The 288,358-nt window shown below is 41.5% G+C and overlaps 1 protein-coding gene across 2 annotated transcripts; it reads left to right on the top strand.

Annotated features, from left to right (window-relative positions):
* The first annotated feature begins 102,996 nt into the window (after window positions 1-102,996).
* TMEM132C (transmembrane protein 132C) lies at window positions 102,997-269,088 on the top strand. 2 transcript variants are annotated; one of them, XM_082066169.1, is made up of 9 exons: window positions 102,997-103,172; window positions 149,796-150,684; window positions 195,156-195,302; window positions 226,061-226,244; window positions 247,078-247,221; window positions 256,791-256,996; window positions 257,407-257,680; window positions 258,676-258,867; window positions 266,103-269,088. In XM_082066169.1, exons 1-9 carry the CDS (start codon window positions 103,100-103,102, stop codon window positions 267,300-267,302), a joined length of 3,309 nt encoding a protein of 1,102 aa, XP_081922295.1. In that variant the 5' UTR covers window positions 102,997-103,099; the 3' UTR covers window positions 267,303-269,088. The 2 variants fall into 2 exon arrangements, with proteins under 2 accessions (XP_081922295.1, XP_081922296.1); XM_082066170.1 differs by lacking the exon at window positions 195,156-195,302.
* Window positions 269,089-288,358: the final 19,270 nt, after the last annotated feature.

Below are 288,358 nucleotides of genomic sequence, written 5' to 3'. Positions count from 1 at the left end.
TGCAAATTCAGGAAATTTATCTATTAGATTCTCTATCAAGCCTATTAGTTAAAACCACCTGCTACAGGTATCTGCTTCAGACCCATGTCCTTGTGGCAACACATTATTGCGCCACAGGATGGGACCAGTGTTGAGCGGCTGTCAGGTTTTGCACACATGAGAATGGCACCATGCAAAAGCACCTCCCTTCTGTCGAAATACGCTACTGCCTGACCAGCGGCACATTTACATCTGCGATAAAGCAAGAGGCTGTCAGCAACAAGCTATAAGCTTTAAGTGGCTTGTTCTCCTGTTCTTGCCAGAAGTTAAAAGCTTTACTGTCTTCTATTCTTATTTATTAAATCCTTGTATGCATGTACTGCTTGGGTGGACAACTGTTAACCCACAGAGATCTCCCTGATCAACCACCAGATCCTGGATATCCTGAATCAGCGTGAATATATTCTCCAAAGCCTTGATAAACAACAAAACTATATATGCCTCCTCTCTATATATTATATATATGCATACATACATTATCTTTATAAATTAGTCCCCAATTAGGGACTAGTAGAAGATTCATAGAAAAAAAAAAAAAGACTGTGACAAAAATAAATTCTTAGCAGTTTACAAAAATGATGTGATCTAATGAGGAAAGAAACAACCCAAACCAACTTTGAAATGAGATGGCATACAGAAAGCTGTCTCTAAAGCATCATTTATGTGCTAAAACACAACTAGAGTACGGACAATGATTCCCTCTGCTCCTGTAAATGAATATCTGATAGCCTTGAGGGCTTTTTCAGTACGGTTCATCAATTCTTATCATATTTAATTCAGATACTCTCAAGAGAACTGCAGGGAAAACTGGTGATAGCTCAGCAGATGATGCCCCAAAGTAAGAAAACAACACCTCTCCTTAATCGCAAGACATATCACTTCATGCTTGATGTTTTAAGGAGAATATCCTCAGCTTTGGGCAAAGCCATCATTCAGATGAATAAACATAAGAGGCGTGAAGATCTTGAGTGCCTTCTGATTTTTGGATAGCCAGGATGCCCCTGGCATGGGGTAACGAGTTCTTTCTGATCCTGTTCTGCTGGGAGCCGGCAGCAGCTGACAGATCCAGAGCGCACCGCGGGCCTGGCTGGGACAGCCCGAAACCTTGTCCTAGAGGATGATGACAGATACCTCCGGAAGAATGAGAGCCAGGTAGGGAGACACGGGACATTGCTGTCATGATTCCCAGACACTGTCTGCCATTACATTTGCTTGCTAATGCAAGATTTTAAATGGTTTATAGATTTTAACAATACAGATAATTATAAATTACACCAGAAAGATAGAATGCTGATCCTTATAGCAGGATACAAGATACATGTATTATAGATCAGAAAGAATAAAAAATACTCCAAGTCTTCAGGTTCTTTTTGGAAATCAGATCAGCCTGAGCTTTTCTTCGGTTTTCACTGGCTTGGTCATTCTGCATTTGCTCCTTCTCTAAGGATCCAGGCTACAGCATCTCGCAGGATGTCACGGTGGAGTCTGGCACAGGCGCCGGGTACCAGAGAACCGCACTCAATGGAAAGCTCCTCCTGGCAATGGCTCAGCAGAGAAGCTGCCAGACCTTACACTGGAATCAAGAGGATCATGAAGCGAAATGAATTCTAGCAAGGTCAAAAAGCATTAGCAAACTTCAGAGGAGCTTCTGTGCTTCCAGCTGCTAGCATCCATTCCTTCATCCCTACCCCTTGATGTGCCCGTCACCCGCGGACAGGGAGCTCCTCGCTCTGAGCCTGTTTGAAGTTTGCTCTTCACAAATACTAACATGGCAAAGGTGAATAATAGGGCTGTTGTATCGGCTGTTTCACTGTACAAATGGGCTTTGAAAAAACATTTATAGCTACTCTCTAGCCCCTAGCGCCTCCTCCTTCTTCAATAACTCTGTGAAATGTAACTCTGTTTTAATTAAGGTCTCAGCCTCTGCTTCTTGCTTTCATCATGTCTCAATCTGTTACTTAAAACTAAATCCTGTTCTTGTCCTACAAAGATCCATAGGCCTTAAAGGAAAGTCTGTAATGATGAACAAAAAGTACTTAATACCGTATTTTCAATTAGATTAAAACTCAGAAAAACTTTCCAAAAGCAGCAGTTAGCAATCTGTTACTGTAAATTAATCATTTACGCACACATGAACCACAAGCACGGCTGTTCCCTGAACTTAGCATATTCCCTACAAATTACAGGTCTACTGACTATTATACTTGCAGGATTAAGCACTGTAATTCAAGGAATACAAATACTTAGATTACTGTAAGAGCCTTAAGGCAGCCTGACCTCTGGTGTTTGAGGTGACACCATTCCTGTCCCAAGGGACTCACTCTCCAGGTAAGAAGCACCATTACAGTCCAGTTAAGTGTTTGCAGGCTGCAATCCCAATCTTCGTGGTCGTTTGGGCAGCACTCGACAGGACCTACTTTGTAACCACCGCACACCCATGCAAACCAGTAACAAACACACACTGTGGTTTGGTCTCCATGGGAGGTTTCCACAGCCTGCCATGACCACACTCCCACAATATCCTACCTCTGATCTGCAGGAACTTCAGCAAACCTGGAATGTTTCAAAGGGAACATCTGCTGCAACTGAGGATTTGCTGACAAATCCATTTCCTCAGAAAGTTTCTGCGCTAATCTGGGAGGATGTCAAAATCCCACATTCCACCCACTTTCTATCTGAGCGCTTAACAAACATTCTCATTACCGATTCAAAGAGCTATGCTTTAATTGATATGAGTTTGAGATACGAAGGTAAAAAAAGCATGTTGCCACAAAGCTGTCTGATAGTTTTAGTGGTTGTTTCTTGCCTCCTTATGAAGCAATTGCCATAATGAGCATGAGTTGGCGTTGTATATTTTGTGGTCCATGTCAAGGAGATTACACTACATGTGGTCTTTCTTCCTCGGGGTCTGCTTGTCTGCTGACTGACAGCCAAAAGCAGCATATTAAGGCTTTTTAAGTTCCAAAAACTGCGTAACAAGCTCTAGAGATTTCAGAGAGCTAACAACTTTCTCACTAACCAACTTTTACTGCAGACTAACATATTTATCAAAAGACTGTTTTTTTACTGAATGCATATTTCCCTCTGCTCTCTTGATAAGTTGCCGCCTCAGAAAATAAACCAAAGGGGAAAATGTTGCACATTTTTTGAAAATAGCAAGATAAAATCATTCAAGACTGGAAGAGTATCCTTGAATATTCAGATTTCTAGTATTCATATGTATTTCTTTCCAGTGTCACAAGCTTACTTGTGGGCAGGAACGGGAATCAATTTGATACCTGAGCTCTGGAAACCAACTGCACTCCAGCAAGACTTGATTAAAATATATAGCAGTGGAGTGGCCTTCAACTGCAGGTGAAAGTAGATCAGAAACCATCACAGACTGAGGAAAGTATTCAGAAAATACAAAATAATAACCAGGTTGTTGATGAGGTGGCTAAAAAACTGCATGTGTGGCTCCCGGAAAGTTGAGGGGGAGCAAAGACGGTCACCTTGCAAAACGGGTGAGTTTTAAAGCAATACCAACTGTCTAATAGAGTTGTCTTTGGTGATATATTAGCTTCAGGCTGGATTTGGAGATAATTGAGATTCATGTAGTGAGAGGGGAGGGCTCCATTCCGCTGAAGGGATTTGATTTTCAGGGAGAGAGTAATTTGACTGAATCGCTCACTTGGGCAGGTGGAACCAACCTGCCATATCCAAGTAGGTAAGTTAGGGCTGCCGATTAATTGGGTTCATTACACTTCATCTCTGATATCAGACTATTCAAACCTCAAAAATAATCTTATTAAATCCTGGATTTTCTCATGGGCAAATAGTGATATTGTACTGAAAACTTTCAGTTCACATTGATGAGCTTTGGGCACTGGAAAGTTAGGACGGGACCAGAGAGGGCTCCTTTCCACCTCCCAGCCCTCATTGAAACCTCAGCAACTGAAAATCAAATTCATTCTCACTTTACTCAAAAAAGAGGAAACTTTTTTGCAGCTAGAGACAGTGGTGAAGTGTTTTATATCAGTCTGGAAGCATCACTTCTGCCAAAAAGAGTGAGAAGTACATGAACTTAATGGATGAATAGACTCCATAATTGTGATGATCCATTTCTTAGATACCTGAGTAAATGACCCAGTCCAGGCTGTATTTTAATTTTTAATGTGCTTGCTATATTAAAATCTTAAATAGACTCCTGTAAATCTATTTAGAAACATAATGAAACAAGATTCAAGTTTGAATAGACAATGCATTGATTTTCTATGTCAGAAATGAAGCAATTTAGTATTTCTTTTACTCAAGGTGCTACTGCTCTGTGCCAGTACTAATTAAATTCTAATGTGTTCCAAGCACAGAAATTATGTTGTCTCATAGTAAAGTAACTATATCAAATTGAGGGGTAGAGACATTAATGGTCTGATCACTTGAATTAACATAAACCAGCAGTCCTTGTCATCATGCAAGTACATTTTTCATTAGAGTTGACATATCTTGATTTTCGAAAAAAATACTAAATGGAGGGGATAGGAGGAGGAGTTATAAATCATTTTGCAACTCTAAGTCATAGAATTATGGACTGCAGAAAGGTAACTGAAAATTGTTGGAGGTTTAAAGACTGAGTCTCCAAAAATCTTTCAAAAGCAGTTTCTCAGCTCTTGCTTTCAATGGGAAATGGAAGCGAGATAATGAACCAACATTCTTATTTCAAAGGCCAGGTCTGCTTTAACAATTTACTTTGGACAACTTAAGCTTGTGCCTCAGTTTGCCTGCATGTAAAACTTGAGGAATATCTATCTTCCAGGGTTCTGCCAACTATTACAATTGCTGCACTGCGTTAACATGTTCCTTGACCAAAATTAGTTCTAGATCTGCATGCGCCAATAGCTCATTAGGAAACCTGGTTGAGATTTATGTGGCTGGTGTGCAAACAAACACTCGCATCACATAACCCAGGCTAATCAGACTGATTGTATCTGCCAGCAGCAACGTGTCTCAGCTGCCAAACACCCTGAACTTTCCAGCCACCTACACAACACCCAGCCACGCGTCAGGACACCCACAGAAATTAATATGGATATTAGACTTCACCATTCATTATCCTGTCATCATTTTAAAGCCCAGTTTTGAGGTGAGAGGACACATCGCAGCTTTTTAATTACCACTTGCCCCAGCTACTGCAATCACAGACCCATAAAGGAATCCCAGCATAAATTGTTTTTTGCTAATAAATATCAGTCAGCGACAAATAATGGACCAGAGCTCTTTCACCTTTTTATTAATCTATGATATTTACTATAAAAGTCTTGATGAAGGGAGCTCTGCCCTTGCAAGCAATGAGGTGAAAAGGAATACAGCAAGTTCTTTGGACCTGCTTGGATTAAAACTTCCAGCAATGACAGACAGGGTATCCCAGTTGAGGGGAGGGGTGAGATACAGAACACCCCTCACTGCCAATGTGTGCAGTATTCGTTAACATTTGGTTTACTTTATTTATTTTAATTTTTGCAAGGTCCACTTAGGTACCATTCACATGCAAATCCTGAAAGGTATTTACTTAAGAAACAAGGCCAAGATTAGGGCTGGTGTGGGGAGGAGAGAAGCAGAATTCTAACTCCATCCCACGGCACTGGAGTTGAAGAGCCAGGTGACCCTTTTGCATTGGCGCATCTGTGTGCACGAGTGATTAAATCTGAACCGTGTGATATTAAGAACACTTTACTGGAAAAACGAATTAAATGCTCAGCTGCTGTCAGTCTGAGCAAATGGATGATTTACCTCCTGTCCAACGTGAAAATACAGACCAGCGGTAAGCAGTGGGATTTGGGGGAGCAGAGCCAGGAGCTCTGCTGCAAAAGCCTTCGTGCTCATCTGTGAGGCAGTTAACAATGAGCTCTTCTCTCACAATGGCATTTCGTGGGTTTCAGAGTGTGCCAGATTTACCATCTTAATCATTGTATTTCAAAATCCCACTGCCTTGCTGAAAGAACCAGTTTGAGGTTATGTTTGTTAAGGAGTCATTGCATAAAAGCTGGAGGTTGAAGTCCAGAAACAAGGCATCCCAGGACATTCAGATCTTCACAGGTCCCAATTTTACAGAAGTGCTTATTTTTTTTAACATGTTTAGAATGACACTGCAATCCTCTCAACCAAAGGGAGCAGAAAGCAACCATGGAAAGCCACAGCACACACAAAACGACTATATCACCAAGTTAGGAACAGCTCTGTTCTTCAGCCAAAAGACAAGACAGGATAGAGCCTGAGCTATGAATTAGGGCTAAAAGTCTTGAGTGTGTTTATCAGAATAGCAAAGAGAGTTGAAGCATGAAATAGTAATCAATATCTATTTAAATATAGGAATTCCACAAAATGACTAGTTTATAGAAATGGTTCTTAGTTTCCTTTAGCCCTTAAAGACTCCCACGGATGCTCCACTCTTATTTCATTACACCACCGATATTTCAGCGTCATCCCAAAGAAGGGCAAGCTTTCCTTTTTCCACCTTCTAAATGTTTGCCTTTCCACCCAGAAACTGCACAGAGAATCCCTTCCTAAGCTGCTGAACCAACTGTGGAATTACACTTTTTGTGAGCCTTCTCTTTTCTGGTTTTCTTCACTTAAAAATATCCTTGAAAGTTCTCTATCTTGATGAGAATATAATCATACCTTGGACTAGTGACAGCTCATGGCACTTTTTGCCTTGCAGCAGAGGCCCCTGGTCCTCAAGCAGCACGTTCTCCTCCTGCCTCATCCTGTGAACAACCTTGACATTTTTAACTCCAGAATCAGAATTCTCATCTTGCTCCAGAGTGCCTCAAAAAAGCTGGATGTGAAATAGCTGTTTCCTGTCATGCTCTTAAAATCCCCAGCGGTTAAACATGATTTTTTAAAGGCTTTATTTGCTATCAAGCACCTGAATCCTCTGTATTTTACAAGCTAATAAGCTAGTTTTTGAGGAGAGAACGTAGCTGTTAGGAATATTAACCAAAGTTATGCTTACTGCAGGAGTGTGTGTAGGGTGTGTGTAAAAATCCTGCTTTAATGTCTAATCTTGGAGCAAGTCCCAGAAGAGATTGATTCAATTTCCATTCATTATGAGAGCAAAACTTAAAATTACTCTGATGTATAGACACTTGCTATTCCCAGCATCCTCCAGGCAGCAGAGATTAGTGATGTGTGACAGGACCTGCGATCACTAGTAATAAAGAGCCTTAAAATGATGGTGCAGGGTGTATTAATGGAGAAGCTCAGGGGTTGGGTTTGTGTTCCAATACGGGCTCCATAATTGACAGCTTTCATTAACAGGTCTCCAAACCACAAATCTGAAACCTGCAGCTGCTCCTCTCTTTCAAATGAAAGGGCACTTAGAACAATCTCTAAATTATCATTCCTACTTTGTGTTGCCTTGGGAACTAAAGCACAAGGTTTTGAATTTTAAAAAAATAATAACTTAAAGTATATTTTTCAATACAATACTTGAGGGAAACGAGAACATTTACACATCATCTGGTTTCATATTTGCCTTAGAGACCCTCCGGTATCCCTGACCCATGTGTTGGATAAAATAATCTTGTAGAGGCAAACTCTATAAACTGAAAGAACTACGATGACTGTGAAATAAGCTGATCTTCTGTTACACGGTCAAGAACCACCTCTGACCTTCAGCCACAAAAAGACAAAAAACAAACCTCTTGAAAATGTTTTATGAAATTCAAGTTGCTATATTGTGAAATGGTGATTGTATGTGGAAAAACTCACTGTGAATTAATGTCTGTAACATATCAGTTTTCAGAGACCCCTGTCCTCCCCAAGCATCAGGTTCACTAAACTGGCACTACATTGCTATTTTGATGATTCTTTAATACTTTTTAAACATTCTATTGTGCCTGAAACAAATATATTTTCCTTCTGTGTGATGAATAAATTAAATTTGTTAGTAAAAAGAAGTAAACATCAGCCTTGAGTTCAGTACAATAAAAGCACTCAGAGCAAATGAACATCACAAAAGTTCAGCATTCAGAGTTGTCCTTGAAGTGCTGGGGACTCTGCACTTGTGCACAAATGTCCCCCGGCTACAACCGCAGGAACAAGAGACGCAAAGGGGGCGATGGGGTGAGACACTTGTCTTCATTTTCCTGCTGCTTTTTCACTCCCCAGTTCAGAGACATTTTTGTTAATGATGACTTGAAAAGTCATTATGCTTTGCAGATTGTAGAATGTTGTTCCACAAGTTAAAACGCCTGATTTCCAAATAGCATAGAGCTGATCCCGAGGAATGCCAGGAGGAAAGGATAAAAGCAGCCCCAGAATTCCTGCACAGCAAACTGTCAGGGGATGACCCAAATATGACCCAAATTATTTTCCTATTATAATTTATGGAGTTTTAAAAACTAAAGAAATAAATTATTCTATATGGTGATCAACCTATGGACTACATAAATAACATGTTAACGGCATAATTGAAAACAGCTCTGTTCATGCTTCAGACTATCAGTGGGTTCATAGGATCAAAGTCCTGACTTGATTGACTTATGTGCGTGTTTTACAAGTTTACCAGCATTGACATTTGAGGAAGAGCACACATGCCTCCATCAAATGCACTTTCAACCTCATTTTGCACTTTCCCTGTTTCACAGATACATTTGTGGCACAGTCTTGATGAGTCTTTTGCTAAAGATTCCAAACCCCAGAGTTTTAATCAATGGTTAATTTTTAAAGTTCAGCTGCAACCCATTAATTTTCCTTTCCAAACTCAAACTTTAAATATAAATGTGGTAAAAACCTCACAGTTTTCTGGCTTTGATTATTTTAGTCCCAATGATACTTTCAATTCAACAGCCATTAGAATGCTCATAAATTTCCAAGACTTTATCTGAAATTAGAAGGGAAATAATTCATTTAAGGAAATACATATGTTTAACTTGAAACTCACTAGGGCAGAAACTGAAAAGGGAAACACACTTGATGAAAAATCTGCACTCCAAGCTTTGTTTCATCCAAAAAGTTACCAGTAAGTTGTTTAAGCAACCAACCTCCTCCATCTCATTAAATCAGGAAATAGAACATGAATGTTTGACTCCGAAGGGTTTATTACTCTAAACTCTATTGATTAATAGTAAAACATTGCATCTCTTAATTTACAAGCAAGCAATTCAGCTCTTAACCTATTATACAACACTGCAAGAGCCCAACAGACGATGTACTAAGTCTCTGGCACATCTCTAGAGGAAGAAGGTTGGCGCTGTCATTTAAGTTTTCCTGTGGGCATTTTTCCCAATTACCAGGACATCCCTGATTAACAGAAATCCCTGGTTAAACAGCAATTAATATTTCTACCACAGCAGCTGTTCCCTCCTCACAAATTTGGGAGTTTTTCAACCTATATCCCATTTTTTTGTTTTTCCCCAGATCCACCTCCCTCCCTCACCCTTTAGTTTCAACTGATACGATGTTCCTGCTCTTCTCCATATCTGCTCTGAGAACATCTCAGGCCAGCTCTTTAACAAATACATCCCCTCTTTCCACTTTTCTGCTGAAACCAACTGTCTGTCAAACCCACTGCTGAAAACCCCACCCAACGGTGTGAAGTTCAGGAGATCTACTAACACTATGATTACCAGAATAGAAATGTATTGCCTGTAAAGCAAGGCTAGGTAAGCAGTGTCAGGATGGCGATGGACAAGTGAATTAAAAATGTTCATATTTCAGTAATCACATGCGTTGTTCATCAGCAGATTATTTTTTCAGCACAGTCTAGCACAATTGCCCCACATAATCACTGTTATAGTTTGCCTACTGTATAAAAAAAAAAAAAAAAAAAAAATCAGTGCTATGCTCTCAAAACCATCATCTTGCAAGAGAATTAATTCTTCAACTTTTATGGTGCCAAATTAAGCATTCAGAGTGTAGGGAATTTCAAACCTTGAGTTTTCTTCAGTTGTATTAACTCAGCTACAATGAACACCGTATTTATTGATGTCCTGTGAACTGCTTTACAACCTGTTCATTCTACCTAAACTCCAAGGATCTCCTTCCTAAGCTCCCCGCAATCACAGCCTATGCCACAGCGAGTCCTTTACTGCACTTCATGGATGTGTCTCCTTTGCCACCGACTGGGGCAGCAGAGATGTTATAAAATATAACGTATCAGCCTGTTTAACACAGGAAGCATTTGTTAAAGAAAACAAACAAAACCAAAACCACAAGCTGACAGGCTTCCCACACAGATTGAGCTACAGATTTGTCTTTTTTCTCTTTTTTTTTTTAATGTAGAATTTCTGGAGAACCCACAGAGACATCTTGTGCCTGGATAATATATAGCAAGTCATCAGTACAAATGAGGGGCCGTGGTCCCTTGCTCCAGACACCAGGAACACAAATGGCTGGCACTTCCTAGCACCATGGCTTGTAGTGCAAAGATCTTATCTCCCTGGAGATAATACCCAGGGGCTGGTGGTTTGGGAAGGGAAAGTTCTAGAGTGGGCTCTAGCCCATTGTCTTGGTTCTAGAGCGGGTTCTAGCTGGTGTGTGACAATTTCAGAATAGCTCTTGCCCTGTCTGGTGAAAAGGAGACAACTTGTCAGAGAAAAAAGCAGGATAATGGACAATGTCAGAGAGTTCCAACCTGGGGACTTGTGAAAAAAACAAACACCAACCCAAACACCACAAACAACAAACCAAATGGTAAACAAGAAAACCCCCCAACCCCCAATGAGAACAGTATTTCTCAACCAGTTCCTCTTCTATCAGTCAAGAGCACCAACAGAAGTTGGGTGCACTGAAGATATTTGGATACCGAGAGTCTATCTAATACCATTAATCTCCTTTTCAGCAAGAGGACAGTCAAATTCTCTTAGTACAAACATCTTCATCCAGAGTGCTTTAGTCTGCACCATTTCAGTGCTCAGGCACCTACTCTGCATAATGTTTTTTTCTATCATTAATTGATATTCACAATAGAAAATCATGTCTTCCTGTTGCTTGTGTGGATTGCAAAAGTCAAGTCAGGCACTCTATAATACTTTCCAGCAAACATTTTCATAAAAAACGAATCTGCATAATAGCCAAATAAGAACAAAAGGAAAAATATTTAGCTTTAAACTTCATTATTTCCACACTTGCATTATATTTACACTAGCACAGTTTTATTCAGCTTGGTTTTCTCCTAATGTATGTCTGCTATAATGATTTCAACAAAGGGAATTTGGAGAGACATTAAAGTGTTATTCTGGCCATTCATACTTTACACAGGGGGAAACTGCTATGCAGAATGCAATGCTGCAGACTTTACCTAACACTGGAGTTATTCCTGATGTACAAACCAGAATTCCACCGAGATTGTGCTGATGTTAAGTTTGCATAAAGCCAAAATCAGGCTTTTTGCTTCTGGAGAAATGTAGGTATTTTTGCTTTTTTTTAAAAAGGTTAATAATAAGTTACACCCACCCTACCTCTGCCTCCCCATCCTCTCTTGCTAGTGCAACAAGCAGGTGCAGGGAAGCTGGATGTTGCCACTGAAGTGCAGGGGGATTGAACAGTTGTAAAGTATTTGTAAGCAGTGAATACCCACCTCCTACTGACTCTGAGACCTCATTTGCTACAGGGAAAAGACAGAGAGCAGATGGGAGGTGGGCAAGCAAGGAATGGGGAGCACCCAAAAACCTGAGAGTTGCTTCTATCTGCAGATAATTTTGTTCTTGTCCTCAGGGCACCAAAAACACGCCTTGTCGGCAACACTAAAACAACCTCTGAGCAGCCCCAGGTATTCCCCTTTCAGCTCTTTATCAAGTATCCTGGCTTTAAGGCACAAGACACCCAGCCCGTGACAGTTGTGAACAGCCCACGTGTGGTCACCGTGTCTGTGGCTGTTCGTGGACCTCGAGGTGTTGGGCAGCAGGTGAGTTTCAGCAGCAGCACCTCACAGAAGTTCCATCCAGAGAACACTTCTGTGCTGGAAGGAGACACCTTTTTGCCTTAGAAAAAAACCCACTATTTTACTTCTCCCTGGGAAACAGTTCCCACACTGTTTCCTGCAAGTAGGGCAGTCTTGAAATATCTCAGAAGTGACATCCAGGACAGCTACAGAAGCTACAACAGACAAGGTGGGAAATCTGTAACATAATCAGAAACTGCTCTGAAACAAGGTACGTGAACATTTTAGGGGAGTACCAAGGGTAGAGCCAAGTAAGAACCCAACAATCTGCTGCTGCCAAGAGCAACTCCACTTCTCCCACGTGCACCCATGCCTGAGGCCTCCCGGTTTCTCTCATCCCTCCTGGATTTGTAAAGCACTTGCTGTTTTCTGGCACATCGGAGTTTTTAGAGTGTGCCGACATATGTAAAACAATTTTTTTCCAGCAACAAAGTTCCAAAGTTTACAAATACAAGAAACATCATTCTGAGGACAGGGTGAAGGAGATGGAAAACAAGTTCTCATGACAGATCCTGGCTCTGTTTAAAAGCCAAATTTAAGAGTTTGGGTCTATTCAAGTTCCAGTCCTTTGCCTGTCCAACAGCAGTAACATTTGCGTCTCTACGCTGTCTTGAGCATCCAAAAAGCTCACCGCATGTCACAGAGCATTGCAAGAGACTGAACTAGATCAAAGCATTTGGGTCAACTGGTAATGTACTTTGGCATGAGAAGATTAAAAGTAGTTCTCGTGTCTTTGTCTCCTATTGTATATTCATTTATTTTGCAGCTCCCATGCCATACCATTTCCACTTTGAGCAGAGATCTGCCAGACACCATAAACCTTTATGAGAAAAAAATACTGCACTGACAGAATTAGACAGCTGGATAAATGTAAATTCCCCAGCAGCCTCTCATGGTCCTTGCTCCAGGTACAGTATTCCTAAAAGTCTATGATATTGGAAATATTTGAAAGGTCAAAGCAGATTCATCTGTCAAAGTGTGTCTTCTTTGGAATGGGAAGCTCTGTCCAAGTATATCTAAGCCGTTGGTTGGCAAGAGCTGCTTTTTATCAACATCGTACATAATTATGCCAGCAAACTTGTTTCCATAAATGCAATGTATTGAATGTCATTGTTCCTTAATTTAAATCCAGACTTTCTCATCACGACATATATGCCCTGTGGCTTTGCTATTGGCACTCGCACACAGCCCTAACCACCTCACCTGCAGGGACTCCTAATGGGTCTTTCTCCCTCCTGCCTTGAAGAAGCTTTCCCAGGACCACATCTCAACCTCAGCAGCAAAGTCCCAGCACGTATGTTGCATTTGGAACAGGACAAGTGAGGTGGCATGGCCAGACAGAGCTGAACTGACTCTAATTCAACTGGATAACACGGCTTGTCTGGCAGGGTGAGAACCTTACCTTTATTCCCTTTTGTTAATAGCCAGGCACTCCCATACACCAAGTTCAATACCATACACCAAGTTCAATAACTGTAGACATTATATCATCCCTAAGAAAGTATTCCATAGAATTCAGGGAAAACTGGCAGATATTAAACTAGCTGACATTCTTATTTATTCTGTGAACCATACATTTGAAGCCATAGCTGACTGTAATATTCTGATGGTTGATGCATGCTTCTCTATTACTTTCCATCTATTACAAACTGAACAAAAGGCTAGAAAGTGCAGACATCAAGGGGAAAAATTCTAGTTCCACTACACTAGCTAAAGCTGCCTGCTATTGAAAGCAATGATAGGTAATCTATAAAATAATTTCAGCAACCTCACAATAAAAGAATCTCACTGTCAGTGCAACCCAGTAATACTAGTGGCTGGAGGAGAATGTATTCAACAGTGAAAGTTACTCCATGAGATAAAAAGAATGATGTTTTCACTATACGAACCACATCAGTTTACGATGTATGGACCAGATTCTTTGGAAATCACTGTGGCAGCATTAAGGAAGTTCCGATCAAGATCAAAGTTTGGGTGACATCACAAGGTTAGATATGAAGAATAGAACTGTCTGCCGACAAAGGAACACCGTCTAAACCAAGTGTACACACAGTTCAACAAACACTCTGGACGAGAAGCTCAACTTACTCAACCCACAGCAGTTAGGATACAATAAGTTTTCAAGTCACCCTCCAAATCAAGTCAGATTTTTTTATTCTGTCTTATCAAGCCCGACCACAAATTCAGCTCTCAATTCTTTGTCCCTGGTCACTGCTGTAGCAGCAAGCTTTCAGTATCTTTCCATCTTTTCATGCTTGGTGATCGACCTGGATGGAAGTGAGGAACACACCCCTGAGGATGTTCTGGCAGTACAGACATGCACCTTCAGCATGTCCCCTGTGCTTTCAAGTCACAGAACAGCAAAAGTCAGCTCGTGCTGCCCAGGGTTTCCCTTGTGGTAGCATATTCCTGGGTTACAGGAGCCGCACACACCATTTCTGATGCAAAACCAATATAGAAAGCTTCACAGAGAATGCCAAATCCTGCCCTCAATTTATATGATTTGGTAAACTAGGATTTCTTCTGAATGCTGACACAATCTATTAAATTAAAGGCCTGCAACAGCCTTTATTGTGAAACTTGAAACTAATAATTATGACCAGGCCTATTACTAGGTATTTTAAGGTGAATTAAAGACTTGCAGTGTTAGGTTTATGGTTGGACTCAATAATCTTAAGGGTCTTTTCCAACCTATATGATTCTACGGTTCCCCACACACCTTCCAGATAGGTATGACCATATATAGGGATTATGTTGCATGTTAGCGAATCATTGCAACAAGAAACAAGATGAAGAGTTTCAATGTGTCCTTTTGGGTTTTTTTTAAGGCCTCATTTATTGGTCTATCACAAGTGGTACCCAGAAAAAGAACCACAAAGATTACCGCAAGTTATTTGCTTATTTTGGAAAGCTTTTTTTAAACTGCAAAGAACGTTTCTCTCCTGCTCTAAATTAGGAACTAATGCTAAGTGGAACAAGTAAAGTGAGAAAGTTTGGTGTCAAATATTTTAGCTATGGCTTCGTAGGGAAGTCAGAAACAGTTTGCTATGATTTAGTGCAATTAATTAAATAGTTATACTTCGAGAATTTCATGTGGTAGGTATAAACGAGGCAGCTTGTTAATCCAGACTGGTATGAAATTGCCCTTTAAATAGTGTTAGAAGTCTTTAAAATAATTTTTCTTACTCACAGCTGTATTTCTGTTCTTCAGTTAAACAGGCTGGGAAAGTATTAAAATAGAAGGTACTTTTTTTTCTAATAATTATAATGATGTCTTTTTATCATCTGAGTCAAGATAGTTTCTGCAGGGTTTTATAAATGATTTTGCTCCAATTCAAAATAAATGCCCACATTTTGATATTACAATGGAGTGACTCATCATGCTAAGTGAAAACCACTTTTTACTTCTCTAACCCAGAACAAAGAAGAGACCTGCAAGAGAGGATAAAGTTCAAAAAGGGACAGGTTATCATAGCGTGAAATGTTTCAACCGCTGCCAGAGCCTGTGTAACAAATCACACGGGCAAAGGCGGTAACAGCACAAAACTCCGTAGTCTTGACTGCCACCTGTTTGTACATCAGACATTGGTACTATCAGTTTACACCCGAGTCCACCAGCCCAGACAACCTAGCCAAAACAGAGCAGCAGAGGGTTTGACTCTGTTCTCCACCACGTGAGACTAAAGCACAAGTTCGGAGCTGAAGGAAGCTCTCCCCATCTCATTCCTGGTTCTCCTGGCCTGCACCGGAGCTCTGTGCAGCCGGGTTCAGGCCACAGCAGCAGAGAGCAGCTGGTGAGGAGCTGTGGTCCATGGTCTCCCCCATCCCATCTGCTTCCTCATCCATCCCTCCCGCTCAGCAACGGGCAGCCCAGATTCGGTGGGATGTAGGAGGGGGGAGCTATAGAAAAGCAATGACCAGCACCAAAACTCACAGAAACGCAAAGCTCACAAAGACATTGCTGGCCAAATATGTTCCATTTACAGGGAAACGGCCAATTCGACAGCCAGTTCAATTTAGCAGACTGAGGAATCCAGCCCTTTGATTCTTCATCTGAATCTCTGCAGAGTCAAACATTAAAAATATTCAAGGCAGAGATAACACAGTTTCAGTACTGGCAAAACCTCTTCAGCTGCTCATCATTCGGATATATTTTTGAATTCCTGAGCAGCATAGGAAGCAGCAGTAAAGCTTGTCGTTTGTGCCTGGCCCAGTTACAAATGGAGACAAGCTATTACTTTCTCTTTCCAAGAATTCATTCAGTTGAATCCAATTTTGAAAGCTATGGAGAATAATTTGAAATATAAGGAATTTAGGTTCCTTCTGAGCCTTCACAGTGCCTTGACACTGGCGTTATTCATCCACATCTTGCCAGTAGCTTGGAGGCTATAAATTCAAGCAGAACTAATAGCAAAACAGCTTCTTTGATTACATTGTGAAGGTGTAGCTTGTGTAAGCAAATATCTGGCAAACATTTTCACTTCTGTGAAGCTCTTAGAGATACTTACTTCAAGTGGAAGTATTTTTAGTATAATTGCCATTAAATGAATTATAGGAAGCCAATATAATTTTATAACTGGTGAAAAATATTGCTACTTTACATCATTAAAATGATTTTTAGAACTGCTGCAATCACATTTTGCCTATATATTGTCTGTCAATATATCAGAGATTCACCAAAATAGACCAGTTTCACAGAACACTTGAAATATAGTTTGTGTGCAGCCAGAGACATTTTATATTCTGCAATATGTGCTTTTCATTCTTCAGCATGTGCTCATTGTACCATGTACGACACATTGGGAATACAGAGCTTTTCCCTCTGCATTTACTGCAATGTCATTTACCAATGACATTGTGTCAGCTATTTGGTTTTTCAGCCCAGACATGGCATATCTGTGGAGCTACAGCAAATCTTCTGGAAGACCTGCACGAAGCTACACTAAGAGGTGTTATTTCCACCAGCCCCTTATCTGGCGTAGGTCATTTTCCCTATCGTAACCACTGATTCATGTTTTTGGGGCACCCTAGACAGCCTGTCCTTGCCTTCCCACTCACCACCTGCTCGCCTGGTAGGGGCCACAGCATCCGTGAGGAACTCGGCGTCTCTGATGAGATGTCCCTTGTAACGAAGCTAATCATGGCAGGGACGCCGGAGTGACTTTTCTACCTTATTTCCCTGCAGAAATGCCAAATGCAATTTACCCTCGCACCTAGTATGATTAATTAGCCAACTGGTGAGTCTGAAAATCTATACGTGATGACAGATGGTGGGGGTTCTCAGGAGCAAGCAAATAGGACTTTGCTTCCTGTTTATTTATTACTGGAAACATTACCAGCCCTAATGCTCACAGTGAAGAAGCAGTGTCTATATCTGCGGCAATGGGTGCTCGCACAGGCTGGCACCCGAGCGCTGCCGCGGTCTGGATGGCAGAGCACTCGTCCCACCCGCACAGATGTCGGCCGTCTTTACAAATCACAGCTCGGCAGTGTGTGGGGAGAGCAACAGAAGGCAGCCGGGGGGGTGAGGAGCTTCAGCAAAAGCTGACCCCTTCTCAATAATCAGGAGAAAGAGGTGGCAGTAAGAAAAACCCCATAATCTAATGCCTGCTGCTCTCTGTCATCCAAGATGACCCATAACTCTGTTTAGAAACCACGCAGAACTTATTTTCTTTGGTATTTTTAGAGTGGTCATGAACTGTTGGCTCAATAATTTGACAGTTTAATTCGCAGGAGAAAAAGAAGAGGGAGAAATCATCCCAGAACACTAATGAGTGCTGGGAGACACAGGATTTTGATGAGTGGCCCAGCATTGGTCTTGCCATGCTGGCAAAGGGCAATCTCAACAAACAAGCATAAGTCAATTCATGGCAGTAAACACAACAAGAAAAATAAATCTGTCAGTGTCATTTTGCAGAAGAAAATGCTTAAAACTATGAACTTTAATATCTAAGCTCAGCACTGATGGCAGAATTTCCATTTGTACTCTGTTTCAGTGGGGAGCAATCTTCATCTTGCTTGAGCGGGCAATAGAAGAGAAATTATTGACTACTATCATTGCTTATGTAAATGACCAGCAAAGACTATAAAGATATAAAGATGAGGGACATCAGCAGGCAAAGGAAGGTCCAAGCTATGTCCATAAAATGAGCAACCAAAAATACTAATTAACAACAACTAACTAAAAACTAACAACAAAAACACCCAACACCCTCTCCCCAAAACAGGCCCCTTTCTCTGTGGATGATTTCCTCGTCGGCTCTGCAGCGGTTCTGTTATCAAGCTTCCCTAACAACAAAGAAAAATACATTCTTGTTTGTCATTCTTTTATTTCAGATAATCTATTCTAATTGGGTGTTTCACTCAGCAATCAATTGTACATCATCCACTTTCCTTGATTTGAATTACGGAATTAGGAGTGCAAAAAGCTAACTAGTTAAGACTAGGTTGTTATCATCCAAGGGGCAGGAGGACGTTCACCCTGGGCAAAAGATTCTTTGCAGCACTTCAGCCCTATTGTGAGTAGTGAGCAGCAAGATCTCGTGCTCATTTTCTGCACAGAATTGGATCCATCCATTCTTAACAGCCACTTCTGAGTAGTTTTGGTCACATCAGCACGATCACCCATAGGAATGACAACTCACATACAAACATTAAGGACTGTTCCATTACAAACCAAAGAATCTAGTTCTTCACATCCAGTAGAAGGTAAATGAGCTGATTATTGCAGCCATTGCAAAATAAGCTGTTGTTGAAAATGTCAGGAAACATAGTGAAAACAACAGTGAAGAAATAGTCAATAGAGTATTGTTATCTGTTATACACAATATGTATCATACAAAAGATGCCGTATTTATGATTTAATAGAGTTTACTAAATAATAGTTAGTATTAGCTTCCAATGCGTCCCATCGATGAAGCTGCAATGTGTTAAGTTAACGTGTGAAGGCATTTTAATATTAGGTCTAGCTACAATTTCCCATGTAATTGAATGGAGAAGAAAAAAAAAAAAGGAGTTTGTAGTATATGCCACAAAATGGACAGTTACAGTGGGTTTTATTGTTCTATTGTAATTGAAATATCAAGTCCGTGGGTAAGCACTGTAATTGTGGGCAAAAGAGATCAATCCATCATATTATGTAAAGAACCAGAATAAGTTTCTTGCTCTCAGACTCCTCCCAGTTCTTTACCATATGGGAGCAGCAGAAAGGGATGACTTTGGCAATTACGAAATGTGTAATATATTCTGATAACTGATGTTTGTCTTTCATTGTTACCGGCAGTGAGCCAAGTTTTGCAGATGCCAATTCAAACATTTGCCTGAAACACACATAAAACACGATATTTGGTTAAGTTTGCAGCTATGAGACCAAGAAGCCCCCACCGTGACTGGATGATCAGGAATAACTATAAAGGAAGCCAAAAAATCTTACAACAATCACAGAGCTGGTAAAACACCGGCAGCCAAGTCTTCGGCTCTTGCAAATTTGTATTGCAAGGGTGGAAAACCCACAAGGTACCGACTACCAGTCTAGAGCCGAGCTTAAGCGTTTAACCTTTGTCACACTTTGTAAAACAGGGATTTGGTTTCTATAAATCAAGGTAGAATTCTCAAGAACACCTATAAGTCCTATTTTCAAAGGCAATTTGAGCACTTAGGTTGTACGAATTACCATGGAATTTAAAAATAGGTAACATTTTAAATACTTTGGGTGTTTTTAATTATCAGAGCCATATCACAGACTAAAGCTGAACTAGCATTACCCTGCACCTCAAACAAGGAAAAATACTCTGCAGTTCAGTTTGCACACAAATAAATCCTTTCTGAGGGGGGCAAGAGGGTGTGTGTGGAATCCATAACCCTGCATCAGAAAAAGCAGAATAAGAAATTTCCCCTTCAGCTTGTTGTCAAAATAAGTATACAGCCTTCCTAGATACCTGTTACACTCTGAAAAAGTCATGCATGCAATTGAGACTGGTCCACACAGCCAGTGTAACAGTCCACTCATTACCAGGGGACAGATTGTTTTGTTTTGTCTGCTTGTTTTTTAAATCTTGGTTGCAGTGAAAGGTACTGAAAGAGACTCAGGATAGTAAATATTCTATATCATTTACTAGCACAAGGTTGAGCTTGGTATGCCTGTCATCCTGCTAATAAAGCTACGTATTCATCTTCACCTTAAAGATTCAGTGTATCGACTATTATTTGACTGCCAGCTCTGGACTCTACTGGAACACAATAATCTTCATGGTTAAAAGCAGACTTAGAAACTGCTGCCTCTCATTATGTATTTTCCATTACAGGGAAAGAATATTTATTTTCTTTCATTTAGTCCCTTTTCTTCAGGCTCTCTGAAAGTACAAGCCCAAAGAAGGAAAGCCTTTGCTTTCAAAACAGCTGACTTGAATGGTTAAATGGTGTGGAAATAATTTACAGCATAATTTTTCTTCTTTCTGAGTCTCCTGCCTGTTACCGGAAGCTCTTTCAGACATGGACTGTTGCTTATCATGGGGCATACTGTAAAATACCAGAGGCAGCAAAGGCTTGGCATTTGTTACTCTCCAACTGATTCTCCACTTCTCTTGTTTTCCGGGTCTCCAAGGCGGCAAGTTCAATGTCTCTAATAAACCGTAATTAAAGGTAGGGGCAAAAAGGAACAGAAACAGGAGACATTTTTGCTCAAGAGAAAGGAAAGGACAATACCATCATTTTTAAAGCAGGTATATTAAAATGATACCTGTTCTGGCTTTGTACCAAGCTGCTGGCAGACTTATTTAAAAGGAACAAGTCATTTTAATTAGCTCTCCCTGGACTCATGAACATGTGGGTCCCAGGTCGGTGGGGGTGGGAAACAGAGAGGAAATAAATATATCTAAACTTAAATGAAGAGCAGGCTGGCCTTGTTGCAAGTTATCTCAGCTCTGCCAGGAATCACTTCCAACAATACGAGTCCACAGTGACCTCTGTTGTTCCTTTCATATTGGAGATTAAAAGCCAAAGCACTCGTAGTGCGGCTGGTGAACACGCCGCGAGCTGGGAAATCAATGGCCCTTTCAGACAGGTCTCTGTGCAAAAAGGGTTATCAGACATGAAATAATTAATTTTAATTCAACGGCTTAAAATAGAGGCTGCAAAAAGAAAAATGGCCTTTCCTGATAAAAACAAGGCAAACATAGCTTGTTGGTTTTTTTTTAAAGCTAGCATTTCCCTCCTGGCATCAGATACCTCTCAGAATAGAATGTGAATTATATTTTTTCTTTTGTCTATTTCTTCTCTGTTTATGTACTTCTTTAATGAACCAGAACTACTTCTGCAAGGAGAATTTCAAATAGTCACCTACCGACTCCGATGTCATACAGTTTCTCAAGGGTAATTCTCTCCATCCCCATATCCCATAAAGCCTCTGAGCGGCGGGTGTTCAGAGGCAAGAATCTACCCAGCGTCACAGGGTGCTAAAGGATTAGAACAGAACTGCCTCTGATTTACATCTGATATGTGAAGCAGCTACATGTTTCATCAACCCCTGACACTTCTCCTGTTATTTCAGCTGAAGACTGGAATAAAACACGCGACATTTTCCTGTAGCACAGATACAGACCATTCTCTCCCTTCACATCGCAAAGCTGGTGGAACACCCACACCTCCTGTTTCCTCTAAGCAGAAATATGTGGGTAAGGAAGTGGAAATCGATCCTGTCTGCACATCAGGGTTATTAGTTGTACTACGAATGCAGCATGCAGGGGTTGGACGCTCATCTACAGAGGTGTGAGACTGGTCTCAGTCAGGCTCAGCCCTCCTCCACGTTTGGGCTGGAGTCATGTTTTCCCCATAGCCCAACACCTGCTGCATCGCTGAGGTTTGAAAGTCAACATCACCTGAACCTGGAACTGAACCAACATCGTTAGAATGCTCCAGCCCTGCTCTCTGGAAGGGGGACCTTTGAGGGCTTGTTTGCCTTCCATACTATATCAAGCTGCTAAGGAGTGATAAGCAATTCAGCATGAAAAGAAGCTCAAGACAGCATTTCTTTTTCCTTTATGTGTAACAATAACAAACTGTATATTGATCTCTTTTTTTTGGAAAATAGCCTCCATTTGTGATTTAGGAAGAGCAGCCAGGTTAGTCACACAGTGAAGTTTGCTGCTTGACCTTCTACTTTTATCTTTCCCAGCTATTTCTACAATTCCACCAGGGAGCAAAAGTGTTTAAGTAGATGATACACCACAGAGAGGAACAAACAGTAGTAGACTTCTGTAAACACTGTGAATAACTGAGCAATGTAAGAACTCACCAGCAGTCCTCAGGCTGGATCTCATGTACCACACATGCATAAAGCCCAATTTATTTATTTGGTTAAACACCGAAACATTTACAAAGACTATGAACTAAGCAAAGTGCCATAAATAAGCCATTGTACAAATAGAAGTCGTGCCAAACACAACCAGACACCAAGACTGTGGGTGGGTTCCCTAGCATTCATTTCCATAGTGGAAGAGCGGTCCTCCTGTTTTGTAACAAGAGCCTGGAACTCTACCAGGACAGTTTATCTAAAGCATCACAAAAGAAGGTATCAACTGATTCAGCAGATGCTTCTTAAAAAACGTGCCATACTTAACCTTAGAACATCAACCTGAGCAACCAGTGCAGCTCTTCCCATTTGGAAATTATCCAAAGATAGTTTTTTCCTTACATAGGAGCTTACTATTTAGGAGTCTTGAACCCATCACTCTTTTCTTGCAGTTTTTGTAGCTCTGGATGTGATGCTTGTTGCCTAACCCCCTCTCTGGGCCACAAACTGTTCTGTATCTCCGATACAGTTAAAATAATGAAAACATCCAGGCCAAGTCTCATTTCACACCAATATTGCTGCCTTACTTTTACCAACTCAAGTCCTACTCTACTTTGATGGAAGTTAGAAGGAAGACCTTTCCTCTCACAGACACACAGTTCAGGTTCAGGTACCAGTTCCAGCCATGGTTCATGCCATTCTAGGTGAATGGTTTCACCTGCCCCTTTCCATGCTTCTGCTCACAAGCCTACTTAGAATGAGGCTTTTCTTTCACTCTGCATTTTGCACAGCATCAAATACAACTGGACAATCAGGCTCAACTTCTAGGAACTACCATCATACAAACAGAAATGGTGGCAGGTGGCTAATACTATTGATTTTACAGCAAATAAGAAATTACATCACATCCCAAGCCATCAGAAATTCACTATAGAGGAGTCTGCCTTAGTTCCCACAATAGCCCTACAACATAACTACACTTCTAAACCAGCAGGAACAATATTTGCCTGAATATTTTTCAGAATATACATCTGGGGCAAAAGCTGCAGCTGTAATGTGAATAATTAAGATGTTCACTCTCATGCAGAGATCTCGGACAAAGCTTTATGCACCAAACAGCTCCTACTAGTTTGAATATTTGACCTGTGAGCAGGTCTATTGCACCACAATGAGCTGCACCTTTGGTGGTTATTGGGAAGCAAGAAACTGCTTGATTACTTAAATGATGGAACTGAACAGGTATACTCAAAGTTAGGGGAAAATGCTTGTTCCTTTTGATAATAGTTTTATTTATTAACGAAACTCATCATGATCTAATGTAATCTAAATTAGCTTCCATTAATTTTTGAATTAATCAGGTGTGATTCCTGGTAATTTCTTTCTCCTATCACACTTCTCAAGAATCTTCAAATGATAAAAGGAATTTTAGTACAAAGAAATTGAGAGGTTTGTTTTTAAAAGACATTCAAGATAGGAATAGAATACACACAGAAGTCGTGAGGGTGAATCTCAGACTGCTTTGAAACCATGTATTAGAAGTCAATTATTATATCAAAGTCAACACAAATCATCAAATATCCTAATTATCCACCATCTTAGTTTTGTTTTTAGTTTCCAGAAGTGATAAAGGCTAATGCAATTCTAAGTTTTTCACTCAAACTCCAAACCGTCCCCAGCAGCAAATGAGACTATCTGGACACAGAAAGGGAGATGTGACTGCAGAAATTTCTTTCAAAAGATTGCGCCTCCGTTATATAAGACATCTCTGAAGACAAGTATCTTCCAAGTCTTTTTAGAACTTTATTTGCACCTGCAGAAGAATAGTCCATACAGATGTGTGAGTTGAACCGGTGGGCGTCAGGGATCATCAAGGGCAGTCTTGCTGCAGTCCCTGTCCTTTGAACAAAGGGACCTTGAGCTCCTGTGAAAGATCACACTGTTGGGCAAAAAGGAGCAAAATCCCAAGCAACCAAAACTGTCAGTGCTGCTCCTCAGCTTGCTAGAACTCTGAAGGCCAGGCCCTAAGTCTACAGTATGGCCCTTGGTGGCCCCAGGACAAAGCCACCAGGTACAGCAGGTGACGCTTCTGCTCCAGAATGACTTTTGGGCTTAGGTGGTAGGATTAATACAGGATTGCTGCATTCATTAATCAAAATAAGAATGGTGAGGCATCTGTAGAATCTATAGGTGGAGAGGAAAGAGGAAAAAAAGAGACAGAAATGAAGAGAACAAAATTGTGTTTCTCTCTCCACCTTCTGAGAATTGCCAGAGAGTCTTTGGGGCTGAAACGCATACAGTGAAACTGTTAGATAAATCAACTCACTACAGTATATTACACATTCTTTACTATTACTTCGATGTTTCTAAAAATATGACTGCAAAGCTATATAATCCAATATGAAATTACAGATTTTTTTGCCACAGGAAAAAAAAAAAAAAAGGAGAGAGACGGATGCCCCTGACGTGTTTGAGAACACCTGATCTATTCTGATAGCACGTTGTATTTACAAAGCTTGTCCCCAGGCCGGCTGTGCTCAAAGGGATCTCAGATCAAAAGCCATGCGGTCAGGCTAACTGGGAATAATTCCGGTGCCCTTCTTTCTAGTACAGAAATGACACACAACACAGAGCATCCCAACCATGCATCCAAATATATACCCTCAGAATTTAATTAGAGACAATTATTCCTGTCCACCTAGGATAATTGCAAAATTATGTTTTGATGGCTGTTAGCATCGCATATGCCTACAGATTAATAGTGTTTCTTCCATGTCTGCTGTTGATTTAACCAGGCCATCACTCATTACAATCATGCATGGCCGGTTCCACAAGATGAGAATGTAAAAAAACAACTTGCCTTCTAACAAACAGACCTTGAGCTACATAACTCTGGCATGCTGCTTAACAGCCTTTTGTTCTCAACTGCAACAGCGCCTTCACCAGCGCTCCTGCCAAAATCTGGGGTAATCTGGAAACCCGCACTAAGAGAGGCTTCAGTCAGGCACACCAAGTCCATGGGCATTTCTGGCTCTAAATGCAGCGAATCTCGGAATGTCCTGGTGCATCCATTACTTTAGGACTGCGATCCCACTGAGGACAGCGCACGTCTCACACCCGCACAGTTCTTTGAACAGAGCTCCGGAAAGGGTCATTAAACACGCGCTTGGATGGCCTGGGAATGAGAGCACGAATGAGCTGGGATCTGTGAGCACCCGGCCAAGCCATGGGCAGGTTTCTGCAGCTTGTCCTTGTCCAGGCTTCGTCAGCTGAACGGTCTGACACCTGATCATTTCCGTGCTGCTCAACACCATCAAAAACCACCTGAGGACACTTGTAGATCTTGCGGCCTGTGGCTAGTTTTCAGCATATAAATGCCATTAGCTTTATATATAAAATTAGACTAAGGTTTAGCTACCATAGCAAAACAGACAGAGTATCTATGTCTGATATCAACACTGAAGCCCTGATCACAATGGAACAATTCATAATAGCGTTTTAAAAAACAGTAACAACAAAAGATACGTCACCAAGTTAAAGATTCCTGAACGATTCTCCAAACTCTGCAATTTCATCAAGGAATTGAGCTGATAATCAATCTCAACTCAGGTCAAGTAAGCAGATACAGATCTAACAGGTCATCACAAACCCCCAGCAAAGGTTCAGGACACTGCAGAGTGTTTTGGTTCGGGTTTTTTGTTTGTTTGGGGTTTTTTACTCGCTTTTCACATGACAGACACGGCAGTGATTTCCATGCATCTCTAAATAAATATAAAATGTTTTTTTGGGGGTAGTGGTTTGGTTTCACAAATGCTGGCTGATCCAGCTTGTCTTGGGCTCCACACTCTGCATTGTTTGGGGCTGGTATTTAATTGTGGAACTTTCCCCTCTTGCTTTCCCTTTCCCCTTCTTCCTTCATTCTACAGGAATGTAATCCCTCTGAAATTAAACATCAATGCCTAAGATACGCATTTTTTAATACAATCCAGAAGCCACAATCGTACCTTTAGAAACGAGCAATCTGTAAAGCAAAATACACTCGGTACCTGAATGCTAATGCAGCAATTAATCATTTTGATATCCTTGCTCTCTCCCCTGCTCATTTTCTCTTGGTTTTTGGATGTCAGAACCAACTCAGTATAACACCATACTTTTAAAAAATCATCTTTCAAGCAGCAACATTAAACACCTCACAGTGGAGAGCAAACAAATCAATACATATTACAGCATTCATGGTATAGCAAGAACTATAGATGCGGTTGCAAAGATACTTATGTGCTAAGCTCTTTCTTTTCACTCTGTTCGAAAGAAAGAAAACCTGACTGAAACACAACAACAGCTTTCTCCACAAAACCCGCTGCTTGGCTTAGCTGCCATAGGAAAACGCTGTTACTTCTTCCTGACACCCAGGACAAGCCCCACTGTAACTGGGCAACTCTAGGCAGGTATTGGAAGGGAAACAGGCTCTCTGCAATCTCCAAAAGCACCGCACGCTCACCGAGCAGCACACCGGGGCGAACTGTACAGGGCAGGCTCTGCCACCACCCACCGAGGAGCCCACAAGCAACAACAAAAGCAAGAGAACAAGAACAGTTTCCCTCAGCTATACATATCTTGATGTTTTTACACAAGTTTTTGTTGTTTAAGCCTTCTCTTACCTTTGGGAAGCACAGCAGGAGCCCTCCTGCTGCAGCAGGCAGTGAAAGAACCTTCTAGCTCATTCTAACATCCCTCCCCAGCACTTGTGGGGCCACTAACGAGCTCATTAGCTCCAGATGGGGAGGGCTGCAGTGCCCAGGGGCCCAGTCAGCCCTGTCCAGGTGCAGCCCTCACATGTGGGGTGCCCTGCTAAAGTGTGGGATGCAGCACTCACATGTGGGGTGCCCTGCCAAAGTGCGGGGTGCAGCACTCACATGTGGGGTGCCCTGCTAAAGTGTGGGGTGCAGCATTCACACATGAAGTGCCCTGCTAAAGTGCAGGGTGCAGCACTCGTATGTGGGGTGCCCTGCTAAAATGTGGGATGCCCTGCTAAAGTGTGGGGTGCATCACTCATATGTGGGGTGCCCGGCTGAAGCGTGGGGTGCACCACTCACATGGGCTGCACTCACACGGAGTGTGCCTGTACATGAGGTGTGTGTGCATGAGCTGCATCACTTGCACGTTCTGAACACTCGCATGTGGAGTGCGCTGCTCACACACGGGGTGCACTCATGCAGGGGTGCGCTGCTCACACACGGGGTGCACTCATGCAGGGGTGCGCTGCTGACACACAGGGCACGCTTGTGCAGGGGTGCACTGCTTGCCCGTGGACACGCCACTGGTGCGTGGGGCAGGCTGACACGTGGGGCGCCCCGCTGTCACCCCGCGGGACGGTGACAGCACGCGGAGTTGCTAAGCGACAGTGTCCTGCCCTTGAGGTACGTTCAGCCAGTGAAGATGAAAAATTCCCACCTAACGTTTTAATACATTCGGCATGTAGATATGCACACAGCAATTAACATTCATTTATAACAACAATGAAATGATTAATCAGCTGGGATTGCAAACGACATGCTGACACTTGAGGTTCATTTTGTTTTGTACTGTGCATGGTATTTAACCCAATCTATGATTAAAGGTCCTGAAGAATAAACTTCAGCTTTGATGTTTCTGATAAAGGCAGGATTTTGCACTGAGTTAGATTTTGTGGAGGAAGTAAAAAGAAATTAGGTGGTTTGCTTTTTTTTCCAGTGGTTATGAAATCCAGGAGCATTTTAAATTCAGTGGAGATTTGTCTCTTCCATCATAGTGCTGCATACAGGGCACAGTATTTTATTAGCAGAAGAAGGAAGAGGGAGAACATAGGGCAAGATTAAAACTGAAATGCAAAAATCACAGCGACAGGAAAACAGAGTACTTTGCTATTTCAAATTTAAGGAGATTATGCACTGCAGTATTGAGCCCAGTGTATCCTGAGAGTACCATGCATATTTAGGTACCACGTACAAAAACGATGAATAAAAATTACCTGGCATTACTCAATACTTGCTTATAAAGACAGTTATCATCTCTCTGATTTTTGAACAAACCGTTTATGTTGATTTACGGACAAGAAATAGGCCAGAAACAGAAAGACTCCAGTGGACCTTGCCGGGATTGCAGGCAGCCCATCTGCCAGTAGGTGCGCATACTCATATTCAATCTCATGCTAAAATTTTCCTTCTTGAGTGCTTCTCTCCATACAATGTGCTGCTTCACCTCTCTGAGCAAGCCTGATGCATTCTGCCATGCTTTCGATTATTCCCTGTTGCTGCTGAGTCATTCTGTTACCCTTTGCATCCAAAGTGCTATAAACCACATACCGATGTGTTACTATTTGTGTGATTTACACTCCTGAGTACAGCACTTGCAGAGGAATCCTTGGTATTCAGGTCAAAACTTAGAGCCATAATATACAATGGCAAAAATGGCAATAACTGCCTTTGAATGGGTAAATAAATAGAATAATTCCTTAACTGAAGTGATATTAAGCTCCAGCATCAGAGCAGAAAGACCAGGGTTCCCATCAAGGTCTCCTTACATTACCGCAGGTCTATCATTATGTTTATTACTTTGGTTCTGTTGCTTATACCTCGGGAACCAGCATTTGTTACCGACACCGTGAACTAGAATGAACATCCCCTCCCAGTGTAGAGGGCAGAACCCCATCTGCGAACCCCCCATCCCTCCTTCACCCCCGTTGGTCCCACCTCGTTGCAGGTACCACCATATTGCACTTTTCCTTGCGGTGCTGCGAAGCTCTTTTCACTCAGAGCATGTCGGATTGGCAAGATTGAAAGATTTTTAATGGAAAAATGATAAAGTTCAAAACAGACCCTATTTGCATGAGATCACTGAACTAACCTGCATGACATTTGCTCTGTCAACCATCAGTTTGTAGATGAGCAGCAACTAACAGTCAAGGACCTCATACTTCAGTCTGAGCCTTGCTAAGAATAGTTCTCCTGATAATTAAACACTAATGTTCTTTCATGAGTACATTATAATGAAATAAATTGCTTCAAGGGAACAATAAACTACAGGCAGCATCTGAAGCATTTTAACAGCACAGAGCATTTGGCTGCTGCAAGATCCACTCCAAGAGGAGAAAGGTAATAACATCTCAGAAACAATTTAGAAAATAATCTTCTGCACTTTCAGTGTTTCTAATAACAAACTGGGACACTCCACTGTGTGATTTTACTCATTCTCTATCACTCAGTGCCACCTGGAATGGAAACAGAAATAAATAGGATACGACTGTGCAAACCCCTGCCCTGCTCCTCAGCCCCCGAACTGACTGTGCTTTGGATTGAAGAGCTTCTTTCCCCCGTGGAAACACTTGATTCTTCAGCCCTCAAAAGGTCACACTTAAGTCATGTGGTGCTTGTTATTAGAACTGTAGGGAGTTGTTCCCCAAACTCCAGATGTTTTTACATGAGTGGGGTTTGCAGGTTGGGAGGCCCGAGCTGAGGGTGAAAGAGAAGCTGCGGAGGATCCCAGCGCTGGCGCCAGGGCCGGGAAAGCTCCGTGCAACCGCCCAGCGCCTTCCAGGATCCCTCAGGACACAGAAAATTCAATACGGATGCCACACAAAAACGCCAGGCTCTGCTCACAGCTACATTTATTTGTCTTCTAAAGCAAAATAGATGAAATCATTCTAGCTTCCTGATGCTTACAGTGTGCTATAGAGGTTTATAAGGGATTGAGACAATGTATTGCAGGTAAGTTTCCAATAAAATGAAATTGCGCATGTACCCATCTAATTTAAGACATTAGCATGCCATTTTAAAGCACATTAGATGTAAGCAGTGAGCAGAGCAGTTAAACAGATTTTAGTGGTCTATTCTCTTGCTGCAGGGCAGCAGGGAAGGATTTGTCTTTCCATCTTGGCTACTTTAGCACTTGAATGCTGGTGGAAAAATATGTATTTCTGTCATGCTGCTCTTTTGGAGTAACTGGGTAGAGCTCCCTCTGCTTGAAAATGGTTAGCTGCTACAAAGAGTTGATACTATGCATGTTTTAGAAGAATAAAACATATTAATTTTTATAGCGCAATTTCCAAGCAGTGATAAACATACTTGCTAAAGTATGGTATAGCAATGTGAACGTAAGCTGTTCATTTTAAAGAGTATCTGTCATTCTATTCAGGAAAGCTATTGTGGCTGTTGCTAGGAATATAAAAGTATACAGAGATCATGTTGAGTCATGTGGAACAAGAGGAAGAAATCTTTCTTCTATTGCTCTTTGAAAGTGGCACAACTGCTTGTACATTGGCCTTTATCCAAGACAGATGGATTATCACTAGAACAAATTTCAGTAAAGCCTCCTTGCATTTACATAATGTAAGTTTCTAACATGTAACCAATTAAAAGAATTGGTGCTCATAGCTTTAAAGAACTTGTAGGTTAATTACGACTCTCTTTGTGGATATGATGGAAGTGATAAAATAAAGCACTTTGGTAATTAAGGAACCCGCTCACCAGTTTACACGACATGGAGCAGATTACTTTGTTGAAAGAATTTGTTTTGCTTGAGGAAGAATAATATGGGTGGAAGTTCAATTGTTTTCAATACACAAATCCCCTTCCCTAATATCTATTCTATTGTGGAAGCCTTACGGGATGAGATTGATTTTTTTTAAGTTATGAAGATACTGTCTTGTCTTAGATGAAGAAGCCAAATACAGAGTTTCTCGGCTGTATTTTAAATTTGAATCCTTTATTTGAACTCCTGTATGTCCTTACAGTTCAGATATACATCGGTTCTTTGCAAGTCTTCAAAATCGTGCAGAACAGAAATTCTGATTTAACCAGTCCTATTGAATCCTTGGCTAAACATGTACTGGTCTAGAAAGGTAACGTCCCATGGACATGGCAGTAAGTACATTTAACACGCTCTCTGAAAACGACTGGTTGCAGCGTGTCCCAAAGGACAGCATTTCCTGAAATTTTGGGTATGGTAGTAGAGAGAGCACCACTCAACGTAATGGTCAGGCAAACACAGCTCCCTTTCTCATGCACCAGCAAAAGCAACGGCAAAGCTGCGTCTTGGTTAAGTTCTGTAACTCAGTATAGAACAAGCTGAGAAGGAATTAAAAATTCTAGAGGACACTGAGTCAAAATAAAGAAAACTAATCTTTTTTCTATGAAATCCAACACTGTGTTTACTCCCCCTGCCCCCTTTCTTTTCCACTTTCTTCTTTTATATAAAGCCAGGCCTCCTGGCAAGTACTATCAGTTAATAGTAATTATTTGAAGTACATTTTGTTTAGTAGAGAAGCAAAAACACTCCTTGTTTTCCTGACACATTCTGTAATGCACATCATATGGATGGCTCCATAACTCTTTCTAATGCCTAATAAAATATGCTACTGAATAGCATACTCATTACATATTAAACTGAAAATTCTGTTGCACAAGCACTGGTGTGTGATTTGAAAACAATAAAAGCAGCACAGAGTTATGAATTATAATAAGGTTTCTGCAATTCTGATTCATAAAAATACATTTTTATGCTCTCTCCTTAGCCAGCATTTGAACTTTTCATCTAGCCTGTGCCAAACTAACACAATCAAAACGTATTGTCTTTATTTACTGCTACATATGAAGAAGTCTCGTCATTTCTAAATTTGGCCTCGTGTATATGTTCAGAAGGTTGTTTTCCTTCTTCTTGTTGTTCTCTGTTTTGTTTTGCTCTCCAGGTCAGGGCTCACACAATCTTAGTTTCCTCCTCTAAATGCCTTTGAATTACTCACTCCTTGCCTGTCTACTGTTTTGGTATTCCAAATAAATACATTTGGATTTTATATATTAATATGTTTGCGTTTTGTTTGGTATTCCCATTCCCCTCCCTCTCCTTCCAGTTTCTTAGAAGAGATGCTTGCATATGGAACAGCCTGTTTAGATATAAACCCAGCAACCACACTCTTTATAAACTCTATTCTTGTCCATGATTTCAGCATTCCTTAAATCTCTAGGAGCACAAAATATCTACATACAAATAATTTTCTTTTTCCCTAAAGAATGTAATTTCTAAAGGACCAGAACAATAGTGACTTCAGCATTGTATTGTGAACAGGGAAGGTATTCAGACAATCGACATCACCTAATGGAGTGTTAAAAGGCAAAAATATTAGAATTTATTGTCACCACTCACCATTGTTAATCCAGATTAACAGTCAATAGGCTCAACACATGAAGAAAGAATAATAAAGAGGCAGTTTCTGCTGAATGGCTTGTGATGTGAAAAGGAATTAGCTCACAATGCTGTTATCACCGCTGCAGCTGCTTACTGGGCTTGGCAATTACAGGAGAGATTGATAGTACTTGGAGGCGAAGCAATTGCTTTATTGGCATGTGTCTGATAAATCCACACTAATCCATTAAACCAATGTCACAATTGATTCTTAGGTAGACTGCAAAAGAAAATCCAGGTACTAATCACCACTAACTATCATCAAGAAAACGAAATGGCTTATTAATGAATGCCATTATGATGGGATAAATTTAGCTAATGCCATCGAATTTCTTATATACAGAATATACTCCTGAATATCATACTGCTGGAAGGAAACAATTCAGTAAAATGTGAAAAAGTCTTTGCCGATTTCTCTGTGCTAGATTTCTACAGAACTAAAGTTCAACGGCTATTTTCAGTTTGAATGACTTTGATGTGAGCAACAAGAGGAAAACCAGAACAAAACGGAGCTTTTCCTGAAAGCGCTGCCTGCAGGGGGTGTCCCTGGCTCTGCCGCCCGGACCCCCAACACCCGGCACCTCTGCAGACAGCACAGCCTTTCGGGGTTTAAAGGTGCACGACACAAAAAAAAAAGGCAAACAGCTATAAAAATAAGTGCAGAACAGTTTGATGGAGTAAAGTGCTCTAGTGCGATAGCTTGATAGTCTCCAAGGAAGTCTAAAAGAGCAAAATTTTATGGCTTCTCTTTGCAAAACAAGAAATCGTGGTTTTCTTATTTAATAACTTGCCTGCTGGCCTCTGCTAGTCCATAGGTACAAGTGAATATCATTGTCTTACCCCATATGATTATTAACATAGCAATGATTTTTATTACTTTGCAGTTATATTTTTCAAAGAGAGGGCGAGTGCCAGGAGGATGGAGCCAGGCTCTTCTCGGTGACAACCAGTGATAGGACAAGGGGTAAGGGGTTCAAACTGGAACACAGGAGGTTCCACTTAAATTTGAGAAGCAACTTGTTCCCAGTGAGGTCGCCAGAGCCTGGCCCAGGCTGCCCAGGGGGTTGTGGAGTCTCCTTCTGTGCAGACATTCCAACCCGCCTGGACACCTTCCTGTGTAACCTCATCTGGGTGTTCCTGCTCCATGGGGGGATTGCACTGGATGGGCTTTCCAGGGCCCTTCCAACCCCTGACATTCTGGGATTCTGTGAACTCATTGCACTCTTGTCCTCTCATGTAGGAGCAGTTATACACATTAATTTTCTATCATACATCCTGGTGATTTTGAAGTGTGTGGGGTTTTTGTTTGTTTGTTTTAAAATCAGAGTGTATTTTTCATTGAACAGATGAAAGGACTTGGTAAAACAAGGCATCACCACGCTGATTTATATACCAGGGAACTGAGACGCGGAAATAACAAAATGAGCTGCCCGAGATGATGCAGCACATCAGCAGAAGAGCTGGAAGCTAAATCCCGATCACCTGATTGATCGTCCAGCTCTGCCCACAGTAGGAACAGTCTACTAATACATCACATTCTTACCTTTTATATAATTAGAATGATCAGAATCAAGCATAACTCAGTGGAAAACTGGGCCCTTAAATTTCTGTCAGACAGACAAATAATTGCTCGTAGTTCCATTTTTTGCCAAGCTGCTTTGTAATTGATTTCTTTTCATGTTTGCCCAGACCTGCCAGTTTCAAGCAATTCTTTGTGATCACAGAGATGGAGGTTTTCAAATATTTGGGGAAGCTTCAAAGATGTGGCATCTCCTTTTGAGCAGCATGAAAACAACACAAGCATTTGGCATGTGACTGGAAGTTCATTATTAAATGAAAAGGGAAAGGCTTTCCTGCTAAAATGGTGGTTTTGTCTTCATGACATTAACCTCTTTTACTGCCCAAGGGACACGATGACACATTTTTTGTTACTATTTCCAGCCTCAGTATTAGTTCTTTGCTTAGTTTCTAGCAAATTGTTCTGAGCATAGAGCTGTAAAATAGCTGATAATAATCAATATTAAAACCCTTGATTGCTACAGCTGTCACACCTCTTGTCAAAAAATGCAGAGCTGAAAGAGGCCAAGGAAACCCCATGAAAATATTGTAAAAAAACCCAGGAAGATTTCTGCAGGAAAGTAATGTACTGTTTTATTTGGCTTTGTATTATTTTAAAAGGAAATGAACGAGACTCATAAAATGTTTTAAGAGTCCCTATTAATCTTTTCCAAGAATGGGAAAACTGATGAAATTGAAGTAAACACATCTAAAAAGTCTGTCAACGGCCTACATAATTCACTGTCACGCAGCTTTTAGGACCAAGAACTTCACATTGCTCAATGGATAATAATCAGTAGAGCTCCTTGCCATAGGATATTAATATTGCCTCAGGATATTAGTATTGCCACAACCTGAAATGATTCAAAAGAGGTTGGCGATGTCTGTATTCACACGGATGGATGCCTATGGGAGCACGTGCTGTTAGCCGGGTACTGGGGCGCTGTGAGGGACAGACAGACCCCCCCAGCTCTTTTGAGCCCAAAAGCATCACTGAAGCTCAGCCTTAGACCTGACATGGGATTGCTCCTGGGGATGAGGGTGTTCTGAAGGCTGGAAAGCAAAGTCCATGTTCATTTTCCCACTATTAAACCCTCACTTGAGAAGTTCTTACAACTTAAACGTACCGTATCTCAGAGCCTTTAAAAAATTAGTAAATCTGTTTTTAAGTGGTGAGGGGAACACTAATTCTGTGCGACCCGTGAAGACAGCAAGAAGTAGTACTAATTAGTCAGTAAATACTTGAGCTGATTAGAAGGGAGAGGCTCATGAAGATACTGTATGAGAACCAGTCAGAATTATAGGGAGAACATTTTTAAGAAGTCTTATAGCAAAAAATTCTCTTACTGCAGTTATTTTGAGAGCCAAGTACAGAAGTCCATTAAATGAAGAAGTATTGATTTCTTAAGAGAACCTACAGCTTGTGATGGTAAAAGAAATACGAACGCTAGTTTTACAAGTACAGATTTTAAAACATCTCTTAAAGCCCAATGATACACATTTCTGTCAGGACCTGCAATTTTAAATGAAAAGGTATCATTTTGCTGCTCGGATAATGGAAAATATATTAACAGCAAGAACAGTGACTGAAATAGAAGATACTTATCCTGGGAATTTTTTACTTCATGGAGGTTCTAATTTGCTTCTCAACTACACTGACATAGATCAGGAAAAGTTTAACTGAACTCAATAAATTTTGCCATTTCAATGCTTTAAACAAACATGAAAGAATCTGACTGTGCCTTGCAATCATATAAATAAAAAGTGCATAAATGATTTACACAATCTGAAATTTATCTAGCTACAGATAGGAAAAAGGAGCTAGAAAGGTTTACCATCGTGCTGCTGCATCCAAACCGAAGCGGCGTTTTAGGAAATACACCTGCAAGTACTTGCAAAACCTAATACATGAGGTGGGATCTCACAGACCATGAGCGGTAAGCAGAGCTGATTTAAACACCAGGCATGGAGCTGGTGACAGCCCGAAGGCAGCTGGACGCTAACAGGTGCTGCAGCTCCCGGGATAATAAATGAAAGCTCAGTGTAGTGGTGTGTTTGTCACAGGGGCCCGGGGCTCACCATTCACCGTTCCCATTTGTCTAGCAGAGCCTGATTTGTTAACCTCGGCGCGGCCTGTCTTTTCTTCAGTGCTGTACATGAAGTAATTACAGGTTTCACACTACAACAGGTTGCTGCGGTACCTCCGGAGCGCGAAGCAACGATGCCGACATGAAATTACAGACAGCTGCCTGCAGTTGTGATGGCTCCATTCATTTGCTTCTTTCACAGGTCACAACTTTGGGTGCTTTATTATCCAGACTCTGCTCAGCAGGGCTAGGCTGACTGGGAACTAGTTTCTGGAGTTCCCTCCTACCCATGGATATTAGAAGAGGCCCATTTGCTCAAGGGATAATTGGGGTGGCTGATCCTAATGCAAAGGTTCTGTATTTCCTTCCATGCTCATCGGGGAAGGGCTGGCAACCACTATTGTAACCTCCCGTACAAAACTGTCCCCGGCAGACACCAAGTGCATGAATGTCCCATCAACTGGTTCAAATTCACTTAGAATTTCAAGTACTGAAAAAAGATGTCACAACCGGAGGCTCTTTGCAAACATTAGAATAGATAGGGATAACAGTGGCAACTATTCTATTTTTCTCCATGGACGAGATTTCCCAGATAAACATCTGGAAGGAGAAATTGTCAGTTTTGTATTTAATACGATTGCAGAAAGCTGAAAAGGTTTATTCAACTCACTGAACAGCCCTGATATTGAGCAAATCTCAATGAAAATACCTTTCCTTTTAAACAAAGCCAGTTCTGTGTGACTGAAACTCATGCATCAGTGAGTTTTTATATTTCTATATGTATATAGAAATTAAGAAGTACAGTTCAGGTTTGGCTTCTGATTTGACTCAGAATATGTGATGACAAAGAGTGGATTAATTTTACATACCTAAGGTAAAATTGTACACAAGACTGTAATGAAAAGCATAGGGGTCACTAGGGCTAGCAAAGCAATGACAAATCATGAGCGTACCCACGTATGGAATATATTCCATTATTCACTGAGGTACATGGTGTACTAGTTTGGCATCCAGGCACATCTTAATCTTGAAAGAGGTTGAACACATCCCAGTGAAATCAGCAATGACACTGGTGATTTGTCATTATGGGAAATCAATTCAGATTAAAATTTTTGACCTAGAAAATACTGAAACAAAACAAATGAACACCTGAATGCCATAAATATAAAGCATCACTTACTGACTAGATTTATAGTCTCTTGGTAGTATTAAGAGTCTAATTATATTGGCGGAGGCATTTAAATCATTATCTTTATGATAATATCTACAGTTGCCAAATACGATTAGACCACTACTGTTACTGTCCACATAATCTTTGCCCTGAAGACCTTACTACGTGAAAGACCAAGGAGGATACAAACCATGGGAGATAAGAGTAGTGCTATGGGAGCTGGATGACAGGATTTGTTCTTATAAATGAGTTTTCCATCAGCTCCCGTACAGCTGTTTTGGAATGTCTGAGACATCAGATGATGTTTTGTAGGCATCAGAAGGACTGACACATTGGGGTCTCTGTTTTCCATTATCACCTTTTAATTCAAATCCAGACATTTATTAACACCTTTGTGCAACAAAGGAGAGATATTTTCTTACTTATAGGAGTGAAAAAGTGCACTGTGACTGGCAGATTTCTAGCATGGACGGTGCTGCAGCAAGATGACTGTAGAATAGTGTCAGCTCAAAAACAGAAGGTAGAAAGCTATGGAAATATGAAAAAATTCTGGTATGTTTGGCTCGCATGGGATATCTGCAGGTGTAAGCAAGGAGGTGGCTCTTCCTGCGCCCAGGCGCTGTCTGTACCGCACGGCCAGGCTGCACCACCCTTGCACAGCACCCAACCCAGGCAGCTCCACGAGATTAATTTAGACCCTGTCACACAGATACATGAGTTTAGAGATCCTGATACCAGGCCTGTAATGATGCAAAACACTTGGAGGAAAATTAAAGAGAGAAAAAGCGTGAAGTCATCTTCAAGTTTTATGACGTGTAAACACATCAGTCCAGAACCTCAGACTAAATGAGCTGCCATAAGCATCCCAACAGCAGAGGGGACTATTGGAGCAGAGAACAGCATGCCGAGCAAATGGGAATTTCAGCTGGACTCTATAAAAAAACCAAAACTGGACCAAAACAAACCCAAAAAACCTGAACACAACCACCCCTCTTACAGCCCTAGGAAAATAAGGTGGGTAAAAATCTATAAAATCTATATAGCTCAAGTTACAAGTGGATAAAGTTATTTTTCCACATTTATTCTTCTTTATGAGAGTGGCTACTGTAAATCAGCGTAGCTCTGGGGACACTGACAGAACTGTGCCAGTTCTTTTGGCCAAATGTGATCTAATCCAAGACTATAGATTGAGAAATGGGCACTTCACCAGAAAAATGCACTTGGCGTCTTCTGAGAGTCAGTGGCACTGCCATGGAGGAGCTGGCAACCTCCTGGCAGCTTTTCCCTGTTGCTTTCCAAGATGTCTTAGCAAAGCTGCTTTGAAATGGCATCTGCTCTTTTCCATACGGATGCTCCTGCTGCTGAGAGTGCTCGGGATCCTGTGGAACTGAAGCAGCTCAGAGAGGAGAACAGAGAGAATGGAACTGTTTCTGTAAGAGGATATGGGAATTAGAAGAATTAAAAGGAAAAGGTCAGGGCTTGTTCATCGGTACAAAGTTCAGGTTAAATATAATCCATAGGTGAGCACTTTACGTTTGACCTTCTAGTGAAAACACTCATTCCTGCTGCTGCCTTGATGACATAATCTGAGAGGCTTTGAGAAATATTGACAGCTTCTTCCATGGCTTTTTTTTGTCCATTTCTATTATGCAAATAGCTATCACTGGATAATCCATACAGTGCATGGTTAAAAATATTGAAATTAACTTGTTTTTCTGGTAATTTGAAGCATTTTTTCTTCTCTGCCATACTCTGAGCCATGTCTTGTGGAAGTCCAGGGCTCCTTTTAATCAGCAATCCAGACCGCAAAACTGTCTGCTGGTTGATCCGTCACTTGGAAATTGCTCAGTATCTGTGACTAAGGGAAGATACTGAAAACCCTCATTTGATCTTTAACTCAGCTTTAGTAACAATTACTAAAGGTCAAAAAACCATTGCTGTAAAATTGAATCTATATTGTTTTGTAGAGTCTTACAGAGACTGAACAGAGATAGGGTGCAGTTTATGGAAGAAAAGAGGATCTAAAAGAAGAACGGAACATCACTCGCATCAGGATAAGAGCTACTTGACCAGAGAAGGTCAGCAAAACTTTCCAAAGTTTTGGATAGAAAAAGCTGCAGCTTTCTCAGCTGGCGATGTCTGAAAACTTGTAGCTCAACCTTACACCTGACATCTAAGGATTTTACATCTGTATAACATCAAGAGTAACGTCATGAAAGAGAACTTACGAAGATGACAGGAGGGTCTCTGTGTTGGCCCGTTGTTGATTGTTAAAACACTCACAGCTTCTAACCAAAACGTTTCACTTCAAATAAGGCTCTTACAAGGTCAGTCATCCTTGAAGAAACTTTGTGTCTTGAAAATGAATATAAAAGGATAAGGTGGAAAGACTAAGTGTAAGTACAGTTTTCCAACACCTTCACTTGTAAAAAAAATTAAATAAATTTAAAAAAGTGAACAAACACTCGGTTCTCAGCATCTTTTTTCTTATAAGCTTCCACATCCCTAAATGTATTGCACTAGTTTGTCAAGATAGCTCTAGGAAAAAAACAACATCTCCTTGATTCTGCTGCATAAAAAGCTGCTTTCTGAAAATAAAAGAGGTTTGTTTCAAAACAGGCACAGAGCAGTGTGTTTGTATATATTTACTTTTCACTCATTATCTGAAAATAAGTCAGGAAAAGAAAAAAGGGAAATATGAAAAGGTGCTATTTTTTCAGTAAGACATTTTCCCTTCTTTTGAAACCATTTGTGCAGCCTTGAGAGAAGCAAATAAGTGCTGAGAAGAGATTATTATGGTACTTTAGCATAGCATTTTATTTTTGAGTGATGCTAGAAGCAAAGTCTCACATACATACTGAGTGATCGGTGCCAGAAATCCTTCCTATTCTGATCTTTTTGTATGTGGCAATTTATTATATTTAAAAAGATAGAGGCTTTAGCAAAGATTGTGTGGAGTTAGTACTTTTCATGTCACATAAATGTTTGTGGAATAATCTAGAAGAGGTAACAACTATCAGAAACTACTGCAGTATTAGTAATGAATTTGCAATCCTAATAAATTGGCAAAGACTGATTTCAATATGAGCATAAAAATGTTCAGTCTTCATGCAATCCACTGAGATGATGTGAACAATAGGTCCAGACTGACAGTCCTGGAAGTTACTTTGCCACCATGACACTATTTGTATTAGAGCTGCCAGCTCCCACCAGAGCCCCGTTGCACACCCTTGCAGTCTGTAACGGAGAGCTGGTGCTCCAAGAGTGCATACTCATAATTTGACAAAGGACACAATACTTATAGAAAGTATTATAAAGCCCTGACCTCTAATACCTGAGTGACTACTGTACAAGAAGTTGCATTTAACTGTGAGCCACAATACCGCTTTGAAAGCCAAACAAACTATCTGCTTCAGTAAGGCTGGAGATAAAAAATGAAGTTGAATGTGGTATATGGATGGGCATGTCACGGAGCTATACACTATTAGGACACCAAAGACTGATAATGAGCTTATGTAGCAGTTAATTTATTACTGAGCTAATTGAATAATGCATGAGATATTCCACCTTAGACTACTGAAGTCCATTCCTGACCGCTGGCCCCATTCCCGCAGGGCTGGGAGAGTCCTCCCCCAGTACCTACATCCAAACGTTCTCAATGTCCTTTGTGTAAATATTCTGAAATACAGAATGGTGATTGCACATTAGTGAAATTTTGCTGAGATTTGGCAAGTATTTAACTGTGCTTTCCACATTTTCCCCTGCATATTTTATCATCCCAATCAATTCAGACTAAGATGTAATTTTCAGATCTTAATAAGGCTGTAAGCAAGTATTTATTTCCTTTATAATTTCCTATTAATTATATAGCAGCTAATGCATTTTAAGAGTCAGCTATTAATTCATTTACATTGGCTGTCTTTTTAATTGCCTATTAAGTACCTGTACTCATTTAAGAGATTTACATGAAATTGTTGCCAAAAATGTCTGTTGCAACTGTACCAGATTCTTCTTCCCCCTGAGTTCTCTATTGTTTCATGCCATATTTTAGTACAGTTGCTTTTCTTTTACACAGGTAACCTTTTAGCAGCTTAGATCTAAAAGCATTTAGAGCAATTATCCAATGTAATAGGAAATTATCCAATGTAACTAGGAAAGCTAAGGCCTCCTTAGAATTAAACCTGGCGAGAGGGGTTAAGGACAACAGGAAGAGCTTTTTCCAATACGTGGCAGATAAAACTAACAGCAGAGGCAATGTAGGCCACTGAGGAACGAGGTGGGTGCCCTGTGACACAAGATACAGAGAAGGCAGAGTTACTGAACGCTTCTTTGTCTCTGTCCTGAGGATCCCGCACCGCTGAGGCCCCAGAGGAAGGCAGGACAGCGGAGGAGTTTGCCTGAGTTGATGAGGACGGGGTTAGGGAGCAGTTGGGCAATCTGGACACCCATAAATCCATGGGTCTGGATGGGATGCACCCACGGGTGCTGAGGGAGCTGGCTGAGGTCATTGCTGGGCCGCTCTCCATCATCTTTGTCAAGTCTTGGGAAACGGGAGAGGTGCCTGAGGACTGGAGGAAAGCAGATGTCACTCCAGTCTTCAGAAAGGGCAAGAGGGAGGACCCGGGGAACTCTAGACCAGTCAGCCTCACCTCCATCCCTGGGAAACTGATGGAATGACTTCTCCTTGGTGCCATCTCCAGGCATATCAGGGATAAGAGATTCATTAGGGGCAGTCAACATGGCTTCACCAAGGGGAAGTTGTGCTTGATCAACCTCATTGACTTTTTTGAGGACATAACAAGATGGCTGGATGATGGCAGAGCGGTGGATGTGGTCTACCTTGACTTGAGTGAGGCATTTGACACGGTCTCCCACAGCATCCTCACAGCTGAACTGAGGGAGTGCGGGCTGGATGAGCGGGGAGTGAGGTGGACTGAGAACTGGCTGAAGGGAAGAAGCCAGAGAGTCGTGGTCAGTGGGGCAGAGTCCAGTTGGAGGCCTGTATCTAGTGCAGAGCCTCAGGGGTCAGTGCTGGGGCCTATATTATTCAATATATTCATCAACGATTTGGATGAGGGAATAGAGTGACTATCAGCAAGTTTGCTGATGACACCAGGCTGGGAGGAGTGGCTGACACGCCAGAAGACTATTCTACAACATACCCCTCAAGTTTCCCGACTGCCAGTCCTGAGTAAGTTGCCAAGAAGTGAGATAAGCAAGTTTGGAAGCAGAATCCATTAGAAGATTCACTGACATGAACAGATTGCTGCATGATACTTGTACTTTACAAAGAGGCATTTTCCAGGGGAAGAATATTCCACTGGAAAATTTCTGTCTGTATCAGTAATTGGCTGATGCCCTGAAGCAGGAGTGCTTATATCTTTTTTTCCCCTTCTGTAATCTTATCTAGCATAGCTGTGGATGTTCTGATTACCCATACAAATGTCTAATCCTTTTGGAATCCTACTAAGCCCTTATCTGTCCCACAGGGCAAATTTTCTTTGTGTAAAAAAATCTGATTCCTTTTAGACTTTAAAAAAAATTTGTAAGTGAGTCATCTCACTTGTCCTTGTATTATGAGAAAGGGTAAACAGGAGTTTCCTTACGCATGCTGTGTATTATTTTGCATACCTCTTATACATTCTTATTTTATGAGGTTCTCCACTAGGATAACATTCTTACTCCTTTTCAACCTCATTTCATAGGGAAGCTGTTTGTTTAGGATGTTTTTTTCCCCTTTGGATGGAGAAGGGAATAAAATGAGATCTGAAATACATCATTTGATTCACCAGAACTGTAATTTTACACAATTCTATTGAAATCAGCATCTCCTAATGTGTAAGGCTTGTTTCTGTCTGTGCCTATAATGACACCATATCATTTTCTGTTCTCTTTTGCATATTAGCCAGTATTTTTCGTCCTTTTTTTTTAAGCACAGCTGTACACTGAGCAGAAGGCTTTTGCAACTATCCAGAGCAATCCGCGAGTCTGCTTGTGACCCGGTTCCAAATAATTTGGACACCAACACCATGCCCAAGTAGAAAGCTTTGGAGAGACCATCTCTGGGCTGATTTCACTGCTTGACATGTGCTTGGCAAGGAACAAAAGCTGGACAGGGAGGAGGGAGAGACCACATGTGGCCACTTATTTTAGGACATGTAAATGTCTGGCACTACTTGTGTTCTACAATACTTTACACCAGCAGTTGATCAAGCTACATTTTATTTTTATGACATCCAGAGCTCCATCCTTAAGTTGCATAAGGTGCACTTAACACAGACACCTCAGCTACATAAAGCTGGTAACATGAGGAGTGTGACTACAAGGGAGGTTATCCCTGCTGTACAGATGAGGCAATGAGACACAAGAATTAATGTTTTGCCCAGCGTCTCATAAGACATTCATTATGAAGGTGAAAATTTAATCTCCCAAGCCATAGCCTGGAACTTTAAACACAAACCACTCCTCTTCCTCAGTCCTTAGAGAAATAGAAGACAAGCTAAGAGCAACCAAGCTCCCTTAATTTTCTTCTGCATTGTTTCATTCTCCCCATGTCCATCTACACCTATTATTTGGGGTTTTTTAAACTGTTTGCTTACCTTCCTTTTTCAAACTTGGTATCTTTAGGGGGCTGGCACACCAGAGAGATAGATGTTTAACACAGAGATAATCCACTTGTAATGACAAGCAAATCTTAAGGAAGGTAAAATGCCTGCACGCACTAAGACGGCCTTCTGAATAGTAATTAATGAGCACGCATGAGACTTTTCAGTAATGCTCAGCTCCACAGAAAAAGCAGAAGCAACAGAGATAAGGCAGCTCTTTTTCAGCCAGCACCGCTGAAAATGAAGTGACCTTGTCAGAAATTATAGGTGTTTACTGGTTTAGCAGAGGACATTTGAGGAGGAAAAAGAAAAGACCAAATTGCCTCTATATGTCAAATCAACTACACCCTCCCACCCCCCCTCAGAATTAAAAATTGACACCTAAATATTTTTTTTTTCAGAAGTCAGGATGTAATGGAGCTAATTTGACAAAAGCTCAAGGAATACCTTTGTACATTTTTATATATGTAAATCACGTAAATGTAGAGCTTTGGGCTGCTTATTTAACGGCTGTACAATAGGAGCATTAATGTGGTGTGGTTTGGTTTGAGAGATGCATATTTCAGGCAAAAAGAATTATTTGTGTCAATATTACTATGTAAAGGATAGAGAAATGTAAAAGAAGAATGATAATATAAATAGCAGTGAGCAATTTCATATTCTTTAAACGGAAAAAACACTTGATGACTGCAATTAATTCATTACTATGTTACAAATTACAGAACTCTGTGGCTGTACATTTTAATGATTAAGTAGGGCAGTAAATGACAAAGTGCACCAGTACGGTTGGTTTTGACTCACGTCATGAATTTGAGGCCTCATTTGTTGCCGTGAGCACCCGTATTCTGTGCACTGAGCTTTCTTCGATGGAGAGGACACCTTTCGCACTCATGAAACCTTCATGGAACCACACACAGATAGTGCTGTCCTACTCTAAGGATGAAGCTAGCAATTATATTCAATTCAAGGATCACTTTTAAACGTTACTTCTGCAAAACTCTCATTGTGTCAGGAATGTGAACGACCAGTGTCCTTTCTCCAGGCCCAGAACAGTATTAGATGAGCTGCTCACAACAAATTATTTGTAGCATTTACATTTTTTAACATCTGAGAAGTCCAAACTCCTGCTGTGTTAAGATTTTGTGGGCACATGAATAATGATGAGAAGTTTATGTCGTGATTGTTGTGATGATCCCACGCTAGCTCCATGCTTAACTCAATAAAGCCTCCGAGCTCAAGAGAAGGCAACTGGTCCAAAAGGTTTTCTCACTAACACATGTCATGGTTACACCATCGTGGCAGAGCCAGGTTGGAAACAGCATCGTGAGGTGCCAGCTCTTCACCAGCCGAAAGCTCCTTCCCTTTTGCAGACAAAGGAGAGACACGTCCAAAAAACCCCTAGAAACGAAAATAAAACACCACTGAGCTTTGTGTCGTCCTTGACATGAGCTCTCTACCTCCTTAGACGTCACAGGACCATGGTCCACAGATCACCAGCTGGACCATCTGCACTGAAGGGAAGACCTTATCCTCTGCTTATCCAACGCACACCCAGTTCCCAGCAGCTTCCCTAGCTGGGCTGGGCGACCTCTCCTGATGCAGCCAAGTTGCAGAGATAGAGAAAATATTGATCAGAGGACAGACATCCATTTCCAGAGAGGTCCAAGAGGTGCAAAACACACCAGGTAATGGAAATAGTGTCCTATAAATGTATTAAAAATATCAAAACAATTATATTGGCTGCAGTGATATTGCCCAAGTGAGCCTTATCTTCATATTAACACTGTTCTGCAGAGTCTGTCTTGTTCTATTTAAAATGCAGGGAGAATTTGCATTGCTTGGTATGTTGATGGCCAAATTCCACTACCTATAACTCCTCCTTGGTAATCAGAAACATTAATAATCAGTCTTAAAAATCATGCCAAGCTCTTAATTCATATGGTATTTACCTGATCATATACTCCAGAAGCAAGTATCATAATTTCAAGTATACTTTTTTAAATAAAGTGGCTACATCTCTGCTTCACATAAAAAGCTTAATTCTACTTTTGGTATCACACTGTGACAGGCTTCTCTAGAATAACAAGGTTTTACCACTTAAAGGTTGCGTACATGCTATGGCAGAGAAGCCCACGAGCTGCTGGTGCATTCCCCATGCGACGCTGCGACCTGCCGCACCGAGCCCTGCGCGGCGCCCCAGCCATCGCAATTCCCAGCTCACCGCTCTGCCAAAGGGCTTTTCAATGGGACTCGAAAAAGATTTAAAACAAAACACCACAACCAACAACAAAAACCCCCACGCACAAACCCCACCACCCCCACAAAAAGAAACACACACACTCCCCCACCCTGCAAAACGCTGGAGACTCATCAGCAATGGCAGCGCTTGCAGTTTCTTAAATGTGGTGGCTGTAAAGCATACCTGGCAAATTAATAACAGTATGAATTTTAAATTATGCACCAGGTCTCTATGAGATTAAATCAGCGTGGCATAATTAACACCGTTCCTTGGCAGATAAAGGTCTTCTGTGCTGTCAAAAATTTTTAATATACTTCAGTCTGAATAGAGGTTTTTTTTTGGCAATAGATATTAGTTGGCAGGAAAAATCACTCATGACCTTTTAGCTTATACAAATAATTCAGGCTTTTTTTTAAGTCTGCACACTGCATCTTCCACAATAAGTGGCAAAACATAATGGAAATAATTCTGTTTTCACATTCAGTGCTGGGTGGTTGGTTTCATGCAGAAAACAAAATAATATGCACTGTTTATTTTTTTAGGGCTATAGTCCAAAAGAAACAGCATTTCTTTCTTAGACTATGCAAATTATTAGGCAGAATGTACTCTTAATCTTTGGGATACTTTCATTAGATTCTGAGCATTTTTGGCAAAATATTCTAAGCAGCCAGGTTCTAACATGCAGCTGTTGTGTTGTGTGTATTTTGTTCTTCACGAGGCATAGACAGGAGCAAGAGAAATACTGATGAATGACACGACCAGACACATCTTCGTGCCGTAACACTGCACTGTGGAATTGCAAGTTGGGAGAAGGATTAAGAGCAGAGGAGCCCGTCTCAGAAATTCCAGTTTATAGTTCAGTCTCTGCTTGTGATGCAGTGGATGTCGAGCTGTTCAAAGCAGTGAGCCAGAGCTGGAGAACAGATGTTCCCTTCAAGATCCAGATGTGCCTGTGGAAGAGGTTACTGCCCCTAAGTGCTCATGAACGACCCTCCCGATCTGCTGGGAGTGGAGTTCATACGAATCGCTTCATTTGTTTAAGGTAAAAATTAACCGGACTGTCTCAGATCACCTATTAGCTAAACTAAAACCTTGCAAAGCTTTGCTGAATGATCGGAGAGAATAAACTCCCGCACAGAAAGTAAAAGGCCGGCATCTTTGGGCAGGAATCTCTTCTGTTGCTGAAAGATTTACAGCCTCAATTTTGTACATATGTTCATATCTGAAGCCTGAAATAGGTCAGTGTAAAATGCTGCATCAGCAGCTCGTTACACACCTGGACATATTAGCATGCAAAGTTCGCTTGCTGTTCAACCAGGTACTGAATGATCCACATTTATATGGATGGCACTAAAGAAAAGGTTTTTACTCTATCGTTAGCTTCAGACACACTGTTCAATCCATGTGGATGGCAATTAAATGTGAGTGGCATTTACTGCCAGTCTTGGTTATTCCTGATAGACTTTGAAGTGTAATTTCCAAAATATTTACTGTAGTGAATGCTCATTGTTATTACACTGCTTAGAAATATGGACAAAGTTGAAAATAAGGGTTAAAATTAATTTTATATAAAATTTTGGGGTTAGATATACTTCAATTTGGGCATTTGGTACAAGTTAACTGGTTTGGCTAAGTTAACATTTGGCAAAGTAAACAGAAGCTAACACTTCCAGAAGGGAAAACGCGTCCTTTCTGCTGACATCACGTGTTAACAAGAACAGCACAGAGCTGTTAAGAAAGGTTATTTTCCAGCACGTGTGGTCAAGAACAAGCCGGGATTACCGTCAGTTCAGAAACCCAAGGTTCAGCACCACAACCATTTTCTGCTGGCTGCTCCTGCAGTTAAACCACGTTCACCCTTGGTTCAGTTGTACCACTGGCTCCAGCAGTGGATAATTTCCACAGTACATACAAGGGTTGTAGAAATTGCAAGGAATACAACTGTAGCAGCAATTAGAGCCTGTTAGAGATGGCTGAAAACCCCACAGCAAAACACCGAATTCCTCAAAATTCGAAGTACTTTGCATTCATTAAGAATGCAGAGCAGGACCATTTGTTCATGTAGAAAACACCGAAGATTTAGATATTGCTATGGACAGTGAAGTCTTGGAGACACCCAAAAGTTTGTGAATAGAAAACTGATCTATTTTTCTTGCATATACGAGCACATTTTAGCAGAAATAACTAAATCCCAGTCAATTTTTTCATATTAGGAATCTAACACACAACACCACTGACAACCAACTCCCACCTTGGGCTTTCACCTGCAGTGAAATACCTTGTCAAAATTTCAATAAAGTTCTTCACAGTAGAAACTTGGGTCCCAAAATATTTTGTTTCTAAATTTAATACTAGGCAATCTTGCCCACCTTGACGAGTTGGTTTTCTGTAACTATGGGAGAGGTCTTACAGTCGCTTATTATGAAATATATTTCTTGCTTTCGCCATCTGCTGGAATGAACAACTTACCACTCATTAGTGTATTTTTCAGGTTAATTAAGTTTTGCAATAGCCGAACAATGAACACTGCTCAACCCTACGTAAGCAAGCCTGACACGTTCCATTTATGCTGTGCCATTACCACTGGATGGCATTAGTTAGTTGTGCTACAGGAACGGACGTGGAAGGGAACAATTAAATCTGTACAGCTTTTACCATTAAGTATTGAAGCATTAAACTATGAGTTATCATAGTACTGTCAGATGAGGGCCATGGATATTGCATTTGCTTCACAATACTAAGCCAGATTTCATGCGCACAGTCTCTAATAGAGAAAGTAAAGTCACGCCATTTACATATAAAAGGACAAATAACCTTGTCGTGTCAGTAATAAGCTGTAATACAATAACACTCCAGTTGACTTTTCCCTCACATATTGGCATTTCGCCCATTGTTATGAGAAGCCTCAGAACATACATATTCCTGTCCCAGCAATGGAAACCAGCACAGCTCAAAGCCTTAACGCAGGCGACCAAGTTTCAGAGCATTTCCCAAATCCAAAGGCACTTTGCGCTGGGTGTTTCCAGCTCAGCAGAATCGGGAATAACCTCAGAATGGCACTTTTGAGAACCTCAGTGTGCCAGCCCTGCCCACATTGCTACAAAAGGTGCTGGGGTTTTAGGCCACTTCTCCTCCTCCTGTTTCTAGTTTCCATCACGCGAGACTGGAAAGCCAACCTGGGGTAGACATGAAGAAATAGCCTACAGACAAAAGCCTCTCATCTGCTAAAGGCCCACCGCATTTTAACTGTGTAACCCCTGCTTTTGTTTGTTTGTGATTGGTTTTTCCCCCTATTTTTTTCTTTCCTCCCCAAATTGTGTAATAAAATGATATTCAATAGGTTTCCTGTAAACTCCTCAGGTACAGTTATCCAGAAAGCAGGTTATGGTAACTCGAAACAGCACTGACAAACTGTGAAAACTGGAGAGACATTCTCTTACAAAGGTTTTCTGAATATAGCAAAGCCACATTACAGTCCCACTACCTGTAATACGCTTCAGGAAACCTATCAGCCATTTACTTAAAGGGCAGATACAACAGACTGATAAATCATGAAATAGAAATAACAACTTACCAAAGAGAACATAAGAGTTATTCAGCTATTATCACAGCTCTGCCTCATTTCAGAGGTGTGGGTACATCCCCTAAAAACTCTCGGGCATCCTCCCTTGCTTTCACACTCGTTCTGCCTCACATGCAAACAAAAGGGAAAATATAGTAGCAAATATCTCTTCTCCTATAAGAGAATCTAAATGTAATGTATTATGAATCACATTAATAATGGAATAAGGAATTGATGAATAAGAATGAAAACATTTACATAGCAAAAAGCAGCAGCTTTTACTATAAATTATTAATAGCCTAATAATGACAATATGAAATAATAATTAACAAAGGCACAGCTATTATCACCCAAACAAGAAATAGCTTGACTTAACAAAGACTCCTACATAACAGATATGCTAATCTTATTTTCCAATTTCTGGAAACATTTTCTGTTACTTTTCAAAAATTCATTATCAAAGTCACAAGTAGGAAACCACTCAACCATTGCAATATTTTGGTTGTAAAACAATTTGATAGTTATTATAAAGTTTTTCTCATCTCTCTGTGGGAGAACAGGATGAATTCATTTATGCATGAGTAATTTCTTCCACAGTCATTTTATGAGATGATTTATTTGTAGAGGGGGACAGACAATAATAAAGTCTCAGATTTAAATAGCGCCTTTCATCCCTAAGGATCCTAAAGTGCTTTACAAGATATATCTCTACACAGGAATAACGTCACCCACCTCTGAAGTGATAGATGGCACCTGTTTAGCAGCATGCACAGAAACACTCCCTAACACTTTAAAGCAGGCAGTGAAGAATACCAGAGCCAGCAGAAACCACAGGTGGGATTAGAATATACTCCTAATAAGTACATCAAAACTTTGCCAAGGTATCACAGCAAATGTGCTTTTTCAAGAACTACCACACAGTTTTTAAGATCCTATACCTACCTCTCCTGTTCCTGGGATACAATTTACAGAAGCTCCCAACTCAGTGGGAAACACCATTTCTATTTATAAGATTGCTTAAGGCACAACAGCGCTCTTGGAAATATCCCCACTTGCCCAGAATTGATTCTTCCAGTAATACCCCCCACCACACTCCCACCAGCGCACAGAAATCCATCTGCATGTATTTGAGAGGTATTTCCCTATTACAAGTCCCCCATTTCACATACTCCAAAGATTTTGAAAATCAGCTGACTTGTCCAGGCAGCTCATCCCCACCATCCTCTTCTTGTGCAATTAATGCCAAAATAGTTCAGGTATGAACCTATGAAACGTGGAAATATAAGCAATTCACTGCTGAAACAGCAGGTGACCAATATTTCCTCAGTAATCTTCATGCTAATGAAACAGGGTACTAAATAATCACCATGCATAGTAACATCCACCTGCTCAGCCAAACCCCGCTGCAGTCAGCCACACGGCTGCCACCAACTCCAGCGCCTTCAGCCCACGTGCTGTTTTCTTTTACAAGAAAAAAGAACAGCTCTTCCTGCTTTTCCTTTTTCCATTTTATCATATAATACTTTAATCTACTTTTCTGGCCAGTGGTTGCTCCATTCACCCCAAAGGATTCATTACTAAGCACCCAGAGCTGCCACCAGCAGAGCAGAACCGCGGACAGGATTGTTACACGCCAAGTCTGTTGACGACAGTAGTTTGAAAACACCAGCAACTTAGCAGCAGACAGTTTATGCTAAACTTGATATATATTATTAATGGTGTGTAAGTAGCAGGCGGTGTAGTCTTTCCAAAAGAAGAAAGCAAAGAAGGATCTCACACACAGTTTCCAGAGCACTGATGTTTCCCATTGAACAACTATTTAGGTCACAAGAATTACAGACAGGGAATTTAAGCATGGATTAATAAAAAAGCAATTTCCGATATCAGTGTTTTTCAGTATGCTTGATAATCCTTTGCTTTTTATGAGATATAACTACCCTCACCCTCAGGTCAATACCCAAATGGTTCGTATAATGCATAGAGAGGATAATAAATTGGGTTTGCCATTTTCTGATCTTCATTTTGTCATAAAGCAATCGGTTATGTGAAGGTCCAATGCTTGTTTATAATATCAGCTTCAGTTTACTTCACAAAATATTTCTTGTTCAGGCACAGAAAATATGTTTGGGGAGTTTTGTTTTGGTTTATTCTTTAAACATGGGCCTTTAAAATTTATTCGTTCTACAATTATGTCCTTTTCGGTCACAGTAGGGTGTACCTGTACGTGAACTACAAGAGTAAATTAACCGTCAGGTGCAGAATAAACCACGAGAACTGTCCTAACAAAAGAGTGTTGACATCAAACTCGTGCATGCACTTGAGTTTCATGCACAGGACCCTGTTCTTACACACGTGCCAAATTGCAGTAGAATTGCACCTTCATAGATTCACAGCATACGTTTCAAAACATATACATTTGCTGTTTCCCATCACTAAGTCCAGAGAACAACAATTCAATTTCTCAGCAACTTCTTGCTGCTTCTAAATATGCTTCTGTCCCATGCTAATAACAAAATAGCTTCCAGACATTTGGAGGAGCCAGAACACCCTACACTTTGTATTTCCAGATTGAAAACTTGAGTTTTCCTTCCAAGCTCTTCTCTTCCTCCCTCTGTCTCTCAAGAAGTGGATAAACTTTCATCAGCAGATGTTTAGTAAAGGTCACTATGTTTTTAAGTATGGGCAGAATCATCCACTAAAGAATGAAATATGCCAAGAGTTTCCTGACAAAATGTAATTAATTACAGCAATCTTCCTTGCCTAAGATCACATTAAAGTATGTTTTAAAATTATTGAAAATCTAAACAAAGCAAGAATGTGCAAGAGGTTTGTACAAGGGACTGTCAATCAGAGCCCTGATTTTGTGAGGGGATACCGAAAACTTGCTTGGAGCAGCTGATGTATGAGGATTTATTAAGGTGAGGTTTGAGACTTATGGTAACTGGCCATCACTGAATGTTTAAAAGTTGACATATTTGAGTGATTATGCCCAATTGGTGGATTTTTTTTTAACGTACAACTAATTAACAGCAGCAGACTTTTGCAAGGACACAGAGACATTTGCATTGACAGGATTTTTATGACACCTGATTGGCAGTTCTGGACAATACTGCATCATAAATATGTAAATAGAAATATGTTTATTTTTCCATCATAATAGTGCAAATGCAGGACTTCTAGGGACATCTTTTTCAATATCTGCATTAATAAGGCCGTAGTTTTCCAGCATACAAAAATACCATGTGCTACAGTTTCGAAAACAGAAGTATACAATAAAGAATAGCAAGAGGAGAATATCATTTACTAACATATTACTCATACCTCAGGCCTGTTGGCACCTCTTGAGAAAATAACATCCCTAATGTTTAAATTGTCATGAGGGATTTAATTACCCTCAGACTGAAACAGCTCATCCAAAAAGCTTGAAACTCCAGCACTAATAAGTTCCTTGAAATGTGTGGAGGTACTCTTTACAAATTGATTTAGAGTGATGCTCGGTAAGAAAGAAATGAAATTACACAATGCCATTAAATGTAGAGCATCCGCGTAAATGTTTCTCAATTCCAGCCAATTGCTACTACAATGAGGACGGCAGAAGATAATTAATTTTTCTTTTGTGGTGATGATTCCCAATGAGTTTCTTCTGTGAAATTAAAGAATGAAATCCAAGCAGTCACAAAGAAACATGCTATCAATCACGGGAACCATCATAGGTGTCTGGAATTGTCTACCAGACAAAGTTGTTGAGGCAAAAACATCAGGGTCATTAAAAATCATGATAGCATCTTGTGGTTAATGGAGTACTACACAAAAAGGAAATGAGCCTTGAGAAGCTGAATGCCCTTTACTCAATCCCCAAACATTATTTCTTCTTGTCCTTATGTTCTAAATTAATATCTTGTTTTCCAACCAGTGTAGCATTTCCATTACAATCACATGCCACTTTGGTTTAGCAGAATCATTAACCAAGCTATTTACATCAATTACCAGCCAACCCATTATCCCAGTGTTGCTACTAATTTTCTTGTCTGAAAGGTCCTGCTATAAGGAAACAGCGTGTCTGCAATATCCAGAACGTGTTATTAATATTATTGCTGCCTAACCACTAACCAGCGTACCCCAAGAGCTGCAGATGACAACAATCTGTGGTTATACACTGTGTAAACTGTGATTTTCAGCTAACCATGTACAAGTGGTTGGAGCAATAGAGCACAGAGAAACACTCTACAAAGAGCAGAAACAAGAGTCAGCTCTGAGATGGAAGGAGACAAGAAGTGGGCAGGGTCCTATAGATACCTATATATAGCAGCATGTGCTGCAATAGTATATTCCTCAACCAATGTCACATAGTAGCTTGGGCACGTCTAATTTCTTTTGATCTTCAGAGGCAATTCCTGAAACTTTCATGTGAGATACATGGATCATATGGGCTTTGATGTGAAGCTCTCTCAGTGGTATTTAAAAGAAACCAGCGGTCTCTAAGAGAGTCCCTTAAATGTGGTATTTCACCTTCACACCTGACAAGCATAGTACAAATGAGGTGGCTTATGTGCACATTAAGTAGAATTTGAAGCCAAAGAGTAAATGCATACCTAGGAAATATCATAGGTTAAACCAGAGACTGAATGTGCTTTGCCATTTTGGGAGATCCTGTAAGCACCGTGTGTTAAGAACAGAATGTGTTGATTTTAAGCTGAACAATGCTGTGCAAAGAGGATGGAGTAGTTCTTAAGAAGTGTAATTTCCTTCTGCTTCAAGTGGATGAGCGCAGCAAACAATGGTCCAATATTCCCTGAGAGGAAATAAAGTTTCCCTCTCAGGCCAGAAGAATTTAATCAAAAGTGCCCTGGTGAGACCACATCTGGAATCTTGTGTCCAGTTGTGGCCCCTCAGTTCCAGCAGGACAGGGAACTGCTGGAGAGAGTCCAGCGCAGCCACCAAGATGCTGCAGGGAGCGGAGCATCTCCCGTGTGAGGAAAGGCTGAGGGAACTGGGGCTCTGGAGCTGGACAAGAGGACACTGAGGGGGGACTCATTGCTGGGGATCAAGATGGAAAGGGGGAGTGTCAGGAGGATGGAGCCAGGCTCTTCTGGTGACAACCAGTGACAGGACAAGGGGCAATGGGTGCAAACTGGAACACAGGAGGTTCCACTGAAAGATAAGAAGAAACTTGTTGGGGGTGAGGGTGGCAGAACCTGGCCCAGGCTGCCCAGGGGAGTTGTGGAGTCTCCTTCTCTGCAGACATTCCAACCCGCCTGGACACCTTCCTGTGTAACCTCATCTGGGTGTTCCTGCTCCATGGGGGGATTGCACTGGATGAGCTTTCCAGGGCCCTTCAACCCCTGACACTCTGGGATTCTGTGAAACAAAAGTGGAGAGAATAAACTAGAAGACTCCGAGAGAAGAGAAGACCTGGTCACAATTTAGTACCTGTTATGAACTGACAGATTTGTCAGACAAATATAAGGATAATGGGAATGAAAACCAACTTGATAATTTTGTGCAAAACAAAATTTGCATGCAGACCTCACTTAACACTGCTCCTTCCATCACAAGGGCATGTAACCAACAGAGTGGACAAGAAACAATTAAAACCACAAGTAAATAAAAATCTGCATCTCTTGACATTTTGAAAAAATCCACAGATGTCATGTCTATGTAATTATTGTGCTTCAAAATGGACCATGCTGCAAATCGAAATGAGAAATGGCATTTACTTACTCGTAGTTGTAATAACATATGCAGATATTGTATAATGTGTGTCAAATGCCATTTGGCTCAGCAGAATCTAATTAATCTCACTTCTTTCCACCATATCTTCTGTCATGCATATTCAATAAAATGTACATGGCAGGGAAAATGTTCTGTAGCTATCATAGTTAACTTGAGGAATCCTAAATTTCTACTGCTTTAATAGTCCTCATTATTATAAGGCCTGATTCAAGGTGACCATCAACAGGCATCTCTCTTTAACTAACCTTATACCAACACTGCGGTTACCAACATGAAATGAGGATATGATAGAACTACCACTGGCTTCAGAGAAAAGATGAAGTGCTCGGAATCCCATTCACCCAGCGTCTAATGGAAGAAACTTGATTTTATTTTCATGACTTCTACCAATAGAGTGCCCAGCTGCTAAACTGCTACAGATGCACATGGCCTGATTGCCTTTACCAGCACACAGGCACTGTTCACGTCTTGCTGGAATCCTGGGCTCAGAGGCAAAATAACAGGGATGCGGTTCCGTTTCTCTTGTGTAACCTTCTGCAAGTCACTTCACTCATTCTTTGCCTTCTGCATAAATAAAAAGGCTGTATATTCCAAAAGCTTCTGGCAACTTATTCCACATCTTAACTGGAAGTCAAAGCTGCTGGGGCTCCTAATTTGTCTCAGATTTCACAAATGTAACTGAATGTCACTTACCATTCTTTCTAAACATCTTTGATAGCTGTGGACCATAAGGACTACAGGAGAGTTAAATCTATATATTCAGCTCTACAATAAGCTGTTAGAAACGTGATACTTGTAAATACCCAGTAAAAAGGAACTTCTAAATTGAAGTTGTCACTCCATCTTATTAACTCATCCTATTGTATTTAACTTTGAAAAAGACCTCAGAGCACAGCGCAGTCCTAAGCACTCTAATGTATTGTGCAATGAACGCTCACAGTGCGGTGAAAAAATAGCGGGGACCAGCCTTTGAATATCCCTGCTTTTGTCAGTTTAAGTCAAAACGTGGGAGTTATTTCATTTTTATTGTATCTTTTCAATTCATTTCCACCGGGGGATTTTTTTTCTAACCATGATGTAAAATGAAAAGCCTATTGCCATCATTCTGTATTCAAAACCTGTGTACACAATGCTGTAATGATGCAGTTGATATATGAGGAGCTTACAAGCGGTTTCATATTTTCTCGTCATTACCTTCCTTCATTTTAAGGACTTATAATCAGGTGTATATATATATATATATATATATATGTATATGTAGATATAATGAAACCAGCAGAGGGGTCAACAATAATAAAAATTAAAGCATATTCAGGCTGGGAATGTGATAGAAGTGCTCAGCATTGACTTGCATTTTTGATAAAGGAGTTATGGAAAACTGGTCGTGTACTTTGGGACACAGAAGGTCTTAGGAATTTTGTCTTACGGTAATGGGTGAGAACCTTGAATAATGACACCTAAACCAGAGACCCAGCAAGACAGACAGTAATCTGGAGAGACAGTGTTCAATGTTTTCCACCACTTCCACTTGGCTCCAAAGTTCAGATATTTGAATCAATTTTCATGAAATTTGGAGTAATAAATCATGCCATGGTTAACTTACTTAGGATTTTCTCCAGTACATATATATTATACTTAAGGCAAACCAAAGCTTTTATTTGCAATGTTCAAGAATGTCATATCATATAACCCTTTTAAAAAATAAATAGCAGTGTTTCACTTGTATTAAATTACATTTAGGAAAAAAAGATAAGTTACAGTAACTATTTTCACCACAATAACTTATGCTAGTGATAAATGACAGGCACGGTGAAAATCCCCAAAATACACACCCGAGGGCCAGGAAGGATTGTTTTGTAGAGCTTTAAGAGAATTCCAGAACTGTTAATTTGTCTTTATAATTCAGCTTTTAATCATTGTAAAGATTAAAGTGTCTTTGTAAATTATTGATTTTGAAATTCCTCATTTTCCTCCAACACCAAGAATAAAAATCCACCCTGAAAAGACAAGTCTTCCCCCCTCTCCTGCTTCAGCTGTGATGTTTAATAAGCTAACCCAGCCCCTGGTAGCAGGTCACAGACAGGCTTCCAGCAGCAGCTGACAAATAGTCAACTCTGAGCAGCTTTATTTTGCCCAAGTGTCATAATTCTGGAACGTGTCACTAATAGCTGCTATAAATAGAGCTAATTTTATTTGCCTTTACATCTCATGGCTATCCTACCTCTGCTTAGATATGAGGATAGGAGAAGAAACATTTCAATACTACAGAGAGAGGTGAAGTAATTGCAGTAAAATGCATTCTCCTAGCAAAGACTGTAACTGTTTTAAAGACAGACAGACCCCATGGAAAGAGCCTATTTTTATCCTGAAATAGTTTCCTCTCTGTCAGTGTCTTACAGCTTGAATGTAAAGAGACACAAAGCAGAAAAGAATTCTGCCCAGCTTTAAGAAAAAGAGATTTGGAAAACAGAAAAATCATCTATTTTTTAAAAGAACACTTGAAAAATAACTGCTGACAACTCACAACAGCAGCCTACAACCCCCCCACTGCTTAGCAGTTGCTGCTAATCTGTGATGAGGGGCAATAAAAAAAGAGAGAGAAATTTTTAAAAGGAGATTGCTGTGACTCAGATGACTAATCTTCCACTTTATTAGCTGCTGTGTTTCTCTAATTACGGGCAATGCAAACCTACACACGGTGGAGGTTGGGCCTGATGTTCTGCCCAGTGAACTGAGGGTAGGACTCAGTGATTCAGTGGACCAGGGAACTCATAGGAGTTTATGCTGGTTTGTCTCTCCAGTCCCACAAGACTTTAAGTGTTGCTTTGTTCACATTTTGGATGGTCAGGTAGCCACAGGTATTTAGAAGCAAAATGAAATGTGGTAGGAAGAGAAATATGCTGTGTTCTCCACTACAGTTCAGATATCTTGTACCTTGACAGGACGTACTGATAAAAGGATACTCTCCATGGCTTTTAAATCAGTGCTAGGAGGCACCTGGATGACTAGATCTTTTTAAGTGTCATTTCTCCAGGAGAAGGACACTCCAAATTGCAACAAAAATCTGGGGGTCAAAATAATTCAGGAGTTTAGTAGCAGCAGCCACCACAGAACTATTGTACATACTGTTCATGCCCTTGGTTAGAGAGAATCAAAATCTAGAAACCAAGGGAAAACAGGAGAGATACAAACTTCAATTGTTTTTTTTTCTGAGCTATACTGCATCTTAGATTTCAGAAGTCGGCTACTTTATTTTTATTATTGTTATCTTTCGGAGAGCTGTCACCATTCTTCATGTCACCATTCGGTCACAGCAGAGTTTGCTGATACTCTGCTGATACTCAACTGCCTATTCAATACATCCAGATCAGGAATGGAACACAGTGAAATGTAGTCACACAAATAACAATATGGAGAATTCAAATACAGACAGTTCTCTCAAGCCAAACACTGAGAAATGAGAGACCCAGGTAAAGTTATTTATGAATGTCTAAACTCCTGAATGTTAACCAAAACCCAGTAAAAACCATTGAAGGCATCCATTTGCTCCCAGGCATTGCAGACAAAAGACCTACCCAGCTCCTAAGAAAAGTGTCACAGAAACATTAAAAGCCAGGAGTACTCAGATTTCAGCTTTAAGTCACATGAGTTTCTAACGCCAGTCATCAAAACACCAACTCTTAAAATTATTTCTAGCATAAAAAGAAGAAAATTATATTGAAATTGCCTTAAGAAGCAAAACCAATCTGCTTCAGCCATGGCCAAGTTCAATGGCTGGGAAGTCCGTTTCACTCCTCACTTATGCTTCCTTTGCCACACCAATTGATGTCAAGTGTGAGCCATGAGGAAGTTCAGAAAGCCGGCAAACAAGCTGTAAACAAGTGACTGAGGTAGAAGTAAATGTTTTATTGCTGGCACCTCACATCAGGTTCAGAGTCTGGTGGTTTAAACCACATTGCACAGTTACACCATGCATTGATTTATAGTGTTTATGGCAACCAATATTAGATGGCTGTACAGTGTAAGAGAATGTCAGCCCTGCATTACAATCGCTGTGTCTCGCTCCATCTGTGTGATTTACAGGAAAACACATTCTGTCATCAAGCTTTTTTTCTTCTTCAGGAAAACTGACTTCACTTCTGTGTTAAATGATGATTGCTCAGCAACTGGAAAGGGTGAGCAATCGTGAGTGCAACAGAGGCTGAAATCCTCAGGGCCTTTTAGTTTTATTTTTAGTATGAAACAATTCCGCTTTTCAATGGATGTGCACAACTGGTGTGAGGAGGAGGAAACAAGGAACATGAGAGATGAAACAGCTGAAATACAATAGAAGCCAATGTACTGGGCTTTACAGTTGATCAAAACAAAGATGAATAACCTGGAACCAAGAGGCAGCGTGGATTTGTAGCAGACAATGTTATTAATCAAGCTATATGCATTGCTGAACAGGAGATACTCCTGATGATAAACAGCAAGTAAATCACAGACAGCATTGTTTTGATTATGAATTGGATGCATTTTTATTGAATTCATCATTCCAGCCCATTGGTCTGATGTTCATTTTCATGATGCTTCTCTGAGATCCTCTTCTGGATTTTGAAGACTGTGATCCAAATTGTATAGTTTTGAGTGACCATAAAGTCAGGGATATGCTTGTTCATTAATGGAGGAAGGCCTCTCTAGCAAAAACAAACACTAAATAGAGAAGTTTGTCATATTTTTCTAGCAAGAACAAGAGAGCTCCACATAAAGGAACCAGAAAAAAACCTCAGAACAAGTCCTTAGTCAGCAGGCAACTTGAGAGCTGAATTCTTCACTGATTACCTCATTTGGCTGTTCAGAGACATCCAGGAACAGAAGAAAGCATCGTGCAATTTGCATCTGCGAGCCAGCCTGCAACATCCACAGTCTGAACTAGGCAGAAAACCTTAAGACTTCTTATGCCTTTGTATTTCTCTGTGCAAATGTACATGGAATGGGATGATCTGACCCTGTAAAATCCACCACAGCCCATGTGCACATAAAAAGGGGATCACCTGTCATTACAATGCCTGAGATAACTTGCTGTATTTAAACTGCAGCTGGGAGCTGCTTCCCAACTAAATATTCAAAGTGATATAACTGAGAAATACAGCCCTTAAAGGATGGAGAGAAGTGTCACTCCCTCTACAAGGTGAAACCAATTAAAGTTTCTACTGCTACTATCAGAAAAGAAAATCCAGCAGCCAAGAGTAAGTAGCAATTATAGGTATTTCAGGACAAAGGAAACACTTGACAAAAGGAGAAAAATAGTCTAACATTCTTACGAAAACAAAACATACTGCAGCTTCCTTAGCAGGGAGAGTTTGAATTATGACTGCAACTTACAGGTCTCGTTGGTGAAATTGTCCTTTTACAGCTGTGGTTTTTACAGAGGACAGTATTAAAAAGGAAATATGCATTTATGGACATCAACAAAGGGAGGATATGATAAGAACACACATGATCACTGCAAACAACAGATTATATGGGAAGGTCTTTTTTGTCTTCTTTAGAAGTATCTCTCTGGATAATGGATTAGATGGACCACTGTCTGATTCTCCGTTCCTGTGTAGTCCATTTGCTTTGAAACATCTAAAGATGCTGAAATAAAAATGTATCAGAGTGTGACCTATTTTTGTTTGTTCATGGTTTTAGTTTGAAATGTTTCAATTTGAAGAAAACAAAACATGTACTTTTTTTAACCTATTTTTATATTTAACAAATACCTTGTTCTGTTTCAGCTCCTACTTATTTTTATGAAACCCAAAGAAATATTTGATCAATATCTGCTCATTTTTGCTGTTGCATCCCTGCAGCTCTCAGGCTACATTACTGTAAATGAAAACTGAATTTGGTCCTAAATTACTTTAAGTGCTGTAAGAAAATTAAGCAATTCTGCAATAAGAGAAGAGTCCCAGCAACATGAGTTCTCACCCATACTGGACCTGGTCCTTCAGTGGCATAAATCAGGATAAGCCTGTTGATGTCTAAAGACTATGCCCATAAACTATACAGTCTTGACTTAGCTCTGCCCTGCTCCCTAAGCCAAGGTAGTTACAAATCTATATATATCTATATCTATGCAATAATACATCACCAGCCTAGCTCTAATTTCATATAGCCTTTGGGACTTTCCCTTGTCTCTACAATTTGCTTTCTGCAGATTAGAAGGGATATTTCTTATGTTCTATGGCAGCCATCCATTATATCACCTTCATTTTTGATGAAGGAAGCACAGTGTTGCTGGATTAACTGGTTATTTGTTTCACATTTCATTGGGTTTGAAAAAACACACAATTCATATCAATACAACTGAATTATTTATACCTTAGGAATACAGTGGACATGAACTAGCGCAAAGAGATGAAATGATAAAAGCAAACAACCAGCTACTGTAGCCTGACAACTCAAAAATCCACTCAGCATCCTTTGTGGATCTGTTGATACCGAAGATGACAAATAAGTCGTACACTGATCTGCAAAGGATGAACGACTGCATCACTGATTTGCCTCAGACAATTACTGTTTTCCTGAGGAGACAGGGGCCCCTCCTGTGGAAAGGGAATGGGAAACGTACAGACACTCAGCTACTTTTTAAATGAAGAAGCCGCAAAAGCCAACGTACTCAGTAAAGGCTGTTAATGACTAGTCAGAGGGGCACCACTGACCCCAAATCCAATAATGACTTCATACTTTGGATGCCTCTAATACCTCTAATTATTTACCGCACTGTGGGCAAAAGCAGCTTAAGGTAATATTTTAGTGAAGACAAAAGAAATATAAAGTTAATCCTTTGTTCTTTAGGTCCCCTGTAGAAAAGTACTACTGCATTTTCCCCAAAATACAGTGTTTTGCACAGAAGGGAAAGATTTGTTTTTAAATTAGCCACCCAATTTGAACCTGCAAGTAGAACAAAACCTGTATTTAGAAATCTATGTTTCTTTCTATAATATATGCTATTTACTCCTCTGTTTCTGGTGTGCAAATGGTGTCAAACTTGACATGACTTAGAAATGGATGAAGAAAGTAACCATTATCTGAATTGTGTTTAGTGTCATCTTCCCCATTTTTCTGCAGTGTGTTTCTTTAAATAGATTTTCCCTCAGGCTTTCTAAATTGGAGGAAGAGGGCACCCATCTCTCAGCTAACACTGAGAAACCTTCCTGAAAACCTGAGGAAAAAACACCAGAAAAATATCCCCCGCTCTATCAGTGCAATATGGGTTTGCTATGAGAAGGAAAACCAGCTGAATCACTTATTTGTTAGGAACTCCTTCCCTCAGTCTCTTGCCACAAATCTTGGCAACAACAGGCAGCAGAATGAAGTATTTCTTCAATTATTGTTGCTAAAAGCAAAGGAAAAAGAAGGACCGACTTGGATGAGCGATAGAAACCACCAGGAATAGAAAATCAGATAGCTCCTTTTTATAAATACTCACAGAACTGCTGTTTAAAAATCTTCCACACAAATTAACAGTACCTTGAAGTCAGCAAACCCTCCCCTTTGAAAGGCATCTCTGTCTCCCTGGCAGATCTTGACTAACAATGAGGGTTTTCTTCATGCGGGAAAAGAGAGAGTTTCTCAAATACAAGTCCCTCATTAGGGAAGTATTTATTTTCCCCTGTCTTCTGAGCAAATGCATTTCATCGCACTGATACCCATGCTGGGAGCATTAGATATGGGTAAAGATTTGATTCCTAGAAGGCTGTTCTGTGAACCTATCAGCATAAATTTTGCAAGTAATATTTTCCTGGATAGACACCAAACAATTGCTATTTATATTATGGTAGAATGAAGAAGCTTTCAGTTGGAGATCCATCAGACCTTACGTATTAAGTACGCAAGGAGTGTATTTTGTGGTTTAAATTGAAAGAAAAATAAAGAAAATAATCATAAGTAGCCATTTTACAAGAGGACAACAGCAGGGAAGAAAAGTTATTTGGCAGGACACTGCCCAGATCTCCAGACTATTAGATAGAATTGTCAGTATTAATAAAATCTTGACTATTTTCTTTCAGTTCTGTCAATGTTTTCCTCAGCATGTTTGATATTTTAGCAGCTTCCCTGTTCCTGAAGGTGGAGCAGGTGATTTGACAGCAACCTGGAGGGGATAACTTGCAAAGCTTCAGTAAGCTCTGCATTAGGCTCAGCACTTCCCTGAGCACCAGGCAAGGAGACAGGCAAACACTTAAAACGTTAAAGCTTTTAAAGGGCAGGAAAAGCTTAACGACCTTTTTATAAGTCTGGCGTTTTTACTCTGTGGTGTTGGCGAGATTGTCTTTTTAAACAAACAGAAGATAAATAATAAACCACATAGTTTGAGGCTGAGTTTCCAAGCCATCCTCAAAAACTGGCTTAGAAGGAGCAGCATATCAACATCTCCTGGTAACTGAAGAAGTTAGTGGAACAAGCCTCTGAGCAGGTTGGGACTGTGAATAAACACTGCTCCCCTGGTTTGGGTTCTTATAACAGGTTGGTCTTGAGAAAGAAAACGGAAATTTGTCTGATGCTGGTACCACAATGCCCTGCAATACAACTACATGAAGCCATCATGAGGCATTTTTTGCTTAACTCTGATAGTCTGTGAATCCCATTTATAAAGGCCAGGCACCATTAACTTCATCCTCTGGGTTGGTTTAGTAATTTTTCAATCTATTTTCCTCTTCTATATGTATTACAGACAACTGCAAGGTACCAGATGTAAGCTAGTCCTACAGTTCAACAGGACAGAAAGCACAAATATCTCAGCTGTTAGCACAATGTGCGTTACATCTGGTATTAGCCAACCCCTTATGTAACCATATATGAAGACTTACATTCAGCAGACTTGTGGTGCACACCCTGCCATCACCCCTACATTCACGTTTTGTTGTAGCTTAGACATTTTCAGTGGTTTAACAAGCAGCTGCATCCTTGCCGTTCAGCCAGGAGGGGCCTCCAGGAGGTAGCAGAAATCTCTAGTAATGATCCAGATAGAAGAGTATACAGGCAAATTAAGAGTCCATATACTGCTTCTTAAATTAATGTTTGAAGACAAAAGAAATTACATGTCTACCTATCAACTTTTTAATGCTTTGAGTAATTCAGCCAGAGATCAGTAAGATGGGGATCAGTATTTTCTCAGCACATTGTCTAATTAGCTCCTAACTCTCTGAGAGACTTCAAAAGACTATCTTGACAAACTTTATGTCTACAAAACCTCCATATTATCTGGAAACTCTCCAGCACCTTTCAAAGTTGGATTATGCCAATCTGTTCAGTGCATTTACCTGTGATATGAATTTTAGACTGCAATCATTATTAGGCATACAGCTATTAAGAGACAGTGACTGACTCACGCTCACTGCCTGTTCTTGCTTTAAAGGCAAGGAAAAAAAAGACTATGGCAAAATATAAGGCTGATTGCTTAGAAAAATCTAGCAGGATCCAATCAGTTGCTGCTTTTAAATCTAAATTATTTTAAATAGCTCATGGATGAGGTAGGAATTTTAATTCATTTCAGCCAGAATCTTGCTAAAGAAAAGATATTCACAATTACTTGGAAGAAAAAGCAAGCAGGCTCTGATCTCCCCGTGGTTAATTCTCAGTATTCCTTGCAGAAGGAAAGGGATCCCCTGACTCCAGTGACACCAGTTCAGCTGGGCTCGTGCGATCTATTCCTTCTGCAAAGGAATAAAACCCCCGCATACACCTGTGACTCCCATTAGGCTGTGATGTGCTAAGTTGACATGATCCTGCCAACAGAAACACAAACCTGGGCTACTGTCAAATGATCCCAGTTGCAAGCACCCAGCCTGCCAACCTGATATCACCTTGGTTTGCACTTATTAATTTCATTAATCCTGCCTTCACTTATTTTATTAATCCTGCTGCTCCACCCTGTACTTAGAGAATCATAGGAATCCTCTCATACAGTTTTCCTTCAGACAGTGCACCTTCCTGTATTTTACTGAAATTTAGTTACATATTGATACTGCAACCACAGCTCACATAGATCAATTCTTTGCGGTGGTTCAGAGAGAATACAAGTTCTTCAGCCAGAAACCATGAGACTACTCATTTTGGGAGTGCTGGCAACCTATAAAATTAAGCAGGTTGCTAAGTCTTTGTAGGAATGATAGTTATAGGAGCTTTCCTTTGAAAGAAACCCACATCATTATTCAGGCATTATAAATTACACCACTTTTGGGGTGAAAGGAAAGTAACCATTTGACACGGCACTCTGTACGACGAGGAGTGAATATTTCACTGAGGGCTCAAAAGCAAACCTCCACCTTGATGGGAAGTGTTATACAATTTGTAATATCTATACAAAACCAGCAGGACCTTAGCTTAATAAGGTCTCATCCAAATGACTTGCACACTAAACTGCATGGAATTCAATTTCTCTACCTCTGAAAGATGAAGGGCAAGTTGATCCTGCCAGGGATTTAAATTTATGACTTCATGAGCTCAAAATGTGAAACATATACCATTAAACAAGCTGCTCAGCGGCTAAATAATATCACATGTTTTTTGAGCTATTCTAAAAAAAAAAAAAAAGAGTTGGGATTACAATCATAAAAAGGATCTAAATGCTAGCCAATTATTGCTACATATTGCATACACAAGCATTTAAGTGAAAAGACAAGGAACATTTTGGCACAATATCTTAAAAATCAGCACAGTGATAGACAGCCGAAAAAGATTACTTCTACCTATCCTCAGTTGTGCTATGTGCCTACAAGTCATTTCTATGAGTATCTCTGTAGTAATCCGTGGCCAAAGCTGGGCCAGATACAAAGCTGTTGTGACTCCATTTATAGACATTTCGCCAATTCACAGCAGGTCAGGACACATCCCACCATCAGCTTTTTCCTGTGAGAAACACGTTCAAGTTCTTCCATCTCTTGCAGGTGAAACTCTCCAGGGCAACAGTCAGAAAAAAACAGATATGCTGGTTTCATTTATCCAGAAGTTCTACCCCTCCACTATAAAACTTGGATTATACCCTGTCCACATGCAGTGAAACCAGACATCTTCTCCTTGCTTTCACCCACCATGTAAACTAAGCAGGAAACAATGACTTGTGTTCACATAGTGTGGTGGCTGATCAAGTGGAGAGCGTTTGCTGGGATCCGGAGCCTCAGTTTTAAACAGGAGGCTGAAATGAGTAGGGTATCTCTGCAATTTTCATGGTAGACCATTTTCTGCATGTAATCCATCACTGCAAATCCGAACAATAATTTAGAACAGCGGTAATCCTCCATGGCATGGACCCTAAAGATCTTTACAGCAACACAAATGAGATCAAAGGACAAATGAAAGTCTCTTAATCCCTCCAAGTGTGAGTTAACCTAATCTTACATTTCTGTCTTTTAATTCTCTCTAAACCTGTTTTTAACTTTGCTTAACATTCATTATCCTTTTTTCATGCCCTGATTCTGAAAAAAGTGCACATATCTAATAGTACATTCAGACATTGCTCCACAGGGATGGTATTTCTGCATGGAACACTAGTTTCTCTTGCCAACTATAGGAGTGGGAAGTGGGTGATGGGAGCAGTGGGTGTAGGAAATGTAACGGAGGATTAAAATTGATGAATGAGGTGCAGAAAGACTCCTTGCTGATCGCTATGTCACTTGTACACGCACTAAATCTAAACAATAACTTTCCAAAGTAAGATTTCCAGGGACAGCAATTTCCTTTTGTAAAAGTATTTACCTTGAATTGAAAAAAAAAAAAAAAATACATACCAGGGTGGAACTGCATAGTTTAATGATTAGGAAGAAGAAAATGAGCCCAGATGTATTTTTTGGTGACATTAAAATGATATATTTGAAAAACTAATCAGTGTAAAATACTCTACTTCCGTGCAAGGACTGCTTCTAAGAGTTTGTCAGGTGCATTATTTAAATAGCTTTATAATACTGTGTAATATGGACCTTTAAAACAGACCGAAGTGTGTTGAACCAGCGGCAGACTCTTGTTGGCTTCAGTGACATTGTTACAGAATGAACAATTGGAAAGAGCGGGATGTGTGGAGCATCCACAGCCCGTAGAGCTCTCAGTTGGCTGCCACCGCTTTCAGCACCCGCTGTATTTGGTGAACAACTCTGCTGATGATGCACAGCACTGACAATTGTCACAAACTGAATCCAGTTTGTTCTGCCAAGGGGCAAGAAAATGAATTCATCTATCGTGTTTAAAATATTCAGTTAAAAAAATAATAAATCAAGAAATCAGGTATACATGCGAGTATCAAGCCTTTAAGTTGATATGTATAGGACTGTGTAATACAGTAGACCAACAAAACTCGTAAATGCAAGTGAATATGCTTCCTCAAGTCACAGAAGGGAGACCTTAAATCACATGAATAAGCTATTGAAATAGTATAAACAATTCCATTTGAGCCTGAAGTTAATTATGGTGCTGTAGCTGTCACAAGACTCATCTGAAGCACTTGCTGCCTAAATTGAAGGTTGGACATCCAAATTGAAATGGCATTTTTATTAGTCTCTGACACTTAGAGAAATAGCCTCTTCTCTTCTAGTAGGCTATACCCATTAACTCCCATTAGCGCTAATGGAGTTACACACATACATCACATGCGTGTACATCAGTAAGCACCTTTGTAACACTCAATGTCACATTAGATAACAGCTGTTTTACTGCAGTATGGCAGGAAGAAATCCAATATGGCATGCTTGACAGCATCTTCTAAAGTAACCACTGGCTGCTTCAACATTTTAAACTGACGGATAATCTAAGATACAACCCTGGAGCTTCACACAGATCTAGAATAGCTTAATTGACTTGATTACATCTAATGTGAGTTGGTTCATTCAATAGACTATCAATATTACACCAAATCTGGGGTCAGGGAGCAGCAAGAGCAGGGCTTTTACAAGAGGGAAATCAGGAGCCATGAACTATCACAAGACAAGCAACATGCTCACCTACCAGGGTGAGTCCCACAAGGTCTGAGCAGGGCACAGAGAACCAGCAGTTGACAACATGTCCCCTCAGCAGCTCCAAACAGAGCAAGAGGATGAATCATATCCAGAGTCCATCCAGGGAGTCCATCAAGAAAGAGCAGGAGATTGGGACAGGACCACACCATGGCTTCACTTCCCATTTGGGAAACAAAGGCAGAGAAGACCTGCAGAAAGACTCCCCAACACCACAGCTCACACAAAGACTAAGGACTCAGGCCTGAGCTTAAATGGAGTTCCTGGGACATGGGTGGGGCTGGAAAGCCCAGATGAGCCTCATCAGGGCAATTAAGGCCTATATTAGTACCCTGACATCTGGGGCAAAATGTCAGTTTTAAACTTTTTTACATGAACACTGCAAAGAGACTTAGATCCAGAGATGCAAAGCCAAAGGGGTCATAACTCAAGTTTTGTCAAATTATGGATATTATTTCAGAATTTTTGCCAATTTCCTTAGGATATTCTTTTGACTAGTTCTCCTTGCAGACCTATAGCTGGGATGATGTCTGTACCAACTCTTTTTGGAACAGACTGTATAACCCCCAGGTCACTTCAGCTGTAGCAGACAATTACAGTTATCTGTCTAGGCATACTTGCATTTCCAATTTTAACATAATCCTCATAACCCTCAGTTGAAGTGAAGAAATGTAATGATTCTGATTTTACTGATGTTCAGTTCATGCTTAGAGAATTAGCTGAATTGCCCACAATAATCTAGGAAATTTGTTGCACAGCCAAGCCTAGAAGTAGGGTCATAGATGTCCCCTAAGGTGGAACCAGCCTTCCTCAGACTTTGGCCTCTCTTAGGCACTCTTCACATCCCAGTGCTACTCCTGTTTCAGTGTAATAAAATGTAAGACAATTTCCGAATCCTTACCCTCACACCTACCATGCTGCTTTATAAATTTAAAATAAGTAACATAGAAATAAACAACTACAGAAACTGAAGTGCTACAAATCATTAACAACAAGGGAAATCTGATCCAAAGAACCTTCTGGCTTCAGCAAGTTTTCCATGGTGTAGAACTCCCTCTGAAAGGACAACACTGGAGATCAGCCAACAAATGAACTTTTTGGAGTATATACAATAATATAAATTGGGCTTCAGGACTTTGCATCAAGCATTATATAGCAAGTTAGACACAGACCTATTAACTAAATTTGATTGATTTTGACAATCTTTAGGTGAAGGCCAGGGGTACAAAATTCCAGTGGACTCTTTGGGATAGGATGATTCTGTCTTCCTGTTTGGATGCCAGGATACTCTCATGCTAGAAACACCTAACGAGGATGATAACGTTTGCTTCACGCCCGGTTTAAATGTCTTGTTTTCTATAGCTCTGCAACTGACTGAGGTGCACGGGAAACTTGGGGTTGTGTCTGGGTGATGTGAATCCATTCTTTTCTCTCTAGCTGAGCAACCTGAAGGAGAAACCATCGATGTTGTCAGTCAGCACAGGCTGTTCTGCCTTGGGTTGTGTACAAACAGGATGTCACGTCGCAGAAAACCAAGTCCGCAGAGGGAGATTCTAACAAAGCCCACAGCGACACTTGCTGTTATTAAGCACTGGGCCTTTTGTTATAATCCCATAATGCTTTCCATTATTGATTTGGCATTCTTGGCAGCAATCTATCAATAGGAAATTGAGTTGAACCTTTTCAGCTGAAGAGAAGGGTGACTAATTGCCTGACATCTTCAAATAGCTCTTGCAATGAATTAATTCTTGCACTTAGATTCCATGTTTTATTAATGTTGGAATACAAACTACCATAAAGGCAGTATGTAATATGAGTGAAAACATTTACTGTTGATTGCAATATCAGCTCCTGACTGTTCTGCGGTACTTCTCAGATACCAGCTGAAGTAACCCAGTAAACTGTGCAGAGTTCCGAGCAGCAAGCAGCTCTATGCATTTTGTAGCATCCACCTTAGTCATCTCAGTTCCTCTTACTCAGAGAACAGATGGCAATGAAAACGGATTTCAAGTAGTTATGTATAATCTCTGCTAAGTGGTTGTCAGAATTTACTGTTGTTGCTGTGTACTGTAGATACACCAAACAGTAATTTTTGAAAAGCTTTTATAAATGCTATTTTGGAATGCTTTCACCTCTGGAGCAGTTTGAATTGAAAACCACTCCAGCATGGTCAGATAGACTGCTACAAAATAAGAATGGAAGAGAGGCCTTCACTGAGCTTTGAGTTTTCATCATTTTGGGGAAATAAGTGGGAGGTGGAAAGGATTGTTTATGTATGACAAAACAACCTGCCTTTGAGATAGGGGTCACTGGGGGAGAACCGCTTATCCCTGCTTCCAGCTGGTTTGCAAACTGGGCTTGTGGGCTTGGATTGCAAATTGATTTTGTAGTATTTTTTTGGTAACACATACTGTAATATTGCTGTCCCTAAGCCTGCAGAATGCAAGGCAGGTAAGACAACAACTTTAAAACTACACAACAGAAAATGAACAACAACAACGATTCTCGTTCTTAACACAACCTCAATGCACTATATAGTCTCCTTTAAAGCACATACTCTGCTCTGTAAATGGGAATTACATTAGCATGGCCAGGACACCCAGCCGTGAAGTCCATCTGATGGGTGCTCTGAAGGGTCTGCCATGCACAGGACAGGTCAGTGGATGGGGAAGGAGAGCGCCACAAAGCATTCCAGTTTTGTGGGTAGTACTGGAAGAGTTCCATTATTAATGTAGCTACCTGTTAGACATTCCATGTTTGACTACCTGCCTTCCACCCAGCCCATTGCTCAAACAGACCCAATGAGAAAGAATCAGCAGCTTACTGTGCAAAAATGTTAGTGAATCATTTCAGAGTTGAAAGAAGCTTTTATAATCAATGAAATGGCTTTGTATTACAAAGCTAATCTGGATAACCTGATTAATCCCTTGTTATCTCAATTCATGAATTTATATTATGAATTCTCAAATATTATTATGAATTCTCAAATATTATTATGAATTCTCTTGGGGATGATAGGAAGACCAGTTGCCAGCTCTCACTCTCACTCACTCCAGTCTCTTTTTCACATGACAACCTAGTCTGTAAATTCCTTTAGCAGTCACAGAGATCTGGCTTTTCTTTTGGTGAGGGAAGATCCATTAATGCATTTACAGAATGGATAAGTTGCTTTTTTTAAAAAGAACAACTTTTATCTCCAAATCTCTAATATACTAACACATATATGGCACTAAAACATCTTAATGTAAACTTAAACCATGAGGACATCAGCCATGTAATGCAATACAGATGCTGTACTGCAGATGTGTGTAAAATAATCACTTAATTACAAAGCTGTAGCTCTAGCAGTATTGTGCTACATTATAAAATGACACAGCATATAAATGAGAAAACCAGCTCAATATATAGATTACTTATTTTGTGCTGCCTTCCTTTGCAGCAAACCAGGTTCTCTTCTTATTCAAGTAGCATAGCACCAGTTCAAAATGCAAGACACTTGCCTTTCTCAGAGTACAAAGTGGGCTGCTTAAATCTGACAGGTTTTTGCCCTCATTTTCTCCCATCACCCTCCACACACAAGCATATAACATAGCTTAGATAATTTTTTCAAAGCAGCCTTCTCATTTCTTATTTTTTTTGGTGAGTGTGAATCTCTGAAGGGCTGGGATCTGCCACAGAGCAGAAGCTTAACCAACATGTGAGGTATGCACATGCTTCATCAGCATCACCTCTGGGAGATCTCACAGATCACAGAATGTCGGGGGTTGGAAAGGACCTCGAAAGATCATCCAGTCCAGTCCCCCCGCCAGAGCAATTTCTGAGATTTCCTGCTTCCAAGCTACTGTGCAAATAGCTTTAGTTTCGTAGCAGTAGAAATCTCCTTTGTCAACATTTGCATTTTGCGTATGGATTTATTATAGATGCTGAAAATAATAATCATGTTTTACTTCACCAACAGATTACTAACATTTCGCATTCCTCAGGTGGAAACACTGAGGCATGATGCCATTATCACAGTCACCCACCAGCCCAGTGGTGAATGGAACCACTATTTTCTTAATACTGGTCTTGTGCTCCAGTAGGTGACCACGCTGCATCGAGTTTAGCTCCCTCATCACAATCAGCAAGTTCTAAACAGCAGTCGTCTGTTAGGATTTGTTAATTTGTCCTGTCAAGAATCGTTATTAATTGATCACACTTACCTTCCTTAATCCCCATGTTCTTGTACACATCTAATAGTAACCTGCTCCACAAAAAATCCTGCTGATCACACAGTGCAGTGGAAACCTCAGTAATCAGGAAATGGGCTCTACACCTGAGCCTCTGACCACAACAAATAAGTACGTCTCCCTGCCTCATTGGTGTTTACCCTTTTAAATTCTGTACTATTTCCTCTGGGAATGAATGCTAACAGGCCATGGCCAATACCTACTTATAGCTTTTCCTGCATTTACCAACATATACCATCAAAATATCAATCCTGTTTACCACTCATGGTGCAATTTCCTTTCCTTTCAATTGCTGTTTTGTAACTTCCCCCTACTGTAAATCACATCAAAAGGACTTGCTTTCTAATAGTTTTTTTATTGACTAATATATTTTATTTGGCACCTGTTACCTTGGTGAAGATTTCTTCTTCCAGTAATTTACTGGATGTGACACAGTCCCCTAAGCGTTAGTCAAAGGAACCAACACAGTTAAACAGCAGATTTACTCCACACTCCTTGGGCTTGGGGTTAAAAAAAAGAACATATTCCTGCTATGAAAATCTATCAGTGCCCTCTGTTTTGCAAAGAGAGGACTTGCCACTGTGCTAATTTGCCATGGAAGCAGCTGACATGATGTATGATCTTCTACAATTCACTTAGGCATGCTGTGCCCATTTATCTATTTAAAACATGAAATAACTCTTATCTGGTACAGAAGTGTTTAGTGAGAGTTAATGAGCTGCTAGCATGTTTATTACAGAGATTTCTAAGAACCAAATGGTGTCATATTGCTTTCTATGAGAAAAATGATTAAAACATCTTATGAAGTATCAATTTGTAAGTAAAAAGTTCCAGCTCTGAAACCACATTTGCTATTACACTCTGGAGGACGTGCTAGAATGCTTTTATTTCTGAAGAATATTTCTTTAATTTTAGTACAATGTTTCTTTATCACCACAGTTTACCAGTAATAAGGATTTAAGCACTCCAGACCCCTATGAGATTTGGTTCGTTTTCGCATGTTCTATCTGTTGAGCAGCATTTGCTCACTATGTGAGTCAAGGGAAGTGTCAGCTGTGTTAACATCTTTGCTTTTTTGAGTGCAGGTGCCTTTGGTATGTTAACCCATGATGAATATGTGCAAGACAGATGTGCCAAAACTGTCCCCCTCCTCCAGATACATGAGTTAAGGTTTTAGGAAACTATTCAGGTATGCTCTGAAACATCTAAAGACTTCCAAATGACCCATAAATAGCTGGCTTTCAGTGCTGTAAAGTGAGGGTTGTGAAAAGAAAGAAAAAAAGACCTCAGACAAAGCAAAAAGTCAACCAGAAAAGGCACATCTGTGACCAGAGAAGACTGGAGAGAAGGTTCCTAAGGTTGTGGCTGGCTGCTGTACCCTATTAAGCATCTCAAGGCAGCACCAGCAGTACGGCACACACAGCTGGGCACACCTGGCAGGCAGCATGGGCCACTTTGTCCTTGTCAGCTAACCAGACCTTTGGAGCAAATCTCAGAGCTATTTCACAAAGAGAAAGGATCGCCAATCTGCCTTTTCCCTCTTCTCCTCCTTCAGACTTCACCATGGGAGCGTGGCGTGATGGAGAACACGTACTTCACACCCATCACAGCTGCCAGGGAGCCCTGGGGTCCCAGGAGGGGCAGAGCAAGCCAAGAGGCAGTTACCCAGACCCTACCGTGAGCACGGAATCGTTGATGAACACTGCTTCATTTCCTCCAGCTTTTTAAAGGTCACATGCCATATATTATGAAAATATGATGGTAAAAAAGTCAGAAATGCTCTGACACTCCTTTGACCTGCAACCCATCATGGACAGCAAGCCTTTAACACAGAAATACGTGCCATACTGGGAACAGGGTAATCAGATAAGCTCTGTGATCCAGAAGTCACGCTATACCTACAAGTACTGACGTTGTGTCTTGCTCCTAAGGGAAAGGAAAAGTGCCAGTGTAGCCTGAATTGGGTTTTTAAACACATTTAGATACACCAAACCAAAAGGTCAGGTCCTTCAGCTTAGCTCATATCAATTTAGAATTGCTCTAAAAGAAACCAGGTCAAAATCACTGCAATTTCAGGGGTTAGACAGAGCCTAATCATTTTCTCTCTTTTCCTTCGAAGCGTAAGCACAAGTAGTACTGAAACATGCAAAGTTGCAGGGGGCAGTGAGTGGGGGAAACTAAAACAACTAATCCATTTTGAGATCTTCTCTATTAACACTTTCAATTTTACCAAGTTTTTCCCTAATAGGACAAGTAGACAAAATTTGATGACCTTCTGAGTAAGTGAATTCCATAAACAGATCATAAAGTCAATGAATTCATGCTTCTTTATGCTTGTTATACATGATCAGCTTTTTATAAGAACAATCTATTCTGTTACAAGCTCCAGCTGATGGTGCTATACTTTTCTATCTCTAAGAGGTAACTGTTTAAAATCAAATGAAGTATTAGTAACGTTCTTCACGACTTTGAGTGGTGTAGGTTTCAGTAGCACATTGACTGATGGTCTATATAATAACGAGCTGCTTAGTAAGCAGAATAAATACCACAATCAAACACTTTTGTGCAGAAGAAATTAATGCCAATATTTATTTTTTTGGTGTTTCATTGGTGGGAGGAACAGCACTCCATGGAATAGCAAAGCTTATAAGTTTAGGGTAGTAATGAGCAAGTTTTGGACATAGAGAGGATTAGTCCAATGTTTCTCCAAAGCTATCTGAGTAGGTGTACTCCAAAATCAGGTCAGATATCTTATGAGACACATTACAAATACAATGGAAATGGGGAACTTTGTGTCTGAGATGAAAATACTGCTCCTCCAGCATACTCTGAGGTTTTTATTAATTGCCCTGACCATGATCTCCAAGTCAAGAATGGCAAGAGGAAATAAAGGAAGAAAAACGACCTCACCAAAAAAGAGACTTTCATTACATCCATGCAGGAATGTTATTAAAGTGAAAAAAACCTGAGGGAACAAGAGCTTTGAGCTATAATATTCTTTTCTGTATCACTGATGCAAAGAGACTATGAAAGGTCAAACAATTCTAGTGCTCGCCCCTGAATTCAGTCATTCTTCCTGATGTCAATGTTACTCTGTAGTCTACTTAGCAAAGGCAGGATTGCATCAGTCCATGGCTACAGCAAGCAAGAATGAATCAAAAGGAGGAATGGATGCAGTTGTGCTTTTCCATTTCCCTGAAAGGCTCACAGTGAAAGCCAAACCTCATGCCCAGATCAGACCTCTCTTGACCTCTCTTGCTATGGAAATTCTGGATGTGGGAGGGAGTTCAGGTTCATAGTTCTACACCCAAAGCTCCACTGGGGTGCAGGTCCCTGCTCTGAGCTATTCACGCCTCTCACAAAGCCATGGCGTGCTGAGTTCCCCAGGCTGACAGCCCTCCCTCCCTCCGTACTCACACTGCCGTACTTCGTACAACACTCGAGAAAACGTAGAAAAGGGTACAGGGCACATGACTAAGAAATACAGTGTGGAATCCCTGCTCAGTGAAAACACATGAGGAAGTAGCACCTCCCTTTCAGCAAGCTAAGAATTTCACCCAAAGCAGCAATCCTGCACGTACCGGAATGAATCAGCATTTTAGGTGTAATTTCTAGGATTGTGTGATGACCTAAACCAGATAGGTACAAGCGTTTAAAAATAAATATTTGCGTGGAGATGGTAGAAATGTATTTTAATGTTTTTAATGAGCTGTACGTCTGCTGAAGATAAAATTGGTCTCAGAGGTTAACATTTCAGTGTCACAGGCAGGCTGCTGAATTTCCTTTGTATGGAACATGACATTGCGGCAAGGCAGTTGGAGAAGAAAACACAATCTTGCTTCCTTTCCATATTCATGATAATATTTGTCATAATAATTTAGTTTTGTTTCAGTAACAGGAATGTTGGTGTTTTTCCATTTACCCAATGCATTTCCATTTTCACACTTTCCCATCTAACATCAAATATATTGAAAATGGTGCCAAAATATTCAACAACATTGAAAGAGCAGAGGAGAAATAAAATCGTAGTCATAGATTTTATTTCACTCCTTTTTTTAAAATTAATCAATATGTCATTTTCTAATTCTTATCTAGAGAACTAGCAACATATTCCAATGAACTTCCACTCTCTAATATAAAAAGTTGAACCTGAAAATTCAGTTTAGCAAATAGACTGTCTTGCAAATGAAACCATGATGATTACAAGCAGCTATCATCCCCACAAGAACAAAAGAAAGACAAAAAAATTCATTTTGTCACATGATCCTACCATTAAAATGTCTCCAGATTGGAAGATTTAACAAATAATTTCAGGTCACTTTGTCACTGAAGACACAGGAGACTGTAATTTAGGGTTAGTAATTCTAGATAGTGGTGTGGCAAAACCACGCTCATAATCATAATTAGGGTTCTTTTTTTCCCCTTTCCTGCTCCAAAATTCACATTCTCATCCCTGCTACTATACAGCAAAGACCATAGTGACACTTGCTGGTGCAGCAAGGAGCCTGAAACAAAACACAAAAATACATTAAAAACTACATAAATCTGGTTTGTATCAAAACTTTCCAATTGAAAATGGTTTGACTTGATGAATCGTTTAGCTGAGGCAATTTGACAAATTCAGCATGAATTCATAAATCATGCCAATCAAATGAAATGTGGATTTACACTGAAAATTTATGTCCTGAGATTATGGACCTAGCTGTGCCATTAGTATTATGGATCCGTCCTATGGGTGCTTACCTTAGCACAAACAACTGATGAGCACTGAGCACAGGGTGGAACAGTCTCTCTGCTAACTTCGCTTTGTCTTCCTACAGCCAACCCACTGTTCAATATCCAGCCCTGGAGCAATTAAGAATCCGCTGCTCATCTATTTGAGCTCATCCCTCTCCTTTGAAGCTTCTGTGTACATTAAATAAGATCCTTTTGGAAAGGGGACGGATAGTTTCTTTGGCAGCAAAATCCAGAGTTCTGAAGCTTATGGAAGTCAGCATGTGTAGGACAAAGAACAGCAAATTCCAGTCCCTGTGGAGTGAGAAAGCTGACAGATGTGATCTCACTGCCAGCTCTATGGCCACTCTACTCGGAGTTTGTTGTGCTCCAAAGGGGTCTCATACGCTAAACAACTTTCAGGGAGAACAAATGGAAGACTGAGATGGAGCCAGGCCATTGCAGCTGCAGCACGGATGGTCCCGGACAAAGCCAAGAGCCCTTGTCATAAGCTGTGTTCCCATTTGTGCCAGATTTTAAGGTACAACAAGACACCGTATCAACAGATTAGATACTGCAAACAAATTAGTAATTTGGAATTAGGTTACAATTGAAAGCGTTAAAAAGAAAATGGTAATACTTTGAAATATAGACTCCTAGCAAAATGAGGAAAGGGTTCTTTTTTTGCAAAATACTTATGAGGAAGATAAACACTCATTTTAGGATTACATGTTAGGGAATTAAGAACAAATTATGTTCTCAATATAAAGACGCTGACTTTGCAGAGAGTAGGAATAGGTGAATTTGATGTTGAGAGTTTAAATAATTTGCTCGAGGTCAAATTGTAAGTCTGTGTCAGCCCTGAGATTAGAAGGCAGGAGCTATTAAATTCTCTCATTCTCAGTCTCCCAGGGGATGAAGGTCCCTGCAGGGAGGAATATTAAAAAAGAAAGAAAGAAAAAGAAAAAGATGACTCGTTGTCTCGGCTCAGGCCCTGGAGTAAGACACTGACACGTGTAGTATCGCCAGTGCTTCTCTACCCTCGTGTATCCTCGTTGACCTCCTCTGACTGACAGCACTGACAACTTCTCAAGAACCATCTGATCAAAACTGAGGAGTCCAGCTTCTGGGGGTTGGGAGAAGGGGAATTAAGTGTGGCTCTGTAACCCCAGATGTGAGAAATAACGTCACCCCCCTGCAACTAAGACATTCTAGTGAGCTGTCTAGAAGCTGGTGTTAGATCGATTGACAGCATGACAAAGGCAACAGCAAAAAAACAGTTCTTCTTTCCAGTCATTAGATGACATGTAGAATATAGGCCACCAAATCATGAAGCGCTCCAACCTCCTACAGAACGGCAATGGGAGGCGGAAGGCTGTGACGCATTTCACTCTAGTCCTTTATTATTACATTTAGCTGTCAACACTTCGGAGTAAATATTTCTAAGATTTTCACCGGTCTTTGATTGCATGATGATTTGCTATTGTAATGCTTTCCTTCATTAAAAGGAGATGCTATGATATGATTTCCTCCCGCCTTTTCAAAAAGCTTTCCATGAATTCCATGGACACCAGGAAAGAGCTCAGTGTCACTTAGCACCCTCAGGTTAATCACTGTGCTGCCTTCTCCGTGCCTTCCCACCCCCTCCAGTGCTCATAGAAAACAAGAGACTCTCAGTACGCTTCCCAAGCGCTGCGGATTCCAAAGGACCAGCTTTAGGGCAGATGCTCTGCAATGAGATGGACACTCCACGTGCAGTCCAAGGGAAAAAAGAGACAACGGTAGATCCCACCTGAAGATATCTTTACCCCGTACTGTCCAGTAGCACCAAGAAATAAAGCACCAGAAATAAAGCGATGACTATCAGAGGGAATAGCACCAGTTTGGAGTGATTTGCTATGTTTACAGACAGATTCGGGAATTAAGAAACCAATATTTCTTATCCATATTGATCTGAAACTCTACCTCAACAGGAAACCTTCACAATAAGGACAGGTTTTTACTATATTTGAGCAGTTCTTACTCAACCACAATGCAGATTTGGCTTTACTGGACCCCCCATATTGCAGTGCGATATTACAAGTATTCCTTATTTATTCTGTTTTCTCAGCATTATATTCGCCAGTGCTTGAGTGGTGCAACTCCAAATGATAGATGTCTGAAAGCATTAAAGTGTAAATACAAATAAAATTAGAGTTTAAATCAGTTAGGGTAAGAAGGCAACAGAAACCTACACATTTCAGGACTAAGTTGATCAATGGCTGTGAATGTCAAGAGGTTTATATATCAAATATCCTTACACACCTTCCAACACCAGATACTCTTTACCACAACACCTCTCACTACATCATCTGATTACTACAGTGATATTCTTGGTCATATTTATGCAGAATAAAGGCAGATGTTGCACTAGATCCTCTGCTACTAAAACGAACAGATCTGTACCCACCGGTACCAGCATTTGGTGATGCCCGTAATTAATCTATTTTCAAACAACATGTTTAGAGATGTCCTGTCGCTAATGAGTTGAGCAATTTTGTATGGGCAGAGTTTGGCTGGCTATTGGAAATCAGACTAGATGGACTCACAATTTGTTTGGTATGTTAATGCTCAGGGTTCTACACAACAGCCATAATTTTTCCCTTCAAATGGGCTTTCTCAGAAATGATTAGGCTCAAGTGTGTTCATTAAATAAGCCAATGATCAAGTTAATATTATTATTAGCTTTTAACCATGCAAACGCAGTCCAAATAAGCCTGGAATTTACAATAGTATGATCACATTGACTCTCACCTGGTCATTTATTCTGCCATAAAAAGGCAATAAAAACCACAGGCTGTGCTTGGAGCGTGTCTACCTTCCTCATAAAGAGCTGGCCTCAGCTCTTTGGGTTATTTTTTCAGATAAATAAGGAACAGCTGATAAACAAACGTTTTGTTCTTTTTACAGCAAACTTCATTTTTTTTCCAAACTTCAACAATGGAGACAAGAACACCTCAAATCTAACACAAAAGAGAAAATTAAGTTGTCACTGAAAATTAATTAATACAAAGCAGCAATTAGTAGTGGCAATGAATACTTTTTAGACCTAAAAATATCAGTAAAATAACCTACTGAAAGACTATTTTTAGTCCTATTTTTAACAAGCATGCCTCACTATGGTTAATAATAGCAAATTAGATCTCCAGGGCAAGATACTGGAAAAAAATTGTTTACAGCATGCACTTCCAGGTCTGAAAAACTTGCCTTAAGAGATTTTTAGCTTGTTATTAAGCTTTTGCTGGCTTTTTAAAGAAATAGTGTTAAAGTATTTTTCCATTATATGTGTTCATTATTTGTCACAGTAAGTGAGGTTTCTATGTAACCAAAAATCATTACGGCACAGGCAATTTCACCGCCTGCGTCCCCATGAAAACCAGTTTTCTGGAGTGGAACAAGCAAACACAAAAAAATTGGTTCTCATGTAAGGAAAAAAATGCATTTTGAAATTCATTTAGAGTTCAATAAAAATCTTTGATCTCTCTTTTGTAATAAATAGCTCCTTATGGCCAAGTAGATGGCGAGAATTAAATCTCCTGAGCTTCTTTTAAAAATCTATATCCAATTCTTAAAAATCTATATCCAGTTCTAAATACATTAGAGACCTATGGAGCCTTGTCCTGGCTTAACCAGAAAGAAGAAAAAGCTTCATCTGCTGAGCTCTAAGAGCTTTTAAGTTTCTCTCTTTGGGAATTAGATGAAGCTGGATACACTTCCAAGGCTCTTAATATATCCCTTTGCAGTAGCTACACAGTGGAATTCGCCCCTCTGCAAGAATTACATGCTTATGTCCTATGATAAATTTGAAAATGGAGTGAAAAAACATCCCTATGTGTATCTACAGACACATGTGATTCTTCTGCCTGTATCCCAAGCTGACAGGAGAGAAATCAGGCAGGGGATGTCAGTCCAATCCAGTGGACTCGAGGGATGAAACCCAAGCATTGTCCATTTGTTATACACCCCTGTGTTGGTTACTGCACTGGCAGAACTTTGGGGGACGTATGGACGTGAAGAGGCACACACCTGCTGTTTATTGCACAGAACCCCCCATCTGACGGCCTCTTCAGCAAGGCTGAAGTGAGAAGAAACCGTAACTTTGCCTACAAGAGCACAGACATGAGAAAGGGATAATTTGGGGGAGGAAAGCACAGCTAGCACGGTGCACCGCCTGGATAAGCATTGTGCCCGAGCTCATACGCCAGCCCCTCCGCGATGCTCATCAGCCAGGAACAGCACAAACGTCGTTCTGCAGCTCCCAGGCCAGAGCTGCCGCTCCTGTCTGCACCTCTTGAGCATCAAAGGGGTGATTTTGCTACCGTAATCTCCTCTGAATTCCCTTGGAAGATGTCACGTACTATTCAGGGAAGTGCTGAATTGTTCTGCTCACAGAAAGAGCACTTTTTGAAAAAGGCTCTAGGTAGGCTAAATATACAACTGCTCAAGTGTCTGTCCAGATGCTGGAACATAAAGGCAATCATATTAGCAGTATTTCCAAACATTCATTCAAATAAAACATCATTGTTTATTTACTACAGGCCAATAAGCAGAAATAGACACATGAGTTAACTGAATAATTTTCTGGCAATAATTTGTTGGCCTATTCAAATACATAGTGTTTATCAATGACTAAAATTAGCCCTTAACTTGAAGGACACATGTCAGCGAACAGGAACAGCGAACGCGGGGCGAATGCTGCGGCTGCCGCTCGCCAGCCCCTCGCGAGCCAGCTGCAGCGCAGCCTGCGGCAAGCGGCCTCTGAAGGCACCGATAACCTCCTGCTCTTGAAGGAGCACAACAGCCTGGCACTGTTCTGCCACTCCTGTATAAAAATAGACACAGCACACTTCCCCCCACTGCTTGATGCTTTAGCAAGTTCCCATTAACGCCAGCCCCTTTACAACCCTTGATTTACTACAATCTACACCTGTTCCCTCTGTCCTCCAGCACGTATAGAGCTGCTTTTATGATCTTAACCTCATATCTTCTTTTACTGTCCCAAAAGGTTAGTTATGAGATGCTCTTGTGCTACGGTTTTTGCTTTCCTTTCCACATCTAGTGCTCACAGAAATTGTATTAATTACACTGGTAATTCTGGAATTGATTTTTCCTTTCTTTTGAAGTCACAAATAGTGAATTAATAAATAATTTTCCAAAGGTTCTTACAACAAAAGTCTCAGGTGACCAGAAAGAAGGAGGACAGACTAACGAATAGCCCACCATCTCCTAACTCAACAGCAGGGACTGCAGCCTTGTTTGTTTGTGGAATAACATGAAACACTAGAAATGAGTAGGGGCAAATGCAAGCATTTAGCATCACCGCACTGGGATCTGCATCAGAAAGAACTTTTCCAAAAAAAAGACATGAACATCATTTTTTAAAGTTGCTTTACAATTCTTTTGATACCCAGAAGAAAACCCTTTTGCCTTACAAAGGATTAGCTGGTGACAGTATACATAGGGACGCTGCAGAGAAACGTGTGGCCTTCGGTGCGGGAACCCAGCCCTGGGGCAATTTTGCAGATAATCAAGGTGATACTGTATGGTACACATATGGTGAGCAAGTCTTTATCCTCAGTGAGGATGAAATGCTATATACTAGAGCTAGTAAGGCACAACTATGAATTCAGCCCTCTCCTGGCTAAGAAATGATGTGCAGTCCAGTCCTAATTACTGTATGCTTAATATTCATAGCAATTTATTAGGGAGTTTGGATGTTATATGAATTCTTGCCACCCTTTCTATCAGATCCCTGTGCAACTGGTACCTTGAAAAATATGTTATTGTTTTCCTGTCTTTGACTGCTTAGTTACATTTTATGTTTTGTCTGAAGAAAGGAGCAAAATAAAGCAAAACCTTTGGGCATAAATTCCGCAGCAACAAATCACTGTTGCCACAAGTTCTGAAACAGAAGATGGACAAGCTGAATGAAATAGCCTAATATTTGCAATATGTAACTAAACACCATTTAACCCTGACCAATATCCCATGAATTCTGGATTTTTTTGGTTGCTGTGTTTTAATAACAGACATTAGGAGTACACTTCCATGCACTTCCATGAAGAATTATTTTCTTCTCAGCTCTCAACCTCATGTTTCACAGACACTGGTTGAACTAGTTAATACGTTTTGGATTTGGGGGCAAATCCAGCTTTCACTTTTGTGCCTGTGGACGTTTTCTGAGAAAGAATTCATTAACCACATGCAAGAAGGAAAAGTGGCTGAAGGAAGAGACAGAGATCGGCTGATTGTGAGATCCCCGCTAGGTGGTTCAGTTACTGTACAGTCATACAGGGACAGTTTCATTCAGCAGAGGCTCCCCAGTCTCTCCCAGCTACAACATCTGCAAACTGCACGACCGGTTTGCAGCACCGGCTCATTTCTGAACTGATTTTTAGCTCCTGAGGCTGTCACTGTGTCAAACTGTTACGTGGGAATAAGTTCTGTGTCCTTTCTGCAGGAGCTGCAGCACCTTCTTGGGAAAGGGATCTCCGTGAAAGATGGGAAGATACAGAGAGGAAATTGTATACCTAATAGAAGTTTTGGATGTGTCATTTTTGCTTACCAAAGAAAACTGCATAGAAAAAACCCCTAGCTGCTTAATGGATTGTTCAAATGCTCATTAGCATCAAGCAGATTTATTTGAACAGATAATTATCCCCATATTGTGCTTTCATCACTGGAATTATGTTAAACTGCCAAGCAGCCGTTTTCAAATGTTATTCCTCGATGTGTTGAAGTTCCTTTTATGGTTAGGAAAACAACAACAACAAAAAAAAGAGATTTAGTATTTTTTTCTCCTAAGCTTCATTTTAACCCTATTTAAAGCCTTTCATTTACAGGCACGTTGAGTCATTTTCATTTCAGATGTTATGTAGAATTGGACATACAGGTCCTCGCATGAGAAGCTCGATGCTATTCGAGTTTCTCTATTGTGCTTCAGTTCATTATCACATTGGCTGGAAGGCACATGGATGTGTGCACACAGCAGAGAAGGTGCAACCTACAGGTGGCAACTTCTCCACTTCCAGAAGCTGATTCTGAAGCTGACAGTCCCTCAACATTCACTTTGGCTGTTGCCATCAGGATGTTCAGCAAATCAGTCTATTTGCAGTTACAAGTGATTAGAGCCCTGTATAAGATAGCAAATTGCTCTGCCTAATCAAAACAAGCCAGCCCATGCCTTTAGGCTACTTTTCACGCACTTATCTGTTGCTAAAGAAAGCAGTTTGACAATACGTGTCCTTTTAATTTTCTCTGGCTGTCAGTCACCTTTATATTCTACATAGTGCTCATCCACAGTAAAAGTCAATTTTGCTCTCCAGTATAAATGTGCATTTTCTTCAATGGTGAGTGACTGAATTATGACAAACTTGATGTTTAACTACGTAAGTTCTTCAAAAATGGTATAAAATGTTTTGGTTGGTTGGTTCTTTTTTAATTGCATTCCCATCCTTCTACTCCCACAGCAGTGGAAATTCTTTAAAGGCATCTCCCAGGAAGATTTGCAGGTATTCCTATAGAAAGCCACTAAAAACACCAAAACAACAACTTTTTGATATTGCCTTTCAAGATAAATAATCCTAAAAAGCCCCAAAATTTCCTAATCTGCCACAATTCTTACTTCAGCTATGTGCATTCCCACAGAATTTCTTAACATGGAGAGTCAATAAGGAGCAGAGAGAGCCTGAGTCTTTCATAGCCAACAGATGTTGACCAAACTTGGCTCATCAAGCAAGGACGAAGGATGAGCTCCTGTGTGCTCCCTGTCTTTTATCCTCATAAACCCCCTATTAAGCATTTTCTAGTATATATATCTTCAGTCTTGGATTTAAACTCTCTCCGGTTTTCGACACCTGTTCTGGTGAATCTTAGCATCTACGCAGCTATCCAGCAACCAGGCTTCTACATCTACTCTGTTGCTTGCTGTGAAAATAGCACCTTAACTTAATGACAAAGGCTTTTCATTTTAGAGGAGAAATCAAATCCCATTAAGGAAATATGCAAAGCTACACTTGTGTTTTGTAAAGGAGCACACGGAGATTGGCATTTTGTCATTTCATATCCTGAGCAAGAACTCTTTACAGCTCTGGGAGATGCCAGTGGCTGCTGGCCTTGGTGTGATTGGTATTGGCAGCAGCCATCAGCCGGGATGTGGCACACATGGGGATGCACCTTCAGCTCTGCTCAAAGGTCCATCACGGGAAGTTGCTGTCCTAAAGGAAAATAAATTAGGTGGTTTAACTCTATGGAGGAGAGTAACTTGCTTTATTAACTGTTGTTTTTGAGACTGCACAGGCAATGCTTGAAAAATGAAGTGAGCATGCCGTCTGTGTTTTGCATTATAATTCAATTTAGCGATACCACACATACACACAAAGCTTTATTGCTAATGGATGCACCAAGCAGACCTGACTGCTCTACATCAACAACAAAGCAAAGAACTACACATCAACACAAGGCCATCATTAGCAGTAATGTTATTTGAAAGCGTGGCGTATCTGTCAGGCAAATGTAACCACGACTGACGTCTACCAGAGTTCTATTTGCCTGGCTGGGATGATACATTTCAAATTGAGAAACATCCATCTGGGGCATGTGCTGAATCATCTTCATCTATATTTCCTGCTATCCTGTGAGATCAGACAGCGGAAAGAAATTACGTAACACTGTGTTTGTGTTGGTTTTCAGTACTTCTGAAATTTGAATTTATTTCTGACCTATGGCTCATTTAATGATTTAAAAACAAACAAACAAATGAATGAATAAATAAATAAGTGGAGTTCTCAGAGAGGATATTTCCACTGCTAGAATAGAAAGAAGGTGAAATAAAAACATATGCTATGGACATTCTTCCTTCCCTTTCAATAGTAAGTTGGCTGAAATCACCTATTGGGAGATAACAGCTCTAGCGAGGTACAATGTGGTACTTTCACCAATGTTCTCTTCAGCTGATAAATTATCTGACCGAATGTACTGGAATTGTAGGTGGCTGCAGGGGTGTGGGAGATAAGCAAGAACCAAGGTAAAGTGTGAGTTTAATGGATCCACCAAAAACTGGAAGTACCAACACCATGTCACAAGCAGAAGAGAATCCTGTGAAAACTTTGGTCATAGAGGAGTTTGCAATCAAAAATAAGACCCTCTGATTTAAAAGTCAAATTTCACACATCAAAAGAGGGATTAATATTCAGGCAATGGGACCTGACAGCATATCAGCACTGCACATATGGAAAATTTAATGTGGTACTAGTGTGCATGTCTTCTGCATTTAGAGTGAAAACTGAGAGCTATGGAGAAGAATAAGGCTGGTTTAAATGTGCTGTATGGTGAGTAGTAATGTGAACACCTTCATGCATGAGAAAGCACAATTTTCCAGAACTCTGAAGAGGATCACTGTGTACTAAGCTTGTACACTTGCTGATATAAAAATATTTATTTCTCAGTGGATAGTATTTATTGTATTCCAGTGATTTGCAGTGTGACGGAGGCACACCAGACCTTATGTGCAGTCACGTGTTGCTCAAATGCTTTGTATATTGACTTTAAAATGGTGGTTTATCAATGTCTTCACAGCTCTAAAGCAACAAAAGCATTTAGACTACAGTTCAGGTAGTAGAAGGCAACCAGCTTTGCAGCTTTTGCAATTCACTTTGTTTTCTGGACATACTACATTATCCTGAATCACAGCAGGTGGTCAATTGCTGGCTAAGCAGAAGTCTCTTCCAGTAAGCTTCAAATCCACAAACATGGATCTTGGCTTCCCTTGAATTCACTGGAATCTGAAGTCAAGAATTTCATTTGGGCTCCTAGGCCATTGCTCCGGTTAAGAACTGTTGTGTCGCTGTACAAAGCAGACTGTTGTTGGTTGTATATTCAGCTTCCAAAACTCAATGCATTGCAGCTGATCATAAGCATTTCTCCGAAAGCAAACTGCCACATCAGCAGGTCATCAGAAGTAGCAAGACCATTTGCAACAGCACCATCTGGTGTCTCTCGGTGATTTTATAGTTATGGTAAATGCAGGAGATTAAAGTTAGCACTCAGAAATTACCACAGTATGAAACAAGCATGTCCTGTCATTTCTGCTGCTTTGTTCTGCTCTTTACAATGATGCCATTTGCTTCTCTCCCTGTGACCTCACAGTTGTCTACATCTGATAAATTTAGGGTTTGCTTTGTTTTCAAAAGGAGGCTGATTTATATCTTTTTGCCCACAATCAAACTTGGGCCACATAAGAAAAATCAGGAAACCACCTGGGCAAATCAGTTTTAATATGTTAGGCAGGTATTTGATCAGCCTATAGCAGGTACATCTGAAAAAGTCGCCTGTCACCCACTCTCATGCTTGGCGTTTTCCCAGAGGTGCAGCTGCAGTCCTTGCACTCTCGGAATATAGAGAAGTATTCTCCTCAAAGGACACACATCTGAAATGCAGCAGATCTCAGTGAAGTGGACATTAGGCAACGCTAAGAAAATAATTATTCCATTCCCAGGCAGAGCAATGACCTTGGAAAAGTGAATTCAGTACTTTATTCATCTCTGCTTGCTGTAGTCTTCTGCTTTATGAAGCATGTGTAGTATCCCATCTAATGGACAACAACTTTACTTCTTTCTAAATGATTGTCTCCTGTGACTGAACTCTTAGGGAACGCTATTCCTGAAATTAATCTTGAATGCTCTAATTATGGTAGCAGTTACAGAATTCTCTAATGGCTACTTTGAAGAAACAATTACTGTCTTTATTATGATAACCCTCCAGTTGAGATACTACAGTTGACAAAAGATTATTAAACAAGGTATTATTCAGTCACTGACTCACTCAGCCAACAGCTTGTGCGTGTAGTGATGAAGGCGAACATGCCAACACTTAAAAGTGTTGTGATACAGTCGCCAACTTTTTAATACTTTTGGACAGTACAATTTTGCAATAGTTTTTTTTTTTTTAAGTAAATCAATGGTAATGCCACTTTAATTATATCTTCCTAAGGTTTTATAAGATGCGCTTAGCAAACACGACTGTAAAGCTTTTATTTCATTGTATCTCAGTAATTAGCATAGAAGGTGACAATCTAAGACAAAGGGCATTACTTCCCAGAGCAAAGAATTCAGTTAATCCAGTTTGTGTCTTTTTATATCTATACTTGCCAGTCAACAAGAAATATGACTTTAGGATAAGCAATTTCAAGCCTATGCTAAAGACTGGAAGAAAAATCAGAAGGAAAAATTAAATCCTGGCTTCCCAGACAGAAGGTATTTCAGCGTTCAGGAATATGGGAAGAACAAATGGAACCGTGCAAGGAAAGGTGGCAGAAAGAAACACTGAAACAATTGCTCTGGCAAGCAAGGGTGTAAGGCGGTAAATAGTGGGCAGCTTCTCCTTCTAGGAGTGAGTTACAGGGAAATGATGCTGCTCTGGGGGAATATATATTTTGATCTAACTTGCTTGTCACTTGATATATTTAAACATTGAGGACAAGAGATTCTTGTACACAGTCTTCTCCCAGTTTGCCGTTCCGTGTTGTGATGGTCACCCTTTCACAAGTCTCAGTAGATCTGTTATGTTAGATTAGGCTAAGACTATATAGGGCTATTATTTTGCAGCAACCGGGGATAAATTCATACCTTAATTATGTATCATCGTCCAATATCCTTACCTTCTCTAACTCCCACGGCAGGGTCACAAAATAAAGATAATATTTTCTCCCTGTCCTTTTTTAGTGTTGCTAAACACTGAAAGCACCATTATTTGGGCAAAAATAATTCTTATTTCTATAACCCTTGTGCTGTATACTTGCAAAATATCTTGGCAAGAAAGGCACTGCAGGAATGTAAGGATATTATCACAAGGCTGTCTGTAACCAGTTTGCTCAATGCTTCTCCCTAGGGATAGCCATTTGAATAAGTGAGTAGTCATTGAAATTTTGAATTAGTTTTGTGTATTAGAACTTCACTGGATAGTTCATTTTCCTCTGCTGTGGATAACACAATGATACTTTCTAAAAAGACAGTGCACCAGGCTTTCTAATCAGATACTTATACCCTGGTGACTCTGCAGACCATTTTCTAATAGAATTGAGGCGTGGGCTATGGAGCTAAAATAAAATAGGCTATTTTAAATGTTATCTCTATGGAAGCTTACATAATAATAACACTAAAAAAATTACATGGTAGAGAAGAACCCACTTGGAATAAAAATATGTATTCAGTCAGAGTCACCAGGGTATAAGTATCTGATTAGAAATCCGCTCACTAAAAGCTTCCAGTGAGGGAGAATGAACTCTAGAAGGTGAGTCTTATATCCAGGAAAACAGATGCTTCCATCATGACATAATTCCACAGATTTGATGACAACTTTAAAAAGTCATGTAATAATGACTGAATTGCTGGTGTTTGTTTTATTTGATCTCAGATTGGCTGTAATCATAACAGTCATACTTGGGATTCTCTAAAAGGTTACTTATGAGCAAAGCATAAAAGCATACAAGCAATAGCATAATAAGTCTAAAAAAAGTAATTTTCTGCATTTTGATGTCCTTCGACGCTCATTTGTTTCACTAGAGCCATGTGCCGTGTTGGCAAATCTCCATCCAAGCACTGGTTTGTATCACCAGACTGTGTTGGATTCTCAAAAAGAGAACAGGGAGAGCGCAGTGCATGTTCCACCTGGCATTGTCCTGGCACCATCACGTTTCAGCACTCTAAAACTGCAGTTTAGGATGTGCTGCTGTTGGTGCCAAACCGGAGAGGACTGTGTTGATCCCCGTGAAGTATGATGGTAGCACAAAGTGAGGGGTTGTTACCACACGAAGATCTTCAAAGACCCCAGTTGCTCTCTGGAGTATGATGAAATTCATGATTCTCCACAGAGACTTCTTTCTCTTCAAATAACACTATTTGCCTCTTTCCAACTGAAGGTATTTGTGAAATTAAGTTAACAATGCCTTGCTGAAATGGCCTATTGAATACCCACATCCTTGCTATATTCACTGATCCCTCCCTGACCATCATCTAGTGTTGGGGGAGAAGCTCACAAGAATCTTTTATCTTCACCTATGTCTTAGTTAATTTAAAAGATGCACTGAATGTGAGATAAAAATCCCTGTGAAAAATCTTAAGTATCTTGAACAAATTAAGTGCTTTTCCTAACAATACATAGCCGTACATCAATGTTGGGCTATCACTAGCCTTTACTATAGAACTGTTCCTTATTCATAGAAGATCTGCTTAGAAATTCATAGCACATTTTTGTCCATTACTGTTAGAAAGCTTCATGGCCATTGAATATTGTCCCTTCTCAAGGTTATGTCCTTACAGCGGTGTCAGGCCCAGGGTACTTACTTTCCTAAGCAGAAATTTGGCAGTACAACCATTTGTAGCTGGGTAACAGTTCCTGGGTAACCATCAGGATTACTTCAATATGTTCAACTGGGGTTTAGTTACTGAAGGAGTTTTGCTAGAGGGGCTAATTAGAAAGACCCAAACCACACTTATTTAAAAGCAAAATATTGTTTGTTCACTAATTCAAAGAAACAGAGATTGCAGGCCCAGGTGTTAAGGCAAAAAATAATGGTTTCCTTTTAAATGCATATTCCCCGTCTAAACTTCAACAGTCTATAATTTACATAAACACAGATTAGCGTCCCTCTCAGGAGGAACAGCCCACATTGCTTGCAGCACATTCTTTCTGTCTGTGAGTCTTCCCAGCCTGTCAGCTCCGTAATTGACACATTCTGGGAAACCTCTCTTGGCTTACCCCAAGCTCCCTCCCTTTCCCAGTTCTTTGAGGTTTTAGGCTTCTTTGATCCCCCCCACTTAGCCTTGGGAAGAGCACCAGTTCTAGCCTGGATGGAGCCAGCTCATTAGCTTTTCTCCAAGTGATGACCCAGCCATTATTATCTTAACTACTTTGAAGCCATGTATCTGAAGCAATTCTTATCTGTGTCATTGTTTTACATTTCCTCTTTGGTCCTTTAACATCCCCTTTGGTTTAACTCTCTCCATGCAGGCAGGAAGCAATATGGAACTGAATGGGGAAACATTTATAACAGGAATGAACCAGCTTATCACACAAAACATATTCCTGATGAGAAAAGCATATTCTCTTTTTTTTTTTCCAACACCTGTGTCATCTTCCTTCTGAAATTATGAAATCAGATAGGTAAGTGGGAGTGCTGAATGACTTTCATTAAGTTGGACTAGATCTGAGATTAGACAGCTGCATGCAAGTGAGCTAGAAGAACAGAGTAAGACTCTCTTGTTTTTTCTGAATATGGTCAAATTCCGTAGTACCTCTTAAAACACAGTAAGGTTCTCATAAAGCCATAATCATGTATAAATAATCCATTAGTAAATTTCCTCCAAAAATCACAATGCTTCCATTAAGACGGGATCAGGAATTCTACCCATATAGAAGACTCTACACTTGCCCTTGTTCTATTTCATTAAATGTTTCCCTGCCCAGCTCTCCAGCCTGTCCAGGTCTCTGATGGCAGCACAGCTTCCAGTGTCAGCCACTCCTCCCAGCTTCTTTCCCTTCTGTCTTCTACAGAAAGTGTATGTGTATTTCATCACATTTTCTTCTTAAATTCTTTCACGTCTACCAGGAGATGTCTGTATTCCATCATATTTGGTGTACTAATGGAAAAACACTCACTATATCTAACTGATTTCCATAACAAAGAAACAAAGAAATAAATACTGATTTGGGACCTGTTGATGTCCAAGCATTTCACATTTAGAATTGTATTTCCATTGTTCTGCACATGAGCTTATTTTGCAGAAGACACAGCTACTTACATCCATCCCCTATGCAGGAAATTTGTCGACCATTTGAAATATATTAATATATTAATATTTGAAAATAGAATACTCAGGATAAACTAATTGAGAAAAGCTTTAAATTTCGTATCAGTGTCCGAAGATTTTAGAAGCTGGCCCTAGGAAATGGTATTGGTCTCTTAATAAATATCAAGGACACTTCTTCACAGGTCTGTTAAATGCTAAATATTCCCATTAGCTGAAAGGGTATTATTTTGCAGTCAGAAGGGTGTTAACCTTTTAGTTGTGTGGGAAAAATAATAAATCCATCCTCTTATAACATGTTTTATCAGGTAATGATGGTACTTTAATAAAGAACAATGAGCTCTTTATTCAACAGTACATAAAACATAACTAGAATTTTGTTTAATGATTCAGAACAGTAATTCCTTATTTTGCTGCTTTTTTTTTTACATTCTCTGACCCATTGTCCCTGCTATCCGTAAGATACTTATGTGTAATCCTTAAGAAGTGAGATATATCATCATGTCTTTGAAGTACGAAGGATCACAAGCCTCTTTCCTGATGGCTCAGATATATTTTTCAAGCCAGTGCACAATTTTTAAGTGTTTCTTTTCATGTTCATGCAGCACCAATGTCATTGGACTCTGCACACAATAACTGACCAGCTGCAGGATGGGGTCAGAAGGCAAGGGAGAGCTTTAAGCTTGTACTTTCAGTGATTTGCCCGAGCTGTTAGCTTGTGAGCTCTCGATATGCTATGAACTAAATAACACTGTGCTGATGACAGTGATATCTCAGACATTATCCACGTCTCTGGCAATTATTGACTTTTTTTAAAAGTAATTTTGGTATTACAAAATTCGATGTCTTTTCTAGAGTGACTAGAAGCTTCAGGTAATACCAATACTGCAATATCTGCAAAGCAATTCTTAGCACAAAACTACTTGCAGAAAGGCCTCCAGAGATAGAAAAATATAATATGGAGGTCAGCAACTTTTTCTGTCTATGTGGAATTATCTGGGAGTATCAGTTTTCCAGGAAACTGATCCGAGGTCCATGTAGTACAATAAAAAACCCTTCTGTTTTGCCTGTGATGGACTTTGGGCAGATATTGCTGACCTACAGAGAGCGTCCACAGCAGAAAAGTCACATTTAGGAACTGACCAGAAAGTACCAGGCTTAAAAAACAAGAACTGAAGGAAGAGCATATTTGCTTGTTTTATCTGGAAGAGATCCTTCCAGTTCTAGATGAGCCGACATTTTGATAAAAGCCCAGAGGAATGCTTCTGCCCAGCATGCTGCTGTTACCAATGTGAAATGGACAACCCAACCTGCCAGCTTTCCAAACCCAGTACTGAAACTTGGAAAGAAAAGGAATAGCAGCAGTCCCAGGCAAGCAAAGGGGTGTTTCTGGGTATTTGCTCTCCAGAAATCAATAACAACTTTAGCTTTTGAAAAACATGGTCATGCTGTTTTAACCAGTCCCACTTTCTCTGGAGATGGGGAGAGGAATCCAGTCTCAGCCTACTGCTGAGATGGAAAGGGATGGAAATTAGTAATATGGGCATCTAAAGTGATATTTTGGAAATCACTGTTCTTATGTTATCTGATTGCTGAATTATTCTGGCCTCTCTGCAGCTGTAGTTCCGCATAAAAGCGAGAAAGCTGCACTGTTATGAGCAAAGGTTTAAAAAATAATAGCCTAGAATCTATTTATTTCCATCTGCAAATTTACACATCTGGCTACTCAAATTTGCATAATGAAAAGTATATTAGAAGCCAGATGCACATCAACTTAGATATGCATTCACTGTATTGAAGGGATGAATCTTGATGCCTCAGTTACAGACCTGATCTACTGTTTTTTGAAAGTCAATGAAAAGTCTTCCATCCATTAAGTGAACTCTGTCCTGACCTTTCAGGGCTTTTCAGTCCTTATCAAACAAAATTCCACAATTCATTATTTGAAGACTTTTCTTCGGCAACTGCTACTTTTCTAAAAGATCTGAGCAAACAATCCGTTCTGCAGTAGTGAAGAGAACAGCATACAAGAAGCCATTTCCAGTCCGAAACTAGTAAAGAATCATAATCTCACATTCTCCGAGAACAACACTATGTATTTTCACTTACTGTATCAAAAAGATATTCATAATGGAAGCTTCAGTTTTACTTTGTGCTATAGCAGAATACCAGCACCAGTACTTTCAAATTGTTTGACATAGTCTGTGTGCAAGAGCTCTTTGGATACAACATAATGTATTTGTTCTTATTGACTTAGAGTTTTTTTCTTAATGCATCTTTACAAACTTTATCAGGATGCAAGATCATGTCAGTATTTACTAATGTCACACATTTTTTTCTGTTGCCAGATGCATATGGAAGTTTTCTGTGCTTCTTTAGTACAAATTCATAGAGATGACAGTAAGACGACACTAAAGGCATTAGAACCAAGCCTGTGGATGCAGTTACATTCAGCGAAGCAGACAGCAGGGTGTTGAGTGCATCAAAATAATTCATCATAGTTAGGAGATAAACTGCAAACTTAGACGCTAACGCAAACAAGAAATCTGGAATGTGGTAGCTGTCTATAGCGGGAAAGGAAGATCTGGAAAAGAAATCCAAAAGAAAAACTTCTGGTTGTGCCACAACAACAACAATGAACGAAATGGCAAGAAAGAAAAAGAGAGAATCACAGATTAATGATGCTATGAGGTTGTTTCCCAGGTGTCCAGATAAGAGTAAGCCTAAGCTGTTACCCTGGGTAGGCAGGAGCAGCAATAACTCTCTTCATTTAGCATCTTTTCCCACATCTCCTTTTTCCTTTCCCTTCTCCAGAAAAACAGTACACAACAGCCCCAAGTTAATTTTCTTGGCCAAATCTTGAAGTATAAGCAATGTCTGCATTAGACTCTCATCTCTGCTTATGGGTGATGTTCTGAACAGGAACGTTGCTGGCCTGTGTCACTGTGTTACTCCAAAAACTCTTTCCTTTTGTATCTCCTTATACTGTGGGGTAAGGTGGAATAATATCACTATTCTGATTTTGTAACACACTATATATATTCTGCAGGGGTGTTAAAGATTACATGAATTATTACAGAAGCCATCCCTAGTTTGTATTCCCTCAGCCAGAAAATATTATTTGTTCAACTGAGTAATGAATTTTAATATTATAAAAGTGCATTTGCTCATCACTTTACTAATGGCTGGTGTTTCCAACATGACAGAAAACAACTGCATATGGACAAATACAAGCAAGTGCCCAGTTGCTTAAAACAACTATCTCAGTTAGCATCAGAAAATTAATGGAGCTTTGTAAAATAACATTCTTTAGCTGCAGCTGTACTACAGGGCCCTCTGCCGTGCAGTTCGTGGTAATAATGGAATAAACATAGCAGGTCGGTAAAATTATCCTCCCATTAACTCCAGCAGCATAAGCTGCATAAGTGACAGGTTAGGTTTTCGCTATTGTTTAAAAAGCTTTTTAAGAGCAAGTGGCAAGTGGGCGTTATTTACCCCTCACCCTGGGTTCCTAACAGGGTCCGACGGATCCCCTAACCTTGTCAGGTGGCAAAGCCATCTGGCTCGATCTCAGTCTGATCTGATTTCTGTTTCATCAACTAAACTCCACAGTCCCTTGAAAGAGAGACAATAGCCTTTTCAATGGCCTGAGCCCTTTCACCCTTTGTTTCTCTGTTTAAATAATATATGTCTCTCTGGTCTTCTGGCAAGAATGCTTGACCTTGTCAATGTGACCATTCACAGTGCTCTGTAGTGCTGGAATGTGCTTTCGTAATACTCGAAGGCTTCTTTATATTATCTAAGGCAAATGTTTGTTTATGAAAGTTGAAGTAAAACATTCACATGATCAAAAGAGAAATGAACAGGCACCTGGAATGCACAGTAAAAAGATCCTTCCTAAGAGGAAACTTCTCTCATTTCAGCTACTGTTCTGAATCCAATTAGGATGGATGAAAACAATTCTCTCATTTAACTCTGAAATTAGAAAAAGAACAGGAACTATGCAGAAAAAAAAAAAAGAAGAAGACAATTAATATCCTAACTAATTTACTCTCCTGTATTTGTGAACTGCTGATACACCACTGCCAACAGTTATATTAGTCCATTATAATAGTTGCAGAAAAGACTCTTCCGACCTTTCTTGTGCCCTGGGGTGCAGTTCCCCAGCACTGCTGAGGCAGCCTGACCACTTGCTGTACCTGAAAGGGACAGACCTGCTGCTGCTTCTCTTCTTCTCTGCTTCCGCCTTCTCATCTGGCTGCTCACAGCTGTGTCTGCCTTGCACTGGCTATGATGCTTTTTTTGAACCTTCACTGAACTGATTTAATTTGTCAGCCAAGCAGAAAAGTATCTGTGTTTTCTTTATCAGCTTTTTCTTTTTTCCCTGCTGTTTATGTGAGCCGAATCATTTTAGTGGGCGGACACTGAAGAGCAACCCGAGTGGAAGGGAACCAGGAGGGACATAAGGTGAGGAGGTAAAGAAAAGCAACTAAGCTGGTACAGAAACATGGTGGGAAGCAAAGCCATGGGGTGTAAGACAAGGAGACAGTGACTGCTGCAGCTGCAAGGAGGAGACAACCCTCCTGCCTTCTTTCCTGGGTCTGGCTCCCACCGCTCACCCAACCTGAGCTTTTCTCCTGCTGTAGCAGCAGCTACAGGGCATGACCAAAGCAGATGGCGGGGCTGGGGTCTTTTGCAGCACCTCCAGCAAACAGCAAGCTGTTGCTAAAGGCAGTTGCTGGCCTTGTGGCTCCAGGCAGTCGCTCTGCTCAGAGCCAGCCATGCAATCAGAGACTCATTTCCATGTTCCGCAGCTTCAGCGTGTGTCAGGATCCCACCGAGGAAAGGCTTAGTACTGTACACCGTAACAACCTCTAATGGAGACACTCTTCGACTAAGCAACCTTTGACTTGATCTGCTCAATCTAAATAAAACATAGCACTTCAGGAAATTGAGCTGCTTTTCATAACCACAAAGTCTGATGTATCTGCCACTACGGAGGGAAGTGCAGACTCATGAGTTCTTGCTCATCTCAAGGATGTTATGAAGCGTACATCTTAACTCCATGGATGTCAGAGGCTGCCGAACTGTGGTCTTCAGACCACAAATATCTAATGAGAACACAATAAATAGTCTGTGGCTCATCTGTAACGTCGTGTTGCCTTTTGTTTTTAATTAAAAGCCTCATTACAGTAACAGTGATGGTGGTTTCTGCAAGAAATATTCAGGGCTGATTGTAGTCCAGTGATTCAACGCTCTGAGTCTCTGATTCATGTTATGATATGATTTAGGCAGTTGAGGGAAGTTTTTGAAAGTAAACAGGGAAATGAAAAGATAGAAGAAAGTCTGTGGTATCTTCAGAAGTGCCAGGAGGCTGCAAGAGTTTCTTGGTTATCTTAATCCATTAGCTGCCTAAACTTGTTTCTTATTACTTCCTTAGTTCTGTTTTGTTTTCCTAAAGAAAATCTGTTTCAACACAGGCGAGAGTCAGAATTCATGTTATTAAAAAGACAGCTGTATCTAAAATATCATTACAAATGTATTTGTCAGTTTCCTCCACTCAATTGGGGAAAAAAAGAGAGGTAGAAGTAACATCTAAACGTTCCTACTATTCACTAGATCATTATTAATTTTGAACTAGGACTATTTAATTGCATCTTCACCAATTTACAACAGTTATTGGCCACAGTAATCAAACAGTTCCTAAAGCAATTTGAATTATTATACTCCTGTAAGACTGTATTTGTTTTGCAATGTTTTCTTCATAAATAATATGCATTAGATTGGAACATTATGCTCATTAGCCTAGGGGACTGTTGAAAAGCAGTAGTTATATGAAAGATTGAATTTCAGCATTTCAGGCCCTATTATGCTAGGTAATTAAATGAGAACCTCTGCTAATTGTCCTGCATCAAAGACTGACAAAGGCTAGGAAGAAATGGAGTGTTCCATTCATTAAGCGAGAATAATATGCTTGTTATGACCAAATAATCCATCACGATCAGAGAACGCTCCCAATATTGTTTATCCGCTCGGCACATCGAGGAGAACCGGCGCGTTCGTGCTGCCTCCGGGTACCGGACGCCGCGGAGCACCCGCGGCCCCACCAGGGGGCGCTGCCGGCACTGCGAACCCGCGGGTGGGACCTCCCGAGAACTCCCCGGGGAGAACCCGCAGCTTAAGCCACCCGAAAACGGGCCGCTCCGCACCGCGGGCCCGGCGCTGCCACCCCACGTAGCGCTGTCACAGGGACAGGCTCGACAGAGCTGTGCGGCTTCAGGCTCCGATTGTTCCCACGTGTCCAGAGCAGCGGCTGAACCGGAGCGAAGTGCCAAGGGGTTCACCCGGCTCAGCAGCTGACCCCGGGCACAGCACTTTCAATAGCTGTTCTTTTTCAGGGAACCACCTGCAACACGGATCTTGAGTATTTCAAAGCCTTCACTTCGAGCACATCAAAACATGCAGCAGGAAAGTGACAAACACCCCGGAAATTTATTATATCTGACCGTACTTGTATCTTAAGTTAGTATTAAGACAAGTAATTCACATTGCAGAAGACATACTAGAGTGATTCACAATAGATATATTTAAAGCTTATCAAGATACCTTGATTTATTTTACTTTTTGCATACAAATGTAAAAGAAGGAATAAGAGTGATCAGAAAAACTTGTGGATTAATTGTTCCAAAGGCTATTCATATACATAAATGCTACAATATATAAACACAAGAAATGCTATATAAGACACAGGCACTACTGGTTTCTAGAGTTCTACCACAATAGAATCTAGAGATCATGATTAGTCCATCATGGTCCTCCCCAAGAGTATGTAGTCTCGGGCTATAATACTTGGATAAAACAAAGAAAAGAAGAGAAGAAACATTACAGATGAAAAAAAGCTGCCAGGGATTTCAGTGTTTGCTATATGAAAACAAATACTTGGTCTTGGCTCTGTTCAAATTCTGCTCGCATTTGCTTTCCACAAATGATGAAGTCATATCTTCTAAAGCTGATGTGTCAGGTGAAGCCTTTGCAACCAAAAATTAGAACGCTGAAAAGATTCACAGATCCCTATATGCATTTCATCAAATGCCTCATGACCTTTACCTTGTAGTTGCTTGCCTGGACCTGTTTCCATGAGGCTTCTCATTGATAAATTTGGCAAAGGGAGGAGTCACGGGAAAGATGCTTCCCTTATTTTAGTGAATTATTTGTGAATAGAACTAGACAATAAATACCTAAAACAACTGTTAGCCACATGGTATTTTGTCTCCATTGGTACCAGTGTTGAATGGTAGGAGGGAAGGCTACAGATTTAGTCCATTTGATATCAATGATTTGAATATCTGCTGGTTTTTAATATAGTCAGTTGTATTCTGAGGAGTGATCTTCCAGTCAAAAAAGCTATATCTTCAGATTTAATACTGAAGGGTACGCACCCATGGCACCCCAAATTTTTGATCCATGCAATAGATACGTATTGTATACGTTGCTTACAGTTACAACTAGGAAAGATCACAGTGACTAGGTAAGCTGGTTTCTTTTGCAAATAATTAGTATCTTGTGATCCTAAGTCCTTGTTAAAAACATTTGCCAACCCAAAAGACGACAATGGTAGAAAAATACATTTCAGAGGTGCTGAATATAAACCTATGCCATGCTGCCTGCACGCGGCACAAATGAATAACTGTAAGAGATACAAGTTATACCTCTATTTCAAGGATAAATGCTGACAAAGAAGTATAATAAAATCACTTTAAATGGCAATGCTCCCAACTGCAAAACAAAGCATAGAAGACAGAAGAGAGATGATAATGCACCCAGGTAGAAGGGTGGGATAAAACTGAATGCTGAATGTTTTTTCACTCTATTCCTTTATATGACTTCATATCTCTGGCAGAATTAGTAGTGCACCACTATCCTTTTCTGATGGAACCTTATATACATGGGGCAACATAGAAGGCAATTTTGGCATGGACATTTGCAGTGAATTGGCCACCATCACATTCCAAGGATTTAAAGTACTATATTTAAAGAAAACGAGTTAAGAAAAATATTATTCTGAATAATTATAAATAAGCGAGCAGAGAGGCATTCATTAAATGAAAAAGCTATTTATCTACCTAGTCCTATTGATTTTAAAGAATGACAGAATATATACGTAGCTTTTTTCCCCTATGTGCCCATGTACTTGATGAAACTATTTGATGTCATTATCCCATTATACATATAAGGACACCGAGGGATAGAGTAGGTGACTTGTTTAAGGTCACTCTGAAAGACAGAGTCGTTTGTATGATATAGCACCAGGAATAACAATACATGACACGCTAAAACAGAGCAAGTGAAATGGGCCTTTGAGTAGCAGACACAGTCAGTGCTAAATGATCACATCCAAAACCACTCACAGGTATCAAGGACAATCTGTGTTTCTGGCTAAACTACAGAGTAGTGGTCAAAGACAAGTTTTCATTACAAGATGATTAACATCAAGACTACAGGCTGTAAAGTCTATTATACTCACTTATGTTGTAGAGCTAACCTGCTGGCAACACCACAGCCCCAACAGCTGTTTTCTAAAAAGTTCTGTCAGATTGTTCCTTCTGACACACTTTTGCTTCCAGTCCAGTCTTAGGCATCGCTTCTATTCAAAATTCTGGTACTGAAATCTTGTACCTAAACCAAAAAGAAATCAAATTTCAAATGAGTAAGAACAGCTGTAGCAAAACGCATTCTGTCCAGACTTGCTTACCGTATTTATCACCTTGTTATCTGACTTCTACTTTTCACCCATGAAAGTCTCTGCCAATGGGCTGTATGTGCAACTTCCAAAAATTTCCACAGAGCAGGTTATGCAAATAACATATACACTCCAGTTTGGATTTGAGAAATAGGACATATCCTACTTTCCAATATTTTCAAATAATCTCACGTTCAACCTAATTTACATCATACTGAAATTTTCTTCACAATTCGAACAAGACAAATGTTGGTAGTTCATGAATGATGACAAGATTGGGTTTTGGTCCCTTACTAAAAGTTGCCTTGGGAAGAAATAGCATTTGTCTTTACTGTATCTGCCTTCTCCTATAAATCCAATGGATTGTATACATACATTATCTACAAATTCAAGTGCAGGACATAAATGTTTGTTAGCTGCCGTGTTTTGCTGTTGACTGCTGGATTCTTATATTTAAACTCACCTAACAACTGTTTGTAGTATCTGGCAGAAATTACAATCAAGCAAAGAGACTAAAGCTGTTACACATTTTGGAAAGAGTTTTGTACTGAGAAAGGCTTCTTTACATTCTTGTGAGAAAATTTCTGTTAAAATTGCATCCATATGATCTCCTCTTTCTGCTTTTCCACATTTGAATTAGCTGCCACTTGACAATAAAATCATGTAAACCATGACAACACAAAGCATACTCCCAACAAAGTTCTCTGCAGTTGCTCATCAGTAAATCTCTGTGTTGAGGTGGCCTTATCAACTGGGAATAATATCTTGCATAAACAACGGGCTCTTTAGAATTACCCCAAATATGTTTTACTTAGGCTGATATCTAATGATAAACTTTGACACCTGCTTGAGTAACTGACCACAGATGGAGAGAACCTCACTGATTTTGGTTGATTAAAGCCACAGAGGACTGGCTGGGAGTATTTGCCTGAAGGATCAGAGACTAATTTCTCAGAATAAAAGCAGGTTGGAAAGGAAGGCACCATTTTAAGCTGTTGCTGTATTTTAAGGTGTGTTGGGGGGTATTTCTCTGCTTAGGTGATTTCTGTACTCAATATTTCAAGTACTCAGTTTTTCTTACTAAACTGCACGTTGCTTGTTCTGTTACAGCTGTAGTGGCCATTAGTAAAAGTATGTTTACTGTTGGGCCACAAGAAGGGGAAAGAGCTGCTAGCTGCAGTTATCCAGGATACCTAAGTACAAGCATCAAATTAAACGGGAATAAAAACATGGCCTGTGAATCTTGTTTAGAAGATAGAACTGAGGAAATGAGAAGGAGGAAAAGAAAAAAAAAAACAAGAAGACAAGCAATGATGGAGCTGCTGAAATGCAGGTGGGTCAAGATGTTTTCTTCATTTTAGGGCTTGCGGAGTGCCTTGTCCTGTTTTGATAAGGCTCTTTTCTTTTGGTTTTCTGTTTTTAATACGTTGCTTGGCTTGAAAAAGCAGGTCAGCAGGAGTGTGGCTGTGAGGTCGGTTATGTTGGTGGGGGTGGGAATTTCTCGACTCTCCAGGACCAGCTGCCCCCGCGGCCCCTTCACTCCCATCCCCATCGCTTGATCCCCGCCCGCCCCCTCCACGGCGGGTCTCCCCTCTTCTGTCCATCCCGGCCGTGGCCAAAGTCCTTCCCCCCTTCGCATCCCGGGCGACCGCAGCGGCCGCATCCCCTCAGCCTCGCTTCCCGCCCCCGCTGCGAGCGCCAACGGCCGCCGCTCGAGCCCAACGGTCCCCCCGCCCTTCCCCCGCGCGCGGAAAAGTGTCTGCGCGGCCCCGCATAAAGCACGGGAAGCGCAGGCGGCGGCGGCCGCAGCGGAGGGCGCTCGGGTGCAGCGGGGAGAGAGCCAGCCAGCGAGCGGCCGGGGGACGACCCAGCCCCGCCGGCTCCGGGACCCTCCCCGCCCTTTGCTCGCCCGCTTGCAAAGTTTTGCCGGTGGAGAGCGGCGGTGCCGGAGCGTCCGTCAGCCCCCGCCCGCCGCGCGTTCCGCGCAGCCCGCCGGCGCTCGGGCAGGACGCGGAGGGGACAAGGAAGGAGCTCCGGCATGGGCAGCAGCGCGCTGCGGGGCTGAGCGGCGCTCCGGAGCGCGGTGTGCGTGCGGAGCCGGCCATGGCGCGGCCGCAGCGGGCGGCGGGCGGGGAGAGCTAGCGGCGGAGCCCCCGAGCCGCGCCCGGGACGTGTCCCCATCCCCTCGGCATGGCGGGGGCTGCCCGGGGCGGCGGGCGCTGCCCGGCTGTCAGCGTGCTCCTGGGAGCCCTGCTCTGCGGAGGTAAGCGGGAGGCACTTGCTGGCGGGGCTGCGGAGCGGGGAACCGGCGGAACGGGCTGATGCTCCGCGGGGCCGGGGAGCGGAGTCACCAGTTGATCTGCGCTGGGCTGGTTTGCAGCTACTCAGGCAGAGACCTCAACTCCTTTCTAAGCAAGTGGCTTGTTTTCCACTGTGGTGGCCTGTGAACTAAATTACTCCTTCCTCCCTTTTCCTTTAAATCCTGCCTCTTTCTCTGCTGGTTTAAAATCTCCCCCTCCCTCTTTTTTTTTTTTTTTTTCTTTCTTGTTTATTCGAATGGTGGGAAAGCTTGCGATTGACGAGAATCAGAAACAGGGAAAGTTTCCTTTCTTTCTGCCTCAGTGATGATGATATTTACAAATGCATCTGGATTTCTTCGGTGTGTTGAAGAGCTCGTCTCTGTGGGAGGGGGTGTCCCGGTCCCAGCTTGGAACGGAATATGGGGAGTGGTGAAAGCTGGAAGAGGCACCAGGAGTACAATGACAGTGTTTGGGAATAGCGTCCTTTAAATTAGACTGGAGCTGTGCAGTGATAGCTCTAGAGACTGGCTATAAGCCCTGTTACCTGGGCAAGATGCTCGTTAGCTTGATCAAAGGGACAGCTGAGGAGCAGGTTTGTCTTAGCAGAGAGGTCATTTGAATGATCTCCCATTTTTTTTCCTCATCACTGAACTTGTGTGATCACAGAGCCCCTTTGACAAAGGCAAATCTCTAAAGGGATTCAGGGATGTGAATCGTGCATGATCCAAACAGGAGTTTCTGTGCAGAATAGTAGGAGACTGCCATGTCTCAACAGTTCTTGTTTTCTTGCTCAGACTATGGTAGTTGTGGATATTTTTAAAAAAATATACCCTTATCCTCATTTGGAGCGGGGGGTGGATCTTGTTAAGCTCTCTGCGATTCCTGCTGTTGTTGCCATCTCTAGGAATAAAATAATTTTGCCTTTTATCCCGTTGGCATTAGTGGTGCTGTTTTACTGACATAAGAAGATTACTAATAAAAGACTCTTCATTGTTTAGTTTGGTCCAGTCCTGCCAACCTCTCTCCCGGGGTAGCTGATTGCAGAGGCAGCCACGAGATATACAGAAGTATAATATCTCAAGAATGAAGCAAGGGTGGAATCAGTAGCCATTCATAAAGGGACTTTTCCCACCCCCATTGGTAAGGAAAACAAAGTACTTGGCAGAAAATTGCATGGCCTCTTAATGCCGGTCATTTTAATATAGTACATTAAAATTAATGGACATCCCAGTGACTCGACGTGTTCTGAAAGTGCTGATGTGAAGAATCCTAAATACGGGTTTCTGTTTTGATTGCTGCAGCCCGGAGGTGAGAATGATATTAGCCTCGTGCTCACCTTTAGAGACTGCATGAGGTTAAGACTTGTAAAGAGGGTCTGGTGTGTTTCTGGGGCAGCGTGTCTGTCCTGCCGTGCAGCTTTGGCAGTCACGAGTGCATCTTCCCCAATAAGTGTTTGTGTTAGACATATCGAGTTAGGCACCGATATGTGGGCTTTTTCTATCTGCAGATATTTTTATATGAGAAATACAGAGGTTATGCTGCTGCTTAAGGGTGGGAGAAAGTGCTACAGTGAGAGGTTATAAACAACCCAGCCTCATTAAGCCGTTTCTCTCCCCTGGAACCTGGGTCAGTGTTGACTCAGCCATGCTGTAAAAAGTCAGTAGTGGTGCCACACGAACCACTGCCAGCAGCAGCTGCTGGGCTTGCTGGGCTGTGCTCTTCGAGAATAAGGGAGAAAATACCACTTTCCTTCGGGGAAGAAAAGCGGAGCATCGGAGTAGGGAATTTGCCTCTCAGCATTGCTGGGCACAGGATGATTTAGAAAGGAATCGGTTAATTAAACTTCTCAAATAAGGTGTTTGTATGGTTTCCTTGTGTGCCCTTAGCAAGCATTTCATTTGCGCTCCCCTTGTGTGTTTGCGCTCTTTTTGTTGGCGTGTTAGGATAGTGATTGTTCTTGAGAGCCTAAGTCCGACTAAATGAAAGTCACTTTATAGCTCGCAAGCAAAAATGTTTGTAAATGTGCCGAGAAACTTACTCTTATAGACAAGTTGTCATTTGCTGTTTAAAGAGCTATATTTACTTCTCTGAACTCATTAGCATCTCCTATCAGCCCTGAATTTCTAAGAAAATTCTCTTGAAATGTTGCCTTAGGCTTCAGTGTGCCATTAGGCTGTGGTTATTTTCTGGCTAATAATGTTAATTCATTCAATCTTAAGAAAGAAGCTTGGCATTTAATTTAAGCCTTGCCTCTAGTTGGACCAGGGTGGGTAGAAACTCAGTGTGCAAAAGTGCTCTTGTATTTAGGTACAAGCACATGTTTTACATACCGGTTATTGGATGCCTGTTCCCTAGGTGGAGAGTATGTGTGTGAAATCATATTTACATAAGTAAATCCCAAATGTGTATATATATTCCTTTCAGGAAATGACCTCTTTTCAATGAAGTGCTAATGCATGTGCTTAAGCCTCTTTATAGCCAATAGGAGGTATTCATGAGCTTTAAGGGGGTTTTCTATTTATTTTTTAAAATTGTTTTCTTTTATCAGAGCATAAATGCAAACACAAGTGTACAGATTTACTTTATTGTATAATGCATAGATATCTGGGAATCCTCAGTTTCATGTTGACTGTGAACTACAACAAGAATCTTAGAAACTGGAAATGCTGAATCTAGTAAGTCCTAAAAAAGAGTTTAAGGATGCAGAGCTAGAGAATTGATTAATTTGCACAAGAAGCACGTATATGCAAGAAGGTATTGAACATGAGCAGATGTGAAAGGGGCAGAGTTACTGGAATTTTAGGTACTTCAGTAGGGTTTGAACACCAATGCCCACACAGTTGTGCATCCGTAGGCTGGTATAGCACCTGCTTTGGCTCTGCTCTGGTTTATACCACAACCATGGGATATATACTTGTTTCAGTTACAGTGGTGTGGAAACTGGTTGAGGCTCTTTATTTTGAAGTTTGTTTCATTCTGATTTTAAATTGTTCCAGCAGTGAGGCTTTTTATGTCCTGTTTTGGAAGTTCAGTAGCATGGCATACCCTGGCGTTATGGAAAACTTCTGATTTTGTCTTTTTCTTAATTTCCTCGAGTTAGTACTAGCTAAGAACACGGCAGGGACTTGCATTGTGTGAAATTATAACTGCATGGAGTTTTATAAGTGGCTAATCTTTCTTTTGGATATAACACTTTAAAAATGGAGATAGTGCTATTAATATTCTAATTTACTTTGTTTCTATATTTGGTAGTAGGTCTTAATGTTTATTAGATGCTGTACTTACCTGGTAATATACCCAGCAGCTGTATTAGAAATGTCTGTTCAAACATACTTCTAAATGCATGATTGTGTGATATAAAATGTCAAATCTGTAATTGCTTTTCTAATACATAAATATATGTCTAGCTCTTGAATTAGGGAGCTAAGCATTTGTATGAAACAAAGTAACAAGCAGCACACCATTATGTTTTATTAACTGGCTAAATATTAGTAAGCGTTGACAAACTATGTTGTTAGAGATGGAAGGGTAGGGGCTTTATTGAGAATTGGGATTCAGGTCTGTGTTTTTAAACTCTGCTGACAAAGCAGCAGTTCAGCACCATTGGAAAGGTGGCTTGTGAGGAAGAGCTAGAGACTCTATGAATAAAAGCAAATTTGCTACAAGTGTTGGTATCTCATACAAACTTTCCTGGGTAGAGTTGTCAAGGTGGTGCCTCTCTGTAGAACATCTCTCTGAGCTGTTGTTTGACCAGGGTGAGGGTCATGCCTGTTTAAGGCTATTAGGCAAGAGACAAGTGGATGAAAGCTTGACATCTTCAGAGTATGATCACACCATTGAAGAGGTGTCAGAGATTTGTTGTGCTGAATCCCAATTTTCTTGCAGGCTTTGGTAAACCCTTTGATTTCTGGTCTGCTGTATGCCAGTTTGTGCTGCCACGCTGAGGTCTTGGCAGTAGCTCCCATCTGGCAGGCTCCGCTCGATGTGCCCTGGCTGTTTGGAGAGAGACAAAAAGCACATTATCATAAAAGACGTGAACGTAAAATGGCAACAAGTTGTGAGAACTTAAGTGGGTAAAGACAGTAATTGAAAGGAATCTAATATGGGCGTTAAAAAGCTAAACTGAGGATATAATAGAAAGCAAACACAAATTGTGGGTGACTTGAAACAATCCTTGTCCATCAATATGAAGGAGAGGTTTACTGTATGCTACATAGACTTGATACTGAAGGAAGGTGGATTTAGCGAAAGGGAAGCTGTGTAGCAGGAATCAGACCTTGCCTCTGCTCTCACAAATACCGCTGTCCTGCTGTTCTCATCAGTCGTTTCCTTCCTTCTCCCCCTGTCTCTCATCTGCTGTGATTGTCATTTTGCTGATTTGGACACTTTGTTCGCTGGCACCTTTTTATATTTCCTTAGTATCTGAACACTACAGTGATCCAAATACAGGTAATATTTAGTGATGCTGTAAGACGTTAACCTGAAATGGCTGAAATTTGTGAGATAAGCAATAACTTTCTGGCCGGAAAACTTGCCTTTGTCTAGTTCAGACTCTTATCCCGACTTGCTCTTACAGGCCTGAGTCCTTTATATTTTATTCAGCCTTCCTTACAGACTCAGTACCCTGGCAAAACAGTTTCACAGTGTTCAGCTCTTCAAGCAGTTGTACTGTTTTGTGTTCTGTGGACTGGCTCAGGCTCTAGTGACAGATGTGACCCCTTTGAAACAGGGACGGACAAATGGTGCATTCAAAGTTCAGAGCTTCTGCAGTCTCCTCACTCAGAGGTATCTGGTAAAAGCCTGCGGATGCATCTAGCTTTGGAAATAATTTCAGTCCAGTAGTGCCTGTGTCTGTTTTAGTTAGCAAATGGAAATACTCTCTCTTTATCTATTTGTTCACATTTTTTGGGTCAATACACAGCCTCAGGTCACCATTTTTCTTTTCAACTATGTCTAGTGAAATGACCCAGTGAGTCTACTCTTCTATTTTCTTTGCAATTCTAAAGCATATTAATCTGTTGAGCTTGAATTCCATAAACAAAGTGTCATTTCCATCACTGAAATTACAGGCATCTCTGCAGCGCTGGTCAATTAGGTGAACTTTTCTTTAGGGAAGTACATTTCGACTAAGTGATTCTTTGCTGCTACACTTAAGAAATGTGCTAATGTCTTCCTATTGCATCACTGACATCTTGGGTCAGTAACTTTGTGCTTGGAGACAATCTTTCCTGGCGCTTCTTTTGCCTGAATAACACAGATCATACTAATCGTAGCTCCGCTGTCATTATCAAAAGCGTTCTCTTACAACTGTGCGGTTTTAGCAGCTTGACGGATGTAAACAGCCAGACAAGTCCTCTTAAGTGGACACTTTTTATTATATACTGCAGTAAGAATTTAATCTGACTTTGTCATCTGCTGGTGTTACAAGTGCCATGTGGAAAGTCAAACGCTTTTTTTGTTAATTGTTTCTTTTCACATAATACTTCTCCATTTTCTTCTAAAATTGTTATAAAATTTGTAGAGTTTTATAGAAAGACAGCATGAAATTTTTAGTCTTTTTAATCATAATTGCATTTATATCTGTTACTACCAGAATTTGTTTGGTGCTTTTAGTTGTATGTTCCTCTTTAAGGTCAGGAAACACAAACCTGCTGCAAGGGGAGACTGTAAGTGAATTGCCCTTTTCAGTAATATGAAGCAACCACCAAGCCCCAAAACAGTGGTTAGGAATTTGACATTTATATGAAAACTTTAAACTTAAACAAGAATGTGAAGGGGAGAAGGCAGAATTAATTATGAAAAAAAAAGGCTTTGAAAAAAGTTAATGCTTTTTTGTGGAAAAAAAGCCTCGCCGGTCTCCTGAGCGTGTCTAAAAGTCAGTTCCTCTGTGCACGAAGAGGAAATATTTAGTAAATTAAAGGTAAGATGATATCCCATGATACCAACACAACAGAGGGGGTGGTCCGCTGCCTTCTGCTGGTTAACTGCAGCGTGCCCTCCAAGTGTAGATGTTGAAATGGATCTGCCGATACATCTAATCTTGTATTGTTTATTTAATTGCTGTATTTTTCTGCTTGGTAACTGAGCAGTTCTTCATTTGAAAATATCTTTGAAACTGATACAGTTCACAAAACAATTTACTTGGAAAATTGGGCTTGCATCTAAAATTTACTTGGATAATGTAATACTTTTTTGTGAACTATTTCACGAAATTATCATTTTGACTTCTAGTGAGGTATTCAAATACAATCAGGTAATAGCATAGATGCATCATTAGTATTTTTCTATAATACTTTTGATATTTAAAAATTTTTTGTAATTGCTATGAAAGGATGTGTCGTTCCAAATGACTTTTGAAAGGCATTTGAACTTTATGTAACAATTAAATTTTTCTTCTGGTTGAGAATGAAGGTAAACTTCACAATGGTTGTTTCTGTCCTTGTGAAATTCCATTTTCCAACCAGTTGTATTGCTTGAGGGCGCAGTTTCTTACCAGCGTGAGCCAATGTAAATTGATGCTGCCAGGTTTCTGCCCTCTCCCAAAACTGAGCAACCCTCTTTTTCTGCCAGCTCTGCTGTGCCTCGAATATCTCTGTGTGTTTTATATCCCTGAAGCAGCTTACAAAGTACTTTGTTGTTGTTGTTAATAAAGGGTGAGTTTGTATCACCTTGGGACCAATTTACTGCTTGTATAAGCAAAAGAGAGAATGGGCTGGAGCGGAGGAGAGACAGTTTAACAGAGCGCGGTACAGCACTTGGAGCAGTATGGCTTTAATTTGGTGGTGGGACGCTATTGTAAAAAAAGAGGTTGTTATGGCAGTTGCTTATGTTATATATCCAATGCAGGATATTAAACACGGAGAGGTTAGAGAACGTGAGAGGCACTTGGTGAACTACACAGCTTTGATTTCTGTGTTGGGTGTTTTTTCTCATTTTGCTGACTCTGTGTATTTTGAACAAATAACTGGGGCTTACATTAATGTGTTACCGTTTTCGCATTCAGGTAAAATGTGCTTTTTGATGCTGAAAATAAAGCTATTTTTCTAAATGCAAACTAAATACACACCATCGCCACCCTCCCACAAAAAAAGAAAGAAGCCCAAACCCCAACTTTCTTGCATTATTATCACAAACACTGCTTCTTATTATTACAATTGCCATTAAAAGAGCTTGGGTTTAGTTTCTTATAAATTACTTGACAGTTAACTGTTTCAGCTGAAATATTCCATGCTAAGCATCTGCCTCAGATTTTCTTCTTTGGTGTAAAATTGCAAATTCTTATTACAATAATATCTGCAACTGATTAGGTAGTAATGTGAATTAATTATTACTGTTTCACTTTTACACAGGAAAAAAACCCCACTGATAGAAGATCAGTATCAACCCCTCAGTCTCCTCCAGCTGCAGAGCCCCAGCTCCCTCAGCCTTTCCTCACACGGGAGATGCTCCACTCCCTCCAGCATCTTGGTGGCTGCGCTGGACTCTCTGCAGCAGTTCCCTGTCCTGCTGGAACTGAGGGGCCACAACTGGACACAATATTCCAGGTGTGGTCTCCCCAGGGCAGAGCAGAGGGGCAGGAGAACCTCTCTGACCTACTGACCACCCCCTTCTGACCCACCCCAGGTACCATTGGCTTCCTGGCCACAAGGGCCCAGTGCTGGCTCATGGTCACCCTGCTGTCCCCAGGACCCCCAGGTCCCTTTCCCCTACGCTGCTCTCTAATCGGTCATTCCCCAACTTACACTGGAACCTGGGGTTGTTCCTGCCCGGATTCAAGACTCTACACTTGCCCTTGTTCTATTTCATTACATTTTTCCCTGCCCAGCTCTCCAGCCTGTCCAGGTCTCTGATGGCAGCTCAGCTTCCAGTGTCACCACTCCTCCCAGCCTGGTGTCATCAGCAAACTTGCCAATAGTGCACTCTGTTCCCTCGTCCAAATTATTGATGAATATATTGAATAATATAGGCCCCAATTGTGTGTGACACAACAGAATATATTCTCTTTTCCCTTTGGAGTGTCACGAGCAGTCTGGAGATGAAAGGAAGGTGCTGACTGGTCTTGAAAGACAAATGCTGGTCTGGAAACACCTATAGTGCAACGTCCATCTGGAAGATGTTACTTTATTACATTATACAGTTATTCAAAGAACCATATTCATGGTGTTTCCTTGGCTATTTCATGGATTAAAGTTAGATAGCACTGCGTTTCAAGCTCAAAGCTTCACAAGTCCTCAAAGCTTCAGGCTTCCATTGAACTTTAGTCTTGGTTTTGAAAACTCATTTAGAATTAAATTAGCTGTAGTGACAGAACTGTGGGGCTTTAATAGGAATCACCAGATGACATTTAAAAATGATCATGTAGTGCAGTAATGTCAGAACTGGTTTGAGGTAGAAATCATGCCTTTAGGCAATATTGTTCAGGAAAGTCTCAAAATGCAAATAGTTTGTTTGGGGAGTATGTATAGTTTGTATGTATGTTTTATTTGGGGAGAGAAGGATCCACTTTTGTCAGTAGCGCAGGTGTGTAAAGTTCGAGCTGAATTCTGAATGCCTATACAATTTTGGATCCTGACCTAGACCCTGAAATGGATCTCTCAGCTTTATGTTGAATCAAACTGACAGTGGCACACACACAACAGCAAATCCCTCAAACTTGGAAAATAATGAGACACACAGTTAGTATTTCTGTGCCTTAAATGTTAAAGAATGTGTCTGGAAATCTCTTTTCTGTTACCTGTGCTCTGTGTTTGTGGATTTGGTTATCCGAAGCTGTTACTCTAATATGTCATCCAACCTTCCACCTTCATAGAAAGCAAATTGTGAATTACCAGCCTATGATTTTAATTTCTAATCATCTTTGAAGAAATACTTGCGTTTACATTGAAATTTAAATTCTACGCTAACATAGCACGAAACTAAATAGCACTCTACATAAGTACAGGGTGAATATGACCTCTCCCATACCTTGTAATTTTGAATTAGTCTCACCACGTTTCAGATTTTTAGCTCCTCTTAACTGAAAATGGAATCAAACAGTGTGAGCTTTTGGGAAGCTGTTTTGAAGAAACAGAAAATGCAAACCACATGGTAGACTCACAATGGGAAGACTTAGAAGAAATCTTTCTTCATTGGAAAAATGAACTCTAGTGGGTTTACTAAGCAACATTTCAAAGCAGTCTGAGATGAAAGGTTTGTGGCCTAATTTGTTGCATATGTGATATTTCCTAATGGATCAGTGTTATATTGAAAAAGTCAACAAGGAAGTGCAGTAAAGTTGGGGGAGGGTTGGTATGAATTGGTAGTTTAAAAAATGAATTTAATCACAGTTTTGTATCTAAAGAGCGTCAATATCTGTATATCAGAAAACCACATTAACTGTTCAACACTTCTCGCTATAGTACCCTTTTAAAATGGGACTTTCTCAAGCTCCAGCACTTTTAGCTGAAGTTTTCCATGCTGCATATTTTTGACTGAATTGGGAAAGTTTCTGCGAAGTGTTTCAGTTGTTTTGGAGAACAAAGCCAGCCAGCAATGCTGAGTGCTAGCCTGCCAGAATCGTTTCCATGGGCAGCACTGGTTGGGTTAAATCCTGTGATTTTTCACTGTTAGAGACAAAGATAGATGGTGTTTTCCGTAATCTCTCTCTGAAGTGATGATGATGTATGAATGCTAAAATTCATTTTTACTAAGCAAGATTCATGATGACTGCAGATAACTCCTGCAAACATGTCCCTGCTTTTTTTAAAAAAAGGCACATAAAGGGGATAAACATATTTTTGAAGCCTTCTACCTTTTGGGCTAATTCCATGAAAAATCTATTCGAAGTTGCCAGACCTCTGAGTTTGAAAACGGGGTTTAGTCTTTTCCTAATGCAGGGTTGAGAGGGTGGCCACAGCATTATTTGGAGTGTGTTGTGTTTGTGGGCTGGACTGCATCTCGGATGCCAGAGCTGCATATGTATTTTCTTGGGTATGTTCCTCCTTAATTATGACGAGCAATCGTGTGTCCTTCCTCTGCTCTGTTCCGTGCTGAGGAGGAGGAGGAGGAAGCATCTCGGGCATGACAAGGGTTAAGGAACAGGTGGTTATCTCTGGGGCTGCCGTCTCATTTGGTACCCAGGATGGATAGCTTCCTGGGAAAAAATCCCAGTTTTTGTACTGAAGGAGGCTGTTGTCTGTGGACTTCGGCTTCATTTATTGCAGAAGCTGGAAGGTGTGTAGATATAACAGGCTCAGCATGGGTTTAACTTCTGAATCTATATGGAGAGGAACTTTGGCATTTTTCAGTATAAACAGCCTCTGTGGCTGTCGCTGTTTTTGATACTCAGTGATGGCATCCCAGAGCATATTTTTAATAGCCTTTCAAAGACCACAAGATTGTCCTCATAAGCCAAATGCAAACTACAGAAGGGGCATAGACAGAGGTTATCTGGTTCTAAGCATCTTCTGTTACCTCTCGGAAGCTTCCCTTGGCATCCATCTGTTTTCTGAATCCTTCCCTTCTCTTTACTCGCTGTAGCCAGACATGCTGGGTAAGTTTCCAGGTTAACTTGTGTCCCATGAAGGAGCAAAGATTGTAGGAAGATAAGGAGTTTAGTAACACTCTGGGGAATTATATCCTAAATCTTGTTCCTTATAGCTGTCTCTAGTGTGAGGCTTGCTCACTAATACTGTATTCTTCAGAAAATCAGGCCACAGGTTTTCTAAATTAGGCATCTGTGTTAGCAGGTTCTTCTGAGTCTAGTTACGAATTTTGCTGTGCTGAAGTTCATCCTTTTAAAATTACAGATAATTCTCTTCCAGGAAAGTGTTGTGTAAGTAAGTGTGTTAGTATTTCTGAAGTGTTCTGTACAGTACCATGATAAGCTGCATAAAAAGTTTATCAGAATGTTAATAATTCAGTGCAACACTTAAATACTGTGTCTTGAATTAATGCATAGGTTTATACATAATGATAAAGAAATGGTGAGCAGCTGTCCGTTCTGTCAGCCTTAGGCAGAGTTCTCTGGAAGAAATAATATGTCATTAAAGGCTGTATCTTAATGCATATGTATATGGGGACGAATTAAGTTTAAGTTTGGATTTCCTTGTTACTTTTTTAGTGCTTTCCTTGGCAAACTTAACATTCCTTTTTTGTGAAGGAACCTTCTGGCTCTTTGTAGGCTATTCCTGCTGCTTTTAATATCCTTTGAGATTGATTCATGAAGTGCCAACATCTTGAGCTGTGGAAAAAGTATAAGAATCCTAAAGAAAGACCCTGGCTACATGGGAATAGATTTGAACTCAGACTCTTTCTGTGCTCCTTTGATCTGAAAGAGACATCTTGTGATTCAAAGAACCTTTACAGTTAATTAAGGCCATTAATTCAATTAGTTCTATTTTGATTAAAAACTGATAGCATTAGCAAAGTGTATAAAGACAGCATCTGGATCACATTTATTAGAATATTTTAGGAATCCAAAAGTGTTTTCTGAGGTAACTTTTGAACATGTCTGTATGTGACAACTGCTTAGAGAAAAAATTCTCCATGGCTGGATGAGCTCAAGATCATTTTTATATTGGTGATATTCCCAGTGATTGTCCTGTTATAGGATAAGTCAATGTCTGTTTCCATTTCACTTGCTGACAGTTAATCACAGAAGAATGAAGTTGTGAGGAAACAACCAAAAGGATGTGAAGAGTTGAGTGGCAGGGTGTTAGAGAATCTGGCACATCCGCAATGGAGGGTGGGGGACCCGCAATGCAACCAGCTTGGAGCATTTTGTGTTTGGAAGGTTTACCAACCACAGAGGTCATGGGAAGAACCACCTGTGAATTTTTTGTCGTCTTTTCATTAGGTCTTTGAACTGAGTGCACAACTATGTGATAGAACTTTGTCTCTTACCTCTAACTTTAATGACCTGCAACAAAAACATGGGCAGAGCCTGAGAAACTGGACTAGAAAGGAACTGGACTCTATGGCAACACTAATGCCAAAGCTGCCGCTCAAGGCTTGATCATGCCAAGGTCATGTATCTTAGTTGTGGAGTCACAGCTAATACAGTACAGTGACTGGGACTCACTAACTTCAACCTCAATTAATGCTGATGTTCTGGAATAATTCTTTATTATCTTTGAGCAGGTCAGTGGATTCTTTCCAGCTGATTGTAGCTACTAACTGGGGTATGTTCTTTAGGAGCTATGTTATTTTAGAAAAAGAGGACAGAGTTCTATGCCTGAAAGACAGTACCGCATAGTGATTGAGGCCATCTGAGATCTGACTCTTTCTGGAAGCATTCTTGTTTCTTCCTTGATTATAGCAAGGTGCTGAAGGAAAAGCCAAGTTAAATGCATGGATTTAGTGAAATTAATCTGTGCAGATGGTCATAATTTCTCACTTTATTGCATTCCAGATGCCACAGAATCCCCTAAAAGTTCTTTGCAACTATCAGGGAATGAGGATTCAACATATTGTAGAACAGGCTGAGCATGTTCAAGGTCAAGATTGTTACTGACCTGTGATATGGATAAGAATACTACAAGAGCATCTCCCCATTTTTAATCTGATACTCTTTTTTAGGCCTGCATTTAACCATTTTCTAGGCTCCTACAAAGCAAACAGACTTCCTTCAAGATCTTTGTAAATATTTCTTCTCATTAAGGTATTAAGAATGGAATAGGGAGAATCTATAAATAGAGTTTTGAATGGAGTGGTTAATGTTTCACGAAGGGCTTTGTCTGTTGTATGAAGGAGTTCCTTACAGTCAGGTTACAAAGTGAAACCTTGTTCTTTGAATGTCAAAGTGGGAAGTTCCTCCAGTGGGTAACAGAAATAGGGTAATAAGATGCTCCATTAATTGCTTTGTTTTGTTTTTCCCTGAAATAGGAGGTAAAATTAAGTGTTTAGAGACAGAGGTGTGTCTGCTTTTTAAGACTCTGAGAAGTCTATTCAATGTCTATAGAGTACCTGGATACTTCCTAGGATGCCTGTCAGTGCCTTGCACATCACCAGCAAACTACAGTGCAGGAGGTTCCTTAGCTGAAATATCAGGCTTTTATCCTCTCATCCTTTTTGCAGGAGAGCTTACTTGAAAGAAAAATAAACATTCTGTAGGCTCTTTTGTTTTCACTTTGTGCACATAGACCAGTTACTTGTAGTTCTGATGACTTGTTTCTGGAACCTGTTTTCGTTTTCTTGGGAAACTTATTCTGTTGCTTTTATTCCCCCTCTGAAATGTCATCTATTAAACAACAACAAACACGAAGCAAAACACCAAACAAAAAAACCCCACCAAAACCAACAAAAAACTAAAGAAATGGTGCCGTTCAAATAATCGTAACTGAGAATAGAAATCTTTGATTTAGACGCCACAATCGTACAGTCTGTATTTCAGAAGCACAAACTTGCCTTTAATAAGCAGAAATGAGCCGGAGGGTTTCTCATGAGTTTAGCGAGTGGTGTGATAGCGCAGAGATTGGATGCATCACAGTAGATTATAAAACCCAGACTGAAATCCAGAACTCTAACGCAGACAGTGAGCCCAGAAGCTCCTCTTCATTCAAGTCTGGAAGATGATCTGCAAAGCACATCTGTGTGCATAGAACAGCTCCGTGTATCACCAGAACAACAGCAGGCAGCTTCATTTGCTGCTGTTCCTGTTCAGACAGGCTGCCCACATCTAGATGATAAGTAGATACATCTGCAAACATGCTCTGCTGCTTACCTGTCCCTGTGCCTGTTCTCAAGAGCTGTGCAGACACATTCTCTGTTAGGTATGAAGGCAAGTCCAGCAATTCCATGCCATGGGTACAGGTTTGGGTTCTACCCAAATTGCCCTTAACAGACAAAGTTTGCTTGCTCTTTATATATATATATATATATATATATATATATATATATATATATATATATATGTATTTGTCCTTTTTTTTTAGATGTAGCCATTATGTTGGCCAAGTTCCCATAGTGAATTATTTTTATGTACTTAATTCATTCTCAATGAAACAGACCAATCCATTAAGGAATCTGCACTAAAAACTGTAGCTAATTATGTGTTCTTGTGGTGTATGACATCAGTAGAATGCCATGAGTTAATTACATTCTTAATTACAGCTTTGTATTGAATTAGGGGCTTGTTATACATAGAATAATTGAAAACCTGCTGAGATCATGTCTGGTAGCATCTAATTGTATCCCATATTTTTTTTTTTTCCCCCCTAAACTTTAAATAAAAACTGGTATTTCATTTAGCATGGTTTTAATTAATTGACATGAGAAATGTAATTAGAGCTGAGGCAATGGATCAACTATCTTAAAACAATTATTCAGAAATTAATCACATTTTGGGGAACAATTAACAGCTTCCAGAGCCGGAGCTGTTCTGCTGCATTTCTGGAAAAACCTTGAGCAGGCACCGCTGAGGAAAGGACGTGCTGCTCTTAAAAGAAAAGAGAGATTTGGATGTTTGGAGACATTTGCTGTGCTCTTTCAACTGGAGGAAACTTGATATCCTTGCAGCTTCAGGCATCAGAAACCCAAGAATAGCACAGGAAGAGAGCTGGGATCGAATGATTTTCCGGAGTGTTGAGAAGGACAGGGCCTGGCTGTGTTGGACCACAAGAGGAGGTTACCGGTGGCCTCAAGGGCTTTTCTTCACTCCAGTGGAATTACCTGCTACCTGTCAAGAGCAGGAGAGTTCGACAACAGCACCAGTGAGAGCGGGTTGTGAGTTGGGCTGCTTGAGCTTTCTGGCTGTGCTTTCAATTCCCACCTGCCTCGATGGATGTGGAAGCTGCTTTGCCATCCACCATCCAAAGGACACTATTGCAGGGAACAGGAAAAAGAATTTCCTCTCTTCTTTCTTCCTGAACATAGGAGCCCACTCTTGTCCTTAATATCAAGACCTGATAATGAGAATGGTGATCAGTCAGTGGACCAGCATATTGGTTATCTCTCCTTCTTTCGTTTGACAAAAATCTCATCTGTGATCTCAGACTGAACTCGCTGGATTTTGAAGAAGTTACCTGAGAAGGAAACGCTACTGAATAGTATTGTCAGTGACAGAATTTCCAAGGCTGACATCTATTCAGAAGATTTGGGTCTGTAACTCTTTCACTTTCCTTTTGTAGAAGCCTTGAGAGTTGTTTGGTGTGTGATTTGTGTTTGTTTTAAACAGAAATTATTGTTATAATATTCTATTGGTATAGACGAAGCCTTTCATTTAAATCAAACTGCAACAAAGCTTTAATTCCAGGATGAGGAATGATGTCCATTTGCTGTTTGCGGAAGCATTGATTTGTTTCAGGACATACAGTTATGTTTCCTGTGTGTAACCTGAGTTAGAGGATCTGACATTTTTCTGTTTGATATCTCTAAAATCAATGCACACATATTTAGACCTGCCTATACATAAATAGGCATATGCTTTGATTATAAATGGAGAGCATATGCAAGGATCAAACTGCTGTGTGAGAGCAGGTTTTAGAGATCTCGCTGTGCTCGCACACAAGCAGAAGAACCCTGGGTGCATCAACCGAAATCTGGCGGGCAGCCACAGCACACAGAATGGAGGGAATGTTTGCCTAAAAGACTAGATTGTGTCAGGCGTGACTAAGCAGGAATTTTAGCTGAAATGCGTTAGCAAATTGAATGCTTAGAGCAAAATGAGAACGTTCATGGTCTTGTCTCGCTTGAGACTGGGTTTGATTTTTTTAATATAAAAATCAATGAAGGGGGGAAAGGAAGTTCTGCAGAGTGTTTCCTGATTTTTAGGAATGCTGATGTAGGTGACCGTTAAATATGTTGCTCTGGCTCTGTTTGCATTCCTTCTGAACATGCATGCCTTTTAATAGCCTTGTAGCTTGTGGAGTACTCAGCTGTCAGTTGGGTAGTAAAATACTTTAATTACCCACAGGCAGACCCAGTGAGAGGAAGAGTGAGACTAGTTAAAAGGAGTGCACATCAAGCTTACTTTCTGACAGTCAAAAGAATGACAAAGCCTAACTCCTGGCTATTATTATCCCTCCTTTCTCCGTGAATGGCATTTCTGATGGAAAGAGGTGTTGGGGTGTATGTACTTTGCAAGTCCTGCTCTTCTCTAAATCTCTAAAGATATTGGAATGGCCATTGCAGAGTGACAGCTTAGGGACATAAGTGTCCAGCAGGCTGGATAGCATAGAGCTGAAAAATAATGAACAGGTAAGAAACTTTGCTGAAATATGTGGCCCTGCCTGCTTGATCTTTCATGTACTTTTATGGATTGCTATGTTCTGTGCTCATTACTTATCTCATACTTATTATCCTTATTTCATAAGTATGCAAGTTGATGAACAAGTTGCCATATTTGTGTTTCTGTCACCTAGCTAGACTTGGCATGTAAAACGCTGCTGCTCCAGCAAGGTTCTGGGACCACAGAATGGCTTGGGCTGGAGGGACCTTCCCAGCTCCCCAGTGCTCCCCCTGCCATGACAGGGACATCTTCACCAGCTCAGGGTGCTCAGAGCCCCGTCCAGCCTGGCCTGGGATGTCTCCAGGGATGGTTCATCTACCACCTCTCTGGTAACCTGGGCCAGGCTCTCACCGCCCTCAGTGTAAAAAATTCCTCTTTACGTCTAGTTTAAATCCAGGCTGCTTGCACAGAATTGCAGCTGTGATAAGCTTTTGGGGACCCCAAAAAAAGGTGACCAATAGCCTAAATGAGTGATTTTTTTTTTTTTTTTTTTTTAGGAAACTTAATTTTTCTTGATGTGTGATTTCTGGAGGATTCCTGTCTCCTGAAGGCTGTAGGAATGGGCATGTGGAATGAACTGACAGTAATGGACAACTGTCTTTTCATCTCCCTCCAGTTTTGCTTAGGCCATCCATTTTTCAGTGATAGCACTAAACGAAGTATGAGTTTGGATGGCAGCCAGGTGTCAGCACATGGCAGAAGGTTTTAATTCTGCTTTTAGAAACTAGATAAGTGGTGTGCTAATAAGCTAATATAAACACAACCTTCCCGCTCAGTTGGACAGCTTGAGAGTGAAGATGATCATGACACTGCCATGTCGTTGTGTTTTGTGTTAGAGCTTGTTAAGGCTCTAATTATTACAGCTGTCTCCATAATGTGCTGTCTCAGTATTGTAACATCTATTTGGTTATATGCAATGACAGCAACTACATCACCTTAATTCCCTGGGAAGCTTTTTGTCTCCTATGTACTTTTCCCCCTATTGTGTTCATACTTTGACACTGCTCAGGGTGCATGACTGCTACTGTCCTTTTCTATCCTCCCCTCCCAATTTCAACCCTGAAAGCTGTTTCTGAGTAATGGGAAGATCACACATTTAGTTGCTGCTTCTCTGAGGTTCCTGAACTTCTTCAGATGCATTGGAGCCGCACTGTGCTGTAGCTTGTGCCCAGGACGACCCGATAATGCTGTAGTATGTGCATTCTGATGATCGGTGAAGGCATCTCCTGGTTTCAGTGAAGAAATTCAAACCAGAATGCCTTGGAATGCACAAATGGACTGAAATTGGTGTTTTTAACATTAACCGGAGTAGTGCATTTTAGTGCTCTTTCTCATTCTGTGCAGATTTTAACCCCTTCCACTCTTCAACAATTCTGTGCTAGAGTATGTGTAATTCTCTGTAGTATAGGGGAAAGGCTACTTTGTTTTATGGCTTGTATTTTTTTTTTTTAGATGTGTGATTACTGTAAGTTGTTTGAGAGAACAGTGAAAAGCGAGTGAGCTTATTTCCTTGGTGAGACTCTTGCTATGGAACAAGAGGATTTCTCCACTACGATATGCCAATTACAGATGAGCTAATCATGACATGGTTTTGGCATTGAGAAATTTTAGAGTGAGTGCAGGTTTGCACAGGATAGTGCTGTTTTGAGTGGATCCAAAGGTTGTATCTCAGAGGTCTGACTCCTCTGGTGCTGGATGGGTGCATACAAACCCATTCTTGATCTGCAGGACAAAGCTGGGACGGGACACTCGGAAGCGATCTCAATGAGCCCTTTGCCAGGCTGCTGTTTGCCAGCTGAATTTAGTACTCTCATTCCCCTGATCGATGAATAGATTTTCCTCAGATCCTCTTTTATTTTTCTGTTTTCTCTCCAGCTTTTGTTTTCTGTGGAAGGAGAAATCTATCACAGGGGCTTAGAGTTGCTTTGCCTGAGTTGCTTTGCATAATGTTGGGGCAGGAGAGGAACTGCTTGTATACTTAGAACTAGCTTAACAGAAAGGCTTTGGATAATTCTGTGGACTTTCTAAAGAGGTTGGGTTGGCTTAAATGATTAGTGTGAAAGCTTCAAAGACTAAATATTTAAGGCTCTATTCTGCTCTTACTTGTACCTATGCAGATCTCTGGAATTTCACATTTGAGTGAAAAGTAATTCTGCATTTCTCTTGCACTCCATCCTTTTTTCTCCTCTCCCCAATTCAGAGTGCACAGAGCCGGTATTCCCTCTTCCAGCAGTTGGTGAGCATCTAGGGAATACTGCCAGGTACATGGAGATGGGGACGGCGGTGTGCAAGGGGGAAGAGTGGGTACAAATGGTTTGCAGCACATTGTTCCCTGTTCATCACCTGTATTTTCATGGATACCCCTGAAGTAGCACATCCCTTCACCTCTAACAGTTCAGAATTCAAAACTTGTATTCTGTGGGTACCTGTGGTGGTGGCGGTAACCTCATGTGCTGAGAGCACTTTGTCATGGGTGGTGATCCTGCATGGAGTAACTTTGCATGGGGCGAGGAGATGAAGAACATCAAATGCCCAGGGGAGCCTGATCCCATGCTGCCAGGACATCTGCTACCACTTGAACATCGAAATCTACATGATGGGTAAAATAATTTAGTAGCTGCTTGCAGGAACTTATGCAACCGAAAAAGCTACTCATCTATACATGTGACACATAATAACTGTGTGCAGAATGGAGATTTTCTTTGTCTACTTACTGCTGATTCTCAAACCAGGGTTCTACTCAGTTGTGTCCAAGTACTTGATTATCTGCTAGTTCTTATTAATTCTTTACTAGATGCCTGGCTTGTGGAACAAACTATGAGAAGAGGGTTGGGGTGGTGTTTGTAAGGCTTCTCATAATATATCACTGATACTTGCAGTCATTTCCATTTGATTGGACTGGTTTGCAATACCAGTGTACCTGGTATAGAGGTATCACAGTTCTTGGTAAAAGACTCTTACAGTGCTGTGTCTTTAACATGACTGGGTGCTATTCTTATCATGATCCTATTTGCCATCTGTGACACTGGTGTAACTAGGAACCATTCAGTCAAGGTGAGAAGCTCATTCAGCTTGGGATTTACTTTTTACAGTCCCAGGTGTAATGTGTTCATTAGTGAGTCTGAATTCAGTGTGGGAAGGACTGACTTAGTCTGCTCTGCTCCCCGGGAGTATTTCATTAGTGAGTGCTTTTCACAGTTCCATGTGTAGCTAAGCTGTGAGTTTTGTCTATGCTAAGTGGATTCTAGTTATTCCCCTGACCTTCAACTCCTCTTCAAGAAGTTTATGCATCAAGGAACATGCTTTGATGCAGTTCTAAGGGAAGTCTATATTCCTTGGTTTTCAATACCTTCACTGTGTGCAGGTATTAGGGTGCCTAGGCAGCTTGCCGGGGCGACTAGTCTGGGTAACACAGTTGGCAAATCCTGTGTGCCCCAGACAGGGTATCAGTCATTGTCAGTGAAGGTGGTTTAATTGATCGACAGATGTATTTTTCTTACTGGCTCTTCCAAGTGATGACACAGGAGGGTGAGGAGGCTGTGGGGATTGTTTAGAAGAGCTCTTTGTTGGGTACACTCAGTAGCTAGTGTAGAGATGCTTTCATTGAGAATTGACTGTTCAGATATATTCTACTGTAAGGCTGACGCATGGTGGGGTCTGGCCAGAAACATGATGGTTTTTGCACCTGGGACATTGCAACCCGGGCTGTACATACAGACTGGGGAATGAGAGCGGCTCTGCAGAGAGGGACCTGGTGGCTCTGGTTGACGAGGAGGTGTCATGGCTCCAAGCCTGACAGTGTTCAGGAAGCAATTGGACAAAGCCCTCAGACACCGGTGTGAATTTAGGGGTTGTCATATGCAGGGACATGAGTTGGACTCAATGATCCTTGTGAGTCCCTTCCCACTGAGGACATTCTATGATGCCGGATGCTGTCTGAAAGGATTCTCTCAAATGTCACTTGTAAGAAAATTCATGACTGTAGTTCTGAGACAGGCTAAAAGCTGAGCATCTAGTTTGCAATGTGTTTTGTTATGACCTTTGTCCAGCCACATCAGACAACCAAAGGCAGTCGTGTGCAGTGGCTGGAGGTGTATGTTGGTTGTTGAATATGTGAAGGGAGTTCTACCCCTGCAAAGCCCAGAGGACTTTTTATAGCAGCTTTGAAGGGCACAGCACTTGCTGTGGTGATTCACCACTTCTGCCAATTTGTAGTTGAAAGGTGGGCTCTCTTCACTCAAATGGATTGATGGTTCTGAAGAAAGCAAATGTAAGTCTGTTTTTTTAAATCCTTTTTTCTTAAGTGGGAGCATTGCATCTCTCTCAACTGTGCAGAAAGTGAATCTGATTGCTTTCAGTTGTTCCTTTGTGGAATTCACTTATGTTCCCTCACAATAACTCAGGAAGTGGCTGACTTTTTCATTATGCTTTTGTTAGTACAGATTGACATACGAGGTCTCTCTTGATCTTTTATGAAATGGAATTTCAGGAGAATATTCAGGAGAAGGAAGGGAGAAAATCCTTTAAGACCTCTCCCTCCCTCTGCTGAAGTTTTATTTTAATTGTTGTGCAATTAAATATTTGCTACTGCTTAATAGAATAACTTGGAATATATCACCAAGCTAGCAAATGGTAGAGCTTGTGAAGCTTATTATAAGTGTAGAGCTCTGGAGCTGGTACTGAAAGTTGTGAGGTCTGAGAGGGTCTGACCTCAGGGATCCTGGGTCCAGAGAAGCTCAGAAGGGCACTTGGGCCTGTGGGTGAGCGGCTGTATCCAAGTGATGCTTTGGAGTAAGGTTTGTGATAATCTGACTGTTCTCCACCTGGTACTTGAAAAGAAAGTAACACTTAAACTGCGAATTGACTGAGCATGCTTTAAAAGTTGCACTGGATTAGGCAAATTTGCCATAGAAGTCACTGTCCTCTTCCTTTTGTAAGAAGAGAAGGCTTTATTTTCCTTTATTGTGATCAAGATACATTATGTCAGAGAAAGCAGCACGTTAATGTAGCTGTTTACTTTGGCATTTTTTATGCTAAAAATACATACACTGTGTTTCTGACTTTTTCCCTTCTGCAAAACAATCTTTGTGCACTTAATGTGTGTGTATATTCAAAACGTGTATGTGTGTCAAAAATATTTAGGTGAACTGCTTTTATGGCTGCCTAATATTTGGCATGTGTGCGTTTGTATGTTGATATGTAGCAAGGATGTTACTCCAGGTTTGTTCACTTGCTGATGCACTAAACAGTAGGGATGAGGAGCTGGAAGGTGCTTTTAAGCTCGGTGACAGATTGCCGGGGGAACCGGGGGCTCTAAAGGGGCTCATTTGGCCATCCCTGGGAGAGTCGGCTGGAGCATTGAGGCAGGAGACACCTTCCAGCCATTCACTAATGTGTGAGCTGCTTTGGGGATTCACTCAGTTAATCAGATTAGTTTAACAAGTGTCAAGAAGAGAACTGACCAAGTGGCTGCTGGATAAAGTAGCTCATGTAAAAGAGAAACAATCAGTGACAACAAATGTAAGAACTAGTATTTTTCATAAATGTCATTTCAGATTATAAACACTTAGCATATTCTAGTGCAGTTATGCCTTTCTGTTAATACCTGTATGTGGATCAGTTTGGAAGGGTGAAGACTTAGGGAGTCCACTTTTTCCCAGCTTCTCGCATGTTCCTTCCTTTCATATTTTCTCTACTGTTAACTATCCCATCAATTACCCTCTTCTCACCTTTTTCAGAGGCTTACCAGCTCCAGGAAAACTCTTGGTACTTTCACATGTGAATCATGGAAACACCTGTATTTGCATCCCTTAGCACTTCATTTCTATCCCGTTTTTGTCAGTGAGGGTGGGGCAGCTCACGTTTCAGTGGGTGGGAGCAGGAACGGGGAGAAGCTGCAAGCTCAGGAGAGCAGCACTGGGGCCCATGGGCTCACTGGAAACTGAACTGCAAAAAACTGGGTTCCTAGCGACATCCACAGCGTGATTTATTGCTTTTCGGAAGGGAATGGTGAACAAGAGATGTAAACTATTGAGACAGTGCCTCATTTATCTGTATCTTCTGCAAAACCTTGTGTATAATTAAAATGCCACAAAAGTTTAGCTGGAGGAGAAAATATGATCTGTGTTAATATTGAAGGAGCCCTTTGGCTTATACCAATTGAGTATCAGATGTTACCTAAAAGACTGTTAATAAGGAGAATGCTTAAAAGCTGCATATTTTTAATACTTTTTTTTTTTACAGGAAGCAGCTTTTTTTCGTTGCTGGTATTTAAATATTGTAATGAACTGTAAATAGTAGTTAAGGAAATGGAGGCATTCATGCAGTTGTTTTCCACTCTTGGTGACTGACCCTGTTTTCAGTAAAAACTCTTCAAATGCATCCCAACTTTGCTAAATGGGATTGCGGTGTTCTTTGTTATGCTGAATAGCATATTTTACCATGAGAGTTTCAGTGGAAATCAATACAGAAAACTGTACTTGTTAGAAGTATTTTTGAAAGTGTTTTATTAATACTAAGGCAGCTTCCCTTTTCCCCCAAGATGCTTGGATTGCTTTACTTTCAAACATTTACTTATTTTGTGACATGTTCATTACTTTCATTCTGTAGGAGGCTAATTGTGTGAGCTCACATATTTTGTGCTTTGAGGAATTAGCCATTAAATAGCAAGGCCTTAAAGCTGCCTTTGATTGATTACATGTAACTGTCTGAATTGCAACAGTAATTCAATGTAACAGTCATTGCTTATGAGGTGCAAAGTAATTTATCCTGCTAATAAAACATCATTGTACACTTGCTAGGAGAAAATATTAAATTCATTCTCGTTACTGTGTATTTTTATATCTTAATTCTGTCCAAGCTTCTGCTGTAATACAGAAAAATATTCAATCACATCTTTTCATGAAGATGACTTTGAAATCCTTTGCAGTGGAAAGAATCAAGACAAAGAGCTGCCAAACAGAAGTTGTGTTCTGTGAATGTAAATAGGTTCTGCACCATAATTAGTGATTTTGTAGGGCTGGACTGGAGGCCCCGTGTTTTCATGGGAAACTCCGTTTGATGTGTACCATCCCTAATTTCTGCAGCACTGAATAACCAGGCTCTAATTCTGTTGTAATGAACCATGCGTTAATGCTACAGCCTTCTGTCCAGCCAGAAGCCAAAACACCATGTCTGACTTTGTAATGAATCTTGCAGGCGTCTTGTTGACTCCATGGGTAGGCTTTTGTTCCAAATCTGTCCTCAAATATTGCTAGTTTTCTTTGAAATGTACAATGCATCCTACATTCGGGCTTGGGTTTACTCCATTTGCCAACTTTCCTGGAAAGCATAAATATTTCTTACCCTTTAGGGAAATTGTTTTTGTTTGTATCTTTGTTAGTTTTGGAACAGTGGGATTTAAAACAGTGGAACTGACTAGAGCTGTTTATTTTACAGTTTAGCATTCATTTTGATTAAGGTATGAGGCACCACAGAACATGCACAGTGGGGAGGCTTTGCTGCCTATCTCTAGGTGGAAAGATCTATTCTTGCAGCCACTGGTTTCTTGGTTAGGTCATTGAATAATGAACACATGAACACTTGTTTCTGTGTTCCGATCAGTAACTTTGCATGTGTGTGTTTTTCCTCAGATTGATTTTTCTGCTACCAAGTTGGTTGGTTTTTTTGTTGAGCTTTAGTTTAAAACTTGCAAACAAACACAGAGTTTTGTGTGGCTACAGATGGGCGAGACCCTGGGAGGTAATGGCTGAGATCAGGGACCAGTATTGAGAATGCCTGCAAATCCTAATCAAACGCACAGAGCCCAAGTAAATGGGATCTCTCCCCCCTGTATGAAAAGCACATGTGAGACCAATTCTGTTGCACTTGGTGCTGCAATGCGTCCTGCTGCAGCCAGAGCAATGTCCTCAGACACGTTGCTTCAGTCTCAGCTCCGCTTATTGTATTTTGATGGCGCGGTGGCCCTGTGGTCCCTCTGAGATGCCCATCCTGTGGCTGGGACACACCTTGCATGTGCCAACATCCAAAGCTCTTGGAATGTACCTGGTTGGTGACAAACTGATGCAAAGACTATCAGTTGTGTGGAACTGGTGTTGGTGGCTCCCGCAAGACTTATATAAAGAATATGCGAGTATAAACTAACGTCCATTGTAAATATTGGTCTATGAGGTAGGTTTCCTCTGAGTTCTGTTGATTTTCAGGCATGTGTATAGCGCTGTTGGTTTACATATAGAGTCTAACCCAATTCAAGTGAGCACTTGTATTCTTTGTCTGCACAGCTTCTCCCCATTAGCATAGTTGTTACTCCTGAGAGTATGTGTTCATTCATTGCGTCTCAGTGTGGCAGTCAAAGAATTAATTACTCTGAGAAGGGACAGGCCTCTTCTAAAGAGTTTCACAACTTCAGCTTTTAATGGATCTCCCTCCCCTGCTGAGGCTGCACCGCAGCTTGTCAAAGCATTCGCGGCGGCTGCACGGGTCAGTGCTTCCCAATGGAGAGTCGCTGTTAGAGGAACCGTGACACTGGTTCCTAAGGCTGATTTACTGGGAGCTGGGGGGGAGCGAGAGAACAGGGAGAAGGGAAATTGTAAGCCCTTGACTCATTGTTCACAGGAAATGGATTTTGAAATTCTCATTAAAAAGAAAAAGTTGTACTTTATTTGTGTGTCTTACTTGCATGTCCAAGCACCAACCTCACTGGTTGCTTCCAAACCTGGTCGCCTGAACACCCTGCCTGCAATGCCACTGGATGTTTGTTTCATTATCTAATGGCACTTATTGATTTTCATTAAAAACATGTCAGCATTGATTTTTCTAAAGCACCCTCGGAAATGCATTCTGACCCTTTTTTATGTTGAATCCACTGCGGAGTCTCCCACTGAATTAGTCTAAAGCAGGATTATTTTCTGACTAAGAAATGTTGATTAAATATTTTGATGTATGAGTGGTTAAGACTGCTTTAAGAACAAAGCGTGCTGTGGGGAAATGAACTGAGACAAGGGAAAAGCTGAAAGGAAGGATGCTATAAAACAGGCGCTTTGTCCATTCATGCATTGTTATTTAAAGTTAGTGGTGTAAATCAGCTGAGGATCTGGTCTGTGTATTACCATCAGTTCACACACCAGATTGTATTGACGTGATGCTGATACATGAAAGGAAATGTTATTTTTAAACATAGTTAAATCTGAGTACACATAGGTTTGTTTTTTGTTTCTCTTGCCTCCTTACCATGAGTTTTCAGGGACCTTGGCATATTTGTTGCTTCAAGTTTTAAAACGCTGACAGTCACAGCCCTTAAGTTGATCAGCTGGTTTTGTCATATGCCTCTGTTATTTTCTGCTCAGCTCTTGTGGCTCATTATGCTTATTTTTCACAGATGAAAAGACCGTTATTAGACATGTATGGAGATGTGCCATGAGATGGGAGTGATGTTCTGTGGACCTTTAGAGTTAACTCTTGCACGACTGCCTGTGATTTTAGGACACTGAGCTGGTTGCTCTGAGACTTGTGCTTACATTCCTGCACTAGTTGACACTGGGACTTCACATAATGGGCACACAGATGAAGTTTGATTGGAAAGTTCTGGTACAGGTGAGTTGGCTATTGAATTGGAAGCTGTGGCCTGGTTTAGGTAATCCAAAATCCAAATTTATGACTGAAAACAGGAAAAGGCTTTTAAAGGCAGCTTTTGTCCATGTCCAGAAAGAGAAGCACAAGATGGTTTCTCTCTAATTTTGAATTGCTGCCCTATAATCTGTTTTTTGAGCAAACATCTTCCTTGGTTTTTCTCTAGATGCCTGTATTTTGTGTCAGAAAACATGGCTGTACATTTCTGTACGGTGGATTCCAGTCTTTCAGAGAAACCACACTCTACATTCATTAGGTAGTTATTATCCTCGTTTGCCTTACTCGAGTCCCAAGATTTATGAAGATAAATTCAGCATCCACTTTGTGGGGAAAAGTGAATTTGAGGTGTATATCTATTATGTCGTGTTTTGTATTTTTCACTGCGAATGATTGGCACGAGAATGTGTTAGTTGAATACCAGTAATGTGGCAAACCTGGTAAAGTGGAGCAGGGTGGGTTCTCAGCTGCTGGAAACAACTCCTGTGTTGCTGAAACGTAACCCTGGCTTATTCTTATTCAGCAAGTACTTCAAGTTAACTGATAACCCTGTGGGAAGGAAAAAATCCTTGATAGTAAGGAACACTTGGAAACGCAGTGTGGATGAACAACTCAGTGCTTGGTGCTCTCCAGCTCCATCGGATTCTTGTCCCAATATTCTTCCTTTTGGCAAAAACTACAACTAGAGCCTCTTGCTGGAGGGTATTTTTGTGTTTTTTTTAAGCACACCTGGTCAGCCTCATTTTTCATATCATCTGCATTACAAAGCTGTAGAGTATAAAGCTCATGACTCCTTGTGGGGGTGAGCATGACAGACAGTCGTACCACAGTGTCTGTTGCAGGAGTTCTTGACCTTTTGATCACAGATACACATACCCCAAGGGGGAAGTCTTTGAGTGCCTCTCCATGTGCACCTCAATGGATGGCTCTAAAACCTCTTTGCACTGAGATCACTTGTGCCTCATCTTTTCTGCCTATTCTGTGTGCTGTATTTTTTCCTCCTCTTTCCTTAGTGCATGCTCTTAAGCTGCCTTTTCTTTGTTCCCCTTTTAATCTGCATTCATTATGTTCTTTATAATCTTATTGCTATTAATGCTTAGTGTTCTGCAGCACAATAGATTTTTAGGATAGACATCCTTTCAAATACTTGCTGGATTCCCCAAGGGTTTGAGAAAGCGTCTGTTTAAGTGGAACCAGCTGATACATATGGTGCTGCTTAAACCCCACTTACATCCTCCACCTCTGGCAGGTATGTAGGTCTCTAAATGCAGCAAAATATAATAGCTTGCTTCTACAATAGCACCGACTTCTTGCCTCTTTGTGGCACAGCCTTCTGTAAACTTCGCTATTGGGACACAAAGCCGCGATAGAGGAACAGACGAGTGGTCCATCAAACGCGAGGGCTGAGCTCTGGAGGTGGCCTTTTTCAAAAGCCTCTGAGGAATGCAGAAGAAACCCCCTAAGGTGCCTGGCCAATTGTGCAGCTCTGCACGGGGCTGCGGGGAAGGGACTGGATTTCTTCCTGACCCCCACCTGCCAGTCAGCTTAGCCCTGAAGGATAAGCTGATCTTTTGAAGTCAAGGCTTAAAATTGTTGAGACTGGAGGGCATTTCTAATAGGTTACTGGGTTAGCAAAGAAAAGCAAGGTGCTGTGTATGGTATCAGCTTGGCTTTGATCAGATGTTGTAGTGTTGTGTGCACACACAGGCTAGTTTAATAGTGACTACTTAACACTTACGTACACTGTCTGCATCACTAAAGCAGAACACCATACAGCCCTATCTGAGTGGAGAGATCTCAGAGCTTTTTCAGAAGTGGTAACTAATCAAGCAATTATTTTTACTGATAAAACAATGGAGGAGCAATGCACGAACTCTTTGTGGATGTGTGTGTGTAAAATGCTGTGAGGCATTTGCTCATTAATGCTACTTGTGTTTACTCTGTCCTAAAATGAGTAATTAAAAATTAAATCTGAGGTTCTAATTACAGAGTTTAGAGCAATTTTTCCTAGGATTATATTAAATAAAAACTATAATAAGTACTGCTGTGAGGGTGCCCTGATTTGGAGATTTTAGTGCTATTGAAAGACAAATAATAAAAGCAGCACAAACCTACCCAGAGCAATGCACTGAAAATACAATTTCCAAAGGGGAAACACCTTCACCCCTTGAACAGCCATACCATAAATTTTCTCCCTTTTTTTGCTCTTAGTGCTGTTGTAAAAAGCCCAGGCCTGTTTTAAAAACCTGAAACTTTCTCTTACAATGGCCAGGGCTGAGCTTTGAGCCACTGCCACAACTCATTGTCTGTGGAAGAACCCTTGCTGGGAAGGCTGTGATTTATATCAGCCTGCCTGTCATAGGGTGAAAGGAATGCCTGGTTTTTCATTTTGATCAAATGTTAGGTTTGAAAACCACCCACTGCTGTAAACTCAGTTGGAGTGGGGAGATGAGATGGAGCACATTGCATGCTTTGTTGCTGAGATAGTGTTTGAAAGCTGTCCGAATCTGGTTCCCATTGCTGAGTGCAGGGAGGAAAGATGTGGATTTAGAAAAGGAAAAAGTAAACTGAGTACTTGCCCCCCCGCTTTTAGTGAAATAGAAAATAAGGGGCAGTTAAGTAATATATACTCTCTTCAGTAAAAAAACTAAAGAAAATGAAGTCTTTGGTGTAATTCTTTTAGCTTTGGTGTAATTCTTTTAGAGCCTGAATAGATGAACCTGTAGAGAAGGTGGGGTGGAATTTTCCAAGGGGACAAGCAGAAATAACCACCCAGCTCCTCCTGAGAGCTGGTGGACCTGGTCTTATGCTGAAAACTGGTTGGGGGTGACACCAAAGCAGTTCTGTTCTGTAATTGGATTTATTTTCTTTGATCAGGTTTCTTAATTTCCCCCCATCCCCTCATTTTTTATTCTCACCTATTTAGCAGCTTTCACATGGACTTTCCTTTCTGAAAGGATGGATGCTGATACGGTTCTAGAACCACAATATTCTTTCTATTTGAAATGCACAGTAGTTTCTGTGGCTTTTTCTTCTCTTGACTGTGACAACAGCACATAGGACTTTTCTGGTTCCAAGTTTTGTCCTGAGTTTCCAGCTTGGACTACCCTTAAGGTATACAAGCCTCTGATCTGAGTTTGTGGCTTTGAATTTAAATGATATTCAATTTCTGATCTTTTTTTAGGTTAGCTCTCATTTTGGCTGACTTTCATGATGCAGAATACCACTTCTACCTCATTAATGCTACTTGTGTTTACTTTGTCCTAAAATGAGTAATTAAAAATTAAATCTGAGATTCTAATTACAGAGTTTAGAGCAGTCTTTCTTAAGATTATATTAAATAAAAACTATAATAAGTACCTACAGACTCATGTGTTAAGAACATAAGTTCTGTGGTGTGGGCCTGTGATTGTGATCTTCAGATATGATGCTGTTTTTGCTGAGTAAGGGTTCACTGCTATGAGTAGGAAACTTCATCTTGCCTACCTCTGCTGGTATTACATTTGTAAGTATAAAACTAGAAGATATAGATAATTCCCTTGTTCTGACATCACAAACTGTGTACTCTTGGACAAATCATGTCTGTGTTTACGTGGTATAAGAGAGTAATATACTCCCAGAGTGCTTTGAAAATAAGCATGTTCCAGGTTGAAATATTATGGTGACAGTGGCAAAAAAATACCCAGTGTACTTTAACCAGTATATTTGATCAGTCCTGCAGGTCAAAGCAGATTTAAAGGCCATCTGTGGTACAACTCCGTTGACTTATATGAACCAGGATCAAACGTGATTCATGTATTTGTGTGGTCTGACCCCTTTGAATTCTCTGGTCAAGTTATGTTAGGAAGGGAGCGAAGCACAGAGGTTCACTGGTTTTTATGTGTCTGTCTTTAAATAAAACAAAACCCTGTCAACAGCTGACCAGAAGACTTTTGTTTTGCAGTTTTTTATCACAGTTTCAGGGACGTGAGCAGCAAGCTGAAATGTGCTTTTCAACTTACAATATGTAATGTCTCTGAATACTTGAAGTCAGTTAACATGGGTGTTATAACGTAAGTGATTTCTGCCCCCTGCTCCATGAAATAATGTACTCTAGCAGCAGAGCTGCTGAACTAGAACTCTAGTTATTCTGAATACATTTTTAAAACCTTATTTCTCTATTTTTTTTATCTGTAGATTATATTTCCAGACACAAGGGAGGAGTTATCCTGTGGCAATGTAATTCTGGTCCCAGCTGGGACTGGCCAAAAGGATGGACCGGTTACAGTACCAAATAGTGCTCTGTAAAGGTGGTTTGCAAATGCAGAGCAAATCCAAGGTCTGTTTCACCAGGGCAGTCAGGGCTGGGTTTCTGAACATTGTACTACTCCTAATTGCCAGCTGGAACATGTTAAGTGCAGCCGTTATTGTTAGAAACGGCAAACATCAGGTATCATTGCACTGGGGACTAGAAGTCGTTCACAGACTTCTCTTAAACTCTCATTCTTGAAACCTACATCCTATATTTTTCTTCATGCTTGTTATGTTTAACATATAACTTACAAGCGAGCAGAGTACTGAATGTACTAAATGCCGATGTTTTGAGGGTTTTTGTCAGAGGTGTGGTTTTAGGATAACATTTGGTTCTTAATTTCTATGGTACCTCTGGTATCACGCAGGGCTGAGCTCTGACAGGTATGCACGTTATCCCAAAGCGAACTGCAGATAAGGATTTTACAGTTTAAATCTATAGTCTTTTAATTTTAAAAGCTGCTCAGAAAACACTATAAGGTGCCTATCAGTGAGAATTCTCTTGCTAGTAGGAGCAAAGGCCTCATAGGTATGGGCTGATGTGTATTTCTGTGTCGTAGAAAAGGAAGAACGTTTGAGTTTATTACTGTTATCTCTGAGTTAACTAGCTGGTGTAAATGAGGCAATCCTTTGAACCAGTCCAATTTGGAAGTTTTGGGACCTCAGTAATTCACAGGGACGCGTATGTCACAGTGTGATGGCAAGAGATCTGAAACAGCCGCAAGGGTCAGCTCCGATGACTCTTGAGAGACTGGAATTTGGTTAGGAACTGATGTTTTGTTGCATTGGTTGTGTGCGTTTTACAGAGCAGAAAAGGAGTGCTTCTGAAAGCCCTCATAAAACTACAGACACTGAAGGGACTGCGGGAAGCAGCGCAAATTCTTTTTAATCCCCATTTGTACACTTAATTCATGGATTAAGGATCTGAGAGCAGAAAGGGGCTCAGGTCTGAAATGTATGGGCTCCCATGTGGGGTTCATAGAGAGCAGCTGAACAAAATGCTTCATTTCAAAAAACCGATGCACGGCTTCATTCTCTGTTCTTGGGGATGCTGAAGAAGAAGAAAGATGATGACTTTGCAGCTAATTAATCACCGGGAAACAGTAGTCACTAGTGGTGTGTTTTGGATCATCATTCAAGGACCTTCAGACAGAAATAAACCGGAGGACTACAACAGTAGCTTTCTCTAATTATTTTTCTGTGCTTAGCCCTAGTTCATGTATTGAGCAAACCATTTCTCTTCTTCCAATTTATAGTCAGTGATCTCTGGGGCACAGATTCAAAACATCCCGCAGAGTTTATTCTAGAAGCTGACTTGATGAGAGCGTATTTATGTCTTCAAATGAGGCTATTTATTATAGAATTAATTCAGACTCAAAAATCATAGCTAACGTTTTATAGCACACTTAAATGTATATATCTGCTTGAAAAATATTTTCAGATAGATTTTTACCGTGTGTAAATTGGCACAGCCTCTCCAGAGTGGAAAGAAACTGAGCTGATTTACACCCGCTGCAGTTTGGACCCCTTTGATTTCTCTTTTCTCTTCCATGTGTATAATGCACTGAGGAAGACGACAACGCTCTTTAATCTGTGGAGAATTTAGCCACTAATCAAGCACTAAAGAGGCACCATGCCGAGGCTGGGAGCTAAAATCCTAAGGATGAAATCAAGTAATTGCGTTATCTCTTTCTTTTCAGACATCTAGAGAGATGCTTAAAGGCAAAACTAAAAGTAAAGGAATGAATCCAGCCAAGTGGATTTAGCAGAGGGTGGATGTATTAAACTTCCACTGCAAGTGGCAGCAATAGGTGACGTTCAGCACAGCTTACAAAGGCGAACAGTGGGCAGCACCAGCGTGTGGGCATCAGTGTGGTTCTCCCTGGCTGGGTATATCTGTAAGCACACAAAGGAAAATGTACTTAATTCAGGAAAAAAAGTTCAGTGTGTTGTGTGGGTTTGTTTTGTTTTTGTTAAAAGTAGCTTATAAGTGAGAAACTACCTTCAAAAGAGCTTAACCCTTAAGTAAATATGGAAATAAATGACCGAATTTCTAGAGCCTTGTGGTTTGAGTTTGAATTACTGCATCTGGGTGCTGACGGCTACTAGACTCCAAGTATAGTAATGCAAGTTAATGCCTACAAGATTGTACCCTAGACGTGTTGTAACCTCAATTTTGGTCCCTGAGAAGGGCAATCAGCTCATACAGACCTACTGACAGCTCATCTGCACTTTAATTAGCCAGGGATGTGATTGTACTTAGTACAGGAGCAATACTAAAATGCCACTCACATTTCACTTTAAGTGTTCTGTGTCACAGACACCATCACCCAGGAATGAACTGTTGCTATTAAATTTCATAAACAATCATTTGAAATGAAGAGTTGTCCCAGGAGCTGACTTCAGCAGCATTTTAATGGAGCATCAAAGGCACTGTTGCGCAGTGGACAGAATCACAAAACTCCCCTCCAGACAGAAAGAAAAGGTCATTGGGTCTTGGTTGTACTCACCTGAATGGCCAGGTATTACTTGTTCATGCTCTTAGGTCTCCTAAGCAAGGCAAACACTTTGCCATTTAAAATGCAATGACCACTGAACCCACAGATTCCTATCAACCAGCAAACCAACAGGGAAAGCAGTTATCTGGGTAACTAGGGAATTTAACACCAGAACAGCCTTCTGTTTCACTGGCACATCTATGCGCAATGGTTACATACCCGCAAGACAGAATTTAGCTGAGTTCTGGTGGGGGCAAGAACTAGAGCAGTTTAATCTCAGATGTCTTTGAATGGAGAAATTGGGCAATTCTGTAAATAGTTAGGATGGGATTTCAGTTTTAAATCTGGCTGTTAACTTTTCTGTGCTTTAGGGCTATCTAGATGTTTCCTTGTCATACGTGTAAAATAAATATTGCTTTTGATATGAACATATATGAATATAATTGTCATTTACAGAATGGAAAAACTGCTCAAAACAGTATTTTTCTTCCTGGACTCTTGTGCAATTGCTGTGTCCATCCTGCCAATGTCAGTCACTGACAAAGAGACATGCCCCAAGTTCATTCTCTTTGCTCCTGGGCCTGACTTCTGTTGTTCCTGAAGCAATTGTCTTTTTCTGATTCCTGAACTTTTTCATTTGCTGGTGAATGTCCCATCTGGTAAGATCTGACACACCCAGTAATCTCTGTAGTTACAAAAACCTAGACAGATCTAAACCTTCCATGGAAACATGCTGCTTTAATCGTGATTTCGATCAACTGTTTTGCTTTGCTCCCCCAAGTGTTTCAGGATGCTTTCATAACAGAGACAAGGGAATTCTGGGAGGTGGGAAGGAGGATTTGTGTGTAAAATGTGGGATTTAAGGGGATTTAGAAAGCGAGATTAACTGGGTGAGATGTTTAGATCTGACTTCCTGCTGAGACAGCATTTTTTTGGGGGAGTGGTTGGGAAGGCGGTTCAGGAGTGAAAAACTAATAGGGCTGTGTGTGTGTCTCAGGTCTCTTTCCTGCAGCATGCTGAAAGCATCACTGGACCTTGGGCTAGAATGGATATTATCTCCTGTTAGCAGGAAATTTGTTACAGCTGCATGTCGATCATGGTGAGGGTCTCACCTTGCTTTGTATGAAGAACATGATCCTGCCTGCAAGTGGTTGCTACTTAGATGAGGCTGAAAACAACCAGTATGTATTGTTGCGAATGATCTAGAGAAGTGGGAATAAATCCAGGTGTGCCAGTTTAGTTGATTGCTCTCACCGTTAGACCATACTCATCCTAAAATAGTTGTTTCAATTGTCAGCATTTCTAATGAGAACTGCAGAAGTTTAAAAAACAAAACAAAGGAATATTTAACTTCGGTTCCTGAGTTGTTTTTGTTGTGAGGTTTGTTACAGTTCAGAAGAAGCTCTTTGAGTTGGTGATGGTATTGAGACTAAAATGAAGTGAGTGGAAAACACAAAGCAGAAGGATATTTAACAGGACAAAGTTGTCCATGCTGTTACTTGCCAGTTACAGGAGTTAAGTGTGCCCAACAAGTTCCCCACTTGACTACAGCATGAAATGGGTTCCTGCCAACATATACTACTAATATTCCATCAAGGGGGCTTATTTATGCTGTTGTATTAGTAATTTTAAAAGTGCTATCAGAAAACTATTAATTAACATTAATAGTGCCACTAATATTTCATAAATCTGTTGCGGTTGTGGCTTGTTGCTGCATAAGGAGATGTGGTAATTCAAGTATAAGCTTGAAGGAAAATGGCGAGAGTTGCGTTTCTTAAAGGAAATGAAGCTAAAACTTTCCGATCTTAGGAAATGTTCCTAGTCCACATCAGATGCAGATACCGGTTTATGTGACAACGAAGAGCTGATCCTGTAACTTCAACTATGGAATAGAGATATTGCCAGAAAATGCTCAGGAGGCTTATTCCTGTTATTCCAAATACAGCATTCCCAGGAACCAGGTTTTGTTCTGCGCTCCAGATGGATGGAACGGCTGAGGAAGATGCGTTATCTGTGCTGTGCATGGTCGAGGCTGGTAGAGATTTTCAGAAATTACAGCTCCAGATTGTCTAACTATTGTAAGTTTGCAGGTAGCTCAGACAACTGCCATTGATCTTTTGGAAATCAGTAGCATACTTAACTAGTTAATATGGACTTATTGAATAACGTTAATGTATTTAAGACTTACATATAGCTTATTCCTTAGGTTTTCAACCGTTAAAAAGAGTATTGTATAGGAAATACGTTGATTAATGAAAGATGTGTGTGATGTAGAGGTATGGAGGTGGACCAGCTCGTTCTGCTGTGTGGGCTTCTGGAAAGGCAACCATGGTATTGCAGGGGAGCTGCTGATGGGGGGACTCTGAGGGCTTCTCTGTTGCTGTATTTGGCTTTGGTGTTAGGGCAGATCGTTTTAATAGTGATATTTAGTGGCTTACTTAGCAAAAAGCAGTGTTTATAGCTTTCAAACTGAAAATACCATATACACTAATGAAAAGTAGTATCAGTGCCTCTAAAACCTTTAAATGTGAGATAAGGGCTGGTGTGGTGTTTTGAGATGCTGAGCAGTAAACATTTTTCTCAAGTTTGCTTCCAGTTAAAATTGGATTTCAGCAAATTTACATGCAGATTCCATCAAGTACCAATTTTTGTTCAGCCATTGCTATCTGGATTTTTTTCATTAATTTGAAAGCATTTAGGAAAGGAAAAGAGCCAGCACTCTTCTAATTGAGTAACCTAAAGTAAAATTGCTAAATCCATATGTAGGCACTAGGCTGATTTGTTTGTTAATGAGGCTAATTTTGCTGAGACTCGAGGGATCTTGGCATCTCTGAAATCAGGTTGCCTCTGCAGGTACTTAAGACAAAACAAAGAGGCTTAAAGTTTTATGAAAATATGTTTAAATATACATTTTATCTTTGAGTTTATCATAATGTATTGACGCACCATAATATTTTTCAGGTTTATAGTTTTAATGATACCACTTTCCATTACATAATCACCCTTTCAAAGGTCCCAAACCATTTTTGAGCGCTGCTTTTCTTTCTGAAGAAGAGCTCTTACTTATTTTACTTGGGCCTTTTATCTACCTCGAAACGGGTGGCCTAAGGTAATTCAGCAGCTCTGGGAGAACTGCAGATGTGGTGCCTCTCTTGTGGGGTTACCTTAACGTTATTGTGGATAACAAAACGATCATCTGAATTTGGAGTTTGCCATCAGTGTAATTGCAGTGAAGAGTTGTATGGTTTATTCTTGACTGGTTGATGTGAAACATTCTCTTTCTGATGCCCATTGCATCCACGAAGAGTTGGCTTTTGATCACTGCAGGCTTCTGAACTATGCTTTTAGAAGAGATGGTTCATTTTAAATAGTTAAAATCTCCTTCCAGCTCTTTTGCATTTGAAAGGCCTTGGTTCTATAAGAATATTTTTGTATTAGTTCTTCTAGTTGTTAGTGTGGAAACTTTCAGAGGAACAGAGCTGACACAAAGCTCTCGGAAGCTCATTTGGCAGCTGGTGCGTCTGTGGTGCCGGCCGCTGTGCTGTGGGAGGCTGGGGCAGCCAGACAGGAACCTGTGTGGAATGGATTTACTCTGTACCTGTTCTGCTGTGGATTAAATGAGAACAGACTTTTGGCTCTGAACATCTGTGCATAAATTCAGTCTGAATAGGAGGCAAGTTATGAAATGAGATCAGCTCTGAAAAATAATACTAAGCACAACTAATATTTCTAAAAAAAAAAAAAAAAGGAATATAAATTGCTACCTTTTGAGCAGCTGAAGGAAATTAAGGGCTTGTATAGGCTCTTAGATTTTGCCAGATTTTATATTGATTCACATTAAGGCTATTTTTCCTGAAAGTTTGTTTCAAAACAGGTGTGAGCTCTCGGCTTTAAGAGGATATGTACCTTAATGTAACATGTCTACAGGTACAGAATACAGTGCAACAGCATTAGTTTAATTCACATTACTGATGTTCTTTCCCACCTGACCTGAGGAGCCTTTTCTGACCTTTCTTGCTCCCGAGTGTCCCCATTTAGCTGTTGTAAGGGGGCACTGATTGTGTGCTGGTGTCTCTGCTCAGATGGTGTGGAAACAGTTACCAGGTTGAGTCAAGTTTCAGTTACTGCCTGGCTGGGCCAGATTTGAACCGGGTACCTGGCGGGGAGAGATTTATTTTTGCCAAATCTGAGCATAAGGATGACTGGTAAGGAGGGGGGAACTAGAGAATGAAAGTAAAGAATACTAATTGTGTAAGGGGAAAAAAGTGGGAGACCTCATGACAAATAGTAGTGTGTTATTAATGACAGCATGTATTGTGCAAGAGAATAATCTTCCATGCTTGATGGGAGACAACTGTTATCATGAGGGATTCACTATAATGCTTTCCCCAAGTGCGCTGTGTACAGTGAGTGGTTTGCAGGCTGCTTTAAAGTGAAACTCTGTGTCTCTGAATCAATGTATGCATGTAGATCTAAAATATACCCCATTCTCTTTTGAAATGGGCTGCAAAGAGTTCCTGCAGTTCTTCCTGCAGGGGGGAGTCCCTGCTGAGGAACTGATTTCAGGGAACCCGGCACTTTTGCTGTAGACTTTGCGTGATGTTAGACAAGTTATTTCTTCTGTCTGCCCAGTGATTCCTTTAATACAAATTAAGGAGAATAGGACGTCTCTGCCTCACATAAGTTCTTGGTGATAAGAACTGTAAGATACTGTGGCAGACAAAGGGATGCCCAAATATTGCAGCCACCCATAGATTCCTGTAGCCTTTCATGGTGTTTATCCCAAGCCAGGACTAAGGTGTGCAGGCAGAGAACATGTGAGCAAATCCGTGCGGTGCCTCCACTCTGGCTGGTTCTAATTAGTCATTTTTATGAGATCCAGAGCCAGACAAAAATGAGGAGCCCTCCCCTTGTGTAGTTTCCTGTTTGCTGGGTGCATGTAAAAGAGATCTGGCCCTGATGTATGTTAATAATGAGCTGATAATGTAAGCCAGCTGAGAGATGTGGAGTTAGTCTGGTACGCTGCCAAGTGGGAGGTGAAAGTTCAGGAACTGACTCATGTTGCCAAGACCTGGTCCTGCGGAGAAGGTCTGCCCATTAATAGATTGAGTTTCTCATTAGGGCTCCACAGCACATGCTCACAGCTTTCAGGTCTCGGGCTGAAACCCAATACCAGCGAAAGCTTGCCGAACGGAGCGGCAGATTTACTGGTAAATAAAGGATTAAAGGAGCACTTGGCAGGGTTGTTGGACTGGAAACCTGACTAGCCTTTGAAGATTTCTCCATAGTGTAGGTCCTTCCTTTAAATTTATACCAAGAAGAGACTTGTTCTGCTCTTTACCATGCAGCCCACAGGGCAGGAGTTTTATGTAGTCTGCGCTATATCAAGGGTATATGATGCTTGTATCTGCCTTTTAAATCAAATGCATGATATTGCCTCTGAAGTAAAACATCACAAAAAAGTTGTTAGCTCAAGAGGAGCCTGGTGTAAACAGGCTTCCTCATACCCCCTAATCCTTGTCTTTCCATGGAGGACAGTACCATGCATTACTTTTCCCAGTGAGAAGCTCAGTATTTACAACATCTCTAAACCTACTCTTGTTTTCTTTTTCTTTGCTCTTTTTCTTGAATGAGGATCTCCAGTGAGCTAGCACAACCGCCTGCCTGGGTTACAGCATGTGCTGTTTATTACAGCTGGCCATGAATGGAGCTCATACGTGGTTAAACAGCTCTAGCAAACTGAGATGCAGACAGGTTTAAATAGACTTATAAAAGAAACAAAAAATAGCAATCCAAAAGCCCTACAGCAGACGAGAGTGTTAATACACTACTCTGGCACTTCAGGGTGGCATTGGCTTTATATTTCTTTAATAGGAATCATTTTTGCTTTCAGTAAAGTTTTGGTCCTTGAATTTGCATGACATGATGACTCTCATGCCACTCCGGCTTTACATGGAGTCAAAAGGAACTGCCGGGTGAGTGTTGTAAACTGCTCATTATTTGACTAGCACGTAGCAAAGCTCATGGTAGTTTCCTTTTTATTTAATCTGGGTCTTTTGTTTTTGTTAACTAATGGAGACAGCAGTGAATTTTATTTCACCCCTCTTCCAGCAGAAGGGTTTCCTTTGTTCCTGCATGTCCAGAAGCCACAGGCATCTTTAATTGTTGCTGAGATCATGTTGTCTTGATCGAACAGCCGTGCTAGACCACAGTCTCTTCTGATGTAACACATCTGGCTTCACTGAAATTACAACAGGGAGAAGGTATTTGGCTTTTTCCTTTCTCAGACGTGATATGACCAGTCAGTCTGAGGGTTAGTTAAAGAGCTGGATTTACAGTTTATCAGAAGACTTCTGATTAAATCCGTAGCTTTATTTTGCTTCTAGTTCCTGTGCCACCAGAGCTGATGTGGTCTCTTGCTGCAGAGCCAGCAGTGAGCGGATGGTGTTCGTTGTATTGAGACGTTTTAGCCACCCACACCAGCTTTGCTGGCCTTTAGAGGGCAGATTAAAACACTCCTAATGCTTAACAGCATAAATCCTGAGGAGATCTTATGTAAACATATTCAGTCAGCACTCAATGATTTCCCTGGGGAGCAAGGCTGAATGAAGATGATTTTCAAAGAAAGGGAAAAATTAATTTTATCTTTAAGGACTGCACCTGTTAAAAAAATTGTAGGCTGCACGGTGGTTTTAGCTGTGTGAATTAGGATCTGTGGCAGGGACATGGGAGAGGAGGGATGTTCAGAAGTTATATTAGGAAAGGACAAAAATAGTACTTGCAAAATATATAGCAAGGCTCTATTTCATTGATTTGCAGGGACGTCTTGCAGTTCTTGAGCAACAGCACTTTAGGAGCGTGACACATTCAGCCTCTTAAATACAGTACAAGAGTCATTTGCTCTGCACAGTTTTGTGGCACTCAGCTTAATAAACTCGCATCCATCATCGTCATCTGGCTTTGCCAGTGACTTCAAGGGTGCTTGAGAAGCAACAGTAAGGTGGGATTCTTAGAAGAGGATTCTGTTTTCTCCCAGCCCCAGAAAATACACTGACTCTATTGTACCTTCAGAGGTGTGCGGGTCAACTTTGTTAATCCACTCCATCCCTCCTTGAAGACTTGCCGGACTGTTTCTCTGCTTTGTACACTGGATCTGGGTTCTTATAAGGTATCTTCGTCTTAAATATGCCTTGATTTTGGTTTCTGAACTTATTCATTTGGTGCAAACATTGTCTTGAAAGGAAGAACTTGGTCTCCTTGGCTTTTGCATCCTAATTCCAGAACTGGAATTGCCAGATGTCTTATCCTGACACTTTCCTCAGGTATGGTACAGATGATGTCTTTTGGTTTGACCTTTTTCAGCAAATCATAGCAAAGCAATTGTAGCAAATAAAAGGGACTTTGGAGAGGGACTTCTAAATCACCCTCTCTACCTTAAACAATAAAAACAATTAAAAGCATGTGTACATGATCCTTTTTTTGGCATTTCCTCACCATGACTCTGAATTCTGTCAGGACTGCTTGTGTCCCTCTGGAGGATTCCTGCTTCTGGATCTCATTCTTCCTCTGGTAGTTTTGACTTTCTCATACCATGTACTGATACCACAACCCCTGTAGTGCTTTGTTCTTCCTGTGATTTCTTCACCCACCTGCTTCTCTGTTGCAGGTAAACTGGAGAGATTAAAGAATGGCTTGAGCTGAGCTGGCATGGGGACTGGGGCTTAAGGAGCCTATTCCCTTCTGCTTCTACCCTTCAGCACCAGTATCCACCAGAGACCACCCAGTGGCTGCTGTGCAGAGCTGGGCTGCTGCCACAAAGCTTTTGAGTCAGGACAGGGTATTTGGGAGAAACAACAATGAGTTTTGGGGAGGGGCAGCTGCTCACCCCAGTATCTTCTGGCCTTTGCTCTGTTAGTAACACAGCTGGGTCACCTTTTAGGAGACAGCCCCTTAAAAACAACCCTTGGAGATGCTGTGACCACAACAACACCGGTGCTCTAACCATCCCTTTTAATTAATCCTTGGGAAGGAAGGTGTTTCACCAGATGGATTTCCCCTTGTTTTCTGTGCTGCTGCTGTTCTGGTATGATGAGCTGCTTTGTGCTCTGTGACAAAGAATTACTTGGAGGTTAAAGGTGATGCTGAGTTCATTTCCCGAGTGAGCAAGGCTGCCCCCCACCCCCTCAGCCTCATTTCTCAATTAACCTCCTCATAAATCCTCATTGCATTTTTGAAATTGAGATGATTAGCAGGGCTGTAGCCAGGACAGTGGGATATTCTGGCATGTTGTAAGTCACAGCATGCATGCATGCAAGTATTTTATCCGTGCAAGTATTAAAAGTGTGCATGCGTTACGTCTGTTACTGTTCCCAATTCCTTCATGGAGGAGGAGTGAAGAACGATAATTGTCAGTCTTCACTCTTCACTTTTTTTTAAATTGCCCAACCCCTAAACAAATCGTGTGGCTTTGAGATGTTTGTTATCAATCTTTGTGTAAATGAAGTTTGGAAATGGAAGGATTTGGTTTGTGGGCAATGACATCAAATGGGTGTAAAGATGTCTGACTTCTGTGCTTTGATAAAAACTCCTGGCAAAGCCAATTCAGTTCCCTGCCTCAGTTCCCTATCTAGATGGTTGGAAAGATTTTCATCTGCTGTGTCCTTGCTTACACCTACATATCCGAAGGATCCATCCTGCACGGATCTGAGCACAGCTCACACTGAGCTTTGTACTCTTGGTCCTTGTTGAGTTTTGTGGCGGTGGAGGGTGCTGAGCAAATTGCACCTTTCAGGCTCTAGGACCTTAATTTCCTCTTAAACAAGGAGCTTGTGCAAAGCAATTTAATGTCTAAACAGAGGAGCGAGTGCCTACCAGCATCTAACAAAGACTTAACCAGCAGAGGAACACATGTCTCTGTTAAAAACCAGGGGAAAAGACATGGGGCAAGGAGCTGATACATTGCCAAGGCCAGAACTATTTGTTTCATGTTTGTAACTTGCATCTTACATGTTCCCATTTTGACAACACTTCAGTAAACAGAAAAATAATAATAAATCTGTGTTATTCATGTAGCTGATCATTGTGATGTTCTGGCCGAGGTTTTGAATTTTATGGGGATTTTTGTAAGCCGTTTTGTATGTCTAAATTCAAGACATCCTCTGTGGAGCCCTGTCTTTCCCCTTTTTGGCATAGTCTTCAATGGGAGATCCACAGTCCAGATCTCTGAAAAGTTACTGGTTAAGTTAGAAAATCCTAACCAGATAGTCTATGTACTCCTTGCTTTATGACTTCCATTGGGTTATTTTTGCCTGCTTTTTAAAAAAAAAAATGTTTAAAAAGCAGTGTTTTTACCGAATCTTCTGTCTGATGAACTCAATCTGCTTTTTAAGCCCAAGCCAATCAAACTTTGACTTCTCTCATTTCATTGCTAGAGAAACTGGCTTTCAGAGGTTTCCTCTGGCTCCATATGTTTTCAATGGAGCTGGGAATAAACTCTGGTGTTCCAAATCCTTCTCTTCTCCACAGCTATCAGACAAAATCAGCTTAAGTGTTATTCGCTTTGGACTTCTAGTGCTGACACAACGAGTGAATGCAGAATCCATGGAGTTTAGGACAATGGGGCAAACAGCATTGGAATGAAAGGCCATCATATGACATTTTACCTACTGTATGTTGCTCACAGGACACTGACATTTGCAGCATCCGGCAAGGGGGAGAAAGCCTGATTACTTGAATGGTGTCTATAGAAAGTTTTCCAAACCTTATCTCTTAACAAAAGCTTTCATTAATGGAAACTCGAGTTCCAGATATTTATCTTTGATTCTAAGCAGTACACGAGCTTAAGTATGTCAGCTGGCCTTGGCAGTACAGACATTTGGTAATGTCAGCACTGTGAGTGGAAATTATTTCGGAAACCTTCGCTGACCTTTGCATATACACTGTTGTCTTACAGACTTTTAAGGTCATCAGCCAGTCTGAGAACACAGTTTATAGATTTCAGTCCTGAATGTCAGTCGGTCTTTGACGCACATGTCTCGGTTATGTGAATTGAGGGTGATAGAGAAGATGGGTTTGCAATAAAAGGGTATTTTGGAGTTTCTTCTATCAAAGGGTGGGATGTATAGAACTGTGACCATCAAAAACTGGAGCTCGTAGGCTGTCATTAAATGATGGGAAATGCATTTTTAATGTGCAGTTTCCTGAAAGCTTTCATTGTGTTTCCAAATTAAACTTGAAAGATTCTGTTTTCTGTGTATGATAAGGCTGTACATCACAAAACAACAGTTTGTGCTTTATACATATGTGCCTATTGTGTCAGTAATCCTGAGGAAAATGGAACAACCTGACAGATGTTGGATAATGCCTTATAATGCAGAGGTCTAATCCTGGTTTCTAATAGATAAATACTGAAACCAAGGGGACAGGCACATGGGTTCCTTGAAGGCTCAGGGGCTCATCAGACATCAGGCAGTGAAGATACGTGGCCATTGGCCGGTAATCTCTCACCTATATCTAAACTCTTAATTCCCCATCCAAAAGAAAGTTGTTTCAAACCAACCTCATAAAAGAATGGCTTAAAAATAGTAAGCTTTTATGACTGTTCCAGTCAATACAGCACCCAGGGCTCCAGCTCCATGTGAAATCCCCCCAAAGAAAATTCCTCCTACACTAGAATCCAAGAAATAATAATACAGATCAGAGTTCAGTGTTTCATATCCAGCTCCAAAAATGAACTTGCTAGATTATAGGAATTTGAGCTGGCCTGTCACATTGGAGCCAGTTATGTGCTTACCAGATGCCTGTTTGGGTTCAGATGAAGTGCTGCAGAAGTGTATGATGCCAGAAAAAGGATTAAAAAGTCACCAGGCTGTTAGGAGGAATAATGACTTGTAAGCCTTAACTTTTGTTCTTGACTAATGCTGGCTTTGCTTGATGGTTCTTAATCTTTTCCACGCTGGACTCCATCTCTGGACAAGCCATAACTCGTTTGCCAATGTAGGAGGGTGAAGCACTTGCTGCCTACTTGTAGGTAGCAGAGTGCCCCCAAAAATGGGACCACGGTCAGTCTGAGGATAATGTGCTACGGCAAAAATCCTGGGAATTGCAGCAAAACAGCTGTAAAGTTTCAAGCACAGACCCTGATCAACAGCTCTTTGAAATCAGAGGGGTTCACTTGTCTCTGCAGCTCGCTGAGTTTATTTCTGTTGTTTGCAGATCTGTTGAAGCCAAAGGTATTCCCTCAGTAGCAATGGTGCCCAATCTAGAGTATCTCTAATGATAAAACACTTCAGCAAAATATACCTGTGTGCTTAAGTCAATTAATGCTTATGTTGAAGGAAGTGCTTGTATGCTTTCTTCAATTAAAGCTTGTTGCCCTGTAATATTACAAAGCTCTTGGCCTGAGACAAGAGGATGTCTAATAAAGGAATTCTAATCATTTGTCAAGTCAAATTCAATAACCAAACTGACCAGTAAGACGCTGACTTCTTGTGTAGCAAACCAGGTGTATTTAAAATAATGGTGGCATCTCTCATGGCAATGGTTGCTCTTTGCAAAGGGCTGCAGGGAGGTGACCAAATCTCAGCAGGCTCATCCAGGGCAGGTGAAGGGATTTACAGAGGAAACTGACACCAAACTGCTGCTGTTTCAGTAACCAAGTTCCTATTCTGCTTCTGGACCACAAGAAATGTGGGCTTTGCTGTTTTCTTGAAAGGTCCATGGTCCCAAGTGGATGTAACCTTAACAGGCTAATATTTTGGTTCAGCCAAGGGGAAATCCATCAGTGCAGGAGAGGTGGCCTTTGTGGATTCCCTTCCAGCAGGATTAACATGTATGCCAAGGGCTGGAGACTTACAGGATTGTAACAGGGTGCTCAACTGATGTTATATTTTAAAGATGAATCTACTTGGCAGAAAAGGTCTTGTGCTGGTGTTTTCATTGTCAGGTCTCTTACCTTTTTCTTTGTCTCTTTTTCCCTTTAATTGGGTGTTTTTGTTTATTTCGTTGGTTGGGTTGTGTTGTCCAGTCATGGCAGTTTGCTTATTTATGAAAACTATTTCTACCATCCAGTGGTGATGCATAAATTAAACATGAATCAACACATGTTAATTCTGCATTTCAAATGTACGGCTGCTGTCCTTTGAGAGCTTTGATTTTCCCCCCCTCCCCCATTTCTTTCTTTGCTGTTTCTTGATTGCCCAACACCTGCTTTCCAAAGCAATTCATTTTCCCAGCACAGTCACTATGTGCACACCCAACACGATTGTAGTGAAGTTGTCTGTCAGCCGGAGTGATTTGGTGTAATGCCACATATTGATTATTTATTACTTGAAAACATTTAGTTAATTTTGACCGCGTAATTAGCGTGCTAGCAGCCAGCCATGCTAGAAGGGCAGTGAATCTATTACTTGCAAAAATCCTTGAGCTCTGCAGACTTTGGTGAGAAGGCTGGTAAAAGACTCTCTCCCTGTAGGGCTTTTTAGAGACCTTCAGGTGTTCCTGAGTTTCAGATGGATCTGTACATTATGCGTTGCCCTTACGGTTGCCGTTCTTTGAAGAGCTGAACTTACACATAAACCTAAATCCTGACTCTGACGGGGTTCCCCAAGGCCATTGGAACTAACATATGTCTGAGGGCAAGGGCTATTTTAAAATTTTAAAGGCAGTCTAGTACTGGATGCATTGTCATTCATTTACCTTCTGTACCTATAGTTAATCTCTTTGGTATGAGTTAGAAAGAGACATGAGTAGTATTATGTAATCTACATGTATTTTAACTGTTCTCTATCTACCCTAATTATGTAATAGTTTTTGTCTTTTAACAATATATGCTGTTAATCTTTACAACAGGCAAACAACATCTATGTCAGAAAAAATCTGATTTCAGCTGAAGCTTAAAATTGGCCAATATCTGGTAGTTTCTCTTGTGCGCTTGTTGAAATATTTCTAGCCTCTGATGTGCATCTGTGTTTAAATAGCTTAGAAAGCTGGGGTACTGTTGGTATGGAATTATAGAGGTGTAGACCATAGTGCTGGAAACAGTAATATGAGCGCAGGTTTCTTGACAGAGGAAGAGAGTGAAATGGTGTGTGTGTCAGTTCTTAGAAAAGCAGTTTCTGCCTTTTGGCTGTAGAACAGAAACTCTTTGATGTCCTGGCCAGTGTTCCTGTGGGGCTGGTGATCAGCCATCCATGGGGCCTGGGGTCCGCAGACCGAGCCGATGAACCGAACATGTGCAGTGACTGAACACGAGGATGGAAAGACAGGAGGGAGTTTCTAAGTGGGCAGAAAGTTCAGAAGGGGGTGCTGTGACCCGGAAAAGAGTGGGGAAGGTGAGCACATGTGTGTGTTGAAAGACACCCTGTTTACTTACAGAATTGCTTTTGCAAGGCTTTGACTTGGATTTGTTGCCAGTCCCTAAGAGAACTGGTGTGTGTGAACTTCAGCAGAAGTTTTGTTAGGGAGGCAGGACATTGCATAGGAATGACAAGTAACCTATTTATTTCTCAACCAGGTGATAAGTCAGACTATTCAATGAGTACTTTATGTGTTTGCTGGGTGTGAGTGAAGTGCTGCTGCAGTGCAGTTCAGTTCAGCTGTGTGAAATGGCTATTGGAACAAGAATGTCCGCTGCTATGGGAACCCTCCTCTTCTTACTCCCTCTGGGAGGATGAATAAGTGATCATGCTGCTCACAACCCTTTGTGTTTCACCTGTATGTATGTGTGACAAAATATTTATTGCAGATAAACGTGAGGTAGCACTAAAGCCTGCTTTACTTTTTGTTTGTGAATGTAATGCAAAAAAAGAATTAGCTATATCTAAACATATAGCTACATCGTAAATATTTTTTGCATGAAGTAATGCTCTTCCCTACCTTACCAAGTATCTCCACTAAAGTTGTAGTAAATGTCCCTTTGAACCCATAAACAGATTTGATCTAACTTACGCCACCTTTTCTTTTATTAGTGACAGAGTCTCGAGGGGTCTTGGACAATAATCAGAGGTTTTCTTCATCACCAACATACCTACCTGTGAGCTATCGGATCTTCAATGCCGAGACATCTTTCTTTCTCAAAGAAGCCAACCAGGACTTTATGCGAAATTCCAGTTTGCAGTCCAGGGTGGAATCGTTCTTCCCATATAAAGCCAAGAGACCACCTGTGTTAAATGCCAGCTATGGACCTTTTTCTGTTGAACAAGTTGTGCCCCAGGACCTCATGTTAACTTCCAGCTTTTTTGGATCTGCCAACAAGTTCACTTATAACTGGAAACTTCAGGCTTACATAATGAACGACAGAATTTACCCGAGCAAGCCCAAAGTGCAGGTGCTGTTCTACATGGTGGGCAGGGACTGGGATGACTACAGCAGCACGGAGCGGCTGCCCTGCCTGCGCGTGTTCGCCTTCCGAGAGACGCGCGAGGTCCGAGGCAGCTGCCGCCTCCAGGGGGACCTGGGCCTGTGTGTGGCGGAGCTGGAGCTCCTGCCGAGCTGGTTTAACCCCCCCACGGTTGTCACGGGCCGTAAGAAGCCACTGGATCAGTATGAGGGGAGCCCTGTGGAGCTTTACTATACTATTCAACCAGGAGATGAGAAGGGAGAGTGTACCGCTGAGGATATAAGGAAAGGAAATGCTATCCGGCCAGGAAAAGATGGCATGGATGAAACCATGTCCCACTTGCAGAGGATTGGATCTGTCAGCCTCTACCGAGGCCAGGAGACTTCCCAGCTAACGGAGCTACGGCTGGATACCAATGTTGTTGTCTGGTTGCCCTCAAAGCCTGTCAAACAAGGAGAGGTTGTGAATGTTTATGTGACAATTGCCAACAATTCCACAGTGGATCAGTTCATCCTCAGGTATGGCAGGTTGGGTTTGCATGTTTCTAATGTGGTAGCACACAGGGATGTTGGGGACATAGGATGAATCTCACCCAATTTGAAATTAATCTACATTGAAGGTTGCTCCTAGTCGCTCAAATGCTTTATTTTCTCCCTTGAATGCTGTCAAGGGGATTGAAAGCCTCCATCGTTAGAAGGCTTTTAACATGTGTACCGTGCCATTTGTGACATGCCTACATTGTACAACAACGTACAAAACACAGCAGTTTGCTGCTGTAGTGAACCTGTTTCTGCACAGTGACAGACAGTAAGGCACCAGAAAAGTTCTCTGCTTTACAGGGCTCTTAAACTCAGGTTTTTATTGCACAGGCATGGAGTTTAAATGGAGCACAATTTCAATTACCTGCTTTTCCTAAGTGCTCTGGCAGCGCTTTGCCTCTCCCACACAGAACAGTTTTGTGATGAGCGCTCTTTAGGGAGGGGTTTAACTATCTACTTGTATTTAAGTACCAACATATATACCCTGTAAAAATAAAGTCTAATGTGTTTGATGTAGCTATTAGAAGTTTTGGACAGGAGCGATGAATACAGGACCTGGGAACGCAAGAACTGCCTTACTGGGTCACAGCACTTTCCTTTTATTTTCTTCTTTAGCAGTTTCCCTACTGATCAGATGAAAATCCTTTGAGGGTGACAAAGACTGGGGAACTTCTTAATCACTGAAATATTTGATGTATCTTTTTTTTTCTTGTTACCAGGCTTTAAATTCAAGGGAAATTTCCACGGTGATAAGCAACAATTGCTCTTTAAAGCCTCAGGGAATCAAGAGTTTCCCCAAAGATTCCGCACATGAAAGTATTTATTTCTAAGGCTTATATGAATTAGATTAATACATAGTTGACAACTACCGAGGAGAATAACCTTTAGAACAGGAAGTGTCGCTTGACAGATAAAAGGCTTTTATATTTTAAAAAGGGGGATTTTAGTCATCCTGGAATGGTTCAGATGTCTGCAGCTTTGGTTAACTTGGTGAGATAATCTGCCAGACACCTGTTTACTGAGTGAAAGCTTGGTTAGAGAAGTCTTTTCTGATGCTGTTGCTTATCTTTTACTGAAAATCCTTTTTCACAAAGCAGCACCAACAGAATGCTTTTCCACATAACAAGCATCGCTGTGGGGAAAGAAAAAATCCAAAAGCAGGATAGGGGATCACCATTTGAAGGTCCGGGTCCCAGTCTTTATTTTGCTGAAAAGCAAGTTGAAGATAAACAAGACGGTTGAAATCTGGCGAGGTGTTTCTTTGCTTAGAAATTAATCTGCCTGCCTAGGCAAGGATATCATTTGCATGCTGAGAGGTGCAATAGGTAGAGATTGTACTGTGGCGCATCAGTAGTTGCTCTTATGGACAAAATTGATTTGCTTTGGTTTTGAGAACAGGTGACTGATTTATTTGAAGTGAGTAGTCTGACACTTGTTTGTGTTGGTAATTCTGTATTATCACAAATACAGAGTTCAGACCACATTTCCTTGCTGAAACACCCTTTTGGTGCAAAGAGGATTTGCATTTTTTTGCTTAAAATTACTTTGAACCAGACACAAGAACACAAGAGGCTGAAGAGAACAAGATTTTGTTAAATGGTTTTTGCGTGCTTCCAGTGTGGATGGGCAGTAGTTGTTGTCTTGATGTTTTATAGGGCTGACTCACATTCTAAAAATCAGCACTGTTTGTGCTTCTTCTCCACAACAAAAGGCAAGAAAATTGATGCGAGATATTCCAAAGCAGTCTTGGTTTTGAAAACTGTATTGTCAGACATATTAGTCTCTTTGTCTACCAGAGATGCTGATCTGTGCAGTTAAGGCATCAGATGGAAGCGTTGCTGAAGGTGCCATGTGAAAGAGGAGGAGGTGGTTTGAATTTCTGGTGCTGCAATGGGAAGGGACAGCGGAGACCCACTAGTGACAGTCGGGTGCTGCTGCCCCTCGAGCCGTGAACCGTGTGGCCCGCTCTGTCCACTGAGAAGGTTTCTCCCGTGGCTTTACTGGCGCGGTGCTGCGGAAAGGCTGGCAAAGCTGAGTCAAGCGGTGGTCTCCAGTGGAACTTCCCTAGGTGTGACAGAGCAAGGAATTTGACCCTGGAATCTATGAACTGCTTGTGTCTTACAGGAAAAAAAAGCCAAACCAAACCAATGCAGCAGCCAGGGAGCATATGCTGGATCTGCCTGGGGGCTCCTTTAACCTTTTCTGTGGCCATTTGCCTGGTCAGATAGAGGACTGTATGCCCTCGGACTCATGGGTTCCTGGCAGAGCAATCCCAACATCCTATGACATGTACTCACATTTAATCATCCTAAAGAAGAACACATCACACATTATCCCCAGGCATAGTGGGTTGGTTTATTTTCTCCTTCTTGTATATGATTCATTGAGGTATTGCAGCATCCAGTGCTGAAGCAAACAGCATGTGATCATTGCTTGGGGGGGCGGGGGGGCGGAAATAATAGCTACAAATCTCCTCTGGCAAAAGGAAAGTGGACTGGTTTAAATGACCTCATATCCACAAATCATTGCAATTGAAACTGTGTTCGTGTGTCTTAATTCACAATCCTGTTACTGTATCTATAAATTTATCAGCCCTAGAACACCAGTAAAGTCAAAGAGAGAGACTAATAAGATGGGGATTGAGGTGAACTAAGCACGGTTGTACATTTACGCAGTAGCAGCAATGTCTGACTAAACGCAGACCTTCCTTTCTTGCACCTGGTAGCACAGGGCTGTTGTGAAAGTGGTTCAAACAATACTGGTAGGTTATAGGATACAGGTTCAGCTCGCAGGCCTGTTCCTGTCCTGCTGAGTCCCCTCTGGTAAGTCTTTATAGGCACTTTATACATGCAACACAGAAAATGGGAACAGTTGGTCAGCAACAGCAACAGTTGGTTGCTGTCAGGAGTGCGAAGCCTGTTTCAGTTCTGTTCCGAAAAGACTTCGACTTCCTTTGATGGAAGGAGTTTCAGGTTTGCTGTATATTATCAACAGTAATATGGATGGGAAAATCTTGATAAGAGCTGAAGAAATAGAGATCATTTAGGTCTTCTGTGCACTTCCCAGAGCTGTTGTAAATTAACACTGCTGGCTTCAGCAGAGCTCCCATGATTGTTGCTTCACCAGTTGGTGTGTACACAAGCTCTTCTATTCTAAGAATCCTTAGGGCAAGACCCTGTTCTTGAATGCTTTTAGGAGCTGGCTACAAATATGGGCAAAATCATAACCATACTGAAACCAAGCTTTTCTGATGAGCTTAACTTTCAGAAAGGAGCCTGTAGGTGTGTGTGTATGCTGAGATATTTGAAGGTCAGTAGTAAGCTGGCTACTTGATGTCTATTTGTAGTAGTGGGGAGCTGGTGAGCAGCTTTAGAAAGGTTGGCCTGTGTGCATTGCTGTGTTTGTGCAGTACCTCTAAATACTTTTCCAGATACTACACCATTAAAGGATCCTTCCATCTGTTTTTCATGGTGTGACGTGCTGCGTTTGATCTGGCAGAGCACTGTACAGCACAGGGCCAAAGCAAAAGGTGTGGGAGCACTGAGTGTTTGCTGTTGCTCTGCTGGGCAGCAGCTAATCTCTAACTCCCTCTAGAAGGTGCTGAACCACCAGATAACCTGATTTACAGAAGGTATTGAGCAGGATAAGTAAAGAGAAAAGGGGATTAAGCTGTTATCTGTCCTGATTAGAGAAAAGAGGTGAAAAACAGTGGTACTATTTTTCCCCTCGGGCTCCTTATTACAGATTTTGCAGTTCAGCTCACTGCACCTGAAGGGGATGTAGGCTGTAAACAGTGTTACTGAATTACCTTTGTCCAGCAAACAAATCAACCCAAGACAATGGATAATTAGTAGTGATAATAAATCTACAGACTGGGGGAAGGATAAAGGATAAATGCAGTGAGGAAAGCTATTAAACCCATCAGCTGAGGCAGCTTTATATGTCAGTTCCTAATGAGTATTGACAGCAGTGCTGTGTTAGGTGGTACTGAGAGCAGCTAAAAACCTGGAGGAAGGTGCACACAGAGCAGCACTACAGAACAGCCGTGGCTGGGAAACCACATCTGGACTTGTGTGCTTCGGGCTTGTATGTTTGAAAACGGTCCCCAGTATGTTGCTTGGGAAAGTAGAAAGAATTGATGGGGGGACAGCTGTAAGGGGAGACCATAAATGGAAGAGAACAAAACTATAGCATCAGCCGTCAGCCAGAGAATTGCTATCAATGCTGCTTCAAGTGCTGGAGCTGAAGGTTTTGGTTAACTTTTTGGCAAATGCATGTGCATATCTGAGTTTTGGAAACTTTACATTGAGGCATCTTGTTTAAATCCCCTCTTGCAAGCAGTTTCCCTTCCCATCCCCTTTAGTCTTGGCAAACCAGTGGAGTGGCTCCTGGCTGCTTTTCTGAATACGCTGCAGCACGTGTTGCTAAATGCTCGCTGGTGCCTCTGGCTCCTCTCCTTGTGTGTTGAGATGCTGCTCTGAGGAGCATCGTGTCTCCTGCTGGATTCTGCTCTGCCCGACCTTTGCAAAAGCCTCTGCATGTGCAAGGCTGGTTAAAGATGAGATAAGGCACCTCCATTTAATTTCTGTTTAGACTATTAGCCACTTGTGTGACTCAAGTTACAACAGTTAATTAAATCCTTGGTTACTTGCCTAATTAGAAACAATGGTGGCTCATTAAAAGATCATACCATGAAAACCTCAGTCCTCCCAAACCAGCAGTAGGGAGGAAAATTTCATTCAACTGGGATTGTATTTTTAGTTGAACCAAGAGAAGGTTTTTCGGGCTGTCTGAAAAAGGCTGTGATCTGATGCATCAGGGACTCTCCCGGGAACCCTCAGTGTGATTATCTGACAAGCTGGTGAGTTCCAAGGCCCCTGTAAGCAAGAAAGCGTGTGCGCCTGTAGGTCTGAATGGAAATGAGTATCCCTGAGAAACTGTGTGACTATTTAAAACATGCTGCATTTGTTAAAGCTGTAAAAGCATCAGTGACTTGGTGGAACGATATGGGGAGGGACATCAGCAAGTCATAGCCCAGGGCTTGCAGGGGGGAGGATTTGGGACGCGGTGGAAGTATGGGGAGTAGTCCAAGAGTAGCTACCTGACCTAGTAGAACAGTAAAACCTGTTGGCTTTATCCGTATTGTTTTACCTGTGCTTGTGGGGCTCATTATTTAAGGCAGAAACTGTCAGGTTATTTGAAGTTTGTTCTGGCAGACCATCGCTCCGCACCACCGACAGCACACGCACAAAGAACTGCAAATTCTCTGTATGTTCTTATGGCACTTTGCAGTTAAAACTTCAGTAGAAGTTGTGGGGATGGTGGGAAGTGCTGCTCTGCCCTTAAGAGTTAATGTCTACAGAATGACGAGCTTGTCTGTTAAATATAAAGCGTTTGACTCTGATTTTTGTCACTGTTTCCTTTGGGACCCCATTGCGGTGCTTTGTACTTCCCTGAAATCCCACCCTGCCCTGTGTGTGCTGTCTCTTCAGAGGGGTGTGTGCTGGTTTGTGTAGTATTGAAAATTGCTTTTCTATAGACTTTCAATGCACAGCAAAGCTGATTAATTAATAGTTTAGATGAGACCGGGTTAAAAAAGAAATTCACCATCTTTTGTGCGTTGCGTGGTTCCTGGTGTGTTACAAAATGTCTCTATTAGCAAAGTTGCCAGGGGGTTAATTTGCAGTAAGAGTCTGATCATCTCCAACAACATCATTTCAGGTTTTCATGTTGCTGTTCAGATCAGCAAGACTACAGAAGACTTGAGCGATAGCACGTATCTTAGGAAAGAAGAAAAACAGGGGGAAGCATTTCAGACATAGCCCTCTGTGTTATCAGCTGTCGGGCTGCTTAAAGATATTTGCTTTGTCTTACAAGCTCTGGCTCTAAGATGTGAGCCCTGATTTCCAAAGTGCTATGAGACTGAGTTCTTTGTGTATAAGAGACAGACTCATTAAAGGGAATATGTGGTACTGACACACCGAAGTCTAGAGCGTGATTCTTCAACCTCCCCGATTAGTAGTTGAGCAGAACACACAAATAGTTGTAGATTGTGACTCACCACTTGGTTTTGCAGGTTCCTGACGTACTAGACTGTCAAGTCACGCTTAATCTTTTGCTTGCCCGTGGGTGCTGGGAAGGCAGTTCAGCCCTACAGGTGACCAGTAGGGCACTAATGTTGTTGCTGACCAGCCTAAGCGGGTTCTTTATTTGGCATATTGGACATTTGTGGGTCCTGTTTTGAGGAAACCGAACTTTCCTATGGATTGCATGGCTGCTTACTCAGGATGCTGAGCTTTGCTATAGCTTTTAATAAATTAGGTGCTGTGATGCTAACTGCTGGAGTCGCTAAGTCACTTGATGTGCCTCATCTCAGTGGGTTTTTGTAATACCACCAGTAGCAACACAAAAATTTTTCTGCTCGAGGTTACGTGTAGCTTAGAAAAAGCCCTGATTGTGTGGAGAGCTTGTCCTGTGGAGAGGAAAAAGAGCCTTTCACTTAGGAACATACCCAAATTTAGTCCTGTTGAAAGTAATGAGAATATTCACAGGCTTCAGGCTGCTTTTTATCCCTCTGGATTTGAGACATTTGTGAGAGGCCACATTAACACCAGCTTCTGCTCTCTCTTCTGTAGCAGCCTGATGACAGTTTTCCAGTAGAATGGCATGACCAAACCTTTTTTTGGTATGTGCTTAATTGCTGTCATTTTATGATAACAATAGTGGGCAGTGTACACTTAGATGTATTCTAATATTGTTTTCAGAGACAGTAGATGATGAGAGGATGGTGTTAAAGTCGTAATTCATTTGTCTGCTCCGTGTGAAGAGGGCAGAGCAGAGGGGCTCACGGCACATCCAGGAGCGGAGCGGGGGTGTTGGAGTCGGCTGTAGCGTCAGGAGGGTCGCACAGCCTCGCAGGTGACGTTGTGGCAACGTTCACGGAGATGACTTGGATCCTTGACCCTGGGCTTTGAGTTTCTGGTGGGAACCGCTGTGCTTGTGATGCCACGTGGAAGTGGTGAGTCCAGAGCTAATGAGCTCAATGCACCGTGGTCTCTGAAGGGCAGAGACAGCGACCTTGTGGCCAAGGTCCCTTAGGGTCTGAGTTACTTGACATTGAGCTTCAAAGCAATTCCCCAGTGACTTTCGTGGTGAAGTGTTAGTATCTTAAATCAAGCAGTTCAAAGACCTAGAAAGGATATTGCAGGCGGCAGTCTAGCCTGGGCAGAAATCTATGAACGTGATGTGTAATCTCAATTTTTTAAGATCCCAGAGTACTGCTTAAGGATTTTTCGCTTATCTGTCTGAGATAATGCTATTGTAATTAGCACTGGGCAGAAATATTGATATAGCCGAGTAAAGATTTTATCAGCTGGCTGTAGACAGTGACAGCTGGTTAATTGTAATATTTTCTGAAAGATCTTTAAAGAAGTCCTGCATAGTTGCTTGGAAACTAATATGTCTCATCGCTCACTAAAGTGTGGCTGTGCTGTCACCTATAGTTTGCATTCTTTAATTTTCGTAGCATCTCAGGTGATGGGTGCTTTGCCCATTGCTATGGTAACAGCTGTTTTTATTTCTTTCTCAAAGTAAACACAGACATTAAACTCACTGTGACATGTTCTTTTTATTCATTGTGTACACGTAATGGATGCCATAGCTGTGCAAATATGTCATGATTGTAGTGGATGGAGAGCAATAAACCAAAAGTCTAGCGCCTTTGTATATAACTAGTTTTGCCTTCCAATATGCATAATTTTATGTCAGCTACTTCAACTCTGTTTTTACTTCTACCCATGTTTAATTAGATTTCAAATACTTCAGGGTGGGAACAGTCCCTGACGGTATGTTGATGAGTGCTTAAGGGAAATGGGATCTAATAGCGGACTAACTTTGGTTTTGCTCTTAAACAGCTCCATTTTTGAAGCTGAATTGATCGCATGAACTTCTGGCAGTTGTACAAAATCCCTCTTATCTTTTTTCTGAACAGTAACGATGGGGGTAGCGGCTCTTCTCCTGTGTTCTTACCTCTGTTCAACCCAGATGGCTCATGAACAGCTGTGTGGAACTCTGGTCACCCCAGTCCGTGCCACGAGCTTCTGCTGCCCAGTTCCCTTGGGATTGTGGTTTCTCAAAATTTCCTTATGCAAGTGTTCTCTAACATTCTCCCTGCTCCATATCACAGTTACCTGATAAATGCAGCAATTTTTTCAGTTCAGAGTAAAAAAAAAAAAAAAAAAAAAAATAGAGAGTGTGTGTGTGTATATATATATACTTTTTATCTATAAGAAGGTGCTTGCATGTTCTATGTTATATTCTATATGCTTTTAGAGTGACTGAGGTGAAACTGCATTACATATTACTAACAGTGAAACTGCATTACATATTACTAACAGCCCTCTTAGGTTCATCTGTGTTAACTGTTATAGGCATTTCCCATGAGGGAATGGCTCTGTACCACCTTGCACTAAAATCAAGCGCAGTTTAGTCTGATAGAGCATTGCATTGGCAGTGAGGACATTACAAATGCTGTGGTGGACAGAAGTGGTTGCAGGATCAAAGCTGTAGCCCCAGTTCTGCAAAAGGACTATTAATGCACTAAGCTGTATGTGCTGTGACCAAAGTTAAACATGTGCAGGAACTTGAAAAATCAAGATCATGCTTTATGCAATGCTTTTTAATCCTGCAGATGGGAATGTGCTATGTGCTGCAAGGAATATTGTTGAAAGGGGTCTAATTGCTTACCCTTTTGATATGAATCAGATGATAATTTCCTACATCAGCAGAGCTTATTTCAAAGTAAGAAATCATATAGTTAGCTAGATTTTAAACATTACTGCTTATTCTGGTTTGGGGATAATACTCTTCTCTTCCCTGTTAGTAAAGCTGATAGCAGAAGGTGTCATTTTTGGGGATGCCCTGCCCAGTGTTGTGCATTAGACATTGAGGTAAGAGGGCTCAATAAAAAGTCACAACAGCTCTCTTGTTCTCATAGTGCTAAATGAGTGAGTCATGGTGAGATCTCGCCTGGATGTGAGAGCGATCCCTGGGAATGGGAAATGGTCAAGAACTTCTTGTTCTAGGAAGCTCCGATTGTTCCAAAGGCAAGGGTTGTCCTGTTGTGTTGCATAATTATATCCGCCTCCACATATCCTACTGCTGTTCATTTCTATTATGTCTTTTTATTTAAGTCCTGGCTGTTCAAGGAGGAAACTTAACAGATTGATGGCAAGAGCCAGTGAACATCCGTGCATCCTTCCCTGCTCAAAAAAAGTCTCAATGGATAAGGAATGTTACTTCGATATTTGTTTAAATGGTGCTTAAGGAGCCCCCTGGGCTTGGATACATTGGCTCTATGATTTGCCTTTTTGCCAAATACTCAATTGATTCAGAGTCAGAAACACGAAGGAAGAGTGGGGGAAAAACACAAGAGGAATTGTAGTAACTGAGTCTTTACAAACATAAGAAAATTAATCAGTCATATTAAAAATCACAGTTGCTACTGAAATATACATGTACTCAAGTGTTTGTTTAATGGGAACTGTTTTTATCTGTCATTGCTCTTTTCTGTAAATACAAAAAGTACTGGGACTATAACACTGAAACCACTCACAGCAGACCTGGTGATCCTTCTGAGAGGGGTCCTGACTCTTCTGTGCAAGTAAGCAAAGACTTAAGAGGAGAAAAAAGTGTGTGCTAGGTGTTTTTTTTCTCTCCTGTCATTGCACAAGATTTAGTTGCAAATTCAGTCCTTGACCTACCTAAATACAAGGACTGGTTGGGGCCACCACAGCCAGCTGCTCGATTGCCTCCGGGACAGCAGGATTTATAACCCTGTCCCCCGTGTGCCGTGGAGAGGAGCTGGAGATGCTCAGGCAGCACCTCCCGGCCCCCGTGCAGCTCTGTGGAAGGACACACATCTGTCACAGCCAAAGGGCTGTGGAGCTGCTGCTGTGGGTCATCTCGGCCACCACTGTCACCATGAACAGCAGCTGTCAACCAGCAGCTCCTCAAGCTTTGCACTCCTGTGATGTAGATACGACACATTCCTGCTGCCAGGGGACTTCGGATCAGTTAGTAACTGCTGCCCAGCATTAGTATTTCTGCATGCTGAGAGATTGCTTTTGGTGTCTGGGGAGTTTATTTCCCTTTTGAGCACAGTCACAGCAAAGTTTGATTTGTACCTGTTTTTAAGTGCATGCTTTAGTATACAAAATCCAGTGCATCCTTTTGTAGAGCCAAGCGGACTGTTGTTTTCTTGTTTGATTTGGCTGCTCTTGCTTCATCTGGAGCTGTGCCAGAAACATGAATATTCATGACACTGTTAAACAAGATTTTTATTGAAAACAAAAAATGGATCTGAAGTCTTTCATTTGTCATTCGGAACTCAGCTGGTGAAAGCCCTGTGAACAGGAACATTTATCAGTGAGGTTTTCTTGGGTTTTTCTGCTTTTGTTTGCTTATTGAATGAAAATTCATTAGGGCCAAAGAGTAGATGAGTCACCAGTAAGCCTACTCTTAAGATATATCTTAATACAATATGAATATAATATAGATGAAATATATGAATTAAGTTGTGCTGTTTTATATATTACAGCTTAAGTGTAAAATACTTTAACAAGTATTGAGCCTCAAGTAAGTTTGTCGAATCAGAGAACAGACCTAGCAGGGTTAACAAAAGCTGGTGGCTTTTTCCAGGGCCGGTGTTCATATCTGATACCTGTCTGCTGAGCATCTTGCCTGTCCTGCATTCAGAGGGCATCGTCATTCCCAAATAATGCTCTTTGTTGAGATGACAGTATCATTAGATGGAAAGTCAAGTGTTCAGCTCCCAGTCTTGGTGGTACAAGGAGCTCCTGCTGCTCTGAGTGACCCTACTCAGGTCAGCAGGGATGGAAGAGGACCTGTTGTAGTTCCTTCCTTGGCCGTGATCTTCTGGACACCACGTGTGCCTTCACCCATCTCAGACCTGAATGCTGAGTCCTTGTGCAACAGCTGCATGGAGGATAAATGTATTTCCTCTGTGTTTGTCTATAGGTGGAAGAGGAGAAAGTGGGAAGAAACTAGAAGAGCAATATAAGCACAAGGTAGAGTTCTCTTGCAGCCTCTGGCCTGGAGAAGAAATTAAATAAGCTTTGCTTTTAGGTGACACATGTAACTGATTTTAGATATCCATTCTCATTTATTTTGCAAGGTGAAATTCTCCTGGGAGCTGTGTGTTTTATCCCGCAAAGCAGATTAGGTAGTACTTTTTCCTTCCGTGCACTTCATTGAGGAGAATGGTGTCAGAAGACAAATGTCTTGGGATGTGTTTGTACTGTGTCAGGCGTGATGAGACTTGGACACTGACTGGGACCTTTTTTGCTCTGTTACAATTTTTTTTAATTATTTATACAGTCAATCCTGTGTTTCCATGATGTATTTGTACTTCAGTGTTCTGGTTCCCCTCATCAGAACATGCTCTTGTGAACTTTGTTGAAATGCCTGTTATAACAAGGTGTTTGTTTCCTCTAGAAATACTTTTCACATATGTTCATTTTAGAAACTGAAATTGCCAGGTGTGAGCTTTCCATGCTGACAAAACTCTAAACAGATAAAGTGTTGAAGATGGAGGAAAAAACCCTGCTTTTTATTAATGTAATCATCTCGGTTCTTAGTAAAAATCACTTTCACCACATTCTCTGTGTTAGTCCTATTGCAACCAGTTATAATTCTTACTGTGGATATTAGCAGGAATTATTTCAGGCTAATGACATCACCCATTTCTGACCCAGGATTTTTTTGGGTGTTGTGGTAGTACTGTAAAATTCAGCTACTGATGCAAAAAAAGTTACAGTTAATGACCCAGATCTCAACTGATAAAAAATCTAATCCTGTGACAACTTACATCTCTGTCAAAGCTTCTGTTGACTTCAGGACATGGTCAAGTCAACCATTGAGTAGTTATTCTAAGAGCTAGTAGCCTGTAACACCACACTTCAACTCCTGACTATCAGAGTTCCCTCTGTCAGCAATTAGTCAGACTGTTAAAACCAGCTAATTAAATCAAGACATGTCCAGAAAGAGGAGTAACTTGTGAAGTGCCAGACTCCCTGTGGAGTTGTTCATACAAAGTGCTAATGAGGGCAGAAGTACGGTGATGGAGAGCAAGAGCCAGAGAGATCTGATACAGAAATTAGTTGGGGAAAGCACCACTGTAATTTTTTTGTTAATTGTGTATTGGTGGAGGTCGCTACATATACTAGCAGAAGATATATGGCACAAGTTATTACAGTTCTATAGTGTATTGGAGGGAGCCTTTATCTCCATGTGGTGGGTGGGCCTTATAGCAAAGTCTAAATTTGCTGTTGCTCACAGGCAAAGCATTTAAATCCTTTAATTTAAATTGTAATTTCCTATTTCTGAATGTGAGGGTCTTGTGCTCAGTCCTGCTGGACAGTCCAGCATGGTGCCTTGGTAACCTATTGTCCTATGTTTTAATTTGGGTGGGGTTCATTTCTAATCTAGCAAGAACGTTGTGAACAACCCAGAAGTTGTGTAGGCTCCAGTGAGACAAGGTTTTGTCTTTTTTTCAGGTATCTTGGAAAGATTCTCATCGTAGTTAAAGGATGAGGGCTAGAGCTAATTCCACACAAAGAGCTTGGGAACAACAAAAGAAAATGCATCCATTAGTGTGCAAGGAATCACAGATATTTCAGAATTGAATCCTGTCTCCCTCTGTGCTGAATTATATGCTAAGATATTTTCCCCTGTTGCTATGATGGCAGTGCAATAGCTCAAGTTTGCATGCAGAACATAGGAAGGATTTTGGGCATCCTGCTTGGACAAGCTCTGTGTAAAGACTGAAGATGAATATTGAGCCCCGGCTTCAGAACCCAGAGAGGCCCTCGTGGTAGAATTGTGGGAAAGTATCGCTGGAACAACAAAGTATTTGCTCTTAAAGGGCGAGAAGTATGTAGCACCATCAAAGAAGGACAAGGATTCAAAGGGAAACATATGTCTAAAACATACGGGTCAAGTTTATTTGAAAGGAAAATTTGTTTGCTTTTGATTCTTTATAACATTTCCCATGGAGACTAGCAAATATAGCTGCCACATTTTTGGCAGAGGAAATCTTATCCTAAACCTGAAACACTTAAATACACATGCTTGTATAAATATGGTCTCTATTCATTTCAGCCATGTGACTTCCAGCCTTTTGTAGCAAGTTTATATTCTCTTATTGTCTGTATTTTAGGCTTTAAATGGGATTATAGTTAAAAGTTGTTGGTTTTTTTGGAAAGGGAAAGAAGGGCAGGGTGATTAAAAGAGGTTTTCTTCAGTTGTTATGTGCAAAGGTCCATAGGAACAGGGCACTGGTGATGGGCTGGACTGTAAAAGCTTTCTGTAGGGTGCAGAGGGCCTGAAACCGCCTGAGGTTTGTAGTTCTTAAAGGTAATTATTAAAACCGGTTGGCTGTTAGAGAAAACGTTTGGGTAGCAGTATCTCAGGAACCCTCTCTGGCTGCGTGTTCCAAAAAATATCCATTAGCAGAACTGAAATGTGAAGGTGGGGAAGGATAAGGTCAAATCAAGCCCTATTCACTGAACCATTCTGGTGCCAGTACCTTCCCTTGACGTCCACCAGCTTCACCCCGTAATGGTGCTGAACACCCACTGCTCTCTTTTATTCAATTTGATTTGTTTATTTTTAAATAAACGTATGACACGCTCCTCTCTCACGCAGGCAAAGAGCTCTCATTGATGTCAATGGGAGCTTCACCTCCTGCAGGAGGAGAGTCGGGATCAATAAAAGAATCCCTGAGAGCTGGCCAGGCGCTTATTCTGCTTTTCCTAAGCATACGATAGTCGGAAAAGCAAACAATCCACTGAGACCTAATCAAGTTAAGTGCATTTGAAACACCAATAGTGACTGTCATCAAGGGATTGCAGCCAACGGGATTGATACAAACCTTTCAAAGCTTTGATGCAAAAGATGGGCAAGCTCATAGCTACAATAACAGCCTCTGGCCTCCAGCCGAATCATTTCAGTCTCCTGGTCTGTATTTTTCTTACCTTGGTTCTTGCTGAAATAAATGTATATACACGTATACAAATACATACATAATTTTTCTTTTAGAAGCACCAAAAGCAGACTCTTAATGTAAGTATATAAAAGGTTTGTACCTCTTCCCCAGACATCCTATTTGGATCCCCTATCAATGTTCTGTCTGGTGCTTGGGACTAGATTTAGGTACAGAATAGGGCTTATGTGTCAAAGCGTTTGCTTTCCTGCCATGCAGATGCTCTTCTTGCCTTTGTGTGTTGCGATACTTTAATGGCTGAAACGCGGTTGTAGTGACAAACACAGGAGAATTGCCAGGGTTGTCTTGGCATTGTTTCCCTTCCCTCTCTGGCCCAGAAAAAGGGAGGGAAGAGCAGAGGCTTTGGCTGTGTGCCAGTTTGCGCAGGGATTTGCAGGCAGATCTGCCTGCGAAGATGGATGGTTGCAAGCACTTATTAGTATGTAGTGCCAGTGACAGATCTCAAGACGGCCGTCTGTCTTTCTTGCGAGAACACTGGTTACCCACCTTTGGCAATGAAGTGACTGAGACTTGCTGGTCTGACTCTTGACAGTGCCTTGTTGTAACTGGATATTAAATGACTCCTAATCAAGTTCAACAAGGTATGCATCCCCAGTGGGGCTCTTATGTGTGGTGTGTCCTCAGATCTAATTTTGTCTTTATTTTTACGATGCTATATCCATGACTTGGGGTGACTGATAAGGGAGTGAATGTGCACTGATTGTGTTTAACGCATGTTGAAATCAAAACCCCTGCTATTGCTGGGCTGCTTTACCCAGAAGGATGCATATATATTCCTTAAATATTTACTTATAGCTGGTGCTAAACTTGAGCTGAAAGATTCAATAGGCAATGGAGGCAATGTTTGTGTGCAGATCTCATGTGAAATGGAGTTTAGTCTTGTGTATTGAACTTGGTGAGTGCTGGACTTTACTTTTACAGATCTTGCACTCTCCTGAGCTCAGAGACTCAACTATTAGGCGTATTTGAGATTTTTATTACGTTGACTGATGGAAATCAGTTTTCCTGCTAAGAGTGAATTCACTCTCAGGGTTCCTTAGAGCTGGGTCTCATCTTCATTCACTTCAGTTCAGATACATACATCTTGATGTCATAACAATCATAACAATTTTATTTTGTCAGGAGCCAGTATTGGTTTTCAGCCTCTCAGCTAAAGACAGATTTAAGAAAATTCATCCCTGCTAACATAAAGATATGAAGAGATTCTGAGCTGCCTCCAGGAGCAGTAATAAAGAGGATGAAGTATTGTAATGAGCCTTTTCTGGTGAGACTTCTCTCCAGACGTACCTAGATTTTGCTTAGGAGATATGATTTCCATAGTAATTTAAAATCTGTCAGATTCTCTCCTCAGTCTCGTTCTGACTGTTCCACAGTAAACCTGAAGGATGATCTTTTTTCAAGAACAGCCCAGGATAAAAATAGTATCTTTCTCACAGAAATGGGTGAAAGAGTTTTCACAGGCTCTGCCAACAGCGTTCCTGGCTCAGAGCATTTCTATTTATCCTTCTTTTCTAAAAGCGCTGAATTCACTTTCAAGTTTGAAAGCATAAAAAATCATTTGCGATCCAAATGTGATGGTGCACTTGAAATATCCAGTAGGCATTCTAGATACATCTATTATTTGAGTCGTCCTGAATATTAAGCACCAAGATGCAGAATTATTAGATCCTGGCAGTATTCCCACTTGCCTAGCAAAGCAATCCTATTATAATTAATGTGGCAAGGCTTCTCTGTGTTGGAAAATATTTATGGGATCTGCAGAGACCACAAAATGAACCGTAATACAATAATTCTGCCAAGTTTGGCTATGTAAATGAGGGACATATGGTTGGTGTGGTGCGTGCCGGCAGCATCCTTTGAAGCCTCATTGAGATGTCGTCTCGGTGCCATCCATCACACTTCCACAGAGTGGCAGGAGATGTCAGCAGAAGCTGTTGCTGCACCTTAAAATAAACTTGGTGTGTATTCTGCACTCGGGTGGAAGACTGGAGCTGAAAGCAAAGCGATCGGAGGCAAAAGAAATAGTAACATGGAACTTTATTAGTATCTCTCTGTCTTGTCTCTGTATACTATATGAGCACTTAATACAAATAGTTCTGCATGTCTGACTATACTGACTTCTTTCAGAAGTTTTGAGGCCAAACTGATTTTTAAATCTGCTCTGTACGTGGAATAATCCCAGTAAAATCTCCATGAAAGAGAACACAATTTGGCCTAGTATGTCCAGATTTAATAAGTCATACCAGAAAGGCAATTAAAACTTTTATGTTGATTACTTTGCTTTACTTTATAAATCCAGCTTCAGAATAAATAGTTCTTTGGATTATTTCAATTTTGTTTTGTTTTTTTTCTTTTCCAGCATGCAGAATAGCCAGTGAACAGCGAGGTTGAAGGCTGCCCAAAATTACAAATGCTCATAATTGTTTAGTGTTAAAAAACAGTGTTTACCTCACTGGAAAGACATTGGCATTTGGGAATTTGAAATGAGATGTAAACAGAACCATCTTTCATTGTCAAAGGAGCTTTAGTACAGAAGCACATTCGGGCAGCGCTGGTTCCTTCTCATTAAGTGGTGTCAGTTCATTACGGCTCCAGGTGAAACAAAATGATTTTCAATAACCACATCAATTTAATTAGCATGATACAAATATAAGCCTTTTTTTTTTTCCTCATTGCATAATGCATGGGCATGACCTCTTTAAATGTATTTACTTTTATTGACATTTTAATTGGCTGCCCATGCACAGTTTCTCTATGCACTGATTTCCATAGTAACAAAAGACAAATGATCGTGCCACTCCGACTAACAACCATGTAAAATTACATTGCTGGCCCCTTCCTATGTCTCTTCCCAAAGGGTAAAAGCATCCTTAAAAATGTGTAGTAGAAATAGCAGAATAATAGAGAAGGGCTTGCAGTACTACCCTATGGTCAGGCTCATGTGTGTTAGTGGGTCAGGTACAGGGGCAGAGGCGGTGATGTCCCCAACATGACTTCCTGGTGACTGATGTGGGAGAAATTCAAAGCAGAGATATTGCAGCTCTCTAAGTAGAGTTTGGGCACATTTATTTCTGTTTAAAAATCAGATGTGCTTAAGGGTAATCCAGCATTGGAGCATCTCTTCCCTCATCTCTTTTTCCCACTTTGCAGTTTGAAGTGTAGGGTCACAGTTGATTTAATCTGTTATATTTATTTCCCTGTGCCATATAGAATAGACAAGCTTGCAGAAATGAGGAAGTCTAAAATATATTTTTCCATTATTTAGACTCTTTTTCCTGTTCTTACCGCTGAACAGTGCAAGTCAGTTCAATTTTTCATTCTCAGAGGAAGGGTTGCTGGACTCTACTGCTGCATGAGAAAACCCGAAGCTCCCTTTCCAGCACCAGTTATTATTAAATCATGATGTAAACACATCTATTCCCCAATAAGCTGAACACAGTATTGAAAACCTCAAATGTATGTTCTTTTCATTAACTAACTTTGGATCAGTTTTTCAGGTTATCTTTTTGAGGTGCATGAAGAGGAGTTATAAGATACCGAACACACAAAGCGTGTTTGTCTCTTCTTAGAACTGGATCTTGTATTCCATCCTTTCCTAGATTTTTAGCTGTCTTAATACCTTTTAAATCTGGGTAGGTTTTACTGTGATTTTGGAGGTCTTTCATGGCCAATGCACGATACTAACAGGAAGAGTTGTACATCATACCCCTTTATAGCTTCTCAGAATAGATATCCCGGGTGAATAGTCACTACAGATAACTGGTCTTTTCTTAAATATTTACAAAATAGTTGCCCAAATTGTCACTCAAACGTGTGAACTCAGAACTAAAACCTGCTTCTAATCTTTACGAAGATGATGATCATAATGCGTTAATGTTATAATGTCTTTGATACCTCAGATCTTAAAATCTTTCCGTAGCTGCAATTCTATAAACCGTTCAGCTCTTGCCTCTAATACTATTTCTGTGAAATGCTCTATAGCTTCCTCTTTCCCATAGTGGAAAAAGCTTCATTGTTGTGGTGTTTATAGCTCAGGATTATTAGGAGCTGAGTTTGGCTGGAATTCTTGGCAAAAATGATGTGTGCAATGAAGAGTACAACTCTGAGGCAGCCAAAGAAATTAATATGTCAAATTTTAATTTACGAAAGAGCTGAACAACCTGAAAATGAAACAGCCGTTCAGTTTATGGGAAACTCGAGTTCCGTGATGTTAAATGATTTTCAGAGGTAGTGTGGCATGTGTCTATGTAATAGTTTTTTTAAATTAGTATTTTGAATACCTGACTAATGCTCTGTGGAGGTCTGGTAGTTGATAGTTTGTATAAATTAGAGTGGTGAATCTTTGATAGGCTCACCTTTTGTCAAGAGGGCTGTTTATAATGCAGGCGCATCATTGAAATGGTCAGATTTCCTTGATTTAAGTGGGCTTTGAGGTGTTATTTACTGTTTGCGGAGCTGGTACCATTCTCAGGACAGCGAGCAAAGCCACGCGTGGTTCTGGGTCAGCGTCACCCTAAGCAGAAGTTTTGTCTCATGGTTTTCCAACCCAGGTGCTGTGCAGCCACGTCAAAGTTTTGTTCTCTAGATCAGAGTCCTGAAGGACGGATTCTGCTTCCTTTGTGCATCCTGTGGTGTGACAGGCTTTGAAGAGCTTCGGGTGAGGCTTTTGTGAATGGGACATATTAGCAATGAATACGGGTAGGTATAGCAGATTCTGGATTAAATTAGGAGACTGGTCTGAACAGTAAAGTGATAACTGGGGTCCAGTGTTTACTGAAGCTTCAGATTTTAAACCAGATGCTCATACAGCTCTTAAAAACAACATTAGGAACAAATTTCAAAAGCCATATCAAGACTGGGAGAGGCAGAGGAAGTGAGAGAGCTGCAGAGAAAACTGATGTGGAAAAAACCAGCGTCTTAGTGCTGGATGGAGATGGATGTGGAGAGAGCAGCGTCTTTCATCACAGATGTGCGTGTTTTGGTAGAGAAATAAATAGCATTTCTTTTGAAATTTCCTCCTTTGATTTGAAAGTTCTTTCCAATCAAGTGGGTTTAGATTATCATCAGCATTTTGGAGAAGAAGGATGAAGAACAGGGAGGTTAAGAGGCCTCATCCAATGTCACACAAGAAGTTGCTATCGCATCCAGGAATAGCTTCCTACCCATTGCACCATGCTGGGCCACAATGCGGCTCGACAGAAAGGAGCTTACTGTGCATCTGTGAGACACGGTGCAGCTGCAGAGAGCATTCAGCATCTGAGACTGGAACAGCACACATAATCTAAACATAGAAGAGATGGGAAAAGTCAAGTGATAAAACCTGCAGCTTCGTTATCTCCTCCAGCAGAATAGCAAATCAAAATTTGTATCCTAGGTGGTGGCACAAAATCTAAAACCTGGAGTCAAGCAGTATCTGCAAGAACAAAATGAAGCAGCGTTAAGCAGAAGCCTCATCAGATGCAATGTGTATATTCTGGTTCAAACATTCTCTTTCTGACAAGGCAAAGAATCCCGAAAATTAATGAATACTAACTCATTATAATGAGGCAGAGTATAGAAACACTGAGACATTGCCTCAAAACCTTCTGTAGGCATTAGAGAATAAGATGTTCAGCAGACAAATGCATTAACTAGTAAATACTAAAGGCATAAACTAGTAAATAGCTGTTTTTTGCTTCCAGGAAAACTAGACGTCTTGACACCCAATGGCAAACTGCAGTCACATGGATGGGATTTGCTCTGCCACTGGGGATTGATGAACTTGCTATGGCCAAAAAGTAATCAGAAATAAGCAAGAATAGACTGTTCTTGAGGACCAGACATCACTGAGCTCACAGTGTGGCTGTTGCATAATGTATTGCAGTCATATTGAGAAAATATTTTTAGATTCCTGTTTATTTTTCTGAAGAGTGGTCATGTCCTTTAACTGAAGATTAAACCATCTCTGCTACATCTACTCAACTTACCCAAACTCTTCTAATAGTTTTCTGACTCTTACCCCCCCAGTTAATGTCTCTCTAAAAGCCTTTGGTGGGCAGTGAGACAGGGTGACAGCTCAAATGGCAGGAGACAGGTTATTCCACAGCAAATTACACTCTCTGCTCAAAGCATGTGATATTTCTCTATTAAATACAACCATCTGGAAGTCTAAACCCTTTTACTTTCCCCTACACAATCACACACATTTAATTAAATGGAAAATGTAGTTATTGAAGGAATTAATATCTACTTTTCAACACTCAAGTGTACAAAATACAACCTATCGTGAAAGAAACTGCTTTTGTATATGAATCACGTTAAAGGCAGCACCATGCAATTAGTCTGTAAGAGAATTGTCTTGATACTTACACATGAAAGAAATCTAAATGCTTATGGAAAACCTCTACAAAATTTCGCTTTCTGTCTTCAGACCAATGCCATTTTATTTATATGCCTTTCACATGGATTTCTTGTTTTGGAAGGCGAGTTTCTGCTGGTTTGTGTAGTGGCCAGTAACACCATCCCTTAATCACATTACCAAACTGGCACAAACGAGAAAGAAAAACGTAATGCAAGCTTTTGGATGAGAGTCATGAGATGAAGATAAAGCACTTCCTGGCTCCCTAATAGCTCCATTTCTTTTCAAGGGGAAAATATGCTTTTATCAGCTTTGAAGGTCAGGTAGTAAAATACAGAGGTTAAGCAGTTTTACTTTAATTTTGGATCCAGTATCAAAAACTCCTATTCAAGGGCTGGATAGAGTGGTGTTTACAGATCTTAGCACTGGAGCACAGGAGACCAAATTGTGTGGATGGTTTAGACCAGTATGGAATTCTGCACTTTTTTTCCTTCCCAGTTACCTTATACTTCATATTTTTGTGTGGCACTGATTTTCTGTTCTGTCTCTAATAAGCACCCCATCCCACCCTGTTGTTTTTTTTTTAATCACATATTTGTAATCCTGGTTGATCTTCATCAGGGTAAGTTTTCCACCATTTGTCTCTGGAACATATGAATTTTACACGTTCAAGCACTGTCTGCCCAACTGTGAGGTTTAGAAATGTATTAAATTACAGCTAGTATTCTGGTATATTTATATAGTGGTTCTAGCAAGTTGAGGGAGACACCTGATATTACGAAACACTGGTCACTGTGACTCAGCAATACTATCCAGAGTTCTAAGTCTACTACAGAATATGTCAAAATCTGCTCCTGAATTATCATCAAAGCAGCAGTCACGGCCCTGAGCAGCAGCTGCAACGACTGCAAGTAAAGCACCATTGAGAATAATTCATGTTCTTTTATAGAAAGTGGTTTTTTATTTATTTTTGGGAAGATTGCCTCGCACTCCTGAGCAGATGAGGAGTTTACTGTGCCCCCTCTTTTCACTGTGTTCCCTGTGCTGTGCTCACTTTTATGTCAAGACAGAACACCTCTACCCACTGTGCTACACCACCACGTACCCCTCATTGCCCTCTCTGTCTGTTGCCCTGAATTGCCAAATTCGGCTTTTTAGTAGCTCACGATGGGTCATTCTTCAGTCAGATACGCTCATTTTTCTCTCGGCTTAACTGAGGTGTTATCTCAAGGTCATTTAATGTCTTTTTCTGTAGTTCGTTGCAGGCTTCAATCTCAGAACAGTAATAACAGCAGGGCTGGCATTTGAAGCACCTGGTGATTTGGGTTTCCTTGAGACCCTCCAGAGGAGCACCCACTGTGTAGTACTGGGGTGGGAACAAACACTTGGGGCTGGAAATACCTGGAGCAGAAACTGTTCTGAAGTGAACGCCTTGTAGGGTTTGAGGGGCTTGTGACGGGGAGGCTGGAATTGGGATCAGAAGTGGCGTAAATAGCAACACAGCTCCTTCCTGTCATGTTAGTTTGAGTGTCTTCTCACACAAGTGAGTATTAGTGTGTTTATTAACTGTTTGCTAACAGGAAAAAAAAGCAAAGTAGTAAAGCAGATCCAGAATCAGACAATGAGTTGCCTTGTATTGGACTGGTTGAATCTTCATTTGTTTGTGTGTTGTTCCCGTTGGGAAGGTGGATTTTTTTCCTTTTATTTGTTAAAGGACATTACCTTGGGAATTCTGACACCCTGATGTGATGTGTACTAGTTAATATCTCTGGTCAAACTCCTTCATTGCTAACCCTAATGTTCGAAAATAGAAAAAAAGCTCTAGATCTGCTTCTGCCATTAGAGACCAAACTCTCTTAATGGAAGTAATGTTACTATTTAGTCAGTGGAATGCAAAATGATTGACAGGATTTAAGGACTGACTTTAAGCATTTTGTACAGGCTTTCAAGGAGAAAGTTCTTACCGTGATTTATTTTGAAGATGCTCTTTAAAGACACGGAAAACCAACACCGTGCATTTCCAGATTTGTAGCCATTTCTGTTAATGTCTGCCTCAAAGACTTGAAATGTCAAGAGTACGACAAGCCCAGCACCATTAGCTTTTTTCTGATTCCATGCATACCTTGTTATGGCATTGAACTCTCAGAGAGAGAAGAAAGGCTCAGTGTAGAAGCTGCACAGATTTCTTACTGTGGTGAGAGCTGAGCTGCTCCCAAGAGTCTGCATTAGGACTATTGATTATGCCGCAATACCCTGTTGGTACAAAATGTCCAAGAAGAATCCCAGACCAATGAATTTCTGCTTCTCGCAGGTGTATCCAGAGGTTCTTGTGCCTTGCAGAATACCTCTGTTTCTGCAGAGGCTACCACAATCAGCTGGACGGCAATCGATTGCAGCAAGTTTGCACTAATACTTTTACATCTGGGCAAATGCGATGTGAAATGTACTGTGACTGGAGAATAACACTGTATATTGACTCAGGCAATTCCAAAAAGGTACAAATAACTGTGTAGTGCAAGACCATGTTTTGGGTTCATATTTTTAAGTACCAGAATGATATAGCAGTAAGGTGGGGGGAAATCCTCTTCTCACTGCCTTCTCATTTTGAATTTCAGATGCTTTTCCCCCGCTTTTATAGCAGCAGTAGATCATATTTACAACATCTAACATTTCAAGGTTAGATGGCCAAGTGTTGAGTCAAGAAAAAATTGCCTTCCCAGAGATAGTCAAATATTTCAGTTCATGTTTGGAAGACAGCGCCGATGTGCTACTGGTTGAATTCATTTCAGAAATGGACAATACAATGATTCATCCAGACAGAGTCAAAAGGCTGATCTCAACCTTCGTGCTCGCTTTTCAAACATAGTCTATGATCAGATGTCTTGTGTGCAGGCAAGGCATTTATTTATACACAATGCAGCTCTGGAGTTCTCTCAAGTTTTTCAAACGGGTGTGCCGCTGGGTTTCAGATCCATGTCAGCAGGCTGAGGGTCCTCGGCAGGATTGCCTGGATATTGTGTCACTGAGTTATTCTGATTCCGCTGTGTTCTGGAGAAGAGGAAAGATAGAAAAGGGGGCCCAGAGAGGTGGTAGAATATCTGTCCTTGGCGGATTTCAAACTCCAGCAGCCCTGACACCCTGGTCTGGATTCAGAACTGACCCTGCTTTCAGGAGGGGACTGGACTACACGTGTCCCAAGGTCCTTTAACCTAGATTGTTCCGTGGTGGGATGGAAAGAATACTGATGAGAAAGGAGATCTGGAGAAGGCTGAAGGAAAATGTGACTTGTAGAAAATTGATAAGAGAGTATAAAGCTACCTGTAATAAAACATGGATCACTTAAGTACTATCTATCTTAATGTATCATCTTTCACCAATTAGTATAAAAAGCAGTTTAGCAAGTTAAGTCAGACTAGGAATTACCAGCAACTTTTGCAAATAATTCTGACCCTTTCCTGCCTTTTGGCATTGATGCAATGGCTGTTGACTACCGCAATTCCATCCTTTTTTAATTTTTTTTTTTTTTATTTCTGTTATCTCTTGTCAATGCAGTTTTAAGGTACTTATAAAGATTTAATGATCTGGTGCCTTTTCTCTGGCTTTTTGTGTTTCTAATTTTAAGTAGTTCAGTGTAAAACTGTGTTTCCAGCATGTAAAGCCTCACTTTGCAGCAGAGTGACAACAGGCTTTTGTATCGCTGCAAAGCCCCTTAGGATGTTGATTTTTAGCTGTCCGGGACTTAATCTGTCCCAGGGGAGTTGTGGTGAGAGCAGACGTACATGTGGCTGCATCCCTGCTCAAGAGGTGACTGCATCAGTCACTTGTGCTGGTGGCAGGATGAGGGCTGCCTCAGTTTCCCTGCTGAATCTGCACCTGCATCATATTTTAGTTCATGGCGCCCGTTCCCAAATCTGGCACCGGTACCTGTGCATCACAGCCCTGCACGTCATCCTTGGTCCTTTCTCACTTGGCAGCAAAGGATGCTGTGAAGGCTCATTGCAATACGTGCACACCCTGACACCTCATTTGCAGCACGCTGGCTGTTGTGCAGAGAGCAACTGTCCTCCTGCCCCATCGTTTGTGGCTTGGACAGAAGTACGATTGCAGTTTATGCTGCTCTTCGCGGCCTGTGCTTGATTTAAGCTGTTATAATTTACAGGTTTGCTCCAGTTGTTTGAATCACTGATGGCAAGGTTTGGTGATTATAATTACCTTCTTGGCTTTAACATTTTCCAGCAGTAATTTCAGAAAAAGGAGGCATAAACAAGTAAACATGGCAACTATATTATCGCAAATAAACATGCTGTAAAAGAGCTATTGTGTGTTTTATGCTTTTAGTATTGATGTTCCTTTCCAGTGAGGGATATTTTACCCCACAATATTTACTACGTCTTTGTGAATGTAAATAGTTTTTGTGCTGGTTTCTGCTAATATTTATATACTCACATATTGAAGCAAAACATTTATCAGAAAAAGACATAGACATAGACCTCATTCTCTTCTGATTAAAATGAAAATGAAGCTAAATGATGCATTGTTAATAACAGAAAAGAATTCTGAAGATATGGAATAGACTAAGAAGGTATTCAGAGGCAAATTAATACTTTCAAGGGAAAAATAATATCTTAAATTTAAATCTCCTGAAGCTAGGAATTATTTTATATATAACCTATAAAATAGACCTGTAAAACTACTTTTCAGGTGTTAATACAGTTTCCAAGAATACAGTAGAGTTCAGAATGTGCTGTACTCTTTGCCAACAATGATAATTTCAAATGTTTTTTTTATAGTGACTTTCAGTTAAAAAGTAAATGCATTCTTTGCAGCCTTAGCAGCACACCTCTATGGTATTTAAAGTTATGCTCATGCTCGTTCTACTTAAAGGATAAACCAATGCACAAAAAGGTCAAACAACTTGGTTACAGGGTGAGTAAACAGCAGGGAAGGGACTAGACCGCATCATTCCTGGTCCCCAGCTCCAAGTACCATGTCGGGGTTCCCTGAGCTATGGACGTGCCAGGCTGTGCCGGCATTGCAGGGCTCAGCCCATGCACATGTCCTGCCTTTCTTGCGTGAAGCTCTGAAAATGTCACAGATTGAGACAGTAGATGTCTTCTTGCACCCAGCCAAACAAAGCTGGCTCTCTAGAACCTGTGAACTTATCTTTTAGCATTTAACATTTGAATTTTAAAGGAATCAAAGGGATTTTCTGTTTAAAAGTGTTTTGTGCAAAATGAAATACAACCACATCTTATTAGCAAGAATAGTTTCTCTTTAAATTTACATGAGCAGGTCCGCAACCAACACAATCATCAGCATCCTATTTTTCTGCAAAAGCTGTGTTGAAGAGTGCGTTAAATTATCCCATTTTAAAAGCAGTGTACCTTTTTTATCAGTTGAAAAACCTTTACAAGCCTCATAAGAGTCCTTGGAGCAGTTACCTTTGAACAATTACATCGGATGTTGTAAATTTTCCGTATTGTTTTTATTGCCTCTCTGAAGTGATCTGGGTTTTTATACCCCTACTTTTTCATAAGGTCTGGTTCTCCTGACAGATGCTTGCTTACATCTCCCACAAACTCTAATGAGAAGCAGACGTATGTCTGGTTTGGAGACTAGACCTCCTTCTCCTCACATTGCATTTATTCTTTCTTTTCTTTTCAAACATTCCATGAAGTTAAAGAGGAGAACTAGGACAGCCTCGTTCCATTCCTGGCTGTCCCTCTCCTTCACTCCTTTTTTGACATCTGAATTGTGAAGTAGTGAGACTCACATTTTGGCTCCTAAATGAATATTCCCTAACAATTTGTGAATTTGAAATAAGGACAATAAGCTGGTTCTGCACTTAACGGATTATATGTACAATTAATCTCTACTAGTTGAGAGTGGAAGGCTACTGTCTCTACAAGTTTCCATATACCCACGATGTTCTTTGCCATTCTACTCCCATCCAAGCATTAAGCAGCCATCTAGGAGATTTAATTGTATGAATGATGAGAGGTGGTTCTTCAGTTTCAGTGTGTTGATTGTGAGTGGTGCCTCTGGGCATATAATACTGCAGAACATAAAACCTACCTACGAGAGCTGGAAAAAATGCTGGGATGGAGCTGGTACATCGGTGGAGTCCCGCGGTTGTGTGGGCTGCTGGGGTAGAGCCCTGTTGGACACACGGCTCTCAGGAGACCCGGCTCTGTGCTTTAACCCTACCTTTATCTCTCTTCTAAGTGCTTCTGATATTATAGTGCTTGCAAGAAATCTAATTAGCTAATGCTTGTACACTGTATTCAGATCCTTAGATAAAAGTCCGCCTACGTGCACACATAAAGCACTAAGAAATAAAGTTTGTAAAGTTTTATGTGGCAGGGTATCAGAGATTAACATGGCTTGTGATGATGGGGTGATTTCCAGTTTTCATTTTTATGCGTTTGCTTCTTAAAAGGAGTAAATAGCTGCTAATTAATGTGAGCGGTTCATTTTTCTCTCTTAAATACCTTTGTTTATGTGATCCAGGTTGCTGATATTCTCAAGAACTGCTTCTAAGTTAGATCTATTTGAAGGATAGCATGTAGGCAGCTATTCAAGTCTGGCTTTGAGAACCAGCTCAAACTAGCAAGTTAAAAAATACCTTATAATAACGAAAAGGTAGGAAAATGCATCTCTTAGTTTTCACTTCTGTTTATCTGAATTGAAATCCTTTCTCAGCACACAAGCAAGCAACATGTTGCTGCTCATCACTGGGGAGGCCGCGCGGTCTGTGTGGTTGGAACTGTCTGCTCAAGACTTTGACGCAGCCCCGTTGAGAAGCTTGGACGCTCGTATGTAATGCTCACTCCCATTAATGCAAAAATTCATGAAGAAAATAGGTGGAAAACGCAAAGCTTCTGTGCTACTTAAATGTCCTAATCCCATTTTGATAACTGAAATGGTCAATAGCTGAGTGAGGGACGAATTTCAGTGTAGGTGAGTTAAGGGTGGATCAGAAACAGGCTCTAGTGCAATTCCATACCACTCATTAAGCTTATCCCATCCTGAAATGGGGAGGGGAAATGACTGCACAATTTCTAAAGCGTTTTTAGAAATGCCACATCATCCAATTATGTTCATAAAGTATTTGATGTTGACATGCTAAAAAAATAATGGATTTCCATCTTGTAAAAGTTGCTGCGTGTGTCACGAAGGACTGACAGTTTCATAAACGGAGGGACTTGCAGAATACGAGAGAAAATTGCCATGTCAGTATCAGTTGCGACAAAAAAAACCCAAATGTAAATATTCTGGACTGATAGAGGTATCAGAAGGCTCAGCTTTTGCTGTTTGTTTGTGTCTGGCATTGCACAATTGGTTTGGGAAATGCCTCTGACCTGGAATCCTTTATCTGTTTACACGGCTGTGGCGCATGAAGAGGGAAAGCTGTGAGTGTTATCAGTGGTATCTCAGGCAGGCATTCATAGCTGAAGTGGTCTTGCTTTAACTGTCATTTATTTGCTCTTTGACCTTTGCTTGGAGAGCCCAGCAACCAGGAGATTTTTCCTGCTGTAAGTGGACAGACTCCCAACTCAAACATCCAAACCACTCTCTTGCTAACATTAGATTTCACGGTGTACGAGACAGCGTGTGAGGGGAAATCAGGTGTTATGTGTTCTGTTCCTTTGGTTTCTGTTTCATCAGTGTATGACCTCGGGTCAGTTGTTCAGCCTTTTTGAGCTGCCTGCCCTGTACAACACAGTGCTGGCACAGCTTGCATCAGAAACCAAAATGCTTTTCCTGCCTGCAAGCACTACACCTTTGATAATCATCCATAAATAATACTAATATGGACTGCATTGAATTAGAACTTTAGCAATGAGAAATCAGTGCCAGAGGATCACCTGTGCTCCATTCCCTCTCCATTTGATTTATATGCATTGGATTTATCAAGCACCTTCAGGTGAGACAGAAATGCTGAAATGCACAAATGTCTCTTAATATACCCTGCAGTTCTCTGCTTGCATTGCTGCTTCCTGCTGAATAGAAAAAATGAGATGTCTATGGGCATTTTATACATGCTGTATGCTCTTGATTTTTCCTTGTTCGGTGCTATTTATTCAATCACAAATGGTTTTATGAGAATATGTCAATCTTCCACCAGGGTAATGGACATTCCATTACTTTATCTCTGCAGACATCGCTGAAAACATGAAGTGTAAAATCAGATTCATTACCTAAACTCTCGGAAGGGAACAGGACATTAATCGCAACTTGACTTGTTAAATTTTGTTGTTCATTGTCTCCTCCATTTAATTAATTATGTTTCTGCTTCAGATTCAGAAGAACTGCACGTGTCCTTTCACACTGTGATAATACTCATGGAACCCAGAGTGTATGCAAAACATTTTTGCTGCCAAAACATAGACAGACTAGAGTTTATTTCTATTCTGCAGTTCACGAGACATGTTTGCTGACGCTAACTATTCTACATAAGGTACTACATATACCACGTAGACGTATGGTATAAACACAAGTTCTAGGTTCCGTGCTAGGTATTTCTTGATGAATCTGATGCTGACAGTTGCAAAGAAGGGGGAGAAAAAAAATCACTTCTCTGTATTTTATTAAAAACAGTGAAAAGAAGGCAACCCCCCACTTTTCCGTATTTTATTAGAACCAGGAGGTTTGAAACCTTTAGCAGTGCAACCTTCATCCCAGCTTTTTTGGCTTCCTAGTTAAGTTGTTCTGTTATAGGTTATACATCAGTCCAGGCAAGTATTCTTTCTTGGTGTTAGATAAAGCATGGACTTCTGGGAGTCTCCTAACTGTTGTAAATATGACAGTATAGTCTGTCTGGTGTTTCTTCGTGAAACCTTTCTTTGTTTCCTGGGGGCTGGGCACTGTCTTTTCCACTTGGAGCTGAGGGTTGTTGCCGCTCAAGCCCCTGCTGTCTCTGCTCAGTACTGGAAACTGAACTGTTGTATCAAGGCAACGCTGTACCTTGGAATCATCCCTGTCCTGAGGGGTAGGACAGATCTGCACAGATGTGCTGCAGTTCTGATAACTGATTCCCAGTGAAAACTGAAGCTGCAAAGTTACCTATTTCATTTATGCTTTAGTTTTTGTGGGGAAAAATACGGAGGCAATATCTCTAGTTCCTGTGGATCGCTGTGTGTGACTGAAGAGCTAAAATGAGAGACTGTGTGTACTGCAGTTCTATTCGAAGTGGTTTGATGTTGCATGAAGCTGTTGCAAAACATTCCTGTTCCACAGCATTTCAGAGACTCCAGTTCTCCCCCTGCTTAGGTTTTCCATCAGCCACTCTAAGTGTGAAACAAGAAACCAGAAAGCACTTGCCTTTGGAACTGTTGACACCGAGTTTGAAATCAAGATAGACTCAATGGAAGTTAGACTGTGTGCTTGGGCGATTCTCACCCAGGCAAACCTATGGCACCGCTGTTTTCAAGAGGAAAAGCCCTTGTGAATGTCACAGCCTGCTCGCTGGGAGCATTATTTCCAGGTTGTTCAGTTTTCAGCTTAGCTAGATACTGGGATGAGAACAGAGGAACATGAATTTTTACTGAGCGTGAGACAACCACGTTGCTTGTCTGGGACTTTGTATCAAAGATGTTAGAAAGTAAAGGTAATCTCAGTGCCTGGGGCTCTTCTGTAGTCCTTGTACTTGCAGCGCCTATCGCTCCTCTGCCCTACAGCTCTTGACTAATATTGACTGTCAGACTGCAGCCCAGCTCTGAGGTCAGGTAGGAACACTCTGCCGGTACGAACAAGGGGAAATTAAGGCAGAGAACTGCCTAAAGCAGGAGAAATACTGATAACTCTGTATAATGTTAGAGCAGAGGTTCAAAGGCCAAAAATGTACCAGTGGGAAGCTTTATATTGATATGTGCTCGCTAAGATGCATGTATTTGGGTTGGGGTCCACTTATCTGTCTGTTCAGTGATAACAGCCAAAGAACCAGTCGGACACCCCCTCCCAGTTATTTAATGCGCCTGGAAACAACCTCAGTTGAATTTGTAGAATTGTAGGTCTGCACCCGCCATGCTTTCCAACATTAATATTGCAACATTGCAATATTTCCAACATCAAAATTCCTATGGAATTTCAGTTTTGGTGACATTTTTCACAGGAGCATCCCCTGGGGCAGCTGTGGGATGGCGGGAGGATTGCGACTTCCCATTATAAAACAAAGTGTTGAACTCCTATAGTATTTACAGAGGAAATTCAGAGAAATTTCCCCAAGAATTTGATTTGAAAGGACAGACTCAGAAGTGGAGAACTCAGAAGGTCATAGAAAGAACTCCACATTTCAACAGTTTAGAGATCTCAGATCACTGTGTTTTGAACAGTTCCAATTAGCAATATCATAAAAAAAACCCTCTGATTTTTGGGTGCCTCTATTTTAGGCCACCCCCTGTGAAACACTTTACAGGAACATGTGCGCTCATGCCGTGTTCTCAGTTTTATTAGAAAAACAGCAATACCAGAAGAAAATTTCTTGCCCAAGGCATATTCCATATGTTACTTTTCAGTGCTTTATTTTTCAGGCCTGCTCGAGACAAATGCGCTTATTGCATTAATATAGCCTGTGACTTAAAGTGCAGCTCTACCCTGGCAAAAATAGAAATGTGAGGTTCCAAGTTCGTTTTCCATCAATAGCATCTATGTTAGATTTGTTGGGATTCCGAAGGAAAAGGTGGTGTTATTTTTCAGCCCGCGTGCCCGTGGGCCTCAGCCTTGTCCGCGAAAGCAGCCTTTTCATTCTCCTATGGAAATCACAATATAGAGGCGCAGATCGGCTCACGTGCTTTGTTCTGCCTCTGCAAGGTGACTCCCTATTTTTGCAAGGGTCCCATTATTTCCTGCTGCTACAAAGCCTCATTTAACATGCATATAGAGGGCAAATTCTAATAATTAAAATATACTATGAATATTCAGCTAAGGGAATAAAAATACCGTTTTGCTACTTTTCTTTCCTCATTTGACTCCATTTGTAAAAGTTTTAATACAACTGTATAAATATAACATTTTTGTTCATTTAAACCCCTCTTTAATCCAGTAATGATTTCATAACCTCCCAGTTATCAACTCTCTGCCTTATCACTAAAGAGTAAATCTCCCCACTACCATTCACAGGGTGGATTTATTGCCTTTGTGAGCCTCACGTTACCCTTGGTACTACTCAAGCTCAGCCCATACTCCTTGTATTTACCAGAAGCTTTAGACAAATGTCATTAGCCAGTAGAGGGTCCGGTGTGCACTGGGAGAGATGCATTCGTCCTGGGGCCTTAAGCTTTGTACAAATAAAATAGAAAATATAGGTCATTGGTCTTCCAAATGCCACTCTTGCAAGCAGAGGTTGGGAAATTCCAGCCTGCACAAAAAGGAAAAAATAAGCATTTCTTTTCAAAGAAATTCCAAAGTACTGAAGAGTTTCGGGTGGTCAGTGCGGAAGGTCATAACTTTGGCGGGGAAGAAGGAGTAGAAGCAGGTTTGAGGGGGAATGTTTGTTTTCTGAATCACTTGCAGCAAACTCTTTTTTTAAATCATCAATATAATAGGATTAGGAGGGCAAAGGCTCTTAAAAATTAGTACAATTGGATTGAGGGAACAGGGGGTGGTAGTGAAAGACTAAATTAGATGACAACCGCAAGCATACTGTAGTATCTGTGTTTGAGCTGGCGGATGAAGAAGCTGGTCCTGTACTCCACCTTACATGTATCTATTTGGTGCTAGGAAGAGTGTCCTAAACTTACATACCCAACTTCAATACTTAATTCAGTGTTAACTTTGAGAGATTTTTTGAATATTTTCCACTACTACCTTTCAGTACCAGTATTTCAACATTTGAAATAGTCTGTCTCATCTTCTTCTGCTACTTTTTGTATGCTGAAAAGATGACCTTAAAATACCCTTAAAAGGTAGAAAATGGCCTACCAGCATATGGCACAAAATGAAGTCGCAAATGATCTTGTGGACAGCATACTACTGTGGATAGTTCGGTATTGCAACATGGCAATACTGGTTTATAGTAAGGCTGGCACACTTTTTGCATATTAACTTCACAGCAGCTTTGCTCTGTATAATGTAACTGTGCTGTTAATATTTATTCAGCATAGTGGTTCTCCATGCTGAAAATTAGCACCCACTTTCCCTGCCATAAACAGAAACTACGGGTCTGTAGGACTGTGATAACTTTTCAGCTTTGTGCGCATGTAGGTAATACCTACACCTTAAATATTTTGATCCAAACAAAATCAGGGCTCTTCCAGCAATTCACTGTGTAAATTTTTCACTTTAACAAACCTTTTTAACATATAAACTCTCTAATAATGCATTAGTATGACAGTATAGCAAGGCTTCTATCTTTTCTCTTGAAGCTGCTATTTCTAGTACTAATAATGATACAGTCCAATCTCTGGTCTCGTTTGGGTTGCTTTACCATCTCTGTGTTGGCTGGCAGTATGCTCACACTGACATGCTTGCATTTACACTGAACTCAGCACCTTGAGCGTTCCAGCAGAGTATGGAGTAGGTGCATATGACCTAGGTTCATCGCAGAAGTGTTATAATTGCATCTACGTGGTGTTTTGTGATGTAGTAGACATTGCTGAGAGCTCATAAGCGTCCCCAGCTGCAGGTTCGCAGGGATACATGACCTGGACCAGGGGAGTAGAAGACCTAGTGATGGATGAAGAGAAGCTGCTATGATTTTAAGGGAGCTTAGGTACTAGAGACCTGACCTTATGATCACCCACGGCAAGGCAGAGTCACAGCTGGCCATGAATTGTGTCTGCAGAAAACTTAAGTCACTGAGAGAAGACTTAGTACCTGGTGACCAGTCCTGTCCCCTTCGCAATCAGTAACATGAGCTGCGTCAGGCTTAAAGGACAGGAGATTGAGAACATTGATGTCTTGCTTGACTGAAATATGTGTGGAATTTTGTAGAAAGATCTGTGAGACTTGGTAATTTGTCTCTCCCCTGGGATACTCTGGATGTGCTGCTCACGAAAAAATAAATGTATAATTGTATGACAGGCTGATGAAATCGAAGTGAAATTGCTAGCAGCCTTCTTCCTGCCCTCCCTGTGTTTTTCTAGCATTAACATTCTAGCTTTGTCACCTCTGATCAGGGGAAGATAAATCCTTCCTTTTGTAAGGAGCAGAAACACTTTCCCTCAGTACATAGAATAATGGCCTCTTCTGTATGTTATTCATATTCCTCTTTGTACTTGTCATTTCTCTGTATCCTTGGCTGTTGTATACCACATAAATCTTGGTGCTTTTATCTAAGGCCTTTCAAACAGGGAAGTGAACGGCTTAGGAGACGAGTAGGGGTTTGCTGAGCATTAAATAGGCTGCTGTGTGTAAGGGGCAAGTCCAGTAACACCACCCGCCGCGGCTGCTGAGCAGCCTCATCAGCTTCTGGCACGTAGGGGCCAGTGCTAAAACATCCCTCACAAGGACAGGAGTGTCATTGCGGGAACAAGAGCGGGGCTATAGACCAGGTTTTGCTCACCTGCTTCTAAAAATATTCTGCAGAACAGCACAGAAATGGAGGATCGCTGCAAGCCCACACTGCTTTTGTTTGGACCTTGGCCCCAAAAAATAACATGCAGCAACTTTGAAAATCCTGAACATATGAAAGTTATGAAATCAGGTGCCCCCAAATTAGAAGGGAGTGTGGAGAGGATTTATAATTCTATATATCAGTGGTCTTTTTGTTTAGCAACTGCTCTTTGGACCATGATGATGTTCTCATGACGTTTCCAGCCTATCTCCACAACCAAGACTCTTGTCTGTAGAGACGGCTTGAACTGTAAACAGAAATTCCCTAGGAGACAGGAGAACTTTAGAGGGCACGACAGAGTTCTGTAGCAGCACTTCAAGGCTGATTGCAGGGGATGCTCAGTGTGTTTCCACCTGTCCGTGCATGCATCGTTTACTCAACGTGCTGGGAGTAGCTGCTTCAGCATTTTCAGAAAGCAAATCCTTTGCTGCTGCTGAAGCCTGTGCAACCCTAAATCAGGTGCTTCTATTCTGCCCTGTCATATGGTATTTAGGTCTAGTGCTTTTTCTGCTGCATCAAGCTGAAACAAGATGATTTTCATCCCTGCAGTTAGTAGCTGGCTGCAGTTGGATGAATTGAAATGACTTTTGGGAGAGTCATTGAGGGGAAAAAAGAGGCTTCCCAGGAGATGATAAAGGGAATCTGATTTATGCTGATTTGTAATCCTCACAAAGAGAAAGAATAAACAAAATGAGAGTTACAAATGTATTGATCTATTTTATCTTGTGGGTGTTTTTTCTTAAGTATATCATGACCTTAATATCTGCATCCAGGAACAAGCTGTTGCCCGTGGCTTCCACTGACAGCTGGTTTTCTCTTCATACATCCCAGATCTTCCCGCTGATTCCTGCAATCTGTCAAAGGAGCTCAGCGGTTTGTTGACCTCTCAAGACTTCACTCAAGAGTCCACAGTTGTCCTTGAGTGCGAGCTCAGCCTCAAAAAAACCCAACAAAAAAGGGTCTTTTAAAGGCCCTGTTGACATGGCTGATAATATGCCAAGGAAACTGTTGCCCTTGGGCATGCCCAGCAATGGTTGTTGGGATGATATTGATGACCTAAATGGGCCTGGCAAGTGAAGGGTGTAAAACCCGCTCCTGGAACGGCACAGCTCGTGGTTTCTAAGGCACAGACACCTGCCCACCCACTCCTAAGGCAGCCCTGTCTCCACGCAAACACTTCTCAGCATTTCTAAAACGGGCAAACAGCGCCTTGTTTCAAAAAGCATCAAGCCATGCTTTATTTTGGTGGCAGTTCTTATTCCCTTTCTTTCTCGCTAGTCAGTTTCTACAGGAAAAGCCCTTTCATTGACAGTCTGTAATTAGTATTAAAGATGGTTTGACATCCCTCTGTGGGCAGAGGAGCCAGAGCTGGTTGAGTTGCTTCACAGCAGTGATTGCTCTTACAATTAGATACTTGAGCCTGGAGTAAGACAAACCAAACATACAAAAGGGAGAGCAGCTTCCAAGTGAATTGCCGCTTCGGCTCTTGTGTAATCCTTCAGTATAACAGTCCTATGGCTGGACAGGCTCATTTCACTTGTAGTTGATATGTATTCCTGATTTTCTATAACAGGACACCACTTACCTAATGTGGGAAGACTTTAAGGGGCTCCCTTTGTTGGGATACACTAGTCAGGGCTCTTTAGATCCAGCCAGGACAAGGCAGCTCTCTGAGAGCGCATCCCAAAGCCAGCAACAGCGTGTCCCAAAGAGGAGCGGGTCACTGATGGGGAGGAGCAGCAGGTGTCATCATGAGATGGAGGTACAGTTTCTCCACTAAGGAATTGTGCAGGAGTTGAGAGAAGTGTTTAATTTAGCTTACCAAATGCTTTTGGACACAAAAACTTCCCGGTCTAAAGAGGACCCCTCATGTTTTTATCATCTGGCAGCCTCAATGAGTTGGCTGTGAGTCCCTCCTTATTGAAAACAACTGTATTTTTGGCATTATGTTATTTCTGGAGAACAAAATAAAATGCATGCCTTTTCACTGTGATGTGACACAACTGCAGACTGGGGTCAGGCAAATAAGAAGCTGAAGGTCCAGGTCTGGATTCAGGGCGCCCCTTCAATGCGAGCTGGGGTGCATGGGCTGGAATTTGAACTGTAACTCGGTGGTCGCTTGGCTGGTTTAGTCAAATTTCTAGAAGAAAGGTGAAAATAAATGTGAAAAGAGTGAAAAAGGGTTGTTACAAGAGGAGATGCGGAGGTATATAAAGCCAAGAGAAAGTAAACGTGGAGGAACAGACATGGAAAAGATGAAGCGGAGAGAAACAAGAAAACTTTGTATTTTTAATACTCTGTATCTGTGGACAAGCATATACGTGCACATACAAGGTACAACCCACCAGATTTTGGCACAGAAGGAGCTGCAGGAGGATGAGAGTAGTTTTGTACATAACTTGAACTCCCCGAGCCACATCCCATCCGTGATCTATTCGCAGCACCGATGGCTCTGCTGGGACCGACCGACCCCACGGAAACCCACGGGCGCTTCTTGCATCTGAGCCGAGACCTTTGAGGTCAGCAGGAGTATTTTTGCTGACTTAACTGAAGTCTCAGGGGCTTCAGATCTGTAACTAAATACACAAGCTACCAGCAGCTGCCTCAAGGCATGAGGATTTGTGCTATTGCTGGGTAAACCTAAAGCATGAAAGAACCCAATTTGGAGGCTGTAGTACAGATCACTGCCAGCATTTACTAGATTAAGACTCGATTCAGACATAAAAGCCAGCAGTTCTGTCTGCTGTATCCCCCTAGACCTTCTTTGTAGCATTTCTATCGCACTCCTGCATGCAGATTACAACACAAGGTGTGCCTGTTCTGAAACAAAATCAAGAACAGCGGCAGTGTTAATGTGCCCTAAAGGGACTATATGCAAGTGTGAGGATAATGATGAGCAAAGCAAGAACCGTTACCAAATATTGGAGTCATGGTACGAGGGATATAAAGGAAACATGTTGCCGTAATTCTCGGTTTATTCTACAGTTATCCTTCTTAGACTCCATCCTTGAGTCAACTTAAATTAGGCTAATTAGAGTATGAAGTATACAGTGCTCCATTTCGGGGATGAACCACCTGATAATCAGTATAGTATATAACATTCAAAACAATTATTTGACTGAACGGCTCCTCTCTTTCAATGTTTTAAGGACACCTTCTCCTTCCTCTTTCTCGCAGTTGATCTCAGCAATATTATATTGCTAATGGAAAAGGAAATACATCTCTCATGAAGGAAAAACTGTATTCATAGCAGCTGCTGAGAAGGAGTGTGGACGGGATTAGAAACACAAAGGGACTGTACGGGAGGATTCCTTCAGAAAGTCACTTGGGGTCTAAGTAATAATCCTATAACCACTGCAAACAGTGAGTGTTTTGCTCAGCACTGCTGTTGCTCTACCAGCTGGGGGAATGTCACAAATATGCAGCTTAGACTTTGTTTGTTTGTTTGTTTTTTAATAATAGAAACTGCATGTAGTAGGGAATGTAATCTCAAAGTGTTTACTTATCTAAGAAGTGCCTGTGTTCTATAAAGTAGATGTGTGGGGGCAATGAGTTTGCATTTAGCGTGTGCAGCTGAATCTGCACTCTGGGTTCACCCTGGTAGGTTTTTTGTTCACTCAACACTCCTCCCTGGCTCTTCTGCCTTTCTCCACCAGCACGTGTTGGTGTGAGAGATGCTTGTTCCAACTCACTTCTCAACAGACAGCAGAGCCCAACAGACAGTGTGATGCCCAATGTGTCCTCTCATAAGGAATTTATAAATGAGTATTCGCTCAGATACTGATCCTGTAGCAAAGACTTTTCAGGGACTTTACCCAGATGTGATAATGCATGAACTTCTTTCAGTTCCTTGCAGAGTTGATGAGACGGATCTTTGCCTTGCACCCGCTGCTTGAGTTTCAGATTATAAAAGAGCTTTTCTACTAATTTAGTCTTTAAGGAAATGGAAAGGCTGAATAAGTCGCAAGTAAACTGCAAGTTCAGACTGTCTCCTAGTCAGTTAAAGTGGATGGATTTTGTATTTTTGGATGCCACCCTCAAGTGTTACAGAAATATTAAGGATTACAGAAAGAACAAATATGGGGTTCTTGCTATTGAAAACTCTTATTCTTCTACTTTTAGTTTTCCCTCTTTCAATTTCTTAATAGCTGTGGGGGTTCATTCCAAATGATTCTGGGAGTCCAGGCTTAAAAGAAATATTATCTAAACCCTGCAATACGTAATGTAAAATTTTGGCTGTTAGTCACAACTATGGATTGAGGAGTTAATGAGACGAAGGTGTATACTGAACTGGAGTTATTTAGTGCATGAGTTTGCTTTCTTCCATCTTGGAACATCTTGTTACTGCTCTGATAATTTGAGCTCAATAATAACGGTTTTGCCACCTAAGTGGCCCAGTTAATGAAATCAGCCAAGGCAGAGGCAAGTGGAGCTTCTGGTAGCCCGTGCAAGAGCCCTTGAGCCGCCTCACGTTTCAATAACCCAGCCAGGGGATTTGGGAACCCCTCAGTAATATCTGGGCTAAAACATGAGGTTTTTCTCTGAAAGCAGGATGAGCTGGAGCTCAGTGCAGTAGCAGCTCATGGCAGCTTCTGAGAACATCAGGAGTTCACAGTGTTTATCTTTGCTGGAGGCAGAATGTTAGCGGGTTGTAAATTCAGATTGGGTTTCCTCTCGGCTTGGAAGACAAATCCAGATTCTCTGTGTTGTGTAGTTCTTTTATTTATCTATTTATCTAGCTATTTTTTTCCCTCCTGCCTTTCCTGTAATCCCCCCACTAGAACTATTAATACCCAGTTCTGGAGGAAACACGTTTGCTATGAGATGTATTAGGTTAAATTATTATCTGTGTCACCTAAGTAATGGTATCCAAGCTCCATAGATAGCATCCCTTTTTCCTTTTCTTTTAAAATAGTTAATGGGATACCTGACACCTCGAGAGGACTGGTAATACTGACAAAGAGTTAAGCACAGAAATCAGCCCAAACCAAAGAACTCTGTCGCTGGAACATCCCAAAGCACATTGGATTTATTTTTTGGAAAAAACAAATAAAATACAGCTGACAGCATGCACTTTGTGCCTTGCAGCTGAGCTCTTCAGAGCCTCCTAAGGGTTGTGAAGCACCTACTCCTGTGGCAATCAAAGACAGCTGATTTTCCTAGTGTCTCAGGGAATTACAGTTATGTAAGAAACACTACAAAAGAACAGCCTCGGAGCAGTTTTGGATCCCAGGATTCCTCGCTGGCAATGGAAAGAATTTATATAATTTTGATGGACAGTGAAGTCACCAAAATATGCATTTTTGTGGAAGCTGAATTTAGTCCAATTCAGCTGACAGAGCAGGTTTCAGAAATACTGACATCCGGCTCAGCTGCTTGCAGAATTACACCTGTATTCAGAAGCTTGCTCATTCTGCTTTGGAGATGGGTGGGGATTTGATTACTGCATTTTCAAAGCAAAATATTTCTATTTGGGGGGGGTTGACATGGTGTTTTTTTCAAAGTCGTTTCACGCAGAGCAGCATTCTAATAAGTGAAAGGAAAAGGGGAAGGAGAGAAGAGCAAGGACTAAATACCTGGAGATGAGCTGTTTTGACATTTGAAAGGGTGTTTAGCCTATTTTACAGAGGCTGTTTCCTGCAGGCCTTTTTTGGATACTCCATGAGAAACAAAATGCCTGAAGGAGAAAGGATGCTCTGAGGAGCAAGATCTTCACTTTTACTGACGATCAGACCGTGTTCTAAGTCTAGAAATCCAAGAAAACAAAATTCTTGCATGGCTGGCCCCTTGGACTAACAAAATGTGAAATGCCACCTTTAATGGTAATTTGTTACCCAATACATTTACTATATAAATTCCCCAGATGATGAGTTTCTTTTGCTGCTCACCTGTGCATATGGTTTGTAAATGAAAACCTGTCTAGCAAAGAGGCGCCCACTGGTACCTGATCCCCTGTATTCCCTTAGCAGAGCCAGAGCTGCTTAATTACACCCTGTTTGTGTATTTTGCAAATTAAAGGAGCATATTTGAAAGGTTGACACGGCCGACCAGGTCATACCCTTCTGCTCTGCTTTTGGCTTTTCAGCTAAGGCCAGCGACAGGGCTTTTAATGAATAGTGTTTGCCAGGCAGATGTCTGTCCATTCAGAGCTGCAGTGAGATCTAGCAACTCATTTTACATAGAAAGATGAAAGGAAAAAGATTTACTTAATAAAACAAATCTTGCTTAATTGCTGGGGTTAGTCTCCTGCCTGGGTTTTATGGGTTCCTGCAGCTGGCTTTAATCTCCTGATTTATTCAGAGAACAAAGAAGGAAAGGAGTGAACTTAAATCATGGCAGGAAGAAGCTGATATTTTTTTGGCAGAACTCGGGGAGGTTAGAGAATTACTGTAAAGTGCAGCCCAGAAACGGGCCACCAGGAGAGGCTCCCTGGGTTTGGGGAGAGACAGTAAAATAACTCGGTACAATGTGACCTTTACAGTCAGTCATGATAAGGGCTTCTACTAGTCTGGGCAACTAAAGGAGGATTAGAGTTTCAAGACACACTGAGGCTCCAGAGAAGACTGACCAAAAGGGGTCAGTATTTGTTAAGTTGAGACACCAATTTGAGAAATATAAACAGGCGAGGATCTGCATGTGGAAAGGCAGAGGATTCCGCACCAGCATCCTCTCCCTGGCCCAGGTACCAGGTGCCCACGCTCGGCTCCTGTGACCCAGCGACCGCCCTACGGATGAGCCCATCCCCCCACTTAGGCTGAACCTGCATCTGTCTCTAATATTTATGTTTCAAATACTTCCTAAAGGAAGAAAAGTCTTCCGGCACAGCAGCTTGGACAACAGATGTGAGCTGAAGAGACTGTGTGCACAAAGCAGCGGTCACTGCTCAAACCAGATCAAAGTGCAGTGTGGCATTTATGAGGAGCGTAGAAGATGCAGAGCTAAGTATAACCCTCTGAAAACAAACAGCCTAACAGGAACCAGAAGGTTTAGTGTCTGGAAAAATATTCCAGATATTATGAAACTTACTGCTTATAGGAATTTAGTATTAGCCTCCCCGTAATTTCTCTTCCTTTGCTGATAGACTCTTTATCTGTATCACAGCATGGCCAGGCACTGCAGCCCCGCTTGGATCTGTGCTTTGAGGACGACTTTCTCTAGAATAAGAGGTTAGGATACATCAGCAAAATCATACAGCATGTGAAGAACTGTGTGGAGTGCTCAGCAATCTGCCCTTTCTATAGCACTGCTGCAGGTGGTAGAACCTTCCATGGCTGTAGCAGTTATGCAAAATTTAAATTAAATAGGAAACTATAATTTGAGCTCCTGAATTCATAAATCACATCTTCAGCTCTGGTTATTGCTGATTCAATCGCTTTTCAGTTACTGTCTTTATCAGCTGTGTTAGTGTTATGTCTAAATACTGCTGAGATTTCTTGTCATTTGAAGATGGTGGAAGGAAACAGCAAGATTTTTATCTGTAGTTGATCAGAATGTATTAGTTAGAAGCATCATTTCTACGTTTGACATGTTAGATGAGGTTCTAAATGGAAATATTTATATACAAGTGAAAGCTTTGATTTCAAAATGAAATATTTGCTTGGAAATTGCACATTCAGAAAAAATGCGTTTGCTGTGAGATTGTGTAAGTAAGTATTTGTACTTGGCCTTGACAAAAGTTAAGTAATGATTTCTAGGTAAGCTGCTGGAGGTTGTTTCTGTAACGTCTTTGAGATGCTGCTTGTTCTGCATGCCGGCAAAATGTTTTACTTCTCCGTTTGAGAGATTTAAAGAGAAATGGTTGTTTTGAGACAAAGAGATGAGGCCGAGATTTGCAGAGATTTCTTGTGCTGTGAATTAATCACAATGGAAACGCATTCAACTTCCAATCACTGTTCTGGCTGCCATGTGTTCATAAAGCTTCCAAACCCAGTTGAGATGGAGTCCCCTGTGCAGGGGGGATTGGAGCTGACCTCTGGTATTCTGCGTTCTTAAAGATGGACTTTCTTTCTCCTTTCATCTCTATTGCAACGTCTGCTTTTGTCACAAGATCAGCACACAGACAAACTCAAAAAATTAGGGGCTGCCCATAGGTATCATGCATGTGTAGGCGGCTCATTTAACCAGGTCTGTGTTTGGATCTAGATAAAGAGAAGTGTGATTTGGTGGGTAAATACAGGAGACTGTCAAGCAGTTTGGCTCCAGTTCCTTGGTCTCGGGGTTTATTGAGGTAGTATAACTTACACATTTTTATGTACAAAGTTGGCGCTATTGATTTAAAAAATTAATATTTAATCACAGGCATACAACAAGGTCAACGAATCTTTGGTAAGGAATTAAATAGACTTTTCCCTGCTAGCACTCAAACACTAAGTAAATAAAAATTTAAGTGAAAACATTTGTTGCATATGCGTGCAGGCTGCATTTAAAAATGTATGGGGCTCAGTACTGTCTGACTGAATTCTGATTCATCCATTGACCTTGTTACATAAACCTCTATGCCCTTTTTAGAGGGAGAGTTGCAAATTGTGCTTCTGCATATTTATTTAGGAAGTTGAGTCTTCTGGGTGTTCATACCCTAATTCCAGTGCTAAGTGCAATCACAACATTGATTTTTCTCACTAAACATAACCCAGTTTACCCCGGGATGGAATTTTTTTTTTTTAATGGACTTTATATAATGACATATGTGAAAACCACTCAACTTAATGCCCCATACTGTAGTTAATTAACAAAATGGCATTATAGCCATGGTCTTTCATCCTCTGGCAACATATTTTACCACTAACCTTGGCCATACAGAATGTATGTCCTAATTAATAGGAGCCCAGGTATTGACTATGTCAGGCTATGTGGTGGAAAGGGCAATTTGCAGCTGCTGATGAAGTTGTAATTCTGTTCGAAATGCAAACATGAGGAACCTCATTCTGACTGGTGTTACGCCATTTCAGAGCCCATCTCAAGGAACTGCTGAACAAAGTAACAGATTTGGTTCTCCCTTTCCTTTATGTTTTCCTTTCTGAGTAATTGAGCTGAAGGCATTAGAGATGGACCACGTTTGCGCTTGTGTTACTAGAGTGAGACAGTGATCTGTGAAGCTCCGTGCTGGTTTGTGTTACAAAGGAGAGAATTAAGCACTTAAATGTTTATACTGAGAAAAGAAAAGAAGTTTTGTCAGTGCCTTAAATTGAGTTTTGTCTCACTGTTGAAAAACTGCAATGAGAGACAAGTACTCTCAATCATGCATGGCTACATTTGTAAAGTGTTTTAGTGTCTAAAGATGCAAAAAGACCAGATTTTCCAGGAACTTTGGTGCTAAGTCTTCATAAATGTCAAGAAGATATCGACATGTTGTTAGATGATGATTTCTGCTCAATAACTAACATTTTGTGTTGCATAAGTATTTTAGAAATACACATTTTTCACCGTGCTTCAGCCCGGTGGCTCTGGTGCAGCTGTTCTGGTGAGCAGAGCCTGATGGTGATGGCTGAGCAGCCCTTTGCCTTCTCCACCCGATGCCGAGGCCAAACTGCTCACATCGCCCTGTAATTCTGCCTGGCATCCCGCTCCCCAAGGACTCCGCAGCTTCTGTGAGTCCTGGGTCCGGGCAAAGTTCGTCCCTCAGTGTCTTTTGAGGAGAAATGCTCTATCTCAATTTCACAGTCCTGGTGCTCTGTAATAGAACTGAACATCAGCGCTTTAATGTTCTGCACCCAAATGTCTTTGCTGGAAGTTCTTTATACGAATGCTCCTTAATTAAACAAGTGCTCTTTAATGAACCCTCCATACAGTTATTGCTGATGTTATTAGCATCACTAGATAAATACAGTTAACTTTTCCTTGGGACGTAACAACTAACAGCCGTAGAAACTTGCGTCCTGTAAGAACATCTCCGCGTGACAAAGTCTTGTCTTAACCAACAGCTGCATTCCCTCCAGGCCATGATTGCAAACAGAAATTTCCTTGGGAATCAGTCACAAAGAGGGAATTGTCAGGCAGAAGAGCAACAACCTGTCCACTGTCTAGAAGAATATCATACAGAATAAAAATGGGTTATTTAAAAGGCTCCGGTGAAACATTCCTCTGCGCAATGATGAAGCACAAGTTTGTCTGAACAGAACCTTCCACAGTCTTCTGTGTTGGGCCAGATTTATCTTTGGGAGAAATTATTGCCAGAATAGGGAAAAGAACCTGGAGCGCAGGTTTTCCTACAGGTTCAATCTTAATCATGACTCCAGCCTGCTGGTGGCAGAACAGATACATGCACAGTTGGCTGGTTCCGTCCAAAAAAAGTGATATGTTGCCTTAGATCTACATTCATTATACCACACTTATTAATATTTAGTGATGGATTAGAAACTTATCTAGTACTTACCTTAAACCTGACATATTGAGATTTCCATGCCTGAGCTACATTCGGAAGATCGCAGTCCTGAATGACTCTTTTGTAAACTTTTGACAATTGCTGTTTCCAACAGAGCAAAGGTGAAGAAAGGTGTAAACATTCTCAGTGCAAAGACAAGTGACCCCCGGCAGTGGGACGTGAAACAAGAGGTGGGGAATGGTGGAAAGCATTCGACCACAACAGTTATTTGTCAGAGGATAGCACCAAGTTCAAGGAACAGGTATGAAACCTCATCTTCTCGGCACATTAAACTCATTTATATCCATGATACCATTCATTGGTTGAAAGACTAAGGGCTCATATTTCCGCTACTCATAGCTATTAAACCTGTAGCCTGGAAATCTGGAGACACTTATGTTAACTACGGTACCATCTGCTGATCTATAACCGGGCATCTCAGTTTCCAGGTAATAAAATTCATCAGTTTAAATTAAAAAATGAATAGAATAGGCCTACTTTGGCAGGGGGGCGGTGGGGGAGTGTCATTTTGGCATGAATATCCTTAATTTTAAAGGTTTTTTACCGAACATAATTTTTTGGCTTGATAGTTTTGACCTTGTTTCTCTGAACATATCGCAGCCTCTGTGGTTGGTTCATCAAGCAAGCAATGAATTCTCGCACAGCGAACCGCTGTAACTTGGATTGCATTGTACAAGCACTGGTACGGGATAATTCAAACCTTTCCGTGTTTAGTGTCTTGTATGTAATACGGAAGAATCCCCTTTTGCAAACAGTTGCTTCTTTCAGAACTGGATGTTCCTGTGCTAAACCCCGCTATGGTAACTGTCAGAGGCAAACCAGTGCGCTCCAGGGAGCACTGGTGCGAACTGGACCGACAGCGCCTGCTCTCCCGTTAATGTGTTTTTACTCAGGCTTGGTCTAGTTGTTCCATAGACATAAAAGCAGTGTTTTTTCCAGGGCAGTTGTCTTCTGCAGCACATAGTAAAGTCGTATATTGCTGCTTTCAGTGGGAATTATTTTGCTCCTGCTGCGTATAGCCCTAATGAATTGTCAGAGCCCGGTCGTTGTACAGATCTCAGCATCGCTTCCCCAGCTCTGCGCTTGTTCTTACCCTCAAACCTGGGCTCACTGAAGAGTATCGTAAAACCTTCACTGGATGCTGGGTTGGTTATTGCTTTCCCATGCAGGCAGTTTGTACTGTCTTCAGGCACAGAAAACCTGAGCAGATTTTAACATTTATATTCTGTTCCCAGAGTGCCTGGGAAATATTAGACTTCTGTAAAGTGTGGATATTTCTCTTGTTATGAGCAGGTCACTGATTCAGTGTATTTACACTCGATATCATTGCGGCTCGTGAGATTTTCAGGGGAGAGTTGGGGGTGAGGCAAGGAAAAGGAAAAATATATCATTTGAGCCTTCCTAGAAATAAAAAACCAAAACTGTTTGAAAGGGAAGACGTGGCTTTAGAACAGCGTATAACTCTGAGTGTATTCGCAACTGCAGAACTATAATAGTCAGGTTATCAAACCCCCAAATTGAATCTTCTCAATCCAATTTGCATAAAGTCTAATTAACCCATAAAAATATTTTTAGCACTAATTATGCAAATAAAACTCAATGCTTTAATTAATGCCTCTTTCATTTGTGTGTGTAAATAGTTGTTGTCTTCTGAAAGCGTGATGAGCCTGGGTTTGAATGGAATGTTTGTGTACGAGGAAGAGCTGGGGAGGGAAACCTGGGCATGTATGTGCTGGGGTCCCAGTGGGAAAGCACACGGTGTAATGGGCATTACAGTTACTGAGATTCTAAGTGTCATTTGGAGCCCTCTGTGCAGAACACAAATATTCTATTAAGCTAATTTAATTTGGTTGAGAATTGCAAGTCCCTAATGGGATATTTCTGTGCTGCCACCAGCTTTTTCAGGCTAGTTCGGCAGTGCCGTTCGTTTGGGTGATGTGCAGCTCTGCACCAAGGGCAGCGTAGATATGGGTATCATTCTGGACTTCCAGCGCCAACACGGGCCCATCTTCTCCAGCAGCAAACTTGGCCAGCTCATACATACATTGGTTAATTTAAACAGTGAGAGGCGTTTTCCACTGTCTTTGCAAAAGAGCTTCTGAAAAGCAAGTAAATGGAAGTTTGTAGTTCTTGAATGCTTTATGGAAGTTCACGCAGCTCGGCAAGAAGATGACAGGATGTTATTTTTCTTTGCACAAGCAGCTGTTCCTCGCACAGCTCAGAGAATTGCCTGGCAGGAAAGGAGGATAAAGGGTCTTCTAGAGTGGTGCTGTATTCCTCTGGGCTGCAACCAACAGGAGAGATTTGGCTCTCCCCTTGGAATGTCACTTGTCCCCAGTTGGTTGTGAAGTCAGAATATTACTTAAATTCATAAAAGATGCTTAGTCTGTTGGAATGCTGCCTCCTACGAACTATTTTGTGGTAGCCAGATAACCCTGCATCGAAGACTCCTTCTGGTCCTAATGGGGAGAGTGATGTGCTGAGTTGTTAAGCACATGAACGGGAAATTCTGACCTTTATGTGCCTCTGTTTACTCAGAGCTCCTCCAGACATACCATGGAGAATCATTGCCCTTCTTCCCCTTCATGTCCCTGGAAACACATGCCCATACTCAATGAAACCACTAATTTTCGTTGCCATGTTGCTTCTGTCATTAGTGTATGGATAGAATTATGTTGTAAGTGCTTTAAAACAAATAATTTGTATCTGAATGCAACACCACTTAACAACTAATACCCCTTTCATGTGATATAAATAACAAAAAACAAGGGACATATTTTAGATATGTCACATCAGTAATTATTTATCATTACATTTTGAGAATGTGAGTGGCTCACACATTTTGACTTTTTAAAGTAATATTTATTATCTTTGAATTTGATCTGCTAAAGCCAAGAGCCATAGCTTCTTAACTTAGATTTATTTAGAAATACTTCATCACTATAGGAAGTAACTGAAAACAGCTTGAAATCAGCAATGTTTGTGTGCCTCATAATGCAATTTATGCTGAGATTCAAGCAGCTATTGATGAGGATGACAACAGTGTTGATTGGTGAAAACAAGTCTTAGGTTCCTGCTTGGTCGCTTGTTTTCCCTTGTTTCTGGAGGAAAGCCGGTAGGTTTGAAATAGGTCCTCAGGGTAGATGAGGAGATATTTTTGGTAACTATTATAACCATTTCCATGCCTTAGTCTTGCCTCTGTTTGGTTCCAGCCTAAGGTTTGCATGGTTGATTTATGATGTACCACATCTACGCTGAGAACAGCTTCAGTCAAAGGGCTCGTATTTGCTGTGTAGTTTATTCTGGATTGCCAACCCAGGTATAGGAGCTGTTCCAAGACAGAGCAAGGGTTATTTTTAACCTAAGCAATTTTTAATTTTATTTTTTAATAGCATATCTCCATCAGCTGGTATGTTGTCAGCTGTGGGGATGAGAAAGACGGATTAAAGGTAGGAGCAAGGAGTTGCTTAAACTGGCTTCTGTGCCAAAGCCCAGAGCATCCTGTAACTGCTGTGTCAAGAACTGAGCAGTGACTGGGGCTAATCTAGGCCTAAGTCCTCTTGCTCCGTCAGACCTAGAAGTGGGCTGGAACAAGCTGCCTCTGGTCTGTTCTTCGGCTGATGTTTCTGCCCGTGGATCTTGTACTTTATTTGCGGAGGAATGGAGTCACCTGGTGCTTTTGATTTCTGTCAACCGGACAGAGAAGCTGAGTGTGGGAGAACAGAGAGACATTTAGAAAAACTGACATAATGGAAAACTGCTGTGATGTAGCACTTTATCCTCTTGGCCTTGAACCTTTTGAGAGGCCTGTGGGCTTACAGCTCTCCAGCCATCTGTCTGATAAAGAGGCAGACTGGGGCAGAGTGCTTCCAGATGTTGGGTTTATGTTTCAGACTGTGTCACAGTCACTTATTCCCCCTGCCACACACGCACACAGTATTTTAGTTGTTTAGTTTGTGTTTTCTTTGCGGTGTTGCTTTTTGTTAGTTCGCTTGTTTTTATTTAACACCGTCAGGATATCATCGCATTCAAATAGAAACAGCTTATGATGTTACCAGGTTGTGTTTCATATCATTTGGGCATGGAGGAAAGCAGCAAAGCTGTTACTGTTCTGTGCAGGTCCTTCCTCTGTCTGGCAGCACCATATGCTACCAAGGGATGTCAGTGAAGTTAATTCTCTTGTGATTGAAAAAATAAAAGTAAAGCGTGTATGTACAACACGCCTGAAACCTGAAATTCTGTAAGCTGCGTGGTGTGTGTATCTGGCTATACCTGAAAACAGTCTGTGCCCAATGTATGGACACAAAGAAGAGTCTTCACACATTATGAGCAGGGTGTTATTAATATTTTTAGAATCTGGGTCATCTTCCCCTGGCACAGTTCTGGGTCATTATGGTTTGTGGAGCTCAGCAGAGCGGCGGCGGTGCCTGCTGACCTCAATACCCCGCAGTCTGGGCAGAGAGCACCGTTCTCACAGGGACTCGGAGCTTTGGTGCTCGAGGGTCGGGATTTTTTACTACGGTTGTTTATCCTCCTGACAGATGATTGAGGCAGGATCAGAGCCGAGGTGGCACGTGGCACTACTGTAGTAGTGGTTGCTCATGAAGTTGTATATGGTTCATTGTGCTCATCACCTTGTGGCGCACTCTGAAGAATTTCCTGTCTTCAGGAGGTCACATCTGTGTGTGCAGAAACTGATTTGTACAAAGTATAGAGATACTTTGGGAAGAACACGTCAGCAGTGGACTTTTTTTTACTATTGAACCCCAAAAGAGAAACTAATTCTATTTGTTTATGAGAAGGTCACATATGAACAAGCATTACGGCCTCCTGAGTGTTTTGTTTTAAGCATCATGCATATTTTGGTGCAAATTAGGTGCAGTCGTTTAGGCTACTGGCAAATTACCAGTGCAGCCCTCAGAGCTTCCAAGGCAAGTCATTCCCATGATGTGCATCTGTCTGCTTAAAATGGCACGTGGGAATGTATGCATGTAGCTGTCAATGGCAGTATAGGGAATAATATAGCTAAGACTTCACCTACTGCTTTAAAGATCCTTTCCCTCCACCCTTTCTCATCTGATTTCCCAAATAATTTATCTCTGCCTGCTGTCTTCACGTTTTAAGATTTCTCTTTATGTTAGGATGCGTGTTTCAGGTCAAATTAAGGCACAGATGTCTCCAGCATACACTGTAGGTGCCAAAGATACACTGGACATCTGCACATATGGCGGAGGATCAGCCAGCTGTGCCTTGTAACAATATCTTTTCTAGGGCACAGAAGACCAGGGTTAGAGGGTTGCTTCCCCAAGGAGCCTTTCATATGGCTTCTCTTTTGTTGCTTTGAATGTCAGGAGTGTTTATCAAAGGCCTGAGCTGGGAGGGGGAAGGACGGAGGATGCGTTTGTGGCTCTTTGAGGAGCGGTGGACGCTCCGCTGCCGTTGTCTGGCTCTCTGTGTCGGCCGCCGCGTCCAAGCAAGTGTCCGCACAAACTGTCTGGAGAGGGAACGTTTGTTTCTTACACCTCCTGTCTCGCGGGGTGCGCGAGGGAGCCGGGCAACTTGTTGGGCCTTGTAAATCCTGAGTGGTTTCGACTTAATGGGCAGCCCTCCCTTGCATTAAGGAAAAGTGAATTCCATGGGAGCCCTCATGGACAAGCACTCTCACTCAGTCTGAAGGACCCTTTCTTTTCAATACTTTGCATAATGCAAGTTCAGAAAGATCAAATTTGAGACAACTGTGGCAATTGTCATGGCAACAACATATGTCTCTCTAGTTTTCATTGAGCACCTACCACTGCAAGGCCCTGATCCATAACTGGAGCGTTGGCCCTACCATAATCCAAATAAACAACAACACTATTTATTATCAGCCAATTGTTTCAATAGAAATGTTTGTTTAACCTGTCATCAGTGTAAATACTGCTTTCTGACAGATAAAACTAAGTCAGAAAACCAACAGAGTCTGCACAAGTGTTGTGGGAGATACTAAACAGAAAGTATTTCCTTTCTTATCAGGTATGTCGTGATGTTCTCTCTCCTGTTTGAAATTCAAAGCAAGATATAATCTAAGATGAGCTTTTTGAAAGCCTGTTGTTAGGCACTATCGAAATGAATTTTCCTGTTGGATTTCAACAGAAGCAGTGTTAGACTCAGTCCTGACTGTTCAAAAAGTACATTAGTATTTATAGATAACTTAAAATAGTGTTAGCCAAGCAGTAGGACATGCCCATGAGTTTTCTCTCCAAGAAAAGAAATTAATTGAGATGAGATAACGAATGCATGAAAAGAGATCTGTTCATGTTCGCTACAAAAGTTGCGGAGTTGCTGCGCCTGTTGAGAAGCAGAGAGGCTGAAGCACCAAGAGAAGGGTCATTCTTCACATATTTCTTGCCCAAATGAAAGCATCAAATTTGTTTGCTCAGCGAGTCTGTATAGTTTGGAAAAGCTTTTTACATGCTTATCAAAACCAAATGCTGGAAGCTTAGCCAATGCGCCGAAACCCAGCCCTGCTGAGAAAGCTGTCTTGCTGTCAGTGTCTTCCCTGCTTTCCAGTCAGGTCGGATATATTGTTTTAGCTCATTATTATTTAAGCAGAGCAGAGCCCCACACATATTAAATTGAATAGGATGTGCAATCACGGCACGATGGGACAGCAGCTTTACGTCCATTCCAAATTGATAGACATGTTCAGTAATAACTGTAATTCCTGATGTCAAGGGTGAGATTATTTTTTGATATCTGACAAACTATGTCGTTTCTCAGAGCAGCTGGAAAACGTGCAGTCTGCTTTTCAGCCTTTGGCGTGTGTCTGAGCGCATGTGTTGTGGAGCCCCTGGAATACGCAGTGGGACAGCCTGGCTGTCCCGCTTGCACCTTCTGCCCAAAGCTGCTGCGTTCTTGCCTCTTGCACACCGCGCTCCCTATAGCTTTCCATTTTAACAAGCTGTAATTCATAGCTCAGTTATCTGTGAAAATCCCCTGATACAGCACATTCATGGACTGCTACTTATGTTAATTTTTTCTCTTTGCACTTTAAATCATGAGCTTAATTTGGGGGGGGGGTCAGCTCTCATGCGCGGCAGTTGGGGTGTTTGAGCAGCTATTGTCACGTAGCCGTCCTTGGGATCGGGAGGCACTGCGAGATAAAAGAGACAAAGAATGCAGAATTGGGGGGGAGGAATTTGTGCATGTGTATTTTTTCTCACACCGTCTTTGAAGCAGAAACATCTGCTGAAAGCCATAAACAGCTGAGTTCAGCAATACCACATCGTGCTGCCAAGCAACTCTGCTTTCCGCTGTAACTTTACAGCAGAGGAAATAAATCAGGCAGGCAGTAAAGAATGAAGAAAATTTAGGAAAAAGCACCAAAAGCCAAACCTTTCTAGAATAAAGTGAATAAGATCTTTGTTAGTATTCGGCGGAGCAAATTGAAATATGTTTCTTACACACATAAGCTCTCTATACCATTGCTGCTTGAGGAATTTTGTAATAACAAAACTCCTCTGAAGTCAAAATGCTTAAAACTGGTCAGGGGAGACCTCTGGAAAATAGGCTGCAGTCTCATAAAAGAGAATTAGATGATTTTAACCATTTTTCTCATCTCATGCTTTTGTTAGATCAGTAGCAGCTAACCAAATGACGGCAGTAAAGCATCACCGTTTATCTGAGACCTTTACATTTCCTTAGGCAAAGTACAATACATTAGACAGGTGATCCATTGGTTTCTGCACTGGCTGACTGTGATTTACTTTTACACTCAAAATTACTTTAGTTTGACTTACTGCCTACTTAAAATACAGATAAAAATCTCTTTTCTGTTTCTTTCTTTTGTTGTTATGTAGTGATGGTGACTGCTCCATGAGACAGGTGGAAAATTAATATATAAATGCTAAGTCTTTGTTGTAAGTCTTACAGGTTAAGCAAGGTTGGTAAGAAAAGCAGCACAGCTGATGGTGGCTGTGGCCTGGGAGGACTTTACGGCGTGTTGCTGGAGCTGCGGGCAGAGCTGTCCCCCCACTCACCACTCCCGCTGTCACTTTGCTCCCATCATTAAGTTCTATTCCCAGGCGACCTGTGTATGTAATTAAGTAGGTGACGTTATTAGCATACCTGCGGTGAGGGATGGTTTAACACACTCCTGCTGCCTTCTTTGTTCAGAGACCGCATGTCTGTCTTCTGCTGTACCTCTCACCAGAGTTAAATGATACAAAGACAGAACTCTGCTATTTTTTGCATGCTGCATTTTTTTCCCTCCCTTTTTAATACTCAGAATTAGTCTAAATGTATTTCATTAGCCTCTGCCATTATATCAATTGCATACCCTCCAGATGGAAATAGTTGTAATGGAAAAATAATTTTATAAGCACATTAAAATTATCACATAAAATCACGCATGTGATTGATACAGCGGGTTAGAGAGGAAACTGAGTCTTCATAAACAGTTGGCAGACCGAACCGTTGTGTCATTAGCACCAGCCTTACATTGGTTTAGCTTTCTGTATAATTCAAACTGGACTTAGCGCAGCTCAGTAAAACCAAGGGCTTCTCACATTCTGTTACGATGGATTCCACCCAATTCCCCCTGCACATTTTAGGTAGTAGGTAGAGATAATACATTCTTTTACAAGCTGAGAAAGTAAAAATCTTTGCTTGTTATAGACAAAGCAACTCCCGTAATCTAGAAAACTACCTGGCATCAAAGATCATTTCAGGTCTCGACACACACAAGAAAGGGTAGTTACTCCATTGGCTTCTATAAGTCGTCACTTGCAAGTCATAATTCAGCTACAATTCAGGCTGCAGGGAGACCTCTGGTATTTCACGTCCTGGGAATGAGGAAAGATCTTGTTTTTCGTCACTGTCACTTCATGAGAATATCAGCAAACACTGACTCTTTTTTGCCTTTGATCTGTGCAGCCACCCAGCTCAGTAAACTAGATAATCCATGTGTGTACCTGCATACATGATGGTAATTATTACGAAAGGAGTTTTAAGTAGCACCCCATTGATTTTTGGTTCCGATGCTGCAAATTAATGGACTGAGCATGCACTCTTTGTAATCACACTAGTAGAAATTCAATAATGACTCTGCCATAGTGCTTGAGTGACCTTAGCTACTGAATTCACTCCTGTTTCGACTAGTTTTTATGAGACTGGCATATTTACCAATGCCATCGGATGGCGTAACACAAGGTGCCCTGTCGAGCAAAGCGTTACCGATGGACCAACTAACAAGAGTTTTACTGTTTCTATCTGTTCTCTTACCCAAAATAGTTTACAGCTTCTGTGTGCAGTGTGCATTGGAATGTACTAAGCAAAGAAAATGTCCAAGGTATATGATGTGCATGAAGTATTCCATTATAACTGCTGGATTTCAAGCAAATCAGAGCGCAGCAAGTACTGCTGACAATCCCCAAAGGAACAGAATCCCTCTGGTTAGCTTAGCAATTGTTCAGCTAGGTTTAGAGGTCTTAATTGTATTTGATTATCATTTCATATGCCGTTTTTGTCACGTCTGAAAAACTGCGATAGGATGATGGGACTCTCCACTGGGAGATGCTATTTGTCAATTTTTATTTTGAGAAATATTCAGAAATGTAATGAGACTGACTGGGAAGGAATATTTAAAGGCAGATCTCGCTCCTTGCTGCATGTCTCTGGCTCTCTGTACCTGCATAGCTCCACGGTTTGGTTATACCTGCTGTGATTTCCACACAAGGAGCCACTAAACTCCAGTGCCTTACAGATGAACCCTATTTAAATGTGTAGTCAGTACAAGCCGTTCCCAACAGTATCCTTACTGAGAAAAGTGAACCTACAAGTGTCACGGTAAGTGTAGGACATTTGATCCCTAAGAATTGGCTAGAAACTCAGCTTTTGCCAGCGTTACTCCCAGAACCATCCGAGAAGGGGATTGTTGTCATGTTCTGTTAATCAAAGCTCTATGAATGATTTTGACAGGCAGCCTCTCCTGCTCTTTTTCGTATTCCTGGGGCTGGTGGAGTTGCTGAGGTGAGATGAAACACGTAGTCATCAAACATTATATAATTGCCACATCCTTCAGTGATACAAATCAACACTGTGGTCCACATATAAATAAGCTGTGTGGGTTTATTAAAAAAAAATCTCAGAAGGTACCTACAGTCACAGAACAGATTTTCATTTAGAGCAGAACCCAGGACATTCGAGGGCACTGGTTTTTACAGCCCCTGCAGACCATGTTGTGCATAAATAGGGTCCAACTTTATAAATGTTTGAAGAGTGTGAACTCTTCACCATTATCTGCTCCAAGAGGAACACTGATTTCACTCGCTTTGCTTTAAGTGCTGCACCTCGGCAGCTGGTTTTGAAAAGATGTGTCTGTAGCTGGTAACAGAAGAACTTAGGCTTTTATATAGGAGTTAATATCTAACTATTGGGACAGAAAGAAATAACCAGGTTTTGAATTTGGAGCCTGATTCAGCATTCAGTGAAGTTTGGAGAAGATGGATGATTAGCATTGAGTCCTGCTCTCGATGAAAAACCTTTTAACAGCTTGCACATCCTAAATACCTTTAACAACACACGTACAGACACGTGAGCAAGAGAGTCCTTCCAGGCCCTGAGGTTTGGCTGTGACGCACACATTGGATGGACAGACACTTTAACTACCAAAGCGCAGTCAATTATTTGTATTCATCAAGATCTATCATATTTTCTGTGCTTCCAGTTTTGCATTCCCCATGTACCTTAGATGGAGAGAGAACACTTAGTTTCTGTGACACTGTCTCAAGATGAAAACCGCAGCCTATTTGGAGTAAACAGTTGCCTGAAGTATTTGTCAGGCTCTGTTATAGCTCCCTCTGCACTCTGTAAAATTATTCAATATATACAAGCATGAGTTCATTTTGCCAGGAAGTAAGACTATTAATCTTGCCTCCTTTGAAGCCATATCTTTGTAGGCCGTGATGGGTGACTTAACTGTTCAGATTACTTAGATTGTTGGAGACTTCATCCCTTTGTAATGTTAATGACTGCTGAATAGTTCAGTCCTTCGTGAGAAATTTTTATTTTATTTAAGAATATTTTTTCTTTTTCTTATATTTCCCTATATCAAATTTCCTGTATTTCTTATTTTATTAATTCTTTTTTTTTTTCCTGTAATACCTCCCCTCATAGGAGGATTTGGTTTGTGAAGAGTTGATTGTTGCATGCTGTTCTACTCATGAGCCAATTGAATCAGATAATGTGCTGTTTCCTGACTAATGTCAAAGAGTGTGCAGAAAGATCTGTTGTTCCAATGAAGATGTTAGAGGGTTTTGAAGATTCCTTTGTATACAAATTCTTTACATCAAAGTTCTACAGTATGTACCCTACAAGATCTAGAAATGCTGCTACTTAAACACCAATGCATTTAATTAGTAATCACTGAGACCTAATACACTCTTTAGCGTGTTTATTAGAGCTATTCCAGATATACCTGAAGACAGATTCAGTTTTATAGTTGTTGCCAGTTTTTCATCTTCTGTAGGGAAATAGATGGGGTGTTCGTGGGCACTGAAGTGTGCTTCTTGTAGACACATTTTTGTTTCCATTTCTCGATGGGTAAGTGCTGTCATCAGAGTCTAACAGCCAAAATTCTCACCTGTGGCAACACCTGCATGAGGGAGGATGAGCAGAGATGATCGTGAGGGATCGAGGACAAGGAACAGGCAGCTCTCAAACACTCCTCGTGGAGCTCGGTGGAGCTTGCTTGCGGTCTGCCCGCATTCATTGCTTCTCACTGTGCAAATCATGCACTGAACACTGAGAACGCAGAGCTTGGGTCTTCACACCTCAGGGCTTTTCCACAGTTCAGAGCCTAAAATGCTGTACGGATTAGCACTGAACTGTGTGCTAAAGGCAGCAGACCCTGTGTACCTTGTGTCAGCCGTGGGGATTTGAAGAAAAAGAAGAATCAGGGGCTAATTAGCTGGGTCACCAAGTGGTCAGGCTTGGCAGGGCTGAAGGGAGGAGCAGCAGTGGGTAGTTGTGAGTAGGATGGAAGCAAAGAGCTGGTTGTGCAGCCCAAGGCTTTCCTGAGCCTTTAAAAGTTTTCTGTCTGTAATTAAAATCAAGTGTAGATTATGTGAGCATTTCAACTTCAATCTTCCATGTCTCTGTATTACTCTTTCTCAAATATTAATGCTTCTGACTCCAATAGCAGCATCCTCTCAATGATTGTCACACTCTGAGTGATTTAATGACAATAATCATTTCTAGGGAAAAAGATAGTTTAAGTGAATTGAAGTGGTTATTAGATGCGAGGAGAATATGCCAAAAGTTGTTCTCTCTTTGCTAATTAGATGTAATTTAAATTTTAAAAGAAGGTATTGAAATTGCTACTCTTGGAAGGGAATCCAAAACTATAATGGTTGTTCTTTTTCTGAGAGAAGTCACATTTCTCCTTAGAGCTAATACCATAAGGTCCTTTGTGCTGAAAACAGCGTAGTGCTAAGTAAAGAATAGAGATGTAAGTTAATAGATATGCATGCTTCAAATATGAAACTGTATAGTTCACTGTGTACCATTTATGGTTTTGCCTTCCTCCTGTGCATTCCAACCCGCTGGAGTGTGGAAACAGAGTCCCCATATTGCCAGCTGTCAGTGACAGTATTTTGACATTTGTACAAGAGAATATACATATAGACAAACCTAAATCTGTTTCTGTTGAAGTGAAATAAACTGTGATGGTACCTGGAAACGTGGGTTGGCAAGTCTGGAACTCTCAGGCTTTTGCAGAGTTTCCTAGAAGTGTGTGAAGTTAACCTTCAAAGTCGTGGTAGGACTGGTGTCCCTCTGGTCTCTTCTGAAAACTGCTTTCCACATTCATTACTCTGTCTTAGACTTACTGATGTGAGTAGAAATCACCTTCCTAACTTCTAACTCTTCTGAGATATATACTGGAGATAATGGCCATTATTCCTCTGCTTGACATTCCAGGTTAAAAATACCAAATGCGCTCAGCTCGGTCCGCCCTCTAGTTTCAGTCAATTTCTGGGGAGGACATTGATTTGATTAATTACCCGTTTGCAGCAGAAATGTGCTGGAAGTCGCTCGGGTGACCTCCGGATCATGGAACGGCTGATCCACAGGACCTCTCCATCACGAGCGGAGCTTTGGCCTGTGCCAGTCTCAGGGTCCGTAGTGTCAGAAGGGGAAATGGTTAATATCTTGTATCCATAACATTTACTTTCAACCCAGAGCACTTTCTCCTAGGTGCTGCATTGTTGATTAAACCCCAAAGATAAGAACTTGGCTGTTATGTGGGGTGGCCGCAATCTCTGCATTTCACTGCTAAAGCTATGGCAGGCAAGGGAAGGCTATGCTGCTGAGTTTAAGTATACATGTTCTTTAGCTCCCTCCCCCTCACCAAAGCTTAAACGTGCTGCCTAAAAATGTCCTTTACAAGAAAAAAATCTATATTACTGCAGAGCTGGCTGATTTGCTGCTGACCTGCCTGTAAGGACCACGTTACTCAAGTATTCACTTGTCCTTTGAACATGAAAAGACAGACAGGTGGAGCCTGGGGTATTACTTGGTACAAAGCAAACATTTAAAAAGCACAAAGTTTCAGGTCCTTTTTGGTAATGGAAAGTACTATTTTCAAAAGTGCCATTTGACATTTAGAAGATTAACTGGTATTGACTTCCTGTGTGAGTTGGGCTCCTGAGTATCTGAGTCACTTTTGGAAACCTGAGTTGGCCATCTGTTTCACTTAGGCTTTGCAGCACCAAGTGAAGCAATGCTTAAGTACTTTGATGACTATAGTTTGTAGTGCCTAAATTTAAAAAAAGCATTTATTTCAAGAGTCTGACACCTATTGGAATTTTCAGAAGCTCTGGGGCCTTGAATTCCCACTGCCTGAGAGAAAGCAGATGTGTTTGAAAGCAATTGGAATTTGAAAGAAACTCGTGCTTTTGCAAACCGCAGAGCTACCCCGTCACTTTGAAAGTGGAACTAAGGTGCTTCCAGAAGTTTCACCTGCCATCCCAACCAGGCGTCTGACAACAGAACCTGAAAACAAAGAGTGTTTCTTAAAATGGGGTGGAAAAGTGAGATGTAAGATGGTAGCACATATAATAGGAACCTCCCATTTGTCTATAGATTCTGAGAATGTGCGTGGAGGACACAGGACTGGAAACATGGGCATTTGGGGCACCGGAGGAGCTGGTTTTGCTACTAGTTTGAACTGCACCCGGCTGGTGTGACACTGGGAGAGAGCAGGGACACAGCTGAAAATAGCAAAGTCAATGTGAAATTGATAGTCATCATTCCCATCGTTCATTCTCTGCTGTGTGACTCGGCAGTAGCAAACTCTTCCGTTAAGCTCAATAAGGATGTCCATAGAAACTTTTTATTGCGCCTCCTTTGTTTTAGCTGGAGTTCAACAGTTCCTCACTGCCACATCGTGAAACTGGGCCAAATAAACAGTAGAACAGGCCATCCATCACTGCTTTAATTTTGTGCCTTGAAGGAGATGACGGCTCGAGGGAAACGGCACACGAAGCAGTTTGAACAGCCGTCTCCAGGGCATTTAACACCAGGAGAGGCTCGAAATGAGAGCTCGCAGTGCCCTGGCCCATCTTCAGAAGGTTTCAGTACCCAATTTTATTTGGGGTAGCCTGCATAACTTTCCAGGATTATGTCACCTTCCTTCCCTTTCAGTTTGGCAGTGAATTTGATGCTGCTGAAAAGTGGCTGTTTTGAGAACTTTAGAGACTGTAGAGAGTTTGTTGATCAGAGACATGAGGAACAGCAGCAACTTCTTACTGGTGGTCCCCTGTGTTATTCCTTGGCCAGAAGAGTTCTGGAAGTCCGTATAATTTTGAGCACTACATTTCTTTTCATACTTGTAATGCTTGATGGCAACAGTTGTATTTTGATGCCATTGCATTTCTGATGACAAAAATTCAGTTGGCAAATTGCAGCCAGTGCTCGTTCCTGCTCCTGGATCCAGATGACACGGATACAAATTGCTGGGGTTTATTACAGCAACATGCTGGGAAAACAGGCAGAATGATTGCGTGGGTCTGCCTCTGCTTCATTTTACTGCACACACATTGGAGCCGTTTTTCCTGTTATCAGTTCCCACACCATATACGACGTCTTTGATAAATATGATTGAGAGAGAACGTAAAATCCATATGGATGTGACTGGATACAAATCTTATTGTAGGAGGCTGTGAGGGCTTGATTGATTGTGTCACCATTTCTCTTTCTCAGTAAACATTTTCCACTTTCAGAATTTAGAACGTCTTAAGCTACTAGTTTTTGGCTAAATACGGTACTGCTGATTTTTTTTTAATCCATCTTAATTAACTGTATATTGTTGTTAAGGAATTTAGAACAATGGAAAGTGTTCAAGTTTATTCATGCAGGTGGATCAGGAACATATAAAAGCCTTAGTTTTGTGATTTCTTAGCTTTAACATGAATTAAACATTCGTTGCACTTTCCGGATAAGATGGAACTGGACTGGTTAACATGACAAATAATTTTTGAAATATTTGATTCCAGCTGTATAACCTCACTGATTGCCTTTATAATGGAGTAGTCAAAGCCTCCCTCACATAGTAGGCAAAGCTCTACGCAGTCTTCGGTACTCAATTTAACCATACATTTATTGTTTGTGTCCTTATTTCTCTGATGGGCTCCTGTATGACCTTGGGCAAGTCACTTCATTTTTCTGTTCCCAGCTTGCGTATCATAAAACAGGCTCGTAGTGCTTTACTCCCAAGAGCTGTGCATAAAAAAATCCTGTCTGAACACAGTAAGAGAAGAGTATTGTTATTGTTGTTGATATTATGTATTTATTTAAGCAATGTGTTTTTATGGTCTTACGCATCATATGAGTAGACTCGCTGAAGGCAGCAGGACTGTTTATACATTGAGAGTGGTTTGCTGGACAATGGCCAGAAAATAGGGATGAACCTATAACTAGTAGATACTCCCCAAGGCATTTAGCAGCAGGAATTATGGTTCAGAACCATGTTAGGAGGGTGGATGGATATATAAATAATTGTCATCAGGATTTAAAGTAATTCAGGAGGCACGGTCTACTTTGCAAATAAACAAAATGTAGGTCTTGAGGGAGTCTGTGTCCCAGCTAAATCTGCTCATGTAGAAATCCTCTTTTTTAGGCTTTATATTTTGTAATCATTGCAATTTAAATTCAGCTACAGTCCACAGGATTTGCACATTTTACCACCATTAAGGAAGTCAATAGGAGCCGTGCTTCTCACTCACAGTAGCTGCCCTTCAGTAATTAACTCCTTCCCATCCCCTCAATCTGGACCTGATACTGGGAGATGCATCCCAGACAACAAAACCTCCAGAAGAAGATTCCATTCTGCTCTTAGTAGTTCCTTCGAGTACTTTCATTTTATGTTGAGAAAGTTGTGATTGTTTTGTAGTAAACAACTTTCCCGGAATGACAAATGTTGCTTTGCCCATTGAAAAGAGAAACAGATGTTCCAGAGTGGGAGAGAGAGGGGAGAACACCCCGGCTTTACCGATCTGCCGTGCTGAATTTTTATTCCTGTGGTTAAAAGTGCAGAATTGAAACCTGCAGGAGAGGGAGTATTGAACATCACCTCAATCATCCTTGCTAAGGGTTATCATTGCAAGGAAGGCATCCTTTCTTTTCCTTTCTTTCTTTTTTCCCCTGTGTGTGTGAGGTTTGTTGGTGTTTTTCCTGGAGGAAATAGTAAAAGATGACAGGTAATTTCAAAATGAAGACGGTAAGCAGCTGGTGAAGGTGATAATGTCTGAGTGGTTTTGTAGTTTCCATGAAAACTTAGTTACACTCATTTTGGATTCATTTTCCATTGTCTTCTGTTAAATGAGAATTGCTTACACGGCTGCTTCAAATGGAACCTTGATTGCTTTCCATTTACTGCTGAAACCATGAAAGACCAAAAAAAATCAAATGCATAATAACATTTATGAGTGGTGATACAATAAATTCTTGCTATAGTGCATTTTAATTTGATAAATTAAAGTTTTGCTATGCAGCAGTTTGTGTTCATGTATGAGACGTATGCATTAGCCACTTAAATTCAGTACTTTGCTAAACAGCAGTAAAAGCAATTCTGGCTGTTGTTGGGAGCTTTTGGTGTGGTATGATGCAATTCTCCAGAAGTTTCAGATACAGCGTGGGAGAAATGATGTTCAATGTACTCACAGAAAAGGAAGTGGAAAGAGAGTCTTGCAGCAAAGCCTCCGAATGGTGATTCAGAAGATGGAGCTTCAGTTCGCACATCACCCACAGATGTCCTGGGTTAACTCTTTCAGTGCTGCTCGGAGTGGGGAAGGAAAGAGTCGCCCTGAAATGAGGGCTTGGTGCAGTCTCAGTGCTGCAGATGTTTGATGGGATCTGGAACAAGTCACTCTGTTTTCTCCAGGTCTCATTTTTCCATTAATAAATGGAACTAATAAACAACTTTCTTCTGGTTTATTTTGCCTGTGCGAACCACGAGGTCTCCTGGTATGTGAAATCATCTTCTGCTGTGTGATGCATTAATACCACTTAGCACAATGGTGTGCCAGCATTCAGTGGAATACTGTAAAAAGAAAGGAGAATAGTTACAAAGAGTCTAAGCCATAATTCAGTCCTGCTTTGAAGTACGTCTGAGGCATTTAAAGCGTCTGCTGACTCTCTGCATATGGATGATTTCACCCAAGATAAATTTTTCTTTGAGTCTGAGAAAGTGGTCGGCATCTATTGTTTGTGGGTTCGTGGAACAACCAGGCAAGTGTCAATGAAGGTCATTTGTTTTGTTTGTTAGATCGTGCACTTAATAACACTTGATTCCTGTTATGACCTTTTACAGAATTTTGTTTTGGCATAAATGTCAGGAAATGCAGCTGAGAATGAAAACACTGATGTATTGCCAGGATTTAAATTGTAACCTAGGCTTGCTGGATAACAAATATACAGGCAGCCTTAATAATTTTTTAAACATTTCTCCTTCATATAAATACTTCTGAAAATGTTTCTAAATGCATGTTGTTTTCCCTTTGCAAGGCTTCACACCATGAAAAGCATTTCTCAGGAAGGGAAATCACTGCCTCTTTAACAAACGGATATTCTGAAGTTCACTGCAGAGTCATTTTTTATAGCTTCCTCGCCCCAAAATGTTCAACTCACATGTTCCAATACATTTTTAAGGAGCTCCTGTTTTTCTTCTATTGAACCAATTCTCTTGACAGGCTTAATAGAAGGCCAGGCAAGACAAATGGCTGGTGTGAGATCATAGGGTTAGTCCGTGACCCCAGAAAGGGCTTTGACACAGACTCTTAACACGAGACCACGTGTCGCATCCAGCTGACGGAGACACGGGCTGCGCAGCGCGGGGCCAGCGCCGCGCTCGGGGCAGGGACAGCGGCAGCAAGTGAGCAAGGGGAGTTTATCTGTACATGGAAGATGTGATCTGAGTCCCCTTTGGCAACGTTCCCCTGCATGGAAAGGGCCCAGGTTGGGGGGTTAATACCACGGGAGGCTGACGGTAGATCTTGGCTAGCTAAGTAAGTCTAATGTGTAGTTTGAGAACTGAGAACAAGGAAGGGAAGTAGGTGCAATTTAACCTTGATAAATTCAGCCTGTCCAATGTGTTTTCTTGCGTCTCTATTACTTCCCACTATATATACACATATACACATACAGCATTTTATTCAAAAGTGTGATGTTTGCAGTTCTTTGGCTTGTCACAGATGTTTTTGTGCTTGTCAGTAACTTACATCAATAATTCCAGAAGCCTTTTTTTCTGTTTACTGGCATAGGTAGAACGTGGAAGTAGCGTATGATAATTTAATACAGCCAGCTAAGATATTCCCTGTTTTTTCTCTTCCCTTTCTTTGTCCATTTCACCAAGACATTTTCATTCTGTGAACTAGGACATCAGCAAGAGGAATCAAATCAAATTCCACTGGTGTCAGGAAATAATGTCAATTTACACTCCGTGACATTTACTGAGGATGAAGAGACAATCTCCAATAGCCTGGAGCAGCTCTTCCCAATATTGCCTTAGACACAATTTTGTCTTTATATTTGAATATTTGGAGCTCAGTATTCGTGTAAATCCCTTTTTCTATATTCAAAATGCTCCATCTGCTTTGGGAAACCCTTTAAATTAGTCATAAAGGCCAAATCTCTTTATAGCAATAACTGGATAGCACAGACATGCTATCTGCAAAAATAAAAGCGAACTTCCTGGTGAAACATAATTCGTGGAAGAGTTGGCGATGCTACTGGAAATTATTAAGAGAGTATTTATCCATTTTCCAACATCTTTTAGGTTGAATGTCATGTAGAGAGGAGCGTGTTCAGAATGTATAACAGACTCTGCAGTCGGGGAGGAGAGGGACGGGGACAGCAAAAGGAAAACCCATCTCGTGTGCAGTGCAGCCAGGTCAGCGCTGGGAGCAGAGCGTTGCAGCTGGTGGAATACTCAACAGCGGCCTCTAAGCAGCTCTCTGCTGGTGGAAAAGGTCATCTCGCAGTTTGCCTTCGGCATCAGAAAGTACTTTGAAATTGCCCTGGCTTCTCTAAGCTGACAGTGCGGCTGGAGAGAGCGCCCGAGGGTACCAGAGAGGTGACAATGGAGCGGTGGCCCCACTCCCATCAAAATCAAAAGCAGAACGCCGATTGACTGGAGTGGAAGTTAGGTCAGGACCAAAGTGTCGCGTGGAACGTATTTCAGTGTTGTCATCGTGCTGATTTCTCAGACGCAGGAAGATGGCTGAGCGGTATTCGCTGTACAGCTTCAAGAGTTCTGAGAGATGTTGACACAAATTTTAATAGATGGATCATTTCCTGCACAGTACGGTTTCTGTATTTAAAGAAAAAGCGCTGCGTGCTGAGGGGAATAATAATGTGTCCATGATTCACTCCTTTTATAATCTTGTTCTGAAGGGGAAGTATCTGACAGATTGCTACCCCAGGAAAATCAAACTAGATTAAGTATCTGTAGCTGGGAAGGGGCCGGAAGGGGCAAACTCCTTTATATTTGTACTGTTAATTTCCAAGACCCCCCATCTAGTTGGCTGTCATCCTTCCCCCCTTTTAACCTTTTCTTTTCATATTGCTTCTGCAAACCGGCTTTATCAAATATAAATCCATGACAGTGTTCTTGGATTTTCTCTGCATACAGAGTGCATTTTCCCATTGGAGAGCACAGCACAGCTTGGACTGACAGACGTCTAATGCTTGTCTTGAAGAATTGTCTCTTATTTGACATTCATTCGGCTGTGAAGTCAATTCTGCTGGTGTTCTTATACAGGAGCAGTTAAAAAGCGTAAGGAGATTTCTTAACGTACAGACAAAGGTGCAGATGCAATTGAATTACCCCAGATGAACCACTGGGCCCGGCAGAGCGGGGGCTCTTTGCCCATCCGCAGGAACGTGGCTGTTTGTGCTCAGATCTACTGCAAAAGTAGTTGAGGCAGCGTCACAGGGGGACAAACTCGGCCAAGAGATGGTTGACAAACAAATTGATGGGATTTTGAGATCTAGAGATTTAGTTGAGTTATCATTAGCAAGTAGTTACTACTGATCCAAATTAAATCTTGTTTATAACATGAAGGAAGACTTTATGCTTGAAATTCACACCATTTCAGACCATCTATAGTGTAAAGCACAGAGTGGGATGTGGGCAGGTCTTTGAAAATAAACTTCACCCTTAGAAATTGGCCAAGAACCTGAGCACAGGGGACTCTCGCCCCTGCAAATGTCATTGAGCTTCATCACCTTCCACAGGTACCTTGCAGAAGAAGAGGACTGTAAATCTGATAACGTACACTCGTAGGATTCCCCTGTGGGATTGAGTTTTTACTCTTTTTCCTCTTCTGCTTTCACTTCGAGAGAAGATAACCCTTAAGTTTAGTTTTGAAATTAAACTAATTGGACTTATGTACTGGTTGAAGCAGCGGAAGGCAGGCTGGGTGATTCAGGGCTGAGTCAGCAACCGTTCTCCTCGTCTGCCGCCCGACGCGTGGAGTTCAGCTCCGATACATGGATCTGTCTATGACAAATTCACACAACAGTGCATTTCCCGCTCGCACGACCACAAACCCTTAATTGCCACTGCTTTTTCCATGCGTCCCAAATAGCCGTTTCAGACCTGTGCTGCTGATGACAGATTCCATAAGAAATAGTGTCCTCACAAGTGCGTTACCTTCAACTTGTGTGTTCCCCGTGCTGCTTCGTGCTCTTCCTCATCTCCCTGGGCGTTGTGGGGCTCTCATCCCGCATGCATGTGCTACGTGTGCAGATGAGCTTTTGCTCTTGGCTTTGCATTGCTGCAGAGACTTGGAAAGCTGGACATTCATCCCTCTAATTCCACCTGTCTGATCAAGCAAAGTGTCGCAAGTCAGCAAAGACCAAGAGCAGTGACTAATATTCTTGAAAATTTCAATAACAAAGGGAAGACTTGTTCTTTATGATTTTTTTTCTTCTTTTTGGCAGTGTCCCCTAAATGTTCTTTTGTGTAATTACATAGAAACCTGTTTTGATTCACCTAGTGCAGAAAGGCATAGAAAGAAAGGTATAAAAAGTGTGTAATAGTTGCTTGGAAAAAAAATCACAGTAAATTTTTAAATCTTTGCTTTGGGCTGTGAGACAAATGTGTAACTATATGGTGCATAGAGAAATTCTGTGCTAGACTCTTGTTTATCACTTTCTGCAATAAAAAACTCACTGTTGTGTGAAGAGTATTTGGATGCCATGCAGCCCATGATTTCCCCAGCACTCCTACACTCTTCTGAGGGTCAAGTTAAGAGGAAAATTTGATCCTAGCAATAGAAAGTCACGTCTATAAAGCACGACATCTCTCAAAAGCTTCATCCGAGTCTATTGTGTTTGCTTATTTTGAATAGTGGCCTGATTTAGTGAATTTGGAACTGAGACGTCCCAACAAATTAGACATAACCGTTTTCTAATTGAGGTGCTGTAGGGAAAAAACAGGTTTGGACAGAACCAGGTATGTCAGAGTCATCACTTCAAAGTTGCTCTTGGAGTTTATCTGTAAGTATTTTGTCAGCCGAGTAGGCACTTGCTTTTCTCACAGGCCATTTAACAGTAGGATCGTGTCTCCTTCATTTGTCTTCTTGAAATATTGAGGACACATTGCTCTTCATGTGCCTGACAGTCAGACAGGAACGGCTGCGCTCTGCCTGCAAACTGATGGCTGCTATCAGCTCTCACAAGAAACATTTCAGCTGCAAATACAAACGTTCGGTCGCTGTCCAATGGAATCTTTAAAAAGTAGCTGGCATCTCCTACAAACTTTGATGAACATTTTGCTTAAAGGCAGTTTTTCTACTATAGCAAATATCTTCTCTGCTTTCCTGCTTCTCCATTCTGTGAAGCACAAGTGTCAGACAGGGCTGCCAAGAAAGGAAGATGCGGGATTTCAACACACAAACAAGCCAAGTCTAGACCTGAAGTCTCCGTCCTGCTGGTGACATCTTCATTACTAATGGAGAATGACTTCACTTGTATTTTGTTTTTAACTCTACTCTAACACTGAACTGGTTTTGCCTCACAACTTACTTTTTTGCTCCTAAACAAAGTGGGTTTTGTTGTGAAATTCACAACTTGCTTGAGGAAAGCAGGACACTATAAAAAATGAAAGCTTTTTGGATAGAAGCTCTGATGATTGCAATTATAACACAAGGTTATAGTGCTGCAATGGAAGAGAAGTCAACAGTAAATACATATAGTGCCCTCAATGCAGTGGACATAAATATAAATATCCAGAAGTGAAAGGGTGAACTTGCGAGGGAGATGCTGAATTATGCAGCAACCTAAACACAGATAGTTGGTGTAATCTCAAATCTATCAGCCTTGACAATATCCTTTTAAATGACTCCTTAAAAATGTTAATTGCACGTCATAGGCACTTCAGCAATGACATTTCTGCCACTGAATGTCATGGGGACATTTTTCCTTTTATTATCCTTGAACAGGGGAAGGGAAGTGCTGGAGTTAGCCACCAAATAACTGTATCATGAAATGTAATGGATCTATCTCCAATATTTATGTTGGTTCTGGTTTTAATAAGCTTTTGGAATTTACAATGAGTGAGAGCTGTGGATGGTGTTAGGAAGGCAGCGTTGTTAAGCTTTGCTTTATGAACTGTAAAATAAAGGTTTGTCCATCAGACTCCCAGAACTACAGATACTGAAAGCCCTGGGGTCCATGAGTTTTGTAAATTTGAATAAGAGCTGCTTTATAACTGCAGACAGAAGCTGGTCACGTTTTTTGTCTCATTTCCCTGGGATATTTACCAGTGTCAGCTCTCTCCAGCACACAGGTTTGTTCTGATTATGCAGAAAGAAGAGAAGGGGGGGGGAAAGGGAAACCAGACAGGGAAGAAGAAGGGAAAGTGGGATAAAGCATCCCAGCAACCACGGCTGGCGTTTTAGGGTTTTCCACCGTGAACTCAAAATGAAGGTTCTTTATCTCAGATGGCTCCTGCAGTTTCCTGCCCATCTTCACCCCTTCAGGGGAAGCAAAAAGATAAAGCTAAAACTTCCTTTTTGGTTGTGTCTAACCTATATTGCCTCTATCTTACTTTAGGAAACTGCCCTCCTTATGATGGGGTGTTTAGATGATTCTCAATGGAGTGATTTGGTTATGCCGGTGTGCACCTTATCTTGCACTTTGGTTTGTTTTGGGTTTTTCTTCCCTTTCGTATCTTACAGGACATATTTGGTAAACAGCATCTGGAGCATCTTTTCCATAGACTAGTTTGGGTTTCTGCTTTACCCTGATCATACTTTAGTGTATTAAAGACCGTGTGAGCAGCATACAACAGGAAAAAGAATTTACAAGCAAAGAGTAGGATTAAAAGAGTATATCATGTATTCTACAAATACTAATAAGGGGAATAATATAGTCTGAGACAGGAGGTAAGACCTGAGATTGAAGAAAATTAATATATTCCTGCTGCAGACTGGTCCTTAGTGAAACTCGCAAGAATATATTGACTTTCTAGAAATAAAAGCACTCCTGCACATTCCCCAGGCTGATATTCTCTAGCTCTGGATTTTACACAGTATTATTCAATTCCCTGCAGCTTCTAGGCCAAGGGACTCCACACAAACGGAGTTTGCTCGGTGATGAAATTGCAGCTGTTGAGCTTATTTCTCAAAGGACGCAGCTCATTTCAAGACCTTTTAGTCGCTATTCAGGCAGCTTCACAGACACCGAGAAGAGCTAAATTGGAGGGATCTTCAGAGAGCTGCCACCAACCGGCTGTTGATCACGGCTTTGGATCTGAAAAAGCCCTTTGCCTTCTTTACACACTTGAACTTGAAAAGCTGCAGTCGTGCCCAAATGGTGTGGAGGGGAGAGCACGGGGCTGTCACCCACAAGCTTGACTTTTCAGTGCCCCATGAACTTTATTTGTGGTCAGCAAGTTTGAAAATCTACTTTAGTTCAGCTTTGGGTTATTTCCTACCATGATATTCAACACTTATATGGTTCTTTTTTTCCTTTAATGTGCCATTAAGTGTGTGCTTTCTTTACAGCCGTTGCCTCTACAAAATGCAGATATTTTGTCAACGTCACATAGCTGGTGAATAGTTAACTTTCTAGGTGTTTTCTCAGGGAGCAAGTGCAGCTGCCCTGTTGGAAAGGAATTGGGATCTTTCTACACAAATATTGGGGATTTTCAAGCGTAGCCCCAAAGCAGATCTGCTAGCAGATCAGTAAAGGAAAAGCACAGTGAAAACTGTAGGAACTGGAAGCTGAAGACATCTGACTTGTGTATTTTATCTCATCTTGCTGCTCTTGGCAGGCTGACAGAGCCACATGATCTAATGCTGATGATTGGAATGATTCTGACTTCCTTTCTTCATCTGAAAGCCAGTGGGTTTGGAGTGAATCTCTGAAAATCTCTGCTCAGGGTCTCCTTCCTGTGATGCCCCTTGGAAGATTTTCGGTGCTTAAACATTTGCTGTCTCCAAAAGAGAAAAATACTTCTTACTTACAGCGATTCTGGAGAGTTTCCAGCACTGAATGAATACTAAGTAGAAAATGTCCTTCTCGGAGGCAGGAAGAGATGATGAATCACTGTGAAAGATTATTTCTTGACCAATCTGCCTACATATTTTGTTATCTGAAATTATAATGAAGACATTAACAGACTAATGTCTTGTGCGAAGTGAATGGGAAATGAGATAAAGGTGGGAGATGATGATAGCTCAGAACTGGGATTTGCACGTAGCCTTTATACGATGGCACCGGTCTGAGGCAGAGGGTCCATACCTGTTTCCTTTGGGAAAAGGGAAAAATCAATCTCATCCACCTTGTGCCTGGATGTGATGTAGTAGCAGAGGAGACTAATGAGCCTGCTGTCTTGACTGCAGCATTTATTGGTGATTAGTGACTCTAAAAAACGTCCTGCGTAGAAGGGAGGAATTGCTGAGTTACTGCGATCCCCAGGCAGGTCTCAGCCCTTCAAGAACTGTCTCATTCTATTTTCTGCCTGTCCAACAGAGGAGCTTTTCTGTTCTCTAATTAGCAACATGACTTCTGCTGTTTGTTCTAGGGTAGCAATTAGCGTTGCTGAGATTAGCATCTGTGGGCAAGGCTCGCACAGAGAAGTCAGGCACCACTTGCTCTTAATTTCTTTTTGAGACTAAAAGAAAGAAAATATATTCCCATTGTTCAAGTGGGAAGTAAAGGCACAGAAAGCTCACACCCGAGGCATTCTCTTCCTTATGCCGCCCAGACAGCGCACGTTTTGTCAGCTAAGAGGTTCCCTTGCGAGCGGGAGCTCTCAGCATAACGCTCCGACTGTCCTGCGTGGATGTGGTTGAACCCAGCTGGGATCCTGGGGCTCAGAACCAACGCGATACAGGTACCGGATTCAGGTGCCAAAAGTAGCAGACAGACACCAGAGGTTCTATAAAGCTCCGCGATGCCTAATTCCTATTGATTTTATTTTAGCTGTAAGGATCTGTATCTTCACGTCTTGCCTGAGGTCATTAAAGGAGGAGCTGGGAAGTGAAATGAGATTTCCTGTCTCAGCCCAATACCTTAATCAAAAAGCCATGTTTTATATCACAGTTTATGACAAGAAAGCTAAGAAACCTTATTAACTAATCTAACTCTCATCTGGACTGCATTACAGCATTATATCATGCTTTTGAAGATATACATGTGTATAATGTTATGTTACTCAAGAGTTTGCTAAGATATACCTCAGATATTTTCCTTTGAAGACCTTCATAATACTTTTAATGTGGTAGTTTTCCATGAAATTATGTCCTCCCTATGTGTTAATTGCCAAAATAGATCATCCTTTTATTTCTCCACTGCTGGTTTTTATTGTTTAAAGATGAAAGCAAGGCTAATATTGGAAAATAAGAAATTTAAATGGCATTATGTGTCCAGTAGTTGGCATTCTTAATTACCACATCCTTTCCATGGTTTTTCCAAGGGATTACCTACCTGAAAGAAACATATTAAGCGTTTGTACTTGATTTTATCAAGTCTTTCAGGAGTGAAATGGATGGCTAAGGTCCCAGGGGTGGGTATTACAGGTTTAGCTCCTGGGTGTGGGATTCAAAGCCTCCTGAGTTGATAATGACCCACCCATTGTTAGCATTGAGTGCTGACTGTTGGAAAGAACTGGCCACATAATTTTGTCATCTTTAAAGTCATAATCAGTCACAGATTCCACACAGGTTCTAATCTCTGTGTTTTGTTGCTTTATCTTAAATTGCTGTGACTCATCCTGATTCTCGGGTGTGTCCATTGAACATGGCCCCGTTGTCAAATGCGATTAGGAAGAGCTGCAGGAGGAGCAAAACATTGAAAACAGCAGGAATAGAAAAACATGTGTCCTGTGTCCCCTGTTGTAAGATGGGAAGAGGCTTTGGTGTGTACATCTAAGCGGGCCGAAGTACAGATCACTCTGGGGTCCAGGTTGACCATTGGCTTTTGATGGGAGTTTGGGCATGGTGGTAACGTGCTTCAGTACATTAATTTTAGTGAAGAGTAAGATGTGCAATGTAACAGAAGGATAATGAGGTTTCAGTTTTTAATGTCATTTAGTAAGCGCTGATCTTGCATTAAGATGTCACTGTCAAACTAGATAGTGTTAAAGAGGAAAAGAGTTGCTAAATTTTCAGGGGGTCGAAGTATTCTTGGATCCCTAGGCACTTTCAGTACAAATCCACTGGAATAAAGGATGGCTAAAAAATGTTTTTAATCTAGGCTTTTCAAAATTTCTCTTTTGAGAGCCATTGTAATAAATCGAAATTATTGATTTAGCCTGTAGCAGTCCTAAGATTCACTCATTTAAGAGTCGAAACTGCTCTATTACTCAGAGCAATAACCCAACACTTTGAAATCTCTCATCGGAGAGTCGTGGTCCACCCATGTAGACAGGCATTCAACAAAGATTTCCATTTGTTTATGGATCGTACATCATCTGAGACCTCTGCACTGTTTTTCTTAGTAATTATCCGCCTTTTCCCACCGCGGCCTGTGAAAGCCTTTGCAGCGCTGGGCCTGGGGTTGCTGTTTCTGGGCCATGCATGGCCCATACAAGTGATTTCAGACTTTGCCATGTTTAACATCATTCCACCTCTCACCAGACCACTGCAGAGAAACAGCATCTGTTTGGCATTCTGGCACCTGTGGTATTACCCACAGTATGGGTCTGTCCATGGGTTTACGAGGGGGTTGTGTATACATTGTACTGTGTTTTAAATCCCCTATGCTGATGAGAGGGTTAAGCACAGCTTTTGATACAGCCAGTCCTAAGTATCCATAGGAAAAAAATCTTCCAAGGCTAAATATTTCTCAGAGCACTGAAGGTTTGAATGATCAATGAATAGTTGTGTAAGAATGTTTAATATACTCAAAAGAATCCTGGTTAAACTAACACTTGCTGATATCAAAAGTGGGTGTTCTGTCCATCCAGTTGGCAAGAGCTGGTGAGTTCTATGGCGGTTTCTCCCTATGTCACTTATGTTTTGCCTTTTATGCATTTTTTATTACCTTTCCATTAACAGAATATTTCTGTTCCACCTTCTTTTTCTCAAACCATGCTCTTCAGAAGCATTCACACATCTCTGCCGTGCAGTTCTTCCTCATTCTCCTGGGGCTGTAATTTACCGCTAGCCTATGCCCATAGTAAATCACCAACCCCATCCCTAACTTGCTGGCCCAGCTGCTGTAACCAGTGAGCAGCACCTAATCCCGGCCCATCTCAGCAAAGGAGCAACTGTGGGTTCAGGGCTCCTCACTTGTGGCTGTTTAGCAGATCAAAGGGACTCCTTACTCCCTTGGGCAAGCGCGTGGCCCAATCTAGACCTGAATGATTAGCATATTTATAAATTAAAATACATCTGGGGAGTGAACTGGCACAGGGGAACTCTCAATCCAATCAAATTAGACTCATATATCCGCCCCGGAGCAATTTCTTAGAAGCCGTGCCTTCATGAAGCTTCATTTGTAATCACTACGTGCTGTGTACTTTAGAAAAGTTTTGTAATTACTTGCTGTTCCGGCTGCTGAGCAGTTCTAAATGGTAGATATTAAGGAATTGCTGTTTCAGTCAGTGAACAAGCTCTGAACATTAAATATGCTTCATGAGAAGTTTTTTCTCAGCCATTACACATCTCTGAAGGCATATTTTTTTTCAAGTGGATGCTTTCCCAGCTGTTGATCATCTCTCTGTTTCTTCTGTATGAAGAGAGAAGGAGGAAACTGATGATAGCGTGACATTGTATAAAGTCTTTATCGCCATGGAAGGGGGTGGGTGCATTACTCACAACTGCAGCCGTTTAAATCATGCAGGTCATCCTGAAAAAGCACCAATAAAACCTTTATCTTATACCATGAGTATTTTTGGACTTTTTTGTATCCTGGATTTTACCGAAGAAGTATTTCAGCGATGTTTTACAAAGTTCCAAAAATCATTTTGGTGCCATTTTTTATATCTCTCCGCCACTCCAGCTTGATACCTTGGGAAGAATCAGCCTGACTTTATCATGGGTCAAGAAGCCAGTTGGCTGAACCAGCTCAACGAGAACTGGAAATCCAAACGCGGCAGGTGGTGTTGAGGCAGCGTTTGATGGCCATGGCTGGAAATGAGCTCTTCCCCACCTGCTCAGAGCCCCTTTAGACAAAGTGGAGGCTTCTTGATCACAAAAACTTTCCTGACATATATTGTCTCTTAGAACAACTTTGATGCATGCAAAATTTTCTTCTCTATTTAGCATAAGTGAAAGCACTGAGATAGTCAATCACATGTTAAAACTTTCTCTCTGTCAGTTACTAAGCATCAGATCCGGCAACGGTGAAAATAATGGCATTTCAGGTGCCATTAATCTGAGGCATAATGGTGCCTTTAACAGCTAAATGAACGCTGTAGCTCAGGTGATTCAGATATCTTTGCATATAATCATGCTTTCAAATAAATGACAAAGTTCAATCCAATTTATATTCATTTGGGATGTCCCGTAAGTGTGTAAACTAGAGTTCTCATAGTTGTCTTGTATATACAAGCTGGAAGATTTATTTGGTAGGAACTCTTCAAATGGGAATAGGTTGGTCTTGAGTTATGAATTGCTAAACCCATCCATCTATCCCATTACTACCCAAAAATCACTCTTTAAATGCATGGAGGAAGTAAACCGCTATTGCAAAAGTGTTACGATGTCTCTATTTTGACACAGCAAGAAACCAGCAAGGAAATAAATTTAAAGCATTAGGCAGTATTAGGACTTTTCAGAGTAAGCCATCCAAATGAAAACCCATAATCAAAGTAATAATTATCAGGGGAACGCATTTGCTTTCAAAGTAATCATGCAAAGTAAAGCACAGAATATGTCTTAAGTAATAAAAAATGGTGATTTCTGTTCAAGAGGTAAAAAGAAAGTCTAGCACTTGAGAATGTGCTTTGTACATGATCAGTTCTTGATGGATTTTCTCAGAAATGGACCTTCATGTATTGTACATTAAAAAAAAAAGAGGAAAAATTGAAGCTGTTAATGTGATGGATGCATCCAAAGGTGTGAGGAAGCTGGGGCTGGGCTACTGGAGCTGGGAAGTTGCCTGTCGTTCCCTTCATTTTACATTTATTGCGGCATAGGGTTAGGTTAAAGTAGCATTCTGTGAAATATCAAGACTTTCTACACTGTGGAAAGACATTTAGAAAGTTCCAGAAGAGTTAATGTTTATTTTCTGATGCAAATAATTTGTACTGCTTATTTATTTTTAATTAAACTAGTAGATAGTCCAGCGAATTTCTATAATATATTCTTTTTATTTCTGGTGTAGTTAAAGAAATTTAATGTGAGGAAAAGAATTTCAGTGTGTCTTTTCGTATTTGTTATTCAAATTATCTTATGCCTCCTGACTTGATAGTATATTTTACCTACCAGAGCTTTGTTCTTCCTATTTGGGTTTTAATTTCCAGGGCGTTACCTCTAAGTTTAAACTAATCTTGTCATTTTTCCATTTAATCATGTTAATTGTTTTAACACTTTCCATGCAGCATATATGACCATCAGTTACACTGAGTCTTATTGCTAAGGATTTATGTGATTTTGATGGTGGACATATAAAAAGATGCCTTGTTTTTCTTTTTGACTGTGCTAACTCTTCAGTCTTTGTGATCTGCTCTGGACTTAATTTTGGTTGATCAGGGTCAAATCCACCTTGCAGTAGGGTTGGATCATACTTGCAAAATCATAAGAAATGGGTAGTGGAATAAGTATATTTTTTGCTTTCATCAGATACCTTATCCTGGATTTTATCCCTCCACATAGCACTCACAGCTGACCCATTTTGAATAATTCCAGTTTGTATGCTCTGAAAAAGTTGTCGATTGGAATAGGCCTTGTGTTGTATCTGCATATAAATAGCTGCATTTTCCAGTAGCTAATATGATTCACTTCATTTGCCTTCTTCAGCAAAAGTAATAGCTCTTCCCTTTCCCTGTTTTCCTCTTTTCAGAAGTAACAGTTTATTCAATGAGGTCGTGCAGATGAACTTTGAAATAGCCAGTTTCAGCAGCCTCTCTGGAACGCAGCCCATCACCTGGCAGGTGGAATATCCTCGGAGGGGGACAACAGACATCACCTTGTCAGAAATCTTCATCTGCCAGAAGGATCTTGTTGGAATTGTGCCATTGGCGATGGTAAGAAACTGTTTCAGCATGTGGCTCCATCTGATCTGTATACGGTCTGAGAAAACGTACGCCAGACCTCAGATAGACCAGCAAAGGGGCGCATTCTGCCCTGCCACCCCGTTTAATAGCTGTTGTGGTTTAACTCAGCCCCACGCAGCCACTCACTCGCTCCCCCCTGGTGGGTGGGGTAGAGAATCAGGAGAGTAAACGCGAGGAAACTCATGGGTTGAGATAAAGACATTTTTTGCCTCTTCTGTGCATAGACTTGGTGGTGAAATTCTGGCAATCTTTTTTTTCAACAATATTCAGTGGTTTGCAGCAGATAATTAGATGAGTATTGTTTCCTGGAAGTCCTAGACTTCAATATATTCTTCCCTTTGAAGAGTAAAACTGCCGCTCATATCCAATGAGGTCATGCCCAGCAATTTCCTGATCCAAAGTCTGTTAAGTCAGCAGAAAGCCTGCGCTACATTCCAGAGCTGAGAGGGAAATAATTGTCCTCATTAGCTGTGGAGTTGAACAGGGAATACATATTTGAGCTTCTGTCCTCTGAAGACTTGAGGATGTGCATAAGGAAGGAATTTCTAGTCAGATTTTGAGATAGATGACTTTGTAGGTTCCAATATCAATGGTAGACATCTGTCTGCTGGCAGAGTTAGCATATTCGTGTTCGTTTTTTGAAAGAATTAATCAACTTCTCTGCATTCCACATCTGAGGGACTCAAGATTTTTTTAGTGTCTCATATCAGTGTCTAATGCCTTTGCACTTCCATTAAAGGTTCAAGATTTGCTGCAGACTTGCGTCTATTCTACATCAAAATTCATCCACTTACAAGGGTACTTTTAAAAGCTGGAGGTCTAAATTAATTAATTTAACGGTGTATGAACCATATAAGGCAAGATCGTTTATTCCCAACAGATGTGCCATTAGGCACTCTGGGTTGTGCACAAGGTTCAAACAAGGAAATCATTAAACCTTTCTCTTTGCAAAGCTTTCTCCTGTTTGTTTATCACATTTCTGTACCTTGTGATAACACTTGGCTGGAGCCAAAATATACTGTGTTAACAGAATCCAGTCGGGTGGGATACCAATGCAAAATTGGCTTTACTAGCAGGATATTAGTAGATAAAGGGAATTTTCAGAGTTTTCTGTTAGCTAACACTGCATATCCAGCCAGGGTGTTTGTTCATTTCGGCATTAATCTCTAGCTGAGCTGATTACCTGGCAGTGCTGTTCACAAACAAGAGTCGCATTGAAAAGAGAGGGTGATCCTGTATCTGCTGGGAGGTCAGACCACAGTCTTTATCCCAACTACACGCTGTAAAGCAACAGCACTCAATCACGCACAGGAATTAGGTCTCAGTGTTTATTGGCAAGTGTGTTTCATAGTCCTCTAGCGGGTAAGGTAGATTTTGTTGATTTCAGTATGGAGTGTTCCTACAGCAAAACTGCTGACGTCAAATGCAGCATCTTTCATTGAGGATTTTTAAATGTGGCCAAAAAAATTTGAAAGAGCAGCCCGAAGATACTGTACTGTTAATAGGTCAGGATGTAGGATCCGACCAAGTCTGTGCCATCAGCCTGATGGGCACCCCAGTCAGCGTTTTGGGGCTGAAAGCGGCAAATTTTTGCTTGGTTTGACTGCAACATGAAGGTTCCCTCTGACTCACAGAGTAACACGTCTCATGTGATCCGTTCCAAACTTATGAAGCAAGAGAGATCATGTATCCTTTATGGCTCTATGCCTGATTACGTTAGAAAAAGTAGTAAGATGAAAAACAAGAGGGCCTTCAAAAGGCTCGTGCAATTGTCGCTGCAGTATTTGGGAATGAAAGGGATTAAAGAATTGACATTGTCAGAAAGAACTGAACCTGAAATTTTAAAAGAGACTTGGATCAGTGGAGCAAGCGGTAGGATGCAGTTGCTGAAAAATCGATGGAAATTCATCATACAGTCAAAATAGAGGGGTTTAGTACAATCCATATTCTGTGTGCCTGACTACTGGGCTGAATAGTGGAAACAGGTAAGAAACAACAACACGGTGATGCTGCTCCGGTGAACACCACCGTGAAATCAAAGGAGCAAGAAATGTAGAAACTACTGGGCTGAGAATAAGCATAATAACTTTTTTCCAGAAAAAAAATGAGATGTAAATTTGAGGTCAGTATATTTTTTTCCTGAGCTCAGAAGTTAATCAATCTGAATAATTTTGGAGGACATTTCACCCTTCAAGGTATTTAGAGAGAAAAATGAGACAGAAATGTTAGGAAAATGTATTTCTAACTGATTCTGTTGCTTTCAGAAAATATATCCTACTGTCTGCTGTAGGAAAAATCTACCCCAAAGACTTAATCTTCCAGTAGAGAAAATCTACTGAGTTGTGCCCTCTTGTAGCATTTCTGATTTCATGTTACTTGTTGCAGGATCCATTAGGAAAGTGCTTCCACAGGAGCTTAATTAATTATCTGCTAAGCCGGTTTTGAAAACCTCCACAATTAATCACAAGTAACCTCAGAAATTGCCAGTTAATGTGCACAAGGTTGCTTAACTTCCCACATTTTCCTCAAATTTCTATATTCTCATGAGCAAATGCAGCCAACTGTGTTGATTTTACCGCTCGACTAGATTAAAAAACTAAGGCAACAATTGTTCCCGGTTGTAGCATGTGCACACACAAACCCCGCTGAAGACGTCTGTATGTTTGCATTCAACATGAGACCACGTTTTAGGAAATTTAGTGAGGTTTCTTTTCATGCTTTAAATGGATAATACATTAAATTCTGCTTTGGGCTAAAGCAAGGTGGAACTTGTGTGTAAGTTCATTGTTTGATGCCAGGAAGGCACATCAATATTGAAGAACTTCTTCCTGGGAGGCAGATTGATGAATCAATAGTTCAATATTTATGCAAAACCATCTGGGTCCCCAGATATGTAACTGAAGTATTAGTCCTCCAGTAGCAGGATCAACTCCCTCTGATTTAGTCCATCTCTAACTGCAGCTTGCATGAAATCCAGATATTTAAAGTGCTGAAGCATAAACCCAATATCAGGAGTCTAATGTGAGAGCTGTGGTCTGAATTTACTCCAAAATATATTTGTCACCATGGAAAGCCATGGAACTTGCTCATCTATGCATATTTCCTTTTCATAATAACATTAATACTAAATTTTCAGTGGGTCTTTGGGGCTTCATTCATCAGGCTCTATAATCCATTGGTAGCTTCTTAGAAGTAAATCAAAGCTGGAACTGCTCTCAGGCGTCGCTTAGAGGTCGTTGCTGCTGTGTCACAGCACACGTGCTCGGAAGTTGGTCTTTTCTCCTCAGCTCTATCAATAGATTTTAAAGAAAGATATAATCAGTCGCTACGCATCCGGCCTTTCTGCTGCTGTTGTTTTGCATGTACCTTTCTTCACATTCAGAACTCAATGTATTGACGGTTCTGATGCAGAAGTCAGTGAATGGACATCTAAGGCACAGAGCTGTGACAAGCAAACCTACTTTTTTTTCCATTTTAATGTATGCTTGCTTTCCTTTAAAACACAGATGATGGAAAATTTAGCTCCCAAAGCAATCTTTGTTATATACACCTTTATGTGTGCCATTCCCAAAGGGAAAGATTTCTTAAGGTATTTTATTGTAATGAAGTCCCTGCAATACCGTTTTAAAGTATGGTCCTAAATAACTAGTATTTTCATTCCTGCGCAGTCTGTGGTTTCACACCATCCAGCTCTGTCTGTTTCAAGGTCACAGAAGTCCCGAATTCTCACTCCTGTTCATCTTTGAGTCTTGAATGAAGTGGGGGGCAATAGACACGGAGCTTTCCAGGAGATAAAACCCCAGGCTGTATAAACACAGCAGTTTCCTGATTTGCTTCGCACAAACAAACAAACAGATAATCTGCATATCAGACTTCTCAGCTGACAGTTATTGTCTCAGATAATTATGCTTAAGGGTTGGACTTGATGATCCTAAAGGTCTTTTCCAACCTAAGGGATTCTATGAATCACATCAAATAAACACTGTGAGTTGAAATAAATTTATTTGATGTAAAACTATCATATTACTATTAGTAATGTTAACTGGGACAATGTAAATCAACTATGAAGCCCTAAATAATACCATGAAGCCAAGAGTTTTTGGAGTTCCATTACAAGACCGAGTACGTTGTGTGAAAGATCAGTTACAATCTTCTGATGTCGAGGGAGAAGCAGTAACCCAGACCACTTATACATCTACAATTTCCATCATGGCAGGTTACAATTGTTTAAATGAGGATAACCTTCCTTCCTTTAGATTTATGGTGGATATAATTTCACTGAAGTTTGTATTATTGCTCTATATTTATACCAGATTAACTCAGGAGGCTGCGCACCTGCTTATAAATGGCCATGTCACATAGTGCGTTGGGCTGTGACTAGCAATGCGTATCGATTAATCTTATCCGTTAAGAATTGGCTTTTTTGTTGTCTGCCCATTGGGAAACAAAGGCAAAAAAAGGCTGAACTGTTGTTCATTGATCTCAGATTGGTCAAAAGATGCAGACAAGACAAAGAATTCAAAATGGCTCAATTTAGCAGTGCCTTTTTAAGTCCCAGTCATCATTCCTACAACCCCTGCACTTTTGCTTCTAGCTTCTGTTTTCTTTACTACAATCACATTCAGTCCTTCCTTGTGCAGGAAATGAGAATGGATCAATAAGGCTATCTCAGCTGGCTGGAATTAATTTTGCCATTGGATCGAGTTGTATGCCATTTTCTATGCAGCACACCAGTATGTGTAATTTCCTCTTCCAGCATCCCTCACATCTGACAAAGCTATTGAATGGATTACTCTGATATTTTTAAAATGCTGATGAGACTCGGGGTCAGCTAGCTTCCAGGTTTTTAAAGTGTTCTGTAAAAGAGCTTCTCCATATAGAGAAATTTGGGGTTTCTTGGCTAATTTTCCTGCCCATATTAGCAAGATATCAATATAAAGCTTAATATATATGCTGCCCAGCCTCGACAAAACATTGCAGAACAGTGAGAATGTGGAGCGAGACACCCAGGGACTCAATTATATATAAATGCTCCCCACAAAGAAGAGCGTCTCACAGCACTAAATCCTGTACAGGCAAATGACAGGCAAGCAAGAATGCTCTAGAACATTCTCAGTCCACAAGCCAAGCTGATGAAAGCCAAGGTGCTTCCTTGCTGATTCGCAGCATTGCAAGTTAGCCTGAGTGAAGTCCACGTTGTGCTGCAGGTAATTGTGGTTCATGGCATTGCATCATGAGGTCTGGAGATTCTATTCTTGTGATTTATTGGGCAGGATTTTGAGACTGTTTAAGTATTGGCTCAGGTTTGTGATGCTGCTCCATCAGAATAAGACATCTTAAATAACAGTTTATATTTGAAATGACAGCTGATTAAAATTCTGATTGTTTAACATAACCACATAGGCAATTTCACAGCTGCCACACATGTGTGAGCAGAGACCGTGCAGAGATGTAATAATGAGCCAGCGGAAACTCGGATGATAGCGCTTCAGAAGGACTTTCCAGCGCTGTGTGTCTGGATGCTGGAGCTGCTAAGGACTGTGTGCCAGGGCAGAGGAGCTCTTATCACCAGGAGCTGGAGACCATTTTCAGAGACTGATGTTCTGCAGCTGAAACAGAGCGGGAATTTAAAGACAGAGAAGTTAGTAATTTGTAGGACTGTAGTGTGCATTAAGGAATTCAGACTGACCAGCGTTCACTCATGAACAGCGATGGGAAGCAAATGCTGTGCCTGCTTCTGAGTCTGGAGAGAAAGGGAAAAGGAGGTGGAAGAACATTGCACAGGTCTGTTCATGAGGCGCTGGCAGAGCTGGAAGGGGACTTGAACTCAGCAGTCTCGATTGCTGGATTGCGCCCTCTTCTGTGGAAGTTAAACCACTAGTTTTCATCTAAAATAGTGCTCTCTCATTAGCCGTAGCTAACAATCAGTTGTCTTGACTTAACTGATACAACGGTCAATGGTCTCCACCTTATGCCGTCACTTCAGAGCGATGCTGGGCTGACAGCGGCTGCCGGAGCGGAGCCGGCATGTTTGCAGACACAGCAGCTGCTCCGCCAGCGCGGGCATCCAGTGGGCTGGCTGTGACCCATGCCAGAAAACAGGAACGTTTCTCTTAATTGGCATCTGCTAATGATGATTTTCATCTGTTAAGAAAGTTTTAATATTTCTGGGGAATATCGCATTCTTCACAATCAGGTGAAATAGTCACCCAGCAGAATTATGAATTGTTCAGGCTGGACTTTAATTAATGAGGTCCTGAGGTGCTCCAGCTTAGACCGTGAGACTATCTAGACAGCAAGGAGATGCTTTACTCTAATGGAAGATAATGAGTGAGCATGGGGAAAAAAAAATCATCAGGACTTTTATAAACCTTGGTGTTATAATGAGCTACCCCAAGCATTAAAAATCCCAGCAACTTTTCACCTTCGGTTTGCTATTAGATGCGTGTTTGCCTTCCCCCGCTTTCAGTTTACAGTTCATTATCCAGCCAGACTCTCATCCCTGCGGATGTTTGCCATAGAATTCATTATGAATCTGTACTTCAAACTCAGTAGTTGTGCTTGAGGGAGATAAAAGGCTGAAGCCTTGGGCAGGTTCAGAGCAGTGCTGGGGAGGAAGCCACCCGGCATTCCGGCCCTTCCTTCCCTGTCTGCGCAGCAGCTGCTGGGAGGACGTGGGGAGCAGCGGTGGCGATGGTTGGATCTGTTCATCATCCCAACATCACAAGGGTATCGAGACTGTACCAAAGTTTGGGTACTAATAAAGCTTACCTTGCTCCATTCATGAAGGTCTCTTTGCAATGCCCAAGCTCTCCAGCTGAAACACATACGCTGGGTGAATTAACAGACAGAAAGCTCTGCACGGTGGCAATGGCCCCATTGCTGTGTTGGATGCTTTACAGAATGTTACTGGGTTATTTTTCCCCTCAGAACCAAATCATGCCCAATATTTAAAGCACCAGCACCATAGCATGAGCATCAGCAAGCCAGCGTGCTGGTAAGAGAGGGAAATTCAGCAAGCAAATGGAAACAAAAGGAACACTGACATTAATTTTAATCAGGTCCTAGTCATCGGATTTGTCCTTTGTATTTTTTTTCTCTAGCAAAGCTGATTGTCTTTCTGCAAGATTTGTTACCTCACAGAACAATACTAGAGGCTGTAATAATGTAATTTATTGCTGCAATTTGCTTTTGGAAATCCTCTATTAGTGAAAAATAGCAACAGCACTGTCTTATTAATTACAGTAGTTGAATATTGAATGCTGACTGTCACTATCAGGATTAGCGACTGTGCTGTTCTCTGCTCTCCAAGGCCCTGCAGGACCAGAGCTGTGCATGTTTTGGAGGTTGTGAAATGAGTATTTGGATTAAACTAAATAAATGTAAAAAAAAAAAATAATCAGGTTCACTGGGGAGTTCAAGAAAATGATAGATGGAAACATTAGTCTGTAAATTCAGTATTGAAAAACACACCAGTGTGTTACTGCACCACATAATGTGCTTACGTATATATATATGGTATGGTTCTGCAGCATAGCCCATTTATCTATACCTTCCACCCCCAAACTGCTTTTGACAGTTCAAACATTCAGGTTCATTATTGAGTTTTACTCTCCATATACCATTCCAGGGAGAACTACTTTATCGCTTTTCTTCTTTAACTTGGAAAGTTTTTACCTTGGCATAGCACTTACATTTTCATTTGCATAAACCAGATTTTACCAGCATGTAGCTGGGGAAAGAGTATGTGGATGAAATCCCCTTGCGTGACTAAAGGTGAATTCTCTTCTTTGTGTTCTGAGACAGCGCACAAGGGAGTGAAATCCCAAAGGGTTGCTATAACCTCTTTGTGATCTTGAGCTCTCGTTTTGGAGAGCTAACAGAAGGCAGAAGGCCTCCCGCTGCAGATATTGTGTCAGCCCCAGACACCAGAGCCATCAGTCTGAGACCTGGCCGTACTTTGGAATCATTCTGTATAGGGTACTACGTGCTGTGTGCCAATATCGGGAAGTTTTGATACGACTTGGAACTTGGATGGAGCCAGCAGAGAAGACCGTGTTTCAGATTCTGGATGTGAGACAAAATGTCAGTGGCGAGCGGTGAAAAGCGGAGGCTAAAGCGGAGCTGCCAGCTGGCACGAGGTGTCCTGCGGCATATGTTTAAAGAATGCCTGGAAGCTTCAGGACCAAGCTTGGTGTGGCGATAAATAAGTCATTCGAGACTGAGTAATTCCTCCTCTTACCTCATTCAAATTGTGGACTACTCATTAAGCACCGGGAGACTCTGATATGCAAAAATAGGAATTGCCTGCTGGATGGGGAGCCACGTGTCTGGAGTTTGTTCTGCCTCTTTGGCAGCACTCAGGTCCACAGCAGTTTACTTGTCTTTAAAATGGAAACAGTAGTTAAAATTTCCTATGTTATAATGTTAGCATTTGCCTTACAGCATCATTACGTACTGCTGATTCTTTATAAAGGAAAATTCCCTGCTTAAACATGAATTCTAGTCTCCCCTGCTCAGTCCAGGCAATGTTAGTTTGGTCCTGAAGAGTGAAAATAAGAGTGAAGCAAGGTTTTTGGCTAGAGGTAATGTCTTTTATTAGGTCATCCAACAGAGCCGGAAAAAACAGACAAGCTTTCAAGCACACAAATCTTTTTTTCAAGCCTCTTCCAGTGTTGTAAGTTGCTGTGAGATGCTCAGATAGAGATAATAGTCACTGTGGTTGCTCCAGGTTATAGTAACAAATAAAATACTGCTTTAAAGAAATGGATTTGATCCCTTTGTCCTTCGTATCACCGGCTTACGCAATGGTCATAGCGAGCTGTTTGCAGGATGCTTCTCCAGCCAGGAGCCTCTCGCCAGCAGGATCTTGCAGAGCAACCCCTGGAGGCAAACTGTGTTTTAGCTCGAGTGAGGAGGAGATAATTCAGTCTCTGATTATACATACTTTATACATTTACTTTGCTTCCTTCTACATTTGTGCCGGTTTTAGTTCCTATATATTGTAAGACCCACCAGTCTACTAGCCATATATCTGGTCAATCATTTAATTTTTCTGTGTCACTTCTCTCATCGTTTTAACCGTACCAGGTTGCTGATGTCTGTGCAAGTATCTGCTCTCATTAATGCAATAACCTTGTTCCTACCATCTGTCTGCTTCACTTTTGTGGACCTGCTATGAAGTCACTGAAATAAATAACCTTTTTGAAAAAGAAGAATAATCTAGGGGCAAGGACAGAAAATAATAATGAGTATTTTCTGTGTTTTTATTACTACTTTTTCACAGCAGTTCCATAAGAATCTCTATTGTATCTTTGTTACAGATTTTACTTGTTGAAAATTAAAGCTGTACAGCCAAAATGAGAAAAGAGCAAGTAGAAATTTTCTCTTGCTGATTTCAAAATAGGCGAAATTAAATGGAAAGAATTTAGCAGAAGCTGTACTGTGGTTTAAATAGAGTTCTGACATCCACAAACTTGAGCCAAGTGTTCCTATGCACTTCATGGACAAAAATTGAGGACCTTAAGGAACTCGTAGATGAATACCGCTTGTTAGAGGGAGAAAGTAACTCATTAATAATCCGTATTTTCATTGACTGTAAAAGAGTTTCTGCTTCTACTCTAAACAAATGGAGTAGGGACAGCAGCCTGTACTCAAGTATCCGTGAACATCAGACGCTCACTGTAAGGCTTATTTAAGCTCTTCCTAACTCCCATCATTCAGAAACCGCATGAATGTATCTCAGCTTTACTGAAGCCACCGACAAAATGGATTTCAGTGGGGTCAGGTTTTAAAAAGTTATGTTTGCAAAATATTTACAGTAAGAAATATCTGGGATAGAAATGTCCTACGGATAAAATGAAAAATACTGCCTCTGCCTGCCTATAATCAAGTGTGTGGCTTCTGTTAGCACAGAATGCCTCATAATCTTGTTTCCATTACAGTTGTGTATGTATTTGTGTGCATATACTCACATATATACATGTAGTGCATAATTGTGTGTGCATCCGTGCATGTGTCCTAATATGCCTGTATATTTTCCATCTCCAACTGCCTATTGATTACAGCTATTACAGCAATATTATTATAGATATATAGCCAACTATATAACAAGGCCGCAGGTTTAATTGAAATGAACATGGGAAGGATTTCAAATTGCTAATGAAAATTGCCTTTTTACTACCAGCTGTATTCCCACGGTCGTCACAGACTGGAGACATCACCAGGGCTGTGCCGGTTCTGCTTAATGGCGGAGTGAACCCAATTTAACTGGGGTTCCATTTCCAAATGCATTCGGACTCGTGAAAAAATAAAGTGAATGGCTGCCAGATCCTGAGGCCAGAAAATGCCCTTAAATTGACAAATTTCACATATTATTCTTTTTGCAACAAAAGAGAACTGTAAGCCATGAAATGATTTCAGCAAGAAGATATTATATCGCTCTATCCATGGCTGCCTAAGCATCCATGAACTATTCCATTATAAGATCACCAGGTGGCTATTGCCTTTCTCTCCCATTCAGGCTTTACCAATATTCCCACTCCCGTCTGTGATAAACTTAATAGGAGCATTCAGCAAGGAGAGGTGTTCATCATAGCTGAAGGCTTTCGCGGACAATTATTCCTTGGATGTTTGAGTAAATGAAAAGCTATTTTCATGATTAGAAAGGATAGAATGTGTTGCAGTTTCTGAGGCCATTTTATTGGCATCACTTTTGGAATCCCCAACAAATATTTATCCTTTGCTGGGAATGTTGTGAGTAGCTGCAGTCACTGAACTAGTGCTCTTAATATGTTTGTCTCCTCTCTATTCTCCAAGCACATGGTTACTCGTCTGAGAGTGCTTGTTAGATAAAAAATTGTATGTATGAGCTCGTATTGTAGCTGTTGTCATATGTCTACCAAACGTGAAATATGTATAATTTATGCTCTGCGTAAATGTATAAAAACATAAGTTTTCAAGAGAACTTGGGGCAGTTAGTTTGTTGCTTGTATTCATCAGGTGTAAGTATATTCCTAAGTGTCTGTGAGTATACTTATATCTGTAAGTAGCAATGCTCTGAAACAGCAGTGAAGGTTCTCGAGTATGTCAGTCTCAGAATAAGGGCTTTTAAGCTGTCACTTCACAGCTTTTCATCTGTTTGCATTTCTGTGCTCTAAATAACCAATAATGATGCTGGAGCTGGAATATCTCAGGTAATCACTCACATTTCAACCCGTAACTACAATTTTTTGTCTCTAGATAATGTGTCTCCTATGTAAGTGCTTTCATTTCTAAGTCAATTTAGCAAAATGCTGAAAGTAAGGGATGAAATTTCACAAAGAGGAGCAGGTAGTTTCCTTTGTTACACATATATATCTTCAAAACAATCAGGTTTTTTGTTTCACTTATGTCTAAGTATAGAGAAATAAAATGTGGGCTTCTGCTTCCCATCTTCTCCAGGCACCTTTATGTCCTTATCCTATATTTTAAGTAATTATAGAAGGATGAAATGTGGGTTTCTGCTTCCCATCTCCCGCAGTTGTCCTTAAAACTTATTCTACGTTTTAAGTGGTTCCAGAATCATTTCCTTTGAAGTCATTTTCAGTTACAGACTCTTCCTTTACACTGCAGGAAATACCATCTTTCTTTGAAAATAGAGATTGGCTACTGGATCCTGACATATCTGGTCTAGTCAACAGGAAATCGAGACAGTTTTAGCATAATACTTGTCTTTTTGGTGAGCTGTATCTAATTGAGTTTGATGTCACAGCTCCTACAAAGCAGAGAGGCCCCCAGCCAGAGGCTCAGTCACTCTTGATACACATTGGTTATGATAGACACTTACAAAGATAAACTATGCACATTTACAGCCTTTAAGATGGTAAAGGACAACACAATCAAGCATGAAAATGTTCGGTTGATTTTATTTCGTGTCCTTATTAGTTTGCATTTTCCATCACCTTGGGGGTTAGATGATCTAATCAGATCATCTTGTCGGAGTAATTTAGGGTGGTAGGGAAGGCTTGAAGTTATTTCTTGAGGTCTTGATTCATTAAAGTGTAATACATTGTCATGTGTGAGCTCAGCACGTTCCTCTGCCTGATTGTAGCAGTGGAACAGCTCTTGGAGCAGGTGGGAGGAAGGAGTTTGGGAGACTGTGCTCGCTCATCTGCAGCCTCGGAATCCATTGACACCTCTTCCCTTGCAGAAGGTTTGCTGGTTATTGCTGCTGGAAAATAAAATGGAAAGAAAACCAGTATACTTTAATATTTTTGAAGTGGTCTATTCAGCAAGAAAACCAAAACCAAACTGTGTCAGGTGGTGTGGGAATGATTTTTCTTATTCCTAGATCTGTTCAGAAAACAACAAGAATCAGTTATTCACCAAGATGTGCTGAAAATCGCTTGATCTATTTGCTCTTTTTTCCTCCTTGGTGTAGAAACAGTTTCTTATTATAGTCGCTGCTCAGTATGTTGACATCCAGCTGTCATGTGGAGCCACAATGGGGTTACTTTTATACAAATAATAAGCACAGGGAGCACTGATATCCAGGCAGTGGAACTCTACTAGTAGAAATATTAATGGAAGCACTTGGATACTGATCCCACAAAGGAGAGAATATTGGATTTCTTGGTTAGTCTCAGTGCCTGTGGTAAACTATTAAAGCTCCAAAATCAAGTTTGGAATTGGCGTTGGGAACTGCATATGATAAACTTAGTATAAAAAATACGGTAAAGTAAATATTTACTTACGAAACAAATTTGTTAAAATAAATCTGAATGTGATTCTCAATTGTTCACAAGTGGAAGAAGCAACAGGACCGTCAGAGGTGTTAAACCTATCTGGACCTGCTGTGTCTATTGCTCATTTTTCTGCCAGCCAGGATGCTGTTTACAGCCTTTGCTGATAAGATTTTACTTTCTTATTCAAAATCACAAGCAAGAAGTGAGATCCTGTTGTCATAATAATCTGGGTAGTGTCAGACCTCTGTACCTGACCTTAAGTCAATGTGGCCTTTGTATGAATACACAGAGCTGAGTAAGGGCTTTGTAACATTTTCCCATCACTTTACATCACTACCTGTAAACAGAACAAAGCAATTAACCATGCCTTTAATTGTGTTCAGTTACTCCCATCTCTTCTTGTTATATTTTCCGAAAGAGATGGTCACTTTCGAATGATGATAGAATTACATTTCACAATACAACCTGCATTTGCTAAATCAAAGTAATCTTTGGTTATGTTCCCTTTTGCATGTTCAGATGATACCAGGGTGGATTCACTGCAAGGGAAGTGTGGATTAGTCATCCAAGAATCCAAAGATATTTTCCTGCGTCCCTAACTGTTAATGTGTTCCGTATTTCCCTTTTCTGTCTGTAATCTATCAGGATGCAAAAATTCCACTAGCAGGGTACTGTACAAGCAGGGAAGAAAAATGAATGGTCCGGTGCTAATGTGGGGGGCCAGTAATTAAGATTTATCTCAATATGGAGCCTGTAAGCAGAGAAAAGATCATTGATTAAAAAGGTATTGCATTTGCAGAACACCGAGTTCCCATTTAGAAAAGACACTTTGATCTTTGTCAGAAGTTACATGGTTCACAAAAACTCCAGGGAAGATGATCTGGTCCAAAGCCATTCCCATCCCAGCTGAGTGCTGCTTGCTTCCTGTCCTTCCGGCCCCAGGAATGTGCCTCTGTTCTCCTTGCAGTGGTCCAGCCCCAGGAGAAATGGGTGAGGGGGCCCGGCCCAGCCTGCCACTGGTGGACTTAGATATGCGCTGATGACGGTCAAAACCGCTCTTCTGGGAGGTGAGAAATACGAGTCCGAATCTCTTCCTTACGTCCCACATTTCCTCCATTTACCTTCTTTAAGACTCCTGGAGACTCAGAGGCATCACATTGATCAAGCTCTTCACACAGATGCTGTGCATCCTAGGGACAGGACAATGCCAATGTCCACCTTTGGGTCTTTTCGTGGGTGATGTTTTATCTGTGTTTGACTTCTGCATTATTTGTTCTTCAGGGCAGGTATTGTCCTTAATTTTTGTGCCATGTATGTTGTTGGCCATTTAAGGAAGGTCTAATAAAGAGAAGATACCTCGCAGTGTTGCTGTGTGTGGAAAAGAATTAGCATCCAAAGGAAACTTTGAGATCCTTTGTTCTACTATCCTCATCAGAAACAGACTGCAGAAATGGCAACTTTTATTGAATAAGTCTGTTTCTTTTGTAGATTTTGAATGACGTAATTTTTCACTACTATTGATTTGTTTGTTAGTTTACATTTTCCTTGGCACTGTGGACTTTAGAGTCATGGAATAACCTGGATTCCATCTGGATCCATGTTTGAATACTGAGAGGTGCTCTTAAGCAGGCAGTTTGCCCCCCTTTGGTTGTAACGGCTTTACATTTCTTTTGGAATGTGATATTACTCAGCAAGTAGACGTCCTCATGTTATAAACTGATTTATGAAGCAGAGCAGGATTTACATGTGATGGGCGAATAGCATTGGAATCAAGTGAAAAGAAAAGAGGAAACCAAAATCCAGCCAACAAAACTTGCCCTTCCCCACTGCCTGCCATGGAGCGCGTTTGCCCCAGGGAGGTCCTCAATCATGATGCAAACTCTTTGGTCTATGGAAACAGTCCTGTTCTTCTGAAGTGTGTGCTAAGAATTCAAAAACAGAACATCAGCTTCTTTCCTTTCTCATCTATACTGTCTGTGAATGTGGAGTGCCAGAGAATCCAGTTGGCAGAAAGCACAATGTGTAATTTACTTTTAATTGTGGGATTATGTAGATGAACAGAGTCAGCAGCCTAACAATGTTATTTTGTTAATCAGCCGTAATCTTGGTAGTATTAATAACTCAAATCTACAACCGTCGTGTTACCAGACTTGCAAATCAGCGTAACAATTGTCTACAGTGCTGTGCATTGCGCTAACTAGGATGTCCTGAAAACTCGTGATGCATAACTTAGTGCTCATCAGTAGACTATTTATGGTGCTTGCAACTGGCGTGTGTGGAGTTTACTTTACATCTCCCTCATTTCCATCTTATTCTCTTGTAAATGTGTTGCCAAGGTGTCAGTGTTGATCAAGGGTGATGGGTTGAGCAACAGTTGGAAGCACAGTACAGCTCCGGAGGTCTCCTGTGTAGGCATTGTCTCCATCGATTCAAGAGCTGTCAACAGCATGCACGGGCTTGCTGCTTCTCTCCTTTATCCATAAGACAAATACTGGTTTGATTTTAAGGTAGACAGTGCCCAACTGCCTATTTTCCACAAACTCTTCCAAGAAACTTTCCTTGTAAATAAAAATATAATTGGCTTTTCTGTGTCACTCATTCAGGTTTACAGCATAGCTTTGGTACTCATGAGGTTGTGTATTTGCGTGAGGGAGAAGTCTTAATGCTAAGCTATGATTAACATCATTCTATGAGATTCCACTTACAGAATTTTCAGCCTGTAAACAGGACCATTCTCACGACCTCAGGCTCCCGTGGATTTCTCTTGATAACACCATCTAATCGGATTTAGAGTTTAATTAAACAGCTGTCACTTTGCTTCCTCATTCTGCCGCAATTTAGTGTTGAATTAGTTCCTAAATTAGTCATGGCTGAATGCTTGCCTTCTTACAGTTGAGAGGTTGGATGAACACTGGGTTTGCTCTTCAGCCAAATTCAAACAACTAAGGCTCGTATTCTGTATTCTTGGTCTTTGCACAGAGCCCCCACCACCATCGGTGGAAGTTCCCTGACCGAAACGGGGCTGGAATAAAATGTGAGGTTCCTGCAGCGTCAGCCATCGTGTTCCCTAACTTCAAATGACCGCGTGTGAGCAGACGCTTCTTCTCAGCTCTGGCTAGGATATATTAGCTGTATGGATGTTATTTTCCCTTTCTCATTTTTCTCATTACCGGTTCTTCTGAGTCTTCTGTGGAGCAGCACAGCGAGCACAGTTGTGGAAGAACATATTTAGACTGATACTACAGCTAGTGGACTTTATCCAGATTAACCCTAATGACACCAAGTATGAACACTATGAACAAAAGTGGCCTAAGTTAAAACTTACCAATACATTTTTAAAGTAACGTCTTGTGCACACATTTCAATGGATTACTTTTGAATACCTCCTTCGATTAGAGATGTATGTCCAATCATTAGAGTCTTCTTCTAACCATTAGAAGAACAAGAAAACTTGTTCCTTAATGCTACTGTTTGTTGATAAGATATGTATGAATGGTAATGTTTTCCTTTATACGCTGTATTCATTGAAGGGATGCCCTGGTAATGAGAAAGAACCATCTGAATTTGGGAGTTTGTGGGTAGTTCTTCATATAAGCAAACCAACTCTGCAGTGTCAGAGTCGGATGTTGTTGGGCTTTGGTCATTGTGCTGCAAAGACAGTTTGAGGCTTCCAGAGAAGTCCAGAGCTCAGATCTCCCTTCTGTCAATGAGAGTTGTATGTGTAGATCTCCATTTCAGCTTTGGAAATGACAACACTTGTTGTTTTAGAGCTTGTAATACACTCACCGAAACTTCTTTCCAACGTGGATATTGATGCTTACTCATAGCTCATCCTCTTCCTGCTTTTTCAATTTACTTTACACTACTTTCCCCATTTTTTAATTTATTGGGAACAAGTCCAAACATTGCTATCTGATGCTTTCAGTCTTTTACCACACAAAATAAATTTGATTTTAAAACTTTAGTTGCTGCCTGTGCAGAAAGTAGATTAGTTCTTGGGGGATTTTAAAAATTAAAGAATGTGGAAATGGCCAAAATATTGTGATTTTGAAAAGTGCCTACATTTTACATAAGTTCTTAACCTCTCTGAAGGTTTCTTAGTAATCTTGTTTGTGTACTCCCAAATTAGCTTGCAAACAGAATAGCATATTGTGTTTAAAAATAAAACATAAAAATCACCACTTATACCAGCTATTTTGTTTCCTATTCTGATGTGAGAACTATTGTTTTCTTAATTTACTTGACATAAAGATTCAACTACTATTTGTGCTTGTCAGCAGATAATCAAGGATGTTACAGGAGGTGGCAGAACGCAAGGGAGGCAGGTTGGGGTGCAGGATTGGAGCCCCCATGTCTGCGGTGCTCAGGGCTCAGGATTGCGGACAGACTGACAGACAGGGTTCTATTTAAGCTCCCTTTATTTTTATGATTTTCGGTCCAGCTTTTGAGGAGTTGTGGCCTTTGGATCCTTTCATACATTATTTAGAGTTTTCTGCCTAACCGCTTGTGTGTGGGTGCGGACAATGGGTCAATTCTCTGTTACATTAAAGCTTCGGGCTTTATTGCAGCAATATAAAGGAAACACAGAGGAGGCAGAAATTGTGCCAGAAGGCTGGTCCATTTTCAGGGATATGGGACACACCTTTTTCTATTTTAGTTCTGAAAAAAAAAAACAAAACCCGGACAATAGAATCAAGAGTTGGTTCTTTGGGGTTGGTTTTGTTTTTTAATCACAGTTGAATAGCATAAGGCGCTTACAGACTCAGCAAGGGAAGTGGCGGGTTTGAAAATTGCTTTTAACATAGTATGTAATACGTTAATTGCTTATATTTCAGTATTTCTTTGTGTAATATGGAAGAGTTTTGACTGCTTTGAGTGGGGATGAAACATGAAGGTTTCCAACTCTGCTCAAACCTGTAGCAGGGTGGCTGCCAACGCTGAGGATCTCTGGTGATTGGAATTGTAGCAGCCATCAAGCCATTAGGTAATACCTACAATATGTTCCCATCTACTTTGTGTACATTATGAATTTGAAATTCCTGAAGTTCTTATTATTCTATGGAGAAGGGGTGGAAAATTTCAGTAGCCCTTTACCATGACAAACGATGCCTCTTACCATTTTTGGGGCACATGCATCTGTGAAGTAATTAATAAAAATAGATTCATTCAGACAGACGCTACTTCCTTTAATGAAACCATTAGCAAAGGGCAGAAGATTGAGGTTTCTAATTGCTGGTAATGTGCCAGTAGCCAGATTTTCCCTCTTCTCTCCAGAAAGGTCTTGGGAAATTTGAAAAGGTTTCTTAACCTTTGTAATAATGGCTTTATATCAGACCCACTTAGAATTCAGATGCACCAATAATGGCCTATTGGAAAGAGAGAAACAGAAGTGACAGATAATTACGTAACAACTGGTAGCTCAGTTCTGCACTATGTAGTGCAGAAGGCAGGAATATCAGTCACATTTGCCTATCAGGCTTTTCCATTTTAAAGGTGTAGATCATTTTATTTTGTCCAGTGAAGAAGGATCATATCATTTGGGACAAGTGAAGCAGAATAGAGTTATTCCAAATAAGAGATATATACATTATTGTATTACCATTTAATTTAGAAAAAATGGAGACTACTAAGATACAAGGGTGGATGGAACCACTAGAGGTTGTGTGCTCCTTTCCTTTTCTACCTGACTCAAAGAATCTATGTTATTTCTGAATTATGTATAACCCATTCTTCAGAGATCTCTTAGGCTAGATTGTGCTTTTTCTTCTGCTCCAGACGACCTATTCCATCATTTCTCTATCATTATTATTGCAATAAAGATTGCCCTAATGTCAAACGTATCTTCCTTGTTGCAGCTTAACCTCATTGCTTCAGGCTCTGTCCATGAACATGGAAAATAGGTTGTTCTTACTCATTTTTGGAAGACTTTTCAGTATATGGAGACAGCACTTGGGGGCTTGGGCGGGAGAACAAGTGACTACTGTGCTCCCAGCTGTGGGCTGGAGCTAAACCGTGACAGCATCCCATTTCTTAAACCCAACACCGGTTTAAATCCTGTTCTCTGGTGGTGTTACGGTGCTGAATATTGGACTTCATGTTGAGGCCACTGATTCCTCAGCACTGCAGGCATGAGCAAAGCTGAGCTGGTGGCAGTTCTAGTGACTCCCAGGCAGTTTGTTGCAAGTTAAAGCCGGATGGTGAATTTATTCTGCTGCTTGTGGCACCGAAGTTTCACCTCATTGCATAATCAGGTCTTTGTTTTTATCTTCTTGGCAGTGGCGCGGGGCTTGTTTCTTTTTTCTTACGCGTGTATGGGATTTTCTGGTTTGTCTTGAACTTCATCAGTTACTATTAAATACAAATACGAGTAAATCCCCAAGCCACAGAGTATGTTTTATATTTGAAACTCATTTCTATTTATGGGATTTCTGTTCCTCTGAACCTGTCCCTTTAAATTAGATTTCTCTATCACTAATACATATCAGTTGCTAAGGAAAAAACGGATCTGAGTAGAAAGGTTTCAAAGCAGAGCTGAGATAGCCTGAAAGGGCGTCCTGTCGTTTCTGCAAACTCTCTTGCTGCTCCTTTCCCTGGAGTCCTTAGTTCACAGTGTTTAACACTCAGTGTCACCAAAAATAAGGCTTTAAGGGATTGAGGCAAAAGATTAATTTCAAAGAATGTACAGCACTTGCAGTAGCCAAACACACAGCAGAAAATACGTTGAACCTGCTTTTTGGTGAACCTGTGTGGGTTATTTAACGCTTGTTGTTTTCAAAGCCTGCAGGCAGAAGAATAGCTGGGTTTGCTGCTGAGTTGTTTTCACAAATGTTGAGATCTGCTCCTTTGTGTCTGTTTCTGGACTTACCATAATACCAGTATATGGAAAGAAATACTTCTGGAACAAAAGAGTTTGAATGACAGAAATTAAGCTCCAAAAGCCATGTATGATTTTTCACCAGAGCGCTTTGTTGCTCAGAAATGCTGGGTACCTGGTAGCATTTGTATGGGGGCTGCTGGGGGGCCTTAGACTTTCTAGTATCGTGATTATAAATCTGGTTCTGTTTGGGAAGCTTTGTTTTCATACATGCCATGGGAATTATTTAGGGTTCTTACTTTTCTAGAACAGTCAACCTTCCTTTTTGAACTTTTTTTTTACTTTGATGGGATTTCTTATGAAGCTGCAGGAGAACCTGAGAAATAGGAAGTTGCAAGATGAAAAGAAAATCCGATAGAGATTTCAAACTCAGTACACTTGAGTGCCCCGTTTCGTTGCTGCTGCCATCAGTGGCCGCCGTCCTCCTGACTTCAGCGCTGAGGATTTTGCTGAATATTTTATTCACTTTATAGAATTCGAAGTTGAAAAGTTGGAGAAAACTCTTAAGTTCTTCCTGCATGGGAATCTTGAGAATAAAGTGATGCTGAAACAGTTCAGAAATGAAAAGAGTGAGCTTAGTCAATGATGCATTGAAAGGCTTTTATATGCCATGACCCAAGTTCAAACTTCAGATTTCCTTGTTATTTTGCCTGCAGTTAATAGCACCACTAACTCCTTCTGGATTCCTTACATTGCTTCATTGGCCATATCAGAAGAAATTAAACGCTCTTGAAACCATTCCAGATAGCAAGTTCACAGAGAGGCCCTGTCTTTGCAGTGTTCTTTGAATCTAAGCCCATTATTTTTACTCTCGAGGCTCTTACATCCTATCCCAAACATTGCCAATCAAATCCAGTTTAGTAAAAACTCTGAGCTCATGTTTTGGAAGGTACATATTGGGAAAAGCCCCACACTTAAAGTTAGGTCCTACCTGTGATGTGTGCCTGCCCGGACTGAATTGTGCTGCAGTCATTTTGCTCACTATTTAACAGTCTGCAATGCAGCTGTGTTTATTAAGCAGGCAAAATATAACTGGGGCTTTACTGCATTTTACTAAGTTGCACCTATTTGAAGATGAGGTCAGGCCGTTCACCGCTGAGAACTGGTGCGTCTTTCTTGAGTATAACTCCATTTGAAGAGCTGGAGCCTTTTGGAAATCTGCTGAGCTGTCTCCCAGCAGCCCTGTGCTTTGTTTTGTGTACAGGACACGGAAATTCTGAACACAGCGATTCTCACAGGGAAAACAGTGGCAGTGCCCATCAAAGTGGTGTCCATAGAGGAGAGCAGCGCTGTGACGGACATCTCGGAGTCGGTTGAGTGCAAATCCTCTGATGAAGACGTCATTAAAGTAAGTTCTCGCTGTGTATTGGCTTCTAAAATTTCATGTCTTTTTACACACAAAAGGATAATAGCCTGGGAACAGCCACTAAATCAACTCCTACAAATTAATGGTGCTACTGTTTCAGAAGAATAAGGAGGGGAATTTTTAGGAAAAGAGAGGGTAAGGGGCAACAGTACAGCCAACACACCAGGTTTAAGTAGAATTTCACTGTTTTTATGCGTGTCCTGATTTTATAATGACTTTGTAATGTCACCTCAGTCCTCTGTGCACAGAGTTCCTTCCCTGCAAAGCCAGCTCTGCTGTTAGCACTGCCTCTCCAGATGTTTCTCATCACCTTTCCAGCTGTGATTATCACCTCCACAGCTGCATCAGTGGAATGGATGGGATGAATGTTCCCCAGCAACTGCAACGCAATGTCATCCTGCTCGACTTCACATGCTGCTGAGAGCTGTTTTGAATTAACAACCAGCTTCTGCACAGCAGTGCCTAGAAAGCATTCACAGGACCAGTCCATCAATTTAACACTAGCAGCTTAATGTCACACAGCAACAAACACCAGTGAGGTTGTATTATCTTAAGGCAACACAGCTATTTCTGCTGTGAATATGTAGTTAAAGCCCTGAAGGAAATTCACAGTTGTGCTCTGCATGGATCCCCTTGCAGTTCCCACACAAGGACTTTCATGGTGCGTGGTCTTTGAACAGGGGCGATTTTACCCTTGGTCTGTAAGCATTTTCATACAGGGAATTTATTACATTATGCGATGTTACAGCATATAGCGCAGTGGGATTTGTGGTGATACTCTTTAGGTGTCTCTAATATGCTATCAGCTCTCTTGGATGTATAGCATACAAATAGTAATGCCGCAGCATTATACATTACAGGCACTTCAGTTTGTAGGTTCATGGAAAGCAATAAAACTCCTGTGAACTTGGAGAATCCAACAGTTTGCTGCGCTATTGCTGAATTTATGTAGAAATTATACCAGTAACTGAGTAGGTGGGAAAAATAGTCATACTTTAAACTAATGAAACAGTTACAGAAGACTTGTACAGAAAGTTTTCTGCTGTCAGTGGATCCTCCAGAGCCAAACAAATCTCTCCAGTTTGCTGGAGCTTGAAGTGCTCCCATATATCAGATGCTTTGCAGAGTTTTTAATCTCAAAGAATCCCTCTTAACCTTTTTCCTAAGGTAGTCACCGAGCTACAAATCAAAGTGGAAGCTGGAATTTAGTTTAGGAATCATCCTGATTATAACCTTGTTGGAAACCACATTCCTGAGTAAGAAAACGTATAGAATAGCATACAGAACAGGACTGCTGTGATCATCTAGATTAGTCATCTTGCTCAAACAGCTTACAAAGTTTCACCAAATAATTCCAGCCCCACGGGCATTTCTTCTTTCCAACAGCAAAAATGACAAGTGTTAAGTTCTTCCATTCAGAGGAAGACTCGGGTCAGGCAAAAAAATACATATCTGATGGGCATTTGTTACATATCACCAGATGATGCACAGAAAATGACAGCACAGTGACTTCCCAAATAAAAATCCCTCTGCAAATATGACTTCTGGGTTTTATAGGTTTGGAGCATATCGAGCAAAAGAAATGATGTTCCCAAATCTTACAAAAAAGAGAGTGTTCTTACAGAAATTGCAATACAGGCTGGACTATTGCAGTTCTCCAACAATTTGTTTGGAAAGGAGGTTTTCTGGAAGCACCGTGTCCTTTGATTAGCACTTGGGACCCTGCTGTGCTCTTTTTTTCTACAGAAATAATTTATCTCCACTGGAAGGGATTCTTAAAATGGAGCCTGTTTGCACTATTGAAACGTTTAAGTTGCTTCTAGAAGCGTCCCTGTCAAGCCACTCTGGAGTTGAAGTGAAACAAATAACTGGAGGCTAACACACATTGGTTATTGGAATCAACGGGAAAAATTTGTCAGGTGTAATTTCTTTCTCTTCAGAAATGCTTTGAAATTGCTCAGATGAACAGAGAAACTATCTTCTGTGTATTTAGAAATATATGCAGAGTCTCTAGAGCAATGCATCTGTGACATGAGTGCTAACTGCTCTGGAACATACAGCTCGTTAGAAAATAGAATTCAGTGAAATGCTTTGAAGAGAAAAAGGTTTTGTCATCTCATCATAAAGGAAAAAGGGCTTGGGGTTTTTTGTCTGTTTGTTGTTTGCTTTGTTTTTACATCTAGAATGTTCCATTTTCCAGGAACGCGGGTGTTGCTGTTGTCACTGGGAGCAGAAACAGGAATCTGACTTTTAAGAAGTCCCTTAGTGGTTGATAATGAACCGTGGGCTCTTGGTTTCATTGGAACTAATGAGTAGAGGGTGACATTAACCGCAGGTAAAGGCCGCTGCAAAGATATTAGGCATTTCTGTTATGAGCTAAAATCCAGACAGAGCGTCAAATCCGGCTAGGGGGCTTTAGGTTGAGTGAAATGTTTATGAAATGAAATTAATTCTTACTAAATAGACACAAACGTTGAAATGTCTGCTGTTCGTTTGTGAATTTGTTCAGTTGAAAGGCCGGTCTGGGTGCTGTGTAACACAACATGCAGGAACGTCTCCATTTGCCAGTAAGGAAGCCGACAGGTGGACATATTCATAAGAGATACATAAATGTCTTCTAATTGCCCTCCTCCATACTTCTCATAGTCCTGTGATTTACTGGGGTCAATATACATACAGAAGGACTTCAGAGGAGCTTTAGAAAAATGAAGCTTTACCACGCTTGTCTGTCAGATGAAAACATGGCATATAGGGCAGCAATATGTGGAGCTTTCATGGCAGATGTTATATGGTTCAAGTCCACCACTCCAGAAGGTGCTTCAAAATCGTCTTCCAAGCTGCAAGATCAAGACCAGGACAGTAAATGGGAGAAATAACATTAGTCTTGTGACAGCTGTGGGTGTGATGGGACGTTAAGCAGTTTTCTCCAGACCTTTTTGCGTAATACAGTCAGAAGAAATGATGGTTCTTTTCTCCTTTCCTTTTCTGCCAATAGCTGTAATTTACATATTCTGAATTTCTATATTGTAGATATATATGAAGTTAGAAAATGGCCTGCATTGTGATGTTCTCAAATGCACAACTCCTGTTCAAAATGTGTAGCTGGAATTCAAAGTCCCTGCATTCACCCTGTGATCCTGCTTTGCCAAGCAGGATATTTGGGGCCATTCTGCATATATAGTCTGGCATCTCCCTGGTGAGTAGGAGCCGAACTCTCTGTTCGGACCCATTTTCAGAAATTACTTGACTCGAAAGTGCACAAAACAAGACAGATTTTGTTTTACGTGGTAATGCTGCTGCAGAGAGCTCCTGTGGCTCAGCGCAGCTACAGTTCAGCTTCAAAAGCTGGTCATTTGGGAGCAAATAGATGCCCTCCAGTCTCAGCTGGCATTTTGTGCCCCTTTTATTCTCTCAGTTCTGTCATAGTGAATGATATTTAGTTAGTTAAATGTACTGCTTCTGCTCTGCAATGCTGCCAGCAAAATCTTTGTAATGAGATTAGATAATGTACAGCCTTTTCCCTAAGAAATGCTCTCTAGCTTTGGGGGGTTTCTACTTGATTTTGCTAATCTGGCTGCTGATACTAAAAACACAGACCCTTCTCAACAGGGACAGTCCAAATTGCTTTTAAACTATGGCCCTAGTTTTACAAAGTTCTCCTCTTCTTCGGCTCCCGGGGCTCGATCCCTGTGTCATTAGCGCGGGTTGCTGGGAACTTTGCCTGAGGACCGATCGCCAGGATTGAAACCACGTTGGGAATGCGGCAGCTGTTTGTAACACAAAGCAGCACCGGCACGCAAGTTGAAAACTGTTTTAAGAGAGACAGAAAGCAAAGAGGCTTAAATCAGTTATTACAGTGTAATACCTGCCCTGCTCCCTCATCATGGCTTCCAGAATGGGAGTAATAATTCCTGAACCATTTCAAGAAACAAATTCAATCCTTTTCTTTTGGTGGGTCACAGGTGAAACCATTTTCATGGTTTTCTTGCACATAATGTGAAAAGTCAAGCTTTTCATTTATTAAGATGGCAGTCCTATCAGGGTTAAGCCTGCATTCCTGCATTTCCCTCGGTGTTCACGCTCCGACGGGCGCGTTTGGCTGCACGTCCCGAGTCGCTGAGCTCAGCTCCAGTTGCAGGCGATGGGACCGAGGGCTGGCTCTGGCCATAGAGTCACACCAGCAATTAGCAACTCCTTTAGTGGACGCTTCCATTTTAAAGGCTGCTCTCACAGTGTCACAAAGCTGTAAATATAATTCCAGAGATTATGGAAGAGCTCAAGTCTGAAGCTTTAGCTCTTTTCAGACTTAAACAGTTTAACGTGAAAAAATGAATCGTATGGGCCTTGAGACAGGTTCCATTTTCCAGTAGTAGGTTGTTGATTATTCAGGATTACGCAGCCAGGCATTGAAATCCTTCTTATGGAGCAGTTGCCATTACCTAATGTTCATGTAGCACAGGATTTCCTTTATGTATAAAACCATAGTGTTTAATTGGAATCAAGGCAGAGAGCTATACAGAGTCTCTCAAAACCTCTAGAATTTAATAAAGGATAATTGCCTTTCTACAGAGTATGTTATTAAAACAAATCTTAGAAGAAATTCTATAGCAAGGACATGAATATTACAAAATTCTAAAGGATTGTCCAAAAAGCTTGTGGAATGATTATTACCGTCTAATATTTTCTGTATATTATGTAAGTGTCAGTATTTTCCGTGGATAAGTCATTCTGGTGCTCTGTGCTCCTTAATGGAGTGAATGACTCTGTTCACAAAGCTTGACCTCCATGAGCTTCAATTGCCCTTCTGGTATGTGATACTGAGCTGAAATACGAGGAGCGTCGTGTATTTGAGAAGTGCTGAACATCACTATACTTTACTAATTATCCTGTGATTTTTTTCATTGAAATTGAAATTCCTTTAAGAGATACTAGAAAAATCATTTTTCTCATGGAAATGCTTTCATAAATATTTAAACATTTATGTAACCTTTGAATATTTTAACAACATTTACATTAGTATAGCAGAAATGGGCAAATGGGTTTACACACTGAAATACAAGATTCTGAACCTGGTGAATACAAGCAGGACATCTACCATTATCATCTAATTTCTGTTCAGCCTTAAGGTTCTGAGCCTTTTTAAACCTCAGGGTGTTTAATTAAGGGAAAGCCACACAGACATCTACCTAGAAAATGGACAAATGCCTCACAAATTTGCAGTGTTCGTAAACCTCGTAGGAATGCTGTGTTAAAAACTTCTCTTTTTGTCCTTCAGAACTGTCCTCCAGACACCTGTTGGTATGGGCTGATGTCTGCAGAGGTGAAAAATCAGCAGGACAATAAACAAGCTTAGACTGGGCTCACAGAGTCAGCACCACTCATTCCGTTTTAGGTCTTAGAGTTGTACTTTCCCCTCCTGTGTACAACAGATGTGAAACCAAAGAGTGCTTTGAGTTCACCATCTTTTGAAAGACAGTGTTAGCGTATAGTTGTCATGAAATCTCATTTGTAAACTATCTTCCTCTGTCAGTAATTGAGTGAAGATTTTGCAGCAATCTCTACTGGAATTTAACCCAGCAAAATGGGGTTATTCTCACAGAAGTGTCAACAGCCCCTCAATGGCTGCAGAGGCCAAGGCTGGACATTGTCACATCCTCATGGTGACTCCAGGCAGCTCATGCTCCCTTCTTGCAGCTCTGCAATACAGAGCTCATCGTGGGATCGAGACCTTGATCTGAAAGGAGTGAGGAAAGGAAGACACGGAGGTTTCACGTTCGACTGGTAACAGGGCTGGGAATCTCCTTAATATTCACTGCAGCGAAGCTGTTCATTACCAGATACATTCACTCCCCAGATCACAAAGTCACATCGTGCCGTAGGTGATGATTCAGGGGTGACTCTCTCTTGATTTCCAGGTAGTAGTTTTTTCCCCGTCAAGTCAATAAAATGTGATTTGTTGCAGAGAGAATCTATCCAAGTCACTTGGAGAGGCAGTGGCCTTTGTTACAAAAGGACACAAGAATATAATGCCAGTAAAAAGAAAGACAAAGAAGAAAGCTCTAGGGAATTCTGCTTAGCCCTGCCTTTTGCTGTCCAGCATCTTCACTTTAGTTTTAATCTGGAGAGAGAAGTTAGAGAAATAGAAAAAAGAAAAGGGGGGAAAGTAGCTGAATGCAGCTTAATGAGTTGAACTACTGAAATAGCATCAGAAAGCTCTTTAAAATGCAAAACTTCTTGCTGATCTGCTACACAGAATGGGAAAAAACCAATCACTTAAAGGTGGTGGCTAAGCAGGCTTTCCCCTCATCATCTCTCACTTCTGATGCCAAAGATAAAAAGCACTTTCAGAGGGAAAATGCTTTTGTAGTAAAAGCAGAAATACTAGAGGAGATGAGAGACAGGTCACTGTTGACAGTCTGCAGCCTCTGCTAGAAAATTCCATAGACGCCGGTGGGCAGGAGCTTCCAGAAGCATCCAAACCCTGCGGGGAAATGAGGATTTCTGGAACCTGTGCCTGAGTCTCTGCTGCAGGAAATCAGGGAAAAGGAACCTCCCTAACGCCAGTTCTGCTTTGGAGAACTCCACAAACAAGTTGACTGTGATGTTATTTCCATCCGAGTTAATCTGCGCTAAGGGACTCTGTCGTTGTACCACATAACCCTGCCTGTTTCTTCTTTAGGGGGGGTGGGCGTCTGCTTAGCAAATCAGACCTTACACAAACTTGCTGATGTTGTGAATTGCAGCAGAATCGGTACATCTGGATTTGTTCTGAGGCTGGGAAATCCTTTTTGTTTCTTTTTTTAAGTGACACTGTGTGAGAGAAGGACAAAGCAAGCGAACCCACTTGCTGTCATTCTGCTCAACCTGCTATAGCAGAGCTTACCTGAGATGTGTGGCTTACAGCAGCTGCAGACTATGGAATGGCTCTAGCTGAATATTTCTTGAGAAGGTGTGTCCTTAATCCTGTACGGCTGGAGAACACACATGCATTATCAATCAGACACTGAGATACTGTTCCCTTCTCCCTTTCGTCCCCTGTATAGCACTAGTCGGGAACTCTATTGCCTTTCTTTGTCAGAAGCAATCAGTGTTGCTTCAAGAATGGATACCTGAAAACACAATAGTTAAAATGCATACAATAATGTAATACAATATAAGCTTTTCTCCTCCTGTACTCGGTGTGTGCAACCTCTTTATCAGAAATTCAGGAACAGAACAAAGAGCATGCGTAAGGACATTAGCAATGCTTGTACGTAGTGAAAAGAGTAATGTTTTTCTCAATGCAACTCATAAAGAGCTGCCACTATTGCTGATGCACGTCCAGTAATAAATATCCTGCAGCAATTTAAAGGCTCCGTGGTAGCTACAGCAGCCACCTCCTTAGGATGCTGTGTATATTTGTTTAGCCATTTGTTTGTTGCATACCCATGAAAGCATATACCAGCTCTGCAAATACAGATGGAGATTGGATCTCAGCCCAGAACCATTTAGGAATTGCAGTTTTGCTACTATTGTTACCATGTTTTTTTTCCTGACAGTCGCATTAGTTTTGTTACTGACAGCACTGGGCTTTAGATATTATTCAATCCTACATCTAGACCAGACCTGGTCAGTCTGAAGCTGAGTATGTTATCAGAAATTTTTACCATCATGTTCTTGTGTTTTACTATGTGCATAAATAAGTATCTTGTACAACTAGCTCAGAACGTTCCTTCATTTGTTTTTGAGATCAACTCCGTAGAAATGAATAGGATGGAACCAGTTTCTGGATGGCAATGGCTGCTGCTCCAAGCAGAATTAAATTAGGTCTTATTGATATGCCTCCCAAAAGCTTCTGCTCAAAGGAAGACAGGGCTAAAGAAAGAACAGCCTCTGAAGCTCCTTCGTCAGATGTTGCAGACACGGGGTCTTCTCTCTGGGCACACTCACTGCTTCCCATTTGGCTCGAGCAGTTGTTCTGTGCCCCACGTCTCTGTGCCCCAGGTCTCTGACCATTGCTGAGCAAGGCTCCCTGGCTTGTGTTGTTTACACCCCTTTCTGGATTGCTGTTCACGTTCATACATGTAAAAATAGGGCATACCATTCATGGTGGTAAGGTGAAATCTCTGCCACCTGCAGCCTTTTAAACCTGGCTTAGATGGTCTGAGGCAGAAACCTAAACAGACACATGGGTCTGGTGTTGTAGTATGTGGTACCATTTTCAGTCAACAGAGCCCAGTTACTGCATAACCCTCTTAGGGAATGAGTCATAGAAATGCTTGTATTATGTTCTCTGAAGTTTCCTTTTGCAATCCCACCATCAGATATTTTGCGAGAATGTGAGCAGTGCCTAAACCTGACAGAGGATGCAGCAGGATGCCTACGTCAAACTGGGAACAATTTAGCTCCTGTGTCTGTGGTCACAGAGAACACCCATCTGTTTGATTAGCCTGGGGACATGAGCATTTCCAGCTGATAATCCTCATTTGAATAAAATGGTATCGGGAATGGGAGTGGGGATAGAAGGGAGCAGATGATAATATAAATATATGTTCAGGTAGGGAGACGCATTGCCGCCGCTAACGATGCTCATTATGGGTGGTGAAATAGAATTCTGATGGGATGGAGCAAGAGTAGGAATTGAAGAGATCTGCTGGGTTTACTGTTAATTTCTGCAGACATACCAGCTCATTTAGTAATGTAACAGCTCCTGTTGCTAGCCACTTAATGTATGATTAATGTGCCACAGGATTTCCCCAGACATTTATGACACCTTTAGGAATAGATGTGACAATGACTTTATCACGTGCAGTCACTTCATACTATCTGCATCCCTCTTAATGATTTATATATTCAGGAGTGATTTTATCACTACTACTCAGTAATGTAATAAATGAGAAAACTCAATGGTCTGTAAATTACAACATTGATTAAAGAAGTGATTACTGATATAACTCTTACATGACTATGATAATGCTTGCTTATATTTCAGGACAGCATTTACATGTTAATGAAAAATCTACTGCAGTGTTTAAGAATATTTTACAGCTTTAATCAAAATGTAAACATTTATAAACAGATAATGTTTATTGTGGAGGAAATAAGGAGACTTCTGTTACTGTTTGGTGGATGAAATGCACTGCGGAGCCAGCTTTGTCTTGAAGACCGAAAGCAGCGTCACTCAGCAGGGCAAGGCTTGGATTTGCTACTTGATTCCACTGGGACCTGTTTGGGTTCATTGGGTTCCCCTTGACCAAGCTGTGAAGGAGCCTCGCTCGTTATCAATTCCACAGCGCTGTGATCTGCAAGTGGCATAACAAACCAAAAATCAGCCACCAGCTTCATCAATACTATCCAGTCTTTAGGCATCTCCAGCATAATTATGCCTCCTGAGCCAATGAAGGATTTTTGTGTTCAGCTGCTCCCTTTGCAAAAGGCTATCATTAACATGCATAGAGAGAAGGGAGCCTTTTTTGTTTGTTTTTGGTTTTGAGATGCCAGGGTTGCACTTTGAGCTTGTTTTGTCACAGTGATTACTTTTTCTTCTCTTTTTCTCTCTTCCCCCCGCTTAGGTGTCTGACAGATGTGACTATGTTTTTGTCAATGGCAAAGAAATGAAAGGCAAGGTGAACGCGCTTGTGAACTTCACATATCAGTACCTGAGCGCTCCTCTGCAAATCACAGTCTGGGTTCCCCGCCTGCCTCTTCAGATCGACATTTCGGACACAGAACTGAGCCAAATAAAAGGCTGGCGTGTCCCCATTGTCTCCAACAAAAGGTGGGTTTGAGTTGCTAAATTTCTTGGGTGTTTCTGTAAAATGAATGGAGTTGATTTTAACTCTCAGCAAGAACAGCTGCAGCAGCTGCACCCAAAATGCAGCATCTTTCCCTGAGGAACAGCAGGACTGGAATGCCCAGCTTTGTGGGGGGGGGGTGTCTGTCCTGGGGAACAGAGTACGGTGTGGTGCTCTGTGAGGTCCACTTGCAGAGCAGCTGTTCAGACATGTCAGATGCAGAAGCGCCACAGTCCGTCCATCATGCTGGGCAGCGATGAATCAGCAGTGGTCCCAACACAACAAGCGGGAGGGCTGCTTTTTGAGGGGGTTACTCTCCATTAGCACTCCAATGTTAATCTTCACTAATATTCTTGAAAACATTTCTTTGTGCTTCATTTTTTTAATGAAAAAGACCCACCAGAGACAGCGATGATGAGGATGAAGATGAGCGAAGAGGAAGGGGGTGCACCCTGCAGTACCAGCACGCCATGGTGCGAGTCCTCACGCAGTTTGTAGCTGAGGATTCCAGCCCTTGGGGCCAGCTGAGCTACCTGCTGGGCTCAGACTGGCAGTTTGACATTACAGACCTGGTGATGGATTTTATGAAGCTGGAGGATCCTCACGTTGCCAAGCTCCAGGAAGGCAGGATTTTGATCGGGCGAGAAGTAGGAATGACAACGATGCAGGTACAGTGCTTGGGAATCCCACATTCTGCCATTCCCATAGAGAACCTGTGTGTGGGCATAAATCCAGAACAGCGCTCTGCTAACTTGAAGCAGGATAATTTCCCATTACATTCCTGTGAGCCTCTCGAGGGTGACACGCAGCATTAACCCAATGACAGGGATCTTCAGGACAGGCAGCACTTCCAGGCCCAGTGAGGACCCAGAGCTCTTGCCCCATGGATGCAGGTTGCTACAAGTCAGCTCACGGTCGCCGTTTTGACTTTTGGAGACACAGATCTTTGGATTGTGCCAAGTTTCTTTTGACTTATTTAAACATTAATTAAGGAAAAAAAATGTACAACCTGGTTAATAACCCTGAAAGGCACAAGTGGCCAACACCACATTCCAGTTCTGCCGCAGCTGAATCCTGGCTAAACCAGTGCACAGAGTGGATACAGCTAATCTAGGCTGTACATATGAGAAGAGGAAGGTGGAGGAGAAAGTATGAATAAGAACTAGATATCCCTAGTTCACTGAAGATAGCAGTATAGCCTTTAGTTGCATTAAAGGGAAGGATAACTTTCTACCTTGATGTTCCATCAGAAACAGAAAAGAAAGAGAAATCAGAATTTCGAACCAGAGAAGTGAAGGACAAATGCTAGATGTTACTAAGCTCTCTCTCAAATAGTTGGAAAGTAAGTCTGATAAGCTCTTCCGTACTGGAACACAGAATAACAGGGGAAGAAAGGTTTGGATCAGCTCTTCTGGTGAAATAATGTAAATAACACAACTGAGGTAGTAGAGCTGTCAGTATTGGATGCAGTGTGCTCAGCCATAACCTCTGTGCTGAATGTTTTTCCTGCCCTGCTAATGAAATCAGACTGCCTTTTCAGTGTGCTCTGCCATTTCATTTCTATGCATAAAGCTTTGGAGACAAGAAAGGATGATGACCTTAAGAAAGGTTATTTTAATTGATCGGCCTTTTCCTAAGTTGATTTTTTTGTGTTTCTCCAAAGGTTTTGTCTCCTCTGTCTGACTCCATCCTGGCAGAGAAGACAGTGACTGTGCTGGATGACAAAGTGACCATAACAGACCTGGGGGTGCAGCTGGTGGCTGGGCTGTCGCTCGTCCTGCAGCCAAGCGCAGCAACTAGTCGGGCTATTGTGGCCACAACCGTTGCCCAGGAGCTGCTTCATACTCCTAAGCAGGTAGTGTACACTCCGTATTTACTGTTGTTGCCTTTTGGGATGGGACGGTGCTTTATCAACGTGAGGTACAGATGATAATTCATAACAAGTTTAGAAATTAGACTTTAAAGTATGGGTGTAGTACCTGTCCATGTCAGTTGCTTTGGTCTAGAGGTACTCTGGAATCTGCTTCTCATTCCTTACCTTCAAATATGGACTTAATCTGCAGTAAAAGTTCTGACTACACTGAAGTTCATCTAATTTATATTTTTAATACCCTTTATTTAAACGATGCAACATCTGTTATGTTCACAACACAGTACAGTGATCCTTGTTTGCCATGCCAGAAACCACAGAGCTTGGTGTGTCACAACACTTTAATATTTTGAAGAGCTATAAAATAGAAAAGAAGATTGGAGAATAGCAGCAGATCGAGACAAACAGTTGCTCTGGAACAGACTAAAATCCAGGGTCAGTAGCAGTGGAACACACTGTATGTTCATTGTTCTTTCAGTCAGTTGATTTGAAGAGTGGAACTGGGGACCATGCAATTAACTCTGTCCACCATTACTCCTCTCACAGAAACTGTATTTCATCTTGCACAGATAGGGAGAGATCTCAAGTTTTATGGCCCATTTTCGTCATTATTGCTACCTAATTTTCTGGAACATAAAAATAATTTAGATTGTTTTATAACTTAGTGACAGGAAAATGTCCAACCTAGAAGGACATGCTGCCCGTCTGTTCCATTTACTGCATCCTGTAAACATAAGAATCTTATGTCATTAACCCATTTATAGCCTTCTCCAGGGCTTAGAAGCCGTGTCTGACATATTGCCTTCAGACAAAGACGGTAAAAGCAAAGCTAAAGCACGCCTAACCCAATTCTGCTATGTAGGACAGAGCACCATTTGTCCTACAGCATCATTGGAAAAATCATGGCTTTGATTGCAGATAAAAGAGCTTGTGAATCTGGAAAGGTTGCACAGATGTATTGTCAGCTTGTCAGATTTATAGGTGATCTGTCTTGAGTATGCAAAGATATTTATCAACATCAGGTTATGGCATATTATGGCAGGGCATTTCAGTAGTGCACAGCAGGACATCTCCTATTGTATTGTGGCATGGCAATATGATACGGTGTCACTACAGGTGGCAAGTTATGAAATAATACAAAGGAGTGGAAATGTGTAAACGTGGTTTGTTTTGAAATGTTTTGTTGAAGCTGATGTTCTTTCGTAAGAGAATTTGCGTTTCCTCAGAGCGGCGCGTTTCTGGTACAGCAGTGGCTGGGCACACGGGGCTCTGGCTCTGAGCAGGGCCTTCTGCTGCTGGGATGCTGCTGTCCCTCTGGTCCCTTCCTACAGACAGCACTACTGCGTCATGCTCACTGAAGATACCAACTGGAAAACAAGAAACAAGACAACATCAAGCACCTTTTTCTTAGCAAAAGAAGTTTAAAATCTAATGTTTCTTCCCCAGACTCCACCTGGGAAAAACAGCAGCAGGACCTAGACTCTGTTAGAAGGCAGTGGAGAACCTTCTCTGCACTCGGATCTGGAACACCCTAGGAAGTCTAGCTGCTTAGGAGCAATCCCCAGCTAGTCAGTTTTTCCCACTCCTGTGCACAGCGTCTTGTGTCCCAGTTTCCTGCAAACACAGAGCAGCGTGTTCTTGTGCGTCCCACGGAGTCTCTGCCTCTCCTCCCAGCAGCTCTAGCCTGGAGCCTGCCCATCCCCGTCGCTTCTGCTTGTCTTCCCACCCCCTCCTCTTCACCAGGAGAAGTGTCCTGCCCACTTCCCAATGGCTTTGCTGGGAACATCACCCCTCGCTTTGGGGAATTTGGGGAGGTCAGTTCCTGCTCAGGCACCGTGATGGTTTGTGGTCCTGGTCAGTGTGGATCCTGAGCATGGTCCTGAATCACCAGGACGCTTGGGCAGCATCCCAGAGGCCTGAGCTAATTCCATATACTGGAAAACTCACTTTATACCATGCTATAAGCCAGTCATTTGTTCTCTGCTATTACAGATCTTTCAATATCATAGGAATGAATTCACTAGTTTTGCTATGACTTTATTTCAATGAATATAATGACTAAATTAGTTCCTTAATTATAATAACTGCACCACGTCTGCGTAAGTAGCACAAAGTAACCAAAACACGAGTCCTGAAAAGTTGGCAGTTTCTCCAAATACTTAGCAATCTAAAGAAGATAAGCTTTTTTTTTTTTTTTTATACCTTAAGTTAAATGTCTTTGGCTATAGTTGGGCAACTAATTACCTGCGGTGACCTTGGGGCATGCTGAGCCCATACTTCCTTTTTGTAAAAATCAATGAGGAGCTCACTGGCACTGCGAAGCAGATGAATGGTTTAGGTGCCTAAAAATAAATGCAGATTGCCCAATTTTTAAATATCAAAGTCGGAATATTTTCTGAAAGATTGCAAACCGTAGCTGTGAGCAGTCTATTTGTAGTGGCCATCTGCTCAGGTAGGAAAGCTGTTCCACTTGGCTTGCTGATGGCTGTTAAAATCAACACTGCCGTCTTCAAGGCGTCTCCAAAACGTAGATAAAAGAAAAACCTACAGTGTTTGAGTGTCTTCTGATCTGAGTGAGCTTCAAGGACTCTTAAATTTCAGCTGGCTCTGCAGGGAAACTCTCAGTCATATCACAGCTTTTCATCGCTGTAGGGTACTGCATGTGGGCTAATGAACTGAAATGGGAGAGTTGGGGCAACAAGCCGGAGCTGCTTGCACGTCCCTGCCTGTTGGATTGACATGGCACTGGCCTGGTTTAGCTTATGTCCTTCATACAAACTACTTCTGGGAGTTCACTGACATAACTGATATTAGGAGTATTTTTAAGGTATGGATTCATTACCCCATTCTGGCAGTATAAATTACACTTAAATTGTGTTTATACCTTCTTTAAACTGACAGCACGATGTCATGGCTCACAAGTATGACAAAGGAATTAAGCAGCATGGGAAAGGGGGAAAGTATGTATTGTTAGATAAGAATCTGGATTCTTCCCTTGCAAATACAAGCAAATTCCCACTGGAAAGGAGTGTCGCATGAGCAGACTGGACAGAAAGGAGAGAAAGAAATACACAGTAGGGGAATGCATGGTTTGAATTAAGATCTGAGTCTTGGCTGCCTTTCATTCCACATCATAGTGATCAAGCCCAATTTTTACTACACAAGCCACAGGCTTAAAAATAAATGCATCTATAATACTTTGATATTTCATGTGATAAAATTGCTAGGGAAACCCATATCAGTATTCAGGTCCCCAGATAAAACAATCAGAGCTGGTCTAATAGAAGCTGCTGCGAACAGTATTCCCTTGCCTTTTTATGAGGGAGGGATGTATTTATTTTTTGCAGAGCCATCCATTTCTTCCCTTTGGTGTCCCGCCACACTCCAGGACTGTCACAGCTGACCCCAGCAATTGAGGGTTTATTCACAAATACTTTTATTTGTGCTTTAGTGAATCAAGGCCATTAAAAGAGCTCTTTATTCTAGGCATGGAATAAAATCAGATATACTTATCAGTCCTCACATCTGTGTTTCTAAGCAGCAGAACTCTCTAAAACGCAGCCAGTCCCACACACTTTACTCCCCTGTGTTTTGCTTGAGGAATACAGGGTAGGATGCCCTGGTACCAAGCTGGCCCAGTGTTTTGGGGAAGCTTTGAAGAACACTGTACAAACTTGCCGACTGTGATGCTGCAGATGAGCTCAGTGGAACATCCTAATATAAGCAGACATTCGAATGCTGGATGATGCTTTAGAGAGCAAAATAATCATCACTGTGGCACCTCGTGCAGCTCCCAGCGCAGTGGGACTCAGTCTCTGTATGGTGGGCTGAGCTTCCCACCCAGCTCTGCTTTGTGCAGTCAGGTTGCCTTTTGGAGTATGAACCTCCTTGTTTTATCTGGGTGGAACAGCCATAGCCAGCAAACAATAGTGTTTGTGGTGACTCGTACGGCAGAATTTGAAGTGTTCCAGGTCAGGCAATACAGAGCTCCTTGGGGACTGTTGCTTTCTATTAGTGCCGTATTACTTCTGTACTCTGGTAATATCCCCTTTATTTTACCCACCTAAAGATAACAAATGGATAACAAGAGAGATAAAAGTACTCAGAAAAAAAGCAAACCGCAAATTTATGCAGAAAGACTTACTAAGTGGCATCTTTGGACTGAAAAGCAGCAAAGTAACTCAGGGCCAGGAAAGGAACTGCAGGTGGAACTGCAGCAGATCAAGAAGAGCTGGTCTAGTGTGTAGTGGTACCTGGAATGGAGGAGGAGAACAGCAGAGGCACAAGGGGAAATATAGACAAAGCGTGTCTTGATAAAGAAAGTTTTTAATAAGCATAATGTTTGATAATCAACACTGGTTGTGGGAAGCAGTTTCTTCATTGTTCGTTTGTTCTGAGCGTGCAACCGAGTACGTGTGTGTGTGTGTGTCCGTGCGTATGTGAAAGAGGAAAAGTGGAGGAAAGAAAGATTGGAGAGCCCAATAATCCCTCAAATTATTTGTTTATGCTTGATAATTAATGAACACAAGCATTTGTCACCTCAGTGCTGAGGGCATCAGACTAGGGGTAGCAACTTTGTAGGTAAGAAGGCTCCAATCCATCTTCGTCACCTGATGGTAATTGGAGAACCCTGTCAGAGACTCAGAGGGGATTTATTGATGCGGCACATCAGATTTGCAGAAACAGCTCTTTGAAGGACAGGGTACTAAATCATTTCTTTTTTCTTTCTTTTTTTTAGCTGTTCAGAATTTATAATCATGTGGAAAATTCTCTTCCGTTACCTGCCTTCAGCCTTCCTTTAACAACGTGAATGAAAGGAGATGATCTGGTGCCAAATAGAGTTTTTGGGCTGATACAATATACTTTGGCAGGATTTGAGATCCTGTCCCTCTTTCATTTGTTTTCTTTCCCTTTTAATTACTACCGTCCATAGTACAAGCATGACAATGTTGTGCTGTATTGTAAAAGAAATAATAATAATAAATTGGTTCTTCCTAAGAAATAAAGGTCTCTTGGAAACAAAAAACCTCAATGCTGGTTGAAAATAATGGCCAAGCTCTTGCAGAGCTCTGTTATCTATAGTAAATCACGTGTGTGCCTGGAAATTTTGGCTGACTGAGATTTCATTTTTCTCTATTTCTGCTTCATAAAAGCAGGAAGGCAGAATAGTGGAGAAATAGTGTAAAGAATACAAGTTGTTTTGAAGTTGCTTACCACTTTGTCCAATTCGAGCCATTTGGGCTAAATTTTTCCATGCTGGATACCTCTTAACCTGAAAGGTGCCTGAGGGCTGTTAAAGCAGAAAGGAGACAAGGTAAGAAAATCAAACAGGGCTGTAAATATCTTGAAGAAGACAGGAAAGGAGAATATATGTGTTCCAGTCCAGTGTCCAGGCAGAGACCCCAGATCCCTCAGAGGTGCTATTTACCACCAAGAAAGCCTAATTGCATAGCAAGGGCCATAATCAGGTCTGGGGCTCTGTAACATGAGGTATGTTGTGTTTGGCTGTTAAGGAATGCAGAAAGGACTTAGTAATGTCAATCTTTTTGTAGAGATGTGGAACCCTGGGAGTCCCCAGCGGAGCTGGGAGGAGGCACAGACCTCATAATTTCCAACCTTAACCCTATGAGATTCTGTGCTTATTTTCTCATTTTGCTCTCTGAACGAGAGCACTGCGGGCAGACAATGTCAAGCCTGTTGCGATATAGGCTTGAAGTGATGCTGGTGGTTTTGCTTTCCATAGGTTGATGAAAAGTCAGCCTATCTTGCACAGCTCCCCATGGTACCCAGGGCTGATCTCCTGGTTTGGGCAGGAGGGCACCAGGGTGTTGAATTGCCGCAGGAGCTGCATCTTTATCTCTCTACACATATCCATTAAAAAATCCTTTACTTTCCCACGTCTGGGTTTGCTCTACTGAAGTTTTCTATGATATAAATAAGCTGTGCCCTGCAGCTTTGTGTTTCTGTCTGCTCAGCCATTTCAGGGTGGTTTCTCTAATGAAGGATCGGCTGGTTTCATTTCCTTACGCAGTTCATTTGAATCACCGAGAACTTTGCCGTCTTTCCTGTGGTGCCACCACATTTTTATCCTGCCAGTCCCTCAAGCACTTGCTGATAGCACTTTGGAAATCAAATATTTAGTGTAGAGCAACCTTGTGCACAGCTAAATGCCCCTTGCTGCTTTCATTGAAAAGCTTTACATTTAACTAGAAGGGTGGCAATTCCCTGTGTTTATAACCATAGCGTAACAAATTGTAGCCAATTGAAAACCATATTAGGCTGTAAATTTGCATTATGACTGGACGTTAACAGGGTGCCAATGTTTTTCCCTGATGGTGATTTTCAGCCCAGTTGTTCTGATGCTGGCGAAACAGGACAGACGTAAAAACAAAGAAATCTCCTGCAAAGAAAGCTACTGAGACGTGGAGAAGTAAATATCTATATCATCTGGATGGGATTTCAAATGGCAAAGTGCTGACCTCTAGCTTTGTATTTGCTTCTAATGATGAATCCTAACAGTGCTACCTGCGGAGAACAAAGACGGTCCAATTAAATCCAGGCCATTTGTATTTTTATGGTAGCAATCAGACCAGAATCCCCATCCTCCTCTCCTTGATGTAGAAACGCAGTGGACTTTTTAATTATCTCAAGGATAAAGTGTGCTATACTTAAACCTTTCTCTAGCAAAATGGCAATTGTTCTGTGCGTCTTTTTCTTTCAGGTGAACCTTCTGCTCCAACCATTTCCAAGATACTGTGGTAGCTCCTTATTCTTGCTAAGATACCTATGCCTTGTTTAATTTGACAGCTCCCTGTAACATCTGTGTATGGGGAACATGAGGAAAATATGTGTTCAAGTGCCTCTAGTAATTTTTCTGGTTTGTCTCTTTCAGCTTTTATATGACAGGAATGACTTTCTTTATAAATCATGTAAATTGTAGCTTGTTAATGGGGACTTCGGTATTACGGACATCTCATATCAATTATTTTATATGTTCTTTTGCAAATCATTTGCAGAAAGGATAACAGTGGAACCTTTAGTGAAAAATGTGACCAATTTTCTACCCCATCAGTTGAAGCTTGGTTTGCTTTAAGTGCAGTGCAGAGCCATTGTCTTCCATTTCCTCCAGCTGCCATTCAGAGCTGAGAGATTGATGAGCTGCAATGGGCTGAGCTGTTTTATTTAAGACCCTGTCTTTAACCATATCCCTCTCCTTTCAGGAAGCTGTAGTAAGCACCTGGATTCAGTTCAGTGACAGCTCTGTTACTCCGCTGGACATTTATGACCCCAAGGACTTCTCCCTTTCTGCTGTATCATTAGATGAAGCTGTTGTCTCCATCCACCAGAATGCAGCCTTAGAATGGCCAGTTGTGGCAGCAGAAGGTGAAGGTCAGGGCACGTTAATCAAGGTGGACATGATGATTTCTGAAGCCTGCCAAAAGTCCAAGAGGAAAAGTGTCCTGGCTGTGGGGAATGGCAACATCAAAGTCAAGTTTGGCCAGAATGATGCAGACTCGGATACAGGTGGAGATTATGATGCTGATGAGATTGAAAACCACGCCAGCGACCGGCGGCACAAAGCGTCGGATCAGGACCGGTATGGCCAGGATGGACGATATTATGGTAGCTCTTCAGCAGAGCGAGAGGAAGGTGCCATCAGGAAAGTCGGCACCACAGCAAAATCTGTAATAAAAAATAAAGTAATTAAAAACAATAGGCTGGATGGTGGCAAACTCTCGGACGATAGCCAGCTGCAGAACATTCCTATAGACTTCACCAACTTCCCTGCTCAAGTAGACCTCCCAAAAGGCGATGGGGGCATGGAGGAAAATGACCTGGTGCAGACACCTAGGGGCCTTAGCGATTTGGAGATCGGGATGTACGCTCTGCTCGGGGTCTTCTGCCTGGCAATTCTAGTCTTCCTAATAAACTGTGCAACATTTGCACTGAAGTACCGTCACAAGCAGGTTCTGGTGGAAGGACAGGCCACCATGACGCATTCCCATGACTGGGTCTGGCTGGGAAATGAAGCAGAACTGCTGGAGAACACAGCAGACGTCTCACCTCAGCAGGACGAGCACACAACTATTATCGACCGGGGCTCGGGTTGCGAGGAGAGCAACCAGCTCCTCAACGGCAGCGCTCAGAAGAACATTCAGGGCCAGGTTCACAGGAGCGCTGACTCAGGGGGCAAGCTCGGAAAGGAACAGAAATCTGAACCTTTACATTCACCGACATCTAAAAGGAAGCGGGTAAAATTCACGACATTCACTACCATCCCACCCGATGATGGTTGTCCTACTGTCAACTCAATCTTAAGTAGCAATGACGATGACATTAAGTGGGTGTGCCAGGATATGGACCTGGGGGACTCCAAAGAGATACGAAACTACATGGAGAAGTTCAAAGACAAAGTGTAGCTCCTCACTGTTTTTTTGGGTTTAACCACACCTTGATGCCTTCAGTTCTACAGTATATATTGGGACAGAAGAAGGGGAGGGGAAGGAATCACCAGGAGAAATGATGAGGCAGTTTTTATAATCAGGGAAAGAAATTTGCCAAACTGTCCATGGTTTGTTTTTGTTTCTAAGTTTGTTTTGTTTTTTCCAGCAGTTATTCTGCTACTCATGGATTTAGAAAACAGAATACAAATAGCAGAAAGGAACAAGGAAATGGTCTGACCAGTATGATGAACTGGGCAAAATGAGGTGGTGAAAATTTGCTTTATGGGTCATACAAACAGTAATGATAGTAATGTTTCAAAGTACCAAAAATATTTGTAAAAATGAAAGAGAGGATATAAGAGCATGAAAAGAATAAGCGAGACACAAACAACTTGTGTGTATTTCTAATAAAACATCACAGTTATGGACATATGACCCACAAGGAGACTTTTTAGATAGTTACTGGAGTTGTTTCTTTTCATTCCTTCATGTGAAGATGTGTCTTTGGTATTGCATATGAAGGAGAAAGAAATTACCTGCTATTTTTATTTTTTCGTTTGTCTTGTAAGTTGAAACAGAATCATTTTCCCTCTTGTATTTTTCTTTTAAATATCTTAAAACCAGGAAAATTTTCAATTCACTAAGTTCACAGTGGACCAAGATCATTTTGTTTCTAAGTTAGCTATAAATGTCCTGTCATTTATAAAATTCAAGGGATAAGTGTTGACGAATAATTTCCATGTGGTGTCTGTTCTGAAAGGCGAAGCCTCCGTTGTTTCACCCTAGCTAGAAATACATTCTGTTTGGGAAAAGTATTCATTTTACTTTCAGCTTTGGATTGTTTCTTTAGTTGTTTGTTTTCAATTTCCACAACCAAAGTTCCCGTGTTTCACCAAGGGATGGAGGTGCTGTTTTATTTTAGCTTTTAGCAGTAACTGATGCCCCACTGGTGCATTTCATGTGTACCTGGAACTGACGCCATCACAGGCCAAATATGTACAGCCTGGATTTGGGTTTTTTTTTGCCAAGTCCGTGAATTCATGATTTTGTTCTGTAATTCTCTGTTGATGCCAACGTCAGCAGCTCTCGTCAAGCTCTGAAAGCTACAAGAATGGACAGAAAGACATTGATTGTCCCCAAACTTTGATTTTCTTGTGCTGGGAGAGCTGGCCTCTGGACAGACTGTTGGGAGGGAGGGAAATATTGCTGAAGCAAAAGCAAGAAATAACTAGAGGTATTTTATAGATTTTTTTTTTTGCCATTGGACCAGCTAAGGCTGAAAATTTTAGACTAGATTGTAAAGCTGATGTTTTGAATAGAAAAATACAAAACCAGTAATAAATCTGAAGCAAATACAAGAGTCGTAGAGTTGTTGTGTGAGCCGGCAGAACCGTGTTGACTCAAGTGCCAGTTTACACTGATAGAGGATGCAGATTGAAATCTATACCATGAGGAAACCACTGTCATCCACAAGCTTTTGTAACTGAAAGGAAGATGGTATATCTAGCCTTTTGGAAAGCAGTATTATGTCCTGACTGTTAGCTGGAAGCACTTGCATTGTCCTGTCTTTACCCATGTATTTCTTTTGGTTTTTATTACTAAACTCAGTAGTTTGGTTTTTTTACTTGGACAAAGTCAATCCTGCCACCCAGTAACATAGATGGACATTTTAACAAGATATGCCTAGTATGCATTGTAGACTGAAAGAATGTAATATTTATTTATATATGTTATACGAATTGTAATTAAAATGCTTTACATGGCTTGACAAATAACCTCTCTTTTCCGAGGGGAGGGGTCTCCTGTCATTTCTGTGTTGATGTTCTGCATCCACTGCCAACAGCTCAAACAAAATTTAAGCCGCTTTCCGAAGAGAGGAAAATAGAGATGTATGAAAGATTTGCACTGCTCTGACCCTTCTTTTGTGAACCGCTTCCCCTTCCCACCCAGCATGTGGTGATGATGATGGATGGCGGGAGAAGACAGCAGTCAGGCACAGTTCATGGCAGTGTCACTATTCATCTTGCTCATCCTCGTGCCTCCCATCAGCACGAGCAACGCCAGGGCTCTCCCTTCTGATGTGTGCAACTTTTGTGCGGCCCAGTCATAATTAATTACGTTGCTTCTCTGATTGATACAGTAGGTTCAGATGGGAGCAAGTTTCACTGAATCACAACTGACATGTACAAAGCACCCTGTATCCCAGAGGAGCCCGCGCCGCTTTGCAAGCCGAGCGCGGTGATGCATCAGCCGCACCTCAGGGATCAGTATATCTTCCCTGGAAAATGCAGGTGTCTCGGAGGTGAAAAAGGCACTTAGAGCACAGAGCTGCAAAAACACAGCAGCAGAGGAACAAGAGAGAGAGTGTGGAGAAAAAAATAATACACCGAGGTCGCAGAGAATATGGTTGTTCAAAGTGCATTTTTAAGAAGGCTGTTAATGTGCTGAAGAGCCCCTGTTCCAGCACAGACGAACGATGGCATCTCCAGTAACCCAGTGCTCCCCAGCACCTCCTGGGATACTGGTACAGCGCTGATTGGAGAGGAAAGGGCCATTTAATTACTAAAACACTGTTTCTAGTCCAGGCGCCCTGAGTTTGCTCTTTGCTTTTGGCAGCTGAGGCTTTATAGGATCAGAAGAGAAAAGGGTATCTCCATCTGACATGAGCAGCTGACTACAGAGAGAAAACCTTGCGAGGAAAACTCATCTTGCTCTGTGTTTCCATGATGACATGTGCATGTCTTCCATCTCACTGCATTGTCCAAGAAAAGTATTCCGTAATGAATGAAAACATTATTCCTAATTCCCCTCCTCTCCAAAAGCTCGAGTGCTATTTTCATGAAAGAAAAAAGTGTCCTCATTGAAATTAAAAGGGAGGGAAATAAAAGTTTCCCATGAGAAACTACTTTGCAATTCCTTTTCAAAACAGTGATGTAAATTTTTGTTGAAAGACATATTCCTGTATTAACACAATTCAGATTGGCTTCAACATTGCTGAAGAAGAGCACAGTTCTTCTGTTATGAATAGGAAAATTATAGCTTATTCATTGTTTCAGTATTCATTGAAATAATCACCATGTTTTGCGTTTTGTTTGTTGGCTGCATGTATAGTTCTCTGTTGTCGGTGGATTCAGACTTAGGCAGTTTGAAATAACTACCCTATGGAACAATTAATGTTAATATATAGCGATGATCCTTGTGACATTGGCCAATACACCCATGATACCCCCTTGGGAGCCACATAACGTTAATGATTAGCCATGTGTCAGTTCTCAGTGACAGTATTTTGTCATTATATTTCAGTTAGAAAAAATAGTCTCTGGATAGTCTCTCCGAGTGGGTGGTGTGGGAGGCTTGCACACGTGGGGTCCATTGGCTGCAGCCCGTAACCCTGGGTTGGATGCTTGCCGTTCACAAATACATACGGCATTTTACACACACTGCACATCACCATGGACATTTGTCACATTTCTGACTCACCCTTTAACTTCTCTGTGCCATAATAATCACTTTGCAAGTGACAATAATCACATGCAACATGAGCACGCACATGGCCAAAGGGGGTGGCTGAAGCAGCAGTTTCTAAGTGCTGCAGGACTCAGGGCAGTCACTGTGGTCACTTCCCCAAAGCAAATTAAATGGCAACGTGACATCCCTGAAGCACATCACATGGTTTTCTCTGGTGTTTTTTTACTAATGTATACCTGTTATTGATGTCTTATAGTTCCTGAGTTATCAACTAGTGGACATTGGCAACATGGTGGGGTTTTAAAGAAGACACCTGAGTGCTGCCCATCGTAGTATGACATCGTCCTATAGCAAAGAAGGAGAATCGCTACTCCAGGTTCTGTACCGTATATGTGACAGTAGTTGAAATATGGAAAATACGTTCAGACAGGGCATGACGTGTTTAACAACAAGCCCACACGATGCAAGGCCTGTGATGGTTGGAGGGAGGAGGACTTGGGAAGCCTCTCCATCCCCATCTCCATCCTCTCCATCCCAGCTCTTTTGTTAGTGACAACTACAGCATTTCTGTCTAGATCCACACCTGGGGTAAACCCCCATTGAGTCCATCTGCTGGAGCCATGCTAACTGACAGCAGCCAGGAATTTGATTTAATATAGATGAGAAGTCCCTGACTGTTTAGGAAGAGTTTTAAAGCTGCTTTGCCGTGTGATAGAACTGAATTTAAGTGCTTCCCAGGATGAAGGGGTTGTTTGCCCCTGCCAGGAAAGCAGGAAGATAACGATCCCAAGAGTGTTTTGGAGACATGGCTGGGACTGGGTCAATGCCACCTCTCCTGGCACAGCCTGCTCTTCCTCAGCAGCAGGAATTGTTTCATGTGTCTTGATATTTCCTTGGCTAACGCCTGCCAGCCTGTTTCTTGAGGACATTGCTTCAAACAGAGCAGCGAGAGCATCTCCTGCAGCCGAATGTACCTGCTGCCTTGGTCCGGGCTGGCTGAGCTGCAGGGCAATCTCGGCACTGGTTCTGTCTGGGCTTTCTGGAGGTCTTGAGCTCCGAGGAAGCTTAGAAGAGGCCATTGATTTTGACTCCTGTGACTCATGTCTGAACAGGAGCATGTCTTCAAAATCACACTGTCTTTGCAAAGGAAGACGAGCTGAATTTGAAGAGACAGCAGAGGGAATTATAAAAAGGGAAAAACTCAGACCTGCCTTCACATCTTATTTTTCTGAAGCTACAGAACATGGTGCTTCAGAGGCAGATACTGAAATTTTTCAATTTGTCTGGTGTTGACCAAAAATTCTGTCACAGCCCAATTCTGAGCGAGCCACCATAAATGATCATCTCAGCAGGGAGGAAACCACCGGGCTGTGAAATATCATTTATTTGAGAAATTCACATCGGGTCAAATGCCAGAATTTACATTTCTTAAGCTTTGCTGTGCTGCAGTTACAAAGGCCCAGGGACGGGGTGCAGAGAGCTGCTCTGAACATCACTCCTGGCAACGCGCCTGACTTGCCAGATGAGGGAATCTGCGAGTGCCAGGGGCGCGTGGCTGCAAAGATAACACGCTGCAAGGTACATTTTTCTGTCAAGGAGCCAACATGGAAATTCATTAATAATAATTTGCACTTAGAGGAGCCTTTCATCTGAGAAGCTCAGTGACTTCCAGTTGTTGGTAAAGGATCAAAATGTGAGCAGGCTGAAGGGGCCCTGCTTTCCCAAATGAAACGGTGCTGGGTGAGCACGTTCCCCTTCTCAAGGCTGGGAGCACAGCTGTACCTGGGCCTGGCTGCTGGAGGGACGCAATTAGTGGAATCACCTGGTGCCATCCATAAGTAACGAGGAGGGCGAGCATTTGGGTGGTTGCAGATGAAGGTCAAGCACTGGGTGAAAACTGCAGTGCAAGAGAAGGGAGTGTGTGAAGGTGAGAGAAGTGAAGCTCTTCTGTTGTTGTCAGGCTGTGGGCACAGAATGGACCTTGGTGGAAAAAGTGAGTCCTGCTTTGTTTGGTTTTGTCTGTTTTGGTGGGGTTTTTTTGATGTTGCTACTGGGTTGTGTTTGTAGGGCTCATGCCTTACCTTTGGCAAGGGGAAGGGCACTGCTAAGGAATAAGGTGCCATTTTCCCAGTATATATGCATAGGAACACCTCATAGTGCAAAGTGAACATGGTACCTCCTGGATCAGATGCTGGATCCTGAATCCTTTTGATATGCCTTAACTGCTAAGAAGTCCATGTTCCTTCAACTGGGGAGCATGCTGACTTCCCCTCAGCTTCTAGAAATACTTTAATGTTGATTAAATTTGAGAGATTACCTGAAAAAAGCCTTTGGTTTTGGAAAGCAAGGATGCTGTTAGTTCATGGTGCTACACCCAGCTTGTTGGGTTGGAAACAGCTTGGTGGCCTCCAGTGTCTGCATAAGTTTTTCTTCTTTCCTCCTTGCCAAGCTCCAAGGCCAAGTAGCCACAGCAGCAAGAGCATTGTTCTGTTTTGGAAGACTCCTAGGCTGGATTTCAGAGCTTAAAAAGTAAGCTATCAGCAAAAATGCAACAGCAGACAGAGATAATGATGCAAATAACTCTCCCTCTTGATTACTTGTTTTGGACAAACTCAGCCCCATTCTTTTTATGCTTATGCTAGGGAGGGGTTACAGCTCTTTGTGCAAGTGATGGTGTCAAAGCCAGCTGCAAATGTCTTGAGACAATCTGATGCTCAGCTGAGCCGTATCAAGTTGCAAAGACACCCTGTGTGTATCACCCCCTTGGCTGCTGCAGGACTTGCTTTGTGCAGCGTCGGGCACGTTGCAGCCCCTCGTGCATCTTTCTGGAGATGCAGTAGCATGTTTAGAGATACTTGGTGACTTCTTTTAGCCCTTTGTTTGCTCCTCGAGCCTGTACCTGAAGGTTTTTCAGGCAGCTGGTTTCCAGCATGCTCTATGGCTGTGTAGGGTGGTGAGTGTGGGGACACCGAAATTACTCTGTGCTCTGGCTGGAGCTTCTGGTCCCTGCTGAGCCCTGTGCTGTGAGATGGCTGCAAGGGTCACGGCTGAGCTCCTGAGTTCAAATAATGTGAGGAGCAACCCAATTCCTGGAAGCAACAGTGTAGGTTGGAATCCTTCATAAACAGATTGCGGCACCGTAGTTATCTGGACGCTTTTGTCTGGCTACAAATGCGGGATAGGAGGGAAATCTTGGAGAAAGGCATTTGGTAATTTTACCACCATCTCACACGTGGCCTGGTGGAAGAGGCACCTGGCTGAGAAATGCCTGTTCTGCTGTCAGCCAGGTCAAACTGCTCACTCGCAGTTGTTTCTGTGGCCGGTGGATATTTAAAGCTGCCATCTAGCTTCCTGGGGTTGCAGATTTCGCTTTCAGCATCACTAATGAAAAGCCACTTGGCACAAATTCATGTTATTCAGATCTGTGGGCTGTGGGGAGAGAGAAGGTGGAAAGAGATGTGGACGGTTTATAGTGTAGAACTGAAGAATGAGAGCAGAGTCCTATGAGAGAAAAGATGAAGACTTAAGATATGTGAAGGCTAAGATTGCCTTCTGTAATGCGTGTATAATTTCCCTGGTTGGGAGTGATAATTTTCCCCGTTTGGGGGTAAGATCTACACAACCCCTCTGAGGCTTATCATGTACTTAGGCTGTAGCTTAGAACATGCTTAGCATATTTCCATTGCTTGGCTGTCTTGGCGTGGAGTGGGAGCATCACCTAGGGCTGTAAATAAACATCATCTGGCTGTATGTGATAGTGACTTATTCTGGGGACAGTTCAAAATTGCATGTTTTCTGATGATGGGGAAGATTTTGGTTTCTGAGCTGAGTTGTACAGCTTATGAGGCTCCAGCTGGACGAGCTGCACTGCAGGCAGAGAGCCCCACTGGGGGCAGACAGGCACCCGAAATGCTGCGTAGCTGACAATTGTCACTAAAGTGTCATTTAGTAGCAATTGCTATAGGAGCAGAATTATCTGGGGACTCTGGTTATGGTGACACTATACATCTTGTAAAACTGAGCTGAGGTTACTGTAAAGATGAGACTCTATTAATTTAATATGATATTGCTACAGGGTCTGTTCATGGATTGTCTGAAAAGATTAATATTCTTTAACAGCAACACTTTGGCAAATCAAGGCACCATTTCCCATTCTTCCACTCCACCTTTGTGTTTTGGGATCTGCCATTTACTTTTTCCATCATCCTCTAGGTTCGTTGCACCATGTTCATCAGCTTCACACGAGTTTTACACCCTTTTCTTTAATGTGCTCCAAGAATATCTTCTCTGCTTTGTAGGGCATTGTGTCTTATTGATTTAAAGCCCACCATTACCTGGAGTTGGCCTGACACTTGTGGCTGAAGGGCAGATCCACAGACATGTGCTTGTGAGATATCCAGCTTATCTCCATAGAAAGAAATTAAACATTTATATAAGAATTACAAGTGTGTGACTCTAAAGTGGCCAGAGTGAATTATCACCTGTGATAATGTGCAATGATGAGTAAGTGCTGTGGTTCATCGTAGCAATGAATGGTTATGAACTGTAGCATTTCCCATTAAGTTTCCCAGAGCTTCATGTTGTGCAGGTCTCTGAGTGCAGACCTCTTGTAAAGCAGGTTTTTGGAGAGCCCTGCATGGTTCCGGTTCCCTCCTGGCAGTCCTTCAGCAGCATCATCTGGCCATGAAGTAATTGCTGTGGTAGGGCTCGTATTTATCCAGCTGCTACCTGTAGAAGGAGCAGATCAAAACAATTTTTTTCTGTTTAGAAAAGGCTAAAGACACTGTGGTTTGCTTGCTTATTCTCTTTGAGTCTCCTCCCCCTTCTACCTACATGGGAATGAGCTGGACTGAAAAATTCAGCCTAGTTAAGCTGAGGTAGCTGGAAGTGCAAGGCTAAAGATGCAGATGTGCCTCTTCTCAGTGTCCTTCTGTTTGCCAGCGCAGGTGTGTGGACCTGCAGCAAGTTCTATTCCCAGTTGCATAAGCTACTGGGGAGTGTTGGGGAGGAGAAGCATGTGTGGAAAGGACAGAAAGAGGAGAGGAGGCTTGTGTGCCTTCCCAGCTTTTGTTGTCTTATTTTAGTTCAGTATTTTCAATATCCTAATTTAAATTGCCCTTAGCTGTGGGTTTATGAACCTGGTTATGCTTTGATAGAATAACCAGTCCCGTGTACTTACAGGTTTTATTAAAAAGGTGAGCCAATAAATCTAAAATGAAATTGGCATTTTGCTAAATGAATGCAGTACAATTTCACCAAACTACCAGAATGGAATAATACAGCAATCAAAGGCTGCAATTAAAACCGAATCCATAAATAAGTGGATTCAAATTAGCAATTTGCCAAATTAAACCAGCAGGTAATCAGATTCAGTGATAGGGTTGATGCTAAGAGGAGCTGCTCTGTGTTGGTCTCCTTGGAAAAAACACATGGAGGAGCCAAGTCCTTTCAATAGATATAAACCAGTGCTCTGGGCAGCACAGCCCTTCAGCTGCTGGTGGCATCAGCACATGGGAAGGGTGTGCAGGTGGGACATCACATGAAACCCTTCCCAGGGACGTGCCTCAATGCAGACGAATGCGGAGAGTTGATTTGCCTGTATGTCTTGCATGAAGCTGTCAGGATGTGCAGCAAACGTGTGGCTTGTTTGGGTCTCGTTCTCTTCTCCCAGTCCTGCCCTTTTACCCTCAGTACCTGAATCTTCCAGCAGACTTGGGTATCGGGGTAATGCTGGAGGAGTTTCAGGAGACAAGGTGACTATTTCCCACCTCCCTGCTTCCGTGTGCAGCAGGATCCTGCACCGCCAGCGCCAGCCTGTAGTGGCACAGGGGAGGTGATAATGAATGACCTCCTTACTTCACAAAACCTGCTCAGTTAGCAGCAAGCATATGTTCTTTCAGAAATACTCTGATAGCAGTGTGAGGGCAGAGAGGGGGAGGCAGCCAGGAAGCTTGATGTCAGCCTTCCAGCTGAGGTAATGGACATAAAAATCTCCATATGCTGAGAAGTCACTTTAAGAAAAAGTATTAACCTAATGAGCCCCTTTGTATTTTCTCTCATCAAGCATCAGTTGTTTCCTGCCTTAAATTAGGAAACCAGTACAGGTAATGTCATAACTTGTGTTTTGGAGTTGCTAGAACAAGTTGATTTGCCCTTTAGAGTAAATTCACTTCAAATTCTGTCTGCAAATGTGTCCACTTTGTCTGTATGGACCAGGGAACTTTGTCGCACTAAGTTGGCGTGGTGAACACTGGATTCAGGAACAAACCCATGGCCCTTTAGTAGGAAGTTCAAAATAAGGCAACCAAAATAATAATGACATTCAAAACAGCTTTTATTGGAAAGCAGGAATTCCCTTAGAGGTGATGCAGGAATCGCCCCAGGGAAAGGCGGTCAGTGGAGGCGGCTCACAGGAGCAGCGTCCGTGTGTTTAACCAAAAATGGATGGTTGAACAAGGCTTGATGCAATTTGGGGTCTAAAAAGGCCTGCAAATATGATTGCTGGCAATTTCCCATCAGAGCCCTGTGGCTTAATTAGACAAGTTTAATTAGTTCCGTTCCATGCAGCATCATCTGCAGGAACTGGAGTTTCCTGAATCTTTCTCAGATATTGGTGGCATGATGGTTAAAAATGCAATTTGAAGGCTTTTGCAGAACTCTCATTATTGCGGAGCTATAAGAATTGACTCTCTTCAGCCTTGAGCTGTTAGTCAGAATTAAGATGGGGATCACTGCTGAACGCTACAGAAGCTACTTAGGACATGAAGTCTTTCACTGATAAGCGCCTAAATCCTTTGGTTTAAATGGGAACTTGGTGTTCCTGGGTTCAAGGATGTGATCTAGTAGGAAACAGCAAGCACTCAGTTCTGAGATAGTAGAATTCAGCTCCAGAAAATCATGATCCTGAGCTCATCTCTTTGAGCTCTACATCTAAAAGAAATATTAGCAAGTATGTGGCAGAAAATCAAGCTGAAAGAGCCGGACTCGCTTGGCATCGTGCAGTGCCCCATAGGGCTGGGCACTGTCTGTCCTGGGCTTCCGTCCAGAGGTTTTGTCACTCTGCTTATGAAGAAAAATTCTAATGCATCTATTATAAGAAAAAGGTAGCTTTAAGATTTCAAGGTTAATTAAAACCAGACTGACAGTGCGGAAGATCAGGAGCTGGTGTATTCCTAAATAGCCAAGAAAAAAATTATTATATCAGGAATGTAAGTGCTTACTTGACATAGTAAAGAGAGAGTACGGAGTGCAGAAGTCTTGGGCAAGATTGCGAGAGGAGATGAGCTGCTTAACCGGTGTTCCGACATCAGACATTGTACGACGGCTCCGCACCCAAGCGCACGCAGCGGGACTTGCCAGGAGATGGCGCTCCAAGCACGGAATGCGGCGTGTTCTGCAGCCCGGGCTGCTGGCTCCTCGTCTGTTGGGGAACAGTGTAATACAGACGTAGAGCTGATGGAGTTCCGTATAATAAGCATAGCCTAAGGTTTTGTAATCAGATTGGCAGTTAAAGGAGGAACAACTTTAGGGATTATATAGGTGGTGTGTTGTTGGTCATGTAGATATAAGCTTAATTATTGTGCGAGTGCTTTCCAAAAAGAATCGTAGAGCAATCTGCTATCAAAGTGGATTAATTTTGGTACTGGAAGTTCCACACTCTCTTAAATCACTTGTGATGTGTTAGGTAATAGAAGTAAAGCGACTTTTTGTCTAAAGGTATAATTCTCCTTGAATCCAGCTTGGCTTGCATTTAAAATCCTCATGAATGAAAAGTGCCTGCCTCAAATGAAAACTTTGAATAAAACAAAAGCTGTTTGGGCAAGTTCTGGTTTTTGTAAAAGCTGAAGCTTTTAAAACTCTTCAATGTGTAGCAAGTGGCTAGAATGACTGAGTTTCTGGAGAGATTCCATGCAGCAGGTGAATGCTTTAGGGTTGATTCTGGTTTTGTTGCTCATTTTTTATGATTACTTTGGTTTAGTCTTTAGGGATTTCTGGTGGTTCAGGCAGCGGATGCACTTGTGGAGTCCTTGGGCAGCTTCGACTCGTGCTGTTCTAGTCTGACATGACCGTGGTACCCAGGAACCGCCTGCTTGGCAAGGATGCTGGTGATGCTGAGGGATGCGCATGGGAGGAAAGCTTATCCCAGAGAGGTGGCTGCAGAAACACAGAAGCTTGAGGGGAGGCAGGCAGCTCCCCTGCTGCTTCTGATAATAAAACAAAACACAGAGAAGCAGAAAGGGGTTTTGATCATGTTTTCCTCCTCTGCAGGATTTAAAGGTCTTTAACAAGTTGGCAGATGTTAGTGGAAGGCGTTTCTTGTGGCTTCGGGAAGAATCTGGACCTTGAAGCCTTAATAAGGGCTGACCTCTGAGGACGCCAGACACGGTGGAGCGGTGGGGGCTGCCGGCTCTGACCCGCTTCGCTTTGGTCTCGCACTTTGTACCAAAGAGTGTCTGCAAGACGTTCAGCCAGCCCAAGATACAAAAGCCTCGTAACGAGGTGGGTAGAACACATGCTCTGTTACCAGACGCTGTTTTGCCCGCTGTGACCTGGAAACGGAGCAGCCAGAGCTGCACATCTGAGCTCTGGAGGGGACAGGAGAGCGTTAAACCCGAGTGTGGGTCCAGGTCTGTGCCTGCCCAGCCGCTCTGAACACAGCCCGTGCCCGGCCCTGTGGGATCACTCGTGCAAACCCGGCTTTGCTTTTACTGTGGACTTTTGGATCTCCAGGGTTGCAGCCCCGTGTCCTGCTCAGCCCAGCCTGCATTCCAGCTTCTGCTAGCCAGAAATCCTTGCATTAGGTGCTTTAAAACAGTGGAAAAATTCATTAAATACTGTAAAAAAGCTAACAATTTGCTCTTTTTACAATGAAGGGAAACTGAGTCTAAGATGAAAAATGACCTGGAGCAAAATGACATTAGAGAATGTGCAGGTGGTACCTACCAAATGTATTTGGTTCAGCCTCTGAGCAACTCATCTAATCAGGAGACCTGTCCCTTCTCCTTCCCACCTGAGATTCTCTTCAGAAAGGTTACTGCCACAATAATTCTGCTTTCTGTCACAGAGCTTTCACTGTGCTGTAAAAGACACCTCCTGTTGTGTGTGCTCCTCTGACACAGATACTTACCCAGCCCCTCAGGGCCAACCTTGTTTCCCAGCTTCAAAGCATCGTCTCCTTCATACATCATCACCAGCAACAAACAGATATTAATAAAATTCAGATGGAGAGAATGATTATAGTTGGTTATGTCAAGTAAATTGAAACGGTTTTCCCTCTTTGGTGTGAATCACACCCAGCAGTCTTATTTCATGAGTGATGCCAACTCCCCGGGACTGGAAGGTTGTGACTAACAGCTGGTGTTTGTACAGAGTGACTTGCCTTGGCTGGAGCAAAACAGGCGGATAAATGTAACGTGATTTGCAGAGACGCTTAGCAGGGGCTTATCAAATGTGACCATTTGATCACCACTGGGATCACCACCCCAGTGATGAATGTGGGCCCTTTGCTGGTTTGTGACCAACAGGAGCTTTTTGTACTGTCAAGTTCAGCTCCTGCTTTGGAGAAAGCAACTTCTCATCTGACAGCGCCCTGTGTATTCCCACTGCAAGCAGCATCAGATGCAAGTCTTGAATTCAGTCCTGAGGCTTTGATTTTGGAAGTAGCTCTGTCTCATAGGAGAGAGAAAGCAGATTGCGGGTGGCTTGCAGAGGACAAGCCTGGTGCCCGCTGAGGACAAGCCTGGTGCCCGCTGAGGACAAGCCTGGTGCCCGCTGAGGACAAGCCTGGTCTGGTGCTTGTCTGGGGAGACGGGGGAGCTGCTGCTCGGGGCTCCCTGGGCCTGGGGAGGCCCAACCGCCCTGCGTGTGGCAGCTCCAAGTTTTCTCAGTTGAGTGTTTGTGTTTTAATTCAAGTCTAGGTTGTGTCTTTAAAAAAAACATACTTAGTGTGCATCCAGCGTGAGACAACCTGTGTTCATTCAAATACACTGCCTGCCCTGAGCTGTACTGAGTTCCCAGAAGATTATTTCTGTTGTAAAGTATTTAACGAAAGAAAATGTGAGTAATGAGCATCGGGAATAGGAGCATCAGGAATAGGAGCTTCCAGGCACTTCTGTTAAACAATCATTTTGCCTGTTGTCTGGGTGTTAAGCAAGGCACCATTTCTCCCAGTGGACTCCTGCCCTTCCCTATTCACCCTTGCAGCATTTCTTGTATGCACCAACCTGTCTTGTATGCAACCGATTCCTGTCTCTGTGCGTGGCACAAAGTCCAACAGTGCTCCTAGAGGTCAGATGCTGATGAGCTCAGAGCATCTTTTGGCCCCGTTGAGCTCAGGGATCTCTGGTGGCCGCTGTGACCTGGGCGCTCAGCTGGCTGCCGCAGCTTAGGAGAAGCTGCTGATCCGTTCTCCTCGCTCGGGGCTTCTCTCTTTCATGCTTATTTGCCTCTAGCAGCTCTAACGGCACCTTTTGCTCTGCCCCCGTCATTTCATTAGGTACTAACAAACCATCCAGGCACTCGAGTTGGAGGCTTTGACACTCAGATTGTTTCGATGGGAAACTTGTTCCTGCACAAGAGGCTTGTTGCCCTCAAAGCTTCTTGTAAACAGTCTTGGTAATTACAGCTCTCTACAGCTGACTGGATTTTCTGCTTGACATGCTGATGGCCTTAAAAATTAGGAAAGAAAAAGACTGCTAGAGAGCTAAAAAGCTGATTTCTAAAGCTCCAGTGTGTCCTACAGCTTGTTGGTTGTGTTAGTAATTCGGTTTTGTTTCTCACTCACAAACCAAACTGAATAGCTGGGTGGCTGGCCAAGGGGGTTTTATCTGGGGAGAATCAAAAATCACTTCATCCTCCCTCATCCGTCCCACTAGAACAAGTCCACTATGGGTTCATTGCTTTTCCAATGTGAGATGGACCATTGAACTTCCTCTTATTTAAACTAAGATCATTCCTAAGCACAGCTGTTTTTGATACAGATTTTTATCCCCCAGACCCTAGTTCAAATGGCTTCAGGTTTTGTTTTTAACTATCTATTGGATGGTGGCTTTTCAGAAGAGGCCTCAAACCACCTGTACGGAGGTTGCTTTGCAGAACGTGACCTGGCAGAGCTTAAGCAAGACCCTTCTCCGTTTGTTCCCAAAGTGAAGCTGGACTTGCCCTTTTGCTTAAAAAGAAAGAAAAACAACAACCAAACAAAAACAACACAGCCTCTCCCAAGTCTGCGCTTAAACACATGGGGTTGTTTGATCTGAACAAGCTAGACTGTCTCAAGCTTTGTCACATTTAATGTAGGGTTAACTTGACGTGCAGGAAGGATGTTCCATGTCTGTGTAGATGGTGCACAGAGTGGTCGCTGCTCCCCAACACTCAGACTCCTGCGTGACACCACTGGCCTTGCAGAGGGGTGACATCGGGACATTGGGGCATGTCGCTTTCGTACCAAACACTTTTAACTCCCCTAAAAGCAGACAATAGCTGTGCTAAAATACTTAGGCTCATAAAATGGAAGAGGAGGTAAAGAACTCATAAATCTTGTGACGAGAGAAGGCACCTCAGGACTGCTGCTGGTTATACAGCCCAAAGCACCCACTCAAAACTGTTTCTCATAGAGTAAGTTACACAAAGCTAAGCAAGGCTAGGCAATAGTGATGTGGGTTAAGTGTTGGCTCTTTAGTTCTTTAAGTGTTAATTAGTTAATTGTTAATTCCCTGTGTCACCATTGCCAGAGCTGTCAAGCAAGAGCCTCTTGGCTCAGCTGACAATGGGTGCTGAAGTTGGGCTTCTTGCTGCCAGCACTCCTGAGCTTGTTTGGTATTCAGGGATGCAAAGAGGAACATAAATAGTTTGATATTCATCCTGACAACTCTAGGCACTGCCATAGTCCCAATTTCAACAATGTAATGGACAGTATGTTATCTCATAATGTGTTTTGAGATCAGAGCTGATTTAAAGGTTATTCATCCTGGGAAAAATTATGCTGTAATTGAATTTATCTTGCATTTATCTATTCAAGGAAACATAAGTACAGTTTAGGGGAGAAAAATACATCAAGGAGCTAAATTTTTATTATCAGTTTGTATAAAAGATACAAATTATTCCAACAACCTTCCTCCACTGAGCTGTGTTATTTGCGGCATAATTGAAGTCCAGGCTGGAAGATAGAGACTTCTTTCAGCAGATAAAGCTCTACACCTTTAACTCAAAGGATGACTGAAGATGATAGCGGGGCAAAACAGCACAGAGCATGGAAATAATCAGATTTATGTAAAATGAATTAGAAAGTTCCTGTCTAGGGTATAAGGGAAAAAGAGTTGTTCACCTGTGGAACATGGAAACAGCTATAGCATCCCCAGCTTGTGAAATGGGTGGGGAAAATAAATGATGGTAATTTATGTCCATGACTGGGACTGGAAGGCGCCCGTGTTCAGGTTAACAGATGGGGAGTGAGCGTGTGAGAAGCTGCTGACTCTGAGAGTCGTGTCCCGGGGCTGCTCGTGACCAGCCTGTGTCCCTCCAGGGCACACACGGGCTCCCGAGCGTGGTGGCCTGGAAATGGGGCAAGAGGTGATGTTTGAGCCTGTCATCTGCTCTTGGCAAGCGCCGCAGCACGCGGCAGCAGTGCAGTGACACTCTCCCTCTGGAGCAGCTCTGAGTGCTTGACCAAAGTCAACACAGCCAGTGGGGTGAGAAGGGTGAAGCGATGGGACCAGGGACACAGAGCAAGGCAGGAATGGGCAGCACATGCAGTGATGCTGCACACAGCTTCAGCAGCTTGGAGTTGTTTGACTTGCATGGTGTTATCACAGAATAGTTTGAGGTGGAAGGGACCTTCCCAGCTCCCCAGTCCCCCCCTGCCATGACAGGGACATCTTCACCAGCTCAGGGTGCTCAGAGCCCTGTCCAGCCTGGCCTGGGATGTCTCCAGGGATGGTTCAGCCACCACCTCTCTGGTACCCAGGCCAGGCTCTCACCACCCTCAGTGTAAAAGGATTTCTTCCTCATGTCCAGCCTGAATCTCCCATCCTTGGGTTTAAAACCATCACCCCATCCACCCTGATGACAACATGCCTTTGTCTGCACACAGTAAATGCTGTGTTTTTATCAGGTGGTGTTGTGACAGATGAGAAGAGACGGTCTGAAGCTATTGCTTCTCCCCAGCAGCTGCATCCACGTGGAATACTGAATGTCCTGGGCACTCACTTGCCCATAACTCTTTCCAGAAGCTCCCCAAGCCCTGGTTGCACTGTTTTCCCGCAGTGGCCAGACCTGGGTTTGAACACGGGGCTTTTGCTTGTGAGCCCTGGCAGGTGGCTTGGGGGGAACGGGAGGATGCGTTCTGAGTTCTGCGCTGTCCTGGCAGCTTCTTGGAGGGCAATTTCAGCACATGTGGCTTTGAGGCTTCACATCTGCGACTTTCAGATGTTGAAAAATGTTCTGGAAGAATTAGACATCATTCCCGTGGCCATATTATCTCAACAAGCTATTTTTAACTGGAACGTTGCCCTTAACTGATCAAAACACTCCTGAATGTGTGTCTCTATATCTTGGTTTCTTTACCCAAATACTCCAATTTTGGTAAAGGGAGAAGAATTCATATACCTCTGAGATAACAAATTTTATGCTAAATTTCAGCCAGATGGTACAGAAAACAGCTGAGAGATTATAGCCCCCAAACCAGGCTTTAAATAGAAATGATAAGTTGCTATAAAGCTGCCACTAGCACTGTTCTACCAATGGAAGAGTTATTTCCCTCATTCACTTTCCCATTCCTCGTTATTTATGTTTGGTTTTCGTTATCCATGTCATTTCACCCCTTCTACTGCTTGTTACAGCAGAGGGAAGGACTCTGGCCTCAGGGAGTCTCGGGAGCAGCAGAACTTCATGCTTTGCTTTAAAGTTTTGTTTAAAACTCATCTTTTGCTTAACAAAACTATTCTGAAAGATGCAGCAACCTGTGATGTTGTGCATCAGATTTGCTCCAGTACTAGGGAGAAAGTTGCTTGCATGGTCTTGGTGGCACCAGCCCTGCCCATTGCATTGGAATGTTTGTAGACCAGCCCGTGCCTGTGTGTTCGAGTCCCACTCTCAAAATGACTGTGGGACAATAACGCTCTTCTCAAACTGGGTTTGGTTTTGTTTTTAAAGCTGCACTCCAGCAAAATATTTATGCTCTCTGAGCTTCCCCAGCCTGAACTGATGGCACAAGCACTGAATGTTGGTTTAGTAGCACTTGAGCACAGTCAATGTTTGGACAGTGCCAAGAAACCACCAGCAGCCTGAGTGACGCTCACGCACCGAGTTTGTCCTCGGTGTTCAGGATTGCTCCCTGCTGAGGCTTTTGCCTTTCTAAAGACAGTCACTATGAAAACAAAGTGTCCTGGAAAATCCCAGCTCTGCGAGGCTCTCAGCTCCTCAGAGATGATATAAAAGCAAATAGATGGCAGAGCAGCCAGTCCTATGAGGGACCTGCCCCTTCTTCAGCACGTGGGGCTGAGCCCCGAGAGGTCCCTGTTCCTTGGGGACAATTGACAACATGGGATCCTGTGACCCCCAAATTTACACAACCATCCCTAGTCAGGCTGCTTTGCTTTGTTTTATTTGTGATACAATCTGTGATCGCAGTGGTGTGGCTGTGGAGTATGGGTGAAGTCCTGGCTTTGTTTAACTGGGGAAGAAACATTCATTTATCTCTTATATGCATTGATTCTGTGAAGGATTCCAGGATCGGGGGGTTAATGAATTGCCTGAGTTGTACTTGTGCCACTGCTGGAGCTCAGTAGTCCCCCAACCTTTACATTTTTTTTGCAAACAGCCTTTCCAACATTATTCAATAAAATACCTTTCCAGTTTAATGCGTCATTGCCTCTAGATGACCATAAACTCTGAAATCACATCCAAAGCCCAGATGGGTTTTAATATTTTAACACATGCATTTTCATGTTGTGGTTCTGTGACTTTTCACCCGGCCCGTGTCCCTCCGGGTGCCAGCAGCGCTCGGCTCCGCTTCACGCTCCTCGCCCCTCCGCGCGGAGCCCAGCGTAGCACGGCCGACAGGCAAGAAATAGAGCAGCAAACGCATTTACTGGTACAGAGCAGAGCTGGAAAATCAGTTTGATGGAAAACAAAAGGAGAATACCTCTTGGCGTAATAAAATTTGCTAGTGGCTAAGCAGTTATCACCTGAGCTGCCCTGGGGGAAAATGAAGTTTGATTTCCCAGCTGGAAAATTTCACTGCAATGTTAGTGAAGGGTTTAGGTGGAAATGACTGGGGGGGGAGGGAGAACATATTTCCTTCAAATGCTTCCTAATATACAGATAGTGGAGTGATAGCAGTGACTCTTGAATTTCATGAAGCCTGGAACGGCTCCTGGGAGCAGAAGCTGCCATGCAGAAAGTGGTGGTTTGGCTCTGGGAATGGGGAGTGGAATCAGTGCAGGTCTGTACTTCAAGTGTGACTGTCAAGGGAAAGCTGAATCCCCTTTTTATCAGTGAGAGAATGCAAGGAGAGGGGGATTGAGCAACTTGGGAGCAGTCAAGGCAGCTGATCCTCCTAAATTGGGGTGCTGCTTCCCCAGGGGCTTAAATGAGAGGGGTTTGTAGCATGCAGGATTGAAGTCCAAAGAGAGTCCAGCTGCAAACAAAACCAGTTGTCTCTTAGCTGGCTTTTCTAGAGAGCCTGAAACATCCAAAATATGGATTTCCCTGCAGACACCAGCATTGCTGCCCCCAGGAGAGGGTGGGCTCATCCAAACCCAGGTGAGCACTCGGAGCCGGGCCCATCCAGGCTCAAAAAGCCGCTGACACAGCAGGGGTGAGCGCCAAGTGTGAGCAGGATGGCAGACCCGGCCTCCGCATGGCGGCTCGTCAGAGCTCATTAGTGGTAATCAGCTTTTTGTCTGGCTGGGGAGAGTGACACAAGTGCAGATCATCACACAGGGTGTACAGAAGTGGCACCAGAAAGGTGACGTGAATATGTGATTCCCAAGGGGAAAGTGTGCTGAGCGTCGGGAGAAGGTAACGCCGGGCCAGGTTTGGACTTGTGTTCGTTCACAGAGAAGATCTTCCCCATCAAATCTGGCCAAGGACTGTTGATGTGTGGGCTTCCTGAAGGGGGTTGGACTGGATTCCCTGGCACAAAGTCTTTTGGAGTAAGTGTGCCCTGGCCTTGGCTGTTTGGTGTGGAAATCCTGAAAAGCCGTGAGTGCTGCCATGCCACGGCTCCTCCCTGGTTCTGATCTATGTACAGTTCTCTAGTACTGAATACTCGCTCTTGCCTCTTTGCAGCTGGAGGTGAGACGCATCTGATACACAACGGGTGGTGCTGAGTGTATGGAGCGTGTGTGGAATGTGCAGCCGTGAGCTCTGGACTGGAGAGCAGACGCTTCTGTGCTCTAGTTCTGGATGAGCAGAGTGTGGAGAAGCTTTTGCTGGCGAGTGAGGTGCTGCAGTTTCCAATGGGGTATAAAAACCTGTAACAGCTAGAAGAATTTCACATGTGGCTACGCTGATTATTTATTTGTCTCTTGGAAAGGAAACACAATAATTACCTAAGCCTGTGATTACAGTTTACATGAAGAAGTCTTGAATCTGACAAGATGTTGATACTATCCTAATTCTTAGTTTAATCCCTTAAAACAAAGACTCTTAAGGTACATAAACATAATAATGAACTGAAGAGAGCCCCAAGATGCCCCATCAGATAAATCAGAATCGTTATACAAATGGGAGAGCTGAGGCACAGGTGATTGCTACAGACTTGTTATTTGACCTTGAAGAAGTCATGTCAGGAGTGGAACGAGGTGTCCCCACTGCTCAGGGTGGGATCCAGACGATGCTCCGTGCGATGTCCCCATCCCCGCAGGTACGTCCCTCCGTGGGCTGCGCGGTGACTTCCACAGGCTGACAACACAGAGTCACAGCGCTATTTCCATGGGGACAGGAAGAGTAGCGGTAGGCGGGAGCAAAAAGTTGGGCTGAACAGATGCCTTGGATGGTAAGGAAAGAATGGGATGCTGCTGAAACGCGCTGTGCAGCTGCATCTCGGGCCGTGGCTGCTGTGCAGTGGGAAAATGCCGAATTACAGTGGTGGTGAGCGGTGAATTGCTCAGTGGCTCATCACGGAGAGGCTGCAAGACTTGTGTGAGCGGACCGAGGCCGTTCGGCAGTGGGGATTGGGGGAGGAAGGGGAATATTCGGTTTATGCTGAGCACAAGATTTACACAATCACTCCCCGCTGGTACAGGGAGATGAGGCCACTCACTGTCCCTCAAACATGTAGGATTCTTCAGCACTGGAAACAAGACAAAATGCAAATGACGCAGTAGGTTGGGTCAGTCTCAAGCGCAGTCTCATGCTTGAGGCTCCTGCGTCAGCAATATTATTGTCTGAGGAAATCGCTAACAGACAAGCCAGGAGTGCTCTAAGCACTGGAAAAGCAGAAATCCTGAAGTGTCTTTTATTTCCCTCTCGATGTGCACTTGGCTGACAGAAAGATGAGAGAGCGTTGAGAAAGAGGAAAGTGATGCCACTTCACACACAAGACGGCTGAACTTTGCCAGTTT

The sequence above is a fragment of the Streptopelia decaocto genome (genome assembly GCF_964273445.1).
Source record: "Streptopelia decaocto genome assembly, chromosome: 15".
Taxonomy (NCBI): Eukaryota; Metazoa; Chordata; class Aves; order Columbiformes; family Columbidae; genus Streptopelia; species Streptopelia decaocto.
This window is presented reverse-complemented; position numbering and strand designations above follow the sequence as displayed.

What these genes read in the sequence shown, in the direction of transcription:
- TMEM132C (XM_082066169.1), top strand. Translation starts at nt 103,100, where the DNA reads ATGGCGGGGGCTGCCCGGGGCGGCGGGCGCTGCCCGGCTGTCAGCGTG. An exon ending in GCACCAAGTTCAAGGAACAG is followed by an intron (nt 195,303 to 226,060) that starts GTATGAAACCTC and finishes TCCTCTTTTCAG; the next exon opens with AAGTAACAGTTTATTCAATG. An exon ending in CCCATTGTCTCCAACAAAAG is followed by an intron (nt 256,997 to 257,406) that starts GTGGGTTTGAGT and finishes TTAATGAAAAAG; the next exon opens with ACCCACCAGAGACAGCGATG.